Genomic DNA, 288358 nt, shown 5'->3' with positions numbered 1-288358 from the left:
GGAAAAAGCTCCCTGGAAGCATGAGCAGTACCTTGCTTTGAGCACAATTAAGGGATCTCTATAAGTGATGAAACAATTACTTGCCTAGTAACCTTTACCTGAAGTTTGATAATTATGGAAAATACTCTTTACCATTTTCATCCAGGACACCATTACTGAAATAATTACAATTACAGGGTCTTTATGGAAATTTCATCTAATGTGGTTTTATGGGGATTTAAGGGGTAAGGAAACATCTTTCAATAAAAGTTTGCCTGTTGCACTGTAGGCAGGAGTATGTGTTTCACTGAGGAAATGGTCTGTAAAAGGGTGAGGATTCATATTGGAATTTTTAGAAGTCCATCCAAATAAAAATAGAATTAGTGTATGAGGCTTTTTCATCAAGTACAAATGTTGTTTTGTACAACTTTTGTTGTTTCTTGCAAAGTGCCCTAAAGGTTTCTTTATGGATGCAAAGGTTTGTAAATTATTTATTTGTTCAAGGAGGAATTCAGAGATGGCCCTTCACATGAGAATAGGTTTTTGTATTTTTGGACATATGATAGAATTGGACCAAGTAAAACAAGCCTAAAATTTACACTTTTCTTTAGAAATCTGTGGAAATTTCATGATTTTCAAGCACTCATTGCCATTTTTATTGTATACCTATAACGCTCCCAAAGGGCAAGACCTCTGATTGAAGATAACTATGAAACTTTGCTGAAGAGCATGAGAAAACCTGTATAGTTATAAATTGCAAAATGTATAGTTATAAATTATATTATAAATTTGTATAGTTGTAACTTGTATAGTTACAATTTAAGCTGTAAATTAGTGTCATCTGAATAGATTTTGAAATATTTTTAATCTAAGTTTGACAAGGCTGTTTGTTCATTCATCTAGAGAAGGAAAGTTGCGAAGTTATTATGTATTTTTAAGAGTTTAGATTTTTTTACAATGTAGGTGTTTGTTTATTCTTATTTTTATGAAATACTTGCCTCAAGGAAGACTTTCCAAAGCTTATAGCTCACACTAAGATATTCTACTGTTTAGTAAAAGACAATAAATATTGGTATCATTATCCATCTCTAACATCTATCTAAATATCCATGTATTGAGTAAAGAAAATGGTTTTCCTACTGGCATAGAATATAAAATGGAAGATATTTGGAAGACTATAGGCAAATCTGCTTAAAAGGAAGCAGTGATGGAAAGGACAGGATAATTCAGTCTTTTTATCTTACAGTTGTTTCTAATATTTTCTACACATGTAATACTTTTGTAATCAGAAAAATAACTGAATTTAAAAATTGAAAATATGTTCCTTTAAACTAATTTACAAAGATTATTTAGATCCATAATAAAAATTAATAAAAAAAATAATAATAAAATAAATTCCAGTTAGTTAACATACAGTGTAACATTAGTTTCAGGTGTAGAATTTTAGTACATACAACACCCAGTGCTCATCACAGGGGTCCTCCTTAATCTCCATCACCTATTTCACCCATTCCCCTTCTCTGATCAGTTTTTCCCAAAAAAGGGGAACAAATATTTAGTCAAACATCCTAGGAAATAAAGGTTTTCAAGATTTGCAAATTAAAATAAATAAATGAATAAATAAATAAATAAATAAAAGAAATGCAGTTTAGCTCACTAGAAGAACCATTTTTAAACAGTATGTGGACATGTGTTTGAATAAAATAAAAATTTGCAAGTATATAAACCTGAACTTTGACACTGACCATCTCTCTGTGATGGAATTTCTGATGATACAGTATATATTTCCTTGATAGTCTTCAATATCTTATTAGATTTTTTTTAGTGAGAAATTTTGCAATCAGAAAAAAAAGGCTGAAGATAACATGTCTTTTGTTAACACACACATGCATACACAGCCATGTCTTTACATGAGGGTGAAATTTTTCATGGGCTGGAGAGTACTTCCTATTGTGACTACTTTCCTGCTGACTGGGTTATTTCTAATACCTGGATGTTCAAGTCACAGAGCTACCTTCAGTTAGGAGGTAATCTTATCCATATATCAGTGTTTTTCTCAGGAGAAAGAGAAAGAAAAATAGGGGGGTAGAGAGAAATTTTTTGTCAATTTTCAAAGTGTACAATAAACTGTACTAATTCAAAGTGTAGAGTTCATTGAGTTTGAAAAACATATACCTCCATGTAACCACCACCAAATTTAAGGTAGAGAATATCTCCATCAACCCCAGAAGTTCCCTTTTGCCTCTATGCAGTCAATACTGCCTCCACCCACCCTAGGCAACCAGTAATATGATTTCAGTTATTATAGAATAGTTTATATTTTTTAAAACTCTAAATACTAAAAGTGTGGAATTAGTGAGTCATGTGGTAAATTTATGTTTACATTTTCTAATGAAAAGCTCAAACAAGCAAACACACCACTGTATTTCATCCCTGGAAAACAACTGCAGCTAGAGAATGAGCCTGTATATCTGATTATTACTGATCCTTTTCTGATTTCAATTTGGCTATAGGTTTAATTCTAGTCTAGCCCAGACCTTCTCCTATGTATCACATTGGGTACAAGATAACTGCTTCTTCCTGTATATTTCCTGATTGTAGATCCTGTTTCTATATCCTTTGCCTAATGACAGCAGAAGTTCCCATTGAGAGATGGACTGTATTTTCTCATCCATTGATTTTGAGTTTGTCCATTTCATTGTATTGGCCAATGAGATGTAAGTGGTGGTGGCATTATCAGAGACATGAAGAGTACTTTTGCATTTCAGCCTTAATTCTTGTGCTTTGGCATCACCATGAGAATATGCCAAGACTAATCCAACGGGGCATAAAAGATGAGTACAGCAGAGCCAGGCATTCCTAGGTTTCTGAAATGAGGCCTATCCAAATAAGCCAACAGCCAAACAACACATATCCATGCAAGTAAATCCCAGCCAAAATTAGGAAAACTGCCCAGGTGTATCCAGACTAAAATGCTCACCTGCAGAATCATGTTCTAAATGGTTATTGATATATGTCACTGAGGTCTGTTGGGTTTTCTTTAATACAGCATTATTATGGCAATAGATAAGGAATGTAAGGCTAAAATTGATACAACTTAAAAATGATCTTAGAATTAGGTCTGTTAGGGTAATGTGAAGCTAAGATAAAATGAGTTTAATTTTATTTTTTAAAAAGATTTTATTTATTTATTTGACAAAGAGAGACACAGCGAGAGAGGGAACACAAGCAGGGGGAGTGGGAGAAGGAGAAGCAGGCTCTCCGCCAAGCAGGGAGCCCGATGCAGGGCTTGATTCCAGGACCCTGAGATCATGACCTGAACTGAAGGCAGACGCTTAATGACTGAGCCACCCAGGCGCCCCAAGAAAATGAGTTTTAAATAAGGGAGATGAAGACCTCCCAACCACATCACTACATTCCATACTCAGATTAATAAAGTCAGAGAAAAGAGATGCAGTATAAAACAGCTTATCCAGTGTATGAGGAAATTAGTCACATGACTAGGAAGTTGTGAAGCCAAAATGGGAAGCCCGATTTTTCTGCATCCATAGCAGGTGAACATACTCTTTCTACCAGTCATTACTGCTTCATAAACTAGGAATCTGGTCTTTCTTGTAGAACACAGGTAGGAGGCCTTAACCAGGCTCCGTGCTTTCCAATGAGAAGCATTTTAAACATTAAACCTCTCTCACAATTTACCTCCAAAAAAACATAGACAATACAACCATGTGTTCAAGGCAGAACTGCAGCCAGCATTGCTAATTAGCAAGAAATTAGATCCTAGATCATCACTCAGCTACAACCACCATGCCTGTATGCAAATCTTCGTGAGTGCACAGGAAGTTCCACCACCCTTGGCTAGAGAGGAGTGTGTATTTAAGTTAATGTATGATGTTATTTTACAGTTCTGATTTTTCCCAAAAGATTCAATGTATACATTTCTGCAATTAAAAAAATTTTACATAACATTACATGATTTTATATCACTTTATAGCATTCAACCTACTTTTTTATTATTCTTTTAATATTTACTTTATTATCATGTCAATATAGTACAAATAACTATAGAAAAATGAGAAAATAACAATAAAAATGTTCATAACCCCATTTATCCAGAGATATCCACTGCTAATTCTATAGTATTTGTACATCTAGATGTATCATATATGTGTATATACATATATGGAATTCAACCTAATGGCTTTAGACAGCTGCATTATTGCAGTTAATATTCTTGTGTATGTTTCTATATATTATGCCGTGTATGGTTTACTCATCTGGTATATGAAAATACATTTAATTTAATATCTTCTCTCTTCTGAGAAAACAAAAAACACATTAGTGCACTTGCTTACCAGAGCTAAAACTGTGGCAGAGACAGACAAATGGCAAAGGAAGCAAACAGAAAAGGAATAAAATGAAAGGCAGTTAGACAACTAGGCACACCCATATACAGGCAGCACACTCCAGCCTATAGAAAATTCTGCCCTCACCTAAACATGTATGTGTGTGTGTGTGTGTGTGTGTGTTCAATAAAATGGGATAGGCTATTTTCAGCTCTATTTTAGTTTAAAAAAACTGGTCAATAAATTTTAAAAGATGCTAAAAATTAAGAAAATATACATCATCAGTGGTCATGCAATTAAGATAATATTTGGATCTATGAACTTCTAAATTTGAACATTTTATAGGAACACTGTTATTTTAAACTTACTAGTCTATTTTATAAATTCAACATAATTTGAGTGTCATTTTGAAGAATATATGTTCATCTTTTAAGCTTATAAGTTACAGTTGTTTTTCTGATTAAAAGGTAATAAATTTTGAAGATATAAAACAAGAAAATGATCAAATGAGAATTTTAAATTATCATGTCTCCTCACTCTTTAAAACCTTCCCAAGACAACATTTTAAAAAATATGTTGTACAAATTCTTGTATGCATTGTTTCATATTTTGTGCCAATGGGAAAGTAAAAAATTATTTTTCTCTCATTCAATCTCAAGGTAGCTATTGATGGATTAAAAAACCAATAATAGCAAAGTGATAATAACTTTAACATATTTTAAGATACAATTAGCGTAACATAAAATTAACTTATTTTAAGGGTAAAATTCAATAATTTTGGATTGAAGTTAGAAAGTTATGCAACCATCACCACAATTTATACATTCTATTCAATTTTAGAAAATTTCCAACACCTCAAAAAATCCTCTGTGCCTATTTGCAGTCCATCCTGCTTCCTACCTCAGACCCGGGCATACATTAATGCACCTTCCATTTCTATGAATTCGCCTTCTCTGGATATTTTATATCATTTGAAACATAAAATATATGGCCTTTTTCACTGGCTTTTTTTACTTGACAAAATGTGTTCAAAGTTCATCTATATTGTAGCATGAATCTGTACTTCATTCTTTATATGCTCAAATCATATTTCACTGTATAGATAGAGTACATTTTATTTACCCATTCATCGAGGGACATTTGGGTTGTTAAATTTATTCCTAAATATTTTATATAACATGTTATTATATAAAGAACTGATTTATTCATTTTATTTTTGGATTTTTCATTGCTAATATAAAAAAACACAACGGATTTTTATATATTGATCTCATATTCTGTAATCTTACTGAACTCAACCTTAATAATTTATTTTGGATTATTTAGGGTTTTTTTATCATCTAAGACCATGTCTTCTGCAAATAGAAATAGTTTTATTCTTTCCTTTTCAATATGCATGCCTTTTATTTCTTTTTCTTGGCTAATTGCCTTGGCTGGAAGTTCCCAGTATATTATTAAATAGAAGTGGCAAGAGCAGGCATCCTTGTCTGCTCTTGATCTTAAGAGGAAAGCTTTCAGTCTTTCACCAATAAGTATGATGCTAGCTATGACTTATTTCCAGTCTCTCATTTATCACTGTCCTTTCTTGCTTTTTGTCCAGTATGTTGAAAACCATTATTTCATTTATTTTTATTATTTTGGTTGTTTCACAGGAATGTGTGGTAGGCTGAATTAAGGACCTCCAAATACCTCCACATCCTAACCCCCAGAATCTGTGAATATATTACCTTATGTTGAAAATAAAAAGGCTTTATGGGTGTGATTAAGTTAAGGACCTTGAGTAGAGAGATTATCCTGCAATATTTGGGTCAGCCCCATGTAATTACAAGTGTCCTTACAAGAGAGAAGACGATGTGAAGATGGAAGTAGAGAAAGATTTGAAGATGCCACTCTGCTGGCTTTGAAGATGGAGGAAGGAGTCATAAACCAATGAAGTAAATATATACAGCTCTAGAAGCTATAAAAGACAAGGAGACAAATTCTTCCCTAGAGCCTCTGGAGGATCATGGCCTTGCCAAAATCTTGGTTTCATCCCAATGAAACCCATTTCAGACTTCTGAACTCCAGAACTGTAAGATGATAAATGTGTGTTGTTTTAAACCACTACATTTGTGGTAATGTGTTACAGCAGTAATAGGACACTAATACAGAAGGTAAATTTTGTTTCTGTTACTCCATAATCTGTGGAAACAGAAAGCAATAATATTCATTCTGCATAAATTATTCCTGAGGAAAAAGAAGAGACAAAACAATTCCCACCTCATTACATGAAGCCAGCATTACCCTGAAATCAAGAAAGAAAACTCATGACATGAAATTGAAACTATAGCCCAATATGCCTCATTAATTTAAATGTGTTTTTTAGCAGATTAAAGCAGCAATACATAAAAGAATAATATATTATGCTCAAGTAGAGTTCATCCTAGCAACAGAAGTGTGGTTAACTTGCTTTCTTTCTTCCAGATACATGTCTCCAGGTGGCACTCCTTATGAGCATAGCCTAACAGTGAACCAGGTAGCAAATTAGAAACAGAGTTAGCAGAGACCACGCTTGTGTCACAGAGTAGAGTCAGAAATTATGTCATGACAAAAAAAACTGACAAAATCAAAGCTGTCACAAAAGGAGGAATAACAGGGGCATCTGAAAGATTTAAATAGGCATTATACCAACGGCTTACTAAAGCATAGTTAATACAAAGGAAACAACAGCAAGTAGTTTAAATAATCTGCTTTTCTTAATTAATAAATAGGAAAAACATAATAGGAAACATAATAAACAGGAAAAAAACTATTACATAGACAAAATCACAATAAAAATTCAACCACTGAGACCAAAAGCTTTATTAAGGTGCTTGTACTTTATGCATATAGTAATGAAGAGTCATTTACAGATTTTAATTAGTTATATAATAAGTTAAAATTTTTCCTTTATAACTGTAATTTTCCAAAGTGGTGTTCAGATAACTAGGAGGTGTGCAGATAATCCACTTCAGTCCAAGAAAAAATGCATTAGTATTTCTATTATAGTCATGGTATCTCACCATTCATATTCTTCAAAGTTTGTGCATTTATAACTTAACCGTTCCCAAATTTCCTTAATATATGAAGATATAAATGAAGATACATCTTTCAGGGGTACTACAAAAATATTTCATGGAAAGCGGTGCATAGTCAAAAACAATTTACGAACTTTGGCTTTACAGAATCTGAGATCACAGAGCCCTCACACTACAGGGGTGTCATCCAAGGACATAGAAACAAGGGAGGAAATGGAATAACTAGTGACTCAGCCTCTTTAGTCTGTTCTCAGCAGTGGCTGCCAGCCTCCCCTCAAAACAGGAATAATCAGCTTTTATATTTGCAATCATATATTTAATTACTCTCCCCCCCAAACTCTCCCATATACACAACACTCGCGGTGATGGGAGATACCCAAATTATCTTATTTTGGTGCAAGTATCACATACTTTCTGCCTGTAAACCTCCAAGTTAAATGTTTTTCTCCCAGGGTAAGATAACATAGTTCAGGTGTCATAGAAACCAGAAGTACATTGTTTCTATGGTTGACATCAGTTTTCTATGGCAACTGGATAGGGCAAATTTATCCTCAGACGCAAAATTTTAATCTCCACCTCAGACACTTGAGCCTCCCAATCCAATAAATGAATGAATAAATATTAGAGGAAACACCACAAATTTACTGCAGGGATATGCGTTGGAGGGAAAATATTTCTATACAATGCTTTAGGAAATCAGTTTAAATAGAAAAGTTGACAAGTTTGGCTTTCCTGTCAGGCACACACCTGTGTCCCAGCCCCAACTCAGCATACTTACAAGATTTTTATAATATATGCAGGGTCTAAAGGAGGTCTCAGAAGTCACCCATTCCAAATTCCACTCTCATTTTCACATGGCACCCAATGATGCAAATTCTCAACAAGAGAGAAAACCCGGGCATATCTGAGACATTTTCATATCCCTACAGTAAGTGCCTCAGGTGTGACTCACATGGCAGAAGCGATCAGAACACTTCTGTCTAACTTCAAATAGAACCCTCAATCATAAACACACAGACAAGAGTTACTTGGAACTCCAAATACCAGAAGCTGGTTTACAGATGTTCCTGTGAGCACATGCCTTTGCCAAAGATCTCTGCCTCTGTGAAATATGTAGTATATCTCAGTCATCATAGAAATTAGATTGTCCTATAAATCATAAGATTAACTTCTCCATCCTCTGGCACCTGAAATTATCTTTAGAGCCAGAGCCTAAAACCATAATCCTGTCATTCAAAATATCCATATGCTTAGGGGCACCTGGGTGCCTCAGTCAGTAAAACAGCCAACTCTTGATTTTGGCTCAGGTCATGATCTTGGGGTCCTGGGATCGAACCCCATGTTGGGCTCTGTGCTCAGTGGAGAGTCTGAGGATTCTCTCTCTCTCCCTCTACCCCTACCACTGCTCATACTCTCTCTTTCTCTAAAATAAGTAAATTAAAAAATATATCCACATGCTTAAAGAAAATAAATATTTACAGGATTTGTCATTAAATTATGTCATGACAAAAAAAACTGACAAAATCAAAGCTGTCACAAAAGGAGGAATAACAGGGGCATCTGGGTGGCTCCGTTGGTTAAGCATCCAACATGATTTTGGCTCAGGTCATGAACTCAGGGTCGTGGGATCGAGCCCCGCTTTGGGCTCCATGCTCAGCAGAGAGTCTGCTTGAGATTCTCTCCCTTTCCCTCTGCCCCTACCCCTGCTTGTGCACACTCTTTCTCAAATAAATAAATCTTTAAAAAGGGGGAATAACAATAAACAATGGTATATTCAGAAATTAAATTCTGTATATCTATTATGAAGATGAGGGCAGGGGCACCTGGGTAGCTCAGTCGGTCAAGCGTCTGCCTTCAGCTCAGGTCATGATCTCAGGGTCCTGGGATCAAGTTCCACATCAGGCTCTCTGCTCAGTGGGGAGGCTGCTTCTCAATCTCCCTCTATGCTCTCCCTCTCCCTCTCTCAAATAAATAAATAAAATCTTTTTTTAAAAAAGATGAGGGCAATTTAAATGTACTAACAAGAAAAATAGTAAAATAAAGTCAAGTTACAGCTACTGTTGAAAACAGTATGAAGATTCCTCAAAAAATCAGAAATAGAAAAAAACATATCCAATAATTCTACTACTGGGTAGTTACCCAAAGAAAATGAAAACACTAATTTGAAAAGATATATGAACCCCTGTGTTGATTGCAGCATTATTTGCAATAGCCAAAATATGGAGGTAAGCTAAGTGTCCATCAATAGACAAATGGATAAGGAAGATTTGGTTATATATATGAATGGAATAGTATGGAATGGAGTGGAATATTACACAGCCATAAAAAAGATGAGATCATGCCAATGGCAGCGACATGGATGGACCTAGAGGGTATTAAGTGCAATAAGTCAGATTGAGAAACAAATACGATATGATTTCATTCATATGTGGAATCTAACAAAACAAGTGAATAAGCAAACAAAAAGCAGAAACAGACCTATAAATAGAAAAAACTGAAGGTTGCCAGAGGGGAGGGGGGAGAAAAATGGGTGAAAGGGAGTGGGAAGTACAGGCTTCCAGTTATGAAATGAATAAGTCATGGGAATAAAAGACACAGCATAGGGAATATTCTCAATAGTATTGTGATAGCATTGTACGGTGACAGATGGTAGCAACATTTGTGGTGAGCACAACATAACATGCAGAGAAGTTGAATCACTATGTTGTACACCTGAAACTAATGTAACATTGTGTGTCAACTATACTCAAATAGAAATTTAAAAAAAAAAATCAAGTTACAGTTGGGGGACTGGGTGGCTCAGTTGGTTAAGCATCTGCCTTTGGCTTAGGTTATGATCCCATGGTCCTAGGATCAAGCCCTTTGTGGGGCTCCCTGCTCAGTGGGGAGGCTGCTTCTCCCTCTCCTTTGCCCCTCCCCCACCACGTGCATGCTCTTTCTCTCAAATAAATAAAATCTTTTAAATTTATTTTTTAAAAATCAAGTTACAGAAATAAGTTAAAAAAGTGTGAAGCATTATAAAACACATTGAAAATAATGCTGTATGTTTCTTCTTAAAACATAACTATTGGTAAATGCACAGATAAAAGGACTTGAAGGGTATACACTAAACTGTTGAAATTGTTGTATATAAAGGCAGGAGAATAGCACCATAGGAGGTTTAGTGAAATGAAACTTCAGAATTCCTTTAATTTTAAATATTTCACAAGGAAAACCAATTGATGTTTTACAAATGCTACTAAATATTACAGGCATACCTCATTTTATTGCATTTGGCTTTATTGCACTTTACAGATATTATATTTTATACAAATCAAAGATTTGTGGCAACCTTGCATCAAGCAATTCTATCAGTGCCATTTTTCCAATAGCATTTGCTCACTTCATGTCTGTCACATTTTGGTAATTCTCACAATATTTCAAACATTCATTATTATTGTATTTGTTATGGTGATCTGTGATTAGTGATTATGACTCACTGAAAGCTCAGATGATTAGCACTTTTTAGCAATAAAGTATTGTTTAATTAAGGCATGTAGATTTTTTAGACATAATGTTAATGCACACAATAGAGTATAGTGTAAACATAACTTTTATAAGCACGAGAAGACAAAAAATTCATTTGACTTGCTTTATTGTAATATTTGCTTTATTGCAGTGGTCTGGAACTGTACCTCCAATATCTCCAAAGTATGCCTGTACTTTTTTTTTCTTTTTTATAAACAACGAAAATTTATTTCTCACAGTTCTGGAGTCTGGGAAGCCCAAGATCATGGCACCAGCAGCTTCAGTGTCTGATGTGAGTCTGCTGCCTCATTGAGAGCCCTTTTCTCACTGTAAGCACGTGGTAGAAGGGGTGTGCCTGTACTTTTAAAAGCACTATACAAAGACAGGAAAAGATAAATTGGTGATATGTGAAAGAAAGAACCAAACAAATGTAGTGATTTTAGTATCAGATAAAATAAAATTCAAGGAGAATAGATTTGAATGGACTTACAGGACTATTTTAAAATATAAAAAGAACTACTCATAACAAACTTTTATGTACCCCAAAGCCAAAATTTTTATTTATACAGAGAATCTGCTAGAACTACAACAAATTAAGATTCCATACATATAGTAGGAAACTAAAACATGAATTGATATAAATTAATAATAAAAAATGAATTGATTCATGTATATATTTTGGAGAACCCGAGTTGAATTGTGTCCTCCAAATAGATATATTGAAGTTTTAACCCGTGGTGCCTGCAAGTGTAACCTTACTTAAAAGCAGAGTCTTTGCAGATAGAATCAAATTAAGATGAAGTCATTAGAGTGGGCCCTAATCCAATATGACTGGTGTCCTTATAAGAAGAGGAAGGGTACCTGGGTGGTGTAGTCAGCTGAGCATCCAACTCTTGGTTTGAGCTGGGGTCATGGTCTTGGGGTTGTGAGATTGAGCCCTGCATCAGGCTCTGAGCTCAGTGCAGAGTCTGCTTGAAATTCTTCCTCCCTCTCCCACTCCCCCCCCCCTCGTGCTCTCTCTCTCTCTCTCTCAAATAGATAAATAAATGTTAAAAAAATGAAGAAGAGGAGATAGAGAACAGAGATACATTCAGGAAGAATGCCAAGTGACAATGAAAGAAGAGATTGGAATTATGCTGCCACAAACCAAAGAATGTCTAGGGCTATCAGAAGCCAGAAAAGGCAAGAAAGGATTTTTCCCCTGGAGGCTTTAGAAGGAGCACAGCCCTACTAACACCTTGATTTCAGACTTCTAGCTTCTAGAGCTTAGAGACAATAAATTTCTGGTTTTAAGCCGCTCAGTTTGTGGTTTCAGTGGTCCTGGGAAACTAATACAATGCTCTTTATCAAATTGAGAAAGTTCCCTTCTATTTGAATTTTTCTGAGAGTTTTATTTCTTATCATGGATAAGTGTTGATTTTTTTGGTTTTTTTCTGCATAGATTGATAGGATCATATAATTTTCACTTTTTATGTATGATGGATTAAAATGACAGATTTTTAAATATTGAGCCAACCTTGCATCTCTGGAATAAACCCATTGTGTATAATTATTTTTCTACATTGCTGAATTACATATGCTAACATTTTATAAAGAATTTTCATCAGTATTCATGACGGATATTGGTATATAGTTTTCTTTTTTGTATGCTGTCTTTGGCCTTTCTATAAGTATGATATTAACTTCATAAAATAAACTGGGAAGTGTTCCCTCCATTTCCATTGGTTGTATATAATTTGTATTAATTCTTCTTTAAACATTGAGCAGAATTCTCCAGAATTCTCCAATGAAATCATCTTGGCCTGGAGATTTCTTATTTGGGAGGTTTTTAGAATAGACTTTATGGGCGCCTGCGTGGCTCAGTCGGTTAAGTGTCTCCCTTCAGCTCAGGTCATGATCCCAGGGTCCTGGGATCGAGTCCCACATTGGGCTCCATGCTCAGCGTGGAGCCTGCTTCTCCCTCTTCCTGCTTCTCCTTCTGCCTGCCATTCCCCCGGCCTGTGCTCTTTCTCTGACAAGTAAATAAATAAAATCTTAAAAAAAAGAATAGACTTTATTTGGTTGGTGATGAGCACTGGTGTTGTATGGAAGTGATAAATCACTGAATTCTATCCCTGAAACTAATCGGTTCCATACAACACCCAGTGCTCATCACAAGTGCCCTCCTTAATCCCCATTACCTATTTAGCCCATCCTCCTGCCCACCTTCCCTCCAACAACACTCAGTTTGTTCTCTGTAGTTAAGAGTCTATTTCTTGGTTTGCCTCTTTTTTTTTCCCCCTGCATTCATTTGTTTTGTTTCTTAAATTCCGCATATGAGTGAAATCTTATGGTATTTGTTTTTCTCTGACAGACTTAGTTCACTTAGCATAATACTTTCTAGCTCCATCCATGTTGTTACAAATGGTAAGATTTCATTCTTTTTGATGGCTGAGTAATATTCCATTTTCTATACTGCTTTATTTATCAGTCAATGGACATTTGGGCTCTTTCTATAATTTGACTATTGTTGATACTACTACTATAAACATCTGGGTGCATGTTTCCCTTCGAATCAGTATTTTTGTATCCTTTGGGTAAATACTTAGTAGTGCAATTGCTGGATCCTAAGGTAGTTCTATTTTTAACTTTTTAAGGAACCTCCAAACTGCTTTCCAGTGTGGCTGCAGCAGTTCGCATCCCACCAATAGTGTAAGATGGTTCCCTGTTCTCCACATCCTCACCAGCACCTTTTGTTTCTGGTGTTGTTAATTTTAGCCATTCTAACTGGCATAAGGTGATAGACCATTGTAGTTTTGATTTGCGTTTCCCTGGTGATGAGTAGTGTTGAGCATCTTTTCATGTGTCTGTTAGTCATCTGTATGTCTTATTTGGAAAAATGTCTATTCATGTCTTCTGCCCATTTTTAACTGGATTATTTGTTTTTTGGGTGTTCAGTTGTATAATTTCTTTATAGATTTTGGATACTAACCCTTTATCAGATATCATTTGCAAATATCTTCTTCCATTTTATAGGTTGCCTTTTAGTTTTGTTGATTGTTTCCTTCGCTGTACAAAAGCTTTTTATCTTTTTTTTTTAAATTCAATTAGCCAACTTATAGTACACCTTTAGTGTCAGATGTAGTGTTCAATAATTTATCAGTTGCATATAACACCCAGTGCTCATCACATCACATGCCCTCCTTAACTTGATGAAGTCCCAATAGTGTATTTTTGCTTTTGTTTCCCTTGCCTCAGAAGATGTATCTAGAAAGAAATTGCTATAGCCAATGTCAAAGAGGTTACTGCCTGTGCTGTCCTCTAGGATTTTAATGGTTTCAGGTCTCACACTTAGATTTTTAACCCATTTTGAATTTATTTTTGTGTATGGTGTAAGAAAGTGGTCCAGTTTCATTCTTTTGCATGTGGCTGTCCAGTTTTCCCAACACCACTTGTTGAAGAGATTGTATTTTTTCCATGGATATTCTTTCCTGCTTTGTCAAAGATTAGTTGACCATAGAGTTGTGGGTCCATTTCTGGGTTCTCTATTATGTTCTATTGATTTATGTGTCTGTTTTTGTGCCAGTACCATACTGTCTTGATGACTACAGCTTTGTAATATAGCTTGAAGTCTGGAAACATGATGCCTCCAGCTTTGCTTTGCTTTTTCAGGATTGCTTTGGCTATTCAGGGTCTTTTGTGGTTCCATACATATTTTAGGATTGTTTGTTCTAGCTGTGTGAAAAATGCTCGTGGTATTTTGATAAGGATTGCATTAAATCTGTAGATTGCTTTAGGTAGTATAGATATTTTAACAATGTTTGTTCTTCCAATCCATGAGCATGGAATGTTTTTCCATTTCTTTGTGTCCTCTTCAATTTCTTTTGTAAGTGTTCTATAGTTTTCAGAATACAGATCTTTTACCTCTTTGGTTAGATTTATTCCTAGGTATCTTATGTTTTTTGGTGCAATTGTAAATGGGATCAATTCCTTGATTTCTCTTTCTGCTGCTCCATTATTTGTTTATAGAAATGCAACAGATTTCTGTATGTTGATTTTGTATCCTGTGACTTTACTGAATTTGTGTATCAGTTCTAGCAACTATTTGGTGGAGTCTTTCAGGTTTTCTATATAGAGTATGATGTCATCTGCAAATAGTGAAAGTTTGACTTCTTCCTTGCCAATTTGGATGCCTTTTATTTCTTTTTGTTGTCTGATTGCTGAGACTAAGACTTCCAGTACTATGATAACTAATAATGGTTAGTTAGTGCACATCCCTGTCTTGTTCCTGACTGTAGAAGGAAAGCTCTCAGTTTTTCCCCACTGAGGATGATATCAGCTGTGGGTTTTTCATATATGGCCTTTATGATGTCAAAGTATGTTCCCTCTAATTGTACTTTGTTGAAGTTTTTTTTATCATGAATGGATATTGTACTTTGTCAAATGCTTTTTCTGCATCTATTGAAAAGATCATATTTCTTTTATTAATGTGGTATATCACATTGATTGATTTGCAAATATTGAACCACCCTTGCAGCCCAGGAATAAATCCCACTTGATCATGGTGAATGATTCTTTAACTGTACTGTTGGATTCAATTTGCTAGTATTTTGTTGAGAATTTTTACATCCATTTTCTTCAGGGATATTGGCCTATAGATCTTTTTTTTCAGTGTGATCTTTGTCTTGTTTTGGAATCAGAGTAATGCTGGCCTAATAGAATGAATTTGGAAGTTTTCCTTCCATTTCTTTTTTTTTTTTTTTGAATAGTTTGAGAAAAATAGGTATTAACTCTTCTTTAAATGTTTGGTAGAGGGCGCCTGGGTGGCTCAGTCAGTTAAGCGTCTGCCTTCAGCTCAGGTCATGATCCCAGGGTCCTGGGATCGAGTCCCACACTGGGCTGGGAGTCTGCTTCTCCCTCTGCCCCTCTCACCCACTCATGCTCTCTTTCTCTCTCTCTCTCGCTCTCTAAAAAATAAATAAATAAATTTTTTAAAAAAATAAATGGTTGGTAGAATTCACCTGTGAAGACATCTGTCCTTGGACCTTTGTTTGTTGGAAGTTTTTTTGATTACTGATTCAGTTTCTTTGCTGGGTTTTGGTCTGTTCAAATTTTCTATTTCTTCCTGTTTCAGTTTTTGTAGTTTATTTCTAGGAATTTATCCATTTCTTCCAGGTTGCCCAGTTTGTTGGCATATAATTTTTCACAATATTCTCTTATAATTGTTTATATTTTTGTGGCATTAGTTTTTATTTCTCCTCTTTCATTTGTGATTTTATTTATTTGGGTCCTTTGTTCTTTTTGATAGGTCTGGTTATTTTTTATTATTTTTTTTCCAAAGAACCAACTCCTGGTTTCATTGATCTGTTCTACTGTTTTTAGTTTCTATATAATTTATTTCTGCTCTAATCTTTATTATTTCCCTTCTTCTGCTCCTTTAGGCTTCATTTGTTCTCTTTTTCTAGCTCCCTAGGTGTAAGATTAGGTTGTTTATTGGATTTTTCTTGCTTCTTGAAGTAGGCCTGTATTGCTATATACTTCCCTCTTAGGACCGCTTTTGCTGCATCCCAAAGGTTTTGACCATCGTGTTTTCAAAAATATGGAATGCTTCACAAATTTGCATGTCATCTTTGCACAGGGACCATGCTAATCTTCTCTGTATTGTTCCAATCTTAGTATATGTGCTGCCGAAGGAAGCACTTAATAAAAAATTTTAAAAAGCAAAAAAAGGAAAGGAGACTATATTTAAGAATGGCTGTACATTTACATTAAAATTGAGAAGATAGTGCAGAGTTCCCATGTATCCCCTCACATGGTTTCTCCTATTATCAACAGCTTATGTTATCATGGTGCGTTCACTGTAATTAATGAACCAATATTAATACTCTATTTTTAACTAAAGTACATAGCTTATTCAAATTTCCTTGGTTTTTACCTGATGTATTGCTGCTCCAGAACCCCATCCAGGATTCTACATTACGTTTATTGTTGTGTCTCCTTAGGCTTCTCTTGGCAGTGAAAATTCCTCAGACTTTTCCTATTGATGGTGACCTTAGCAGTTTTAAAGCATATTGGTCAAGTGTTTTGTAGAATATCCTTCTATTGGAATTTTTATAATTTTTAAACCATGATTAAACTAGCATTATGGCTTTTCTTTTTTGAGGTAACAACATAGGTAAGTTGCCATTTTCATCACTTTGTATAAAGATAAATACTCTCAACAGGACTTATCACTATTGATACTGACATTGATCACTTAGCTGAGGTAGATTTTGCCAAACTCCTTCACTGGAAAATTGCCCTTTGTCCCTAGCCCCCCTAATATACTGTATTTTGGAAAAGGAATTCACTTCACTCAGCAGGCTATACTTAAGGTGTAGGGATTTATGCTCTCCTTCTTTTAGTGCAAAGTATCTATACAAGTCATTTAGAATTTTTATGCAAGAAAAATTATGTTCTCTTTTAGTTCATTGAGCATCCTTATGACATGTTTTGAATTCTTTGTCCGGTAACTCCTCATATTTCTCCATTTCTTTAGTGTGAATTCCTGGAGATTTATTTTGTTCCTTCAACTTGGCCATACTTCCCTGTTTCTTTGTATGTCTTGTTATCTTTTGTTGGGACTTGAGCATTTGAAAAAACAGCCACTTCACCTAGTCTTTACAGCCTAGCTTTGTATAAGGATGACCTTCACCAATAAGCCTACCCTGAGATTCTGGAGGCCTCTCAAGCCTTTTCTGGAGGTGCATCTTTTCTGGGTTGGTATGCATAATCTCATATTTGAAGAGGTTTCCCTGTTTCTACTCAGAAACTTACCCTGATGTCTGTTTGTAGTCCTAGAGTTTTGCTGGTGTTGTAACAAGCTGTAGCACATGAGCTCTACCTAGTGTCTCTCCTTAGTACTGTAGATTATTTGGCGTTAGACCATAAAGTGATCTTTGTTCTCAGCAGCCCTCAACCTGGTGCCAATTCCTGTCAGTGTTTTGACTCATGTAAGAGAACCCCAGTCCCTAATGCAAACCCCGTGAAAAGTCAGAATGTTTGTTGTGCATTCCACTCTTCTCTTTCCCTCCCTGGAAGGAAGCCAGGGGTTGGAAGTTTTCTCATTACCACACTGTGCTGTACCAGAAGTGGGAGCTTTGGTGAGTAACTACCACCAATTTTCTATCTTCAGTGTGGTTCTTCTTAGGCATGTGCTGGCCTATAGTTCAGGAACTTCTTAACTGGTTTTCATGAAAGCAGTCGGTCTGGGCAATGTTATGTTCATGTTTCTGCAGGATAAGGAGGATCTGGGGCTTTCTGTTCTGCCATCTTGGTGACAATATTCCACTAACATCCTTTTAATACAGATTTGGAGATATTTATTAGGATTTCGCTGAATTTCTAGATTATTTTGAGGAGAATGTATAACTTCATAAGATTTTCCTCATGTCATCCATCAGGTATTCATAGTTTATTCATAATGCTTAAACAGTAATAATTACGACCTTGAAAATTGTGAAACTGCCCTCTCATTTCTTAAAGAAATGGAAAAGTTTAGACTTTCCCCTTACATTCTAAATATAAATCTGTGAACAAATACAAGTAACTATTCCAGCTAACAAGTTTTTCACAATAAGAGCTCAATTTTGCTATCCTTTAATTAAAAATAAACCATTGCAGAGAATTTCAGTTCTGCCAAAGTGAAGTTGCCCCACTCCACCCAGGACCTACCCATAAAAGAAAAAACTTTCTGGACATAACACAACAAAAAAGCATAGGAAGACTCTGAAAGAAATTTTAAAAGGGCAGACTACAAAGGTGCTTCTAGACTTGAGGAACAACACAGTAGTAAGTTCCCTGGGTTTCCTTGTTGCCTTTAATATATCCTGGACAGGGCATTTCATAAGGCTTGAAAACAGACCCACCAAAAGGCAGATAAAAAAAAATTCCAAAAAAACCTGTTCTCCTTAGTGAAATGACTGCAGAAAGAGTGACTTAATAATAGAAAACATTTTGGGGGGCAATATCTGCCCTATTCCAGCCAAACACCAATGGTAAAACAGTACCCCTCCCACCATGGTTTCAGTAAATCAGAGTAAGTCTGTAGGTCCCATCCTGCCCTTGCCCCACAGAAGGAGGCGTCAGCACTCAAATTTCCCCACCTGCCTCTGGCAGTATCAGAGGGGCACAGCAGGGAGCTAATCTTCCATTCCCCATCTGAAACTGGCAGTGCTCTGGTTCCCCAGCAATGGTAGTATTAGCAGGTTCCAGCAGCCATTTAATTCTCTACCCCACACAACATCAGTGAGACTGAACAACGTGATACAAGTTGGAGCCATTTGGCAATCCACTTTACCCCCAGTAGGAAGCTGAGCCTTCCCCCTTAATCCTGCAGTCTCATCCAGCATCAGCAAGACTACATAAGGGAAAGTAACATGAGGTGGAGCTAGTCATTATTCTGCCCATCCTCTACCAATATCAGTTTGGAAGTGTTGCCTCTTTTTAAATTTTTTAGAAGCATTTAAGAAAGATTGGTGTTAATTATCCTTTAACGGTTCGGGATAATTCACCAATGAAGCTATATGATCCTGGTTTTTCTTTGTTTTTAATTACTGAATCAGTCTCCTTACTCATTGTTGCTCTCTTCACATTTTCTATTTATTCATGATTCAGTCTTGATAGGTTGTGTGTTCCTATGCTTGTATCCATTTCTAATAGATTATCCAATTTGTTGGCATTTAATTATTCAAAATAACCTCTCATAATCCTTTTTATTTCTGTGGCATCAGTTGTTATGTCCTCTTTTGCGTTTCTGATCTTATTTGAGTCTTTGCTCTTGTTTTCTTAGTCAAACTAAGGGTTTGTCACTTTTGTTTATCATTCCAAAAAACTAATTCAGTTTTGTTAATTTTTTCTATTGTTTTATATTTTCTATTTCATTTAGTTCTGCTCTGATCTTTATTATTTATTTTCTCCTGATTACTTTGGGCTTCGTTCTTATTTTTCTAGTTCCTTGAAGTGTGAAATGGGGTTGCTTATTTAGGAGCTTTTCCCTTTTTTTAATGTAGGGGATCACTCTAAAATTCCCTCTTAGTATTGCTTTTACCGCATCTCAGAAATTTTGCTCTGAGTGAAAAGGCAACTTAAAGAATGTGAGATATTTACAAACCATATATCTGATAAAAGCTTAATATCCAAAATATATAGAGAAGTCCTACAACTCAACAGCAAAACAAAACAAAAAATATATATAGTAGTTCCCCCTTACCTTCAGTTTCACCTTCAGTTACCTGTAATCAACTGCTATCCAGAAGCAGATGATCCTCCTTCTGACATATTGTCAGAAGGTCAACAGTAGCCTAATACTACATCACAAGGCCTACATCATTCACCTCACTTTATCTTGTCACATAGGCATTTTATCATCTCACATCATCACAAGAAGATATTTTATGAAAGAGTACATTCCCATCACATTTATTACAGTATATTGGTATAATTGTTCTATTTTATTATTAGTTGTTAATCTCTTACCATGCTTAATCTATAAATTAAACCTTATAATAGGTATGTATGTATAGGAAAAACATAGTATATATAGGGTTCAGTACTATCTGAATTTCCAAATATCCACTGGGGTCTTGGAATGTATAAGGGGAGATACTGTAACACAATTTAGAAATGGAAAAAGGACTTAAATAGACATCTCTTTAAAGAAGACATTCGAATGATCAACAGGTATATGAAAAAAGGTGCTCACCATCACTAATCATGAGGGAAATGTAAATCAAAACCACAATTAAATATCATCTTACTCTTGTTAGGATGACTATCTTTTAAAAAAAGAGATAACAAGTGTTGGCAAGGATATAAAGAAATGAAACCCTTGTACACTGTCAGTGGGAATGTAAAATGATGCCAATGCTATGTAAAACGGTATGAAGGTTTCTCAAAGACCTAAAAATAGAACTACCATATGGTCCAGAAATCCCACTTCTGTGTATTTATCTGAAGGAAATGAAATCAGGATTTTGAAGAGATATCTGCACTCACATGTTCATTGCAGCATTATTCACAATAGTCAAGAAATGGAAACAACATAAATGTCCATTGACAGAAGAATATATCAAGAAAATGTGGTATATACATACATAAAATGAAATTCTATTCATCCTTAAAAGAAAAGGAAGGAAATCCTGCCATTTGGGACAACATAGATGGACCTGGAGGACATTATGCTAGGTGAAATAGCCAGTCACAGAAGGACAAATACTGCATGATTCCACTTATATGAAGTATCTAAAATCATCAATTTATAGAAACAGAGTAAAATGGCTGTTTTCAGGGTCTGGGGGAAGGAGAAATGGAGTGTTGCTGTTCAACAAGTATAACGTTTTAGTTAGGCAAGATGAATAAGTTCTACAGATCTGCTGTAAAACATTGTACCAACAGTTAACAATACTCTATTGTGTACTTAAAGAAGTAAATAAGACTGTTGAATCCCAGACCTGTATCTCTGAAACAAATAATACATTATATGTTAAAAAAAAAAAAAGAAGATAGTAGGAAGGGAAAAATGAAGGGGGGAAAATCGGAGGGGGAGACAAACCACGAGAGACTATGGACTCTGAGAAACAAAATGAAAGTTCTAGAGGGGAGGGGGGTGGGGGGATGGGTCAGCCGGGGGATGGGTCAGCCTGGTGATGGGTATTAAAGAGGGCACTACTGAATGGAGCACTGGGTATTACATGCAAAATGGATCATGGATCACTACATCAAAAACTAATGATGTAATGTATGGTGATTAACATAACATAATAAAATTTTTAAAAAAAGAAGTAAATTAAGAGGGTAGATATCATGTTGTGCTCTTACCACAATAAAAAAAAAATACAGGAGAGGAATTATTTGTTGTCAGTAATTAGGTTAAATCTAAACAGATTAAGCCCTTAAATAAAAGGTTGAAATTAGCTGGCGGGTTTTTAAAGAACATGATCCAATTATATTCAGTTTAGAAGAGACACACTATAGATAAATTTAAAGTAAAAGGGTAGAAAAAAATATTTCATGCAAATAGTAACCAAAAGAAAGCTGGGGTGGCTATACTAATATCAAACAAAAAGAATTTTAAAAGATATTAAAAACAAGAAAGGACATTATTTATTCATAAAAATGTCAATCAGAGTGATATAGCAATTAGAAACATATACCCACATAAAAACAAAACCCCAAAATATAGGAAGCAAAAATTGACAGAATTGAAGGGAGAAATAGTTAATTCTACAATAACAGTTAGAGGTTTCAATTTCCCTCTTTCAAAAAGGCAAAGAACAGTTAGATAGAAGATCAAAAAGGAAATAGAGGCCTTGAACAACACAATAAACCAATTAAATTTAATTGACATATGCAGAACACCCCACTCAACAGCAATATCAGAATACACATTCTTCTTGGTGTACATGAAACATTCTCCAGGGTAGACCATATGTTAGGCCACATAACAATTAATATATTTTCTTTTTTATTTAAATTCAATTAGCCAAAATATAGTACATCATGAGTTTTGATATAATGTTCAATGATTCATTAGTTGCATATAACACCCAGTGCTCATCACAATTAATATATTTTAAAAAGTGAAATTATATTAAGTATTTTCTTTGACCACAATAGGGGAAAACTGGAATCAATAACAGAGAAAACCGGAAAATGTGCCAATACATACAAATTTTAAAATACTAAACAAAAAAATAATGGGTCAAAGGGAAAAGCACAACTGATATTAGAAAAAACATTAAAATGGGTGCATATGGAAACAAAACATACCAAAATTTATGAGGTATAGTGAAAGCAGTGCTCAACAGGAAATTTATGGTTATAAATGCCTATATTTAAAAATAAGAAAAATCCCAAATCAATAACCTAACTTTACAGCTTAATGAGATAAAAAATGAAGATCAAGTAAACCCAAAGCTAGGAGAAAGAAGGAAATAATAAAGATTAGAGCAGAGGTAAATGGTAGATAATATAAAAACAATAAAGAGAATCAACAAAACCAATAATTGGTTCTTCAAAAAGATAAACAAAATTAACAAACTTTTGTCTAGACTGACCAGAAAAAAAGAGGACTTAAGTCATTAAAACCAGAAAATGAAAGTGGGGACATGTTATGAGCTGAATTGTGTCACACCAAAATTCATATGTTTTAGTTCTGGCCCCTATTACCTCAGAATGTGACTGTACTTGAGATACAATCTTTAAAGAGGTAATTAGTTTAAATGAAATCATTGAAGTGGGCCCTAATCCAATATAATTGGTGTCCTTATAAGAAGGGGAAATTAGAGTGCAGCTGCACATATGAAGACCATATGAAGACAAAAGGAGAAGATGGCCATCTACAAGCCAACAAGAGAGGCCTCAAAATGAAATTAATTTTGCCAACAACCTAATCTTGGATTTCTAGCCTCCAGAACAGTGAGAAAAATATGTTTCTATTGTTTAACCCACCCAATCTGTGTTATGGCAGACCTAGCAAACTAGTAAATAACACTACTACAAACCTTACAGAAATAAAAAGTAACAGAAAAGTATGAACAATTATAGGCCAACAAATTAGAAAAGGAATGGACAAATGTCTAGAAACAAAAATTACCAAAACTGCCTCAAGAAGAAATAGAAAATCTGAATAGATCTATAATAAATAAAGAGATTGAATCCATAAGCAAATGTGTCCCAACAAAGAAAAACCCAGGATAAGATGAGCTTCATTGGTAAGTTCTATCAAACATTTAAAGAAGAGTTAATACATTCTTTTTTTTAAAGATTTTATTTATTTATTTGAGAGAGAGAGAGAATGAGAGATAGCACGAGAGAGAAGAGGGTCAGAGGGAGAAGCAGACTCCCTGCTGAGCAGGAAGCCCGATGTGGGACTTGATCCCGGGACTCCAGGATCATGACCTGAGCCGAAGGCAGTCGCTTAACCAACTGAGCCACCCAGGCGCCCAAGAGTTAATACATTCTTAAACTTCCCAAAATATCAAAGAGGAAGGAATACAACCTAACATTCTATGAGACCAAAATTACCCTATTACAAAAGCCAGATCAAAACATCACATTAAAAGAAAAATATAAACCAATATCCTTTATAAATATAGATGCAAAAATCCTCAACAATATACTAGCAAACCAAATCCAGGAGCATATTAAGAGTATTATACAAATGATCAAGTGGGATTTATCACAGGAATGAAATAGTAGCTCAACATAAGAAAGTAAATCAATGTAATATATCATGTTAATAAAAGGAAGGGGAAAAACATAGGATCAATTCAATTAATGCAGAAAAAGGATTTGACAAAACCCAATACCATTTCATGATAAAAGCACTCAACAAACTAGGAATAGAAGGTAAGTACCTCAACGTGAAAAATGAAATTTAAAAATAATCCACAACTAACTTTATACTCATTGGTGAAAGAAAGAATTCCAGTTATGATAGGAACAACACAAGAATGGTCACATTCACCACTTCTATTCAACACTGTGCAGGAAATTCTAGCCAGAGAAACTAGGCAATAAAAAGAAATAAGCAACTAAACTGAAAAGGAAGAATAAAATTATCTCTATAGCATATCTCTATTTTATCTCAAATGACCTTATATATAGAAAATACCAAAAAGTCAACAAAAAACTCTTGGAACAATGAACACATAGAGCAAAGTTGCAGGATATGAGATCAATACACAATTATCAGTTGTATTTCTATACACTAGCAAAGAGCTATCCAAAAAGGAAAATGACAAAACAATTCTCTCCAAAGAAGATGTACAAATGGCCAAGAAGCACATGAAAAGATGATCAATATCATTAATCATTAAGGAAATGAGAATCAAAACTGTAGTGAATTACCACTTTATAACCACTAGGATGGCTATAATCAAAAAATGGAAAATAAATGAGAAAATATGAAGAATTTGGAATACTTGTACATCGCTGTTCAGAATGTAAAATGGTTTAGTCTCTATGGAAAAAAAAGTTTAGTGTTCCTCAAAAAGCTAAATGTAGAATTACCATGTGACAGCATTTCCCCTCCTGAGTACACAACAAAAGAATTGAAAACAGGTATTCAAACAAAACTTGTACATAAATGCTCATGACAGCATTATTCACAATAGCCAAAAGGTGGCTATTAACAGCCCAAGTGTCCATCAGTGGATTAATAACCAAACAAAGCATAGTACAACCATACGGTGGAATGTTATTCAGCCATAAAAAATAATGAAGTACTGATACTTGCTACAACATGGACAAGCCTCAAAAACATTATGCAAAGTGAAAGAATTCAGACACAAAAGGCCACATATTAGATGATTCCATTTATATGAAATATCTGTAATAGGTAAATCTATAGAGACAGAAATCTGATCAGTGGTTGCCAGGAGTTAAAGGGAGAGGAAAAATGTGGAGTGACTGCTAATATGTATGTGGTCTCCTTTTGTGATGATGAAAATATATTGAAACTAGGTAGAGGTGATGGTTGCACAAATTGTGGATGTACTAAATGCCACTGAACTGTATACTTTAAAATGGTTAATTCTATGTTATAAGAATTTTACCTCAATTAAAACAAAGAAAAGCAGCCAATCAGACCAGGAACTTTATTAAGACGTTTGTATTAACAAGTTTGAAACTAAATGGGAGCCATTTAAAGATTATAATAAGTGGTGTGACAAGACAAAATTTATACTTTAAAGTAACAGTTTCCAAACTAGAGTGAGAATGATCCAGGAAATACACAAGAAGATCCACTAAAGTCAAAGAGGAAAATATTAGAATTTTTGATTATATTCATCTGTATTCCTTTATAATCTTCAAATTTGGTGTGCTTCATATTGTAAGAATATTATTTCTTCACTATATTTGGGGGGGAGGTGGGTATGTGTATTTCAGGGCTGCATGATGAGAAATGTTTGGAGACTTTAATTTATAAAACTCAAAGACCACAACACAATTGTCATCTGAACACACAGAAAGTGAAAAATAATGAATGATGACTCAGCCACTTCAGTCTCCACTCAGCAGGTTCTAAAAGCCTCCCTCACAAAACAGGACTATGTAGACATCTTTTGTACCAGTTAAATCATTTGTCCCCCAACCACATAGATGCATATACATACGACCCATTAAACACATATATACACAAAATAAAACTGTAAGTTATGGTAGATACCAAAAAGGCCTGATATTGATACAGTTGTTCTAGCCTTATTGCACTGAAATATACTGGCTAAATGTTCCTACTTTCAAGACACATTGGAATATCCCAAATGGTATAGAAACCAGAATGTCATCATAATGTTTTGTTGGAAGTCTGCTGTCTATGGCAATCAGAAAGTATTAATTTCATCCCCAAAGACCAAAGCTTAACTATACTTAGTCACACAAATCCATCCCAATATAATGAATAAATGAAAATATAAAATCTTGGAGACAATGTCAATCACTCACCAATGAATATGCATTGGAGAGAGAGGGGACATTTTAAACACTGGGATATAGAGGTAGTAAAGGATGATTAATAGGTTGGTATTTTTAATGTAAACAAAGATAGAATCCAGTTCCTATTTAGGAACACCTTAGAGCCTGACATAATACACTGCCAGGCTGTAATGCATCTCAAATTCTACACAGCTGTCACCATTTAGGTGGCACAGATGACTCTGAAACTCAAAGATGGAGAGAATAAGAGCATGTATGAGACATGTCTAATGTCCTTAACTGAGTGCCTCAAGTTTGAATCTCTACCTAGAAGGTTCTGGTTCCCTGCATCCACCCTACAACAAATACACACATTCAGTTCTACAAAGATTGGGTCACTTGACATTTCTGATATCAGATCCTGGTATACAGTAGATCCTGTCAGTGCATAACTGCTCAATATATCTACTGCAAGACAAAAAATGCTGCAGCCCAAGTTGACACAGTTGTTAGTCACCTGGGCCTTTCAATGGGGCCCTAAATTTATCCTCAGAAGTGTAACCTTACAGAACACCTCAATTGCTCACATATGTTTTACAATGCTAAAACTGAATGAATGAACGAATGAGTTATGACAGAAAATGTCAAAGTGTGCATGCAATAGTTTCTTGTGGCTGGCATAACAAATTACCACAAACTTGATGGCTTAAAACAATAGCAATTTATTCTTTCAGGGGTCTGTAGACCAGAAGTCAAAAATAAAGGTGTCAATAGGTCTATTTTCTCAAAAGTCTCTAGGGAAGAATCCTTCCTCGTCTCTTCCAGCTTCTGGTGGTACCAGGCGTTACTTGGCTTATGGCTGCCTAACTCCAATCTCTGCTTCCATTTTCACAAGGCCTTCTCTTATTTCTCTCATAAGGACATCATTGGAGTTAAGACCCACATAGATAGTCCAGGATGATCTCTTCTCAAGACCTGCAACTTAATTATGTCTGTAAAGACCTTTTTCCAAATAAGGTAACACACAGGATACAAGTATTAAGATATGAATACATCTGTTTGGGGGCCACCATCAAACACACTACACTGCATATAGAAATTAATCCAATAAGAAAGCCAAACCTGAGGAGTATGTAGGAATCAGATTTAATTTATATAGGAAGTGGAGATTCAAGAAAGAAGAGAGAAGGAAGGAAGGAAGGAAGGAAGGAAGGAAGGAAGGAAGGAAGGAAGGAAGGGGGAGGGAGAGAGGGGAGATTCTCTGGTCACAACAGTCCCCAAGGTCTGTCATGATGCCAGGTAGGTTTGTACAAGTTGACTATCCAAAGACTCTTGACCACTTTGGAATAATATAAGGAGCAGAGAGCAGAGTGAGGATGAATCCCCTGGGTTCAGAGAAAAGCAATCCAGTCACTCAAGCACTGACATAGCCAATTTTTCAAGGCAATCAGAAATTACTAATTCATCCTCAGTGACAGTTGGAAAATAACCCCCCCTTTAGTATAGATCATATGAAGAAAAGCCTGACCTTTACTGTTTCTAAACAGAATACACTAGAGCAGTATGAAAATGGTTGTGAGAGAAAAATAATTCCCTTAAAGGGAAACACCCACAGTGCCCTGTGTAATAGGAGCCCAGGGAGATAATATCCGATGTATCTCATTGGGGAAATTGAATTCCATAGGAAATGCTGAAACTTACACTTTGACAATGGATAATGATGTCAGAGACCATGGTAAAAATGTAAATAAAATTAAGTAGAGTTGAGAACTGTATAAATTTGTCATCAGAGTAAAAGCGTTTTCTGTCACATATGGTTTTTCAAACTAGACAGGCAGAATCAAGTCTTCATGATAGAACCCAGGAAAGGGCCCTTAACTATGCTATGTGCTAATTCATGAGCTGCATTTCAAAATATTAATTCTTTTCAAAGGTTAGAAAACACAAATCAGTATCCAAGTTATACTTGCTGCTTTTATTTCAAGGTTGTAAGAAAGCAGACCTGAACCACCAGCCACGTATAGACTCTGTGTGTGTATACAGATTTCTTGGGTGAACAGAAAGACTCACTTTCCATAGATAAATAAAAAGGTGTGGGGGAGTGTAACCTATGGAATTACTTTATTTTTTATTTTTAATGCCATTGTTTTATTTCCAGACGTTAGATCATTCAATTCATGTTATTCTGCAATTTGCTATTTTCATACAACTTGACATCATTCCATGTAACTTCTTCAAGTTCCACCTCATTATTTTAAACAGTTACATTACTATTCCACTATTTATACATATGTATCATGCCACACAATAATTCATTACCCCCTTTAAAAATTTTAATAACTTCTCTCTCCTCTGAGCTTATATATAACTACAGCTAGTGCTACCTGCTTACAGGAGCCAGCACTGTGGTCTGAATAGTGAGATGGAAAGAGAACAACACTCAAGGCAATCAGGCAACTAGTGACACTGAGTGCATATGTAGCAACCTCCAGATCCATGGAAAATTCCATCCTCACCTAAAGACACAGTTATGTGTGCATGGGGGGAGGGGAGATCATGATGTAGGAAAATGAGATATGCCATATTTAGCTCAATTTTTCTGGTTATAAAAGTGGTAACTGAAAAATCTAAAAAGATGATAAAAATTATAAGGAGGACAAACAGCCAGGGACATTTTGTGTTAACACTTGGGTTTATATACTTAAAATTTTTACTTTCTTCATACATACATATTTGAATGAACTATTTGCGAATTTTCCCTTTTAAACTCAAAAGTGGATTTTTCATATTGACATCCATCCATTTAAATGGCAGAGTAGGAATTGCAGGTGCCTGTTCCTTCTCTGAAATACCTAATAACCTGGCAAAAACTGTCAGAATCAACCCTATGAAAACACTGTAAGATAGTTAAAGATTAAACAGCAACCAAAACAGTTAACTAGAAGAAAGGCCACTGAAACACAGCACTCAAAGAAATCTCTGTCAAACCTCTAACTTAGCTTAGCAGTAAAGTAAAATAACAAGAGTCTTCGGAGACAGTACAAGACAAAGTACAGTCTTTACAAAAATTGCTTAGAAGAAGCAATTTTTTGAACAGTGAACAAATAAAACCTACAACAAGCAACAACAAATCACAAGGAGGATGAAGCATCTGAATTCCAGAGTTAACACATCATAATGATTAAAATGTCCAGTTTTCAACAAACAAAAAAATCATGAGGCATGCAATGAAATGAGAAGTATGGCCCATTCACAGGAAAAATAAATTAATTAACAGAAACTTTCTATGCGGAAGTACAGACACTGGACTTAATAGAGCTAGGACTTACTAGAAAACTCAGCTGTCTTAAATATGCTGAAAGAGCTAAAGGAAACCACTGACAATGAAATAAAGAAAACTATAAGAATAGAGTCTCACAAAATAGAGATTAATAAAGAGATAGAAATTATGTAATGCAACAAAATAAAATTCTGGGGCTCAAAAGTACAATAAAATGAAAAATTCATGAGAGACTCAACAGCAGATTTGAGCAGGCAGACTAAATATCAGCAAACTTGAATAGGTCAGTTGAGATTATTAAGTCTGAAGAGCAGTAAGAAACTATAAAGAACAAAAATGAATAGAACCTAAGAGACTTGTATGACACCATCAAGTGAACCAACACATATATAGTAGGGGCCTCAGAAAGAAAGGAGATAGAAATAAGGGGAGAAAGAATATCTAAAGATATAAAGGCTGAAAACTTTCCAACTTTGAAAAAAAGGGCACAAATCTACACATCCAAGAAACTTCATCTACCTCTAAGTAGGATACATTCAAAGAGATCTACACAAAGACACATTCAATCAACCTGTCAAAAAAATACAGAAACATGAAGGCAGCAAGAGAAAGGGAATGTTCACATACAGGGGATCCTCAATAAGATTAATAGCCAATTTTTCACCAGAAATCATGGAAGGCAAAAGGCAGTTGATGACATATTTTAAGTGCTGAAATTAAAAACAAACTGTCAACCAAGGACACTTATAATCAGCAAAATTAAATACACATTGGTACATTCCCAGTTTACAAACAAAAAGGCTAAGGAAGTTCCTTGCTAGTACATGTTCCCTGAAAGAAATGCTAAAGAGTCTTTCAGATAGAAATGAAAGGACAGTAGACAGTAATTCAGTGCCATATAAAGAAATAAAAAAACACTAGAAAATGTAATGACATAAGTAAATATAAAAACCAATATTATTGTACTTTTGGTTTGTAACATTATTTCTCTTATATGATTTAAAAGACATGCATTTGAAATTATAAACTAAGATTTTTTTTTTTAATTTTATTATGTTATGTTAGTCACCATACAATACATCATTAGTTTTTGATGTGGTGATCCACGATCCATTGTTTTCGTATAACACCCAGTGCTCCATGCAGTACGTGCCCTCCTTAATACCCATCACTGGGCTAACCAATCCCCCCTCCCCTCTAAAACCCTGTTTTTTTATAAACTAAAATTAATGGGCACACAATAGAGAAAGATGTAACTTCTGAGAATAACAACATAAAGGAGGAGTAACAGCAATGTATAGAGAGTTTTTAATGCTTTTAAAGCAAAGTTGATATTTATTCAACTAGGTTGTTATTAGTTTAAAATGTTTATTGTAAGCCCCAAGGTAACCACTAAAAAATAATTTAAATATAAAAATAAATGAGAAAAGAATTAAAATGATATACTACAAATAATCACAGATGAAGGTAGTAATAGAAGAATTAAGGAGCAAAATAAGTATGACATATGAAAAACAAATAGAAGGGGCGCCTGGGTGGCTCAGTCATTAAATGTCTGCCTTTGGCTCAGGTCCTGATCCCAGGATTCTAGGATCGAGCCCCACATCGGGCTCCCTGCTCAGCGGGAAGCCTGCTCCTCCCTCTCCCACTCTCCCTGCTTGTGTTCCTGCTCTCGCTATCTCTGTCAAATAAATAAATAAAATCTTAAAAAAAAAGAAAAATAGCAAAATGTCAAAAGTAATCCATTCATTATTAATAATTACCTTAATGTAAAAGAATTAAATTCTAAAAGTCAGAAGTTGGCAGAATGAATAAGTAAGGTGTTCCAGCTCTATGCTGTTTATAAGACTTACTTTGTTTCCAAAGATGCAAATAAGTTGAAAGTAAAAGAATGAAAAAAGATATTCCATGCAAACAAATAGTAGCCAAGAAAAGAGCTGAGATGGCTATATTAATATGTGACAAAAGGGAATTTAAGTCAAAATTGTTACAAGAGACAAAGAAGGATATTATATATTGATAAAAAGATTAATCCATCAAGAATATATAACAATTATAAACATATACACAGGCATACCTCATTTTATTGCACTTTGCTTTATTTTGCTTTGCAGGTACTGCATTTATTTTTTTTTATAAATTGAAGGTTTGTGGCAACTGCATTGAGCAAGTCTATTGGCACCATTTTTCTAACAGCATTTGCTTTCTTTGTGTCTCTGTGTCATATTTTGGTAATTCTCATATTTCAAAATTTTCATTATTATATTATGGTGATCTATGATCAGTGACCTTTGAAGTTACTATTGTAATTGTTTTGGGGCACCACAAACTGCACCCATATAAGACAGTGAACTTAATCACCAAATGTTGTGTATGTTCTAACTGCTCCACTGATTGGCCATTCCCTCATCTCTCTCTCTCTCCTTGGGCCTCCCTATTCCTTGAGACAAAAGAAAAATATTGAAATTGGGCCACTTAATAACCCTACAATGGCATCTAAGTGTTAAAATGAAAGGAAAAGTCACATGTCTCTCACTTTAAATCAAAAGCCAAAAATGATTAAGCTTAGTGAGGAGGGCATGTCAAAAGCTGAGACAGGCCAAAAGCTAGGGCTCTTGCACCAAAGAGCCAAGTTGTGAATGCAAAGGAAAAGTTCCTGAAGGAAATTAAAAGTGCTATTCCAGTGAACACAAGAATGATAAGAAAGTAAAACAGCCTTATTCCTGATATGGAGAAAGTTTTAGTGGTCTAGATAGATGATCAAACCAGCTACAGCATTCCCTTAAGCCAAAGCCTACTCTAGAGCAAAGCCCTAGGTCTCTTCAATTCTGTGAAGGCTGAGAGAGGTAAGAAAGCTGCAGGAAAGAAAGGGAGAATCTAGCAAAGTTGGTTCATGAGATTTAAAGAAACCATTTCCATAGATGTAAAAATGCAAGGTGAATCAGTAAGTGCTGATGTAGAAGCTATAGCACGTCACCCAGAATATATAGCTAAGATAGTTAATGAAGGTGGCTACATTAAACAACAGATTTTCAATGTAAATGAAAGGACCTTCTTTTGGAAGAAGATGCTATCTAGGACTTTCATAGAAAGTCAATGCCGGGCTTCAAAGCTTCAAAGGGCAGGGTCACTCTCTTGTTGGGGTCTAATGCAGCTGGTGAATTCAAGTTGAAGTCAATGCCCATTTACCATTCCAAAACTCCTGGGATCCTTAAGAATAATGCTAAACCTACTCTGCTTGTGCTCTATAAATGGAAGAACAAAGCCTAGGTGACAGTTCATCTGTTTTCAACATGGTTTACTGAATATTTAAAGTTCACTGTTGGGACCTAGTGCTCAGAAAAAAAAAAAAAAAAACTTTTTTTTTCAAAATATTACTGTTCAAGAAGAAGTCAAACTCTCACTCTTTGCAGATGACATGATATTTCATATGGAAAACCCAAAAGACTCCACCCCTACACTGCTAAAACTCATACAAGAATTCAGCAACATGGCAGGATATAAAATCAATGCACAGAAATCAGTTGCATTTCTATACACCAACAACAAGACAGAAGAAAGAGAAATTAAGGAGTCAATCCCATTTACAATTGCACCCTCAATCTTAGGAATAAATCTAACCAAAGAGGTAAAAGATCTGTACTCAGTAGACTATAGAATACTCATGAAAGACATTGAGGAAGACACAAAGAAATGGAAAAATATTTCAGGCTCATGGATTGGAAGAACAAATATTTTTAAAATGTCTGTGCTACCCAGAGCAATCTACACATTCAATGCAATCCCTATCAAAATACCATCGACCATTTTTCACAAAGCTGAAACAAATAATCTTAGACATTATATGGAACCAGAAAAGACCCCGAATAGCCAGAGTAATGTTGAAAAAGAAAACCAAAGCTGGTAGCATCACAATGCCAGACTTCAAGCTCTGTTACAAAGCTGTAATCATCAAGACAGTATGGTAATGGCACAAAAACAGACACATAGATCAATGGAACAGAATGGAGAGCCCAGAAATGGACCCTCAACTCTATGATCAACTAATCTTTGACAAAGCAAGAAAGAATATCCAATGGAAGCATGGTAGTCTCTTCAACAAATGGTGTTGGGGATATTGGACAGCCACATATAGAAGAGTGAAACTGGACCATTTTCTTACACCATACACAAAGATAAACTCAAAATGGATGAGAGACCTAATTGTGAGACAGGAATCCTTCAAAATCCTAGAGGAGAGCATGGGCAGCAACCTCTTCAACCTTGACGCAGGAACATCTTGCTAGACATATCTCCAAAGGCAAGGGAAACAAAAGCAAAAATGAACTCTTGGGACTTCATCAAGATAAAAAGCTTCTGCACAACAAAGGAAACAGTCAACAAAACTTAAAGGCAACCTACAGAATGGGAGAAGATATTTGCAAATGACATATCAGATAAAGGGCTAGTATCCTAGATCTATAAAGAATTTATCAAACTCAACACCCAAAAAACAAATAATCCAATCAAGAAATGGGCAGAAGACATGAACAGACATTTGTCCAAAGAAGACATACAAATGGCCAACAGACACATGAAAAAGTGCTCCACATCCCTTGGCATCAGGGAAATACAAATCAAAACCACAATGAGATACCACCTCACACCAGTCAGAATGGCTAAAATTAACAAGACAGGAAACAACAAATGTTGGCTAGGATGCAGAGAAAGGGGAACCTTCTTAGACTGTTGGTGGGAATGCAAGCTGGTACAACCACTCTAAAGAACAGTATGGAGGTTCCTCAAGAAGTTAAAAATAGAGCTACCCTATGACCCAGCAATTTCACTACTAGGTGTTTACCCCAAAGATACAAGTGTAGTGATCCAAAGAGGCACCTGCACTCCCAGTGTTTATAACAACAATGTCCACAATAGCCAAACTGTGGAAAGATCCCAGACGTCCATTGACAAATGAATGAATAAAGAAGATGTGAGATTATATATATATATATATATATATATATATATATATATATATATATAGAGAGAGAGAGAGAGAGAGAGAGAGAGAGAGAGAGAGAAAGAGAGAGAATATTACTCAGCCATCAGAAAGGATGAATATTTACCATTTACATTGACATGGATGGAACTGGAGGGTATTATGCTGGGCAAAGTAAGTCAATCAGAGAAAGACAATTATCATATGGTTTCACTCATATGTGGAATACAAGAAAAAGTGCAGAGGATCATAGGGGAAGGGAGGGAAAACTGAATGGGAAGTCATCGGAGAAGGAGAAAAACCATGAGAGACTCTTAACTATAGGAAACAAACTGAGGGTTGCTGAAGGGGTGGTTGGTGGGAGGATGGGATAATTGGGTGATGGGCATTAAAGAGTGCACGTGATGTGATGACCACTGGGTGTTGTACCCAACTGATGAATTATTGAACTCCACATCTGAAACTAATGATGTACTATATGTTCACGAATTGTGTTTAAATCAAAAAAAGGGGGTGCCTGGGTGGCTCAGTAGTTAAGCGTCTGCCTTCAGCTCAGGTCATGATCCAGGTCCTGGGATCGAGCCCCACATCGGGCTCCCCGCTCCACGGGAAGCCTGCTTCTCCCTCTCCCACTCCCCCTGCTTGTGTTCCCTCTCTTGCTGTGTCTCTCTCTGTCAAATAAATAAATAAAATCTTTAAAAAAATAAAAAATAAACAAATTAATTAATTAAAACAAAATATTACTGCTCATTGACAATGCAGCTGGTCCTTCAAGAGCTCTGATGGACATGTAAAAGATTAGTGTTTTCATGCCTGCTAACACAACATCCATTACACAGCCCATGGATCAAGGAATAATTTTGACTTTGAAGTCTTATTATTGAAGAAATATATTTCATAAGGCTATAGCTGCCATAGATAGTGATGCCTCTGATGGATATGGGCAAAGTAAATTGAAAACCTTCTGGAAAGGATTATCCATTCTAGATTCTGTTAAGAACATTTGTGATTCATGGGAAGAGGTCAAAATATCAACATTAACAGAAGTTTGGAAGAAGTTTATCCCAAAACTCATAGATGTCTTTAAGGGGTTCAAGACTTCAGTGGAAGAAGTAACTGCAGATTCAAGGGAGATAACAAGAGAACTAGAATTAGAAGTAGAGCCTGAAGATGTGACTGAATTGCTGCAGTCTTATGATAAAACTTTCAAGGATGAAGAGTTGCTTCTTATGGATAAGCAAAAAAAAAAAAAAAAAAAAGTGGTTTCTTGAAATAGAATCTTCTCCTGGTGAAGATGCTGTGAAGAAAGTTGAAATGACAACAAAGGATTTAGAATATTGCATGAACTTAGTTGATGAAGCAGTGGCATGTTTTGGCAGGATTGACTCCAATTTTGAAACAAGTTCTACTGTGGGTAAAATACTATCAAATAGGATCACATGCTGGGGTGCCTGGGTGGCTCGGTTGGTTAAGCGACTGCCTTCAGCTCAGGTCATGATGCCGGAGTCCTGGGATCGAGTCCCACATCAGGCTCCCAGCTCAGTGGGGAGCCTGCTTCTCCTTCTGACCCTCTCCCTTCTCATGCTGTTTCTCTCTCTCTCTCTCAAATAATAAATAAAATCTTAAAAAAATAGCATCACATATTACAGAGAAATCATTTGTGAAAGGAAGAGTCAATTAACGGGACAAACTTCATTGTTTTATTTTTAGAAATTGCCACGGCCACCCCAACCTTCTGCAACCATCACTCCAGTCAGCAACCATCAACATCAAGGCAAGACCCTCCACCACCAAAAAAAAATTACATCTCACTGAAAGCTCAGATGATCATTAGTAATTTTTAGCAATAAAGTATTTTAAATTAAGGTATATATCTTTTTAGACATAATGTTATTGCACATTTACTAGACCAGTATGGTGTAAATATAACTTTTATATGCACTGGGAAACAAAAAATTCATTTGACTCAATTTATTGTGATAATTACTTTATTGCAGTTGTCTGGAGCTGAACCTGCACTATCTCTAAGGAGTGCCTATATACATGAAGTGAGTTTCTTGTAGATAGCATATAATTATGTCATATTTTTAATCCATTTGGTCAATTTTTGTTTTTAATTATATTTAGATCATTTCTAGCCAGCAAGGATGAAAATTCTAGGCTCCCTACTTGGCCTTCTCTGACACCATCCCAGTGGGATGTTGGGGTGCTTGTTATAACCCCAGGAGAGTGAAAGTCTAGGTTCTGTACTAGGTGCTAACATGGGTGAAAGTGGGGCACATTTTTTTTCCTGTGATGTTTGGCTGGAGTAGAGCATTTATTGTGTAAAAAATTTGCCTTGTTAGGCCGCCCTTTTCCTGGTCCTTTGGCTAGAAAGAGCAGGCTTTCATTGAAGCTTTTCTGTCTGCATCTGTTGAATTTTCTGGGTTGCCAGCTTCTTCGCTTCCATATCTGGTATATATAAGGCAAAAAGAAAACCCAGAGATATTATGTTGTTCTTCAGGTCCTGAGGTCCTTAATCAGTCTGCCTTCTCTCTACACTTCAGTCTTATGTGTATTTTGTATATAATATCAAGGGGTTTTAGTTGCACCTAGTGAAAGGAATAGGGAAAATCACTCTACTCCATCTTCCCAGAAGTAGACAGATAATTGGAGATGCTCAGAAAGCAGCTGGATATATGAAGCAGAAGTTTAAGACGTGGGTTTAGGCAGGGTGTATGAACCTGGGGATCATGAGTAGATAGATGTCATATAAAGCATAATCTGGACAAGCTCCTATAGGGAGTGACTTTAAGTAGAAAAGAGACGACATCCAAAGGCTTATCCCTGGAGTTCTCCATTGTTTAGAAGTTGGGGATATGAGGAAGATCCAGCAAAGGAGACAAAGAAAGAGCCACCAGAAAGGTAGGAGAAAACCTAGGAAAGTATGGTTTCCAAGAATTCTGGTGAAGATAGTATTTCAAGAAGCAGAGTGTGATCAGCTGTGCCCACTGCTACTGAAAGATCAAGTAAACAGAGTAATGAGAAGGGACTCTGGGATATAGATATATGAATGCTATTTGGTGGCTAACTATAAAGCTGCTTTGGTGAATTTTTACCTTATTTTTTTCATCAGGTATACAGCCTAAGGATTATTATTAGTTAGAACTAGGATAGAAAAATGATGTACTGTATGGTGACTAACATAATAAAATAAAATTAATTTTTAAAAAAGGATAGAAAAAAAGCCATCCAACCAACCCCTCAATCTGACAACTGTTTGTCTAGTCTTTGCTCAAGCACTTAGCAGTGACAGTTAGCTCACAACTTTGTAAAGCAGTCATTTCCATTTCCAGATACACCCTAACAGTGCCTTGTGTTGAATACATGTACACTTTAAATTCCCACTTGTGATTCCAATTTCTGCTTTTGTGGTCACACAATCTAAAGGAATGCTGCCAGATATTCAGAAGATACTTCTGATATTCTGGGGAAAATTTGCATTAACTTCTACCATATTGGAGCCTTCTCAAGGGTGGTAGCTGCAAGGATGATGACATCCCCACAGGCAGGAGCTACCTAGGTTCAGGAGGACCCTGCTTTGGTCTCATCTCACCACTACATCCTCAATTACACATAGTAAAAAAAGCCCCACTGAGTGCAAACAGCCACTGAGCAATGTTCCCCACTCCCACTTCCAAATATAGTTCCTCTGCTCCAGGCCACAGTGTTATAGTTGGCTGTCACTCATCTTTCCTATGCTTCCAAGCAGTTGGAAGTCCCTGTGCTAAATCCATCAGAAGCCTAATGTTTATAATTTCATGACTGGTCTACCAGGTCTGCAAGCCCTTACTTTAAGTGCACAGCTGGAACAACCCAGTCGCTGCACAAGTGACCCACCAATGACCCCCTAAATCTGGTTCCACCCCAAATACCATTCCATACTCCAACACCAACTCACCATAACATGGAATTAGGATGTGAGATTTAAAAAGTGGCCACCCCAATCTAAAATAAGGTTGGTACAAGCTCACGTTAGTGGGCATGAGAATACTTCATCCAAGTTACTAAGCCTACCTGCCATATACATGGATGAGAGAATGTTCAAGAGAAATAAGGTACAGAGTGAATGTCAAGCAGATAAAAGTCACTGGGTGGCTGACATTCCACAGATCCAGAAAAACTTCTCTAGAAGAGTTATCAAAGTCACCCCTATACCAATCAACCTAGAGTGGAAACCAACTCATGTTGACCTCATTGAACAGTAGAAAATTTATTTATCTCTGTTGCAGCACAATTAAAATATCATATGCCATTTTTTTGTTTGTGTACCTGCTTCCAGAATAGGGAAACAGTCAAGAAAATCAGAAGTGGCTCTATGCAGAGAGAAATAATGTTCACATCCAATCAACCCTTTGTTCTTACTTACCACTCTTCTCCCATTATTTTTAAAAATAAGGCCTTCCAACAACGCACTCTCAATTATGTGCCCTTTCCTGCCTTCTTGGACTGGGAAATACTTTTCAGGGGATAGTATTACTTCATCAAACTAGTCCTTACAATTATTAGACTAATGCATTTGGTCAGTTAGCATTCATGTTCTAACCTCTATCCCAAGTCCCATTCCTAGAACTGACAGTCACTCATTCTTCTCTAGCCCTATATGTTACTAGGCAGTTGGAATCCACAGCTGTCAACAAATTAGGGGCTCAAAGTTGACTACCTTGTTTTTGTCTTCCCCAGGCAGCAGCTCCTCCAAAAGAGCATAAACCTCAGAGCAGGACCTACACATTCTCTTCACATTCCAGCTTTCCCAAAGCACCCAACATTCCCTTCTTCCCCACATTGCTGCATTCTCATACCCCAACATCAAATGAAGTTATAGAGAATCTAGATCTTTTGATATTCAGTTTCTATATCATCAATTTTTGCTTCAAATATGGTTATATTATAGTCAGTAATAGCTATTATTGTTATCATCATTGTAGTTACTGCAATAGTTAGCTATAGTAGAATTATGGTTATAGTTATGGTTATAGTTATGGTTAGGCTACTTATGGTTATCAATAATTAGTTACAGTTAATATAGTTATGGGTCCCAGTTATGGATAATTCTAGTTAATTCTAATCATATGTAGTCACCATACCTAACTATTCATTGTCAATAGTTATGGCTACTAATTAGCTATGGACACCATTCATGACTGCTAACTAGTCATGGCTATTAGACATGGCTACTAGCTACTTGTGATAGATAGTTGTGGCTACTAACTAGTTGTGGCCACTGGATTTGGTTGGTGTTGTCATTACAGGTGATGTTTGGTAGTAATTGTAGTTAGTTGTACTTATGGTTAGTTGTAGTCAGGTATGAGTATAGTTTTAATAGGTATGGTGGGTCACAGGTAGTTATGGTATTCAAATTATAGTTATTTTATCTAGAATATAATAAACTCACAGACTTATCTTCAGATCTTTCAAAGTTTTCATGATCCATGCCCACTGGGCAATACTATTTTATTCAATCACAATCACTTGACTTTGTTACTTACAGAGAACATAAAGTGTAATGTCTTTCAACACAAAGTCACATATATTAGGTATGGTGGTGGGTGGTTATTATTCCTAAATGTTTATGGTTATTGTGTCTACTAATTAGTTGTCACTTATGATTCTAACTAGCTGTGGTTAGTAGTTATGGCTACTAACTACTTGTGTTTACTATGTATAGTTAGTTGCAATTATGGTTACTTATGGTTGTGATTGGCTAACTAGTTGATGTTGCTAGCCTTAAATACTAACCAGTTGTGTTTATTAGTTGTGGCTACTAACTAGTTCTGTTCTTGGCTATGTTTGTTCTGTGTATTCTGTTCATATGTTTTGTTCCTGCTACTAACTAGTTATCATTGATATTTGTGGGTGCTGACTAGTTTTAGTTGCTATGTATGGTTAGTTGTAGTTACTTGGTATAGTTGTGGTTCTTTATTTTGTGGTTGATTATTCTTCATTAGTTATGGCTACTAGTTTGGGCTACTAATTAGTCACAGTTGCTAGTTATAGTGACTACTAAATATGTGCTTTTTATATAGCTACTAACTAGTTATAGTTACTAGGCATGGTTAGTTTGTAATTCTGGTTAGTTTTAGTTATGGTTTTTGTGCTTGCATTTGGTTATGATTCTCGACTAGTTATAGTTACTAATTATATCTATTCACTAGTTGTGTTTACTTGTTGTGATTACTACCCAGTTGCAATTACTATCATGAATGCTAACTAGTTCTGATTGCCATTTATTGCTTTTTCTGGTTGGGTATCTTTATGATTAATTATAGCTGGTTTTATTTATACTTAGTTATGGGTATAATTAGTTGCAGGTAGTTATAGAGTGTTAGAATGTTGGATTTCCAGTTATCTGACCTGTAATGTAATCTACTCACAGCCTTATCATCAGGTCTTCCAAAGCTTTCATTTTCCATGCCCACTGGGCAACATACTTCACTACTTAGTTTTATTCCATTCATTTGACTTATTATTTACAAAGAAACTACAATGTAATTTCATTTTTTTCAGGAAGAATAACATTTATTTGTTCCACAAATGTGTATTCACAGTCACATAAAAGAATAAAATTGCATTCACAATGCATTATTTTTTTCTGCTTTTGCCATGAAAAGTATTATATTTTATAGTAACTTATATTTGCCTAACACTTTAGACTTAAAAGAATTTTACATATATAATTTGAGTATACTTGACACATTATATTACATTAGTTTCAGGTGTATAACTTAGTGACTTGACAAGTTTAGACATTATGTTATGTTCACCACACCCATAGCTACCATCTGTCCTGTTACATTACTATTACAATATCACTGACTGTATTCCTTATATTGTGACTTTTACTCCCATGACTTATTCATTCCATAACTGGAAGACTATATCTCCCTCTCCCCTTCACCCATTTTGCCCAACCTCCCACCCCCCAAGATATAATTCTTTTAACACAAAGCCATGTTTGTAAATTCCTAGAAGATTCCTTGCCTTCTGCACCCCATTTGTTCTGCTCAGACTTCAAAGGCACCTGACAGCTAAACACCAACCACTTGTGCAATTCTTATTTCTAGAAATAACTCCTTCCCCAAATCCCCAGTTCCCAGTTCCAAGGACAGAAGTAAGCTGGAAGATCAGGATTCATCTCTCTTTCCACAAGGCTTTCTTTGTACTTCTAGCATAGCACTGAATACATTCTAGCTTCTATCAGGGTTAATAGCAATGTCTGTGTTTGTTTTCTTCACTGGATTGTGAACTCCTGGATGATAGACTTACATGCCTTATATATTTCTTCATATAGTGAAGAATGGAAGTGGTTCTAAAGTGCTGTACCATGTCATACTTGTGAATCAGTCGTAATTAATATTACTAACATTAGAATAATAAAGTTTAAGATGACTTATTTTGTTTTGATACACATATGTGTATATGCATGTACATATACATTCATTCTAGGTTATCCCCAAAACAATGCCATGCTTGGTTTATTCTGATATGCATTTATTTATTTATTTAGAATACTTAAATGAACAAAATCCAGAAAGTTTATCATTGGCAACCATTAACTTTCTCCCTTCATGTGTCTGCAGGGCTCTGATGCATGAATTATAATAAAAAAAATAATCTATTTTGGCATGGGTATCCATGAAATGTCCTAGAAAAAAAGCAAATTGAATATGGTCCAATATGTATATGAAAAAGAAACTACCATATCCTGGGAGTGATAAATGTGTTTTTCATATTACTAAAAAAGTAATTGTAGTGTTATTAAGACAGACAGAATTAGATATAGTAGTAGTCGTAGTCGTAATAGTAAAAGTAGTAGTAGTAGTACTAGTAGCAGTAGTAGTAATAAAAAGGAAATTTTGCTGAATGATTACTTTCTTTCCAGATATTGTACTTTGGACTTTACTGTGAATTTTCATATTTGAAACTCACAACAAAAATACCAAAGAGACAGTTAATTCTACGGTTCAGATTTGTCATGAGAATTAACTGAGGAAGCATGTAGAAAATACATTGAAAACTGAAAAGTCACAGAAATACAAAAGCAATCATAGTATATATAATAACAATAAATTCCTTTACTACCAAATTTCATTTGATAAGACAGGTTGAATTCCTATTTGAAACCTACTTATCTAACTACCAAGAAGTAAATTTTCTCAGGAATTTTTAATATGAGTTAAAATTCTCTTTTTTCCTATACCCAAGGTTTTCTAGATGTCAGTGCTTCAGGAAGACCCCATGGTAAAGCTGGATTAGAAGGTATTATGATTTAAAGGACTTAACAGTGAAATTATGGGGCAAGATATTTATTTAAAATTATTTCAGAAAACCTATAAGTATAATCATCCAAGTAGAATAGTTTTGAAAATAATGAGAAGGATATAGAGATAAGGTGTTATAGCAAAAAGTAAATACACAAAAATCAATAGGTCACCTGTCCACAAACCAAAATCAGTCGGCACACACAGTGAAAATACTAACATAATAAAAACAGGAGCAAAAATATGATTGTTAGGCACAACATCATTGTATCCTTTCCAAACATCTAAGAAGAAGCAGAATTCCCTAAAGAATAATAATCTGGATTGCAAATTTATTAGGTACCTATACCAAGGGATGAGCAAGGTCTTATCAAGCAGCATACATCATACAGACCTGTGGCTTATTTCATTTAATTCTCATAGTCCCTTATCATGTAAAATTACTATGCATTTTGTAACCCAGGATTGTTTTCTGTTTGAAAGAGGCAATATATTTAAAATACTTTTGTTACCTGAAATGTGAAAAATAAACATAAGTGATTATATTGTCACCACATTTATTTCCATACCCACCAACCCAAATTCATTATTGACAGTAATATCCTATTCAGAAATCCCTTCCACACAATTATTTTTTGAAAAGTTATTATTAGTGAAGTTTAACACCCACTCTGCATCTCCCATGTTTAGTGCTTCTCTCTCTATTGTGTCTGGAGGCCATGTGGCTACCATGGCCCAAATGTATCAACTAAAAGCAAAATTGTTGCCATTTCTGACAACCAGATTGCACACCTAACATAGGTGATTATTAAATGTGTTCTTATTTTTACTACTGAAAGTAGTAGTAATAATCTCTTTTGTACTACCACTAATACTGTGAAGAGGAGAAAGAAAAAGAGTAGTTATATTGCATAACTGGTGACTTACCAAGCATACAATGTCTTGGGGGTTTTGGGGTGGATTATCTCTTAACCCTCTCAATAAACCTGTATCACTGTTAGGATGCCTGGGTGGCTCAGTCAGTTAAGTGTCTGCCTCCGGCTCAGGTCATGATCCCAGGATCCTGGGATCAAGTTGCACGTTGAGCTCCTTGCTCAGCGGGGAGCCTGCTTCTCCCTCTGCCTGACATTCCTCGTGCTTGTGCTCACTCTCTCTCTCTCTCTCTCTGACAAATAAATAAAATCTTAAAAAAAAAAACCAACGCTGTATCACTGAATCTTGTACTAATTAAAAGACAGGGGTTTGTCATGAGGATTAATCAGACAACATGACTAGATGCTTTCAGAACTGGAAAAGCAACAGAGAAATTAATAAATATTATTATCACAGTGGAAAAATCTGTACCTAAAAAAAAAAAAACAATTCTGACATGTTCATTTCCTATTTACAACCTGCTTAATCATCAGGATGTATGTTTTCTTTTCTGCTTCTATTAGCGATAGTTCACCACCACTATTTAGTTGTTTTCCTTTAAACCAAAAAGACTAGTTATTGATACTCTAGTTGGAGGATTGGAAAACCTTACAGGGGCTGGCAGGAAAGCCCTTTCAATCCATTATGGGAAAGGAAAGCTTCCAGAAGTGAAATGGTCTCTTGCAACTCACTGATTATGATGATATAGAATAAGGCTTTATTTATTATAACTCACAAAATATAAAGCTATCATTCTCCACTTAGAAATATGTGAAATATAATGACAACCATACATAGTTAAAGCTGGGAGGAAAATAAAGAATATTAAAATATTGAAGAATCATAATACTGATTTTGACTAAGAGAGAGCAATTGAATATATACAAAGTTTTTTCTTGCATTTGCCTAGGCTGACTAATTATGTGGGTGAACAATAGTTTTCTTCAAGAATTTGATTAGGGAAATCAGTTATTTCCTTAAACTATAAATGAATTCACACTACTCGCTGTGGGACCATGAAAAATGTCGATTAATCTCTAAAATTCACCACTGATTTCCTTTTCCAAATACATTATCACTTTGACAGCCATGATTTAATGTCTTCATTTGATATTAACCAAGTGATATCCAACTAGATTAACCTTGAAAAAGATACACTAGTTTGAGACACATAAGATGCACTAAGAGACAGCAAGATACACTAGCTCAAGAGCAAGCACCAAATCATAAAATCAATCTATAATGCAATTATGAAAACAATAGGTTGAAGACCAACTTAATGATAAAATGTTCAATAGAAGAGAGCACATGAAATGGAACAATCTGAAAGTATTCTAAGTTCTAACCTAAAAGCACCATTTAATTATCTCATATTCTATTTATACACAGGTTGAAATATACAATATGTATATACCTCACCATGATTATCCGTGTGATATTCTAAGGAGAAAAGATGTTACATAACCATAGTATGTTTCCTTTTAAATGAAAAGAAATTCAATGCACAATTGGGATGTAAAATTGAATATTGGTCCATATATGTTTGCAAACATGTGAAAAATAACACTGAAAGCTAATCAGAAGCTTAAAATTAACATGTAGAGTGAAAGATCTATAGGGGAGATTACTAGTGTTTCCTTATTGGTCAATAATTATGCTGAAACATTACTGCATTTGATATGGAAGTTAAATAGAACACCATACACATATTTAAACAACTTGTTATAAGGTGTTCAATAAATCATTTAGGGCATGAAAATTTCCCACATGTTAACAGGTGATCAAAGAACTTACTATTATCATGAGTAACATAGGTTGTATTAAAAGCAATAGTAATAGTAGTAACAGGGATGATGATTATAGAAATGATAAGAAGGATTTAAAAAGTATAAAAAGAATAAACATTTGCTAAATGCTTCCTTACCTTGCATGCAGTGTACTTAAGGACTTCATGTAGATTAATTCATTTCATCATCACAACAAATGCATGGCATGGAAACCAGTATTGATCTGTAACGTAAGTTTGTTGTGAGGATCAAATGAGGTGAAAAATTAAAATATTTTAGGAATACAGAATGGGAAATCAGCAAGAACCATTATGTTATAATTACATAGCATTCTGTATCTAACAAAATAAATATAGTTATGTGTACATTTATTGTTTACAAACTACCTATCTGAAAGGAAGTTCTATAAGTGCTTCTTGTTAAAATTAACACCTACTTTTTCATAACCACACACACAAATGCACAAACACACACATATACTGACATATCTACATGAAATATTTCAGCTTCTTCTATTAAGGATTGGTATGTTTGTTGGATCATAAGGAAGGTTTTAAAATTAGGGTACATGGCACTTAATTTTGTTAATTCAGAGCTCTGCAATTAGAACTTTCTCCATATTTTATGTAAGACAATGAGTTATATAATGAGAACAATAGCATTTTCACTAAAAGTTTGATTAGGATATCAAAAAAATAGAAACATAGAAAGAAATTTATTCTACTCACTTTATGTAAGATGTTTAAAAAGAATTCTATATTTGTCAAGGTTTTCATTCTTTTAAGATTATTAGAAATATTTAATATTATATTAATATTAAATTATTATAATTGACATTTATTTAATGGTTAGGCTGGAGACTTTGGTAACCAGTTGTGTATTATTTCATTGAATCCTCAAAAATCCCCAATAATGTAAAATTTTTGTTAATTTTAACTCATAATCTTCTTTTGAGGATTGAATGAAGTAAAATATATGTTTCTGATATTATATTTGCTTCTGCACTGATTAAATCAAAATTATTAACAAAATTGTGATTTCCTTTTCAAAAACTCCTAACGTATACACTCAATACTCTTTACTATTACTGGAAAGAAATACTACTATTTCATAGTCCAAGCTTGATAGCCAATGGTTGACTAGAATTCAGGTGGCTGCCAAGGTCCAGTTGTATTAACTGGTGGCAAAGTTGCTCCAGTCACTGCAACTGATGGTTGCTTACTTGGGTGTCTTAGTCAGCCTGGGCTGCCATAACAAATGCCACAGACTGGGTAGCTTAAAAAACAGAAAATTATTTCTCACAGTTCTGCAGCCTGGGAAGTCTAAAATCATGGTAGGTTTCATTCTGAGGACTCTCATCTTGGCTTGCAGATGACCGCCATCTCACTGTGTGTTCACATGACTTCTTCTTGTATGTGTGGAGAGATGGGATGGAGGGGAGAGCAAGCTCTCCTATAAGAGCATTAATCCCATCAGACCAGAGGCCTGTCCTCATGAGTTCATCTAACTGTACTTCCCAAAGTCCCATCTTCAAATACCATTACATTGGGGGGTTAATACTTCAACATATAATTTTCAGAGGACAAAAACATAACATGGGACAATAAATAGGTAGGCGCCACATGAAGTCTTTACATAATGACAGCCTCCTAGATTAACCACTAAAAGAAGCTTGACAAGGAGCTTTGGCAATAGCAGGCACCAAAGTATATAATGGGCCGAGTGTACATTCTTTTAAAATGATGAAGAGCACAATGGAACAAAATGAACAGGTAAATTTATGTCTCACATCTAAAAATCAAAATTCCTATTGGCAACAATTAACTCTTCCCATAAGTCATTTTTTGTGGTTTCCAGAAGTTTATTTTAAAATTAACTGCCTATATCTATATATTTACTCATCTGTCTAGTAATATATTCATCTTGGCATGGATCATGTTCGGGTTTGGTAGAACCCTTAAAGTGTCCCCTGGTGGAAGCATTCCCTCTTGAGAAGCAAAACCTCTAAACTACGAGAACCTGAGATGTAGAAACAAGAAACACAAATTTTATAAGTGGGTCATTGTGTTGGTTCCAATACATATGTATTCTAGCTATTAGGAGTATAGTACCACATGGGGGACCCTGGATGGCTCAGTCAGAAGAGTATGCGACTCTTGATCTCAGGGTCATGAATTCAAGCCCCACATTGGGTGTAAAGATTACTAAAATAAAATAAAAACAAACATAAAAAAAGGAGTACAGTATCACATAACAGTTGTTGATATATGAGTATATATTCCTCATTCTGGAGGACAATATTCCAACTCTGCAAGGTGTTGTTCTCTGTCTTGTGTCTTACCTAACACTTTAACAGGCCATTCAATCAATGTTATATTATCAGACCAGTGGTCATGTGTCTGTTGCCACACCTTCTTCACCGTAGAATGGGTCCCTTGAATCAGACATTTTGTAAGCTTCAAATTGTGATACCAGCAGAAATACTGAGGGCAGAGAAGGCAATTTAAACCCATATCTGGAGAAAGTGTCAATTCTGTTAAGGACAAATCACGCCATCCTCTATGGTAGAATGGTCTGAAATAATTAACTGACCACAGAGATTCTGGCTGCTGTCAGTGAGTACTCCATGCTTTTGAACCCATGTATTGCCTCTTTTCTTACCATCATGGCTACTCTACTCATACACCCATTGTGCAAACACTGGGGTGGACCAAGGACAGAGGCTGGCTGACATGCACAGAACAAGTCAGAGATAATGTTGTGCAAATGTAATTTGGAGATCCAAATATGTCTGCCGCACCTGGACTCAAAGGTGGTCTTTGCTAAATCGAGTTGCCATTCTTTTATCCATGACCTTGCCAGAAGCAACAGCAGCAGGAAGATGTCCTCCATTTCACTTCTACCTCACAAATAATCTAATGAGTCTCTCTAATTGTTAGAACCTAATTCACTATCAGAGCTCTAACTGTAATTATGAGGGTAGAATGGAGTTTCAGTTAATCAATCCACAATATCTACTACATTTATTAGAAATTTATGTGCTTTGGGGCACCTGGGTGGCTCAGCCAGTTAAGTGTCTACCTTCAGCTCAGGTCATGAACCCAGAGTTCTGGGATCAAGCCCCACATCGGGCCCCCTGCTCAGCAGGGAGTCTGCTTCTCCCTCTCCCTCTACCCCTCCCCACCTTGTGCTCTCTCTCTCACTCACTCTCTTTCTCAAATAAAATCTTAAAAAAAGAAATTTATGTGCTTTTACTCAAAAATGTAATCAGTCTATTATTCTTAGTTATCTTTACCAGGTTTGTGTTAAGGTTTTGCTAGCTTCATAAAATTAATTTAATATCTGTGCATGTTTTTGCGTGCTTGGATTAGTTTATATAGCATAAGAGATACCTATTCTTTGAAGATGTTTGGGAGATATTTAACAATCTTTCTAATTTCTTTTTACACTTAATATTTTTATAATAACAATTGTTTCATATCTGTGAGAGGAATAGGCTAGGCCATGCCATGGTAACAAACAAACCAAACCACTCAACATAATCAAATGGCTGCATAGGGCAGTTCTCCTCCAAGGGGTAACTCATGTTGCTTTGAGTTATGGCACTGCTATCTCAACCTAAGACCTCCTCTTTTACCATAAAAAAGGAGGAAAGTGCACAAAAGCAATTAAATGTTCCTGTCATTTGTCCTCAAAACCCATTGGCCAGTATTAGTCATATGGCTCTATTTACATCCGAAGGGATCTTCTATATGACCAAGAGGTAGAGGAGAAATTGGTATTGGTGAACACTAATAATCTCCATCATAGTCTACCAAATATTTGCTTCATTCTTCTTTCCACAGGGAAACCATACTTACCTCCTCTCCAAGGAAGACTGTTAAGAAGGCCAAGAACTCCCTCAATCTGTCATCTACAAGCTGGAAAACAAAGAAAATCAGTGGTGTAATTCAGTCTGAGTCTGAAAGCCTAAGAATTGGGGGCTGATGGTGTAATTGCTGGTCTGAATCTGAGAGCCCAAGAACGAAAGTATCGATATACAAGGGCAGGAGAAAATGAATGTCTCAGCCTAAGCAAAAAGAATGAATTGCCCTTTCTTCACATTTTTGCTCTATTAAGGCCCTCAATAGATTGATGGATACCCATCCACATTGGTAAGAGTAATCCACTTTACTCAGTCTACTGATTCAAATGCTGATCTCTTCTAGAGACATCCTCACAGACACACCCAGAAACAAGGTTTTACCAGCTATCTGGGCATCCCTTAGCCCAGTCCAGCTGACACATAAAGTGAACCATCACAGCACTCACCAAACGCTACTATCACTCCTATGAACAGTACTAACATTTTTTCTAGCCCCTTCCTCTATATTTCCCTACTAACATTGTTATCCAAACTCTTCCCTTATATTTACAAATTCCCTAATCATATGTGCTAAGTCTATTATAAGTTACAATTTCACCAAAGTTTTGCCACTGCAAACTCCTACCAGAAAACCACTTAGCCAATGTCACACTTCAGGTTTTTGTTAAGTGAATACCACACTTTCAGTGCCAATTTCTGTATTAATCAGATAGGCTATGGTGGCAAACAGTCCTACAATCTCAGTAGCTTAACACAACAAAAGCATGCTTCTGACTTATACAAATTACATTGTGGATTCAAGCAATTCTCCAGAATATCTTCCTTCTATATGGTGACTGAGTAATCAAGCTACTTTAAACTTGAAGCTCTAGCATCTCAACACAAGGCCTCCTCAGTTGCTGCAGCTAGAGAAGAGAGGTGGCAAGAGAGTTGCACATTAGCAATTAAATATTTCTTTTTTTAAAGTTTTTAACTTTAATTCCAGTTAGTTAACATACAGTGTTATATCAGTTTCAGGTGTACAATATAGTGATTCAGCAGTTCTGTACATAACCCTGTGCTCATCACAAGTGCCCTTCATAATCCCCATCACCTATTTAACCCATCTTCCCATCCTCCTCCCCTCTGGTGACCATCAATCATTAGATTGCTCTCTATAGTTAAGAGTCTGTTTCTTGATTGCTCACTCTCTCTCCTTTTGGTCATTTGTTATCTTTCTTGAATTCCACATATGAGTGAAGTCATATGGTATTTGTCTTTCTCTTATTTTGCTTAGTATTACACTCTCTAGCTCCATCTATGTCATTGTAAATGGCAAGATTTCATTTTTTTTTAATTTTTTAATTTTTTATTGTTATGTTAATCACCATATATTACATCATTAGTTTTTTGGTGCAGTGTTCCATGATTCATTGTTTGTTCATAACACCCAGTGCTCCATGCAGAACGTGCCCTCCTCAATACCCATCACCAGGCTAACCCATCCCCCTCCCCCCTCCCCTCTAGAACCCTCAGTTTGTTTTTCAGAGTCCATCATCTCTCATGGTTCGTCTCCCCCTCTGACATATTCCCCTTTTCTTCCTCTCCTGTTATCTTCTTCTTTTTTTTCTCTTAAAATATGTTGCGTTATTTGTTTCAGAAGTACAGATCTGTGATTCAACAGTCTTGCACAATTCACAGCGCTCACCGTAGCACATACCCTCCCCAATGTCTATCACCCAGCCACCCCCTCCCTCCCACCCCCAACCACTCCAGTAACACTCAGTTTCTTTCCTGAGATTAAGAATTCCTCATATCAGTGAGGTCATGTGATACATGTCTTTCTCTGATTGACTTATTTCACTCAGCATAACACCCTCCAGTTCCATCCACGTCGTTGCAAATGGCAAGATCTCATTCCTTTTGATGGCTGCATAATATTCCATTGTGTATATATACCACATCTTCTTTATCCATTCATCTGTCGATGGGCATCTTGGCTCTTTCCACAGTTTGGCTATTGTGGACATTGCTGCTATAAACATTGGGGTACACGTACCCCTTCGGGACCCTACATTTGTATCTTTGTGGTAAATACCCAGGAGTGCAATTGCTGGATCGAATGGTAGCTCTAATTTCAACTGTTTGAGGAACCTCCATACTGTTTTCCAGAGGGGTTGCACCAGCTTGCATTCCCACCAACAGTGTAGGAGGGTTCCCCTTTCTCCACATCCCCGCCAACATCTGTCGTTCCCTGACTTGTTAATTTTAGCCATTCTGACAGGTGTGAGGTGGTATCTCATTGAGGTTTTGATTTGGATTTCCCTGATGCCGAGCGATGTTGAGCACTTTTTCATGTGCCTGTTGGCCATTTGGATGTCTTCTTTGGAGAAATGTCTGTTCATGTCTTCTGCCCATTTCTTGATTGGATTATTTGTTCTTTGGGTGTTGAGTTTGATAAGTTCTTTATAGATTTTGGATACTAGCCCTTTATCTGATATGTCGTTTGCAAATATTTTCTCCCATTCTGTCGGTTGTCTTTTGGTTTTGTGGACTGTTTCTTTTGCTGTGCAAAAGCTTTTTATCTTGATGAAATCCCAATAGTTCATTTTTGCCCTGGCTTCCCGTGCCTTTGGCGATGTTTCTAGGAAAAAGTTGCTGCGGCTAAGGTCGAAAAGGTTGCTACCTGTGTTCTCCTTTAGGATTTGGATGGACTCCTGTCTCACGTTTAGGTCTTTCAACCATTTGGAGTCTATTTTTGTGTGTGGTGTAAGGAAATGGTCCAGTTTCATTCTTCTGCACGTGGCTGTCCAATTTTCCCAACACCATTTGTTGAAGAGACTGTCTTTTTGCCATTGGACATTCTTTCCTGCTTTGTCAAAAATAAGTTGACCATAGAGTTGAGGGTCCATTTCTGGGCTCTCGATTCTGTTCCATTGATCGATGTGTCTGTTTTTGTGCCAGTACCATACTGTCTTGATGATGACAGCTTTTGTAATAGAGCTGGAAGTCCGGAATTGTGATGCCGCCAGCTTTGCTTTTCTTTTTCAGTATTCCTCTGGCTATTCTGGGTCTCTTCTGGTTCCATACAAATTTTAGGATTATTTGTTCCATTTCTTTGAAAAAAGTGGATGGTATTTTGATGGGGATTGCATTGAATGTGTAGATTGCTCTAGGTAGCATTGACATCTTCACAATGTTGATTCTCCCAATCCATGAGCATGGAACGCTTTTCCATTTCTTTGTGTCTTCTTCAATTTCTTTCCTGAGTATTTTATAGTTTTCTGAGTACAGATCCTTTGCCTCTTTGGTTAGATTTATTCCTAGGTATCTAATGGTTTTGGGTGCAATTGTAAATGGGATAGACTCCTTGATTTGTCTCTCTTCTGTCTTGTTGTTGGTGTATAGGAATGCCACTGATTTCTGTGCATTGATTTTATATCCTGCTACTTTACTGAATTCCTGTATGAGTTCTAGCAGTTTTGGGGTGGAGTCTTTTGGGTTTTCCTCATAAAGTATCATATCATCTGCAAAGAGTGAGAGTTTGACTTCCTCTTTGCCGATTTGGATGCCTTTTGATTTCTTTTTGTTGTCTGATTGCTGTGGCTAGGACTTCTAATACTCTGTTGAATAGCAGTGGTGAGAGTGGACATCCCTGCCGCGTTCCTGACCTTAGGGGAAAAGCTCTCAGCCTTTCCCCATTGAGAATGATATTCGCTGTAGGTTTTTCATAGATGGCTTTTATGATATTGAGGTATGTACCCTCTATCCCTATACTCTGAAGAGTTTTGATCAAGAAAGGATGTTGTACTTTGTCAAATGCTTTTTCTGCATCTATTGAGAGGATCATATGATTCTTGCTCTTTCTTTTGTTAATGTATTGTATCACGTTGATTGATTTGCGGATGTTGAACCAGCCTTGCAGCCCAGGAATAAATCCCACTTGGTCATGGTGAATAATCCTTTTAATGTACTGTTGGATCCTATTGGCTAGTATTTTGGTGAGAATTTTTGCATCCATGTTCATCAGGGATATTGGTCTGTAATTCTCCTTTTTGATGGGGTCTTTGTCTGGTTTTGGGATCAAGGTAATGCTGGCCTCATAAAATGAGTTTGGAAGTTTCCCTTCCATTTCTATTTTTTGGAACAGTTTCAGGAGAATAGGTATTAATTCTGCTTGAAATGTCTGATAGAATTCCCCTGGGAAGCCATCTGGCCCTGGGCTTTTGTTTCTTGGGAGATTTTTGATGACTGCTTCAATTTCCTTAGTGGTTATAGGTCTGTTCAGGTTTTCTATTTCTTCCTGGTTCAATTTTGGTAGTTGATACATCTCTAGGAATGCACCCATTTCTTCCAGGTTATCTAATTTGCTGGCATATAGTTGCTCATAATATGTTCTTATAATTGTTTGGATTTCTTTGGTGTTGGTTGTGATCTCTCCTCTTTCATTCATGATTTTGTTGATTTGGGTCCTTTCTCTTTTCTTTTGGATAAGTCTGGCCAGGGGTTTATCAATCTTGTTAATTCTTTCAAAGAACCAGCTCCTAGTTTGGTTGATCTGTTCTACTGTTCTTTTGGTTTCTATTTCATTGATTTCTGCTCTGATCTTTATGATTTCTCTTCTCCTGCTGGGTTTAGGCTTTATTTGCTGTTCTTTCTCCAGCTCCTTTAGGTGTAGGGTTAGGTTGTGTATTTGAGACCTTTCTTGTTTCTTGAGAAAGGCTTGTATTGCTATATACTTTCCTCTCAGGACTGCCTTTGCTGTATCCCAAAGATTTTGAACAGTTGTGTTTTCATTTTCATTGGTTTCCATGAATTTTTTTAATTCTTCTTTAATTTCTTGGTTGACCCATTCATTCTTTAGTAGGATGCTCTTTAGCCTCCATGTATTTGAGTTCTTTCCGACTTTCCTCTTGTGGTTGAGTTCTAGTTTCAAGGCATTGTGGTCTGAAAATATGCAGGGAATGATCCCAATCTTTTGGTACCGATTGAGGCCTGATTTGTGACCTAGGATGTGATCAATTCTGGAGAATGTTCCATGGGCACTAGAGAAGAATGTGTATTCCGTTGCTTTGGGATGGAATGTTCTGAATATGTCTGTGAAGTCCATTTGGTCCAGTGTGTCATTTAAAGTCTTTATTTCCTTGTTGATCTTTTGCTTAGATGATCTGTCCATTTCAGTCAGGGGGGTGTTAAAGTCCCCCACTATTATTGTATTGTTGTCAATGTGTTTCTTTGCTTTTGTTATTAATTGCCTTATATAATTGGCTGCTCCCATGTTCGGGGCATAGATATTTACAATTGTTAGATCTTCTTGTTGGATAGACCCTTTAAGTAGGATATAGTGTCCTTCCTCATCTCTTATTACAGTCTTTGTTTTAAAATCTAGTTTGTCTGATATAAGGATTGCCACCCCAGCTTTCTTTTGGTGTCCATTAGCATGGTAAATAGTTTTCCACCCCCTCACTTTCAATCTGGGGGTGTCTTTGGGTCTAAAATGAGTCTCTTGCAGACAGCATATTGATGGGTCTTGTTTTTTAATCCAATCTGATAGCCTGTGTCTTTTGATTGGGGCATTGAGCCCATTTACATTCAGGGTAACTATTGAAAGGTATGAATTTAGTGCCATTGTATTTACTGTATGGTGACTGTTAACTGTCTGTTGTCTGTGTTCGTTTCTGCTCTTTGCTGCTTTTAGGTTCTCTCTTTGCTTAGAGGACCCCTCTCAATATTTCTTGGAGGGCTGGTTTCGTGTTTGCAAATTCCTTTAGTTTTTGTTTGTTCTGGAAGCTTTTTATCTCTCCTTCTATTTTCAGTGATAGCCTAGTTGGATATAGTATTCTTGGCTGCATATTTTTCTCGTTTAGTGCTCTGAAGATATCTTGCCAGTCCTTTCTGGCCTGCCAGGTCTCTGTGGATAGGTCTGTTGCCAATCTAATGTTTCTACCATTGTAGGTTACATATCTCTTCTCCCGAGCTGCTTTCAGGATTTTCTCTTTGTCTCTGAGACTCGTAAGTTTTACTATTAGATGTCGGGGTGTTGACCTATTATTATTGATTTTGAGAGGGGTTCTCTGTGCCTCCTGGATTTTGATGCCTGTTTCCTTCCTCACATTAGGGAAGTTCTCTGCTATAATTTGCTCCAATATACCTTCTGCCCCTCTCTCTCTCTCTTCTTCTTCTGGGATCCCAATTATTCTAATGTTGTTTCGTCTTATCGTATCACTTATCTCTCGAATTCTGCCCTCGTGATCCTGTAGTTGTTTCTCTCTCTTTTTCTCAGCCTCTTTATTTTCCATCATTTGGTCTTCTATATCGCTGATTCTCTCTTCTGCCTCATTTATCCTAGCATTTAGTGCCCCCATTTTTGATTGCACCTCATTAATAGCCTTTTTGATTTCGATTTGGTTAGATTTTAGTTCTTTTATTTCTCCAGAAAGGGTTTCTCTAATAACTTCCACGCTTTTTTCAAGCCCAGCTAGTATCTTTAAAGTCATGATTCTGAACTCTAGGTCCGACATCGTACTAATGTCCGTATTGAGTAGGTCCCTGGCTGACGGTACTACCTCTTGTTCTTTTTGCTGAGGTGATTTCTTTCGTCTTGTCATTTTGTCCAGAGGAGAATAGATGAATGAGAGAACAAAATGCTAACAGGTTTACAACGTCCCCAGGAAATATACTGTATACAAATCAGAAAAGACCTGAAACCAGGGGAAAAGAAAGGGAAAGAAAGAAAAAAGAAATAGAAAAAGAAGAAAAAAAAAAAGAAAAGAAAAGATAAAAACAAAAACAAAACAATACAAAAAAAAGCAGAATATGATCAAATATGATCAGGCTAGTGCATAGATCAGTGCCACACACTAGATTTTGGGCGTATTTTGGTCTGTTAGAAAAAAGTGCCTCCTAAAATTTTAAAGGAAGAAAGACATATATGTACAAAATAAGGGTTGATACAATGAAGGGATGGAAGATGACTGTAAAGATGAAAGTTATAAAAGATTTTATAAAAGGACTTGGTAAGATAAGTTGTTTGAAAAAAGAAAGAAGATTTAAGAAAAAAAAGAAAAAAAAAAGGAGAAAGGGAGAGAATGTGATCCGGCAGGAGACTAGAACAAAGCCATGCACTAGTCATTTAGGGTATATTTTGATCTGTTAGAAGAAACTGTACCTCAAAGTTTTAAAGAGAGAACAACTTATATATATATGCCAAAAATAAGGGTAACTACTATGAAGGGATAAAATATGACTCTAAAAATGAAAAATAAAAAATGTTTTTTTTTCTTTAAAAAAAAAAGGGATTGATAAGATGTTGGTTGAAAAAGGGAAAAAGAAAAATAAAAAAAAAAACAGTCAACAAAAATTAACTTTGATGAAATAATGAATCATGGTAAAAAAAAAAAAAAAAAGCCATGAATCTATGTGCAGTATTCCCCTAGCGCTGGAGTTCTCCCATTCTCCTTGATCGATCAACTTGGTCTTGGCTTGCTGGCTGTTCGTGCTGATCTTCTGGGGGAGGGGCCTGTTGCTGTGGTTTCCAAATGTCTTTGCCGGAGGCGGAATTGCCCGGCCCTTGTCGGTCCGGGCTAAGGAAGCTGCTCCGGTTTGCTCTCAGGAGCTTTTGTTCCCTGCAAGCTCTCGGTACAGCTTTGGAGGACCAGGGCAGAAATGGTGGCCTCCCAATCTCCGCCCGGAGGAGCTGAGAACTCGGGGCCCCGCTCCTCAGTGTGCTCCCAGAGAAAAGCAGTCACTTCCGTGTCCCCGGTCTCCGGCCACACTCCGTGCTCACCCGGCCTGTGACCGAGCGTTGCTATCTCTGGCACCCGACCCCTCACGGAGTCTCCAAACCCAGCAGATCCCTGCAGTGCGTTCCCGCACCGCTCCTCCCCGGGAAGGAAGGGGAGTCTCCCCGGATCTGCTGCTTGTTGGGTCCCTGCTGGGGGAGCCGTGCCCCGACTGGGCCGCAGATCACAGTTTATGGCAACCCCGAGCTGAGAGCCCGCGCCTCGGCTCCGTCTCTGCAGCCGGCTTCCCTGCTCTGATATCTGGGAGCTCTGGCGCACTCAGGCACCCCCGGTCTCTCTGTGACCCCAAGGGTCCTGAGACCACACTGTCCCGGGAGGATTCCACCCCCCGCTTAGCCACTGCAGCGACGTCCCTCCGCCGAGCCAACTTCTAAAAGGTCCGATTTTGTGCTCCGCGGCTCTAGCACTTGCCAGAAGCGGCCGGCGGAGGCCCCTCCCCCGCCGTCTATCCTCCCGAATATCGCCTCGGATTCACTTCTCCGCACGTCCTACCTTCCAGTAAGTGGTCGCTTCTCTGTTCAGAGAGTTGTTGCTACTCTCCTGTTCGATCTCCTGTTGAGTTCGTAGGTGTTCAGAATGGTTTGATCCCTATTCAGCTGAATTCCTGAGACCAGACGAAATCTAGGTCTCCTACTCCTCCGCCATCTTGCTCCGCCCCCGATTTCATTCTTTTTTAATGGCTGAATAATATTCCTGTGTGTGTGTGTGTGCGCGCGCGCGCGTGTGTGTGTGTGTGTGTGTGTGTATACCACCTCTTCTTTATCCATTCATCAATCAATGGACCCTTGGTCAGTTTCCATAACTTGGCTATTATAGATAACACTGCTATAAACATAGGGGTACATGTATCCTTTGAATTAGTGTTTTTGTATTCTTTGGGTAAATATCCAGTAGTGTGATTGCTGGATCATAGGGTAGTTCTATTTTTAATTTTTTGAGGAAGTTCTATACTGTGGTTGCAACAGTGGTTGCAACAGTTTGCATTCCCACCAACATTGCAAGAGGGTTCCTTTTGCCCCACATCCTCACTTGTTTCTTGTTTTGCTGATTTTAGCCATTCTGACAGGTGTGAGGTGATATCTCATTGTAGTTTTAATTTACATTTCCCTGATAGTCACGATGAACATCTTAGCAATTAAATATTTCAACCTGAAAACAAAAATTATAATTTATGTTCATAGCCTATTCTCCAGAACTAGTTAGATGGCCCTAATTACAAGAAAGCTAGGAAAAATACCCTTCCAATGTGCATAAAATGGAAGAACCAGGCACTGTTGAACTCCAGCAATGTATATCTCAGATACTGTTGAAAATATTATAGCTTATAGGTAAAGAGTACAACTGGAGTTCATAAGCCCGAAATTCACGCCCTAGCTTTGCTGTTTGCTACCTGACAAATGGCTTAAACCCTGAGCCTTGGTTTAAAGTACAGATAATAATAGCTATCTAATTGGATAATTATTTATTTTAAGTGCTATTATGCTTGTACATTCTTAGCACAGCTCCTGGCACACAGGAAACATGCAACTTATTGTTCTATATAATGCATGGTGCATAAAGACATTGTGATCCACTAAGCTGTGATCATGACCAGTAAAATCTGCTGCAGATAATCTCGGGGACATCATGGCAGTACCACTTGTAATATACACATTATGACAGTTCTCAGTCATTTACCAGTCTTTAGCCGACTGGGAAAATACTGACACTGTTACACTCCCCACAATAAATTAGAGTGAGGACCATGATGATAGCAACGTATTGACAAGAAGAAAATTAATGTGACAGAGGCTATTTCATTTTGCAAAATATCAAATTTTGTAGAACAATGGTCATTTACTATAATCAGGAGCTACTCCAAAATTACATGGTGAAATAGAAATTTGAAAAGGAAACACATAGCAAAAGCAAGTAAATGACCCTGAAGAGCCTCTCAAAAGAGCTGTTTGTAACATCCTTTTTGTCTGGCTTCTGCAAATGCTATTACAACACCTCCTAAGTAATTTTATCCAACCTTTATTTGTAATCAATGAGGATTTTTTAATAAATAAAATTTCATAATTCATATTACTGGAATGATGTTTTGGCCCTTCTAAGGAAATAAGTGTATATTACAAATAGAGATTTTTCTGTGAAATGACTCATAAGTTAAACATATTTTGTGTGTTCATGGCACTAAATACTCAGGGTTTATGCAATATGTTATTTTTTCTTCTTTTAGGTACTAAATTTATTGTAAGTTTAAAGCTCATAATGATATCTTCATATCAGATAAAAGTTTTCAAATTTGTATATTTTTTCAATCTATGATCAAATATTCTTCAAGAATTATAAAATTAGCATGTGTTCCCTGAAAACAATGGAATAAAATAATATAATGATCTTATTGAAAATACATATAATTACCCCCCCCACACACACACATACACACACCTTTCCTTCCTCACTTCCAAACTCCAGTGTATTATTCCATACTTTTCTCAGTATTCTGTGTGTGTGTGTGTGTATTTTACTTGGTATATCATGAATATCTCTCCAAGTCATTAATATAGATATAACTTATTCATTCTCTGGTTGCTGAGGAAAATGCTCTATTATGAATATACAATGATTTGTTCAGGCTTCCACCCATTGGTGAATATTAGTTTCCAATATTTTGCCATTATAGATAATGCTTCACTAAGCATTCTTATATGATCCAGCAATTCCACTTTTGGGTATTTATCTGAAGAAAACTGAAACATTAATTTGAAAAGATATATGCACTCCTAAGTTCATTGCAGCATTGTTTACAATAGCCAAGATATAGAAGCAACCTAAGTGTCCATTGGTGGATGAACGGCTAAAGAAGATGTGATATGTATCTACAGTGGAGTATGGCTCAGTCATAAAAAAAATTAAATCTTACCATTTGCAACAACATGGATGGACCTAGAGGGTATTATGCTAATTTAAATAAGTGAGAGAAAGACAAATACCATATGATTTCACTTATATGTAGAATCTAAAAGACAAAACAAATGAACCAACAAAACAAAAGAGAAAAGACTCATAGATACAGAGAACAATCTGATGGTTGCCAGATGGGAGGTGGTAGGGGTTGGGCAAAATAGAGGAAGGGGATTAAAAGATACAAACTTCTAGTTACAAAACAAGTAAGACACGGGGATGTAATGTACAGCATAGGGAATATAGTTAATAAAACTGTGACAACTTTGTATGGTGACAGATGGTAGCTAGATTTATTGTGGTGATCACTTTGTAATGTATAGAGATGTTGAATCACTATGTAGTACATCTGAAACTAACATAATATTGTATATCAAATACACTTCAATAAAAATATAAGCACTCTTATGCTTATATCCTGTGTCAATAAAAAATAAGCATCTCACAGTGACAGAGGGAGAGGAAAAGAGTTAGGTTTCTCCTGGTACTGAATCTGAAGTGAAAGATATCTGGGATAATATATACCAAAACCATTTATAGATAATATCTTGGAAAGGGGCCTAGGAGTGGGGTCACAGGGCAATTAAATATTATTTTACAGATTTTCCCTGCTATTTGTTTATCTGAAACATATACTACCTTTATACTCAGAAAAGTAAATGAAATTAAAAATTTGAAGATATATAGAAATTATTCCTTCTGCAACCAATTAACAAAGTAATGATATGGTCAGTATCAACAGGGAAGGACGCTAAATATGCTATAGAAGATATTTTAAAAATTATTTTCAAATAGTTTATTAAAAATGTATGAATAGGAGTCCAGAGTCTCTCGTGGTTTATCTCCCAGGAAACAAACTGAGGGTTGCAGAAGGGAGGGGGGTTGGAGGAATGGGGTAACTGGGTGATGGGCATTAGGGAGGGCATGTGATTTGATGAGCACTAGATGTTATACACGATTAATGAATCATTGAACACTACATCAAAAACTAATGACGTACCATATGTTGGCTAACTGAACATAAATAAATAAATATCCTCAACTGAAAAACAACAATTAATGATGTAGTATATGTTGGTTAATTGAACTTAATAAAAAAATGCATAAACAGTATATTAGTTCCTAGGGCTGCCATAACAAAATACCATAAACTAGGTGGCTTTTAAACACAAGAAATTTATTCACAGTTATGAAGGCTGGAAATCCAAAATCAAGATGTCAGCAGGTCCATGCTCTCTCTGAAGGCTATAGGGGAGAAATTGCCTCTTCTAGCATCTGGTAGTTACTGGCAACTATTGGATTCCTTTGCTTGTAAATGCATCATTCCAATCTCTGCCTCTATCTTCACCTGGCCTTCTCCCCTCAATGTCTGTGTCTTTCCATGGCATTTCTCTCTTTCTGTCTCTATATCTCTTTTTGTCTCTCCTTATAAGGACCCCAGTCATATTCAATTAGGATCCTAATCCAGTATGATCTCATCTTAACTTGATTATATCTGCTAAGGCCCTATTTCCACATATAGTCACATTCACAGGTAACAGGGGTTAGGACTTCAGCATGTCTTTTGGGGGAATACAATTTAAGCCACAGCAATAGAATAATAATGCAGAAGTTTATAGACCTAAATATAAACACCAAATGTTTCTGGAAGATAAGATTACTGATTACATATATTTCATTCTTTATAATTTTCATCATCTTTTTAAGATGTTTCAATGAACATTTGTAAAAACTAACATTTATAAAGCTGAAATGACCTATTACATTTTGTTACACACACGTGCACACACACACACACACACACACACACACATACACACACACAGGCAGCCTTATCCTTAGGTGAGGATGGAAGGATGGAATTTTCCATGGGGCTAGTTTGGTTAGTAGAGTGCTGCATATGTACTTAATATCAAGAGCTGTCCGACTGCTTGGAGTGTATTTCTCTTAACATCTCTCTCTTCAGATCACAGTATTATAATCAGAATAAAAGGAACTGAAATTGCTACATCCCATTTTGTTAGGCACACCACATCTCTTCACACATGAACACATATACTTCCTTGTCTTTAGTTAAGAATGGAATTTTCCATGGCTGAGCAGTGCGGCCTGTACATCTTTCATCTCCAGTTGCCTGACTGCCCTAGGGGTGTCTTCCTTGTCATCTACCTATGTAGATGACTAGCTCTGGTCAGCAGCTGCTACTTATCAGTATTTCTATGCTCTCTAAGGAGAGAAGAGAGATCATGGAGGGGAGGGGAGAAAGAGAGAGCATGAGGAAGAGAGAGAGAAGATATTAAATTTTATTTTTCTTACTGGTTATGATACTGTATGAATTATTTACCTTTATACATATAAACATACATACAATGGAATACTTAAGTAGCCTGATAAAATGATTGAAGTTGAACTCCTTGAAGTGATATGGAGTGATATTAAATTATATGAAAGAAGCAAATTCAAAAATAGCATGGTTAAATGATTCCTTTTTTGGAAAAAATGACGCTAAAAGCTGACCCCATAAAAACTAACCTCATCATGTTGCAGACCCCTGTCCATGTTTTTTCACTTATGGTAGAGAAACTGTCCCTAAATCCAAGAAGACTGCATTATAGACATAGTGCTTTAGTTGAACGGTGGTTCACAGTCTGATTTTTTCCCGACTAGCAAGGCAAGCTGCAGTTATGACTTCAACGCATTCATAATTTCTACTTTTCAAACAGATTTGGAGGGACAGTGAGAATTAGTGACTTGAAATGTAGCTCATGACACAATTCATAGCATGGTTAGGGTTACCTTCAAAGATTCTACCACAAAGATGGTAGACCAGGAATGAATAATGAGTGATAGGAAGAGCAGGCCCACCTGCTGTGAATACAGATAGATATGGGTTCGGATTTGAGCTTCCCCACTTCCCAGCTGTGTGACCTGGGGCATGAGGCCAACAGTGTTCAGTCCCTTGCCCCATTGCAACATTGGGCTAGGTCTTTCTTTTTCTAATTTGCATATCCAAATAGGTGAAAAATGAAATCTCTTTATTATTTATATTTGGATTTAGTTAACTGTTAATGAGGTTGGGGAGGTTTTTTTGGGGGGGAGGGGAGGGCTATTTGGTTTTTACATAACCATTGGTCATTTTAATTTTGTTTGTGGAAATGTCACTTCCACTCAAATTTCATTGGCCCAAGTCAGTTTATGGCAATGCCTAAATCCAAGGACGTTGAGAACAATCCAACAACACACCTAGAGTGAGAATCAGAAATATTAGGCAAACAACGATATTGACTACTATAGATAGATTTCCAGAAGTGGAATTGCTTGGTCAATGACAGGCATATTTGAAATTTCCATAAATATAACTTTCAGTGTTCAAAAGGGATATAGCAATCAAATTAAATAAAAATGTACAAAAGTACCTATTTCCATACATCCTTTCCAGCTCTGGATGTTGTCACATCTTTTGTAAATACTTTTAATGAAATACAACATAAATAAAGTATCAATGTACAGCTTGATATTTTTGCTTACAAAATGAACACACTCATGGAACCAACACCCAGATGAAGATATAAAACATCACCTGCACTCCTCCATGTCTCTCTCAGTCATTAGCTCCACAATGTAAACCACTATTTTGACTTCTATAACCATAAATGAGTTTTGCTTATTTTTGAACTTTATATAAATGGAATCATACATGCATATTATTTTGCATCTAACTTCCTTTGTTCAATATTATATTTGAAATGTATTCATGTTTTTTGTGATAGTACTTCATTCCTTTCTACTGCTGCTACAATTTTTTTGGATGAATATATAACATCATTAGTTTGTTGTTAATAGCATTTGGGTTATTTACTATTTTGGACTATTACAAATAACGTTGCTTTGAACATTCTCATACTTTTATTTTGGTTCACATATATAGGCATTTCTGTTGTGCTTATATACCTGACTAGAATTACTGGGTAATATGGTAAGCTCTGATATGTATAACCCCTCAGTTTTCCAAAGCAATTTTATCAATTTATATTCCTACCAGCAATGTATTAGTTCCCACATCCTTGCTGACATGTCTATTTTTTTTTTTAATTTTAGCATTCCTCAATGGATGTAGAGTATTATCTGATTGTGATTTTAATTTGCATTTACTTGATAGCTAACAAAATTGAGTGCCTATTTATTGTCTTATTGGCCATTTGGATATTGTATTTTTGACGCAGCTGTTCAAGATTTGTCACTAAAAATAATTAGGTTGCCTCCTTCTTCTGTCACTCCTGGTGCTGCTTGTGTGCTCACTGGGTGTGGACCTGGTACCTCTTTTGTGAAGCAGCAGCTAAGGAGATTCTGGTACTCACATGGCTGATGAAAAGACCAAGGAAGGAGTCAAGACTGAGAACAATGACCATATTAATTGGAAGGTAGAGGGACAGGATGGTTCTGTGGTAACAGTTTAAGATTAAGAGGCATACACCACTGGGGCACCTGGGTGGCTCAGGCGTTCAGCGTCTACCTTCAGCTCAGGTCATGATCCCAGGGTCCTGGGATCGAGCCCCACATCGGGCTCCCTGCTCAGCAGGAAGCCTGCTTCTCCCTCTCCCACTCACCCTGCTTGTGTTACCTCTCTCACTGTGTATCTCTCTGTCAAATAAATAAATAAAATCTTAAAAAAAAAAGAGGCATACACCACTTAGTAAACTAATGAAAACCTGCTGTGAATGATAGGGTTTATCAATGAGGCAGATCAGATTCCTATTTGATGGACAGCCAATCAATGAAACAGACATACCCACACAGTTGGAAATGGAGGCTGAAGATACAACTGGTGTGTTCCAGCAGCAGACAGGAGGTGTCTACTAAAAAGGGAACCTGCTACTTTACTCCAGAACTGTTCCTCGAAACCAAGAAGACATTCTCAATTAGAAAACCACAATTTGGGGGGCACCTGGGTGGCTCATTCAATTAAGCATCTGACCCTTGATTTTGGCTCAGGTCATTATCTCAGGGTGGTGAGATAGATTCCTGTAATCCAGCTCCACGCTGGATGCGGAGCCTGCTTAAGATTCTCTCTCTCCTCCTCCCTGTGCCACTCCCCCTCCCCATCTCCTTCTCTCTCCCTCTCTAAAAAAAGAAAACCGCAATTTGGTTCCACTGCACCCTGCCATAGTACTATAGTATAGTTTTCTCCATTCTTTCATGTTCCCCTCCCCTATTGCTTTATTGTACATAAAGTAACTGTGTATATGCACAAGCATATTGCATTTTTTTTAACTAAGTGGCCAGTGGTATGTTTTGATCGACATCAAATGGAGATGGGATGGGGAAAAATACTGGTTCTGTGAAAATGCCCTTTCTCCATTAGTAGCATGCTCATTCAGCTTTTATCTTTATTTCCAGTAAGCTGTTTTGTTCTCGCTGTTTAACAAAAAAAGAACATAAAAATCCATGCATACCTTGTTCAATTGGAGAATTTTAAAGTTTTTCATTTACCATTGTAAAACCAAGGACAATTTTATAACTTTTTGTATGTAGCTCTTACATATAGGGCAATCTGTCCTTAAGTAGGGATAAAAAAAATGAATCCTAGGTAGTTTTCCTTGAAGGGAAGGCATCTTGTTTAAATAACTTCTTGTTTAAAATGATAAAAAATAATAATTGGGTTACCTTTATCCTTATTGATTTGTAGTTCTGTATAATTCTGAATATAAGTCCTTTCTCAGATATAAGTATTGAAAATAGTTTCTCCCATTCTGTGACCTGCCTTTCACTCTCTGAATAATGTCTTAATTTTAATAAAGTAGAATTTATTTTTTTGTTTCGGGTAAATGCTTTTTGTGTCCTTTTTAAGGAATGCTTGACTATATTAAGGTCACTAAGACATTACCTTATATTATCTTCAATAACTTTTATTTGTTTCACCTCTCACTTTTAATCTATGGTCCATTTGGAATTAAATTTTGTATATAGTTTGAAATAGATAAAAAGGATCATTTGGATTTATTTGGTAACCCAGTTGGTCCAGAGCCACTTACCAAAAGGACCATTTTCTCCCCTACTGCCTTGTGATGGATTTTTTTATCATAAATTAAATGACAGTATACATGTAGATCTCTTTTCAGACTCTATTATACCATTGTTCAAATTTTCTATATTTGAAACAATAGTACACTGGTTAAATTATTATAGCTTTGTAAAATAATTTGATTTCTGTAAATTTTCAAACTTTGTTTTTTCTACAAGATTTTTAATACTGTTATTGCCATTTGTAATTCTATGTAAAATTTAGAATTCATTTGTCAATTTTCATTTTAAAAAGTTTACTGGCATTATTATTTTGAATCAGAGATCAAGTTAGGGAAAATTAGCATCTTTAAAATATAGAGTCTTCCATTTGCATCAACATGGATATAACTGGAGGGGATTATGCTAAGTGAAAGTCAAGCAGAGAAAGACAATTATCATATGCTTTCACTCATATGTGGAACATAAGCGCAGAGGACCATAGGGGAAGGGAGGGAAAACTGAATGGGAAGAAATCAGAGATGGAGACAAACCATGAATAACTCTGGACTCCAGGAAACAAACTGAGGGTTACAGAAGTTGGGGGATGGGGTAGCCGAGTGATGGGTATTAAGGAGGGCACATGTTGTGATGAGTACTGGGTGTTATACACAACTAATGAATTGTTGAACACTACATCAAAAACTAATGATGTACTATATGTTGGCTAGTTGAACATAATAATAATAGTAAAAAATATACAATTCTCTTTTTATTTAGGTCTTAGTTAATTTCTCTCAATGTTTTTGTAGTTTTCTTTGTAAAGGTATTGTACATCTTTTGTTAATTTTAATCCTAAATATTTGATAATTTTTGAAACTAATACCACTGGTATTTTTCATTTTATTTTCTGCTTGTCACTAACATAGAAATATAAATCATTTTTGTATACTGTGATGGTTAATTTTTTCTGTCAAGTTGACTGGATCACAGGGTGCTTAGATATTTGGCTGAACATTATTTCTCAGTGTGTCGGTGTGTCTGTGAGGGTGTTTCTGGATGAAATTAGCATTTAACTAGGTGGACCCATGAAGTAATTTGCCCTCCCTGGTGTGGGTTGGCATCATCCAGTCTGTTGAGGGCCTGGATACAACAAAAAGGCAGAGGAAGAATCTAGCCCTTCCTGCCTGATTGCTTGAGCTGGGATATCAATCTTCTGCTGGCCTGGATCTTCATTGTCAGGCCTTCAGACTGACTGAATTACACCACTGGCTTTCCTGGATCTCCAGCCTGCAGATGGCAGACTGTGGAACTTCACAACCTCCCTAATTGTGTAAAGCAATTCCTTATAATAAATCCCTTCCTATATATATCCTATTAGTTCTGTTTCTCTAGAGAACACTAACCAATACATACAGTGATCTTATATCAGGCAAACTTGCTAAATTTATTGATTGATTCTAATAAGTTTTTTGTAAATACTTTTAGAATTTCCAAATTTACAACCATGTCATCTATAAATAATGAAACACTTATTTCTTCCTTTCCAATCTTTGTAAGTTCCATTTCTCTTTCTTAATTTATTTTCTTAAAATATCCAGTTCAAGTTTGATTAGAAATGGTAATACAGACAACCAGGTCTCATTTCTGATCTTAGAGGGAAAGCTTTCAATAGTTTACTATTAATATGCCTTGTGTTGGGTATGTTTTAATACCCTATATCAGATTAAGAAATTTTCCTTCAATTTCTAGTTTTCCAAGATTTTTTGACATGAATAAGTGTTGAATTTTATCAGACCTTTTTTCTGCCTCTGCTGTGATGATCATATATTCTTTTCTGTTAATGTGATGAATTACATTATTGCTTTTTATTTATTTTTATTATGTTCAATTAGCCACCATATAGTACATCATTAGTCTTCGATGTAGTGTTCAACAATTCATTAGTTGCGTATAACACCCAGTGCTCATCACCACGCTGCCTTTTAAGTGATAGACCATTCTTTCATCCTTGGAATAAATCCAACTTGGTTATGATGTACTATCCTCATAACCCCTGGATTTATATTGCTAATATTTTATGTAGGAGTTTTGCATCTACAGTCACAAGAGATTTGGTAGATGATATGCCTTTCTTATAATGTCCTTGATAGGTTTTAGCATCAAGATTATAATGGCCTCATAAAACACATAAGGAAGTGTGTCATTCACTCCTTTTTTCAATTTCTGGAGGAGTTCAAGTAACATTCATGTTATTTATTCCCTGAAATATTAGTGAGAATCCACTGTGAATCCATCCATTCTTTGTAGGAATATATTTAATTGTGGAACCAATTTGTTTAATACGTATAAGACTATTTGGATTTTATATATCTTCTTGAAACCAGTTTTGGTAAGTTGTGGTTTTTACATAATTTGTGCATTTTATGCAAATTATCAAATTTATTATTCATAATATCTTCTCATCTTTCAATATCTATAGATTCTGTACTGATGTCCCTTTATCATGACTGATACTTGTAATTTATATTTTCTCTGTTTTTCTTGTAATATTGCTACAGACTTATCAATTTAATTGGTCTTTTCAAAGAACCAACTTTTGGCTTTGTTAATCCTCTCCATTGTCTGTTTTCTATTTTTTTGATTTCTGCTCTTATCATCTTCCTCCTCCTTTCTTGGAGTTTAATTTGCTATCTTTTAATCTTATTAAGGTGGATGGTTACATCATTGATTTTTAGCCTTTCATCCTTTCTAATATATACATATAAGGCTTTAAAGCTCTCTCTCTAAGAACTGCTTTAGATGCATTAGATAAGTTGTAATGTCATAGTTTTATTATAATTCAGTTCAAAATACTTTATAATTTATATTTTGCTTTATTTTATTTTATTTTATTTTTTAGAAAGAGAGAGAGAGCTCATCTCATGTGTGAGGGAGGGAGGGACAGAGGGAGGAGAGATAAAATCTTTTTTTTTATTTTATTATGTTGTGCTAATCATTACATCATTAGTTTTTGATGTAGTGTTCCATGATTCATTGTTAGCATATAACACCCAGTGCTCCATTCAATACGTGACCTCTTTAATACCCATCATGAGGCTAACCCATGCCCCACCCCCTCCCCTCTAGAACCCTCAGTTTGTTTCTCAGAGTCCATAGTGGGAGAGAGAAAATCTTAAGCAGGCTCCACACCCAGCACAGAGCCCCATGTGGAGCTCCATCTCATGACCTGAGATCATGACCTGAGCTAAAATCAAGAGTTCGACACTTAAATGACTGAGCCACCCAGGCACCTCTATAATTTCCATTTTGAATCTTTCTTTGATATTAGGTTATTTAGAAACATATTGCTTAATTTCTCAATGTTTGGAGGTTTCTAGTCTTTTTGTTATTGATTTCTACCTTAATTCCACTGTGATCAGAGAATATACTCTGATTTCAGCCACTTGAAATTTGTTGAGAATTGCTTTGTGGCTCAGCATATGGTCAGTTTTGATAAATAGTCTAGGAACAATTTGAAAAGAATGTGTTCAACATTTGTTTCATACAATGTTTTAAATATGTTAGGACATATTTGATAGTCTTGTTCATGCTTCTATACCCATACCTTTTATTTTGTCTGCTTATTCAAAATCTCCACACATGTTTGTAGATTTATCTATTTATGTTTGGAGTTCTGTCAGCTTTCACTTAATACATTTTGGAGCTGTTTTATTTTGTGCATACTACTTAAGGTTTTCTCTAACTTGTTGAATTGATCCTTTAATCATTGAGATATATCCTAGTATCTCTCTCTCATAATGCTTTTTGCCTTAAAGTCTAATTTGTCTTATAGTAGTTTAAATTTAGCTGCCTTATTTTGGTTCATGTTTGCATGTTATTCTTTTTCAACACTTACTTTCAAACTTTCTATCTTATTTAAGGTATGTCTCTTATAAGTCACACATAGTTGTAATTATTTTTATTTTTATTTTTTTAAAGATTTTATGTATTTATTTGAGAGAGAGAGAATGAGAGATAGAGAGCACGAGAGGGAAGAGGGTCAGAGGGAGAAGCAGACTCCCCACTGAGCAGGGAGCCCGATGCGGGACTCGATCCCGGGACTCCAGGATCATGACCTGAGCCGAAGGCAGTCGCTTAACCAACTGAGCCACCCAGGCGCCCTAGTTGTAATTATTTTTAAATCCAGTCTGACAATCTTGTTTTTCAATTGGAGTGCTTACTCCATTTATATTTAATGTGATTACTGGGAAATGTGGGTTTAATCTACCATTTTACTACTTGTTTTCTGTTTGCCCTGTTTTCTTTATTCTATTTTTTTCTTTACTGATTTCTTTTAGATTAACCAAGTTATTTATTATTTCATTTTTAACACTTGTTGCTTCTCTGTGATACCTTTTTTTTTTTTTTTTTACTAATAGTTAAGTTCTCACAATTACAACATCCTTCTTGGCTTATTAAAATCTACCTTAAAGACTCTTAATCTCAGGAAACAACCTGAGGGTTGCTAGAGTGGTGGGGGGTGGGAGGGATAGGGTGGCTGGTGATGGACATTAGGGGGGGTATGTGCTATGGTGAGCACTGTGAATTGTGTAAGACTGATGAATCACAGACCTGTACCTTTGAAACAAATAATACATTATATGTTAAAAAAAAAAGTAGGAAGGGAAAAATGAAGGCAGGGAAATCGGAGGGGGAGATGAACCATGAGAGACTATGGACTCTGAGAAACAAACTGAGGGTTCTAGAGGGGAGGGGGGTGGTGGGATGGGTTAGCCCGGTGATGGGTATTAAGGAGGGCACATATTGCATGGAGCACTGAGTGTTATACACAAACAATGAATCATGGAACACTGCATCAAAAACTAATGATGTAGTGTATAGTGACTAACATAACATAATAATAAAATTAAAAAAATAAAAATAATGTATAACTAATAAAAAAAATCTACCTTAAGATAGTGCTTTTACCACTTTCCAGACAAGGTAAGAACCTTATAACACTTCAACTCCATTTATACCTTCTCATCTTTTGTGCTATTATCATGTATTTTAATTGTACATATATTTTAAAACTCCAAAATATACCATTGTTGTTCTTTTGAATAGACAATATTTATGTAGACTTACCTATATTAACTCTTTTGGTGTTCTTCATTCCTTCTTAAATGACCTTGTTTCCATTTGGGATCATTTTCCTTTTGCCTAAATAACTCCCTTTAGTATTTCTCGTAGTGCTTGTCTGATAGTTATAAATTCTCTCAGATTTTGTGTTTCTCTTAAACCTTTTTGATTCACCTTCATTTTGAAAGAATTTTTGCCTGGTCGGAACATATTTTGCTTAGCAGTTTGGAGATGTCAGGTCATTTTCTTCTTTCATTATTTCTTTTGAAAATTTAGTTGTCAAGATTATTGCTCCTGCAAAGATAATGTGTCTTTGTTCTCTAGTTACTTTAAAATTGTTCTCTTTGTTTCTGGTATCCATCAGTTTTACTTTGATGTACCTATGCCTGGGTTTCTTCCTCACTATATTAGTTTTCTATTGTTGCCATAAAAATTATTATAAGTATAGTGACTTAAAACAACACAAATTTTTTGTCTTATAGTTCTATAGGTCAGAAGTCCACTATGTGCCTCAATGGCTAACATACAGTTGTCAGCAGGGATGAGTTTCATTCTGGAGGCTCTAGGAAAAAAAAATCAATTTTTTTTTTTTTTACTCATTTAAGCTGTTCACAGAATTCAATTCCTTGTGCTTACAGGACTGAGGGCCCAGTATTATTGCAGGCTATAAGCTGAGGGCCATTTCCAAATTTTAGAGACCACCTGCGTTCCTTGGCTTATGATCCCCTCCTCTGTCTTTAAAGCCAACAATGATTGTTCAAGTCCTCATTTCACATCTTCAACTGCTGCCTTCTTCTTCCATTTTTAAGGGCCCACCTGGATCCAGGACACCCTTCTTATCTTAAATTCAGTTGATTAACGGGCGCCTGGGTGGCTCAGTTGATTAAGCGACTGCCTTCGGCTCAGGTCATGATCCCGGAGTCCCAGGATCGAGTCCCACATCGGGCTCCCTGCTCGGCAGGGAGTCTGCTCCTCCCTCTGACCCTCTTCCCTCTCGTGCTCTCTATCTCTCATTCTCTCTCTCTCAAATAAATAAATAAAATCTTTAAAAAAAATTCAGTTGATTAACAACACTGATTTCATCTACAACTTTAATTCCTTTCTACCATGTAACGTAATATATACACAGTTGTAAGGATTAGGATATGGACATTTTGGGGAATGAATTAGTATGCCTGCCACAGTAATTATGCTGCTTTAGATTCATACAGCATCTAGAACATGTAGCTTGAGAACTTTCTTCAGTTGTAAAAAAAATCCTTGACAAATATTTCTTCAAATACTGTTCTTGCCCTCTTTTTCTCTTATTCTCAGATTCCAGGTACATATATGTTAGATCTTTCCACCATGCTCTCTCCATCTCATTCTTTTTTCTATATTATCCAATGTTTTTCTCTCTGAGCTTTAGTCTGGATACTAGACCTATTAGTGTCCTGTCTAGTAATCCTCACTTCTGTTTAATCTTGGTGAAATTTATCCATTGAATTCTTAATTTCAGTTATTTGATTAATTATTGATTTTTCACTTGACTTTATAATTTTTGTATCTCTGGTAAAATTATCTGTTGTTTACTTTATTTATTGAACATATTATTCATAGTTATTTTAAAGGCCATTCATTCTGTTTACTCCAACTTTTTAATCACCTATGTTTTTGTTTCTGTTGTTTGTTTTCTTGATTTTTTTTTGTCATTTGGTCCTGTTTCCTAGCATATCTGGTAATTTCTTTATTGAATGCTAGACTTTGTGCATAGAAAATTGTAGTGGTTCTGAATGATATCTTCCTCAGAAGAAGATAAAATGTTTTTTTCTAAACAACAGACATAGTGGGAGTAGATCATCTTAATGCATTTGAGGCTGGTCTATTGCCAGTTTAACCTTACTCACATGGTGCAACCCTTCCTGGGGCTCAACTAAAAACCTAGGTTGTTTACTAGGGTACTTTGGAGACTCCTGAATTCCCATTTTTGCCTTCTTAACATTCTGTGATATTATGACTGTTTAGCTTTGTCAAATTTTAGCAGCTACTTTATGCTTGGTTTCTTTGCCTCTCACCCTGAACAGGCACAGATTAAAAGTCAGGTAATGCCTCAAGAGGAAATTTCATGCAGAATGTTGATCACACTTCTTTGCGTATGTATGTATATGTGTGTGTGTGTGTGTGTGTGTGTGTAATATTATAGTATTATATGTTTCAGCCACAAAAAATAAGGAAATATTGCCATTTGTGATGACATAGCTAAACCTTAAGAGCATTATGCTAAGTGAAACAAGTTAGAGAAAGACAAATACTGTATAATCTCCCTTATATGTGGAATCTACAAAAGCCAAAATCATAGAAGCAGAGTAGATTGGTGGTTTCCAGGGCTGTGGGCTGTGGTGTAGGATATATGAGGAGATGTTGGTCAAAAGCTACAAACTTCCAGTTATAAGATGAATAAGTACTGAAGATCTAATGTGCAGTATGATGATTATAGTTAATAATACTGTAATGAATACTTGAAAGTTGCTAAGAGAGTAAATCTTAAGCGTTCTCAGCATAACAACATCAACAAAAAATTGTAATTATATGAGATGAAGTTTGTGTTAAACAACCTTATTATAATCAGTTCACAATATATATATATATCAAGTCACCACATTGTACATCTTAAACTTAAACAATGCTATATGTCAATTATATCTCAATCAAGATGGGAAAATGTAAATGGACTAATGTCTGCAATTCAAAATATCAGCTGCCATTTTTGCAGGATTTGATAAGCTAATCCTAAAATTCCTATGTAAATGTAAGGGACCCAGAATAGTTAAAATAATCTTAGAAAAGAGGAACAAAGTTGGAGCACTCACACTTTCCAATTTCAAAACTTACTACAAAGACACAGCTATCAAGACTGTGGGGCACTGGCATAAGAATTGATCTATAGGGATGCCTGGGTGGCTCAGTCAGTTAAGCGTCTGCCTTCGGTTTGGTTCATGATCTCAGGGTCCTGGGATCAAGTCCTGCATTGGGCTCCTTGCTCAGTAGGGAGCCTGCTTCTCCCTCTGTCTGCCACTCCCTCTGCTTATGCTCTCTCTCTCTGACAAATAAATGAATAAAATCTTTAAAAAAAAGAACAGATCTATAAAGCAGTGGAATAGCACTGAGAGTCCAGAAAGAAACCTTAAAATTGTGGTTGACTGATTTTTTTTTTGACAAGAGTAGCAAGACAACTCAATGCGGAAAGAAGTCTTTTCAACAAATGGTGATGGAACACCTAGATCCATAGGCCCAACATGAAGTTGGACACCTACCTCACCTCACATAAAAAAAAATTAACTCAGTATGGAACATAGACCTAAATATAACCACAAAAACCTATGAAACTTTTAGTTAAAAAACATAAGAGTAAATCTTTGTGATCTTGGATTAGGCAATGTTTTCTTAGATATGACACCAAATGCACAAGCAAGAAAAAAATATATATATGAATTAAAAATTTTTATTCTTTGAAGGACTCCATCAAGAAAGTGAAAAGACAACCCACACAATCGGAGAAAATTTCTGCAAATCACATATCTGGTAAGCGGCTTGTATCCAGAATACATGAAATACATAAAGACTTCTTATGACTAATAATAAAGATAAATAACTCAATTTAAAAATAAGCAAAGGATCTGAATCAAGATTCCTCCAAAGAATATATAAAAATGGTCAATAATAAGCACATTAAAAGATGTTCAAAATTATTAGTCATTACAGAAATGCAAATGAAAACCACAATGAAATACCATTTCACACCCAGTAGGATGGCTACAATAAACCAAGACGGAAAATAACAAATGTTGGCAAGGATGTGGAAGAACTGAAACTCTTGTATATTGCTGGTGGGAATGTAAAATGGCACAACACTTTGGAATACAGTTTGGCAGTTCCTCAAAAAGTTAAAAATAGAGTTGCCATATGAGCCAACAATTTCAGTCCTAGGTATTTATACAGGAAATCTGAAAACATATGTCCCCACAAAATCTCACACACTAATATTCATAATAGCCTTACTTACAATAGCAAAAAGTAGAAGCAATTCAAATGTCCATCAGCTGAGAAATGAATGAACATAACGTAGTATAGCTATAAAATGAAATAATATTCAGCAAAACAAATAATGAAGTATGCTACAACATGGATGAAACTTGAAACCGTTATGCTAAGTGAAAGAAGCCAGACACAATGTTATGTTTCCCTTTATATGAAATGTCTAGAATAGGCAAATTCATAGTGACAGAAAGTAGATTAATGTTTGCAGTGGCTGGGGCAGGAAGTGGGAATTGGGAATGGCTGCTAATATGTATAGGGTTTCTTTATGGGATGATAAAATGTTCTAAAGTTAGATTATGGTGATGGCTCTTTGAGTATACTAAAAACAATGGAATTTTCCACTTTAAATGGGTGAATTGTATGTTCTGTGAATTATATTTCAATAACGCTGTTGTTTTTAAAATAAATTAACGTGGGCATCTTTAGGTAAATAGCCTATTGAGAACCAACTTTCTGGTCCAGGTCCATTTCAGGTAAGGCAACCCAGTATACACACAGGTGTTCATATTTCCAAAATGTCATCAAATTTTAGCCACATTTCAACAAACAAATTCTTCAGAGGAGAAATGTAAACATTGACGCATGCTAAATACCACAAATAAGGATAAGCAGGAATAAATTAATCTGTAGAATCCTGGGAGTTTACTGGCAGTCTCCCTTTGTCAAGCAGGGAAACAAAGACCTAATACATTAAAACAGATCAAATCCTATTTCAAACTCCAAGTCTCTTATGGATATATAATACTGAGATTCAGAAGAAAAGCTAACACACTGAGATCTATAAAATAAAATAAAACAACCAGTAGGATTGGAATGGGCAGAAGAGAAGGGGGAAGAACATCAATTAACTATTTATTGTGCATCTAATATGTACTTAGGATAAACAAAGGCATGGGGACAAATATGATTCTGTAACTGGGTTCCTGAGGGGCAAAAGGAGCCTAAAACCACTGTTATCGTGAGCTTAGCCTAAAACCACTGTTATGGTGAGCTTGTGTTAGACACCTTTGTTTCTAGATATATAGCCAACAAATAAATCAAAACAGATTCGATATCAGATAGAAAGGTAACATAGGAACATTGCCAATTCCAGTGAGCTAGGGGTATTGTAAACTATGCAGATTCATCCTTGTACACGGAGGATATGTAGTTAATAAAACCATCAAGAGCAGCCTTAAAAATGAAAGATGTTGGAAAAGGGCAGCACTGAGCCGGAGGTTGCAGTGCTCTGGTTGCCAGGCAGCCACCCTCAGGCCCTCTTTTGTTACCGTGGTGATGTTTAGAGAGCTTACCTAAATACTCTTTGAGATAGCATCCGAACTCTCCACATCCCTTTAACACCAACTAGTCATGCCACTTCTTTTTCTTCCTCCCCCACATCTCTACCCACGCTGTCGTAATCTTACAAGTGAGATAAACCTACGAGTGTACCTCCAATGCCCGATGCCTCAGGCGGGGAAATGATGTTGACTTGCCTCCCAGATTCAAACAAATGAAAAGATAGTGAAATGAATGAGAAGATTAAGCAAGATTATTCAAATAAAAATAACCGAAATTATAATAAAACAAGGTTTTTCAAATAGAAAATTGATATATTTGGGGGATAATTCAGGATCTGTCCAGCTTTATGTCACGGAAAGGATAGTGGCTGGGTAATTGGTAGTTCTGATTCTCTGTCACTCATCACTGGGTGGTCTTGGTCATGCGAGTTCCCTTTTCTGGGCCTCAATTTTTTCATGTGTAGTAAAAGGGGGTTAAACTATAGCAGCTGTTTTTAAGCTTTTCTGGCCAGAATCTATAGTAAGAAAAACATTTTACATCACAACGTAGTACACACACACCCCAACAAATCTGAAACAAATATTTTATGAAACAATCCTTACCCTGATTTTATGTGATGCACTCTGACATTTTCTGTTCTATTCTTTTTCATATTTTTAATTGCTGGTTATGGTCCAATAAATTGACTTCAATGCCCTCATTAATGCCTCACAGTGCAGTTTGAAGAACACCAAACTAGTGGCTATCTAATGGCTCCTACAGTTCTAGTACTTTATGATTTTATGTTATTCCATTATCTTCTTTTTGGAATAATATTAACAATCACTAGCATCCATTGAAACGATAGTATGTGCCAGACACTGTTTTAAGCACTTTATCCATATGAACTTACTTATTTTTTCCACAACTGTGCCTACTTTCATTAGTCCAATTTTAAAGATGAGGAAAATTAATGTGGCTGTTATCTGCACACCAAATTTAGTGACTACCAAAATTAATTTCATGATATATTTAAAGTGTTTCAAATATCTTAGAATATCACCATTTAATAAAATAAAATATTATCTTGTCTGCTCTTACTATTTTACACTTGGGGGGTGACTACAACAGATCACCCAGATCTGAGGGGAGGAAAACAATCAATAACCTAAATGATACCTGTTATTGGCCCTAAAAGTCATTTACTGACTCTATTGTGTAAGTACGCTAAAAGAGACACTTACAATGCCACATCGGGGAACATTTATACAGAGGCAGGATAACTACCCAAGTAGACACCTTAATTCTTAGGGACAGGCACTATCAGCAGATTGTCAGTAGAACAATACGAGACTCCAAATGTGTGCACATACGTCACTGTACATCTTTATTGTGTGTAGTATTGTAAAAAAACAAAAAACAAAAAACAAAAAAACAAAACATGGGTTCTATTTTTTCCTGATTCCAGTAATTAACTACTGAGCACCACTGCCAGTATTCATCTTTTATGAATTAGCTGGAAGGACTTAGAATATGATGCTACAATATTATTATGCATAAACTTTACCGAGTTTATATTTTAGGGGGTCCTGATGGAGCAGATTTGAAAGATTTCAAACCAGTTCTTTTTGGAAAAATAATAGAGATAGTTGCTATTTAATGTCTCTTGCAGTAAATCCAATAAAAATCCAAAACTTCATTTATTCATTTAACAATTACTATTGAGCACCTACTATATGCTACATACTTATTTTTGCACTGGAGAATAAGCAGCAAATACAACAAAGTACCAACACTAAGGGAGCTTAATTATTTTGTGTTTTGTAAGTTCGGATTTGTGTTTATTGTATCTGTTTATAGAGAGGCACGCTTATATATATTCCCTTTGATGGAGAGGCAGTGGGAATTACATGTTTCATTTATTTAAAATATTTGAGTGCCTTTTCTACATGGCAGTAAAGAAAGAACTATGCAAAACAAACAAAAAAAGGAATAAATAGGTTTTTGCTCTTAAAAAGCTAACAGTCTAGTTAAATTAGTGGTTCCTAAGGAGGGGCAATATTGTCCCTCAGGGCACATTTGTCCACATCTGGAGATATTTTTGGTTGTCATGACTTGGGTGGGGGCGGGATTAGTCCTACAGACATCTGGTTGGTAGAGGTCAGGAATGATGCTAAACATCCTCCAGTGTACAAGACATCCCCACTACAAATAATTTTGTGTCCCAAAATGTCAAGAGTGTCCAAGTTGAGAAACCCTGAGTTAGAGGGACAAACTTCATACATTAGAAGTTTTGTTTTTAATTACAAGATATTCGATGATAAATGCTAAATGAGTGATACGTACAAGGTGATACTGATGAGAGAGAGAGATCATTCTAGAATGAACTGGTTATGGGAGTCTTCATGAAGGAAGTGGGGCTCAACCTCCTGCTCAAAGCAGAGGAAAGCCTGCAGAGCCCTGCTACCTCTCTGACTTTATCTCCTACCACTCTCCCCCTCACCCTTCCTCTCCAGCCAATGGCTTTTGCATTTCCTTTAAACTACCAAGCATTCTTTTATCTCATGGATTCTGCTTTTGCTGTTCCCTCAGATTCAAAAGTCCTTTCCCAAGTATCCATATACCCACTCCATCACTTCTTGTAAGTCTCCACTCTGTTCAGTCTTTTAATATAGAGCCCTTTCCAAATCATCATACTCCTTGATATAAAATATTAACTCCTGCCCCCTCCACTCCCTTTTCCCTTATTATGTTTTTTGGTCTCCATAGCAAGATTGTACCTGGCCCTGAGCAGATACTCAAGAAATATGTGTGGAATGAATGAATTTGTTAAATATTAATAATGTCAGTGTTTTTCAGCCCAAGCAAATGAGAAGCAGCTTGACTAAAGGAGCCTAACTACTGTGATTCCCAATGGCCTAGAACAGTGCCTGCCTCATAGTAGGGACTTAAATACTTAATAAACAACGATGAAATAGAGAGCAAAAGAAGATTAGTATAATCAAAACAAACCTATAACCATCTTTGAAAAGTATTCTTAGGACAATTACTACATTCTCTCATTTTATGGCGCTTCACTTTACTGCACTTCACAAGTATTCCGTTTTTTACAAATTTGAAGGTTCAAGACTTCAGAGGAGAAAGTAACTTCAGATGTGGCGGAAATAGCAAGAGAACTAGAATTAGAAGTAGAGCCTGAAGATGTGATAGGATTGCTGCAATCTCATGATAAATCTTTCAGAGATGGGGAGTTGCTTCTTATGGATGAGCAAAAGTGGTTTCTTGAGATGGACTCTATGCCTGGTGAAGATGCTGTGAAGACTGTTGAAATAAGAACAAAGAATTTAGGATATTACATAAACTTAGTTGATAAAGCAGAGGCATGATTTGACAGGATTGACTCCAATTTTGAAAGACGTTCCCACTGTGGGTAAAATGCTAGCAAACAGCATCTCATGCTACCGAGAAATCATTCATGAAAGGAAGAGTTAATCAATGGAACAAACTTCATCCTTGTCTTATTTTAAGAAGTGGCCATAGCCACCCCAACCTTCAGCATCCATTAACCTGATCAGTCAGCAGCCATCAACACTGAGGCAACCAGCAAAATGATTAGGACTTGCTGAAAGCCCAGATTACAGTTACCATTTTTAGCAATATTCTTAAATTAAGGTACGTTCAATGTTCTTTTTAGCCATGATGCTATTGCACACTTTAATAGACTACAGTATAGTATAAACATAACTTTCTATGCATTGGGAAACCCAGAAATTCATTTGACTCGCTTTATGGCCATATTCACTTTATTGCAGTGGTCTAGAACCAAACCTGAAGTATCTCAGAAGTATGCCCGTATACCAGCACACCTGGGTACATATAACAAATGGCCTATTTTTAATTGGACTATTCTTATCAGCTTTTTCACTTTATAGTCATTCCGCATACATTCCTTGTAGTTTAGAAAAGCAGTTTCTGACATTCTATATCTTAGCTGTCTGTTAAGCCAGCTATAAAACCATAAGTACATTTTAAGAATTCTAACCTAAAGGCAGCTCTCTACCAAGCCAGTTCTATAATTTTCTGTTTTCATTTGCACTTAATCACTAATTCACCAACCCTGCACTCAGGGAGTCGCTACAGACAATTATGCTAATGCTCATAGCAATAGCAACTAACGTTTATGGAGGACTTTTTGGGCTAGGGACTTTCCTGAAGGCTTTGCATACATTATCCGGTTTTGTTCATACTATAGGAGACCTGTGGTATGGCATTAATGTATATTAATGAACTCTAATTTACTTTCTGTAGCTGGCCCAAGGCCCCAACCCCCCAACTCCTGAGCTAGGACTACTCATACCCCGCTTCCAGCCACTTCCTCTTTTCCATTGCCTCTCAGCACTCTCCTTTCTAGAAGAGCCACCAGTGCTCCTCCCCCTCCCTCTTGCGACGTTTTGGGAACCATGGCGACCAACGCTGTCCCTCCCCCTCCTCCTCCCCTGGCGACCCGGCTAGCACCAGGTGGGAGGATCTGCTACGTAACCGCGCGTGTAACTGCCTAGTAACAGTGCCCGCGAGCTGGAAGCGGGCCGAGAGAGGGGTGGGGCGAGAGAGCTGACGCCGGCACGCGGAACGTCTTTGCAGCCTCGCTTCGGGGGCGGAGCCTTATCAGTCAGCGGGAGCAGAGTAGCTAGCGATCGTCGCCCAAGCGCGCGGTTTCTTAGTCCTCAGCTTTGGACCGGGCAGCTTAGCTTTGAGGAGTGAAGACACTACGCAGTTACCCCACAATGTCTGGTGAGTTAGGTCAGCCTCAGGCCGGCCCCTCACATGCCGGGCTAGATTTTCCGAATCCTGAGAGAAATCGGGCTGGGGTCCCGGGAGGGGTGATCCGAAGGGCCGGTGCCCATGGGCGCAGGTCCTGGATCCAAAAGGTTCTTGAGCAGATAACGGATTCACCTCTGCAGTGGGTCACCCCGTCGGAGGTGGTGCCTGTCGCTGTGCTGGCCGTCCAGAGGTACCTGTTAGAGGATGAGCCACGCGACACGATACCCAAACCGCCCCTTTACTGTTATGATGTGACGATCTCGGACGGGGTGTACCAGGAGAAGTGCTACCTGGACCCCAGCCTGAACTTTCTCGTATATAAAAATATTCTTAAAGTTGGCATAGAAATGAAAATTTCCAGAGTCTCCTGTCTTTACAACGAGAAAAGATTAGGCCAGGGGATCCTGTGCATAGATAACGTCCACTGTGGGGAGACCCTGGAGGCTATTTCTCTAGAAACTCCGTTCAGAAATAGTGCGCACGAGGAGGTACCAGAGAGGCCTCTAAGAGGCGGGAAGAGTCATTACCTGGCCCTGTGGAATAACGAAGATCCATATGGAGATATTTGGTTAACCAACAAGCAACCCGAGGAACACAATTTTAACAGTAAGTAATGGGAGGGAATGATGGAGGGGTTAAAAAAAAATAGTTTTCGGGAGCTTGCGTTAGTGGGAAAGGAAAGGAGGGTGCATTGGTATTGTTCATTTCAAGCCGCGAGTGGGAATAAACAAATGCTCCTGGATGTCGAATTGGCGCTCCCTTAATGAAATTTGCACAGCCCGTGTCTTGCTTTGATTATTCAAGTGGCCATTCAGGAAGTGTCTGAATACATCTCAGATTTAATCTGGCATACCTACTTGGGTGTGCGTTTGCCTACGGTGGAATTATCTTATGTTTCATTCCCATTCACTTGTGGAAATAGTACTTTTCTATGTTGGTTGGCGAGTGTATAGATTTGAATTCGGCATAAAAGTCGTAAATATTTGTGGTTTTGCGTGTTGTAACCTTCATTCAAAAAAGGATGTTCCGTGATTTATTCCTTAATAATTTGCATTAATGAAACGCCATTTTTATGTCTTTGAGTGTAGCAGGTATGTAAATACTGCTTTTTTGAATGTGTGATTTTTGGGGACAGGCTTGGAATTTTCATTTTTATGTTTCTTGTTGCGTATCATGGACAATACTGACCTGAGAAGTTTAATTCTTCTGTACCAGAAGTAGGAAGTTAGCCTGAAAATGCCTGTTCGTCATCAGCAACTGCTGTAAAACATATTTAATCAGAGATGGAAGGGGAATGATAGTACTATAGGCATGTACGTATATGGAATGGGGACCAAATAAAACGCAAAAAGAAAAATAAAATAAAAGTGAAAGTACTCAAGGAAGAAAGATAATTTTCCACATTTACGGCTTTTCAGTTTTTTCTTTTTACATTGCAGTCATATTAGCTCATATATAGTCTTGCTGTGACGTGTATCAGCAACAGGCTTGAAAGTGAAAAGACAACGGGATCAAAAATATGCAGTTAAATTAATGTCCAGTTATAAGGGAAAAAAGATATTATAGAAATGTGTGGACAAGGATGACTTAAATAACTTAAGCTTTAAAAGCAAGATAGTCATTTCAGGGATGAAATAATGGAATGATTTTTATCTCAAGCATGGAATAAGGCGGCACTGCATTACTACTTTTAAGTGTTGATCATTTTTATATTTCAGATTGAATACATAAATGAAAAATTGGTGTCTAGAAGAATTAAGAGGGGAATAATAATTTGTAGAAATATATTTCATTTTTCTGACTATGAAAGTGATATCCATTATTGAACACATATTTTTATTACAAAAGGCAATGTCCATGTGCTAAAAAATCCAAACTATATTTAAAAGTATATTGTTGGCTAGCAAGAAAAAGAGCAGTAGACTGAAAAGCAAACACTTACTGAACACCTATGGGCAAGATAATATTAAAAGCACTTTATTTGTGTAAACATAAGAAAGTATATTGTATTAAAAAGGTAAGACCCAGGTATAGTAAAATTTTGATGACAAAATCTAGAAGTGGGTATATATTGGTGTTCTTTCAAGTTTGCTGTATGTTTAAAATTGTCAATAATAAAATGTTGGGGTGGAGTGAGAGACCCCTTTACCTCCTCCTCCTATGCCTTCAACTTTCCTCTCAAAACTCCAAAGATTCAACAGTTTGGTGTGTATCATTGAAAAAAAAAATTCTGTGGCGTGGCATGATTTGTTGTTTACACTTATCTCAAGCATCTTTAATGTACATCTGCACATACACACTTCCACAGTATGGGTATACCATAATTTATATAATCATGCCCATGTGAATGGGTAATTATCAATTTTAGGCAGTTACTGGTTTTTCAGGTTTAGATCCAGCACTGAACATCATTAGGATATACACATACTTGTTCTTTATGTTCAAGTATTTCTGTTAAATGGATAGATTCCTAGAAGTGAAATTGCTGGGTTAAAGAATATTTAAATTTTTTAATTTGATGGATATTGACACATCATCTTCTGAAAAGGTTTTACTAATTTACATTCCCACTAACATATGTATGAATGCCCATTTCCCCATATCGTACTAATTTTAAATTATATCTCTTGACTTTTCTGATTTCTTTGCTAATGGGTATTATTTGCTATATATTTCAAATGACATTCTCACACTCTGTCCCCTTTCTCTTAACATTGTTTATGGTGCATTTTTGTGCTTTTTTAAAACTTTTCTATTAAGGCATGATATGTACAAAGTGTTAAAGTCTTAAAAATACAGCTTAAAAATAAAACTTGAAACCATCCCCACCCCCACCCCCAGATCAAGGTACAGAACATTTTAAGCATCTCAAAAGTCTCCCTAATGCCCTCTCCTGGTCAATATCCTACTCCAAAGGTAACCAATACTGTGATCTAAAAGACAGCTTTTCAAAATGGAAGTTAGATCATGCCAATCCCCTGTCTAAATCTCTCCAGTGGCTCCCCTTTGCACTTAGACAACACTCCAGACCTCCTATCAGGGTGCGCAAGGCCCTGTGGTGTGGGCAAACTTTCTTTAAATGGCCAGATGGTAAATCTTTTTGCCTTTGTCGGTTGTATAGTCTCCAGTCACAGCTATTCAACTTGGCCAGAGTATAGCAAAAGCAGCCATAGGCAATATGTAAATTAATGGGTTTGGCTGTTTTATAGTAGAACTTTTTATTTACAAAACCTGGCAGCAAGCCAGATTTAGCTCAAGGGCTGTAGTTTACAGACCCCTGCCCTACCCCAGTCCCCTTACTCACCTCTCTAACCCTTCTCCTCCACCATTTTGTTTCCAGAATACGGGCCTTCTTTTTGATCTCAAACCTCCTTGCTCTTTCCTTCCTCTAGTATGTTGCTCCTGCTTTTTTCCTCTTTCTGGAAAGTTCCTTCCCATCTTCAGGTTTCAACTCGAATATATAAAACATGTTAGAAAAGGGTTGTTTAAATATGTATTCCCTCCCCATTTATTGTTATTGCATCACCATGGAAATGCCCTTCATAGGATTGATAACACTCTGAAATTATTATTTCTGTTGTTTTCTTTTTCCTCCCACTGATTTATAAGATCCATGAGGGCAAGGAGTCTGTTTTTTTTCACTGCTGTGAGGCATTTCTCCTATACCCAGAACAGTGTCTACCATGTAGTAGGCATTCAATAAGTGTTTGTTGAATAAAGGAATGCATAAAATAAATTACATTAATGGATTTTGTAATGTTGAGTCACTTTTATATCTCTACTTGGTCATGGTTGTTATATTTACATCTGTATATTTAAAGTGAATTTGTTCCATAGATTTTACTTTTTTAGGGGGTTACTATTTCAGCCCAATATTGTGATATCAGGTTAATTAATATTAGCGAGTAGAATGAGTTGGGAAACTTGCCTGTTTTTCTGTGCTTACAGAAATCATTTGTTCACTGAAGGTTTGGTAGAATTTACCCCTAAAACTATTTGAACCTGGGGCGGTGGTCCAGGATTGGGGGTTGAGTGAATGACTCCTTTTCAGTTTCTCATAGAAAAAGTAATGAAATCAATAACACTTCTTCTTGAGTCCATTTATGAGAGTTGGTATTTTACTAGGAAATCTCATTTCACCTAGATCTCAAAGTTGTATGCAGTAGTCTCTATTTTTTAAAATTTTAGTTTATATTTTTAAAATGTTTTAGTCTTGTTTCATCCTCTTTTACACTCCTAGTATTTATGTGTTTGCCCTTTTTTATGGTCAGCCTTGCCAGAGGCTTGTCTCTTTTATTAGTATTTAAAAAAAAACACTTTTAGCTTTACTAATTAAGTCTATATTGGGGAGATGTTTTCTACTTTATTAACACTATCTTTAATTTCTTGTATTTCCTTTGTTCATATATTTTTGTACTACCTTCTTAAGTTGAATGCTTGGTTCACTTATTTCCTTGTTTCTTTCTTCCAAAAGCGTTTAAAATTCCAAAATTTCCCATGGATACTGCTTTGGCTGCATACACTAGGTTTTGAAGTATAGAGATTTTATTTTTACCCATTTCTCATATTTTCTGATTTTAAATTTGAGTTCCTCTTTAACCCTCAAAATTTTAGAAAAAGCTTACTTATTATATATGAAGTCTATTATAACAAGTTTTTAAATTATTTTAAAGATTTTATTTATGTTGAGAGAGAGATCATAAGTGGGGGGCGGGGGGCAGATGGGAAGGGGCAGAGGGAGAGGGAGAAACGGACTCCCTACAGAGCAGGGAGCCCAGATGCAGAGCTCGATCCCAGGACCCCAGGATCATGACCTGAGCCAAAGGCAGCCACTTAGCCAACTGAGCCTCCCGGGTGCCCCTATAACAAGTTTTTTAAATTTTAATTAAAGTATTCCAGTTCTTATTTTAAATCGATTTTATTTGCCCATTTCTCTGAGAGGAATATTGGCTTCTCTTTATGACAGTGGTTTTGTTCATTTCTCTTTGTATTTCTAAAAGTTTTTTATTTAAATGTATAATGTATAAAGTTTTATAACATAGTAATATCTTGTTGGTGGATTTTTAACCTTTTATCAGTATGGAATTTTTTTGTCATTTTGTGCCTTGAATTCTATTTTGTCTTGATAGTACTATTTACTACTGCTGCTGTCTTTTAGTTGGCATTTTGGGCAGTGGTTCTCAAACATGAATGGACATCCATATCACTTCAAAAGTGGTTTTAAAATGCAGATTTCTGGGCCCCACCACCAGTTTCTGATTCAGTAGGTCTGTGGTAGGGCCCTAGAATTTGCATTTCTAAGTTCACTGGTACTAATGATGTTGGTGGTGCAAAGGCCACATCTTGAGAACTGACCTAGTGTATGTATCTTTGTCCATCCCTTTATTTCTATTTTGTTTTACATTTGTCTTTTTAAAGAAATACATAGCTAAGATTTTGGGGTTTTGACCCAAACCAATTCTTTTTCTTTTAAGAGATGGATTTAATCGAATTAAATTTAAAGTCATTAATGATGTTTTTGTACCTGTTCTCGCAGAACTACTTTATGTTTACTATACGGCATGCTTTATTATTATTTTTTTTTACTTTTGCAAGATTTAAATTTCTTTTTCTTCTAGTGCTTTAGAAGTTATACATTAATTTGTATTCTCCTAGAGGTTACCCTTAATGTTTCAACAAAATTATTTAAACTTTGATTTTTGTGTCAATCTCCAGAATTATTCACAAATTATAATATCTTCCTCTTGAACAATACAAGGTGTTTAGGACTCTACTTAGTCATGATACAATTTGGCATTTTGCTATATGGGTTTGAAAGTATTTGATTGAGGATATTTGCCATCATAAATGATTCGGATTTATGGGTTGTTTTTTTTCCTGTGTACTATTTTTGTCATAATTTTTCAGGATTTATCTATGTTTATAAAATTAATTGTTAGAACCTGGTGCCATTTTTAGAGGTCATTATTTGTGAACTTTTTCACTTTCTTCCATGGTTATTGACCTATTCCAGTTTTCTTCTGCTTAAGGCAATATTGATAATTCGTATTTTCCTAGATTATTAATTTCACTGATATTTTCAAGTTTAGTAATATATAATCACATATAATCATATTTTTCTCTAGGTTTATAGTTGATCACATTTCAAACATATTTTTGTTTTCTGTCTTCATGGTTGCACTTGTCAGAGGTCTACCTTTTCATTAATTTTTCCAGGAATTGTATTTAACAGTTCTATGTTTTTCTAATACATTATTTTCAGCTCTTTATTCCTTTTTGCATTCCTCAGATTTATTCTTTTGCAGTGGTTTTCATTGTATGGTTCAAGGACTTCTAGAGATGTCCCCAAGGCCTTTTCAAGGGATTCATATCAAAACTATTTTCATAATAATAATACTAAGACTTCATTTACCTTTTATCACTTTAATTCTCTGAAAGTATGCGTGGACTCTTCCAGAAGCTACAGGACATGTGACATTGAAACAGACTGAATGCCAAAGAAATATGAGTATCCAGCTGTCTTCTATTAAGCTAGACACTAAAAAGATTTACAAAAATATAAACCAGTGCCACTCTTCTCACTAGATTTTTTTGTTTTGGAAAATAGAGACATTTTTTCAAAAATATATATATATTTATATTATACATAATAGGTTTATTGTTTTTAAGGGAGTTAATGAATAATTTTTTATTTCTTAGTTTTACTTTATAATATGGCAAGTGTTGATAGATATTACCCACATAAATAAAAGCTTTTTGAGGTCTTCAGTAATTTTTAAGAATGTAAAGACTCCTGAGACCAGAAAGTTTGAGAATCACTGTTCCATAACTTGCTATCTAACATTTTATATTGAATATCTAGTTTATTTATTTTCATTCTTTCTTTTGAAAATGAACACATTTCTATGAATTTATACAGATTCTTCGTTGTCTGTGTATAGCCTGTAATTCCTTTTTGGATTTGAGGGATATGTATATTCTATGAAGTTTGTGAGTTAAAAACCCCACTGGGAAAACATTAACCAGGCAGATGTCTGATCAGAGCTAACTCTGTGGACTCAATTATAGTGGAAGCAGTGGCTTTTAGAACTCTGGTTTTACAAAAGCATATAACTCTTGAATTTATTCTAGTTAGTGAAAGCATATGTGCCTTCATTGACCAAGAGTGTTCCACGTACATTTCAGATAATTCAGAACTGATCCAAAATTCGTCTGACCTAATTAAAAAGGAAATCAGTTATGTCAGAGAAAATATTAGGACCTATGATTCTGAGCTATTAATGTTTTGGAAGAATATAGAAGGAAAATTATACAAGATATCTGAAGACTAAAAATAGTATGTTTTTTATGATACAGGTGTAACTACGACATTCCACTTAAATTCTTATTAAAAAGAAATTACAAATATGGTTTTCATATCAAAATGTTGAGTAGGTGATGCATTATGTAAATTAAAATAAGTGGGAGATATCTTGTGAAATGAAATACTGGAATAAATACAAATTCAGGTTTTAAAAGTTGGGATTGGACTATGAGAGAGCAAAATGTAGATGGAATTGCAGATGGAACCTCTCTTAACCCAAGGAAGAATAAAATAAAAAATACAAGTTAATCTTTTAAAGATGGTGAATAGCTTTTAAGCAGTTTTTGTATTTGCCAGCAGGCATGGAGATTAAAATTTCAAAGTAAATTATATGACATATGAGAAGATAATGAGTACTATGTAGAAAAATAAGATGGGACAGGGCATAAGAAAAGGGATCGGTTTTCAATAGGGTAGTAAGGGATAACATCACTGAGAAAGTGACCTTTGAGCAAAACTTGAAGGAGAGGAGGAGGGAAGTCACTCTGGTATCTAAGAAGACATTCCAGACAGAGGGAACAGTAAGTGCAAAGGCCCTGGTACAGGACTATGTCTGACATGTTTGGGAAATATAGAACTTACACATATAAAACAATGGTGAGGGCAATACAGAAATATGTCATAAAACAATTCTATAAATTAAACATGTAAGTGCTTGGTGGTGGGAAAATATTCCGTGGCATTGAGTTTTTCCCACAAAATTTCTTAAGGGAGACGAGTTTATTGAAGTATAATTAACATACAATGTTATATTGGCTTCAGGTGTACAATATAATGATTTAACTATACATTTCTCAGTGCTGATCAGAATATGTGTTCTTTTAATCCCCTTTATCTGTTTCACCCATCCCGCCACCCAGGGGGAGATGAGTTTAGATCCAAGTCTTTCAGGAAGTAATTACCCAGTTTGACAAGGCAGAGGACATTCAAGATGGAATAGTATATTAGTTAATATAAGTATTTACCTTTGTGCCAGGCACATAGTAAGGCATATTTATGTATTAGCTATTTTTTTTAGAGAAAGAGAATGCATGCGCGTGAGAGAGTTGGAAAGGTGGTAGGCAGAAGGAGAGAAAAAATCTTAAACAGGTTAAGCAGGCTCTCCACACCCAGCGACCCTGAGATCATGACCTGAGCCGAAATCAAGAGTTGGCCACTTGAGATTAAGAATTCCTCATATGAGGGTTGCTGGAGTGGTGGGGGTTGGGAGGGATGGGGTGGCTGGGTGATCGACATTGGGGAGGGTATGTGCTATGGTGAGCGCTGTGAATTGTGCAAGACTGTTGAATCACAGATCTGTACCTCTGAAACAAATAATGCAATATATGTTAAGAAAAAGAAGAAGAAGATAGCAGGAGGGGAAGAATGAAGGGGGGTAAATCGGAGGGGGAGAGGAACCATGAGAGACGATGGACTCTGAAAGACAAACTGAGGGTTCTGGGGGGGGATGGGTTAGCCTGGTGATGGATATTAAAGAGGACACGTTCTGTGTAGAGCACTGGGTGTTATGCACAAACAATGAATCATGGAACACTACATCAAAAACTAATGATGTAATATATGGTGATTAACATAACAATTAAAAATTTTTAAAAAATAAAGCAATTGTATGAGAAAAATATTTCTTCCATAAAAAAAAACTAATGATGTAATGTATGGTGATTAACATAACAATAAAAAATTTAAAGAAATAAAAGAGTTGGCCACTTAACTGACTGAGCCACCCAGGAACCCCTATATATTAGCTATTATTATTAAGGATAGCATGTATTATTAAGTTTTGTATGTGAGAAGTATATAGACTGGCTTAGCTGGTGAGTAGGAGTTGCTTTGGGGATGATCTAGCTACCATTTTTAAATTACAGTTTTTAAATTACATGACATATTAAGTAGGATTTTTTTTCTATCCTATCTTTTTATTCTAGATACCAAAATAATTTCCCTGTCTCACCTTGAAATGACTTGGGCTAACAGAAGGAATTTTCCTGCATTGCTTGTGAGAATCTTGCATAAATCGAAACTGCGATACTATGGAAAACCTGATAAAAAGATGATTGAGCCGTACCAGGTATAAGTAATGAAAAGAGATTACATGTTCATGTAATAGTTATAGATTATAGCTTATAGACCTGACTCCATATTAGGATAATTTATGTTCAAATAATATTTTATAAGTTTAATGTAATAATTTTTAAAACATACATACATGTCTTTTTCAAGGTATTTTTCTATGTAACTTCTTATACAAAAAGAAATTCTTTCTGTATTGGTACCTTGTAGTTCTGATTCAGCTGGTCTCCTCCATACTTTTTTCTGTATCTTCAACCTTTTCTTCTCTTGTGCTTTCTACACCAGCATAGAGACATACTCTAGTCTTTCATTTTAAAAAAATACAAAAATCTTTGACCTCAGGACTCCTCTCTTCTTCTCTTCTGGCAAGCTCCTTGGAGAAATAGTCTCTGCTAGGTGTTTTCACTTTCTTACCTCCCATTTACTTTCCAACACAATTAGTTTGACTTTTTTCTTCAGCTGGTCACTCACTAGAGACCTTCTCATTGTCAAATCTAGCTGATACTTTTCTGTTATCTTGACTCTCGGTGCCATCAAATGTCAATGAGAACTACCTTCTTGATTTCTGTCCTGTTTGGTTTCTTATTTAACATTTTACCATTTTTTCATGTGTTATGAAGAATTATTTTAGGTGTTTTATTAAGCTTTCATTATAACAGTTATACATACTTTGAGGGAATTTGGGAAATGCAGAAAGCTATATAAATAAAACTGGTAAGTAATATCACCCCAAATTCTACCAGAGCCACTATTAATATCCAAGCGTTTTATTCCCTTTTTTGTATGTATATATCATGTCTGCGTATATACATAACATATATATGCACATATCTCACATCTATGTGTATATGTACGCATATCCTATATTGCATGACTATGTCATATATTATCTTTCAAAATGGAAATCATATTGTACGTATAATTTTGTATCACTTAACATTTCCTTAAGTATTTTCTATCACTAAAACTCATAACTTTTCATAGTTACAGATTGTATCATAACTTATGCAGTCATTCCCCTATAGTTTTGCTTTCTTGTTCTTAAAATGAGAATGCCCTGAGATAAAAGTAACAAATATGCATGTGCTTTTTCACTCTTTTTTTCTAGACCTTTTTAGAAGTTGCTGACAGTTCAGGCACGGTGTCTGTGATTATGTGGAATGCCCTGTGTCCTGAATGGTATAAAAGTTTGCGGGTTGGTTTAGTTCTTCTGCTTCAGGATTATTCTGTTAAAAAGAGCTATCCATTCAGGATGCAGCCTCTGCCTGTGGATCCACAGATCAAACTAATTTCTACAATGGGTTAAGTATTCGATAAATGTATTGTTTTATGGCTATTTTGTTTGTATAAATTTGCAAAGTACCATATCAGCCAAAGGCTTCTAAAAATTGCTGAATCTGTTAGAACCTGGGGAACTTTTAATTTCCTGTATCTATACAAATTTTAAGCAATCGCTTAATAAATTATTTATTATTGCATTTATTAAGAAGAAATAGTATGAGATTTTTTTTAAGATTTTATTTATTTATTCATGAGAGACAGACAGAGAGAGAGAGAGAGGCAGAGGGAGAAGCAGGCTCCCAAGGAGCAGGGAGCCCGATGCAGAACTCGATCCCAGGACCCTGGGATCATGACCTGAGCTGAAGGCAGACGCTTAACCATCTGAGCCACCCAGGTGCCGAGTATGAGATATTTATTGTTGATTAATGAATGAGCTCCACTTAGGATGTACTTATTTTTGTTCTATTTTTTGTATTATAATACTAAATTAATGACGAATATACTTTTCTGTTACTGTAAGGTGCTATTCAAAAAGGCTTTTGTCGGCATTTTATTTTGAAATAATTTCAAACTTAGGTAAAAGTTGAAAGAATAATACAAAGAACTCCATATACCCTTTACACAGATTCAACAGTTGTTAACATTTACCTTTACTTTATCATTCCCCACCTCTCTCTATATATATATTTGTCCTCTGAAACATTTGAGAGTAAGTGGCAGCCATCACACATACCCCTTTATTTCAAAACACTTCAGTAATATTTCAGTGTGTATTTCCTAAGAACAGGAACATTCTATTCTATAATCACAGTACAGTTATCAAAATCAGGAAATTTAAAATTGATAAATTGCTGTTATCTAGCCTGCAGTCGGTATTCAAATGCAACTGAATTGCTGCAATTTTGAAAAGGCTTTTCCTAATTAGTATTGAAATCAAAGTTTTGACATCTTGGCATCATGCTAAATATTTTTGGAGCATTACAATTATTAAGTGGTTGTTTTCAGATGTGGATATGAATTTTTTGCCTTTCCATTTTTCAAAATGGTAGATTATATTACTCAAGTTTAAGTATTGTTTTGGCTCATACTAGTTTTATACTGGACCTGTAATTCTATGTATTTTAAATTCCCTACTAATACATTAAGCTTAATTACTTGGAGAATGTGCAGATAATATGGCCTTTGTTCACTGTTTCCTTAAATATATGTTTATTTACAAAAATCTCATATGATTCTTTATTAAAATCTTAAGGATTTGGTAGACATCAATCATGTCTTGCTGGATGAATAAGTCATTACCTAGTAGTTTAGTACAATTAGTCCATTATCTCATTGCTCTTTATTATAGAAAGGTAAGAAATTAAACTGATATTGATGTTGGGACTTGAGAATACAGGAAAAAACTGGCAAAAAGAAGCTAATTCGCAACATGTATTATTATGTCTGTCAATTTGTAAATTCTTTCCACAACCAAGCATATCTAGGTGGAAAAAAATGCTTTAGTAAAAATTGAGACATTTGTCAATAACAGATAAGGTAAGTAAATTTGTTGATGTCACTTAATCACTGGCACAGTGAAAAGTAAAACCTAGTTTTTCTGACCCCTAACCTAGTGTTCTTTTTATGAGATACACTGTTTTTCTGGTATAAAGAGAATTCATTTAAATCACAATTTTTACATGGCTGTGGGCAAATCTAGAAATGTGTCTGGTATTAATAGCTGTTTCTAAACCTTAAAAACATATGGAAAGTAGAACAATAGATAGCATGTGGTCAATAGATAAACAGCTACTAAAACGTAACACTGAAACTGAATCAAGCAGTATACTACCTCTGCTATACACAATTACAGGGCCAGATTTTCATAATGGAAACTCCCTTTAGATGTGAGAGGCTATTTATACTCTCAGGTAAATAATTGCAAATATAGAAATTATTTTTTTAAATGAGAGGCTTAGATGAGGATATATTGAAAATGTTTCTTTTAGTCTTTAAAACAGTTTTACTTTTTATCAGTGTTAGCATCAGTCTCCTTTATCCCAGACCTTTTTAATAAGGAATGGAACTTTTTCCCTCTTTATCAGGGGTCAGCGAGCTATTTCTATAAAGGCAATATAGTTTCTGTCATAAGTACAGAGCTCTGCCTTTATAGAGTGAAAGCAAACAGAGATAATATGTAAGGAATGGGCATGGCTGTGTTACAGTGAAACTTTATTTGCAAAAACAAGCAACCATCTGCAGGCTATAGTTTGCTGAGCCTACACATATATGCAGAGCTCAACCCTGGCTGGACATTAGTATCGCTTGGGGAGCCTGAAAGAACCATAGGCATGCCAGGTTCAGAGATTTTGATTTAGTTACTCTGAGGAGGGAACCAAGACATTGATGTGCCTTTAAAAATCCTCAGGCGATTCTAATGTACAGCTAGAGTTGAGAACTACTGCCTTATGATCTTTAAAAAGCTCAAATGGATTAATGATCTTTGGAAGGGAAATAACAGTTTTGTAAACCATGCTCGACACAAGAGATACAAAGGTAAGTAATACAGAGTTCTACCCTTAAAAAAAAAATTTAGTCGAACAGGGTAATATATTACACTGTATGTTAACTAACCAGAATTTAAATAAAAACTTGAGAAAAAAATAGTCTAATGGTACAGATCACTAAGATGAACAGATTACAATAAAATGAAGGATTAATGACAGTAAAAATAAGATGTGATGAACAAAAGGGGAGAGGAAATAAACAGAAATGTAGTTGAAGAAAGAATGAATGGTCAGGAGAATGGGAGAATGAGTTGGAGAGAAGAAAGTGTGAGTGGGGTTTACAAATAATACCAGGGTAGTTTAAATGTTATGAGTAGGATATATGAGAAAGAGTATATATTGGGGGCCAGGGTTGGTCAGTAAGGGAATAAGGGTTTGTGGTACCATCACTGCCTTCTAGGTATTGATGTTGAAAGACAAAACTATTGGGGTAATTGATCTTGATTTATTTTTTCATATTTACATGTGTAGTTCCAAGTTATAGACACTAAGATATAATTTTTTAAAGACCAAATAAATGGAAGCCTATAAAAGTGAAAATTCTCTTGTAAAACATAGGACATATTTGCTAGTAATGTATGGTTTTGTATATTGTCATTTGGCATATAATTCTGTCCTACCTTTTATCAAATAGTATTCAGCTAGCATCCCAAATAAACATTTTAAAATCTTGAGATTTTTCAGACTGTATTGAATAGTACCCATTGAGGTAATAGCATCAAGTATCTGCGGTTTTGGTGGGAAGGGGCTATTTATTTCATTCAAAATCTTAGCATTTGGGAGCTGGAAGGGAACTTAAATGTAATCAGGTAACTATGACTATGAAAGTACTTTGTAAAATGCAAACTATTTTGTAGGTGCAAGGTAATGTCATGTCATGTAATACAAACTTTCCTCACTTATATATGAAAAGACTGAAACTCTTAAAGGTAAAGTGAATTTTCTAATCACATGGCTGCTGATAGGCAAGATGAGAAATCAAGTATCTTCATCCTAGGTTTTTGTTTTTGTTTTGTTTTGTTTTGAGACAGACAGAGAGCATGCTTGAATGTGGGGGGGTGGGGAGGGGCAGAGGGAGAGAGAGAATTCCAAGCAGACTCCACACCCAGCACAGAGCCTGATGCAGGGCTTGATCCCAGGACCCTGAGATCATGACCCAAGCCGAAATCAAGAGCTGGATGCCCAACTGACTGAACCACCCAGGCGCCCCCTCTTCATCCTGTTTTAATCTTTGTTTGCTAAACAGCAAATTCTTAGAAAATATTACCTACTGCATAAAAGGGGATAGAAAGCCGTCTAAATAAATAGAGAAATATCCCATGTTCCCAGGTAGGAAATCAGTCTCAATTTCATAAGTATGTCAAGTACCCCCAAACTGATCAGCAGATTCAGTGCTCTTCTGTAAGATTTTTTTTTTTCCAGAACTGACAAACTGACTCAAATTTATATGGAGGCACATAATTATAGAGACTAGTCAAGACAGTTCTGAAGAAAATAGGGGGCTGTCGAGGGGGTAAAGACTTCTCCTACAAATGTCATGAGTTATTATAAAAAAATTATGACCATGTAATATAGGTATAGGTATGGACAAACTGACCAGTAAATCACAATATGATCGAGAAATAGCCCTAAACACACAAAAATTTGATATGACAGTTGTGCTATACAGATCATCAAGGAAGGAAGAACTATTCAGTAAATAGTATTGGAAAAAAATAATTACATACTTGAGAAAAAAAATGACATTATATCCCTATCTTACACCGTATAAAAAGTCAACTCCAGATATAGCGAATGTAAAAGGCAAAACTTTTAAAAGAACATATAGAGAAATAGGCATTTGACCTTGGATTAAGGAAGGATTTCTTGGCTAGGACACAGGAAATAGCATTTGTAAATGAATGATTAAGAAACCCAACTTACATTGAAATATTTTTTTTGGTTTCAATTTATCTTTTTATTATAACATGAACTAAATTTAAGAAATTAGTCTTTTGACTTTATTTCCCAGAGTTGTTGGATCTAAATGACAATATAACTCATTATGAAAATATACTGAAAAATACAAGAGCTGATGTAAAATGGTAATCAAGGTTCCAGGTATCAAGGGATTAGAGAAAGTGAAGAATGAAACCAGTCAGGCTGCAGCCTGATAGACGCAGGTTGCGCTGGTTTAGCAAGGTGCCATCAGGGAATAGGAAGATCATCAAATGTGTGGTGATAAGTCACAGCATGAGAAACATCTCCATCAGGCAACTTCCTACCCTTTTTTGTTGGGTAAATTGAGTTTTTCTTCATTTAATAACTTAGGATTCTCTTAAACTAACATTTCAAAATTAAAATAATTCATCAAACAGGATTCATTTTTATAGGTAAAGTAAATCACAGGATAATGTATTAAGAAGATTTTGTTCCTTTTTAAATCAGAAAGCCTTCAAGTGGTCAGGGATTGATGGAGTGCGGATGACAAATGTACATTTCAGATTTTCATCACCAATGAAAAAATAAAGCATTTTTATAGACTTAAAACTGTAGTGCATTTAGATTTTGGTGAAGGAAAATTTAAAGTACCTCTACAATAATACAATGTTAATAGAAATTGGCCATGTACTGAGGTCATTTTAAAAGATTGTCTCTAGAGGACATTTTTTGAGAACAGTGCTTTTTCAGACACATTCTGATATTCAAATTCACTTTATAGCACAATTATAGATTAACCTTTTAATTACATTTTTTTAAAGATTTTATTTATTTGTCAGAGAGAGAGAGTGCACACAAGCAGGGGAAGCTGCAGGCAGAGGGAGAAGCAGACTCCCCCCCTGAAGAGGGAGCCCAATGCAGGGCTTGATCCTAGGACCCTGGGATCATGACCTGAGCCAAAGGAAGACGCTTAACTGACTGAGCCACCCAGGCGTCCCTAATTACATTTTTCTTAAAAAGCTGTGAGATTTCTGTTTCTTTGGGAGATATTTTCACCACTGTGTTGTTCAGTTCCACAGGTTTAGCTTTCTTCATTATTATTAAGAACTTCATACATGTTAGAGAGATTGCTGTTCATTGCTTTCTCGTCTTTTCAAAAAGAGACAGGGAGACTTGGTAGACTAAGGCTGACGTCTTTAAAGGCATGCAACAAGAATATTCCCACAATGATTGTTAAGAAGTCACTCAAAGTACCAATGACATCATCAATAGGCTTATCTTGCCACTCCTTAAAAAGAAGAGCTGAACAAGTTAAAACTGATGTTGTGAAGAATAGGTAATATATTGGAGTCATAATGGAAGTGTTGAATATATCCAGGGCCCTGTTCAGGCAATTAATCTGTGTGCTCGCTCAGACTGTAAGGCTCAGCAGCAGGATCTCGGCCAGGGAATGTTGCAGCACAGGCTTTCCAGCAAACAGTTCTTTGATAGCAATGCCCAGGCCCTTAACACAGGAGACTGAAAACGCTCCGATTACAGAGCAGATTGTTATGTACACAAGAATGTTTGTCCATAGCGAGGTCCCACTACGAAGATTAATATCAATGACATAATGACCACAAGTGTTGCAAAGACCACAAAACCTGGATCTCCCTGCTTGTGAGACATTTCAAGTCTCGATCTCCTCTTCTTTTGGAGCATGAATGACCATAACTGTAGATCCTAGAATACTTAACCAAACATCCATTTTTCCCATGAAGATTAAGTCTCTCATTTAGAAAGTATGAAGAAGGAATGGCACTTACGAGGATGCTGAGAGGTCCTATTAGAGTCGCTAGGGTGGCTGGTGCAAAGGCATATGCAACAAGGTTGGCCACCCCACCTGCTCCCGTTGATAGCAATCCAGCCCACCACAACCATTCTTGAAGATACGCATGGCCACCTTGACCTGCTCTCATGGAGCCTTTCCTGGCAAGTCACAGAAGACTTTTTTTTTTTTTCCAAATGAAACTCCCGCCAATGAAAATGCTAGAGCTCATAGCCATTCCCAAACCAATGTAAAAGTCCTATTTTCCATGCTCCCGGATCATTTTTTACCAAAGTTCTTGTGAGTCACAACAGACAAACCACTGGTGCTGGAGGCAGGATTATGCAATCTTCAAATATGTAAGTTTAATATGATCTCTCTTATGAAAAAAAAGGCTGGAAGCGGTTAGAGATGACTTATTCATTCTCATTTCCTTGTAAATAATACTGTTTATTCTCATTTTAAGTTTTATACCCTGGCAGAGTAGCTCCAGCTCCACTTGGAGGTCGGCCATGCGGCTTCCCCATGTGGTGTCCCCTCCACTATCTGGCCCTGGCCCTGGTCACCTCTGCTCACAGGCCCACGCAGACCTCATAGGCGGCCGCCCCTTGAGCTGGGGTGAGGTCAGGGGAGGGTAGCACCTTCATCTCAGTACCGAAGGAGATGAGAGCATCTGGGGCTGCCACCTCCTCCATGGGGGAGTGTAGAGGGGAACCTACCCCCCACGACCTGTGACCCCCCGCTACCCCTACATTGAAATTAACTTCTTTTCATCAAAAGACACCATAAAAAGAACAAAAAGCAATGCACACATGGGTGAATATATTTGCAATAATATAGTCAACAAAGTATTAGTATCCAATATATATAAAGAAGTCCTTCAAATAAATAAAAAACAGGGGCACTTGGGTGGCTCAGTGGTTAAGCAGTTAAATGTCTTGGGGAGCCTAGGGTTGGAGCCCAGTGTCTGCCTCCCTGCTCAGCAGGGAGTCTGCTTCTCCCTCTGCCTCTCCCCCTGCTTGTGTTCTCTCTCTCTCTCAAATAAGTAAATAAAATCTTAAAAAAATAAGATAAAAATTCAGTAAAAAAGTGGGCAAAAGACACAAGCAGGTATTTCACAAAAGAGGGTGCATGAGGGGCTCATGGGTGGTGCAATTGGTTAAACGTCCAACGCTTGATTTTGGCTCAGGTTAGGATCTCAAGGTCATGAGATCAAGTCCTGCTTCCAGCTCCATGCTCAGTGCAGAGTCGATTTATAAGACTCTCTCTCCCTCTCCCTTTGCCCTTCTTCCCCACTCTCTCTCTCTAAAATAAAAATAAATCTTTAAAAAAAATTAAAGATGATGCATGGATGAATCATAAATATATGAAATGTTATTCAACATAATTAGTAATAAGAGAAGTACAAATGAAGACCACAACAAATTGTCATTTTGTGTCACTAAATTGACAAAAAATAAATTTGGTAGTAGCGAAGTTTGGAGAGGATGCTGATCAATGGGAATTCCTACACATTGTTGGTAGAACTATAAATAGGTTAATTACTTGAAAATAGTTTAGAATTAGCCTGTAGAGTGGAACTTTTGTACATTGTACAATCCAGGGTTTCCTTCCTGGGTATAATGCCCTAGAACAATTTTGCCTGGGTGCACAGGGAGATATGTACAAAAAGTTCATAGTGACCCTGTTTGTAATAGCAAAAACAGGAAATAATCCAGATGTCCATAAACACGATAATGGGTAAACAAAATTGTAATATATCAACACCCTGGAACATTGTTCAGCAGTGGGAATAAGAAAAAAAAAGCACTCCATGCAGGTACATGGGTGAATTTTAGGACCATAATGTTGAGTGAAAAGGGTAGCCCTAGAACACTGAATATGGTATGAGTTCATCCATATAAAGTTAAACAAAACAAACAGTATTTTGTTTGGGCAAAAACATATAAATGACAAAAACCTTTTTTTAATTAAGAAAAATGATAAAACACAAAATCTAAGAAATGGCTAACCTTTGGTCAAGAGATAAGTAGATATGATAATGTAGGAATAAGTAGAAGAAAGCTATTGATAATGGTCTAGTTCTTAGGATTAGTGGTGGGCTCAAAAGAGTTCAGTCTAATATTTTGCTGTGTAATTTGTGCACATGTATATTCTTTTATCTGTATTAAATGTCACATTAAAGTAATATATTTGTTTTTCAGAAATCTGCCTGAACCTTCGAGATCCTCCAACTAACATAATTATCATTCCAGAAAAGCAGGTGAAACCTGAATGGAGATTGCCAAAATTAAATCACCGCTTTATCACAAGGTAGAATACTCGTGTAAAATACCTTAAATATTTTAATTTTTGACTTTAGCCACTGAAACAGTATATTATTATTGCTCAAAATCTACCCCAAATTATGCAGTATCAATTATATAGATATATATTTTCACAATCATAATTTTAGAATGCTTCTTCACTGTTTAAAGATATAATATTTAACAATTTTGCTTTTTTTAGGTCAGAACTGGATGATATGCCAGAAAATCACATCTGTGATGTTATTGGCATTTTAGTTTTTGTAGGAAGGGTCCAGCGGTCAAAAAAGAAAGGTAAGCTTTTAATATTGAAAGCCATAAAAAATATTTTGGTGAATAGTTCTGTGCTCATATATGCATAATTGTTTACCTTCATTTATTCTAATATCCTATCCATATAGAAAACCGTGAAGATTTTTGGTCATATCGTTGGATTCACATCGCTGATGGGACTTCAGAACAGCCATTTATAGTGGAGCTGTTTTCTACATCTCAGCCAGAAATCTTTGAGAATATTTACCCAAGTACTCAATCCAGTATTTGCATCTTTTTATTTTTGGAAGTGGGGGCATTAACTTTAAATGTTAAAGTGTGTACTGATTTACAGGGTGGCATGATACAGAGTTAGCAAATTCAAGCAGTGTGATAGCATGTTTAAATTGTTTCTGTATTAATATTATATTTGGTATTACAGATACTAACCACCTTCTGGTTGTCTAGTCAGAATTAATTTGGGATTGAAACCAGTTTTTCAGAAAACAGGTGCTCTTATCAATTCTCATTATTAGCATTTCAGGCATAAAAGCTTAACATTCAGTGAAACTAAAACATAGGCAATCAGTTCCCTTTGAATCCATTTTGAAATTGAGCTAAGTAGACCACAAAAAAGACAATGAAGACTTTACTAATATCGAATTAACTGGTAGAGGATTGACAGACTGTGTAATTAAATAATGACAGTGGTAAGTATGATTTCATGTGAGTATTAAATTAATATTACACTGGCAATGTTATACCAGCTGGTCAATATCTTGGTTACTTTGGTGTTGACCTTTCCCCCTTGTATTTATTCAGATACAGAGGTATTTTGCCCACTAACTTTATTCATTTGAAAACATTTTAAGGTATGCTTCAGATCTATTATGATAAGAAAAAAGTATATTTAATACTTTTTAACAACTTCAGTGAATTTTTCCTTATACCAACTTGTACTGCTACAAAACTATAGCTGCAGTGTGTTATTTCACTATTTTTTCAAATGATTATATGAATAAAATACTGATTGTTAAATGTTTGTCAACACTGGGAAAACTCCCAATCTTGACCATACGTAATTTTTTAAATCAACAAGGTAAAAATTGTAGAGCATCAGGATACTTAGAGACCATATAAAGAGTTGTTCTGCTACACCTTTATTGGTTATTGCAAAATGGCATTCCACACCATTCAGATATTACCTACCATCTGCTTGTGAGATTAAAATTTTAAAATATATCTGGATGGAGCTAAACCTCACCCCAGCTATTGAGGGAGAGGGCAGAAAGAATTTTAGCCAAAACCAAGGCATGGGCTTCCAAGGTGAGTGGAGCTATGACTTCTCATGTAACTTCTCTCAGGGCATAAATGATTGATAGTGATGACTTCTCATGACAATTCCATTACCTCATTTTAGGTGGGTTTTATGGCCAGGGCCCTCTCTCTTTGTAGCCACTTGAAACAACAAGTTGACACAAGTTTTAGATAATGATTTTTTCACAGAAATGTTGCCAAGTATACATGTTCTATTTCTTCGGATAATGGGAAATACATCTTTCTAAGAAAGCCTTATACAGACCTTGGTGAGATTTACTCTAGTACAGTAGTTGACAACATTTGCAATTTATGTTCATATTTTGACCAAGATGAAAAAAATTATCAAATGAATGGTGAGTATTGAGGGGGCTTCAGGCCCATGAAGGGGAACATGATCAAGTATCTTCTAGAATAATACCAGACTCCTTTGGTAGTAGGGAATCTTTTTTACTTTTGATTAAGGAGAGTGAAAAACTAAGGAGAACTAATACTGAGTGTTTGCTATGTACCAGATGCTTGTACATGTTATCTCATTTTGTACTCCTAGTTACCTTCTTAAAAGTTGATGTTTTTATAGTTTACAGGTGAGGAAACAAAGGTCCAGAGGAGTTAAGTAATTTTTTGGATGTCAAACAGCTAGAAGGTGTCAGGTCGGAATGTCTGATTTTTAACAGTCATGAAATGAGAATTAGAAGTTTCTGTAATATTCCTATATCAATATCTTTAACCATGAATAACGACATATTTGTAGTTTTGTAAATAAAGGAAGAGTGATGTTAGCTGAGAGTTACTTTTAGTCATTTCAACAGATTTCCTTTATTTTTGTTGCTATAAGATAAAGAATTAGGAAATGTTAGTTACAGTAAATGAATTTATCGTTATTATCATACTCTAGGGAAGTATTATCTCAAATGAGAACTTACCATTATTGTGAGATACAAGTATTTACATTTATTTCTTCATTTCCTAGTTCATACGACCATAACCATTTTGGCTTGTGATGAGTTAAAATTTAAAAAAATGTTGTTGGCTTAATGAAACTTTACCTAACTAATTGATAGACAGTTGAAAACAATTCAGCAAGGTGAATAGTAAAGAATGGGTTGTATAAGCCCTGTCATGGAGGCTTAAAGTCTAATTAAGATAAACACATGCATAAGGAAATTCAAGTTAACAGTGTATACCCCTATCTGGTGGAAGGAGTCAAGAGTAATTCAGGGATCAGTGTTAGATTGGGTTAATCAGTAAAAGCATCCTGGAGAAACTAAGCGTTTTTTCTCTGTAGGAAATAACTGTTCACACTCAGTTGTATGCCTGATTAGAGAGACTTGCCGTCTTCAACTGTGCAAGCAGTAACTTCAGTTAGGTGCAGCCATTGTACTTTCTAAAGGAAAAGTGTTAGATCCTTTATCTAAAGAAGAAGGTAAGTGTTAGATCCTTGTTGCTCCCAGTGTGGTCAGAGGGCTGGCCACACTAATATCACCGAGAGCTTATTAAGAAGTGGAGAATCTCAGGCCCCACTCTAAAACTACTGAATCTGAATTTGCAGCTTAACAATTGTCCCAGGTGATTCCTATGTTCGTTAAAGTTTGAGAAGCACTGTGTTAGATACTGATCTTGGTATGTCCTCTTCGAAAGGCAGAAGTTTCTTCATAACTGTTTTCATTTTCTACAGTGACGTATTTCGTGTGTACACAGTTGAAAGTTGTCAGGAATGACACTCAAGTACCTAAACTGCTTTACCTAACCACTACAAATGAGAGTCGAGTGTTTATTACTGGTGAGCAATGTCTTGGTTTATACTTTATTGGAGATGTAATATATTTTCTATTAATTAAATTAATTTTTACATCACAACATTCAACCACAAGATAGCTTTGTTTTGACCTCCTTTATTGCTGTAAGGATGTTTTGGCAAAGAATATTTAGCCTATGAAATGTATTGCTTCTAGATTAATTATGACTGAAACAATGATTTTGTGACTCACTGGAGAATTGCATTTATGTCCTTGGGTTAACTTTAATTCCTGCTTGATGTCAGGTAGATAATCATAAATTGCTTTGATAGATTGAAGACTGTTAGGCCCTATATCACAATATGGATACAATAAACAATATTTTTAAATACTAACTAAAAATGTTCATCAAATTTTGGTCCCTGATCTCAGATTTTACTTATATAACAAGAAGAGTCTTATTAGTTGTCTACAAGCACATCATTTTTCTCTGTTCTTTCTGATAACGGGGTCAAAACAATAAAGCTTAAAGTTTCCAGAAGAGTGAAGAAATAGTGTGGAGTGGTATGCTTACTAAAATACTACCATGTTGATAATAAAAAAATTTGTCAATAGAAGAGTCCTAGGAAGGATGTAATACACATCTTTGTCAATACCTCATTTTATAAATACTAACAATAATCAGATGTAAATGGTACTGTTAAGTATGTTTTAAGAACATGAATTTAAATGCTGAGCTATATCATAGGCAACTCAGTTCAAACATGATGCTATACCTTTAGGTTAATACATGATTGAAAAATCAGTTTTTTAAGAAGATGCCAACCATTTTGATAGTTAGAAAAATCCAGATTATTAGTTTTCTTTTCATTATGACTTTATCCTGTAGGCAGCTATGGTTTAGTCCACTTAAATTCTAATATGTCTGATTTCCTTCTCAACGTAGGATTGGTTTACTGTCTTTGATAATTTTTGTATACATATTAAGTGTAATCTGCTACACAGTGAATAAATGAACTTCTTTTCTTGGTGACACAAGAGATTATTTGGATATACTGTTTTTATACAAAAAAAGTCCATACAATTCATTACAGTGAGTTTTTTTCTCATTTTTTGGTTTTACCCTTCTTGCAAAAAGGTCATAGGGGCCAGCCATATACCAACGACACCAAGGTAAAAAACTTTATTCATTGGATTAAAACAAGGACCGATTCTGAGGAAGTGAAGAATACTGTTATTGGTGGATATTACCCCTATCCACCAGTGCCAGAGACATTTTCGAAGTATAGTAGTTCTGTCAAAGGTACTAATGTAATTATTCGTCATGTATGATATGTTTCTATGACATATGTGTGATAGATATCATGAGCTAATATGTAGCAATACTCACTGATAAAAATTTTGTCTCTATGAAGATCTAAAAATACATGTCATGCCTCCTAAAGGTTAATATTTGGATTATATTAGACTAGAAGAAGGGAGAACATAGATGATGACTAACTGGACATCATATCTTGATTCAATGTTATTGAGATCAAATCTGACTTTAGTAGATCCAACTCCTATCAAGGAGACACTAGATAATTTGACATCAAGATACTGACACTGTGTTATGCTACTCTTGTGGAATGATATATATTGGATATTACACAGTTGAGCGCTACCTTTAAATAAAAATGACACCAAAATAAATGAGGTGCAGACTAAGTACTGATGAGAGGCCTAACATTAATTTATTTTAGTAGAATTAATATATGGTTGAAGAGTTTAATATAAGTATATTCTTTTTTAAAAAGCTGTGGGATAATTGCATGGTTTGGGGGAAAAAAGAGAAACCTTGAAATACTGACCTACCATCATCTAAATACTGGCATCTTCTTATACTTCATAATGCCAGCAATATGTAGTATATGGTTGTATATATTAAAATGTATATTTGTGTGCAGTGGCTAGGCAACACTTTATACTTTGAAATATGATGTGTAAATTACAGTTGACCATTGAACAACACAGGTTTGAACTTTACAGATCCACTTATATGTGATTTGTTTCAATAAATACACATACAGTACTATAAGTGTTTTTTCCTTAGGATTTTCTTAATGTTTTCTTTTCTCTAGATTACTTTATTGTAAGAATACAGTATATAATATTTATAGAAAATATGTGTTAATCAACTGTTTATGTTGTCGATAAGGCTTCTGGTCAACAGTAGGCTATTAGTAAAGTTTTGGGGGAGTCAAAATTTATGCATGGATTTTTGACTGCAAGGGGTTTGGTGCCCCTAACCCCCCTGTTGTTCAGTGGTCAACTATACATTTAATATGCAAAATTTCTGTTTCAAATTAAGACTCCAGACTAGAGGACTGTATCACAATTTAACTGATAACTGTATTTTGCCTATTTTACAAAAATTGCATAAGGCAACGATGTCAAGCATCAACATAAGTTTCACAAATTTAAGTTATGTAGCAAGTTTATGATTTCATGTTGTGAAATGACATTGCAAATCTAATTCTTATTTTTATCATTTCAGTTCTTTAAAACTTACAATTTCCCCGGAATTATTCTTTTGCAGTTGAGTCGCTCTTGACAGCTATAAGTGAAGTGAGGAAGGAGATTGAAGACTTGCAGTATAGGGAACAAAAGCGCATTGCAATTCAGGGGATAATTACTGTTATAAAGTATATCCCCCATGCCAGTGCAACTGAAAGTGCCTCAGCATCAGAAACACTTCGGGTATGGTGCCAGAGAATTAATAGTATATCTCTGAATGCACTGCGATCATAATTACAATTGGTACCTTGTACATTTTATTCAGAACTCACATGTATTGACGCTTAATGATGTAAACCTCAGAGGGGAAAAAAATCATTTATGTGTTTCGTTTGTTTCCTTTTTCTCTCATTTATTTTGGAGCAGGCTGGGCTGAAGTTCACAGCCTCTGATATTTCCCAAGGCCTTCAACACTTGGTATCTTATTTTTGCTTTCTGCATAATTTGAGCCTATTATGACTCTCTTTACTTAAATTCCCAGGTGGTATATATGATTATATTCTTTCCATTCCTTTTGTCCAGGCCAGAACTATAGGAACACTTTCACAGGAAATTTTTATCTTCATATCTGGCATGGCAGTCTCACCCAGATTTTTTAAGTCATAGCAATGACTCTTGTAGGATAAAGACTCTAGTAGAAAAGGCCATTACTGGAATCTAGGCACAATCAAGACAAATGAGTTAATTTTTTCTGTGAATTTATCTTTCAAAACTTATTTCTAGGATTTCTGTTCATATGGAAATAAGCATCTAATCCAACTTTTCAGTTATATTAGTATAAGAAGGACTTTTGTTTACCTTCCTTTAAAAAATATTTTAATACCAGATGCATTAGGATAAATATAATCCTATCTATAAATCAGCTTTATAAAAGCACTTTTATGATTACAAAAATGTTGTCATAACTCTTAAGATTATGAAAAATGGATAAACTAAAATTATAGTCTTTTAAGAAAAATAATTTTTGTGAATTAGTTTAAAATGTTTTCTCTAAATTTTTGGTTTTAGAATGCTAACCGACCCTCAACATCCCAAGCAGCTAGGAGAGAAAATCAAAGTCAGGAAAGAGATAATAATAATAAACGGCATCAAGATGATGATCCTATGAGCTCTCAGTGTTTTCAAACTGCATGTACAAGCTTGAGCCCTACCAAGAAAAAAAGAATTCTGCAAGGGCCATATGCCAAACTGTAAGTCATTTGTATTAAGTATACACATAGCATATTAATTTTTTTTTATTTCTACCATGTAAAATGACCAATTCCACTAGAAGTGGTATTAGTTTTCTAGGGCTACTAAAATCCAAGATCAAAGCATTGGCAAAGTGAGTTCCTTCTGAGGACTGCAAGGCAGAATCTCTTCCATACCTCTCCCCTAGCTTCTGGTGGTTTATGGCAATCTTTGGCATTCCTTGTCTTCTAGAAGCATCACTTCAATCTCTGTCTTCATTTTCACATGGCATTTTTCCTGTGTGCATACCTGTGTTCAAATTTTCCCTTCTAATAAAGATACCAGCCATATTAGACTAGGGACCTATTCTGGAGTACTGTTCTACTCCAGTAAGACCTCATCTTAATCAGTTATATCTTCTGTGACCCTATTTCCAAAAAAGGTCTCATTCTGAGGGTTATTGAAGATGTAATTGGTTATGTATTGGTAGTCATATTGATACTTAGTAGGGACATGGTTCAGCCCATAACAGTCTGCCATCTGGCCCCTAAAAATTCATGTCCTTCTCACATGCAAAATATGTTCAACCCATCAAAACATCCCAGAAATCTTAACCCGTACTAACATCAACTCTAAGTCCAAACTCTCATCTGAACATCGTCTAAATCATGTATTGTTGAAATGCAGGGTGATTTCATCCTGGGGCAAAATTCTTTACATCTGTGAACCTGTGAAACTAGACATGTTATCTGTCCAAAACACAATGATAAGACAGGCAGAGGATAAGCATTCCTGTTTCAAAAGGGATAAATTAGAAAGAAAGGGGGTCATGCATCACAAGCAAGTTCAAAACCTAGCAGGACCAATTCTAATTGATTTCAAGCCTCCAGAATTATCCTTTCTGGCAGGATACTGTATCTTCTGGGCCCACCAGGATGGTAGCCCCACTTCCTTGGCCCTGAGTGCTGCCCCTGCCCTCTGGAACTGAGGGATCATTGTCCCTTTTCTTGAAAGATAACACATAATCACTCTTGGTTATCTCTTATCAACTCATTTCCTGACTGTAGAATCCCAGAAATCGGATTTCATCCCACCTATATCCCTTTCAGTCCAAGCTAGCAGCATGCCTACTGAGATGGTTGATGGGATCCACAAATCACAAGGCTTGGGCAAATGGTTGTCCAACAACACTGTTGGTGTTCCTTCCAGAGCAAGCTTTCTCATTTTTGCAGTATAGATAGGCTGAGAATTTTCCAAGTATCAAAATTTTGGTTCCTTTTTTCTTAACAATTTCTCAACTTCTCTCTCCCCTCTTGTATTTTACTATAAGCAACAAGGAGAAACCAGGCTTCACCTTCAACACTTTGCTTAAAAATCTCTTCAGCTAAATGCAAGTTCACTGCATACAAGTTTCACCTGCCATCCAACAGAACACAATTCAGCAAAGACCTTTGCCACTTTATAACAAGGATCACTTTTCATCCAGTTTCCAATAACCCATTCCTCATTTCTGTCTGAGACTTAACTGGAAGCACCTCTTACATTCATATTTCTAGCAACATTCTGTTTATAACAACATATATATTCTCAAAGAAAGCATACATATTCTCTAAGACAAAAAGCTTTCTCTCAGAACTCTTTCAGCCTCTATGTAATACTCAATTCCAAAGCCACTTCCACATTTTAAATTATTTGTTACAGTAGCACTCCACTTCCTGGTACCCAAATCTGCATTCATTTTTTAGGGCTGCTATAATGAAGTACTACAAACTGTATGGCTTAAACAATGGAAACTTAAGACCTCACAGTTCTGTAAGCTAGAAGTCCAAGATCAGAGTTTCACCTGGGTCAGTCTGTTTTGAGCACTGTGTCAAAGAATCTGCCCCTTGTCTCTCCCCTAGCATCTGGTGGTTTTCTGGCAATCTTTGATATTCTGTGGCTTGTAGAAACCTCACCCCCAATCTGTGTCTATGTCCAAATTCCCCCTTTTAAAAGGACATCAGATACATTGGATCAGGGGCCCACCCATGCCAGTATGAACTTATTTTAACTAATTTATCTCTTCAGTGAAACTATCTCCAAATAAGATTACATTCTGAGGTACTGGGGGTTGGGACTGCAACATGAATTTTGGGGGACATAATATAACCCATGACAGAAGCCCTCTTATCTGCCACGCTTGGCATGGACTACTTGACAATGAGTTTAAAATGAGGAACTACAAAAAAAAATACATTTTATTTAAATTTAAAATATTATAGCTTATATTTGTTGACCAGTTATTTAAGCATGAATCTTTCCTATATAAAGTTTATCCATTATGAATTGTATATAATTAACATTTTTGGTTTTTCTGAAGCAGAAAGATAACCAAGACACTAATAAAGCAGTTGACGTATAGAATCATTTTAGATTTTAAGATTTTTTAAAACTCTAGTCTTTAATGGTAGTTGTGCCCAATCAGGGAACTGTTTTTGGTTGTATCCTGAGATTATATTCAGCAACCTTGATAAATTCACTTATTCTGAGTTTGTAGGTTTTTTTTTTAAATTTTCTCTGTATAAGTCATGTAATCTGCAAATACTTGTGGTTTATTTCTTCCTTTCCAATCATTTTGCTTTTATTTCTTTTTCTTGCATTATTGTACTGGTTAGGACCTCTACTACAGTGTTGAATACAACTGGTGGTAGAAACCATCTATGTCTCATTTCTTTTTTCTTTTTTTAGTGGTCTAAGGATAATTTATTTTATTTTTTCACAGCTTTATTGAGATATAATTGACATATATTACTTTGTAAATTTAAGGTGTACAGTGTGATGATTTGATACATGTATGTATTGCAAAATAATTACCACACTAAGATTATTTAACACATCCATGACCTTACATAACTATTATTTTTTTTATAGTAAGAACATTTAACATTTACTCTTAGTAACTTCCAAGTATGTATTACAGTATTGTTAACTGTAGTCACCATAATGTATGTTAGATCCCTAGAACTTAATTGTGCTTCTACTGGTACATCAATGTGTTCACCAACCATGAAGATCCACCAAGCCTTGATGTCCAGATTTGGGGGGGGGTATTTCATTACTTAGGCATGATAGATTAAATTATTGGCCATGTGATTGAACTTGATCTTCAGCTCCCCTCCCCGTAATAGAGGTTAGGCTAGTTCGGTGTTTCAACCTTTGAGCCGTATGCTTAATGTATCTGATAACGGTTCTTATCTTCAAACTGTCTAGTGGCTCACCATGAGTTACCTCATTAGCATAACGGAGGTACTCTTGTCACTATGGAAATTCTAAGGGTTTTTGGACCAGGAACCAGAGACAAAGACCAGATATGTTCTTTATTGTGCCATAGTTCTAAAGTTCAGCTATTTTCTTTCTCAGCTGTAGAAAGCCCATTTGATTCTTTTTTAGATATTTACTTTTGAAGTTGTCTATCTGTTTTGTCCACCTAGATCACCTGTTGATCTGCTTCTATTGGTATAATAATAAGAAATATGACCATTTAAGAGCTTATATTAACGTTTTAATACAAATGGTAGCTGGTAAACCATGGTGCTCTCTGTTAGATAGTAAAATGTAGTCAAAATCCATGTACTCATTCAAAAGTTAGCACTGAGAAATAAAATATAATCAACAGACATTAAAACTTCTTCAGTTCATTCTCTTGGTAATATTTACTCTATAAAGAGAGAAAATTAATCACTCCATGGTTAGATGAATCCTTAAAAATCATTTTCAAAAAAATCATTTTCAATTCTAAGAAAAGCAGAAGACACCATAGGAAAAGTTTTTAAATAATGGTTGTTGCCTAAAAAGCATTTGCTAATTTGAATCAATGATCACAAAGACTTTAGCATTTTTGATCATTGTAAATTATTGCTAATTTGCTTATATTAGCAATTTCTCAAAGGAATTCTATATTCTGGTTCTTTTTGTATAGTATCTTCTGCTTTTCTTAGGTAGAAGGCACTGAAAATATTCCTTCATCTAATTGTATAGAGAATTTCAATATACAATGTAAAATTATTTATATTACATCATCTGATCATCAACATCCCAGTGAGGAAGGCACACGATAATTATTTCAATTTTAAAAAAGAGAAATCTGAGATTCAGAAAAGATAAAATATACAATTTATACATATGTGTATGTATATTAAGTACTTTTAATTTCTGTGCATGAAAGATACTTTCTAAGACCTCAATAATGTTAATTATAATCCTGATATAAAGATGAGAGAATGACATTCTATAGAATCTGTATGACATTTACCTAAGGTCAATAAGTTGACAAAAGTGCAAGATTAGAGTACCACTTAGAGTCTCTGACATAATTTTTACAACATTCTGCCACTACCCAGTGTATGCAATGTTCTCTTCCTTTAGCTCCTCTTTTCCCTTTCTTCCTCAGTTATTTTTCTATACTTATCTTTTCACTTTTCATCTTTCTTTTTTCATTTTCCTCAGTTGATACCTGTAGACATTGTATACCTCCACTTCTGTCATTTATCCCCTCACCTTTAAGACAAATATTTAAGTCCTACAAATGGATGATTACATATTCCAGTAAAAATCTCCTAAGCTACTTTTTAAAAGTTCTGTACAATGTAATGGTGCTGTTAGGGTTTTGAAAACTATTTCTTGTAATTTGTTTCAGATGGAAAAAGTCACTTCCTAATCATATGTATTAAAAAGTAGATACATGCCGTTTAAGGATCTCCAAATGCATGTAATTTAACTATTTTTTAGTTAGATTTCTTTCACAAGTGATGTTTTCAGCTTTCTAGTTTCTAGAAATACCATGTTTTCAATGATTGAAAGAAGTTCAAATTACAACTATAAAATATGTTTTTATTTGCTGGGGTTTAAAGGTAAATAAATGGATGCATGCCTCCTTCATAAAAGCTACTTCTTTTTAGTCCATTAATAACTCATTAGCAAAATAACGAATACTACCTATAAGAAAAAAATCCATTGATAAAATAATTTGAGCAATATTATGTGGCATTCAACAATATGACATTCTGTTTTACTTTATGATTTAGTTTTGGAAATACAATAGAAAAAACCTCATCACAGAAATATGCTAATAGCCCACAAGATGGAAATCTTTCCTTATAAAAGTAGGCTTCTCCTCAGTTTCAAAATAAGATACTTCCCTTTTCCTCCATTTATTTCAGTTCAATAAATAGTTATTGAGTAGGTAATATATAGAGATACAAAAATAAATAAAGTCTATACTTTTGTAGACTTTATAACAGAGCTTATAGCAGAATCTGTTGGAAGAGACAGACTCATAAACCTGTAATTTCGACACAGAGTGATGAATGCTATAATAGAAGTGTATTCATGGTGCTATGACAGCAACAGCATGTACAAGGAGCAATGAGCTTTGACTAGAGATCAAGAATGGCTTCTTTTAGGAATTAATGCTTGAGTTAAATTTCAAAGGAGGAATACGAGTTTGAAGCAGCATGAGACTTATAGAAAACTTTGAAAAGAGGCTGGAGGCTGGACAGTTAGGCCAGACAGTTTCCCAGATATATGTATATAAGTCTGTCCATCCATCCATCTTTAGTTGCTATTTAATAAAGTTAAATACTTCCTTTTGTGGAATACGCCTTATTGAAAGAACATTTAAATCTGTAATAGTATTTGGGGTGCCTAGGTGGCTTAATCGGTTAAGCATCAGACTCTTGGTTTTGCCTCAAGTCATGATCTCAGGGTTGTGAGATCAAGCCCTCTTTCGGCTCCATGCTGAGCGGGGAGTCTGCTTGGGATTCTTTCCCTCTTTCTCTCCCTCCCCCTCTGCCCCTCCCCCTACTCACTCTCTCTCTCTCTTCCTCTCAAATAAATAAATAAATACAATCTTTAAAAAAATCTATTGCAGTATTTGAACTAAGTTATGTATGCATATTTGCTCATAACTTGTATATATTTTCCTTAAATTTTTAGTGCATTACTTTAAGAAACTAAACCTATATATTTTGTAAACTGATTGAATTAAAATAAGTTCTGAATGGAACCAATTAGGTTTTTTTTCATTCAAGTGTCTTTTTGTAATTATTTGTTACCTTTTTTCCATCTTTTGTAGGGTTCCCGTACCTCAGCCAGAAACTTCTGGACAGACAAAAGGAAATAAACCAGACGTGCCAAGCATTTTCCAACGTATGTTGCTTTGATGATTATTATTTATGAAATCTTTATGGAACATTATTATATACAGATTACTATTTGATTTTATTCTGCATTTTTCTGTCATGCCTCTCTCCAGCATAATATAAGTACTTTAAATAGATATATAATGTTATTTTTGTTTTTGTTTTTTATTTACATTAGCTTAGGTACTTGTCAAAAGTACTGGTCCCAGTTTTAAAACAATTTGATATCATCACCAAAGTGAAAGTAAATATAAACAAACCTATACTTACCAATTTGGTTATTTGATAATACATCCCTTCAAATATAGGGATTTTTAATTTTTAATTACCAGAAGAATAAAGTAGGAAGTTTAATTTTTATTTGAAAATAAATATAAGTAAAGCTTAAAAGATAGTTGTAGTTCCTTTCTTTGCTATTGGGTTGACTGGTTTGAATATTGGGTTCATTTCTGAAGAAATTTCGTAGTATAATTTAGTTCCTTAGAGTGATTGGTTTAAATCTGATCTTATAAGTGTCATCTCTCTGGACTGAACTTTTTAACACTTTATGTCTTTCTTGCTTTTTGAGTTATTCTTATTTTGGGGTTGACTTCTTGTCAATCTGGCAGGTCAAGAATCTACAAAAGGATCTAAAGTCTGCATCCCCCTCAAAAAAAATTAAAACAAAGAAAATAAGGGGGGAATCATTATAATATAAATATATGACCAAGCTTAGAACAAGAATGAAAAATCCTTAGGTGCCAAAAACAAAAGAATTTAAATTTAGTGGTGAGTAGGACTAAAACTAAAACTGCTCTCAGGCATTTCAGAACTGGATAGAGGCCTAATTGATTGTGGGCTGAGGTGTAATAACCATATGGAAAGGAGAGTCCAGACCACAAACCTCCTACATGCGAAGTAGGACTAATATAGAATTGGAAGGTTATGAAAGACCAGAGAAAGTAGGCCCATCAGCGTGGGGAAGTGTCAAGGAGCTTCCTGTATCCTCTGGGCAAGGGTTGGGAAAAAGTCCCACCTGAGAGAAATTGAAATCCCAGACCTGTGCAGCATGGAGGTGTGGTCACCGTTCAATTGACTATAATGGTGAGGACACTGAGCTAAGGAGTTAACAGTAGCATCTGGTCTGAAATCAGTGAAACCCTTAAAGTTTTGACAAAGGTAAGTGTGAAACTGTCTCAAAGGGAGACATCTTACAACCTAGGGTATTTGGGACTCCCATAGAAAATGTCTACAGAAGATGAATTCATGGTTAAAAAATTACAAATGTTCCAAGAAAATGAACTTCTTTGAGGCAATGTGATCAGATGTAATATGTGGGAAAATTTATAGCCTAGGAACTAGAAATACTAAACCAATCAGAAAGAGGCTTTAAAATAAATACATGTTTAAAAAGTTAAAGGAATGAACAGAAACTAAGTTAAATATATAAATACATATTAAATGTATATTAAATTTAAATTTGATTTAATAATTATATATTAAATTTATATTTCATAAATTATATATTAAACATGACACATTTAACTTAATATATAGTTATTAAGTAAATATAAAATTTAATTTATATATTTAATATATAGTTATTAAAATAATTATATGTATTTATAATATTGTATAAATTAATTATATGTATTTATCAAATTAAATATATAAACTTAATGTATAATTTATTAAATTAAATATATTAATTTAATATATTAAATATATGCTTTGAAGAGGAAGCAAATGACGAGAGAATTAGTACATTTGGAAGATAGATACAGTGGAAATCACACCAGAGATAGGTAAAGAGATTGGAAAGGTTAAAAAGAAGTTGGGAAACATGGTGGATAGGGTGAGAAGGTTCAATTTATATCTAATAAAAGTTCCAGGAGGACAGACTAGAGATAATCAGGAAGAAGCAATATTTGAAGAGGTACATTTTCAAAATTAAGGGTATGTATGAATCATTAGATTGAAGGATCACAAAGAATCCTAAGCAGAAAAATTAAATAAATCTATATGCAGACCTATCATAGTGAACCTGCACAGCATCACAGATAGTAAGTAAATATCTTAAAAACTGCCAGAAAGAAAATGCCTATTTATCTACAAAAGGAATATAATTAGACTGGAAGATTTCTTATCAGTGACAATAGATGCCTTAAATAATGGAATAATGTCTTCAAAATGTTGAAAGAAAATATTTCCCAACCTAGAATTCTATGTTTAAATGAACTTTGATCGGGGCACCTGGGTGGCTCTGATGGTTAAGCGTCTGCCTTCAGCTCAGGTCATGATCCCAGGGTCCTGGGATCGAGCTCCACATCGGGCTCCCTGCTCAGTGGGGAGCCTGCTTCTCCCTCTTCCTTTGCCCATTCCCCCCTGCTTGTACCCTCTCTAAAATAAATAAATAAAATCTTTAAAAAAGTAAATAAATAAACTTTGAGGGTGCAATAAATGTATTTTTAGATATTCAGAGACTGTGAGAGTTATTCATATTGTCTCAATAAGGGAGTTATTAAAGAATTTTGAAAGAAGTAAAATGAAACCAAAAAGAGGTATCAAACTCCAAGAAGAAATGGTGAGCAAAGAAGTTGGTAAAATATTGGTAAATATAAATAAAAACAGGCAGTAAAAATTAATAACAATGGTAAATAATTTCATGAGATTTGAAATAAAGTAAAACTAAAATACTATTTAAAATAAGATGGGTGGGAAGATGAGAATTAAAGCATTCTTAGGTTATTGAATCTTTATGGAGAAAAGCAGTGGTTGATGAACTGTAGGCTTTGTAAATTCAAACATGAAATTTAAAATTTTAAGGGCATGCTAAAAGAAGAGGGATAGAGGGTATAACTTTCAAAGCAGTAGCACGGAAAAAAAGGGGGAATTGTGAAAATTTAATCAGGACAGTGGAAGGTGGAAAAGAAGAAAAAAGAAAAGTGTGATTAAGAAAAAACACAAAATAACATAACTGAGGGGCACCTGGGTGGCTCAGTTGGTTAAGTGTCTGCCTTCGGCTCAGGTCATGATCCCCAGGTCCTGGAATCAGGTCCCACATTGGGCTCCTGGCTCAGCAGGGAGCCTGTTTCTCCCTCTGACCTTCTTCCCTCTCATGCTGTTTTTCTATCTCTCTCTCAAATAAATAAAATCTTTTAAAAAATATAACTGAAATAGTTCCAAATACATCAGTAATTTCAATAAATGTAAACATGTTAAACTTTCAGGTATCAGTTTTAAAAATTAATCTAGTTATATGTTGTATATAAGAGACACTTAAGCAAATTTATATAGAAAGGCTGAAAATAAAGGAATGGCAAAAAAATATACCTGACTTATCCTAAGGAAAGGTGGTATAGCAATATTAATATGAGATAAAATATGAAGCAGAAACTGTAAATAAAGATAAAACAATATAGAATGATAAAAGTGACATTCTACCCAGAAGATAATAACAGCCAGGAATGCATACATCTAATAATATAACCTCAAAATGTAAATAACCTGGTAGATTTATTTTTTTAATTTAAGGATTTTTTTATTTAAAGATTTTTTTTATTTAAAGAATTTCTTTATTTGTTTATCAGAGAGAGAAAGTGCATACACAAGCAGGGGGAGCAGTAGGCGGAGGGAGAGGGAGAAGGAGGCTCCCCATTGAGCAGGGAGCCCAATGCAGACTTGATCCCAGGACCCTGGGATCATGACCCAAGCCAAAGGCAGACGCTTAACCAACTGAGCCACGCAGGCATCCCAACCCAGTAGATTTAAAAGGAGCAACTGACAAATTTATGGTCATAGCACACTCCTCTCTTAAAGTAATAGAACAAGGAGACAAAAAGTTATTAAATAGGAAAGCGCACATATATTGATGAAAGCCAGTAATAAAAAACAATCTTAAAAGAAGCCAAAGGGAAAAGAAAAAAGACACATTATATACAGAGGAACAAAGACAAGTATAACAACAGATTTCTCTTCAGAAAGTATATTATCCAAAGGACAATGAAAAGACCTGTAAACCTAGGGTTCTATACACACTGAATACATCTTTTAAAATAGACAAAATAAAGATCAAAACAGAAACAGAGAATTCATCACCACCAGACCTGCACAATGAAAAATAATAAAGGAAGTTCTTCAGGCAGAAAAATAATAATACAGATGGAAATTTAGATCTAAATAAAGGAAAGCACCAGAAATAGTAAATGTACAGGTAAAATAAAATATATTTTCTCAGTTTTTATCTCTTTTAAATGAAAAATAAAAATGTAAATTCTGTAGTTTATATAGATGTAAAATGTATGACAACAAGTGCACAAAGGCAAGAGAGGATATGGAGATATACTGTTAGGAAGTTTTTACACTATATGCACAAAATGGCATAAAATCACTTGGATGTAGACTGTGATAAATTAAAGTTGTATATTACAAATCCTATAGCAACCCCTAAAAAAAAGCATAGCTAATATAAGTCAATGGTAGACCTAAATGGAATTATTTGTTACAATAGTCAATCCAAGAGAAGGCAGGACAAGAGAAAAAGGGACATAAAGAACAAATGAGTCAAATAGAAAAAATAGCAAAATAACAAATTGCAGCCCTGTCATGCTGTTAATTACATTAAAGTAAATAGTATGAACACCCCAATAAAAAAGCAAGTTTATCATATTGGATAAAAAAGTAAGACCCAGCTATATACCATCTCAAAAGACCCACTTTAGGGGCACCTGGGTGGCTCAGTTGGTTAAGCATCTACCTTTGGCTCAGTTCATTATCCTGGGGTCCTGGGATGGAGCCCCACATTGGGCTCCCTGCTCAATGGGAGGCCTGCTTCTCCCTCTCTCTCTCAAATAATAAAATCTTTAAAAAAATAAAAGAGACCCACATTAAACTTAAAGATACAATATAAAAAGATGGAAAATATATAGCATGTAAAAGAAAGCTGGAGCGGCTGTACTTATATCATCAAAGTAGATTTCAGAGCAGGGAATTAAGAATATTACATTATTTAAATTAGTCCAAGAAAACATGCCAATCCTAAATGTGTAGGCACCTCACAATAAAGCTTCAAAGCGCATGAAAACTATTAAATTGAGAGGAAAAACAGACAAATTCACAATTATGTTTGAGGACTTCAGCATCCTTTTCTCAGCAATTCATAGGAAAACTAGACAGTAAATCAGTAAAAATATAGAATAAATTAGCACTATCAACCAACTTGAGCTAATTGATATCTACAAAACACTCTACCTAACAATGGCATAATACATATTCTTTCCAAGTACACATAGAACATTTACCAAGATAAACCATATTGTCATAAAACAAGTCTCGATAAGTTTAAAAGAATCTAATAGAGAAAAGTAAACTCAAATAGATGGAAGGAAATTCTGTATGTCATCAATTCCAAGATACCCATTTTTGCATATTTTAACATCTCTGAAATTGGGATGCACATTCCAAAATGAATTATACATCATGATTTCATTGGCAAAGTATTTTTTTCTTAATGGCACATGAAATAATGGTGTTTTACAATTTGCAGTATTTTATTTTATTTTATTTTATTTTTATTTTATTTTATTTTATTTTATTTTATTTTTAAAGATTTTATTTTTAAGAAATCTCCACACCCAGTTGTGGGGCTTGAACTCACAACCCCAAGATCAAGTCGCATACTCTCCCGACTGAGCCAGCCCGGCACCCCTACAGCATTTTAGATTCAATAAAATAAAAGAATAAAATTAAAAACAAATTAGTAAAATATAAAACAAAAAAGAGAATAGCAGAACCTAAAGTTGGTTCTTTTAAGAGATTTACACAATAGAGAAACCTCTAGCAATACTGACCAAGAATAAAAAAGAAAGCTACAAATAAACAGTTGTAGAAAAGAAAGAGTATGAAACTTATAATAACCATTTTTAAAACTACAAGAGAGTATTATAATATAATTTGTACACATTTCTAAAATTATCCAAAGCCAAAGTGTTTATTGTTCATAGATACATATATAGGAATTTACTCTGGAATGGAAAAATACATAGCTAATTAATGATATTAGTTGTCTCTAGGGAAGGAAGGAAGAGAATACAGGAAGAGTAAAAGAGATTTAAACCTGATCTTCAATGTTCTATTTCATTATTTTATTCATATTCTATATGAAACCAAATCAATGCAAATAACTTATGAGGCAATGGGAAAAATAAGAACAAAATACTTGATAATATTTTTGAACAAAGTATTTGATATTTTGATAATTGATAATATTGAAAAATTATTAAATAATAATATAAGTGTTATATCATGTTTATTTTCTTGTTTTAAAAAGTCCTTATCTTTTAAAGATACACATTGAATTATTTATAGGTGAAATGATATCTCAAAAATTGGCTTTGAAGTAGAGCAGTAGAGTTGGGAGTAGTATAGTATATACATGAAAGAATGTTGGCCATGTGGTGATAAATGTTAAAACTTGATGATAGATACATGGGGGTTCATTGTACTCTCCTATCTACTTTTAATGTTTTAAAACTTCTACAATAAAAAAGTTTAAAACATGAAAATATTTGAAGCAAAGATGGTAAAATATAAGTCTGAGAATGTATAATTCTAGGTATTGGATATACTGGTAGTTACTATGGTATTCTATGTATTTTTCCAATTTTTCTGTCTAGAGAAGGTAAAAGTTAAGTTTAAAACACTAATTCCTAAAAGATGAATAGAGTTTTGTCGCATTAACTAAGTGTATATAAGCCTGTAACAGCTTTATCACAGGTACAAAAGTAAGACATTTCATGGAAATCTCAAGGAACCACCAACTGTTGAGGTGTTACTAGAGTGAGTATAAAGTGTTAAGGCAGGGAGTAGTCTAATGGCTGAAGAAATGTTAAAGATTGACATTAATGGAAGACCTGGTATGCCATATGAAGAAACTTGGACTTTCTTCTCTAGATGTTAAGGGCGAGATTTTGGAAGACATTAAGCTGTGGTGTGGTATAATTTAATTTACATTTTAATAGCTTACTCTGATGGCTATGTGGGGGACAGTTTAAAGAAAACAACTCTAGAGTCAAAGACACCAATGAATGATGATAAAGACCAGGAATAGAGCAGTGGTAATAAAGAAAAAAAGAGGAAGAGATGAGAGAAAAATTTGAAAATACAATCAATCATATCTAGGTATTGATTAAAACTGGAAATGAGAAGAGTCAAGGATGCCTCATTTACCTACTCCTTGTCTTAACTTAATGGACTTGGTATTCTAGTTGGGGTAGGCAGTTGTATTAGTTTGCCAGGGCTGCCATAAAAATGCCACAAAATGGCTTAAACAAAAGAATTTTTTTTTTCACAGTTCTGAAGGCTACAAGTCCAAGATCAAGGTTTCAGCAGGTTTGGCTTCTCCTGAGGCCTCACACCATGGCTTTTAGATGGCCATTTTTTATGCTGTGTCCTCACCTGTTTGTCTCTCTGTATGTACACATCCCTGGTGTCACTGTATATCCAAATTTTCTTATAAGGATACCAGTCAGATTAGATTAGGGCCCACATAACAGCTTCATTTTAACTTAATCACTTCTTTAAAGTCCCTATTTTCTTTATACAATCACATTGTAAAGGATTGGGGGTTAAGGATTCAAAATATAAATTTTGGGGTAATACAATTCAGCTCATAGCAGCAATGTCATTAAGAAATTTTTATTATGAAAAATTTCACATATATATGGAAGTGAACAGAATAGTATAATGAACCCTCATTTTAAAATATAGGTTTTATTTTTCTTTAGGTATGGCAAGTCCATCAGATCAGAAGACAACTGCCATTGAAAAAGTAGTCACTATATTCACAGATCCCAAGAGAAGGGGACACAATGAATGCCAAGGGAAGCACCAGGGTCAGTCAGGAGGCAGAGTGACAGGAAAACAAGGGCATGAGCCTTTATTGTGGCTTCTGTGAGAACAAGCAAGCAAGGCAGATGAGCAGATTTAGGATTGACTAGTTTCAATAATTTCAGCAGACTCAGGGTTGTAAGGGCTGACCCTAGTTGTCTGGTCCCTGTCCCGGGGTGATTTGGATAGGGGATTGGTGGCTTAGAGTATGAGAGCCCTATAAAGGTGGTTGGGGTGTGGGCTCTGGGTTGGTTGGTCTGCATATGAAAGGTGCAGCTCCAAGGCAAGTTGTTTACTGTCTCTAAGAATTGGCTAGCCCTGGGAGGGGCAGTCTGTCCTGGGTCAGCAAAGCCCCAGATGTCAAAGCATCAGAACACATGGTTAAGATAAATACTGCATGGTCTCACTTATATACAGAATCTAAAAAATTCAGACTCATACAGGCAGAGAGTAGAATGGTGGTTACCAGGGACAGGGACGTGGGGGAAATGGGGAGATGTCAGTCAGAGTACAATGTTGTATCTATGGAGGATGAATAAGTCTAAAGATCTAATGTACAGCATAATAACTGTCATTAATACTATACTGAATACTGGAAATACACTAAGAGTAGATTTCAGGTGTCCATCATGTATGTGAGGAGATGATATATTAATTATATGGTAATCACTCATATTACTGTATATATGTATATCAAATCATTATGTTACAAACCTTAAGTATATATAAATGTTATTTAAATACAAAATAAAATATTAAAAAATGGAAACTGAAAAAAAGAAAATTTATAGACTAGCCGAGACTGGAGAGTAAATATTGTCAGGATGTATACCTGACAAAAGACTGGTGTGCAAGACATAATTGAACTGCTAATATGCATAATTAAAAATGTAAAGTAACAATTAAACATGGACAAAAGATTTTAACAGATGATTTACAGAACAGATTTAAGAATAGCCAGTAAGGATATGAAAATGTATTCAACATTATTAGTCATCAGGAAAATTCAAATTAGTACCACAATAAGATATTACTACATTCCCACCAGAATGGCTAGCATTTAAAATCTGATAATAGAAAATATTTGTGAGGATGTGGAGCAACTGGAAGTCTTATACACCAGCAGTGTGAGTGTAAAGTGATACAAACACATTGCACAAAGTTCTGGCTGGCAGTTATAAAGCAAAATGTACACCTATCTTTGGACTCAGAAATTTCACTCCAAGAGAGATAAAAACCCTATATTCACAAAATGCTTATAAAGAATGTTAATAGTAGATTTACTTATAATAGCCCAAACTGGAAATAGCCCAGTTGTTCATCAACGGGAGACTACTGTGGTATAGTCATGCAGTGGAATACTATTCATCAATAAAAAGGAACCAACTACTGACACATGTAACAGAGTAGATGAAGCTCTAAAATATTATGAAGAGTTAAAGAAACATTACACAAAAGAGTACATCCTATGTGAATTCATTTATATTAAGATCCAGAGCAAGAAAAACTAATCTGTGGTAGAAAGATCACAACAGTAGTTGCCTTAGTAGAAAGGTTGAAGTGATGTATGGGGATTGACTGGGAAGGGGCACAAAGAAAATTTTGAGTGATAGCAATGCTCTATATCTTGAGAGGGGTTTTGGTTACCTGAGTATATGTATTTGTCAAGTGCACATAGTTAAGATTTGTACATTTCATTGTAAATTTTATATGAAAATATTTTAAACAAATATTAAATTGGTTAATGATATGTATGCTGAACCACTTATCAGAAAGGAAACAGAAGTCTACAATTTATTTGAAAAGAATACAAATAAGGTGGATTAATGGATGGATAGAGATGGACATAGCCTGTGCTTTAAAATGGGAGAAACTAAATAATGAATATATAATGTTCTCATAAAAAAATTTTAACTTTTGTTGTATATTTGAAATTTTTCATGATAAATTGATGGAGAAAATATGGTATGAAGGAAATTCTTATATGAAAAAAAAAGCATGGATAATATACCCATGTTATCCATCACCCAGTTCCCAATAGTTATCAACTCTTCATCAGTCTTGTTTCATCTATACTTACACCCACTCATCCCATATTATTTGGACACATATTATATCACTTCATCTGTACAAATTTCAGTATATATCTCTTAAAGATAAGGACTATTTTAATATGACCACAATGTCATTATCATACCTAAAAAAATTGGCAGAATTTCTTAATATCAAATATCCACCTACCATTCCAATTTCCAGTGGGCTCATAAATGTCATCAAAAACTTTTTTTCATTATTTGAATTAGGATCCAAATAAGGTCCTCCTATTGTAAGTGTCAGATAAATCTCTTACAGATTATTTTTTTTTAATTTTTATTTACATTTTAGTTAACATACAGTGCAATATTGCTTTCAGGAGTAGAATTCAGTGATTCATTACTTACATACAACACCCATTGCTCATCACAACAAATGCCCTCTTTAATACCCATCACCCATCTAGCCCATCTCCTACCCACCTCCCTCCATCAACCCTCAGTTTGTTCTCTATCATTAAGAGTCTCTGATGGTTTGTTTCCCTCTCTCCTTTTTTTTCCTCCTCCCATATGTTCATCTGTTTTGTTTCTTAAATTCCACATATGATTGAGATCATACAGTATTTGTCTTTCTCTGACTGACTTATTTCACTTAGCATAATACAGTCTAGCTCCATCCATGTTGTTGCAAATGGCAATATTTCATTCGTTTTGATGGCTGAGTAATATTCCATTGTATATATGTACCACATCTTCTACAATATTTGTTCTTAGTGTATACTTATTTCACTTAGCATGTTTTCAAGGTTCATACATGTTGTAGTGTGTATCAAGAGCTTCATTCTTTTTTATGGCTGAATAATATTCACACATACATATATATGCCAATATAAATATATATGTTAATGTATATATACATGCCACATTTTGTTAATCCATTTATCTGTTGATGGACACTTGAGTTGTTTCCACTTTTTAACTATTGTGAATAGTGCTGCTATGAACATTGGTGAACAGATATTTGTTTGGGTCACTGTTTCCAATTCTTTTGAGTATATACCTAGAAGTAGAATTGCTGGGTCATGTGATAATTCCTTATTAAATTTTGAGGAGCTGTCAGACTATTTTTCGTAGCAGCTGCAGCATTTTACATTCCCATCAGGAATGTATGAGGGTTCTAATTTCTCTAAATCCTTGCCATAACTTCTTTTCTTTTTTCTCTTTTTTAAAAATTATAGCCATTCTGGTTAGTGAGAAGTGATATATCATTGTGATTTTGATTTGTATTTCACTAATGACTAATAATGTTGAGCATCTTTTCAAGGGCTTTTTAGGCAGTTGTATGTCTTCATTGAAGAGATGCACATTGGCTTCCTTTGCTAGTTTAATTGAGTTGTTTGCCTTTTTGTTGTTGGATTTGGGTTTTTTTTTATTCTGCATATAAAATCCCTATCAGATATGTGATTTGCAAATGTTTTCTTCCAATTTATATGTTTTATTTTCACTTCCCTGATAATGTCCTGTGATGCACAAATGGGTTTTTTTTGTACATATCAATGTTTCCTTATAACAATTAAACAATAAAATAGTGACAGAATAAAAATTCCTAGACTTCAATAATAAGAAGAGGCATTTAAATCCATTCTCTACACTGGTACCAAAGTAATCTTTTCAAAACACTAAAAGCCTGTTCGTATTTCTTGCTTAAAACATTTCACGAGCTTCCTACCATTTGTAAAATAAGGTCCAACTCATCAGCAAGGTAAAATTCATCCTTCTTGGTTTACTCTTACTTATTTTAATGAAGTATAATTTATCAATTTTTCTCTTTCTTTACATACTTTATCAATACTTTATTAAATATTTCTTTCAATCTCATGATTTTAGTGTTATATCTAATATTCCATTGTCAAATCCAAGATCATGAAGATTTACTCCTATTTACGTCTATGTGTTTTATGGTTTTAGCTAGTATATTTAGGTTGTTGGTCCTAAATGTAAGAATATAACCTAAATACATTGTTTTGAGTTAATTTTCTGTATGGTGTGAAACAGGGGTCCAGCTTTATTCTTTGGTCTGTGGAAATTCAGTTGTCACAGTCCCACTTGTTGACAAGACTATTCTTTTCCCATTGAATTGGCTTGGTACCCTTGTTGAAAATCAAATGGCCATAAGTGTTATATGTTTCTTCTTGGAGTCACTTCTATTCTATTGGTCTATATGTCTGTCCCTATGCCAGCCAGGATCACATTATTTTGATTACTGTAGCTTTGTATTAAGTTTTGAAATTGGGATGTGTGAGCCCTTCAACTTTGTTATTTTTATTCAAGATTGTTTTAGCATTCAGGGCTCCTTGTAATTCCATATGAATTTAAGGATCAGTTTTTACCATTTCTGCAAAATAGGCTTTTAAAATTTTGATAGGGTTTGCATTGAATATGTAGATCACTTCAGATAGTATTGATATCTTAGTAATATTAAAGTTTCCAGGCTGTGGACATGTGATGTCTTTCTTTTCATTTATGTATTCTTTATTTTATTTCAGCAATGTTTTGTAGTTTTTAGCACACAAGTGTTTTACCTTATTGCTCAAATTTATTCCTAGATATTTTATTCTTTTAGTTGCTATTATACTTGAAATTGCTTTCTTAATTTCCTATTCAGATTATTTATTGTTGGTTCATAGAAACTCACCTGACTTGTGTGTGTTGATCTTGTAATCTGCAAATATGATGATTTGGTTTATTAGCTCTAGTTGCTTTTCCTGCAGATTCTTGCAGATTTTGTATACATGGGATTATGTCATATGCATACAGAGGTCATTTTATTTCTTTTTTAATATGGATTCATTTTATTCCTTTTTTTTATCTAATTTATTTGAATAGAACTTCCAGTACAATGATGAATAGCAGTGGTGAAAGTGGACATCCGTGACTTGTTTCTGTACTTAGGAGGAAAGCTTTCAGTACTTTATCATTGAGTATTATGTTAGCTGTGCAGTTTTTATAAAAACCTATTTTCATATTGAGGAAATTCCCATCTACTGCTAGTTTTCTGAGTTTTTTAATAATGAACAGGTATTGGATTTGGTCAGATGCCTTTTTTAAAAGTTTTTATTTAAATTCCAGTAAGTTAACATACAGTGTAATATTAGTTTCAGTTGTACAAGACAGTGATTCAGCACTTCCATACAACACCTGGTGCTCATCACAATACAAGCACTCCTTGATCACTTATTTCACCCATTCCCACTCCCCACCTCCTCTCTAATAGCTATCAGTTTGTTCGCTATAGTTAAGAGTCTCATGGTTTGCCTGCCACTCTCTTTTTTTCCCTTTTGCTAATTTGTTTTGTTTCTTAAATTCCACATATGAGTGAAATCATATTGTATTTATATTTCTCTTATTTTGCTTAGGATAATACTCTGTAGCTCCATCCATGTCACTGCAAATGGCAAGATTTCATTCTTTTTTATGGCTGAGTAATACTCCATTTTTTGTGTGTATGTATGCCATATCTTCCTTATGCATTCATCAGTTGAAGGACACTTGGGCTGCTGCCATAATTTGGATATTGTAGATAATGCCACTATAAACATCAGGGTACGTATATCCCTTTCAATTAGTATTTTTGTATTCTTTGGGTAAATACCTAGTAGTTCAATTGCTGGGTTGTGGGGTAGTCCTCTATTTTTCACTCTTTGAGGAACCTCCATACTGTTTTCCACAGTGGCTATACCAGTTTGCATTCCCACCAACAGCATAATAGTGTTCTTCTTTCTCCACATCCTCACCAACCTCTGTTGTTTCTTCTGAATTGATTTTAGCCATTCCTACGAGTATGAGGTGATATCTCATTGTACTTTTAATATCTAATTCCCTGACAATGAGTGATGCTGAGCATCTTTTCATGTCTGTTGGTCACCTCTATGTCTTCTTTGGAAAAATGTCTATTCATGTCTTTTGCCCATTTTTTAATTGGATTATTCATTTTCTGGGTGTTGAGTTGTATAAGTTCTTTATATATTTTGGATACTAACCCTTTATCAGACATGTCATTTGCAAATATTTTCTCCCATTCCATGGTTGCCTTTTAGTTTTGTTGGTTGTTTCCTTCACAGTGCAGAAGGTTTTTATTTTGAAATAGTCCCAATAGTTTATTTTTGCTTTTATTTCCCTTGCCTCCAGCAACGTGTCTAGTAAGAAGTTGCTACAGCTGGGGTCAAAGAGGTTGCTGCCTGTGTTCTCCTTTAGGATTTTTATGGTTTCAGATCTCACACTTAGATCTTTAATCCATTTTGAGTTTATTTTTGTGTATGGTGTAAGAAAGTAGTCCAGTTTCATTCTTTTGCATGTTCCTGTCCAGTTTCCCCAACACCATTGTTTGAAGAGACTGTCTTTTTCCCATTGGTTATTCTTTCCTGCTTTGTCCAAGATTAATTGAACATAGAGTTGTGGGTTCATGTCTGGGTTGTCTATTCTGTTCCATTGATCTATGTGTCTATTTTTGTGCTCATACCATACTCTTTTGATCACTGCAGCTCTGTAATATAACTTAAGATCTGGAATTGTGATGCCTCCAGCTTTGCTTTTCTTTTTCAAGGTTGCTTTTGCTATTCGAGGTCTTTTGTCGTTCCATACAAATTTTGGGATTGTTTGTTCTAGCTCTTTGAAAAATGCTGTTGGTATTTTGATTGGGATTGCATTAAATCTCTCAATTGCTTTGGGTAGTATAGACATTTTAACAGTATTTGTTCTTCCAATCTATGAGCATGGAATATCTTCCCATTTTTTTGTGTGTCATCTTCAACTTCTTTCATAGCATACAGTTTTTCATAATATTCTCTTATAATTGTTTGGATTTCTGTGGTGTTGGTTTCATTTTTCCTCTCTTCTTTATGATTTTATTTGGGTCCTTTCTCTTTTCTTTTTGATAAGTCTGGCTAGAGGCTTATTAATTTTATTAATTTTTTCAATAAACCAACTCCTAGTTTCATTGATCTGTTCTATTGGGGTTTTTTATTTTCTATATCATTTATTTCTGCTCTAATCTTTATGATGTCCTTCCTTCTCTGGCTTTAGGCTTAATTTGTTGTTCTTTTTCTAGCTCCTTTAGGTGTAAGTTTCGGTTGTTTATTTGAGATTTTTCCTGCTTCGTGAGGTAGGCCTGTATTGCTATATAGTTCTCTCTTAGGACAGCTTTTGCTGCATCCCAAAGGTTTTGGACCATTGTGTTTTTATTTTCATTTGTTTCCCTATATTTTTTAATTTCTTTTGTGATTTCCTGGTTGACCCATTCATTGTTTAGTAGCATGTTATTTAACCCCCATGTATTTGTGGTCTTTCCAAATTTTTTCTTGCGGTTGACTTCTATTTTCATAACATTGTGGTCAGAAAAGGTGCATGGTATTATTTCAATCTTTTTGTGTTTTTTGAGGTCACATCTATTTGTGACCTAATATGTGATATATTATGGAGAATGTCTTGTGTGCACTTGAACAGAATTATATTCTGCTGTTTTAGTATGGAATGTTCTGAATATATCTATTAAGTCCAGTGTGTCATTCAAAGCCACTGTTTCCTTATTGATTTTCTGTTTAGATGATCTGTACATTGACATAAGTGGGGTATTAAAGTCCCCTACTATTATCATATTATTATCAATTAGTTCCTTTATTATTAATTGTTTTATATATTTGGGTGCTCCATGTTGGGTACATAAATATTTAGAAATGTTATGACTTCTTGTTGTATTGTCCCCTTTATTATGTATGCTACCCTTCTTCACTTCTTGTTACAGTCTTTGGTTTAAAGTCTAGTTTTTCCAAGATAAGTATTGCTACTCTGACTTTCTTTTGACATCCATTTGCATGATAAATATTTCTCCATACCTTCACTTTCAATATGGAGGTGTCTTTAGGTCTAAAATGAGTCTCTTAGAGGCAGTGTATGGGTGGGTCTTGGTTTTTTATATACTCTGACACCCTGTATCTTTTTCTTAAATTCTTTATGTTAATCCCCATACATTACATCATTAGTTTTTGATGCAGTGTTTCATGATGCATTGTTTGCATATAACACCCAGTGCTCCATTCAGTATGTGCCCTCTTTAATACCCATCACCAGGCTAACCCATCCCCCCACCCCCCTACCCTCTAGAACCCTCAGTTTGTTTCTCAGAGTCCATAGTCTCTCATGGTTTGTCTCCCCCCCCAATTTCCCCCCCCTTCATTTTTCCCTTCCTGCTATCTTCTTCTTCTTCTTTTAACATATAATGTATTATTTGTTTCAGAGGTACAGGAACCTGTATCTTTTGATTAGAGCATTTGGTTCATTTGTATTCAGAGTGATTATTGACAGATATGTATTTAGTGCCATTTTATTACTTGTTTTGTCGTTGTTCCTGGAGATTTTCTCTGTTCCTTTCTTGTCTTTGTCACTTTTGGTCTTTCCCTTCCACTCAGAGTCCCCTTTAATATTCTTGACGGGCTGGTTTAGTACTCACAAACTCCTTTAGTTTTCATTTGTCTGGGAAACTATTTATTTCTCCTATTCTGAATGATAGCATTGCTGAATAGGGTAGTCTTCGCTGCAGATTTTTCCCATTCAGTACTTTGAATATATTATACCACTCCCTTCTGGTTTGCCAAGTTCTATTGAGAAATCTCCAGCTAGCCTTATGGGTTTTCCCTTTTAAGTTAGGGACTTCTTTTGTCTTGCTGCTTTTAAGATTTTTTCTGTATCACTATATTTTGCCAACTTAATTACAATATGTCTTGGTGTTGGCCTGTTTTTGTTGATTTTGATGGGTGTTTTGTGCCTCCTGGATCTGGATATCTTTTTCCTTCTCCAGATTAGAGAAGTTTTCAGCTATTACTTCTTGAAATAAATTTTCTTCCCCCTTTTCTCTCTCTTCTTCTGGGACTCCTATGATACAAATGTTACTACATTTGATGGAGACACTGAGTTCCCTAAATCTATTGTCTTATTGCATGATTCTTCTTTCTCTCTCTTTTTCAGCTTCATTATTTTCCATTATTTCATCTTCTAGGTCACTAATTCATTCCTCTGCTTCTTCCAGCTTAATGCTAATTGCATCAAGCCTGTTTTCAATCTCATGTATTTCATTCTTCATCTCAGATTGATTCTTTTTTAACTGATTTTTCTCTGTGGTAAGGGTATCACTGATGTCTTCTCTTCTCAAGCCCAGTGGGTACTGTATGATTGTTGCGTTAAATTTTCCATCAGGCATGTTACTTATATCTGTTTCACTTTGATCTCTGGCCATGGCCTAATCTTGTTCCATCATTTGGAGTAGATTCCAACATCTTGGCATTTTGTCTGTTTCTGCCTTCTGTGCATTAGAAAAGCCAGTCATGTTTCCTGCTCCTTCTTTGGTGTGGCCTCTTCTCTCCCTTTAGTTGTAGAGTTTTGTCAGTCTTCAGGTCTATTTATGGGGTATTTAAGGTATTTAGGATGATTTCATGGTTATCTAGTTGTGTTCATGAGACAAGATGTGCCTAGGGTCCTCCCTACTCCACTGCCATCTTCTTTCTCCTTTCTGGAATATTTGTCCTGCCAGAACTTATCAGAAAACTTCCTGGTTTATTAATTATTAACTTCTAGTTAATAACTTTCTGGTTTCTGATAATTTAAGCCATCCCAGGACACAGTGTCTGTTCAGCTAGGGAATGTGCTCCTCCCACATGTGCCCCCCAACTCAGGCTCTCAGATGCCTTTTTTGGCGTCAAATAAGATGATTATGTGGTATTTCCTTCATTCTGTTGATGTGATGTATTATATTTATTGATCTTTTTGTTGAACTACCCTTCCATTTCTTGGCTAGATCGTAGTTGGTCATGGTGTATAATCTTTTTAAGAAGTTATTGGAATTGGTTTGCTAGGATTTTGTTGAGTATTTATACATCTATTATTATAAAGAGATGTTAGTCTGTCATTTACTTTTCTAGTGGTTTTTTTATCTGACCTTGGTATCAGGGTAATACTGCCCTCATAAAATGAGTTAGGAAGTATTCTCTCATCTTCTATTTTTTGGATGACTTTTGAGATGGATTGGTATTAATTCTTTAAATGTTTAATAGAATTCACCATTGAAGTCATCTGATGTGGACCTTCTCTTGTTTGGGAGATTTTTGAAAACTCATTTAATCTCTTGTTACAGATCTGTGGAGATTTTCTATTTCTTCTTGAGTGAGTTTAGGTAATTTATTTCTAGGAATTTCTCTATTTCATCTAGGTTATCTAATTTGTTGGCATATGACAATACATAGCATTCTGTTATAAAACTTGCTATTTCTGTAGTGAATCCCATTTTCATTTCTGATGCTAATTATTTGTGTTTTCTCTCTTTTTTAGGGAGTCAGTCTAGGTAAAGATGAACAATTCTGTTGATCTTTCAAATGATGAACTTTTCGTTTCATAGATTCTCTTATTTTTCTATTCTCCATTTCATTTATATCTGCTTTAAGCATCATTATTTCCTTCTCTTAACTTTGAGTTTAGTTTTCTATGTTTCTCATTCATCAAAGTATAATGTTAGGTAGTTGAATTGAGATCTTTTTTAATTCTATTTCAGCTATAAATTTCCCTCTGGTAGCTATTTTTACTGCATTCCATAAACTTTATGTTGTATTTTTGTTTTCACTCATGTCCAGGTATTTTTAATTTCCTTTGTGATTTCTTCTTGACCTATTAGTTGCTTAAGAGTGTATTATTTAAAGAAATGCATGGGGCGCCTGGGTGGCTCAGTCAGTTAAATGTCTGCCTTCGGCTCAGGTCATGATCCCAGGGTCCTGGGATCGAGCCCTGCATTGAGCTCCCTGCTCAGCAGGAAGCCTGCTTCTCCCTCTCCCACTCCCCATGCTTGTGTTCCTTCTCTCGCTGTGTCTCTCTCTGTCAAATAAAGAAATACAATATTTAAAAAAAATTAAGAAATCCACATTTGCCGCAGGTTTTCTCTGCAGCTACTGCCCATTTTCAAGTCAGGGTTTAGGGCCTTAATAGTGTGCAACCCAGACTATACACACACACACACACACACACACACACACACACACACACACACACACAAGTTTATTGTTTAATTTCCGCATATTTGTGAATTCTTCAGTTTTCCTTCAATTATTAACTTCTAGTTTCATTCCATTTTGGTCATAGAAGATACTTTGTGTTGGCAAGGATATGGAGAAAAGGAACTCTTGTGTGCTGTTGGTGGGAAGGTAAATTGTACATTGATATGGCCATTTGGCAAACAGTATGCAGATCCTTTAGTAAACTGAACACAGATCAAGCTACCATTTGCTCCAGAAATCCTAATTCTGGTATATATCCAAAGGGAATAAAAAGAGTATCACAGATATATCTGCACTCCCATGTTCATTGCACCATTATCACAGCAGCCTATAATGGTAACAACTTTCTTGTCCATCAACTGATGAATGGATAAAAAATTGTGATCTGTCTATCTATATATAATGGAATAGCATTTGGCCATAAAGTAGAAGGAAAATTTGCCATTCTGACAATGCGAATAAACTTGGAGGACATTGTGCTAAGTGAAATTCCACACATAGAAATACAAAGATTGTATGATCTTACTTATATGAGGAATCTAAACAAGTAGAACTCAGAAAACCTGAGAGATCAGAGGTTGCCAGGAGCTGAGGGTTGTATGAAATGGGGACAAGTTGGTCATTAGATACAGACTTTAATTTATAAGATGAATAAGTTCTAGGGAATCTAATGTACAGCATAATGGCTATAATTAGTAATACTATATTTAATAATTTAAATTTGCTAAGAGTAGACTTTAGGTGTTATGACGAAAAAGGTAACTGTGAGGAAATGAGTGTTAATTAGCTTCATGGTGGTAATCATTGTACAGTATATACGTATAACAAACTATCACCTTGTATACTGTAAATATATACAAGTTTTGTCAATTATGTCTCAATAAACCTAAAAATAATGAAAACAAACAAACAAGATATTTTGTATAATTTCAAATTTTATAAATTTATTGAGGCATGTTTTGTGGCCTGATACATGGTTTATCCTGGAGATGTTTCATGTGGTTTTTGATAAGAATGTGTATTCCATTGTTGTTGAGGAAAAGTGTTCCATATATGTTCTAGTTGTTTTATAGTGCTGTTTGCACCTGTCTTTCCTTACTCACCTTCTCTGTAGATATTCATCCATTATCCAAAGCACTGTATTTAAGTCACCTACTATTATTGTAGAACTGTCTATTTATCCCTTCACTTCTGTAAAAGTTTTTTCACATACTTTGGGGCTGTGTTTTTAGGTGCATATTAATTTATAGTTATATTTTTTTCTTTAAATTTTTTTATTCTTAACTTAATCGCCATACATTATATCATTAGTTTTTGATGTAGTGTTCCATGATTCATTGTTTGTGTGAAACACCCAGTGCTCCACGCAGAACGTGCCCTCTTTAATACGCATCACCAGGCTAGCCCATCCCCCAACCCACCTCCCCTCTAGAATATTCAGTTTGTTTTTCAGAGTGCATCATCTCTCATGGTTCATCTCCCCCTCCGATTTCCCCCCTTCATTCTTCCCCTCCTGCTATCTTCTTCTTTTTTTTCTTTACATATATTGCATTATTTGTTTCAGAGGTACAGATCTGTGATTCAACAGTCTTGCACAATTCACAGAGCTCACCATAGCACATACCCTCCCCAATGTCTATCACCCAGCCACCCCATCGCTCCGACCCCCCCAGCAAACCTCAGTTTGTTTCCTGAGATTAAGAATTCCTCATATCAGTGAGGTCATATGATACATGTCTTTCTCTGAATGACTTATTTCACTCAGCATAACACCCTCCAGTTCCATCCACATCATTCCAAATGGGAAGATCTCATTCCTTTTGATGGCTGCATAATATTCCATTGTGTATATATACCACTTGTTCTTTATCCATTCATCTGTCAATGGATATCTTGGCTCTTTCCACACTTTGGCTATTGTGGACATTGCTGCTATAAACATCAGGGTGCACATACCCCTTCGAATCCCTACTTTTGTATCTTTGGGGTAAATACCCAGTAGGGCAATTGCTGAGTCGTAGGGTAGCTCTATTTTCAACTTTTTGAGGAACCTCCATACTGTTTTCCAGAGTGGCTGCACCAGCTTGCATTCCCACCAAAAGTGTAGCAGGGTTGCCCCTTTCTCCGAATCCCCGCCAACATCTCTCATTTCCTGACTTGTTAATTTTAGCCATTCTAACTGGTGTGAGGTGATATCTCACTGAGATTTTGATTTGGATTTCCCTGATGCCGAACGATGTTGAGCACTTTTTCATGTGTCTGTTGGCCATTTGGATGTCTTCTTTGGAAAAATGTCTGTTCATGTCTTCTGCCCATTTCTTGATTGGATCATTTGTTCTTTGGGTGTTGAGTTTGATAAGTTCTTTATAGATTTTGGATACTAGCCCTTGATCTGATATGTCATTTGCAAAGATCTTCTCCCATTCTGTCAGTTGTCTTTTGGTTTTGTTGACTGTTTCTTTTGCGGTGCAAAAAACTTTTTATCTTGATAAAATCCCAATAGTTCATTTTTGCCCTTGCTTCCCTTGCCTTTGGCGATGTTTCTAGGAAGAAGTTGCTGCGGCTGAGGTCGAAGAGGTTGCTGCCTGTATTCTCCTTTAGGATTTTGATGGACTCCTGTCTCACATTTAGGTCTTTCAACCATTTTGAGTCTATTTTTGTGTGTGATGTAAGGAAATGCTCCCGTTTCATTCTTCTGCATGTGGCTGTCCAATTTTCCCAACACCATTTGTTGAAGAGACTGTCTTTTTGCCATTGGACATTCTTTCCTGCTTTGTTGAAGATTAGTTGACCATAGAGTTGAGGTTCCATTTCTGGGCTCTCTATTCTGCTCCATTGATGTATGTGTCTGTTTTTGTGCCAATACCATACTGTCTTGATGATGACAGCTTTGTAATAGAGTTGGAAGTCCGGAATTGTGATGCCGCCAGCATTGCTTTTCTTTTCAACATTACTCTGGCTATTCAGTGTCTTTTCTGGTTCCATACAAATTTTAGGATTATTTGTTCCATTTCCTTGAAAAAAGTCGATGGTATTTTGATGGGGATTGCATTGAATGTGTACATTGCTCTAGGTAGCATTGACATCTTCACAATATTTGTTCTTCAAATCCATGAGCTTTCCATTTCTTTGTTTCTTCCTCAGTTTGTTTCATGAGTATTTTGTACTTTTCTGAGTACAGATCCTTTGCCTCTTTGGTTAGATTTATTCCTAGGTATCTTATGGTTTTGGGTGCAATTGTAAATGGGAGCAACTCCTTAATTTCTCTCTCTTCTGTCTTGTTGTTGGTGTATAGGAATGCCACTGATTTCTGTGCATTGATTTTATATCCTGCCACTTGACTAAATTCCTGTATGAGTTCTAGCAGTTTTGGGGTGGAGTCTTTTGGGTTTTCCACATAAAGTATCATATCATCTGCCAACAGTGAGAGTTTGACTTCTTCTTTGCCACTTTGGATGTCTTTGATTTCTTTTTGTTTTCTGATTGCTGTGGCTAGGACTTCTAATACTATGTTGCATAACAGTGGTGATAGTGGACATCCCTGCTGCATTCCTGATCTTAGTGGGAAAGCTCTCAGTTTTTCCCCATTGACAATGATATTCACTGTAGGTTTTTCATAGATGGCTTTTATGATATTGAGGTATATACCCTCTATCCCTATACTCTGAAGAGTTTTGAACAAGAAAGAATGCTGTGCCTTCTCAAATGCTTTTTCTGCATCTATTGATAGGATTCTTGTTCTTTCTTTTATTAATGTATTGTATCACATTGATTTGCAGATGTTGAACCAACCTTGCAGCCCAGGGATAAATCCCACTTGGTCGTGGTGAATAATCCTATTAATGTACTATTAGATCGTATTGGCTAGTATTTTGGTGAGAATTTTTGCATCCATGGTCATTCAATGACATTAGTCTGTAATTCTTTTTGATGGGGTCTTTGTCTGGTTTGGGGATCAAGGTAATGGAGGCCTCATAAAATGAGTTTGGAAGTTTTCCTTCCATTTCTATTTTTTGGAACAGTTTCAGGAGAATAGGTATTAATTCTTCTTTAATTGTCTGATAGAATTCCCCTGGGAAGCCGACTGGCCCTGGGCTTTTGTTTGTTGGGAGAGTTTTGATGACTGCTTCAATTTCCTTATTGGTTATAGGTCTGTTCAGGTTTTCTATTTCTTCCTGGTTCAGTTTTGGTAGTTGATACATCTCTAGGAATGCATCCATTTCTTCCAGGTTATCTAATTTGCTGGCATATAGTTGCTCATAATATATTCTTATAATTGTTTGATTTCTTTGGTGTTGGTTGTGATCTCTCCTCTTTCATTCATGATTTTGTTGATTTGGGTCATTTCTCTTTTCTTTTTGATAAGTCTGGCCAGGGTTTTATCAATCTTGTTAATTCTTTCAAAGAACCAGCTCCTAGTTTCGTTGATCTGTTCTACTGTTCTTTTGGTTTCTAGTTCATTGATTTCTGCTCTGATCTTTATTATTTCTCTTCTCCTGCTGGGTTTAGGCTTTATTTGCTATTTTTTTTTCTAGCTCCTTTAGGTGTAGGGTTAGGTTGTGTATTTGAGACCTTTCTTGTTTCTTAAGAAAGGCCTGTATTGCTATATACTTTCTTCTCAGGACTGCCTTTGCTGCATCCCAAAGATTTTGAACAGTTGTGTTTTCATTTTCATTGGTTTCCATGAATTTTTTTAATTTTTCTTTAATTTCCTGGTTGACCATTCATTCTTTAGTAGGATGCTCTTTAGCCTCCATGTATTTGAGTTCTTTCTGACTTTCCTCTTATGATTGAGCTCTAGTTTCAAAGCATTATGGTCTGAAAATATACAGGGAATAATCCCAATCTTTTGGTACCAGTTGAGACCTGATTTGTGACCTAGGATGTGATCTATTCTGGAGAATGTTCCATGGGCACTAGAGAAGAATGTGTATTCCGTTGCTTTGGGATGGAATGTTCTGAACATGTCTGTGAAGTCCATTTGGTCCAGTGTGTCATTTAAAGTATTTCCTTGTTGATCTTTTGCTTAGGTGATCTGTCCATTTCAGTAAGGGGGGTGTTAAAGTCCCCCACAATTATTATACTGTTATGAATGTGTTTCTTTGCTTTTGTTATTAATTGCCTTATATAATTTGCAGCTCCCATGTTAGGGGCATAGATATTTACAATTGTTAGATCTTCTTGTTGGGTTGACCCTTTAAGTAGGATATAGTGTCCTTCCTCATCTCTTATTACAGTCTTTGGTTTAAAAGCTTATTTGTCTGATATAAGGAGTGCCACCCCAGCTTTGTTTTGGTGTCCACTAGCTTGGTAAATGGTTTTCCACCCCCTCACTTTCAATCTTGGCTGTCTTTGGGTCTAAAATTAGTCTCTTACAGACGGCATATTGATGGGTCTTGTTTTTTAATCCAATCTGATAGCCTGTGTCTTTGGAGTGGGGCATTTAGCCCATTTACATTCAGGGTAACTATTGAAAGATATGAATTTAGTGCCATTGTATTGCCTGTAAGGTGACTGTTACTGTATATTGTCTGTGTTCCTTTCTGGTCTATGTTACTTTTAGGCTCTCTCTTTGCTTAGAGGACCCCTTTCAATATTTCTTGTAGGGCTGGTTTTGTGTTTGCAAATTCCTTTAATTTTTGTTTGTCCTGGAAGCTTTTTATCTCTCCTTCTATTTTCAGTGACAGCCTAGCTGGATATAGTATTCCTGGCTGCATATTTTTCTCATTTAGTGCTCTGAAGATATCATGCCAGTCCTTTCTGGCCTGCCAGGTCTCTGTGGATAGGTCTGTTGCCAATCTAATGTTTATACCATTATATGTTACATATCTCTTCTCCCGAGCTGCTTTCAGGATTTTCTCTTTGTCTCTGAGACTCGTAAGTTTTACTATTAGATGTCGGGGTGTTGACCTATTTTTAATGATTTTGAGAGGCATTCTCTGTGCCTCCTGGATTTTGATGCCTGTTTCCTTCCCCAAATTAGGGAAGTTCTCTGCTATAATTTGCTCCAATATACCTTCTGCCCCTCTCTCTCTTTTTTCTTCTGAGATCCCATTTTTTCTAATGTTTCATCTTATGGTATCGCTTTTCTCTCGAATTCTGCCCTCGTGATCCAGTAGTTATTTATCTCTCTTTTTCTCAGCTTCTTTATTTTCCATCATTTGGTCTTCTATATTGCTGATTCTCTCTTCTGCCTCATTTATCCTAGCAGTTAGTGCCCCCATTTTTTATTGCACCTCATGAATAGCCTTTTTGGTTTTGACTTGGTTAGATTTTAGTTCTTTTATTTCTCCAGAACGGGTTTCTCTAATAACTTCCAGGCTTTTTTCAAGCCCAACTAGTATCTTTAAAATCATGATTCTGAACTCTATGTCCTACATCGTACTAATGTCCGTATTGAGTAGGTCCCTGGCAGTCGGTACTACCTCTTGTTCTTTTTGTTGAGGTGATTTTTTCCATTTTGTCATTTTGTCCAGAGGAGAATAGATGAATGAGAGAACAAAATGCTAACAGGGAATAACATCCCCAGAAAATATACTCTAAACAAATCAAAAAAAGATCTGAAACCAGGGCAAAAGAAAGGGAAAGAAAGAAAAAAGAAAAAAAAGATAAAAACCAAAACAGAACAAAACAAAAAAACAAAATATGATCAGTTATGGTCAGGCTGGTGCATAGATCAGTGACACACACTAGATTTTGGGTGTATTTTGGTCTGTTAGAAGAAAGTGCCTCCGAAAATTTTAAAGAATGAAAAACTTATATATGTACAAAAATCAGGGTTGATACGATGAAGGGATGGAATATGACTGTAAAGATGAAAATTATAAAACATTTTATAAAAGCAATTGATAAGAAGTTGTTTGAAAAAAGAAAAGAGGATTTTAAAAAAAATGGGAGAGAATATGATCAGGCAGGAGACTAGAACAAAGCCATACACTAGAGATTTAGGGTATGTTTTGATCTGTTAGAAGAAACTGTATCTCAAAATTTTAAAGAGAGAACAACTTATATATATGCCAAAAATAAGGGTAACTACTATGAAGGGGTAGAATATGACTCTAAAAATGAAAAATAAAAATGTTTCTTAAAAAAGGGATTGATAAGATGTTGGTTGAAAAAGGGAAAAAGAAAAATTCAAAAAAGAAGTTAAAAAAATTAACTTTGAAAGACTAAAGAATCATGGTAAAATAAAAACCATGAATTCTATGTGCAGTATTCCCCTAGCGCTGGGGTCCTGCCGTTCTCATTGATCAGTAAACTTGGTCTTGGCTGGCTGTTCTTGCTGATCTTCTGGGGGAGGGGCCTGTTGTCATGGTTCCCAAATGTCTTTCCCGGAGGGGGAATTGCCCCGCCATTGCCTGGTCCAGGCTAAGTCATCTGCTCGGGTTTGCTCTCGGGAGCTTTTGTTTCCTGCAAGTTTTCAGTACAGCTTTGGAGGACAAGAGTGAAAATGGCGGCCTCACAATCTCCGCCCTGGAGGAGCCGAGAACTCGGGGCCCCGCTCCTCAGTGCGCCCCCAGAGAAAAGTGGTCAGTCACTCCCGTCTCCCCGGTCTCCGTGCTCACCTGGCCTTTGACCAAGCATTTCTATCTCTGCCATCCGACTCGGTGTGGAGTCTCCAAACCCAGGAGATCCCTGCGGTGCGCTCCCACCCCTCCTCCCGGGGGAGGAAGGGGGGTCTTCCCGGCTCTGCCGCTTGTTGGGTCCCTGCTGGAGGAGCAGTGGCCCGACTGTGCCGGTGATCATGGTTTATGGCAACCCTGAGCTGAGAGCCCGCACCTCAGCTCCGTCTCTGCAGCCGGCTTCCCTGCTCTGATACATGGTAGCTCTGCCGCACTCAGGCAGCCCCGGTCTTTCTGTGACCCTGAGGGTCCTGAGACCACGCTTTCCCGCAAGGGTTCCACTCCCCGCTTAGCCACTGGAGCAATGTCCCTCAGCTGAGCCGACTTCTACAAGTTCCGATTTTGTGTTCTGCGGCTCTATCACTTGCCAGAAGCGGCGGATGGAGGCCCCCTTCCCCGCCGTCTATCCTCCCGAATATCACCTCGGATTCACTTCTCTGCACATCCTACCTTCCAGAAAGTGGTAGTTTTTCTGTTCAGAGAGTTGCTGCTATTCTTTTCTTCGATCTCCTGTTGAGTTCATAGGTGTTCCAAATGGTTTGATCCCTATCAGGCTGAATTCATGGGACCAGATGAAATCCAGGTCTCCTCCTCTGCCATCTTGCTCCGCCTCTTTATAGTTGTTATATCTTTTTGATAACTTGACTCTTATCAGCATATAATGTTCTCCCTTGTCTCTTGTAACAGTTTTTTTTTTTTACTTAAATTTTACTTTGCTATTAGTATGGCCACCTCAGCTCCCTTTTGGTTACTATTTGCATTAAATTGCTTTTTCTATTCTTTTACTTTCAATTTATTTGTGTCTTTGAAGCTAAATTGAGTCTCTTATAGGCAGCATCTATTTGCCTGTTTTTTCCCACTTGCCAGTCTCTGCATTTGTAAAATTTAAGCCACTTATATTTAATGTAATTACTGATGGAAAAGGACATGTTTCTGCCATTTATTGTTTTCAATTTCTCTTATACCTTTTTTGCCCCTCATTTCCTCTATTACTGCCTTCTTTTGTGTTCAGTAGGTTTTTTATAGTGACTTGGTTTGATTTCCTTCACATTTCATTTTATATATCTTTTTAGATATTTTATTTGTGGTTGCCATGGGGGTTAAGTTTTACATCCTAAATTTATAACAATGTAGTTTGAATTGATATCAACTTAAGTTCAATAGCATATAAAAATTGTGTTCCTATACAACTCTCACATCCCCCCATTTATGTTCCTGTTATCACAGATTACAGCTGTATACATTGTATGCTCTATAACATGATTTATAATCATATTGTATTTTGTTTTATAGATGTTTGTATTTTGTAGAAAATAAAAAGTAGAGTTACAAACTAAAAATACAATTATACTGGCTTTTATACTTATCCGTGTAGTTACTTTTAGTAGAGATCTTTATTTCTAAATAAAGCTTCAAGTTATTGACTAGTGTCCTTTCATGTCAACCTGAAGGACTCCTGTTAGCATTTCTTGTAGGGTAGGTCTAGTGGTAACAAACTCCTCCAGCTTTTGTTAATCTTCTGATGTCTTACTTTCTCCCTCATTTTTGAAGGACAGTTTTGCTGGATATAAAATCCTTGGCTTACACATTTTTGTTTCCTTTTAGCAATTTAAATATATCATCCACTGCCTTTGTTTTCTCTGGATATAGAATCTTTGGTTGATGTGGTCTTTTTTCAGTACTTTAAATGTGACATCCTACTGCCTTTTAACTTTGTGGTTTCTGATGAGAAATCTACTATTAATCTTAATGAGGCTCCCTTACTCATGAAGAGTAACTTTTCTCTTGCTTTCCTGGTGACCCTTTTTTTGTTTTTCATCAGTTTGATTAGAACCTTCCTTGTGTGGATCTCTTTTAGTTTATCCTACTTGGAGTTTATTGAGCTTTTTGGATGGGTACATTCATAATTTTCATCAGATTTGGTGATTTTTGGCCATTATGTTTGTTCCTTTCTCTCTCATCTCCTTCTGGGACTTCTATAATGTGAATATCGGTCTGATTGATGGTTTCCCACCAGTCCCTTAGATTCTGTTTACTTTTCTTCATTCTTTTTTTTTCCTTTCTGCTCCTCAAACTAGATAATATCAATGAACTACCTTCAAATTTACTGATTCTGTCTTTTGCCTGCTCAAATCTGCTTTGACTCCTCTAGTGAATTTTTCATTTCAATTATTTAGCTTTTCAGCTCTAGAATTTCTATTTTGTTCCTTTCTATAATTTCTTTGTCTTTATTGATATTCTCTCTTTTATCATACATTATTTTCCTGGTTTCTTTTAGATCTTTGTTCATGTTTTCTTCTAGCCCTTTGAACATATTTAAGACAGTTGTTTTAAAGTGTTTGTATCAAATGTTCAAAGTTCAGACTTCTTCAGAGACTCTTTCTGTCAATTTATTTTGTTCATTTGAAAGGGCCACACTTTCCTGTTTATTTGTATAATTGTGATTTCTTTGTGAAACCTAGAAATAAAAATATTATAATATGGTAACTGTGGAAATTCTTCTCGGGATTTGTCAGAGTTTATTAATTTTTAAAAGTTGTAGTCCATTTGTCTAGTGACATTTCCCAGAATTTTTTCTGGCTATTTCTTGTTGCATGTGATCGTTGAAATTTCTTTTACTTAGCATGTATTAAGCTATTTTTTTTGACAGGTATTTCTTTGAATAACATGAACTAAAAACTGTGATTCTAGCCTTCCAGTCTTTGCAGATTGGCTCTATATTCAGGCTCTCTTTCAGTACTTAGCTAGACTTACACCTAGCCTAGGAATCAGCCCAGGGTAAAAGGTTAAGGTCTCAGTTCTTTTCTGCATATGCCTCTTTCCCTGAGTGTGCCCTTGGCTTTCTAAATTTCCCAAGATACAGGAATGCTTTTGAATGCACCAATTTCCCAACAAAACATTGTCCCTGGTTTTTCCTTTCTGGCCTTAGGGTGTTTATGTCTTAACTGTAATCTGCCCCAGGTGTCTGTGGGTGGTTTGTCTACCTTCTAATGTTTTCCAGCAATGACCACTGCTATTCCAGCCTATTTGAGTTCAAGATTAGGTGAAACAGAGACAGGATTCTTGTATCAGTCCGTCAGAAAGCTTCCAGACAAGTTAGAACAGACCTACACAATAATTCGTGAATAACATCTGCTCTGCTCCCTCTAGAACCTTGGACCAGGCTCCCATACTAGAAATGCAGGTTGCCTTCTTCAAGAATGCTACCCTGCTGGGGAGAGGGTGGGACAAAGGCAAGTAAAAATTCCACAAAGTTTTCCTAATATTTTTAAGTGACCTTTTTCCTTTCTTTAAGATTTTGTTTATGTATTTGAGAGAGCTAAAACAATTTGGTGAAGGGACAGAGGGAGAGGGAAAAGCAGACTCCCTGCTGAGCAGAGAGCCTAATGGGAGGCTTGATCCCAGGATCCTGGGATCATGACCTGAGCTAAAGGCAGACACTTAACTGACTGAGACACCCCAGCGCCCTGCAAGTGACCTTTTTCTTGATTTGGCATTCCCTTTGTTCCTGTAAACATTTGATTATTTTCTAGATTTCTGACAAAGTCATTTCTGACATTTTCTGCATATTTTTTAATGTTTCTGTGGGGGAATGGAAGCTTTGAGCTGCCTACTCTGCCATTTTGCTCAACTTATAAAGTTTTATTGTTTCTTTATATTGTTAGTGGCTGCTGATAATAAATGCTTAGGCCCATTAATTCATAAGAGGCTGCAAAGTGGTCATAAGCTAATTCTATCATTCCTTCATTTAGTAGCTGAAATAGCTTTATAAGGAGAAACTTCTAATTTATTATTTGGTTACTAAAACATACTGTTCATTGAGGAAAGGCAGGATAGATACTTGATTCTTTCTCTTTATCAATTTTCAAAATAATGAGTTGGATGCCTAGAATTTTCCAAAGATCTCCAATTAGTCTTTTGTTTGTTTTTGGTATTTTTAATAATGTTATAAACTCATGAATTTAAATATATTTGATGTGTTTCTTTCTGTCGCAATTACCATCCTCATCACTGGTCAAGCTATTTTATTTTTGACTAGTAGGAAACTCTGAAAATTTGCTCATGAGTCCTTTTGATATGACTTTAATGGTTTGCAATAGCTTTTTAGTATCCGGCTTGACAAAGTATATCCATGTTCATTGTGAACATTTTCTGCCCCAGACATGGAATCAGCTATTTCTCCACAGAGCTCTGGTATTTAAGGACTACAGATTAGGCGTTATGGGTTTTGATTGATATTGGTTTAGTTATTATTTCTAGGCCTTTGCAGGGGACAGAACTAGAAAATGTACTCAGCTGACTGGTTGGTTGCTTAGTTAAGACAAAATATGTCTTGATTTCATTTTTATATTTTCAATTCAAATTCACAACTACAGAATTTTTACTTAGGAGATAAAGCTAGAAGAGGCTTTTTTCCACTGGAAGAATCTTGTGTCTGAAGACCCTGGAGATGATAGAATCAGAATATTACATAGTAATTTGTTTGCTTTCACTCACCACATATAAAAACAATTCCAGAATAATCACCTGAACATTTGCATCAACAATTTTACTATAAACAATTGAAGGTTTGTTTTGTTTGTTTTGCAATTATTTTGTCTTTGAAATATGCCAACTAGGGATACATGAATTATTATTCATTAAAGCCATTTGTGATATTTCTCTCTGTATGGTTATACTATCAGGTGGATAGATATTTAGGTTCATTTCTTTTATTTTGTTTTATTTTCTTTTATTTTGATGCTTAAGGATTGCTTTATTTATTTAAATAAACACTTAATTTTCTAAATTATTTTCATGGTTCAATAGTCAAATATAGAAAAAGAATATATATTTAAAGAAGTTTAGCTTCTTTCTTTAGTTCCCTGCACCTGATTCCTTCTCACTCACTGTAGGTAACTTTTTAATTCATTTTATGATGTATTTTTCCAAAGTTTGTTTTATAATATAAGCAAATATGTAAGTATTTCAAAGAAAAAGAGTCATGCTCCCCTTTCTTATATAAATGTGGTTCTACTACTTTTGAGTAATTTGACAGTACCAAATATGTTATACCTTCTGACCTATGTGTTGGGTACACAAGGAGACATGCTCTAAGATATTTATTGGAGATATTGTAAATGATGGTACAATGAAGATAAGGATGTATGTATCTTTTCACATTAGTGTTTTTGTATTCTTTGGATAAATACCCAGAATTGGAACAGCTAAATCTATATGGTAAATCTACTCTTAATTTTATTAAAAACCTCCATTCTGTTTTCCTAGCAGCTGCACCAATTTACATTCCCACCAACAATGTGTTAGGGTTCCCTTCTCTCCACATATTCTCCAATAGTTATTTCTTGTCTTTTTGATAATAGCCATTCTAACAGGTGTGAGGTGATATTTTGTTGTGGTTTTGATTTGCATTTTCCTAGTAATTAGAGGTGTTGAACTTGTTTTCATGTGCCTATTGGCCATCTGTATGTCTTCTTTGGAAAAAATGTCTATTCAGATCCTCTGCCCCTTTTTTAATCAGGTTTCTTTTTCTAAATTGTTGAGTTGTATGAGTTCTTTCTGTATTTTAGATATTAATTACTTATCAGATATATGCAAATATCTCCTACCATTGAGTAGGTTGCCTTTTTGTTTTGATGATGGTTTCCTTTGCTGTGCAAAAACTTTTTAGTATGATGTGATCCCATTTGTTTATTTTTGCTTTTCTTTCCCTTGCCTTTGGAGTCAGATCCAGAAACACATCTCTAAGACTGATGTCTTAGTGCCTTAGGAGCTTACTGCCTATGTTTTATTCTAGGAATTTTATGGTTTCAGGTCTTACATTCTAATCTTTAATGCATTTTGAGTTAAGTTTTGTGTATGGTGTAAGTTAGCAGTCTAGTTTCATCTTTTGCATGTGACTATCCAGTTTTTTCAGCACCATTTATTGAACAACTGTCCTTTCTCCAATGTATACTCTTGAATCCTTTGTTATAAATTAATTGTCCATATATATGTGGGTTTCTTTCTGGGCTCTCAGTTCTCTTCCATTGATCTGTGTGTCTGTTTTTATGCCAGTACCATACTGTTTTGATTACTATATAGCTTTGTAGTATAGTTTGAAATCTGCCAGTATGATACCTCCAGCTTTGTTATTCTTTCTAAAGATTGCCCTAGCTATTTAGGATCTTTAGTGGTTCCATACAAATTTATAGAATTACTTGTTCTAGTTCTGTGGAAAATGCCATTGGAATTTTGATGGGGATTGCATAGAATCTGTAGATTGCTTTGGGTAGTATGGACATTTTAACAATACTGATTTTTCCAGTCCATGAAGACAGAATGTCTTTCGATTTGTTTGTGTCATCTTCAGTTTCTTTCATCAGTGTCTTATAGTACAGGTCTTTCACCACCTTGATTAAATTTATTTTTAGGTATTTTATTCTTTTGGTGCAATTGTAAATGAGATTGCTTTCTTAATTTCTCTTTCTGATAGTTGTTAGTGTATAGAAATACCACACATTTCTGTATATTGATTTTGTATCCTGCATCTTTATTGAATTTGTTTTTTGTTCTAACAGTTTTTTTTTTGTGGAGACTTTAATAATATGTATATTATGTCATCTGCAAATGGTGACAGTTTTACTTCTTCCTTTCCAATTTGGATGCCTTTTTTTCTTCTTGCCTATTGCTGTGGTTAAGCCTCCCAATACTCTATTGAAGAAAAGTGATGAGAGAGGGTATCCTGTCTTGTTCCTGATCTTAGAGAAAATGCTTTCAATTTTTCACTGTTGACTATGACAATAACAGTATTACTGAGATCATAAAACATTACAGGTAGCCTCTGACTTACACACTTTTTTTAAAAGTCTATTTTATACTTGCTACTGAGTGAAAAATACCCTGTTCTTTTCTAGCCTTGTAGATCTTATACCAAGGTGGAGTTAGTGGATGAAAGGGGGGAAGAGGCAAAGAAAATAGCTCCTCACCTTCCCAAATGCTTCCATACACCCCTGCCCATCATTTTTATCTATATAATAAAATGCTCAGAGTAGATTTTGTGAAGAAACAAAATTACCATGCCTACATACATACATTTATAATGTGTTTTTTTTTTACCTCACAACCTTAACGTGGTCTTCTAAAATTTTTCCCCACTAAAACATAAGTCTGTTCTCACCAGAAATTAGGGTAAAATGAATCATTAAAATAAGTTATCATTATAATTATAACAATCATATATATGTATGTACATATATATATGCAAAAACATAATTTTACTAGGGAATTAACCTGTATCTTTGTTGTGCATTAGGCTTAAAAACATAATGTGTTTCATATGGTAATTTCAGTAGTATTCAAACTAAAAATAAAAGAATTCCAGTTCATAATTTTCCATCATATTTTTAGAAAAACCTGAACTCTGGATGTATTTTTGTCTCCTAATTATTGCCTTTGAAATCTTACTATTCACAGTGACTGACAGTATCTCTTGAATTCATATCCATTTGTAATAATTGTGAACATATAATCAGGGTAGGGTACTTACAGTCCCAAGTTACCAAAATAAAAAACAAAGCAGGATTTTTCAGAGGAATTTTTCAAATAAACATTTGTACCTTGCCAGTCCTTGATATCAACACTCAAACAAAGCATAGCAAATATTCTGACTTATTCCTGACAGGGTCGGCCATAGGATTTTTTTTCCTGTAAGGTAGATGTAATTATTTAATTTTTAAAAATTGGAATAGCTTATAATTTGTTATTTGCATGCTATATTTTAGAACAAATAAGTCAGAAATGTTCACTATAACTTGAGTCATTGTAATAGCTACTTATTGTTCTAATTACGTACTTTTATTAGTTTGGGGAAAGGAGAACAATTTTAGAAAATAAAAAAGATTAAATCATTCTACAGTTCTGTTTACTCCTATTAACTGAGTTTTTCTCTTGGCTTTGATTAATTCCATTCTTTTTTCATGTGCAATTACATTTTTTATCCTTTTTGTTATCAAGCATTATTATAGGAAGTTAAGTGTGTTCATCAACTGAATTTTGAATTAAACTCTTTTGTAATATTGCAGTGGTTTGAATTCTTGGAGAGTAAGAAATGTGTATTCAACTTCTTTATTTTCTGTTACAACTCAGTCTAATACTCTACCCCATAAGAAATTTTTAGTAAGTCTCTGGATAGGTTTAAAAAACTAAGAAAGTGGTGTGGGAATAGGGTATGTTTCAAAAGCAGAAGTGGTATATTAACCACATTGAAACTTTGCTATTGAAACCCCCTTCAGCCTTAGCAAGGTTTTTTATGCTAGGATAATAATAAGCACCAAGGCACAGGCCACCTGCAAGGAAGCAATTCAGCAACCTTGGTAAACTCTGAAACAGAGTTGCTGTCAGTTTGTCTCAGCTAGCAGAACTGACAACATGAGAGTCTTATTCCAAAATCTATTTTTTCTGATTCTGCCATGTGTCTTCAGTTCCCAGGGTGTATTATTCAATTAAAATATTATTTTACCAAATTCTTTAGCACAGTTACTGGAATATATATAATAAGTGCTCAATAATTATTTGCTGAAAGAATGAATGAATGAATGAATGAATGAATGAATGAATGTCTAATGTGTAGGGGAGAAATTGTATTCTGCTTTATAAATTAAATGTGTTAGATAAACTGTACATAAGTGATAAATTGACTTGATAGAAAAAAATCAAGAATTGAAGAGATCTTTCATCTGAGTTTAGTTCCCTCTTTGTTTTCCATGTTATTTAGATCTGAAAGGAGTATCATATATAATAAGTGGTTTTCTTGAAGGAGAGTTATATCCATGAAAAAGACTGTATTTTGTATCTGTTCAGGCTCCTTTTAGCAAAGATTAACAAATTTTATTAGAAGCTTAAATTCCACCAATAGTGAGTGGTGGTCCCATCTATAAGAGTTAAGAATTTGACTTAACTTGAATTTGTCACTGAATATAAAAGAAATATATGTTTATTTAAGAGAGTTTATAAAATACAGAAAAAGTATAAGGAAGGTAATCACAAATTTTCATAATTCCAGCAACAGAGAAAAACAATATCCGTTTTTAATATTTTGGAGGAAAAGTTTATTTTGAAAATGAATTTAGTTCTCTCTTCACATTAATAAGAATTATCTTTTGGACATTCAATTTACATTTTATATGTGGTTGTTTGATTTTTAAAGTTAATTAAACTATTCCTCATTAATCTGTACTTTTTTGTACTGAATGACTTAATTTGGTTAGTTTGCAGGTCCATTGTATCTATCTCATTGTGTCTTTAACAGGTCGAGAAAGCGCAAGCACTAGTACTGCAGGAAAAGCCCGAAAAACTATAAGCGATAGGTGGGAAAGTCAGCTGTGGAGAGAGAAAAAGTTTGGCTTAATAGATCACCTGCATTACAGCCATGTTTATCCTGAAAGCATTCCACGAAAATTTATTTTCGAGCAGAGAAAGTTTCTTACTGAGCAGTTTAATTCTCAGCCTGCAAAGTACATACCACCAGAGGGAAGGCCCCCAAACCTTGATGACTTTAAGAGTGCCCGGAGCCTTGGACATTTTGAAGTAACCATCCTAGGTAAGTGAAGTGTTCTTTTCTTTGAATATCATTAATTTAATATTTTCAATATAGATGATACTATTTTGCTTGAAAAAATTAAGCTCCCTCCCCCAAAAATAAAGTCCAAGGAGAGCTCCTGTTTAGCTCAAACCAATGGAGGAATGGAGCACTAATTCTGGAATACATTAAGCTCTAATTGTGGGCTTTAAACATTGGCAAGTCCTGGGAAAGTATTTGGGCAGAGAAGAATGGGAACCAAGGGAACTTTCCTCACCCTTGACTACCTGACTACTTCTAAAACTGATTTTGTTTTTCTTTAGCCTCCACTTTCTTGCTCATGTTCTCTGCCTCTTTCTCAGTGTATCTGAACCACTGAAAGGTAAAATGTAGGTTAAAGAGAAAAAGGGTACTAATCGAGAGAAGCTCCTATGAACAGAGGTCTGTTTAGCCCCTATAAAAAATTAAATTCTCAACTAAACCAGGTTGCAACAGAAAGAAGCTAAAAAACTTCCCTGGTCTATAAGGAAAAATAAATGGATTTTCTCAGGTTGTTCAAAACTGAGAAGTACCCATAGAACTTACAGAAATTTAAAAGTCAATAAAAAAAAGATGAGGTGTATACACACACACAAACACACACACACACACACACACACACACACACACACACACACACACACACAAGCCAACATATTTTTTTTAAGAGAACAAACTGACAGTGACTAGAGGGAAGATGGGTGAGGGGACAGGTGAACGAGGTGATGGGGATTAAGGAGTGTACTTGTTGTGATGAGCACTGGGTGACGTATTAAAGTGTTGAATCACTATATTGTACACCTGAAACTCATATTACGTTGTATGTTCACTAACTGGAATTTAAATAAAAACTTTTAAAAAGTCAACACATTTTTAAACTTATATTTAATTTTGTCTTTCTTTCCAATGAATGAAAAATGTACACAAAAAATTAATTCTAAAATAAAACCATAGCCAAAATAAGCTATTCTCAGAGTCAAGAAAAATGTTTATTTGTATTTGTATCTCAAAAGAAGGTCTTGTTACCTTAAAATAAAAGAATGAGGAAATGTCATTAGCAAATTAATTTAATGGCTGAAAGAAAGTGCAGTTCGTAGATTTTTACATCTACAGTACTGGAATGAATTACCTTGACTTTTATCAGGATTCCTTTTTCATTTTTACTCTCTCACACTCCCTCTTCTCTGCCTCCTCACACACATACGTACATACGTGTGATTGTGTGTATGTGTACAATCTATGAAAAGTATGACTTTCCCCTGACTCTGTTAGACATGTCAGACCTGTTTCAAATACTTCTTTTTACTAGACTGTATTACTTGGTCTCTTTACATCACTTAAAAGCAAGAATCAAATGAAAAGGGCAAATGTGTCATTCTGTCCAATCAGCTCTAGTCCACATTACAATTATGCTGTTTTATATCCTACCTGTTTTCAAGGACTTAAGGTGGTTTACAGGAATAAAAACAGTGAAAAATAAGTCACAGGTGGATAAAACAAAACAGACCGTTTCAAAGGAAACAGAAAAAGTACATATTACTAGGTACCTGCAAATAACTATATTACCATTTGGCAGTAATTTTTGGTCAACTTTCTGGCAGGAAAAAAGAGGGGATTTTTTTTTCCTGATGAGGTATTTAATTTTAAAGTTAAAAGAAGTTTGGATATCATCTAGTCCTACACCCTGGCTAGGTAGAACCCAGGCCATGATTAGAAATCATGTTTCCTGAGTCTGTAAACATATCTCCTATTACAGAGAAAACAAACACTCCTATATAGGAAGCCTATTTTTTTCCTCTATTAAAACTCAAGTCAGGAGGCACCTGGGTGGCTCAGTTGTTAAGCATCTGCCTTCGTCTCAGGTCATGATCCCAGGGTCCTGGGATCGAACCCCACATTGGGCTCTCTGCTCAGCGGGAAGCCTGCTTCTCCCTCTCCCACTCCCTCTGCTTGTGTTCCCTCTCTCCTATCTCTCTCTCTGTCAAATAAAAAAAAATCTTAAAAAAATCTCAAGTCAGATTTTACCATATGAAGTTATTGTTTAGGATAGAATAACAGTAGGTTGATATTTTCAACTATAGTTTTTCTTTTTTAAAGATATGGAAATGCTCTTCAGATAATTGATTCTTCCATCAAACTTATAATATATAATCAGTATAATAATTGGTCAAATCTTAGTAACACATTTCTGTAAAGGAGTGTATTTTAACCTAATTATCACAAAATGCAAGTACTTAGCTCTCTAATGGTTAACTTAATACATAAATGAAATCTAGAGAACTAAAATAAATGGTACTGATCCATTGATTCTTTTCTTATATTTCAAGTTTTTATTTAAATTTTAGTTAACGTATAGTATAATATTAGTTTCAGGAGTAGAATCCAGCAATTCATCACTTACATATAACACCTAGTGCTGATCCATTGATTCTTATAGAACCTTGATGGGAAGAGGTAGCCTATCAGAATCATCTGAGGGAGACCTTCCCACACTCCATAAGATTCTGGTACACTCCAGAGAAGCAGCCTATTCAATGTCCGTTACCTTCCTAAGGGAGACTTACTGCTGCACCAGAGCCAGTGACAAGAATGTGTCCTGCTTGTCAGGTATGCAGGAATAGAATTAAGATTGAGAAATACTACTCTCTTAATAGGACTTGAAGTACAGATATTCTCAGATTTGGGGGGGTTTAAAAAATTTTATTTATTTATTTGAGAGAGAGCACCAGAGAGAGAGAGCAAGCATGAGTGAGGGTCAGAGGGAGAAAGAGAGAAACAGGCAGGGAGCCCCGTGCGGGGCTCTATCCCAGGACCCTGGGATCATGACCTGAGCCAAAGGCAGACACTTAACCAACTGAGCCACCCAGGTGCCCCAGATATTCTCAAATTTTGGTTAAATAAGTGGTGAATATCAGATATGAAAGTAGTGAATTTATTACAGCTTTTCTAAAAGTATGAAACTAAGTTGTATTATGAGACCAAATGGCCAATCCTTTGTAAGCATGGCATGAGCAATGAACTCAAAAGAGATGATTACATCTCTTAATAATGTACTCTTTGTTAAAAGATATAACCCTAAAACCGAAAGATAACCTTATATGTATTCAGTACATGGGGGTACACTTGTTCTGTAAAGGGCCAAGTAGTAAATGTTTGAGGCTTTGCAGGCCATACAGTATCTGTCCCAACTACTTAGTTCTGCTGTTTTAGTGTGAAAGCAGTCATAGACAATATATAAATGAATGTGCATGGCTCTGTTTGGATAAAACTTTATTTATAGATGCTGATATTTGAATTGCTTATAAATAATTTTCACATATCACAAAATATTCGTTTGATTTTTTTCAACCATTTATGATATAAAAAAGCATTCTTAGCTCATGGGTTGTACAAAACCAGGTGCAAGCTAGATTTGAACCCCCAGGCCATAGTTTGCTGACCCCTGTTCTAGACCTCTATTTTTACATAAAACTAGCTAAACCAATCCAGGCAGATAAATCTGTATGATATTTAAATTTCTTCCAACATGAGGATTGTCCACCTACGTTGATACTATCTTCCAGTGATTGATTATCTCTCTGCAGTATCTTGCTGATCTCTGGAGGACACAGTAATTTTGAAGTGTGTTATTCTGGGAGCCAGAAAGGTTACTCACACCACAACTCTGTTACAATCATTAACTCTGATTGGTCTAGGGTGAGTCATTATTGAGAACATCGAATGGAATTATGAATCTTCCTTCCTACAATTCTAATGGCTCCCAACAACCTGTTGCAATATCAGAAACCTATTCCAGAAATGCTGGTTCTTGTATTAAAATCCTTGCTATGCCATCTCACTTGTCTCAAATAAACAGATATTTTTAGTAAGCACTAAAACCTCAGTCCATTGCTTATTATGAAATAACACACATTTCAAAAAGAAGATACTGGAATGAAGTAACAAACTAAATTTTCAGTGCCTTTAGGCCCAGTTACAAAATCTATTGGTCAATCTCTCCTAATTTTAAGAATTATTCCCCCTTTAAATATAAGAAAACAGTTTTCAAAGCCTAGATGGCATTAGTATATCAACGACTCTGCTAACACTGATTTAGTTACCCGTGAAATGCTGTGAATCAATCAAAGCTTAAGAGCCCTCTCTTCAATTTGCCCTTGACTCAGGTAATAACGATCATAATTCAGCCAGCCTTCTGTAAACCTCTGAAGCTCATCAGCTTTGTCTCTTGCAAGTCAAGAGAAACCCCCTCAATTTTTTATATGGTTTGTTCTTTTACTTTTTTGCAAAATACATTTGCATTTTTAATAACGTTAATTATAACATCAAAGCAATTTAATATGTTGTAGTTATATTGAAATAATAAGGATTTACTTACCTTGACTTTTTTCTTCTATTAAAGCAACCAAGGAGGCCAACATAACTCCTCCCCTCCTTGGTACTAGCCTGTGGGCTCAGGGCAAATTATTCTTACCCATAAAATATGCCTCCTTCTTTGTTGAAGCCTATTCGAACCATTAACTGAGTAGCACTGAGTTTTCTCACTGTTGGTTCCCTCACTGGCTACATCCTCAGGATATCTTTTCCCAATGAGATTTCCCCACTCTTGTATCTCAGTAGAGCAGTACACTGGATTATATGGGTTCCAGAGCTAGATTACTGTTGCCATACCCTAATTCTGTCCCTTATTTCATTGCATAATTAATTATAATTTAATCATGAAACCTGAAGCACCTACTATCAGATTTTGTCATCATAAGACACCCTTTTTCCCCATACTTTAACATCTTTGAAAATCGATATGCATCTTATAATTGAAGTCATGTCTTTGTTCACTTGGTAGCATTTTTCTTAGTGGCATCTTAGATTAAGTAAAATATGGTATGTTGCAAGCATTGTGCTAAGTGCCAGGATTATAAATTGCCTCCCCTCCAATGCACACATATACACACACACTTTCACACTTTTTATTGCAAAAGAAATTCAGTGATCACAAAGAATTGAGGAAGAAGATATATAAATTGCATATAACACACATTACAAAAGAATAATATGAGCTTACTTGTTTGATCTTATATTTTCCTAAAATTTTGAATATAGTCCAGATATATGATCACATTTACCTAGACAGTAAGGTGTAAGTTACTGAAGTAACACAGAAACAGGAAGTCACCATTAAAGTGCATATGTATGTACACTGTGGGAAGGATATTTGTGTTCATCTCCTTTGGTAATAGGAATACAGATGAATTCATATTTGAACACATAATGCACAAATGTCTTAAAGTCTAGTATTTGAAAATTATAGGTAAAAAATGCACAAACATACATTCATTTGCTTGATTTAACAAGTATTTACTGAGCATCTAAGTGTGCCCAGCACTGTTCTAGGTCCTGAGGTTATGAGGTTAAGTGAGTGAACACAACAAATAAAAGAGCTTGCTGATAAAAGAGATGGTGATAAATGCTAGAAAGGGGTTGGAGAGTAAGGTAGTAGGAAAGGATTACATTTTATCTTTTTTTGGGGGGAGGGGCAGAGGGAGAGGAAGAGAGAATCTTTTATTTTTGCATTTTTTAAATTTTATTATATTATGTTAATCACCATACATTACATCATTAGTTTTTGATGTACTGTTCCATGATTCATTGTTTGCATATAACACCCAGTGCTCCATTCAACAGGTGCCCTCTTTAATACCCATCACCAGGCTAGCCCATCCCCCACCCCCTCCCCTCTAGAACCCTCAGTTTGTTTCTCAGAGTCCATAGTCTCTCATGGTTCGTCTCCCCCTCCAATTTCCCCCCCTTCATTTTTCCCTTCCTATTATCTTCTTCTTTTTAACATATAATGTATTATTGGTTTCAGAGGTACAGGTCTGTGAGTCAACAGTCTTACACAATTCACAGCACTCACCATAGCACATACCCTACCCAATGTCTATCACCCAGCCACCCATCCCTCCCACCTCCCACCACTCTAGCAACACTCAGTTTGTTTCTTGAGATTAAGAATTCCTCATATCAGTGACATCATATGATACATGTCTTTCACTGATTGACTTATTTCGCTCAGCATAATACCCTCCAATTCCATCCATGTTGCAAATGGCAAGATTTCATTCCTTTTGATGGCTGCATAATATTCCATTGTATGTATATAAAAGCACGTCTTCTTTATCCATTCATCTGTTGATGGACATCTTGGCTCTTTCCATAGTTTGGTTATTGTGGACATTGCTGCTATAAACATCGGGGTGCACATACCCCTTCGGATCCCTACATTTGTATCTTTGGGGTAAATACCCAGTAGGGCAATTGCTGGGTCGTAGGGTAGCTCAATTTTCAACTTTTTGAGGAACCTCCATACTGTTTTCCAGAGTGGTTGCACCAGCTTGCATTCCCACCAACAGTGTAGGAGGGTTCCCCTTTCTCCGAATCCCCACCAACATCTCTCATTTCCTGACTTGTTAATTTTAGCCATTCTGACTGGTGTGAGGTGGTATCTCATTGAGGTTTTGATTTGGATTTCCCTGATGCCGAGCGATGTTGAGCACTTTTTCATGTGTCTGTTGGCCATTTGGATGTCTTCTTTGGAAAAATGTCTGTTCATGTCTTCTGCCCATTTCTTGATTGGATCATTTGTTCTTTGGGTGTTGAGTTTGATAAGTTCTTTATAGATTTTGGATACTAGCCCTTTATCAGATATGTCATTTGCAAATATCTTCTCCCATTCTGTCAGTTGTCTTTTGGTTTTGTTGACTGTTTCCTTTGCTCTGCAAAAGCTTTTTTATCTTGATGAAGTCCCAATAGTTCATTTTTGCCCTTGCTTCCCTTGCCTTTGGCAATGTTTCTAGGAAGAAGTTGCTGCAGCTGAGGCCGAAGAGGTTGCTGCCTGTGTTCTCCTCAAGGATTTTGATAGACTCCTGTCTCACATTGAGGTCTTTCAACCATTTTGAGTCTATTTTTGTGTGTGGTGTAAGGAAATGGTCCAGTTTCATTCTTCTGCATGTGGCTGTCCAATTTTCCCAACACCATTTGTTGAAGAGACTGTCTTTTTTCCATTGGACATTCTTTTCCTGCTTTGTCGAACATTAGTTGACCATAGAGTTGAGGGTCCATTTCTGGGCTCTCTATTTCTGTTCCATTGATCTATGTGTCTGTTTTTGTGCCAGTACCATACTGTCCTGATGATGACAGCTTTGTAATAGAGCTGGAAGTCCAGAATTGTGATGCTGCCAGCTTTGGTTTTCTTTTTCAACATTCCTCTGGCTATTTGGTGTCTTTTCTGGTTCCATACAAATTTTAAGATTATTTGTTCCATTTCTTTGAAAAAGATGGATGGTATTTTGATAGGGATTGCATTAAATGTGTAGATTGCTCTAGGTAGCATTGACATCTTCACAGTATTTGTTCTTCCAATCTATGAGCATGGAAAGTTTTTCCATTTCTTTGTGTCTTCCTCAGTTTGTTTCATGAGTACTTTATAGTTTTCTGAGTGCAGAGTCTTTGTCTCTTTGGTTAGATTTATTCCTAGGTATCTTATGGTTTTGGGTGCAATTGTAAATGGGATCGACTCCTTAATTTCTCTTTCTTCTGTCTTGTTGTTGGTGTATAGGAATGCCACTGACTTCTGTGCATTGATTTTATATTCTGCCACTTTACTGAATTCCTGTATGAGTTCTAGCAGTTTTGGGGTGGAGTCTTTTGGGTTTTCCACATAAAGTATCATCTGCAAAGAGTGAGAGTTTGACTTCTTCTTTGCCAATTTGTATGCCTTTTATTTCTTTTTGTTGTCTGATTGCTGTGGCTAGGACTTCCAGTACTATGTTGAACAGCAGTGGTGAGTGGACGTCCCTGCCGTGTTCCTGATCTTAGGGGGAAAACTGGAAGAGAGAGAATCTTAAGCAGGCTCCATGCCCAGGGTGGAGCCTGATGTGGGGCTCGATCTCCCAACCCTGAGATCATGACCTGAGCCAAAATCAAGAGTCTGATGCTTAACCACTGGAGTCACCCAGGCACTCTGGAAAGGATGACATTTTCATAGAGTGGTCAGGGTTAGGGTTAGGTCTCCCTGAAAAAATAACATTTCACCAGAATCCTGATGGGGGTGAAGGAACAATCTGGTTATCTGAGGAAAGAACATTCTAGGCACAGAAACAGCAAGTATGGAGGCTCTGAGGCCTGTTTACTTATACATTTGTACTCACAACTCTAGTTTTAACCAAGGAACTCACGACAAATTTCATGAGTAATGATGAAGCTAAACACACCATATTTTATAATTTAGAAAATAATTCAAAAAGAGTATCAATGACACACTGATAATCAAACTACCTTCCTGAGAATATCAGGATTTCCAACTTCTGATATTTTCTCAATTCTAAGGCATACTTTCTTTTGTTATATTTGCAAGTTGGAATGCATCTTACCGTCAATGGGTACACTTAATGCTGAATTTCCTTTTTATTAAAACTGTTATTAAGTTGATGGTATATCTTAGAGTTAAATTTGGTCTTAGAATCAAGGAAATAAGAGGGGCGTCTGGGTGGCTCAGTTGGTTAAGCGACTGCCTTCGGCTCAGGTCATGATCCTGGAGTCCCGGGATCAAGTCCCACGTCGGGCTCCCTGCTCAGCAGGGAGTCTGCTTCTCCCTCTGACCCTCTTCCCTTCTTCCCTCTCGTGCTCTCTATCTCTCATTCTCTCTCTCTCAAATAAATAAATAAATAAATAATCTTTAAAAAAAAAAGAATCAAGGAAATAAGATACCAGCATGTGCACTTCCACATGAGTTTTGCAACATTGCTTAGAGTTACGGGGTAGTTATACTTCTTATACTGAATTGAAATCCTCAGTAAATTCTAGATACCCTGACCATTATAGTTTATGAATACCAAATTTTAGTTATCCTTAAAACCTTTAAGTAGCCATTAGTTGTATGTTAAATTAAAGCTGTGGAATTTTAGTGTCATTTGCCCATAAAAAGGAAAAATAATAGGGTGCCTGGGTGGCTCACATGGTTAAGTGTCTGCCTTTGGCTCAGGTCATGATCTCAGGGTCCTGGGATCGAGCCCTGCAACAGGGTCCTTGCTCTGTGGGGAGCCTGCTTCTCCCTCTCCCTCTGCCTGCCACTCCTCCTGCTTGTCCTCTTTCTGTCAAATAAATAAACAAAATCTTTTAAAAAATGCACTTGTTTTTCTGGATCAGTTTACAGCTTAACAGGAAGGAATTTGTTTACCTATCATTGGCCTAAGCACAGTAGTTAAGAATTGCTGTAGCGATGAGTAGAGGAGATATTAAGATCATAGAATCTATAAAACTTGCTGGCTGAATATCGGAAGAACAAAAGGAAGGAGTTAAGGATAACCTCCAGGGTTCTGTTTTGTGTGACTGGGTAGAATTCATAGGGTTTTCAAGCTGTGCTCTGTGTGTTTACCCTTCATCCAGTCAAGATGGTCTCCTTACTCTGATCTATAATTTTGGCTACTCCCTGCCCCACCTGAAATACCTTCTCTCTGTTTATTTAAATGCTATTCATCCTTTTGTACCCAGCTCAAAGCCTTGCCTCTAAAAAGTTTTCTTTTTAAAAAAAAAAAGAAAAAGATTTATTTATTTTAGTGAGAGAGCATGCAAAAGCAGGAGGAAGGGCAGAGGGAAAGAATCCTCAAGCCAACTCCCAGCTGAACACAGAGCCTAACGCAGGGCTCAATCCCAGGACTCAGAGATCATGACCTGAGCTGAAATCAAGAGTCAGACATCTGACTGACTGAGCCTCCCAGGCACCCCTACAAAGTCTTTTAGATCCACCCTGGTAGACAGTGACGCATACAAAGAGATGACCTTCACAGGCCAGGATTTACTTTGGTTGTTCCCCCATAGTCCCTTTTCTACTGCAACCTTTTATAGCCCTAATGGTGAGTAAATGAAGTTTGTATTGCATAATTAAGGACAGATGGGACCTTGTTTCTACCATCCCTGGCTTTGCTTGAGTCATACATCCTTAAGTGCAAATGGCAATAAGGGAACCAATAGTCATCTCTGAATTATTCTATTCTGTAATGGCCCCTGACATAATGACCAAGAAAAATATGCTACATGTCTTCATTTATGTGACCAAGCCATCCTATGGATATTAAAATTTAAACCTTCTATCAGTAGGTAAAACATTTTGGTTTTTTTCGTTTTTTGGTTTTTGGCAAAACATTTTGGATTGTTATTTCCAGCAGTGGTGATAGACTGCACTAAAGTGTCTCCTCTTTCAAACATTTGCATGTATTCATAAAGTTTTGCACAGCAAAGGGTTTAGTCCCTAGCTTTGAAACCATGCATTTACATGTGTGAAGCTATTTGGCACATGTCAGGATCAAACCAGCAAACCTGGCCTCATTAGCCTCCTGTACTAACCCACTTTTAACAAAGTGTCGTTTTTCTATACAGGTCTGAACCATGAGATCGCAATTGATGTTGCATTCCTGCCCATGTATTGTCCAGAAGATCTCCGAACATCTCAAATCGACACATTACTAACCTGCATGAATTACAGCTGTGTGTATCCGCAGGATGGGCCTGGAAATGACACACTGGTAGGTCCAAGAGCACTTGCAGGTAAGACAATCTCAGTATTCCTTTCACTCAGAAGATAAAATTAATATTGTAAACACTTCTAATCTTAAGATGTGATTATATAAACAGTTCTAGCCTTAACATTCAATATAATTTAAAGGGTTGTTTGGTAAATGTACCCCAAGACTTATAAATGAGAATATATTTTAAATAAAATTGGACAAATTTATGGTTTTTATTCCAGGCAGACATTAAGAATGTTCTCTTATAATGCATTTCTAAAAGTACATATTCATTAGATTTAAGTGGTATGCACATGGAGCAGTGCCAATTCGACTCTTCTCTCCTTTTAACTCAGGCGAAATGATTTGTCTTTCACTTTACAGTTGCCTGAAATTTTAAGACCTCCATAGTGTAGTACAGTATGGTTGTTTTCTCTTATAAATGTTTAGTTATTCAAGTGCTGTGCAATAAATTCCTTGAGGACTGCTAGGAGTTCATGTAATCCCAGTAGTGAAACCCTTCCACCAACTAATTGTTTAGGCTGCTACATAATTTACTGAACTCTATATTATTTCTATATTCCTGTAAAATTATGTATCCAGTTATAATTATCCACTTCCTATTGTCATCTCTATTTCCCAAGCAGGTAGTAAAGTTTCTAGCAGTTCTCACTGAGCTTAAAAGGATATTACATTTAAAAGAGCTTTTAAGACAGCCTTTATTATCTTGGGATTTTGTGGTGGGTCTTTCTAAGATGATGAAACTCTTGAGTGTATATTGTTTTTAAACAAGTCTTATGAGGTGCGCCTGCTGATGAAGTAACTTTTGGCAGTAATGGTTACTGCAAACTGAACTTGAATATCTGATTTTATGAGTCTTTTATTTTTTCCACAGTTCATTTTGGAGATGATATATTAGTTGACTTTGCAGTATTACTTCCTATATTGCAGCTCTTTAGACTTCCAGAAAGTCCAGATTTCTTAATTAGTGCCCTAATATATAGTTCAAATATTTGTGTATTCATTTTCTTACTGCACATAACATCTACTTCCATCACATTTCTTCTGCTATGTGTATATGTTATTATTGATATGAAATATCAAGGCAAAATTCTCAGTTGCTAATGCCAGTTGTTCTCCAGAAGTCACTAACATAGTCACCTGAAAAAACCTAGTATCATTCTGCCAAAGCAGTTAATATTTGAGACATGAAGGGCAAGAACCACTTGAAAAGTGATGTGGTAATCAAAAGCAAGGTGATTTGTTTCAAATAGAATATGTCCCAAACCGTTTGTTGAAGAGACTTTTTCCCATTGGATATTCATTCCTGCTTTGTTGAAGATCAGTTGACCATAGAGTTGTAGGTTAATTTCTGGGTTTTCTATTCTGTTCCATTGATCTATGTGTCTATTTTGTGCCTGTACCATACTGTTTTGATAACTACAGCTTTATAATATAACTTGAAGTCCAGGATGTGATGCCTCCAGCTCTGCTTTTTCAAGATTGCCTCAGCTATTCTGGATCTTTTAAAGTTCCGTATAAATTTTAGGATTGTTTCATCTAGTTCTGTGAAAAATGCTGTTGGTATTTTGATAGGGATTGCATAAAATCTGTAGATTGCTTTGAGTAGTACAGACATTTTAACAATACTTGTTCTTCCAATCCATGAGAATGGAATTTCTTTATGTCATCTTCAATTTCTTTCATCAATGTTTTATGGTTTTCAGAGTACAGGTCTTTCACCTCTTTGGTGAGGCTTATTCCTAGGTATCTTATTATTTGGATTGCAGTTGTGATGGGGTTGTTTTCTTAATTTCTCTTTCTACTGTTTTCATTATTACTGTATAGAAATGCAACAGATTTTTGTATGTTGTTTTTGTATCCTGCAACTTTAGTGAATTTTTTTATCAGTTCTATTTTTTTTTTTTTTTTGGTGGAGTCTTTAGGATTTTCTATATATAGTATCATGTCATCTGCAAATACTGAATGTTTTACTTCTTCCTTACCGATTTGGATGTCTTTTATTTCTTTTTGTTGTCTGACTGCTGTGGCTAGGACTTCCAGTACTGTGTTGAATAAACGTGGTAAGAGTAGTCATCCTTATCATGTTCCTGACCTTAGGGGAAAAGCTCTCAGTTTTTTCCCATTTAGGATGGTGTTAGCTGTGGGTTTTTCATATATGGCGTTTGTTATGTTGAGGTATGTTCCCTCTAGAACTACTTTGCAGAGGGTTTTCATCATTCATGGATGTTGTACTTTATCAAATGCTTTATCTGTGTCTATTGAAATGATCATATGGTTTTTAGCCTTTCTTTTATCGATGTGATTTATCACGTTGATTGATTTGCAAATATTAAACCACCCTTGCAACTGGGAATAAATCTCACTTGATTGCCCACACACACAGTCTTAAAGTTAAGTACACATAAATGGAATTATAGTAAACATAATTCCATAACCACCTTTTTCCTCTTGACAATGTAACTTGAATAGTTTCCATGTTAGTATATAGAGAGCTACTTCATTCATTTTAATACCTACAAATATTTCACTGTGTGGATGTACCAAAATTTACTTAATCAGTCTCCTAGTGATGGGTGTTGAGATTGTTTTCAAATATTTTGGCTCTCAGCAAAGAGTACTGCAATAAGTATCTATCTGTCTATCTCTGTGTGTGTATACATAATCTTTGTGCACTTATACACATATCTGTAAGATGAATTCTTGGAAGAGAAGTCACTGACTCAAAGATGTAGACATTTAAAATTTTGGTAGTACTGTCACATTGTCATCCAAAAGATTTATACTGATTTACACTTTTACCAAAAGCAAGAATGCCACTTTACTCACACCCTTAGAAATGCTAGATATTGTTGTTCTTGTTAACTTTTTGGCAGACTGGTGGCAAAAAAAGTTATATCACTATTTTCATTTGCATTTCTTATTTATTTCTAAGCTTGAACATCTTCATAATGTTTGTTGGCCATTTATATTTCTTCCCTCTATGAAATTTTATATGCTAGTTTTATTTTTTCCATTTTTCTATAAGAATGTTCTTTTTCTTATTAATTTATAAATTTTATTTACATATTAAAGGAGTTAATCCCTTATTGTGTGTTGCAAATACTTTTATCCTGTTTGACTAAATTTGTTCAATGGGAGGCTTCTTTTGGTATTTTAAGTAATTTTATTTATATGTACTCAAATATATCAATCTTTTATTTTTGTGGCTACTGGTTTTATGCCATAGTCAGAAAGACATCACTTAGTCCAAGATTATTTCTTTTTAAATTCAGTATGGGTTTTTGGTACTTTTATAGTTTCATTTTTTTACTCATATCATTTTTATTATGACAAAATTTACATAAAATTCACCACTTTAACCATTTTTAACTGTACAATTCAGTGAAATTGAGTATACTCACAGTGTTGTGCAACCATCACTGCTATCCATTTTTAGAACTTTTTTATCATCCCAAACAGAAATTCTGATACCTTTAAATAGTAACTCCCCATTGCCCCCCTCTCCCCCGCCCTTGGTAACCTCTGTTTTACTTTCTGTCTCTATGAATTTGCCTGTTCCAGATAACTCATATAAGTGGAATCATACAGACTTTGCCCTTTGTGCCTGGCTTATGTCACTTGGTCATCCATGTTGTAATATACATCAGAATTTCATTCCTTTTTACAGCTGAAGAATATTTCGTTGTATGTATATACCACATTTTGTGTATCCATTCATGTGTTGATGGACATTTGGGTTGTTTTTACCTCTTCGCTATTGTGAATAATTCTGCTATGAATATTGGTGTATGAGTATATCAAAGTCTTTGCTTTCAGTTCTTTTGGGAATATACCTAGGAGTGGAATTGCTGAGTCGTATGGTAATTCTGAATTTAACTTTTTGAACAACCACCAAACCATTGTCCACAGCAGCTGCACCATTTTACATTCCCACCAGCAATGCATGAGGATTGCAGTTTCTCCACATTCTCACCAATACTTGTTATTTTCTGTTAGTTTTTTTTTTAACAAACCACCCATCCTGAAATGGTTTCTCATTTTGGTTCTGATTTGCATGTCCCTAATTATGAATGATGATGGGCATCTTTTCATGAGCTCATTGGCCAGTTGTATGTCTTCTTTGGAGAAATGTATATTCAAGTTCTTTGCCAATTTTGAACTGGATTATTTAGGGTTTTGTTGTTAATATGGCTTAATTTTCACCATTGAAAATTTTAATCCATTTGGAATTTATTTTGGTATGGAAAGTGAGAAATGGACACAGCTTTATTTTTTTCCAAGTGGTTAGTGGTATTTCCCAAATCATGTATTGACTAATGCTTACTGAGATGATGTCCTAATTAGTATCATCTTTATGAACTACAGATACACACACACACACACACACACCCTCCTCCTCTTTGAACACATTGAGTTAACATCTCCATTGATAAACACTTCAGAAGCATAACATGATACAGAAGAGTTTTAGCACATGTAAGAAAACAGTTTTATTATTCTCTAGGTGATCAGGGTTTTCCGTATTCCTTTTGCAGGCAGGAATACCGCACTGGGTTACAAGAGAGGTTAGATGGTGCCGCAGTTACAAAGCCACTTCAAAGTCTCAGTGACTTTTAACACAATGGATGTTTATTTCTTGCTCAAGTTAAACCTGATGCACTAGTTATTAGCATTCTTCTCAGCGGTGATTCAGGAAGGCCGTCTGCTTCCATCTTGTTGCAGCTTCAGCAGAAACAAGTGGCTTCTAGGGCTGTGTAGGCAGAGCAAGGAAGAGATGAAGGAGATGTTACTTTTAATTATGTTAGACTGGAAGTGACACATCATTTCTATGCACATTCTCATTTGCCAAAACTTACTTACACGATCCCAACCTAGCTACAAGAGATGCCGAACACTTTGGCTTCCCATGTGACCATGAGGAAACGGAGTGGAGAACTTCTACATAGCACTGCCTTTGTCACCCTCACTGCATGCATCTGTGATGTTTCTAAAAAAGTACGGTTTTTACACAGTTCTAACAATTTAAAGTGAAATGTAGAGAAGCTCATTTTATAGGTAAAAATCTGTAGTCCTTTTAAGAGAATCCCTATGTGATATAAATAACAACATGCTAATTTCATACTAAGTTTTCTTAAGTAGAAAATGATTGTTGCTGGGGCACCTGGGTGGCTCAGTTGTTAAGCATTTGCCTTCGGCTCGGGTCATGATCCCATCGTCCTGGGATCGAGCCCCGCATCGGGCTCCACACTCAGTGGGAAGCCTGCTTCTCCCTCTCCCACTCCCCCTGCTTGTGTTCCCTCTTTCACTGTGTCTCTCTCTCTGTCAAATAAATAAATAAAATCTTAAAAAGAAAAAGACAAGAAAATGATTGTTGCTAATACCTGAGTTCTTGCTCTGTGTCAGCCACTATTCTAAGTGCTCTACATCCTGAGTATTTAATCTTCACAACATTCTCTGATGTAGTACTAGATGAGCAGTTTGAGAGGTCTTCATTTGCTCAAAGCATTAACACAAGTAGGCAGAGTCTCTCACCCAAACAGTAGATTTACTTACACTTTATGTTGCAGGGACTCTGTAAGTGATTACTTGTAAAAGTCAATTTATGATAACAACTAGAATTATTAAGGTCTGGGTTGTTGCTGTTAGCATCAAAGCTAAAGATCTCGAAATCTTTCCAAAGCATCTAGGTTAAAGTCCATCCCATTCAAAGAAGAAGAAAGTTATATAGTTATTTTCTAGATTTGTTGTTATTATATTCATCATGCATTAGCGAGTTTGCACAGTTATAAACCGTTCAACAGATTATGTAATATGTCTAGCGGACGTGGCTTTAACTGTGAAGCTAACAAAGACTAAGCCTGAGAAGCCCTCACTTGCTTCGGTACTGTATATATAAAGGGGGCTTCTAAATAGTATGCCCTTCAGGCCCCACAAAAGCTAGATCCACCACTGGCTTTTAGGTACAGTTTTACAGAGATGTAGCCCTAGCATACAAAGGTTAAGAGCACATGCCTTGAGGCCAGACTGTGCAGATTAGAATCACCATGAGACTTTGCATAAATTTCTTAACCTCTAAATGTTTTCATTTTCTCATACATAAAATGAAGTCTTTGTCATGTGTAGCCACTGGTGTCTGTGATCCGTTAGCTCAGCGGTGGTCAGTTAGTGCTTTGGAAGAGTTTCTTTAAACACCTGGAGGACAGAAAGGGAAAACAAGGACAAAAATGATCTCCAGTTTTTGCCATTGGATCTGTGTTCAGTGTTTACCCAGGCTGTTTACAACCCTGTCTTAGCTTTCACTTCCTGCTCTGCAGAGCCTGCAGATGGTCAGCCAGAGGTGAACAATTGGAGTTTTTCTCAGGCCTTTTCTGAGTATGCATCCAGCACTGGGCATACATGTAGCCTTCTTGATGCCCCAGTGTACACAGGAGCTTTTAAAAAGCCCTTATCCCTCCCACATGTGTCTTTTCCCAACCCGTTCCTCCTCAGGCTTTTTGATCTGTCTATTGCTTGTCCCGGCTTTATACTTTGCCCTAGCTGCTCTGGCTAGTGTTTTTGCCTTCATATGCTTTCAACAAAAGCCACTGGGGAAGCTACCCCAGTTGTGGGAATGCCCCCAATCAGGTGAAACGAAAGCAAGCTCTTGCATCTGCCCTTGAGGGAACTGCCTAACAGGTCCAAACTCACAATGTCTTCGAGAATAAGTTCTGCATCGCATCGTCTGGTACTAGCCACCTACAGCAGGAGTGCGAGCTGCCGGCTTCATGGCTGCTGCTGATACAGGGAGTAGATGGGCAATTTAAAATACCACAACATGGGGCACCTGGGTGGCTTAGTTGTTAAGCGTCTGCCTTCGGCTCAGGTCATGATCCCAGGGTCCTGGGATCCAGCCCCGCATCGGGCTCCCTGCTCCGTGGGAAGCCTGCTTCTCCCTCTCCCACTCTCCCTGCTTGTGTTCCCTCCCTCACTGTGTCTCCCTCTCTCTCTGTCAAATAAGTAAATAAAATCTTTAAAAAATAAAAAATAAAATACCATAGCGCAGGGCGCCTGGGTGGCTCAGTTGGTTAAGCGACTGCCTTCGGCTCAGGTCATGATCCTGGAGTCCCGGGATCGAGTCCCACATCGGGCTCCCTGCTCAGCAGGGAGTCTGCTTCTCCCTCTGACCCTCTTCCCTCTCGTGCTCTCTATCTCTCATTCTCTCTCTCTCAAATAAATAAAATCTTTAAAAAAAAATACCATAGCGCATTCTTACCACAGTGCAGCAGCTCTCTCTCTATTCATCTTTCCCCTGATTGTTTTAAGTTTTTGTATAGATTCCAGAGTTCTGCAGAAGTTGATCTGAGAGTTTTTGTCAGCCTGTAAGTTGCTTTAGTGGGGGGACACAGCCCTAAAACTGCCTACTCCGCCATATACAGTAGTGTCCCTCCCCTGATCCATTTTTGATAAAGCTTCTTGAGAGTATCCAAAGCTAAGTGTTATAGTTAATAAAGCTGCTCCAAAGGAAATATACTTTGAAAAAAACTTCAATTACATATATGCATTTTGCTTTACGTCTTGTAAGTTTTGTAAAGAATTGATAAATTTCAAAATAGAAAAAAAAATGATTGTTGTACTCCCTTGAAGTGTAAACAATAAGTTGTTTACTTGGTACCATATAAATAACCTTGAAAATATATAGACTTACTCTACTCCACCAAAAAGATTCAAGAAGTAAAAATAACTAAATATGGCTTTGGAATACCAGCCCATATCTTGACATTGGTAGTAGCATCTGTGTGATATAGTCATTGTTATGTGCAGAAGTTACCATAATGTAACTTCGATGAACGTGTGATAAATTGGAGGGAAAAGGGAGATGAGAGACATTGTTAAGGCTATAAGAAAAAAAAAACATCAGCTTATGTGATACTAAATCCAAGTAAATATTTAACTATTTTACAATACTTACCATCTGCTTTTTACTTTTAGGTGATATTATAAAGGCTGCGAGTAAACTGGATAGAGTGCATATCGTCGGTATCTTGGATATCTGTAATTTGGGTAACAATAAAGTAGAAGTCTACCTGCACAGAATTTATAGTCCAACTAATACTTCTTAAAAATTGGCAAGTGAAATGATTACAGGCTCTAAGGAGGGCACTGCTTTAAAGATATTCTGTCATTTTGTTGGTAATTTCAGCAACTGTTTTTTGGCAAGAATATTACATAAGCTCTAAAGTTATTAAGTGGTTTTATGTTCACCTTGTGTTTGAAACTAACACACTTCATTTTAAATTCGTTCCTGAAAAGTTCATCGAAACAATTTTTGTGTATCAAGAAAATCTACCTTACTTCTATATATTTTCTTGACTTGTAATCATTTGTGTTCACTATTCTATTTGTGAAGTGCTTTTATTCTCAAGCCTCAGCCAAAGGCATCCTGACTTACAAGAGTAACTTCTCGTGAATATTTAACATCCTTCCACTTTTATTCACCCGTAGTGGGAAATTCTGAATTGCTAATTTGAAGATTAAATTCTCCTAAAATTTGGAGAGGTCCTGGAGGTGTCAACCTGCATTTTTCATGACTGTGGTGGTTACTGTCATTTTCAAAAAGCACACATGGAATTGTTATCGTCCAGTTGCCTTGGTCCTTAGTTTGGTCAGCTGTACAATGAGTGTGTTAAATTGTCTTAAGACTTTCCACTCTTTATTGTGACTTCTTATCCTTTGACTTTCTAAATGTTTTGACCAGTGCGTGAACTTAAAAGCCAGAGAGGCTACAATAGGTCTCTATTTTTGCTGTATTCATTTGTAGTTTTGGTACATGTAATGTGAGTTTAAATAGTGAAATTTTATCTCATATTAACATTTTAAGTGTGCATATTGAAAATATAAAACAGTGACTAAGGGGATTTTATTCTGGTTATCTATTATACTTCATTTTAACTGTAAATCACCATTCCACATTTGCGAAGCCCTGTGGTTGACAGTTATGTGGTTAGTTAGATGACCAAAATGACCATCACATGAGTTAAAAAGTATTCAGTGTCAAGATCAATCTGAATCTAGTTAAGCAATTACCTTGTGGGTTTTATTCTAGCCCTATGGTTCTGTGACTTCATATACTATGTATTTTAAATGTTTTGGGCAGCTCATGAATCTAAAGACAGATGCTGTACTTTGTTCATAAAAGCATTCCACCTTCTGTTCCTTATAATTGTGTTTAAATGTTAATTAAAATAGTGAATCCTTCTTGCGTTAAAATTTTGAGTGTATTATTAAAGTAAAAACACAATAACTTTTTTGGTCTCTTGTCTCATTTTTAATGTATTTGACGGCCCTCCTCCGTATTTTTTGGCCAATAATAGACCTACATATACTTGCTAAATGAGCCAATATAATTCTTCCCTATGGATTGAAGACTTGTTTATCAAATGGAATCTGGGTTTCTGTATTAAACCATTATAAACTTTAAAAGGCAGTTCAATTTTACTGACATGTAAATGTTGGGGAAGGGAAAAATTAATACTTACATGGCTATTGACTAAAAACCTCAGGCTGAGATTTCAAAGCTACACACTTTAACAGGTATAATTTCTGTTCTCATATTGAATGAAAAATATGAACAATTTTTGAAAATTTAGGATCTTTAAAAACAACTTTCCTGGCAATTTATTTTGTATTCTAGAAGTGTTTCTATCTAAATTTGGAGTTACATTTCTGTGTCCACATTTCTGGTTGTTGTAAAATGGGAGAGCTATGGGAGCATTTCCTAAGAAAAATACCAAACTACCCTCAGAAGAACTTACCTACAAGTGACAATATGTGTTCATTAATTCCAAAGCCACACAAATATATTACTGTGATGTCACCTTCAAATTAAGGAATCAGTTAGTAAATTATGAAATATTATATAATCTACTGGAGAACCGCAGTCTCTCTCTTTAGATGGCACATGAGATATGCACATTGAAATCCTGTAGTAAGCTATTAAAGAATCTGAGTATCTGCTCTTCTATTTTTATTTCTTTATGGAATTACCCTGCATTCATTTTATTCATATTAAGAAAAGGACTTTTAAGAAATGACTGTCACTCTTATTTGATGACAGTAATAACGTTTGATATTTTTAGCTATACACCCTCTGCCAATATGGACATAGGTTATAACCAATTCTTTTATTCCAAAGGCATTTCTATGGTTTACACTGCTTGCTGTTTCACTGGTTTGCTTTTCAGGTACATTTCCTTCTTTTTTTCTTTCTTAAATATTGCTACCAAAGAATCTGCAGGTACACTGATGGGAAGTGAAGTATGTATTATTCAGTCCTGATTATTTTATTTTTTTTAAGATTTTATTTTTATTTGAGAGACAGAGAGAGGAGAACACAAATGGTGGGGAAGGGCAGAGGGAGAGGGAGAAGCAGACTCCCCCACCCAGGAGGTTGCCCAATGAAGACTCGATCCCAGGGACCTTGCAGATGAAGAGTAAAATTCTAGGGATGTGAACCCAACCAGCTAGTAGGAGCCTAGATCCCTGATATTGTGGAACTGCCATACCAGCTTTGTACTTCTTACCTGTTTGGGCTGTTACATGAGGGAAAAACAAACTATCTTGTTTATGTCACCACTATTTTGGGTCTCTGGCAGTCCAACCTGTATACTACTAATGCAGGGGGCAGAAGTGAAAGCAAGGGGACCAGCTCGATGACAAATGAGATTGGGAGCAGCTATAGTCCACATAAATTTCAGAGATAACATTAAAATATAGATTCAGGTGTCTTGCCCAGTTCTAATGATCCAGTTCTTAACAAATTCTCCCTGAAAGAAAAAAATTTTAACACTCACAAAATTCTTCCCCTCCCCCCTCAAGATCACAAAGGCAATTTCTTAGTTACCAAGTAAAATGTAGATGACTTTCATGTATCTTTGCTGTCATATGGTCCTAGGCATATTTGACTTTGGACATCGAGTGATTCTGTAATATCAGATCTCAGTTATTTCTTTTATTCAGCTTAGGCTAATATTAAAATTAATTTTTATTCCTTTTGAACATACACCAAGTTAGAGTCACCCAGCCCACAACTGGAAGTTTGCTATGAACAGTCAAGGGTTACCTGTATTCTATTAGAAATGCAGCTGTGCTTTCTCATCTTTCAATGGTGGGTTTGCCATAACTGTTGTTCAGTCATATGGAGAAATTTGAAATGTTCCTTGCCTAAGAGATGAACAATTCCCTTCTCTATGCCTTTGTTAATATTATGTACCTTTGCTAAGATAGTTAATATTTATTAAGGTACAAGTAATCAAAAAAGTCCAGGAATATTAGATGTTTGAACAATACTGTATAGCCGTGGTTCTCAGACTTGGCTTCATATTGGTATTACCTGGCAAGTTTTAAAAAATTACTATGCCTAGGTGTCATCCCCAAGTTTCTGGTTGGTGTAGCCTGGGCATCGAGGTAGTTAACAGCTCCCCAGGTGATTCTAATGTGCAGACAAGATTGAAAACCCCTGCTATATAGTACTGTTTAAAGCACTTACCAGTTTTATTAAAGCTCAAGCTTTACCCAATACTTTGAACTTAACCTCTCCTTTAGGTGCTACAGTTTCAGCTACTCTCAATGCAGTTTCATCATGAATTGTGCTGAAAGGAAGGAAGAATTAAAAACTGATAGTTTCTAGGGGCGCCTGGGTGGCTCAGTCGGTTAAACATCCGATTCTTGATTTCGGCTCAGGTCATGATCTCAGGGTCATGAGATCAAGCCCCGTGTTGGGCTCCACGCTCAGATCAGAGTCTGTTTGAGATTCTCTTCTCTCTCTCTCTCTCAAATAAATAAAATCTTTTAAAAAACTGATAGTTTCTAAACAACTTTTATTTTCAGAATGCTAGCATATCAGGTCTGGAAAAGACCTTGTGGGTAAATAAGTTCTAATCCAACCTCTTTTATTGTGTAAATGAAGAAAAAGTCCCAGAGAGGTTTTTATTTTTGAGGATGTAATAGTAGCTGTTGCAGAATCAGCACTTATGCCAACTTCAGGTTTGCAATATACTTCAAAAATGTTCAGACTTCTACCTAAAGTACAAACCAACAAATATAGATTGTACCATATGTAGGCGTACACTATATAGATAATACAAATATAGATTGGAAGCTGAAGCACAACGAGGTTGAAATAAAATGATGGCGCAAGTCTGTCAAAACTACAACTAGATCCTGCACCATTTTCATCATGTACAAGTTCATGATCTCAAGTTCTTAAATTGTAAAGTGCATAAGAATTACCTGGAGAGCTTATTTAAAATGTGAATTCCTAGATATTTCCCTCAGATTCTGATTCAGGATGATTGGGGGTGGGACCCAGAAATCTTCATTTTTAATAAAATTCCGAGTATAATGTAGGTGTTCCACAAACAAAACTTTAGGGGCACCTGGGTGGCTCAGTCAGCTAGGTGTCTGCCTTCGGCTCAGGTCATGATCTCAGGGTCCTGGGATCGAGCCCCACGTCAGCCTCTGCTCCTCAAGGAGTCTGCTTCTCCCTCTCCCTCTGCCACTCCCACTTGTGCTCTCTCTCTCTCTTTCTCAAATAAATAAAATCTTGAAAAAAAAAACTTTAGAAACACTGAATAAGCACTAGACCACTCACACCCCAGCAAATTACCTTAAGAGTTAACAGAAAAATTACATTGGTGGGTGTTTATTGTTCTGGGACTAATTTTACTTATTTGCAAAATTTTTAAAAACAATCTAAGATTATCTTTGTAAGTTACAACTCTCTCTCTCTCTCTAAAAGTCATAAAAGGAAACATAAATGCACCTATGTACAAGATATATAATGCTGGTTACCATATAAAGTCATGCACTTCAACCTTCAGAGCAATTTTAAAGAGTTTAGTAAAATTATCTTTAATAACCAGCACTGCCACAAAATGTTACAGGAAAGTTGTCATTTTTAAGGCCTGTAATGATTTAACTTCTACAAAAAATATAATGTGAAGATTTGAAACTATTAAGTTACGATGAACAAAACTTAACTTCTAATGGATTTAGCTAATTTCTCACTAATCTGTTTTTAAACTATTTCATGAGAAGTTTCTCCTTGAGAAGCAATTTGATACCTGGTAGGAAAAACGAAATAAAATTTCTAGGACTTGATTAATTATTTGCACGTTGCATGCTAATGTTGCATTTATCAGAGATGTCTATTGGCAATCAGCAAACTAATGGTTTTAGCAATAGTAACACTTCCCTTTTCAATTTGACAGTTTTCTTTGTCCAGTGAGGACAGGCTTTATTTTGAGTTTGAACATTGAAATCATAGTCTCAATAGCAAAATAATAAACTATTTGCATTTACTTTTAAGTAGATCACAAGCTAATACACCTAGACCTTTAAACTTTCCAGTTCAATTCCATGAATAATTATTAACTGATTACTATGTGTAGGTGTTTATAATAATAGATAGTGGGGAGAGGGGATACACAGATGAGTAACCGACAGCTATAATAGGATAGAAAGGTTAAATCTGTAGCGTGCATCTGTTGGGATTTATTCATCAGTTTCTATTGCACATTTCCTGAACTCCTCCCTTCTGCTGAATAGTGTTACTGTTCATTCCTACCGCAGGGTCCACTCCAACGCTGTTATCTCAGATGCCTAAGGATAGACAAGAAGTAGGGGAAGAAATATCTTCATTGATTATCTCGTTCAACAATGTCTCCTACTTTCCTATTTTCTGTTGTCCTGTTCCCTTGGCTCTAGTAGTCTTTCTGGTTCCAGACTACTTCCCTTGGACTTCAGACCACCATTGTGCCTGCTTTCCTTTTGACCTGGTGTCCTCGGCTTCTCTGAGAGCCTGATGCCTGTTTGTCTCATTTGCTGACTCTTGGCCCAGACTCCTGATATCTCTATCTTGTTGTCCATTTATCTACTTCTTCACCAGCCCTTGGCACATATAGCAATCTCCCTAGTCCGGCCACTTGCCCAGACTGGTTAACCCCTCAGCAATACATATCAGTTGCACTCCTGATTAAAAGCAGAGCTTATAATAAAGGAAGTGACAAAATAAAAAGTCTGTCTAGACATCTGAAAGCACTAGAATTAAAAATACTAAATATTCACAATTAAACCTTGACCAATCTTTTGTTACAGTATAACACATGGGACATAACAATTAATGGAATGCAGCTACTCAGGTATCGGGCAATCAACAAATATTTGAGTGCCTACCATGGGCAAGGCACTGTACTTGGAAGGATCCCTAGCCACTGAAATATGTTTACTTTTCAATGGATAAACAAGGTGGCAGAAGATATTCCTTGGGGAGCCTGTTAAGAAAAATTCCACAAAGAAAAGGGGGAAAGGCTATGAAACCAATTCCACTCCTACCATAGCAGTTAAACTTCTGGATCTTAACTCCTGGCTGAACTGGTTGATAGCATATTTTAGCAGGGCTTGGAAAATCAGTTTGTTTTAGATATTCTGAGAGAGGTGACTTGCAGCCTCGTCACGTGGGATTCCCAAGAGTCCAGTTCCTCATTCCGATCCACTCCATGTTTATGAAATTGCATTAGCTGGCACATTAAGAAAAAAATCTCAGTGCAAGAAGTCATCCAATCCTGATAAGTTGACATGTAGAATAAAGTTTATGGTGTTATTTATTGCTAAGGTAGTCCTGGTTAAAGGTTACATGTGTACAGCTGGAGGAGGGGCAGGCAAGGGAGAATGTAGATAACTAAAGTGAAATAGAGCTGATGTATTCAGAGCTTACGTTGCTAGAGGTGAGATCAGTTACCTACTCGCAACTGAAATTTCAAACTTCTGCTTAGTAGGGACCTGAGTGGACAAATGGTGACTGATAGTTGGAAATACCGGCAGACATCTTAAGTTTTATGCTCAGATGAACGAGCAATGAACCAGGAGAGTAAGTCCAGTTGTTTTCGGCTGCTTGTAATTTTTACCTTCTTATTTAAAATCACAGCGTCTTTTTCAACGAATGCCTATGTGACTGTGACTTATTACAATGAAACCAGCAACTACACTACAACAGAGAGGTGTGAATGTGGTGTTTATGGATTAGCTTCGCCAGTGGCTAACGCTGTGGGGGTGGTGAGCATCCCTAAGAACAATAACTACCAAGCTTGTGACTACAACACTGAGTTTACTAATACTAACAGTCCCTGGATTGCGCTGATAGAAAGAGGTAATTGTACATTTTCGGAAAAAATTCAAGCAGCGGGCAGAAGAAACGCAGATGCTGTTGTGATTTACAATGCTCCAGACACTGGCAACCAGACGATACAGATGGCCAATTTCGGTAAGTAATGTCCAAGTACCAAAGAGGGTTTATGTCTTTGTTTATCTTAAAATGGTATTTCCATCTAGAATTACTCTAAGATCTGGCAATGACATTGTAAAACAATTTACTTAATTTTTTTTTTTTTTTTTTTTTTTGCCCAGCACTACTTGGAATCACTTTACTATTATTACTTAATATTTGTAATTAATTTGCTCCAAGGACAAAAACAATTCATGAAGTGATCCCTATCTTCTTTCACAAGTTTCTTAGTTGTATTAGTTTGCTCACTGTTTATTACATAACTGCTTTTTATGAAAATGTACCTTACCTCTGAACATTAAAGAAAACATAAATATTGTATATCCATTTTCAATTTGTGCTTTTCAGTTTGATTCATTTTCTTAGGCAGAAAGGATTGTATGTATTCAAGTATGCAGTAACTATAAAACTGATTAATTATTATGAGTAAACAATAGCATATTGTAAGTATACAAAATGTTTACAGAAATGAGAATTCGACTATCTGCTGTGTATGAGATTTGAATCTGTTTGTGGGACTAATACATATAAAACTACTAAGAAAAATTATACATTGGAAAAGGCATGGTAGAAATAGGATCACACTGAAATTTACATCAAAAGTAAAAGTTGCCCTTAGAAGTATTTACTTAGGACTTCATAAGTAAATATAATCATCTAATTTATTAACTTCGTATTGGAATTTACTTCCGAGAATTACTGTTTTTATTTTATTTGTTTTGTGAAACAATGCCACTTTCCAAGTATATGGTGTTTAAACTAGTAAAGAGCTAGATTTCTTACCCAAGTTTTCTAAACTATGGGCAAGAATGGGTATTTCTAGCCCCAGATGGCTAAAGAAAAAAGAAAAAGAAGGTAAGAATTTCAAACAGGGTAAGAGGTGCAAAAACACAATATCAGGATAACTGGTTATCACCACCAAACTTGGCCCCTGAGGAAATTAATGTAAATTCAACACATTTCAGAATTATAAAAGAGAGAAAATCAAATTTGTGTTAAGAATAGTAGCGATTGGAACATGCAGGAAATGTGGGAAAACCAAGCTGTTGTTTCTCTGGGTATCAGAATGCCAGGTAAAGACGGTCTTTCAGCCATACAAAATCATCATAAATGTACAAAACGCCACTCACTAACTTTTGTAATATATCCTGGACACTCCCAGAGCTCAGGCATTCACACTTTTTTCTTTTGGAGTTCAGAGAACTCCAGAAGCCTTCCCTGTGTATTCCTACATTTTTACAGGTGACTTTTATTTTTGTAGAAATAGAGACAGCCTTCTCATGAAAATCAGAAACTCAACCTGTTCTGAGGAACCTACTTCCCTAATGTTTCAACTTGGATTCCGAGTGCTCTAGGTTTCCTTTTGCATGGACAATCGCCTTGTTTTCACTCCCCTGCTATTTTTGAAGTGTAAACAGTACCAAACTAAATAGCAGTCCTGTTTTCAAAACTTGCTTTGCAACGTGCAGTAGGGGCCAACATCTAGTGGAATGTGGGGACCCAACCACTGATTTGAAAAGATTTACCAAAGGTCATTTATAGTAAATCTCGCCAAAAGGCATGCACACCGTCATCTGAACATCTGACTCCAAGCAGAGTATTAAAAACAAGGCAGTTACATTTAGCACTCAATATGTACTTCCGGCGTACTCAAGGATACGTGATCAAAAACATTTTTTAAAGCTACTGCATTGTCCCTCTTTTCAAATAAGTGCATTGAAAAAGAGAGCATAATGATAGTCATTGTAATAGTTTATATTTGTTGCCCTTTACTATATGTCAGGCACTGTTGTTGGGCCTTTATTTTATTTTTTCACTTTTCCTATTACCACTTTATTTTTTTATTTAAATTCAATTAGACAACATATAGTACATCATTAGTTTCAGAGGTAGAGTTCAGTAATTCATCAATCTTATATAACACCCACTGCTCATCACATCACGTGGCCTCCTTAATGCCCATCACCCAGTTACCCCATCCCTTCACCCCCTCCCCTCCAGCAACCCTCAGTTTATTCCCTAGAGTTAAGAGTCTCTCATGGTTTGTCTCCCTTTCTGATTATTGATCTTTAACATTCAATGTTCTCAACCCCGAAGAATTAAAATTGTAAGTATAGTGTTTTGCAGTTATAAGACCTGTCAAGTAGCGTGTTATTGGAGTTCTCCCTTCCCAGAAATTTCCCTTACACAGAAATTATTAGATGATGCAGTCAACAAACAGTGAAGCAAGTGTGGATACAAAAACTCTATGATCAACTTCCGGACCATTAAAAACCGAGTCACTATTTTGTAACAGAAGCCAAAATGGTGTGAATTTTTGCTGTCTTTTCATTAGTGTTCTGGGTTTGTTTGTTTTTTTTACTTTTGTATTATTCTTTTTTATTTGTTTAATTATTATGTTCAATTAGCCAACACATAGTACATCATTAATTTTTGATGTAGTGTTCAATGATTGTTTAAGCACAGAGGGTGGGGCAACAAATCCTCCTCCTCCTCCTCCTCCAAAACCTCCCGGCTTCATCTCCATCACCTCAACTTTTATCACCCCTAAAAACCACCTTTTCAGAAAATTGCACTCTGGCCCCCTCAGGGCTGTAGCACCCTTTCCGTCCTGCCCTGTTCCACTTACCTCTGCATTCCTTCGGTCCCATTTTTCCATGCTGGGCCTTGGGAGCCTTTCCACAATGTTGTGCCTCCTTGCTTACTGATGTCGATGCCCTCTGACCAAAGACCCCTAGGGGCAGACCTGTAGCTGGAAAAGTTAGGTTTATTATTTACTGCAGCAAAGGGAGAATACGCACCATGGGACGCCATGGGGCACATCAATAAGAGGGTGGTAGAAGGGACTTAAAGGATTTGGGCTTGCTTTCGATGATCTGGACGAGGGTTTAGGGAAGCAAGCCATTTACCAACCATCCCAGTTCCCCTGGGACTGAAGGATTTCCTGGAATGTGGGACTTTCAGTGCTTAAACCAGGAAATTCCTGGGGAAACCAGGCTGAGTCAACTACTCTAGCTGGTTTTGTTCTTGGTTTAGAGGCTATCAGAAAGTGGGGGCAATTCTGCGACTGGATTTCTAAATCAATCTTCTCTCTAAATGGGGAAGACTGACCTGAAGCTAGAGCAGTAACTGGTAAAGAAACAGCAGTCACTTGTGTTAGCCAGGATAGGAGATGTTTGGTAATTTTTGTGGATTGGACACTGTTCATCTTTTGACTATGTTCAGATATGATGGTGGAGTGGTCTTATTTTTGTCTTCATCTGTCATGGTTGCAGAGCGACCTTCCCTAATGTTGATGTTCTGTGAGACTATGTTCAACAAGAAAACACCAAGGCCCAATTAATAGTGGCAGGCTGGGTTCCAGATGTCAGAGGCTGCTTGTCTCTTTCTCACTGACAATACACTATGCCCGTGCCTTACTGTGGTGCAAATACATTCTCCTCCCACTGCCCACCACCACCGCCATTTTATATTTCTGGGCCTCCTCATCCCCTCTAGGCTGCCTTCAAATTCCCCAACAAACATAAAGGATGCCTCTGCACTCCTTGCCTCTCATGGTTTCATGATGTGGGTACAGAGTGTCCTTACTCCTGGGCCCAGTCTATTTATAGCCTCCCTAGTAGCAGGCTTCTTTTTTCTGAAGGGGACAACTTCGGTCTGAGAAGAGTGTCCACTGAGGAGGAATAATGGATAGCCTAATGCTTGGAGGTGAATCTTTAATTCAACGTTGTCCAATTTGCAGTCTGTTTTGACTTTGCCCTTTGACGGTGTTGGAAACAGGAAGATATGCTTATGGTATCCTTAAGTAATGATGTAACATCTTAACAACCCTTCCCAAATGTTCCAGACATCCATCCCGTTCTGTCCCAGACATGCAAGAAAAATCAAGAGGCCCATTATGAAAGTCTAAAATTTAGAACCTGTTAAGTACTTACTGGATAAGTAAACAGGTCCTGAAAGTGAACTATGCTATTAATAGGTAAATTGCCTTAAGAAATGCTTAGGTTTTAATGCAGTTTATCTCAGCCAGGTCAATAATCTGGAGGGGATAAAATGGTTCTTACGTTTTTATCATTTCAACTGTGTCAAATGAAGGGGGTCTCAGGGTAAGGTTTGAAGCGTTTCAGAATCCTCCAATCTCATCAATTCCTGACCAAGTAAATGTAGGGATAGGAAGGATTTAATCAGAGCAGCAAATGCAAATGCTAAATGTTTTGGGAAAATTTCTTCTAGAAATGAAAGAGGAAATAAACACATAGTACCTAAATGGAGAAAATAATTTAAAAACTTCACTAAGGTTAGACTCAGATATACACATAAAGAACTTAATTCAAGAAAAGTAATCAGTTCCGCTTCAAAGGAATCTCACATCCGTCCAGTTGTACCATCTCCAAGACTTTATCCTCAGACCGTTCCAACAACTTCCTCACTGATCTTGCTTCTCTTGGCCCCTTCCAAGCCGATCCCCACACTGAAGCCAAAGTGGCTTTTGAGAAAAGATAAACCACACCCTGTCTAAAATCTTTTAGTAGCTTCCCATGGCACTTAGAGTAAAGTCAAACTCCCTCCCATGTCCTTACCTAGCCGTGAATCACCTGGTTCCTGCCTACCACTCTGACCTCATGTCCTCTAACCTCCCCGCCTCCCCACCTCCACTGCCCCCACCCACCCCCGCCACTCCCTCAGCTCTAGCCACACTGGCTTCCTTTCAGTCCCTCCATTCCTCTGAACTCTTCCCTGCCCTTGAGCCTGAAAGTACTTGACACCTCCCTCTTCTTCACCCTTATATCTCATTAAACATGAAGTCCTGTTGATTTGACCTCCAAGCATTATTTTTTTAAGTTTCTATTTAAATTCCAGTTAGTTAACATACAGTGTAATATTAGTTTCAGGCATACAACAGAGTGATCCAGCACTTCCGTACACCACCCGGTGCTCATCACAAGTGCCCTCCTTAATCCCCATCTCCTATGTCACCCAATCCCCAACACCCTCCCCTCCAGTAACCATCAGTTTGTTCTCTAGAGTTAAGAGTCTGTTTCTTGGTTTCTCTCTCTCACTCTCTCTCTCTTTTTCCTGGCTTGTTTGTTTTGTTTCTTAAATTCCACATATGAGTGAAATCGTATGGTATTTGTCCTTGTCTGACTTATTTTGCTTAGCATTATACTCTCTAGCTCCACTCATGTCATTGCAAATGGCAAGATTACATTCTTTTTATGGCTGAATAATATTCCATTGTATATATATGTGTGTGTGTGTGTGTGTGTGTGTGTGTGTGTATATATATCTCTCACAACTTCTTTGTCCATTCTCGTATCGATCCACACTTAGGATGCTTCCATAATTTGGCTATTATAAATAATGCTGCTATAAACATCAGGGTGCATGTATTCCTTTGAATTAGTGTTCTTGTATTCTTTGGGGGAAATACCCAGTAGTTCAATTGCTGGATCATAGGGTAGTTCTATTTTTAACTTTTTGAGAAATCTCCATACTGTTTTCCACAGTGGCTGCACCAGTTTGCCTTCCCACCAACAGGGCTTGAGGGTTCCTTTTTCTCCACATCCTCATCAACACTTGTTTCTTGTGTCATTGATTTTAGCCATTCTGACACGTGTGAGGTGATATCTCATTTAGTTTTGATTTGCATTTCCCTGATGATAAGTAATGATGAGCATCTTTTCATGTGTTTGTTGGCCATCTGGATGTCTTCTTGGAGAAATGTCTGTTCATGTCTTCTGCCCATTTTTAATTGCATTATTTGTCTTTTGGGTGTTGAGTTGTATAAGTGATTTATATATTTTGGATAATAACCCTTTATCACATATATCATTTGCAAATATTTTCTCCCATTCAGTAGGTTGCCTTTTAGTTTAGTTGATTGTTTCCTTCACTGTGCAGAAGCTTTTTATTTTGATGCAGTCTCAATAGCTTATTTTTGCTTTTGTTTCCCTTGCCTCAGGAGACATATCTAGTAAGAAATTGCTATAGCAGTTGTCAGAGAAGTTACTGCTTACATTCTCTTCTAGGATTTTTATGATTGCAGGTCTCACATTTAGGTCTTTAATACATTATGAATTTACTTTTCTGTATGGTGTAAGAAAGAGTACCAGTGGGGTGCCTGGGTGGCTCAGTCGTTAAGCGTCTACCTTCGACTCGGGTCATGATCTCAGGGTCCTGGGATCGAGCCCCGCATCAGGCTCCTTGCTCAGCAGGAAGCCTGCTTCTCCCTCTCCCACTCCCCCTGCTTGTGTTCCCTCTCTCTCTGTGTCTCTCTCTGTCAAATAAATAAATAAAATCTTAAAAAAGAAGGAAGTGGTCCAGTTTCATTGTTTTGCATGTTGCTGTCCAGTTTTCCCAACTCATTTGTTGAAGAGACTGTTTCCCCATTGGATGTTCTCTCCTGCTTTGATGAATATCAATTGACCATATACTTGTGGGTTTGTTCTGGGTTTTCTATTCTGTTCCATTGATCTATATGTCTATTTTTATGCCAGTACCATACTGTTTTGATTACTACAGTTTTGTAATATAACCTGAGGTCCGGAATTGTGATGCCTCCAGCTTTGCTTTTCTTTTTTCAAGTTTGCTTTGACTATTCAGGTTTTTTTCTGGTTCCATATAAATTTTAGGATTGTTTGTTCTAGCTCTGTGAAAAATGCTGTTGGTATTTTGATACGGATTACAGAAAATCTGTAGATTGCTTTGGGTAGTACAGACATTTTAACAAAATTTTTCTTCCAATCCATGAGTATGGAATGTCTTTCCATTTCTTTGTGTCATCTTCAATTTCTTTCATCAGTGTTTTAAAGTTTTCAGAGTACAGATCTTTCCCCTGTTTGGTTAGGTTTATTCCTAGATATCTTATTATTTTAGGTGTAATTGTAAATGAGATTGATTCCTTGATTTCTCTTTCTGCTGCTTCATTATTGGTGTATAGAAATGCAACAGATTTCTATATGTTGATTTTGTATCCTGCAACTTTACTGAATTCGTTTATCAGTTCTATCAATTTTTTGGTGGAGTCCTTTGGGTTTTCTATATATAGTATCATGTCATCTGCAAATAGTGAAAGTTTGACTCTTCCTTACCAACTTGGATGCCTTTTATTTCTTTTTGTTGTCTGATTGGAGGAAGAATGAAGGGGAGTAAGTCAGAGGGGGAGAGGAACCATGAGAGATGATGGACTCTGAAAAACAAACTGAGAGTTCTAGAGGGGAGGAGGGTAGGGGGATGGGTTACCCTGGTGATGGGTATTAAAGAGGGCACATTCTGCATGGAGCACTGGGTGTTATGAACAAACAATGAATCATGGAACACTACATCAAAAACTAATGATGTAATATATGGTGATTAACATAACAATAAAAAATTTAAAAAAATAAAAAAAACTAATGATGTATTGTATGGTAACTAACATAACATAATAAAATTAAAAATGGGAAAAAAAAGTGGTGAGAGTGGACATCCTTGTCTTGTTCCTGACATTAAGGGAAATGTTCTCAGTTTTTTCCCCATTAAGGATAATGTTAGCTGTGGGTTTTTCATATGGCCTTTATTATGTTGAGGTATGTTCCCTCTAAACCTGCTTTGTTGAGGCGCCTGGATGAATCAGTTGGTTGAGTGTCTGACTCTTGGTTTTGGCTCAGGTTGTGAGCTCATGGTCATGGGATCGAGCCCCAAATTGGGCTCCCTGCTCAGCAGGGAGTCTGCTTGAGGATTCTCTCCCTCTGCCCCTCCCCCAACTCGTGTTCACGTGCACATGCACGTTCTCTCTCCCTAAAATAAATAAATAAACCTTTAATAGAAAATAATAAAAAATAAACCTACTTTGTTGAGGGTTTTATCATGCATGGAAATGATCAGGTAGCTGTAAAATGATCTTATCCTTTCTCTTATTGATGTGATGCATCACATCAATTGATTTGATGCATCACATCGATTGATTTGCTAACATTGAACCACCCTTGCATCGCAGGAATAAATCCCACTTGATCATGGTGAATGATATTTTTAATGTATTGTTGAATTCAGTTTGCTATCATTTGGTTGAGAATTTTTGCATCTATGTTCATCGGGGATATTGGCCTGTAGTTCTCTTTTTCAATCGTGTCTTTATCTAGTTTTATGATTAGGGCAATATTCATAGAATGAAATTGGAAGTTTTCCTTCCTTTTCTATTTTTTGGAATAGTTTAAGAATAGGTATTAGTTTTTCTTTAAATGTTTGGTAGAATTTGCCTGTGAAGCCATCTGGTCCTGTACTTTTGTTTGTTGGGAGTGTTTTGATTACTGACTCAATTTCTTTTTTGTTTTAAAGATTTTATTTATTTATTTGAGAGAGAAAGAGCAGTGGCAGAGAGAGAAGGAGAAGCAGACTCCCCTGATGAGCAGGAAGCCCAACACGGGGCTCAATCCCAGGACCCTGGGATCATGATCTGAGCCATAGGCAGATGCTTAACCGACTAAGCCACCCAAGTGTTCCCCAAAACTAAAATGATTCTGATGCAACCAGTTTGGCACCAATTTGGGATGGGCATTCAGGAACCATGGAGTAAGACAATAAAGACAAATATGAAGGATTATTTCCAGATGGCCTTGGTTAAACTACATGTATGTAATTTCAGAGGGCTTTTTTTTTTACTATTTAGTCTTTTTTTATTATTATCTTGTTCAGTTAGCCAGCATATAGTACATCATTAGTTTTTGATGTAGTGTTCAACGATTCCTTAGTTGTGTATAACACCCAGTACTCATCACCACACGTGCCCTCCTTAATACCCATCACCTGGCTAGCCCATCCCCCCACCTCCCTCCCTTCCGTAACCCTCAGTTTGTTTCCCCGAGTCCAGAGTCTCTCATGGTTTGTCTCCCTCTCTGATTTCTTCCCATTCAGTTTTCCCTCCCTTCCCCTCTGGTCCTCCACGCTATCCTTATGTTCCACATATGAGTGAAACCATATGATAATTGACTGACTCAATTTCTTTGCCAGTTATCAATCTGTTCAAATTTTCTATTTCTTCCTGTTTCAGTTTTGGTAGTATATGTTCCTAGGAATTGTCCAATTTGTTGGCATATAGTTTTTCATAATATTCTCTTATTATTGTTTGTATTTCTGTGGCGTTGGTTGTTATTTCTCCTCTCTCGTTTGTAATTTTATTTATTTGAATCCTTTCTCCTTATTCTTGATAAGTCTGGCTAGAGGTTTATCAGTTTTATTGATTTTTTTTCCCAAGAATCAGCTCCTGGTTTCACTGATCTATTCTTATTTTTTTTTTTTTTTTAGTTTCTATAACATTTATTTCTGCTCTCATCTTTATTATTTCTATTCTTCTGCTGGTTTTAAGCTTTTTTATTGTTCCTTTTCTAGCTCCTTTAGGTGCAAGTTTAGGTTGTTTGACATTTTTATTGCTTCTTAAGGTAGGCCTGTATTGCTATAAACTTCCCTCTTAGAATGACTTTTGCTGAATCCCAGAGGTTTTGGACTGTTGTGTTTTCATTTTCATTTGTCTCCGTGTAATTTATTTATTTATTTTTTTACTTCTTCTTTGAGTTCCTGGTTGACCCATTCACTATTTAGTAGCATGTTATTTAACCTCCCTGTATTCGTGATCTTTCCAGATTTTTTCTTGTGGTTAACTTCTAGTTTCATAGCATTGTGGCCATAAAAGATGCAGGATATGAATTCGATCTTCTTGAATTTGTTGAGGCTTGTTTTGTGGCCTAATATGTGATCAAAATGTCTCTTATTTTGGGCAGTCTGCCTCAACCACAGTATTTCCCATCAAACCCTGCTGCTCATTTCTGTTTAAATGTCTTATGATGTGTAATTATTTCATTATTTGTTTGTTATCTGCTTCTCCCACTTGATTGTAAGTTCCAGGAGGGCAGAAACCATGTCTGTCCTGCTTGCTATTGTATCCATTGTACTGAGCATAACTTGTGGTCTTCACTAGTTGTTGAATGAATCAAAGTTTAATAAACTAGAAAGCAATTTCCTTTTACGTATTAAAATATGGGCAAATTTCAGTGAAATTAGGTGAATTCAGCAAACTATTGCATTTTAAAATTATTTTTATTTTTACCTACACAAGTAGTACTTTCTCCTTTAAAAAAAAAAAACACTAGAGATTAAAGTCCCCCTTGATTTTCATCCCCAACCTCGGTCCTTTCCCAAGAAAAAAACCATTGTTATTCATCCAGTAGGTAACCTTTCAGATTTTTTTATTGATTTTCACATATATAAAACCTATAGAAAATACAGTCAACTTGTGTTTTATTTTTAACATTGATGAAATTATTCTGCAGCTTGCTTTTATTACTCAACTGTAGGACTTGGGGCTATTTCCATGCTAATACATTTACATCAGATCTAATTAATTCAACTATTGTGTAATATTTCATAGTGTGTACACACACATAATTTTCTTAACCACTCCCCTATTAATGAACATTTAGGTTGTTTTCAACTCTGCTTTTTTTACTTCAATGACCATAATTATTGCTGATACCTAAGGGAGCTATTGACATTGAATTTGCACCACTATTGATATGGATCTTGCCTCTGACAACCTTGTCTAACTCCTATTAATTTAAATAGTTTGACCATTGATTCTCTTGAATTTTCAAGATAAATGAAAATTGTCTCCACAAAGTTTTGCCTTGTCTTTTATATTAATTACATCTCTTAATTCTTTCCAGTGGTCTTATTCCATTGTCTAGGGCTCTAGTAATGATAATCGTGAACATCCTTAATTTGATCGTGATTTTACTAAAAAATGTTCCCACTGTTCCACTATTGTGTTGTTTGATAGAAGTTTCTGAGAGATGCCCTTTATCAAATTTCAGGGCTTCAGTAAGGCTTCTGGATCTTGTTATTCTTACTGGCAAGCTAGGATATAAATACATATGTATATTGATACATATATGTGTAGATCAATGTAGATATAGATCAGATATGTTCACTATTGTAGAATATGACCCAAAGGGAAACCCAATAGTTTACAGTCAACTTAGGGGAAATAATAAAGTGAAACACTGAAATAATAGGTAAAAGGAACAGTTTTGTTTTTCCTTTTTTTAGATATAATTTTATTGGTACCTTGAATAACAGTATTGAAAACATTTTTGTTGCTTATACATATGACTCCAAGTTGAGTGTCAGGTTGTAAAACACAAACAAAATGTAAAAGCCTCTTGACAAATTAGAAAAATTGTTTATTAAAACAAGATAAAGTGAACAGTAGTGAATAATAAACGTAGAAACAGATGTAAAATAGAAAAACATGGGCAAAAAAGGACAGGTTTATTAACAAAATATTTAACAATCACATTGTATGACAAGTTAAATAACGAATGACACAGTTAGGGGCTCCTGGTTGGTGCAGTCCATTAAGCATTTGACTCTTGGTTTCGGCCCAGGCCATGATCTCAGGGTTGTGAGATTGAGAACCATGTCAGGCTCTCACCCAACAGGGGAGTCTGCTTGGGATTCTCTCTCCCCTCTCCATCTGCCTCTTTCTTCCCCTCTCTCTCTCATGTAAATAAATAAATCTTTTAAAAATGCTCTTTAGGGGTGCCTGGGTGGCTCAGTCGTTAAGCATCTGCCTTCAGCTCAGGTCATGATCCCAGGGTCCTGGGATCGAGCCCCTCATCTGGCTCCCTGCTCAGCAGGAAGTCTGCTTCTCCCTCTCCCAATCCCCCTGCTTGTGTTCCCTCTCTCGCTGTGTCTCTCTCTGTCAAATAAATAAATAAATAATCTTAAAAAAATGCTCTTTTAAAAATAATGACAGTTATTTTAAAAACTGGTATGATCATGAGATGTACTAACAAATATATAACATGTTAGGTCTGGAAAATATCTCAGCTATGCTTACAACCAATGACACTGCAAACATCGCAAGCCTTAATATAACCTAGCTTACAATAACAGGATTTTGATACCTCTTTCTCATATATTCCCAAGAGCCCCTATCTCTCTTTCTCTCTCTCTCTTCCCTCCTCTGCCTCCATAGAAGTACATACATACGTAATCACATAAGAGTTTATCTTTGTATGGGGAAGTCAAAGGTACAGTAACTCTGGATGATGGTTTCAGGGAAAAAAAACAAAATGAGTCAATTCACTGTGAGCTCTTTAAAGTACTTTTTATCTCCCTTTTCTCCATTTTAAAATCAAGAAATATTTTGTAAGGGTCTAAACACATGCTTTTTGTTCATTAACATATTCTTTGCTTAACTCTTGGCCCCTTCCTCTGAAGCTTTTAATGTTTATTTATTATACTGTGATTTGCTGCCGGGACATTGATTTTCCCTCACATTACTGATAATTATTAGGAAAGAATGTACACATGCACGTGTGTGTGTGTGTGTGTGTGTGTGTGTGAATACACACAGAGAAATACCTGAGTAGGATTGTACAAATAGGCTAGTTCCCCTTAAGTACTCTCTCCCTCTCTTTTCAGCAATCCATGATTCCTAAGTCCTCTTACCCCAGCTACCCCTCTTCCGTTACTCAAACCTACCTTCCCTAGGCAGCAAGGACTTCACGTAAATCAGTCTTACCCATTTCCACCTAAACTCGCGAGTCCTATGTCCTACTCATTTAGGGAATATTTAGATATGCAGGAACTACTTTGATCAAGTATCCAGGAGGGAACTTCACTTGTTACCCCTGGAAACAACATAACTTATGTGAATAAACCCGATTTCCAACTGGTGATAATAACAGGACCTTTGACAGAACCATGCCACAGTAAATTTGAGTAAATTAGATGTTAGAGCACCCCTCATCACATCATGTCAGCAACAACCTATTCCACCTACACTCAGAACCTGCCACCATCAAATAAGTGTTTAACATTATAATAACATTAGTTACAACTTTCTGGATTTTTCGATGTATATCATATTTTTATCCAAATTTTTAATAACATACATTCTCAGCGGGACCTTCTAATGACTTCATCATGCAATGATAGTGACACCATGTGGTCAAATAAACTGGTCTCTGGCAAAAAATCAACAAATAACATTAGCATCCCCTCTGTGGGAAGTACAAATAGAGAGAGATGAAAATTTGCTTAATAATTCACTTGCTTTCCATTTCTATTTTAAACAACTGTCTCTCAGTATCATTATTCCTAATAAGTGGAGCTCTTTTTTCTTTCAATATTGCATCTAATTCCTATTAAAATTTGTTTTCCCTTGCCCTTTATGGAGGCAACTGTTAATAGTATTTTATTAACTACGTGCCAAGCATTCTGCTAAGTGTAATCATCTCGGTAACTCCTTGAGGCACATAGTGTTAGTATCTCCATTTTACATATAAGGAAACTGAGGCATAGAGAGGTGAGTTAACTTCCCCATGGTCATACAGTCCGTAGGTCGCAAAACGGGGGTCTGGACCCTAATATCCTGACTCTAGAGTCTGTGCTTTCATTTAGTACATGATACTTCCTCTCCAGTGATCATATACTATGCAAGGCCCTGTACAAAAATGGCACAAAATCTTTTTTTTTTATGGTTCCTTCCAGCCAGGCTGGAGGTAAAATGCATATTTTATTTTATTTTATTTTATTTTATTTTATTTTATTTTATTTTATTAACATATAATGTTTTGTTTCAGGGGTACAGGTCTGTGATTCATCAGCTTACACAATTCACAGTGCTCAACATAACACATACCCTCCCCAGTGTCTATCATCCAGCCACCCCATCTCTACCCCCCCCACTCCAGCACCCTCAGTTTGTTTCCTGAGATTAAGAGTCTCTCAATGGTTTGTTTCATTTTTCCCTCTCTTCCCCTATGATCCTCTATCTTGTTTCTCAAATTCCTCATATCAGTGAGATCATATGATACTTGTCTTTCTCTGATTGACTTCTCTTAGCATAATACCCTCTAGTTCCATCCTCGTCATTGCAAATGGCAAGATTTCTTTTTTGATGGCTGCATAATATTCCTGTGTGTGTGTGTGTGTGTGTGTGTGTGTGTGTGTGTGTGTGTGTGTGTGTTTATACCACCTCTTCTTTATCCATTCATCTGTTGATGGACATCTAGACTCTTTCCATAGTTTGGCTATTGTGGACATTGCTGCTATAAACATTGGGGTGCACGTACCCCTTCAGATCACTACAGTTGTATCTTTGGGGTAAATACCCAGTAGGGCATTTGCTGGGTCGTAGGGTAGCTCTATTTTCAACTTTTTGAGGAACCTTCATACTGTTTTCCAGAGTGGCTACCCCAGCTTGCATTCCCACCAACAGTGTAGGAAGGTTCCCCTTTCTCTGCATCCCCGCCCACATCTGTCATTTCCTGACTTGTTAATTTTATCCATTCAGACTGATGTGAGGTATTATCTCATTGAGGTTTTGATTTGGATTTCCCTGATGCTGAGTGATGTTGAGCATTTTTTTCATGTGTCTGTTGGCCATTTGGATGTCTTCTCTGCAGAAATGTCTGTTCGTGTCTTCTGCCCATTTCTTGATTGGATTATTTGTTCTCTGGGTGTTGAGTTTGATAAGTTCTTTATAGATTTTGGATACTAGCCCTTTATCTGATATGTCATTTGCAAATATCTTCTCCCGTTCTGTCGGTTGCCTTTTGGTTTTGTTGACTGTTTCCTTTGCTGTGCAAAAGCTTTTTGTCTTGATGAAGTCCCAAGAGTTCATTTTTGCCCTTGCTTCCCTTGTCTTTGGCGATGTTTCTAGGAAGAAGTTGCTGCGGCTGAGGTCAAAGAGGTTGCTGCCTGTGTTCTCCTCAAGGATTTTGATGGATTCCTATCTCACATTTAAGTGTTTCATCTATTTTGAGTCTATTTTTGTGTGTGGTGTAAGGAAATGGTCCAGTTTCATTCTTCTGCCTGTGGCTGTCCAATTTTCCCAACACCATGTGTTGAAGAGACTGTCTTTATTCCACTGGATATTCTTTCCTGCTTTGTTGAAGATCAGTTGACCATAGAACTAAGGGTCCATTTCTGGACTCTCTGTTCCATTGATCTATGTGTCTGTTTTTGTGCCAGTACCAAACTGTCTTGATGATTACAGCTTTGTAATAGAGCTTGAAGTCCAGAATTGTGATGCCACCAGCTTTGCTTTTCTTTTTCAACATTTCTCTGGCTATTCGGGGTCTTTTCTGGTTCCATACAAATTTTAGGATTATTTGTTCCATTTCTTTGAAAAAAATTGATGGTATTTTGATAGGTATTGTATTAAATGAAAAATGGCACAAAAACCTGATCATTGCCCTCAAGGAGGAAAATGTGGTAGGGAGAACTGATATGTATACAATCTGTAGAAGGCAGTATATGACACTATAATCAAAGTGTTAAGGGATGCCTGGGTGGCTCAGTCAGGTAAGTGGCTGCCTTCAGCTCAGGTCATGATCCCAGGGTCCTGGGATTAAGTCCTTCATTGGGCTCCTTGCTCAGTGAGGAGCCTTCTTCTCCCTCTGCCTGCCGCTCCCCCTGTTCATGCTCTCTCTTTCTGTGACAAATAAATTAATAAAAATCTTTTTAAAAAAAGAAGTGTTACAGTTATTGGAGCTGAAGTGATTAAGAAATTATGAGGTCAGGGTATTGGAAGGGTCATCAGCATGGATGTTAAAGTTAGAGATGTTAGCACAGAAGTCAAAGATTAGTAGTGGGCATATTAAAAGGGAGAGTTCTCTCTCTCTCTCTCTCTCTCTCTCTCTCTCAAATTAAATAAATAGTAAATAAATAAATAAAATCTTGTTTTAATAAAAAGGGAGAGCAACATGGTAGGCCATCAGAAAGTAGGGTATTTCTGTTAGGGTTTCAGAAGTTGAGCACATCAAGATGATGATAATGGCCAGAGTATGGCCATGGCAGTGGGGTGACAGAAGTGGAATGGAGGCCAATTCCCAGAATTTAGATAACAATGAGTCCAGAGTATTGGATGAAGGAAGGACTTAGCGTGGAGAGGATGACTGTGATTTGAGTGACAGTCTTCATATATGTGGGCAAATGCCTGGGATGTTGGTCCATGACTCAACAGGCCGGGAAGACATAGAGGGTGGTCAAACCAAGTGCCATGAGTCCCTTGACTACCCACGAGTCTCCAAGAAACCGGAGATTTATTCATGAGGGTGAGGGGAGAGTGGTCTGGAAACCACGTGGGAATGAGAAAACCCCTTATAGCCCTGAAATATGTGGAGTACAGAAGAATGAGCTGCCTCTACTGAAAGTTACTGAAGGAGAAGTGGTATCTTCAGGGGTAGTAAGATAGGTCGGGGACCACAGAGAAACATCATAAGACTTCGTAAAACCCTCACTGAAGAGAAACGAGAAAATTGTACCTGTGAAGCATGTGTCATGGAGCCAGAGATCTTGAAGACACAGTGGAAACTTATGGGAGGAGAGCAGTAAAAGATGAACGAGCAGTATAGAGAGGGGAGAACAGAACTGAATATGAACCAAATTAGCTTCCAACTGGGTTAATAATAACTAAGGATGGCAGGAATGTGAGACCAAGGGGCATACAGTGTAAAGGTTTCAAACTAAATTCTGGAATCAAGGTATCTCAAACAAGTCCAGGACTTGAGGGAGCAGTGTAGGCTGGCAGTGCACACAGAAGGTTAAGAGAATTATTCACAAGAGAGCAGGCACTCTTGGAGGAGCTGAGAAGAGCAGAGCTGAATATGGTAGAGATAAAAATATGAAAGAATTTAGACCAAAAGGGTCCTAGAGCTGTGGCTGCAGATTACAAGGGCGAGGCGGGGTGGGGGCGGGGGATTGGGCAAGGAGGGAGAATACAGTGGAAGGTAACAGGTGCTGAAAGGCCTGAACGTCAAACTAACAAGCTGGAAGGTTCCAAATGGAACTGTTTTAACGTCTGCAGTCAGGTGCAAGTTGGGGCTTGAGTTGAGTGTTACCTGAGTATCTGGAGGATGTTGCATAAAAATGTGAAATCATTATAAAGAAGGAGCACACGATAGAATTCTTTCAGGCATTTTAATCAATCAAATGTCCTGGGAAATGATCTGTTTGTTATGACGAATGCTAATTACCTATCTCTGCATTGAAGAGATTAGGATTTCAGTAAAAACTGGTAGAAACGTAGTCAAGGCCTTAGGATGTCAAAATTGCAATCATTAAATGCCTGGATGCCCTGCATCCCAGAATTGAATTAAATCCAATCTACGTTTGCTTGTGTATATTTTTAGCTTTTAAATGGAAATGGAAATGGAGTTCTTTTCCTCAAAGCAGTCGATTCAGTGGAGGATGAGGAGGAGGAGTGTATAATCAGTCAAATAGGATGTTTAACATTATTTTAGCTCTAAAAATGTCTACATGGACCCAATAACCATTTTTCAAAATAATTTTTCCATTGATTATTTTTTATTAGCCTCATGCAGGATAACACCGGCATCTAAATGCACAGTAACTTATACACGGTAAGGTTAGCTGCAGTTGGGGGTCACAGCCGTTGATTCTGAGAAATTTAGTACCATCCCAAACATAGAGGCAAATGCTCTTAAAAAAATTAGTCTTGCTGTTGAATCACAGATCTGTACTTCTGAAACAAATAACGCAACATATTTTAAGAAAAAAAAAGAAAAAGAAGAAGATAGCAGGAGAGGAAGAATGAAGGGGAGTAAGTCAGAGGGGGAGACGAACCAGGAGAGATGATGGACTCTGAAAAACAAACTGAGGGTTCTAGAGGGGAGGAGGGGAGGGGGATGGGTTAGCCTGGTGATGGGTATTGAGGAGGGCACATTCTGCGTGGAGCACTGGGTGTTATGAACAAACAATGAATCATGGAACACTACACCAAAACAAATTATGTAATATATGGTGATTAACATAACAATAAAAAATTAAAAAAAAAATCTTAAGCCAGGTTGCCTGGAGATTATACCGTAAAAATAAATAAATAAATAAATAAATAAATAAATAAATAAATAAATAAATAAAAATAAAAAAATTAGTCTTGTCAAAAAGCCAGAAGATACAAAGAGGCCATATTTACCAAAGGGCTCTGTGGAGAAATTTTGGAACAGAACTCAGATGGAGAGAAGGGTAAGTTGCATTTTGGCTAAAGGAAGATGTATAATTTCTCTGACCATTTGACAGACACATTCTTTCTACCCTGAAAACTGCAGCCTTTTGGCTCCACAAGAGGAATTCAAGAATTCCAAAGAGAAATACGAGGGCTCTAACCTGATGCATATTACTCCATGATACCTGAGGTTAAACCCTAGAGTATAAAGCCCTGGGGAGCTATTTGTTCTTGTTTACATAACCATAGCCTGGGCCCAGGGAAGCTCTGCAGCAGTAAACCCTTAGGAGAGCAAACTGGCTCACAATTAGGTTTTCTAACATGAGAATAAAATAAGACATAAAAATGGTTTTTTTTTCATCTAAAAAGCAATGGCTTACTATCCACTCAACAAATATTTATTGAGGACCAACTATGTGTCTTGCCTTGCCACATTTTACATTTCAGAGTTCTCTCTCTGAGCCCTCAGGCAAACAGCATGGGTTTAATGAGAAGCAGTGGAATGTGGTAGTGAATCAGGGCACGGGCTCTGTAGGGAGATGGACCTGTGTTTGAATATCAGACCTACTATTTGTTTTCTAGCTGTGTGATCTTGGACAAGTTATTTAACCTCTCTGGATTCCACTCTTCTCAGCTCAGGCATCTCAGCCACAAAATGCGGACACTACAGTACTACTTTACAGGGCGGTTGTAAAGTCTAAATGAAATAGCACACGTAGGGGCGCCTGGGTGGCTCAGTGGGGTAAGCATCTGCCTTCGGCTCAGGTCATGATCCCAGGGTCCTGGGATGGAGCCCCACATCCGGATCCCTGCTTCACGGGGAGTCTGCTTCTCCCTCTGCCTCTGCCTCTGCCCCTCCCCCCCGCACTTGTTCTCTCTCTCTCTCTTTCTCTCTCTCTCTCATAAATAAATAAAATATTTAAAAGTAAATAAAAGAAAGAAATGGCACATGTAAAGAAAGCAGCTAGCATGGTAGTTATTCTATAGTAGACACAAAAATATGGTAATAGTAAGATAATGCTGATGAAGGCATCCCCCTTCTTGGTTTATTCTACCTCTTCTTCTTCACCTGTCCATGTCTCTTTCTCACTTTAAAATCTTGGACAAGGGACACCTGCGTGGCTCAGTCGGTTAAGCGTCTGCCTTCAGCTCAGGTCATGATCCCAGAGTCCTGGGATCGAGTCCTGAATCGGGCTCCCTGCTCAGTGAGGAGCCTGCTTCTCCTTCTCCCTGCTCTGCCTGCCGCTCTCCCTGCTTGTGCTCTCTCTGTCTGACAAATAAAATATTTTTAAAAATTAAAAAAAAAAACTTGGACAAAAGGTATGTGCTATTCGAAACCTTTCTCGACTCACAGTTTACCCTGATCTCTCCATTCTTTGGCACCTTGCTGATGCTTATAAACATGGGTCATGTTCATTTGCTTTTTGCCTATTCGTCTGTATTCTTATGTATTATTTGTGTCCCTCCTGGATTCCTAATTCTCGTAGAGTAATAGATTCACAGAGCAAACATAAAAGAACATGTCTTCCATGTACATCACGAATCCCTTCAACTACCGTTGCATCCGGGTGCCATCCATTTACTACTTGAGCACTTCCAACGACAGAGATGTCACCATCTCACCAGGCAGGCAGTTCAGTTCATTGCTGGACAGCTTAAGTTTTCAGGAGGTTATTTTCCAAACTACACCAAAATGTACCTCCCTCTATCTTTTCACACATTGCTCCTAGTTGTGCCCTCTTGAACAACATAGGACTAAATATAGGTTTATTTTAGGATCAATATAGGATTAAACTGTTCGCTACATGAAGTTACCTTCTATTTGCTTTATATCATCCATTCAATTCTCAGTCAGTGGTATTGACTTTTTGGTTTTTTTGCTAATGACAAAGTTGAATGTCAATGTTTCTTACCGCTATCATCTTTTTTTTTTTTTTTTCCTGTTGATGGGGAGGGGGCATTGCCTTTGCGTCTTGAGAATGACTTCACTCTTTGAGTCTTGGAGAGAATTCAGGAGCCAGTCACCTGTGTGATGCAATTTGTTGGGTCCCAGGATTTCCCCTGCCCCAACAAGATCCTCCTCCCTGTGATATCTGAAATTCCATCCATCATGAAAGCAGCATTCCATTGGGTTTTAAAAAGCTCTAGGGTTTTTGAGGCCCTGTTTAAAAGGAACGTGCTCCTGGGAAAGGTAACATCTTCACCTTCACAACTGATACCCACAGCAGGGACCAAATCATTGATAGTGACTTGAGAGCAAAATATTGGATAAGATAAGGCATGACCTGGACGCTGTGGCAGACCACTGGAGGTCTAGCGACTTCGTCTCGTTCATCTCAGGATACATAGCACTGAGCACAGTGACTACTGCTGGGCCTCGGTGATGAAGGAATGAATGAACGAGGCTGAAAAGGGGAGTATATGCCCATCCCAATCAATATTACCGACCTTGCTAATTCTCTCTCTAGCCAATGGAGTGTGGTCACACCAGAAATATCGGGATTCCTCGGCTTGTTAACAGCCTAGCTGGCTTTTACCGTCAGCTCTCCCTGAGGCTATCTGGTGTCTCACCTGCAGCTAGCAGCCAGAGACATGACTTCTTTGTTAGGCTGCTTCTATATAAAGCTCTGGCAATGGGAACTGCCTAGATTACCACCGGTGACTCACACACCTACACAGAGAGCTTACACCCCCACGGGGTCATGGAGTGAAGCACCCAGATTCCCATTCAGGCCTTGTGTCGCTGCAGAGTATTGTGAAATTAACATTACTCTTTCACTTATTTGTATAAGCTGTTGCAGATGTAGGGATCTGCGTTGTGCTCTGTGAATTTGGGAAGAGTGTAGTAAAACCCTCATTAATTCTTGCCAGTTTTTAATCTAAGTTAAAAATCTGGGGTTGGCACTTGAAGGAGTGGGGAGATGATGAAGTGCCTTCAGAGAATAGAAACTCTTGTTAAAGCAGTACATAAAAGCAACTCTTTTCCTGCAAACAGTCTTTGCCTTCATTAAAGGACATCCAACAGTGCTTCTCTTTGGCATGATTTTAGTAGCAATTCATTTGTGTTATTGTATTACTTGAAAATAATAAAGCTGCATTTTGTATTTTGTTAAAACTTTCAGAGGAAGCCCTATCTGACAGGAAATCAATGAACTCTGGAGGGGTATTTTTTTAAAATAGCTTTTTAGACATCTATAGTAACGTAATCAAGGCTAATGAAATATAGGACTCTACTTCAAAAAACAATGTAAATGGTTTTAATTAATAGTCCAATTGCTTTATGTAAATGAATATTTCCTAAGGCACTAGAAAAATTGGTTTTCTCATTCAAGGTAACTGTTCCCAGTGCAGAATTTAGAGACACCATGAATTCCCTTTCATCATAGAATGAGTACTAGCCTTTCTCCAAAATAACGAAAGCTTTCTATGTACTGTAATTCCAATTATAGAACTTGCCAACTCCAAGCCACTCTGATTTAGTAAAGTTCTACTCTATTTGCAAAATAATTTCATAATGAAAGTAGAGTTCTATTTTTTTGACTCTGCATTCTTGGACTGTACTTCCAGCAACGAAAACAGTTAAATCTAAAAGAATATCCACGTTGTTTCCAAAAACTGTTTAAACTATTGGATATGCTATCAATATGTCTCTGAAGAAATATTTGTCCACAGCCCGTTAATCCTCGCTCTATGAACACTTAAAATGTTAGTGAAGTGGTAAATACTGACAAAATGTGTCTCCTTAAAGCAGTAATACATTACAAATCTGGGACTTTAGGCTTCTGTTTAATGGCCTGTGCCCTTAGCCTGAATTACATTTTAAAAACATGAAGTTGTGGTATTTTGTGGGTTTTTTTTTTTTTTTGATGTTCATCTGTGACATTTTCTGGTATAACTTCTTATGGGGATACTTCCATTTCTTTACAGTAAAATCAAAGATCTCGGAGAGAGCATATTCTCTATGAATGTCTTCTGAAGTCACAATACCCATTTGCACTTTAGACAAAGAAAACATTACTCAGAGTAGAAGGGTGATTCAAGATTTCTTTGCCTTCTGCCAAACAAAATGGCAAAAACAGACAAATAAAAACTCTTACCCTTAATTACTGCATAGATGGTATTCTGATTTCTGAGAAGCTAAACAGTGAAGTACCATGTTCTACTGAAATATGAAAAAAATGTATAATCCCAATTCCTTTAAATATACTTGTTTTCCTGTCCTTGAGTCAGTTTCTCCCGTCTTTGACATGGCACTAACATCCATACCAAAAGGAAAGCAGTGAGAACTAACACAGCAAAAGGCAAATTTCTAGTGCTCCAAGCATTAATTTTGCACCTGTTATTATTTGATAATGGTGTAAGCAACTGAGGACAATGTGTTAGAAAACTCAGAGAACAATGATTTAATTGAAGGCATTGACTGAAATAGTCCAGAAGAACTTTCAGTGTGATAAAATGGAAACCTTTTAGATTCCCAGGGGTGTGAGAAGCTGATCTTTGTGCTTAGGGAGAAATTCATAAAGAAACTAGCCAGCTATATTCTGGCCAGTTCTATTTTTTGAGTGCCAGTTGGCGCTGGGGAGAGTAGAAACAATAGTCTCTCTAGATTCCGTGTAGTTTCAGGATTTGCTTCTTTTGAAGCTATAAGCAGGAAAATGTGGTCAACTAAAATGTGGCTATGTGTACAATTTACACAACTGAGTTGCGTACAACTCCACTAGCTGTAAAGGTGGTTGTCTGGAAGATAGTTGCTGGATATTTGTTACTTTACCACAGAGGCTGTTAAAAAATATTTTGATCCAAGAAAAACGTATAAATAACTTTTGCCAAAGAAAACACTGACTCTAATTCCCCCAATCTTCTTCATAAGCAAACCACCCATTTAATTTATAGGACTACATACTGATTTATAAGATTGGGCCTCAGAGAAAACCATGGGGACGGGGGCAGTGGATGGAAATGCATCTTTGCAAACCCTGCAAAATTCTTGAATTCAAATTCAACTCCTCACAGCTGTCCTCTTGTGGCAGAATGACTGAGTTGGTTTACATAGTAATGCAATAATTACACAGTAACGTAATGATGGTAGGATTATTTAGTTGGTTTGCATATTTACGGAGAGATTACTGGACAATAAAATCATTTCATCTCATAAAACACAGGGGATTTCCTAAGCACATAACAAAGTTTCGGTTTCTTTGCATCTAGATAGCATTTTAAATCTTCCTTTTGAAACTACGTGAGCCAGACATCCATTCCAGAAAGACTTGTGAATTGATATTTATGGTTTGCTCATCACATGTAGTACTTACAGTGGAATACCTTTCTTCAACCCACTGTACAACCAGATGACACAGCACTTTTCTGTTCCAACGTTAGAAAGGCCCAGCAGAGGGCACGTTGAGCATTTTCATGGTTAATACAAACACCTTGGTACTTAAGCATATTTAAATAGTAACATGCTATCTCGGCATCTGAATCACAATTTCCAATGTCTTTTGACACCATATGGCAACACTTTCAATTAAGAAAACACTAAGGGGGTGCCTGGGTGGCTCAGTCATTAAGCGTCTGCCTTCAGCTCGGGTCATGATCTCAGGGTCCTGGGATCGAGCCCCACATCGGGCTCCAGCCCCACATCCGGCTCCCTGCTCAGCGGGAAGCCGGCTTCTCCCTCTCCCACTCCCCCTGCTTGTGTTCCCTCTCTCACTGTCTCTCTCTCTGTCAAATAAATAAATAAAATCTTAAAAAAAAGAAAACACTAAGATACTCAGTTAGTCAAGGTCAGCCAAATAGATTTGAATAAAACAAAAATCAATCTAATTGATTGATTAAAACCAAGCGCCTTGATGATGTAAATAAATTCCCAGAATGAATAAGACCCATGAGTCCACAGATTCTCTTTAGTGGTTACATGCTCACGGGAGTAAGGTGATATACAGGATATAAATATGCTAAGTTATGCCAATAATTTAATTATCTGAATTCAGCTAGTCCACTGTCAATGCTGAAATCTAAGGCTAACTGTCTTTGATCACTCATGCTACTTCAGAGTCACCTCTTATGGGTCTGAAGGGAATGCCTGAGTAAAACATAAAATGAAAACGTGCTGAAAAATGCATTTCAAAGCCAACTCCAAGTGTCTTTTGATTGTCTGCTGTTTTGTATTATCTATATCACTGCTTCCCATCTACTAGTATCTATAATTGAGATCTCACTCAATTCTTTTGTAGGAGACTAAGAAACAATGACCCTGAGAAAACTATATATTCAATATAAGAATTCTGATGTGTACCTAGCTTTAGGTGGAAAATGAATTTCAATTCAAAAAAGAAAAAAAGTTATTTCAATATTTGAAGGAGAAAACCAGGGAGGTAAGGATATTGTTTATGTTTTAAGAATATAACTCTTCTAGGAGTACCTGGGTGGCTCAGTTAAACATCTGACTCTGGATTTCGGCTCAGGTCATGATCTCAGAGTCGTGAGTTCAAGCCCCACATTGGGCTCCATGCTGGAGTTGGAGCCTGCTTAAGATTCTCTCCCTCTGCCCTTCTCCCACCAAAAAGAATATAATTCTTCTAATAAGGAAAAGATCATCAGAGCTTTTGTAAATGACTGCCACTTAAAGCATGAATGCCTTCTATTCCTAAAGACTTGACAAATTCAGTGAACCAGAAAGCTACTTATTGCAAGACACAAGTGCCCTTACATTTTCTCTACCTTTTTTCTGCCTACACATCTAAAAATGTGAGACAGGAATCCATCAAAATCCTAGAGGAGAACACAGGCAGCAACCTCTTTGACCTCAGCCACAGCAACTCTTACTAGACACGTCCCCAGAGGCAAGGGAAACAAAAGCAAAAGTGAACAATTAGGACTTCATCAAGATAAAAAGCTTCTGTACAGCGAAGGAAACAGTCAACAAAACTAAAAGGCAGCCTATGGAATGGGAGAAGATATTTGCAAATGACCTATCAGATAAAGGGCTAGTGTCCAAAATCTATAAAGAACTTATCAAACTCGACAGCAAAAACCAAAAAATCCAGTCAAGAAATGGGCAGAAGACATGAACAGACATTTCTCCAAAGAAGACATACAAATGGCTAATAGACACATGAAAAAATGCTCAACATCACTCATCATCAGGGAAATACAAATCAAAATCACAATGAGATACCACCTCACACGGGTCAGAATGGCTAAAATTAACAAGTCAGGAAACAGCAGATGTTGGTGAGGATGCAGAGAAAGGGGAATCCTCTTACACTGTTGGTGGGAATGCAAGCTGGTGCAGCCACTCTGGAAAACAGTATGGAGGTTCCGCACAAAGTTAAAAATAGAACTACCCTACCCAGCAATTGCACTAGTATTTATCCAAAGGACACAAAAATAGTAATTTGAAGGGGCATATGCACCCCAATGTTTATAGCAGCAATGTCCACACTAGCCAAAATATGGAAAGGGCCCAGATGTCCATCAACTGATGAATGGATAAAGAAGATGTGGTATATATACAATGGAATATTACTCAGCCATCAAAAAGAATGAAACCTTGTCATTTGCAATGACATGCACGAACTAGAGGGTATTATGCTAAGCGAAATAAATCAGTAAGAGAAACACAAATACCATGTCATTTCACTCATATGTGGAATTTAAGAAACAAAACTGATGAATATAGGGGAAGGGGAGGAAAAATAAAGTAAGATAAAAATGAGAGGGAGACAAACCATAAGAAACTCTTAACTACAGGAAACAAACTGAGGGTTGCTGGAGGGGTGGTGGGTGGGGGGATGGGGTAACGATGATGGGCATTAAGGAGAGCACTTGGAATGTGATGAGCACTGGGTGTTCCATGCAACTGATGAATCACTAAATTCTACCCTTGAAATTAATAATACACTATATGTTAACTAACTCGAATTTAAATCTAAAAAAATTTAAAAATAAAATGTTACTCACTCAGTTATTTGTTTCCCATCACAGCATTTAAAATCTTGTTCTTCCTTCTCTTTCTATTTTAATAACTTTTACCACAGTTAGTGTCATATGTGTTTACATGACACTAAAATAAATAAAAATCCTAGTTGAACAAAGCAACTGAATGTTCCACTTTTAACGGATTGTTTTGTTATTATGTAGATGAGCCTGACTCTTGACTATCTCCTAATATCTATTCATCTATACCTATCTTCTCCTCCAAAAGTACTTCATGCACTTGAAACAATGCTTCATACTTGCAAATGCCAGCCCTGTCTTCTTCTGCCATTGTATATAATAATTGAAATGATCATAATTTTGGTCTATAGTCTACTTAATTCAAAGGGGATTTAAATTAGTCCCTTGATTAAACCCAATAGAAAAGAAAACATTTATAGATAAAATATAATCCACCTAAAGAGGAGGTTCATAGGCTGGGCGTGGCGGGGGGGGGTCCTTGGAGGTGCACAGGTGGGTCACACAGGGTCTTTATGCAGCTAAAGTATTCTTGAAGTTATAAGTACGTGCTTTTTAAAATATAAAGTAAATCTTAACCTAAATGTTCTACAGCAATTCAGTTCAGTAGAACATTCAGTTCTGCCTCTGTACTAATATGTAACTACAGGCTAGCTACCTGTGGCCATTGAGCACTTGAAATGTGGCTAATGTGCCTGAAGAACTGAATTTTTTATTTTATTTCATTTTAAATAGTCACATGGGGCTATTGGCTACCATATAGAACAGTATAGCTGTAGACCAACATTAACATGGGGTCATTGGATAAACTTCAGGAGGCCCATAAAACCCCTTGAAATTGGGCACAAAACGGTATGTGCTGGGGGGGCGGAGCAAGATGGCGGAGGAGTAGGAGACCTGGATTTCGTCTGGTCTCAGGAATTCAGCTGAATAGGGATCAAACCATTCTGAACACCTACGAACTCAACAGGAGATCGAAGATAAGAAGAGTAACAGCTCTCTGAACAGAAAAGCGACCACTTTCTGGAAGGTAGGACATGCAGAGAAGTGAATCCGAGGCGATATTTGGGAGGATAGACGGCGGGGGAGGGGGCCGCCATTGGCCACTTCTGGCAAGTGCTAGAGCCGTGGAGCACAAAATCGGAACTTTTAGAAGCTGGCTCCGCTGAGGGATGTCGCTCCAGTGGCTAAGCGGGGGGTGGAACCCTCGCGGGACAGTGTGGTCTCAGGAGCCTCGGGGTCACAGAAAGACCGGGGGGTGCCTGAGTGCAGCAGAGCTCCCAGGGAATGGAGCGGGGAAGCCGGCTGCAGAGACGGAGCCGAGGCGCGGGCTCTCAGCTCGGAGTTGCCATAAACTGTGATCCGCGGCCCAGTCGGGCCACTGCTCCTCCAGCAGGAACCCAACAAGCAGCAGATCCGGGGAGACTCCCCTTCCTTCCCCGGGAGGAGCGGCGCGGAAGCGCACTGCAGGGATCTGCTGGGTTTGGAGACTCCACACGGGGTCAGGTGCCAGAGATAGAAACGCTCGGTTACAGGCCGGGTGAGCACGGAGTGCAGCCGGAGACCGGGGAGACAGGAGTGACTGCTTTTCTCTGGGGGCGCACTGAGGAGCGGGGCCCCGAGTTCTCAGCTCCTCTGGGCGGAGATTGGGAGGCCACCATTTTCACTCTGGTCCTCCAAAGCTGTACCGAGAGCTTGCAGGGAACAAAAGCTCCTGAGAGCAAACCGGAGCAGCTTGCTTAGCCCGGACACACAAGGGCGGGGCAATTCTGCCTCCGGCAAAGACATTCGGGAACCACGGCAACAGGCCCCTCCCCCAGGAGATCAGCACGAACAGCCAGCAAGCCGAAACCAAGTTTACCGATCAAGGAGAACGGGAGAACTCCAGCGCTAGGGGAATACTGCACATAGAATTCATGGCTTTTTTACCATAATTCATTAGTTTTTCAAAGTTAAATTTTTTAACTGTTTTTTTTGAATTTTTCTTTTTCCCTTTTTAAAACAACATCTTATCAATCCCTTTTTTAAAAAAATATTTTTTATTTTTCATTTTTAGAGTCATATTTTTATCCCTTCATAGTAGTTACCCTTATTTTTGGCATATATATATGTTGTTCTCTCTTGAAAATTTGAGATACAATTTCTTCTAAGAGATCAAAATATACCCTAAATCACTAGTGTATGGCTTTGTTCTATTCTCCTGCCTGATCACATTCTCTCCCTTTTTTTTTCTTTTTTCTTTTTCTTTTTAAATCTTCTTCTTTCTTTTTAAAAACAACTTCTTATCTTAAATTCCTTTTATAAAATCTTTTATAAGTTTCATCTTTACAGTCATCTGCCATCCCTTCATTGTATCAACCCTTATTTGGTACATATATAAGTCTTTCTTCCTTTAAAATTTTAGCAGGCACTTTCTTCTAACAGACCAAAATATGCACAAAAGCTAGTATGTGGCACTGATCTATGCACTAGCCTGATCATATTTGATCATATTCTGGGTTCTTTTTGTTTTGTTCAGTTTTTGTTTGTTTTTATCTTTCTTTTTCCTTTTTTTTCTTTCTCTTCTTTCTTCCCTTTCTTGTCCCCTGGTTTCAGGTCTTTTCTGATTTGTATAGAGTATATTTGCTGGAGACGTTGTTAACCTGTTAGCATTCTGTTCTCTCATTCATCTGTTCTCCTCTGGACAAAATGACAAGACGAAAAAAATCACCTCAGCAAAAAGAACAAGAGGTAGTACCATCTGCCAGGGACCTACTCAATACTGACATTAGTACGTTGTCGGACCTAGAGTTCAGAATCATGACTTTAAAGATACTAGCTGGGCTTGAAAAAAAGTGTGGAAGTTATTAGAGAAACACTTTCTGGAGAAATAAAAGCACTAAAATCTAACCAAGTCGAAATCAAAAAGGCTATTAATGAGGTGCAATCAAAAATGGGGGCACTAACTGCTGGGATAAATGAGGCAGAAGAAAGAATCAGTGATATAGAAGACCAAATGATGGAAAATAAAGAGGCTGAGAAAAAGATAAACAACTACAGGATCACGAGGGCAGAATTCAAGAGATAAGCGACACCATAAGACGAAACAACATTAGAATAATTGGGATCCTAGAAGAAAAAGAAAGAGAGAGGGGGGCAGAAGGTATATTGGAGCAAATAATAGCAGAGAACTTCCCTAATGTGGGGAAGGAAACAGGCATCAAAATCCAGGAGGCACAGAGAACCCCTCTCAAAATCAATAAAAATAGGTCAACACCCCGACATCTAATAGTAAAACTTACGAGTCTCAAAGACAAAAAGAAAATCCTGAAAGCAGCTCGGGAGAAGAGATATGTAACCTACAATTGTATAAACATTAGATTGGCAACAGACCTATCCACAGAGACCTGGCAGGCCAGAAAGGACTGGCATGATATCTTCAGAGCACTAAACGAGAAAAATATGCAGCCAGGAATACTATATCCAGCTAGGCTGTCATTGAAAATAGAAGGAGAGATAAAAACCTTCCAGGACAAACAAAAACTAAAGAAATTTGCAAACACAAAACCAGCCCTACAAGAAATATTGAAAGAGGTCCTCTAAGCAAAAAGAGAGCCTAAAAGCAGCATAGATCAGAAAGGAACACAGACAATATACAGTAACAGTCACCTTACAGGCAATACAATGGCACTAAATTCATAACTTTCAATAGTTACCCTGAATGTAAATGGGCTAAATGCCCCAATCAAAAGACACAGGCTATCAGATTGGATTAAAAAACAAGACCCATCGATATGCTGTCTGCAAGAGACCCATTTTAGACCCAAAGACACCCCCAGATTGAAAGTGAGGGGGTGGAAAACCATTTACCATGCTAATGGACACCAAAAGAAAGCTGGGGTGGCAATCCTTAGACAAATTAGATTTTAAAACAAAGACTGTAATAAGAGATGAAGAAGGACACTATATCCTACTTAAAGGGTCTATCCAACAAGATCTAACAATTGTAAATATCTATGCCCCTAACATGGGAGCAGCCAATTATATAAGGCAATTAATAACAAAAGCAAAGAAACACATTGACAACAATACAATAATAGTGGGGTCTTTTACACCCCCCTAACTGAAATGGACAGATCATCTAAGCAAAAGATAAACAAGGAAATAAAGACTTTAAATGAAACACTGGACCAAATGGACTTTACAGACATATTCAGAACATTCCATCCCAAAGCAACGGAATACACATTCTTCTCTAGTGCCCATGGAACATTCTCCAGCATAGATCACATCCTAGGTCACAATTCAGGTCTCAAACGGTACCAAAAGATTGGGATTATTCCCTGCATATTTTCAGACCACAATGCTTTGAAACTAGAACTCAATCACAAGAGGAAAGTCGGAAAGAACTCAAATACATGGAGGCTAAAGAGCATTCTACTAAAGAATGAATGGGTCAACCAGGAAATTAAAGAAGAATTAAAAAAATTCATGGAAACCAATGAAAATGAAAACACAACTGTTCAAAATCTTTGGGATATAGCAAAGGCAGTCCTGAGAGGAAAGTATATAGCAATACAAGCTTTTCTCAAGAAACAAGAAATGTCTCAAATACACAACCTAACCCTACACCTAAAGGAGCTGGAGAAAGAACAGCAAATAAAGCCTAAACCCAGCAGGAGAAGAGAAATAATAAAGATCAGAGCAATAGAAACCAAAAGAACAGTAGAACAGATCAACGAAACTAGGAGCTGGTTCTTTGAAAGAATTAACAAGATTGATAAAACCCTGGCCAGACTTATCAAAAAGAAGAGAAATGACCCAAATCAACAAAATCATGAATGAAAGAGGAGAGATCACAACCAACACCAAAGAAATACAAACAATTATAAGAACATATTATGATCAACTCTATGCCAGCAAATTAGATAACCTGGAAGAAATGGGTGCATTCCTAGAGATGTATCAACTACCAAAACTGAACCAGGAAGAAATAGAAAACCTGAACAGACCTATAACCAATAAGGAAATTGAAGCAGTCATCAAAACTCTCCCAACAAACAAAAGCCCAGGACCAGATGGCTTCCCAGGGGAATTCTATCAGACAATTAAAGAAGAATTAATACCTATTCTCCTGAAACTGTTCCAAAAAATAGAAATGGAAGGAAAACTTCCAAACTCATTTTATGAGGCCACCATTACCTTGATCCCAAAACCAGACAAAGACCCCATGAAAAAGGAGAATTACAGACCAATATCCTTGATGAACATGGATGCAAAAATTCTCACCAGAATACTAGCCAATAGGATCCAACAGTACATTAAAAGGATTATTCACCATGACCAAGTGGGATTTATCCCTGGGCTGCAAGGCTGGTTCAACATCCGCAAATCAATCAACGTGATATAATACATTAACAAAAGAAAGAACAAGAATCATATGATCCTCTCAATAGATGCAGAAAAAGCATTTGACAAAGTACAGCATCCTTTCATGATCAAAACTCTTCAGAGTATAGGGATAGAGGGTACATATCTCAATATCATAAAAGCCATCTATGAAAAACCTACAGCGAATATCATTCTCAATGGGGAAAAGCTGAGAGCTTTTCCCCTAAAGCCAGGAACGCGGCAGGGATGTCCACTCTCACCACTGCTATTCAACAGAGTATTAGAAGTCCTAGCCACAGCAATCAGACAACAAAAAGAAATCAAAGGCATCCAAATCGGCAAAGAGGAAGTCAAACTCTCACTCTTTGCAGATGCTATGATACTGTATGTGGAAAACCCAAAAGACTCCACCCCAAAACTGCTAGAACTCATACAGGAATTCAGTAAAGTAGCAGGATATAAAATCAATGCACAGAAATCAGTGCCATTCCTATACACCAACAACAAAACAGAAGAGCGACAAATCAAGGAGTCGATCCCATTTACAACTGCACCCAAAATCATAAGATACCTAGGAATAAATTTAACCAAAGAGGCAAAGGATCTGTACTCAGAAAACTATAAAATACTCATGAAAGAAATTGAAGAAGACACAAAGAAATGGAAAAATGTTCCATGCTCATGGATTGGAAGAACAAACATTGTGAAGATGTCAGTGCTACCTAGAGCAATGTACACATTCAATGCAATCCCCATCAAAATACCATCCACCTTTTTCAAAGAAATGGAACAAATAATCCTAAAATTTGTATGGAACCAGAAGAGACCCCGAATAGCCAGAGGAATATTGAAAAAGAAAAGCAAAGCTGGCGGCATCACAATTCCGGACTTCCAGCTCTATTACAGAGCTGTAATCATCAAGACAGTATGGTACTGGCACAAAAACAGACACATAGATCAATGGAACAGAATAGAGAGCCCAGAAATGGACCCTCAACTCTATGGTCAACTCATCTTTGACAAAGCAGGAAAGAATGTCCAATGGCAAAAAGACAGTCTCTTCAACAAATGGTGTTGGGAAAATTGGACAGCCACATGCAGAAGAATGAAACTGGACCATTTCCTTACACCACACACAAAAATAGACTCCAAATGGTTGAAAGACCTAAATGTGGGACAGGAGTCCATCAAAATCCTAAAGGAGAACACAGGCAGCAACCTCTTCAACCTCAGCCACAGCAACTTCTTCCTAGAAACATCGCCAAAGGCAAGGGAAGCCAGGGCAAAAATGAACTATTGGGATTTCATCAAGATAAAAAGCTTTTGCACAGCAAAAGAAATAGTCCACAAAACCAAAAGACAACCGACAGAATGGGAGAAAATATTTGCAAATGACATATCCGATAAAGGGCTAGTATCCAAAATCTATAAAGAACTTATCAAACTCAACACCCAAAGAACAAATAATCCAATCAAGAAATGGGCAGAAGACGTGAACAGACATTTTTCCAAAGAAGACATCCAAATGGCCAACAGGCACATGAAAAAGTGCTCAACATCGCTCGGCATCAGGGAAATCCAAATCAAAACCTCAATGAGATACCACCTCACACCCGTCAGAATGGCTAAAATTAACAAGTCAGGAAACGACAGATGTTGGCGGGGATGTGGAGAAAGGGGAACCCTCCTACACTGTTGGTGGGAATGCAAGCTGGTGCAACCACTCTGGAAAACAGTATGGATGTTCCTCAAACAGTTGAAAATAGAGCTACCATACGATCCAGCAATTGCACTACTGGGTATTTACCACAAAGATACAAATGTAGGGATCCGAAGGGGTGCGTGCACCCCAACGTTTATAGCAGCAATGTCCACAATAGCCAAACTGTGGAAAGAGCCAAGATGTCCATCGACAGATGAATGGATAAAGAAGAGGTGGTATATATACACAATGGAATATTATGCAGCCATCAAAAGGAATGAGATCTTCCCATTTGCAACGACATGGATGGAACTGGAGGGTGTTATGCTGAGTGAAAGAAGTCAATGAGAGGAAGACATGTATCATATGACCTCACTGATATGAGGAATTCTTAATCTCAGGAAACAAACTGAGGGTTGCTGGAGTGGTGGGGGGTGGGAGGGATGGGGTTGCTGGGTGATAGACATTGGGGAGGGTATGTGCTATGGTGAGCACTGTGAATTGTACAAGACTGATGAATCACGGATCTGTACTTCTGAAACAAATAATGCAATATATGTTAAAAAAAAGAAGAAGAAGATAGCAGGAGGGGAAGAATGAAGGGGAGTAAGTCGGAGGGGGAGACGAACCATGAGAGATGATGGACTCTGAAAAACAAACTAAGGTTTCAGAGGGGAGGGGGGTGGGGGGATGGGTTAGCCTGGTGATGGGTATTAAAGAGGGCACATTCTGCGTGGAGCATTGGGTGTTATGCACAATGAATCATGGAACACTACATCAAAAACTAATGATGTAATGTATGGTGATTAATATAACAATAAAAAATTATTAAAAAAAACTATGTGCTCATTTATTCTGTACATAAGTTTCATCAAATTTTCATAAGTAGCTCTGACTCTTTTTTTTTAAGACTTTATTTAATTGTCAGAGAGAGAGAAGAGAGAGCAAGCACAAGCCAGGGGAGCTGCGGGCAGAGGGAGAGGGAGAAGCAGGCTCCCTGCTAAGTGGGACTCGATCACAGGACCCTGGGATCCCAGGACCCTGGGATCATGACCTGAGCTGAAGGCAGACGCTTAGCTGACTGAGCCACCCCGGTGTCCCAGAAGTAGCTCTGACTCTTAAAAAAGGTTTAGAACCACTCTAGGAGAAGCAGAAGTAGTTGCCCTCCTTGGGCTCCTTGTTTCTTAACAACATAGCTGAAACTAGAAACATGGGAAATTTTACTGTTGGGGTTTTTTTTTTTAATGCCATAAGAAAACATCCAAATTCCTTGGCAAAAAAAACAAAAATAATTTCCTGAAGTTAATTCAAGTAATGCAGTATACATTTCTACAACCAACACATATTCCTCTCTTTAAAAAACTTTTTATTTTGAGAAAATGGTAGATTCACGTGTAGTTGTAAGAAATAGAGATAACATAATAATAAAAAAAAAAGAAAAGAAAAAAGAAATAGAGATATCCTATACCCTTCATCCAGGTTCCCCCAGTGATATTACCTTAAGTAACTAGAGTGTGTAAATATCACAACCAGGAAATTGACATCGATCTAATCCACCCACCTTCTTTGGATTTTACTAGTTTTAAGGCACTCATCTGCATGTGCTATGCAATTTTATCACGTGTGTAGGTTTGTGTGACCATCACCACAGTCAAGATTCAGAGCAACTGCATCACTACACGCTCTTTCGTGTTGCCCTTTATAGCCACCCCACCTCCACCCCACACTCTCTCTTTAACTCTGGGCAACCACTAATCTGTTCTTCATTACTATAATATTCTTGTCTCAAAAACATTATATAAATGGAATCATACTGCAGGTAGCCTTTTGGGATTGGCTTTTTTTTTTTTAACTCAGCATAATTCTCTGGAGATTTATCCAGATTGGTCCATATATTCATAGTTCATTCCTTTTTATTACTGAGTAGTATTCCAGAGATGGATGTACCACAGTTTAAACATTCATCTATTGAAGAACATCTGGGTGGTTTCCAGTTTGGGGCAATTATGAATGAAGCTGCTATGAACATTCGCATTCAGATTTTAGTGACCATAATTTTTCATTTATCTGAGATAAAGGCTCATGACTGAAATTGCTGAGTCATGTGGTAGTTGAATGTTTAGTTTTATAAGAAATTGCCAGACTTGTTCAAGAGGGGTGCCTGGGTGGCTCAGTTGGTGTAGCATCTGCCTTCAGCTCAGGTCCTGGTCCCAGCATCCTGGGATCAAGCCCCACATCAGGCTCCCTGCTCAGTGGGGAGTCTGCTTCTCCCTCTCCCTCTGTCCCTCTCCCCCACTCATGCTCTCTCTCGCTTTTGCTCTCTCTCAATAAATAAATAAAATCTTTAAAAAAAAGGGGGGGAGAAAAGGCTAGACTGCTTTCCAGATTGGCTGTGCCATTTTACATTCCCATCAACAATGTATTTGTATATGTGATCTGGTTTCCTCACATCCACATCATCATTTGGTGTTACTACTTTTTTTTTAAGCCATTCTGGGAGGCACCCCGTGATATCACATTGTGGTTTTGATTTGCATTTCCTTAATGGCTAAGGATGTTAAACACCTTCTCATGTGCTTATTTGCCATCTGCATGTCCTCTTCGGTCAAATGTCTATTCTAGTCTCAGAGGAAAAGCATCCAAAGTAGGAAGGGGTTCTTTTTTACATAGAAATCTGGGTAATACTGGTGGGTAATATGGTTTTACAAAAGGAACTAATGCCATTAAGTTGGGACTTGTTTATTGGCTCTCTGCTGAAGATAGAAGCCCTAACATAAATTCTTGCCCCTGTGAAGATGTTTCCGTGGAAACTAGGAAAAGAGGATCCAGGAACAATACTGGGCTTTTTGATACCTTGACTATAGAGAGAATTGAGCGAATACAAATGAATGGAGAGATAAGGGAGCTTTTTGTAGGTGTTGGATTTGGTCATATCACGAATACACATTCTAGCAAGGACTGTTAGTGCAGATATTTTATATCTTTTGTATGCTTTTGATATATTTCGATGTCATTTGTTGCCCTGTTTTAAGAGTCACAGTTGTGGGCGCCTGGGTGGCTCAGATGGTTAAGCGTCTGCCTTCGGCTCAGGTCATGATCCCAGGGTCCTGGGATCGAGTCCCGCATCGGGCTCCCTGCTCCTTGGGAGCCTGCTTCTCCCTCTGCTTCTCTCTCTCTCTCTCTCTCTCTCTCTCTCTCTCTCTCTCTCTCTCCGTCTCTCATGAATAAATAAATAAAATCTTTAAAAAAAAAAAAGAGTCACAGTTGCACACTCACCCCGACAGGGGACAACAACTTACTTCAGCTCTGGCGGGACAGCATTAATTACCTGCAGGCAGAAGTATTACTCTCCTCAGAGAAGAGTCTGAATCGAAAACCTTCAATGGCTGACCACCGCCTCATAAAATCAAGACCAAATTCTTAAATAGGTATTCAAGGTCAGCAAAACCCTAACCTACATTTTCTGCCGTCTCCCACTTCTCCTCCTCTTGTACCCTAACTGAAGCTTAACAGGGTTTTCTAAATCCACTCTGCTCTCTCCTGATTCTGAGCTTTTGTTCCTGCTGTATCCTTTCCTGATAAACCGTCCCTTGCCATTCATACCTATAAAAACCCCACCTGTCCCTTAAGGCCCTGCTCAGATGTTACTTTCTCCATGAAATCTCCTCTAATTCCTTGAGTCAGAAGCAAACATTCCTGTCTCTATACTCACACAGGACTTTGTACCCCTCACAGCACCCATCTCTTTGACAACTCTTTTGTTTAAATGTCATGCCAACGCAATAACATGGATGAATCTCAAATGCATTTTGCTAAGTGAAAGAAGTTAGACACAAAAAGCTACATACTGAATGACTCCATTTATCTGACATTCTGGAAAAAGCGAAACCATAGGGACAGAAAACAGACTAGGAGTTGCCAGGGTAAGGGTGCAGGGCAGGGTTTTGACTATAAAGACATAACACAAGGGAAGTTGGGGAGTGATGAGAGTGTTCTGTGTCTTGATTGTGGTCGTGGCTACACAACTATACGTTTGTCAAAGCTTGCAGAACTATATACACTTAAAAAGGGTGAGTTTTACAGTATGTAAATTATACCTTAACAAAAACAATGGGAAAAGTTCATACCAGATAAACAGTCTGCCCTTCAATTCTGGCCAGCCATTTACTCATTCTTCCAACATACACTAAGGTGCCAGGGTAAGAGCTGGGGCTACCAAGAAGAAAAATATGCGGTCCCTCCTCTCAAGGAACTGTCCCTGATGGAGGTGATAGATATTTAGGGAAATAAAAGTAGCAGAGTCTGGAAGATGCTATCTATATAATACAGGTCCAGTCAGATACAGTGGAGGCGTAAAGGAAGCAGTGCTCAGATGGACCGCGATTGTGGAGGACTAGCCTTTCAAGTTTAAGAGTTTATATTTTATTCAATATGCAATGAGAAGTGACAGAATCATAGCTATGTTTCAAAAAGCATAATATGGTAGTAAGATGAAGGATGGTGTGGAGTGGGGAGAGACAAAAAGCAGAGAGATCAATTAGAAAGCTATTTACAATAGTCTAAGAAAATTAATATCACTGTTCCATTAGTAGACATTTGAGATTGGACGAAGCTTTCAATTAAAGCTTGTATTGCTGATAATCTAGATGCATGCAGGTAAAAACAAAGAAAGAGAAGACCCACAAAATTTTTCTTGATACAATTTACCCCCAGTAGCCTGAGATATTTAATGGAGGGACCATGTTGCATTGATCTTTTTATCTTCCCCAGCAACTGTCATAAGACTTTGTAGATATTAAAAGCCCTAAAAAGTTTATTATACTTTTTTTTAAAAAAGATCTATTTATTTATTTGAGAGAGTGAGCAAGAGAGAGAGCACAAGCAGGGGGAGGGGCAGAGGGAGAGAGAGAAGCAGGCTCCCCGCTGATCAGGGAGCCTAGTGCACTTGGGGCTTGATCCCAGGACCCCGGGGATCATGACCTGAGCCGAAAGCAGATGCTTAACCGACTGAGCCACCCAGGCGTCCCCCAAAATTTATTATTCTAATGAATAAGTTAGATAATGGGTGAATTTCATTTTAAATCACTGAAACTCCAAAAGAGAAAATTATAATTCCTGCATGTCCAATGATACTTGCTGCTTACAATTTTGTATGTCAGCCCAAAGGGTCAAGGTTAGTAAAAATGTTTTATCCCTAAATTTATATACTGACTGCAGCGATTGGGTGGAATTAGTCTGGCAATTTTCTCCCCCAGAAAGTCTGCTTCTTCTTTGCTTGTTCACTGCTACCTAACACAACTTGCAGTGACAGGGGTAAGATTCTGTGAAAAAAAGAAAGCAGGCATTATAAATACACTTTTTTTTTTTCACTATTACCTCTTAGAACCTCTGCTGAAAATGCCTATGAGGGGCATAACTGAAAGCACTGATAGCTGCCTTCTTGAAATGTGTGTGAAGTTTTCATCCCGTCTTGAATCCAACCAAATAGCAGGTCCTGAAATCAGCAGGGTGCGCCACGGTAAAAACGGTGTGTAGGTCCCCAGCATATGCTCTCATCAGGTCTCTAAACACCTCGGCCATCCCCACCTCAGATAAACGAAGACACTTAATGAACTGGTGCGATTATTGCAGGTAAACTTGACGAGCCTCTTCTTCAAACAAACAAGAGCTTCAGGCTTTCAATTTCTGCTTTTTTTTTTTTTTCCTCACGAAGAGCAAACATTACTGAGCCACTTCATTGCCTCTGGTGAAAGGCTTTCTGTGGCTCCAGAGTTGACAACATCCAGAATATTAAGCAGTCACTGACTTCCGAGGCTGCACCAGTTTGCTATGAAGAACATGAAGTATACTGATGCTATCTGCCCCCAAAGTTACACAGAGACAACTTAGGAAAAAAAAAGTGAACCTGCCCCCTGCTAATTGGAAGATTGTCAGCTAAGGGAGAGGCATTTTGTAGATTCCAGAGCGTGCTGTGGTTCAGTGGATCTGGACATTTTTTTCCTTTGGATGTTCCCGGTAGCACTTTTCCCCCATTAATATTTCTACGCTTTACACGGCATGATTTGTGATGAAGTCAAACCAAAGTAAGTTTTGTAGCCACAAATACCTTTTGTTGAAGGTCTGCTTGTCCCTTGCCTGGTTCCTGCGACCAATATAACCATAACACTTATCTAATTCTGGTGTGACAGAACTTAGTTATTGTGTGAATTATGAGTGGTAAGCCAGCCAATTTCAGTTGTCTCAACTATGTGATAGCACCGGGTCACTTATTGCCAAATACTTGTTTACTACGTGTCATTGATCAGTTTTGAGCCCTGGCCAGCTGTGGCTAATCCTAATGCATATAGTTGGCATCTGAGAATTTGCGACTTTGCCCCTTGGAATACAAAGGCTGCCTTTGCCCACACTCAGGCAGACTTGAGCTTCTAAAAAAGCAAGGCTTGACCTCAGTAGGTGATTGCGATACAATATAAGCATGTTTATTCTTAAATTGCTTTTCAGAAATCCCAGGTCTACTGGGAATTATCAGATTATGTTCTTATTAAAAAATGAATCCCAGGGGTGCCTGGGTGGCTCAGTCAGTTAAGCATCTGCCTTCGGCTCAGGTCATGATCCCAGGGTCCCGAGATCAAGCCCCAAGTTGGGCTCCCTGCTTAAATAAATAAATAATAATATAAATAAATAAATAAATTTAAATAAATAAAATATTAAAAAAATAATTAAAAAATGAATCCCATTCTGTCTGTAGGTTAAACAAAAGAAGACCTCCCCTCCTCACTAATTTAGCAAACAGATCCTATCCTCGCCTGCCAGGCCCACTCCCTTCTGTCATTTGTCCTGGGCAGTCGCAAGATCAGAGATAATTCTTTAGATATAATATCTGATTTGTTAGGCTTTAATCTGAGGGAACATTACGTGGTTCAAAATACGGCTATGTAATTTTGCATTATTATTATTATCCCTGTTTTATAGTTGAACAAGAAGAAAGAGAAACTTCCTCAGTGTCACATAACCAGTCAACAGTAAAGTTAAAAATAACAAAAAGGTGGAATGGGGGAGTTGTGTGAATCTAGTCTAGTAAGTAGCAGGAATGGGTTGGAAGTAAAGCTCAAATATGTGTTCATATCTGTAGGGCAAATTCATTACAAATATTTTTCTCTGGATGCCTGGGTGGTTCAGTCAGTTAAGCGTCTGCCTTCAGCTCAGGTCATGATCCGAGTACTGGGATCAAGCCCCACATCGGGCTCCTTGCTCAGTGGGGAGCCTGCCGCTCCCCCTGTTTGTGTGCTCTCTCTCTCCCCCCCTGACTAATAAGTAAATAAAATCTTAAAAAAAACAACCACATTTTTCTCTCCCATTTTCTCCCAAGTAATTGTTTTCCTTTCTTTCCATAGCATATATGTAAATCTCTTACGGTCACAGATTTATTTCTTTTGAAACCTTCGTCTGAAAAGGCAAGCAGAGGAGACTGCCTGTGACCAGATGAGTCTCCTGATACTGGCAGTGGAGGGTAAAAACCACTCCCACTCGAGTCCATAGTCCTTTCCGGCCCTGCCCCCCCCCCCCAGCACCAGCCCTGCCCAACGTTTCCCTGAAGCCCTTCCTTCTCCCCATACCTTGGGCTCTTCCCCACCCTTGTTCCTCTTTAGCAATCTGGGATCCCCTCAATCATCTCTCCAAACTCAAGATAGCTAATCTGATCCCCCAGTAGCAACCAAGTCGACACAGTTGAGCACAAATTTTCTGCATTGTCCTCCATCAATACAATTCCTTTCTGTACCAGTTTTCATCAATGGACACAAAACGCCCTTTCTGTACATGACACACGTTCAGGCACTCCTCTCCACACATTCATGAGTGCGAGTGTGCTCAACGGAAAACGTAGGCATTTATAAATGACGATGATGCGCTTGACTAAATGTACTTTCATAACCTCTGTTTAGGAATTTGGGGGCTGCACGGCAGGAAATCAGGGCACTCTGGTGAGGGGGTTCTTAGTATATTAAAGTATGTCACTGGATGTGGCTGTAAAAATACCCATTCCTTATTGAGGGGGTGTGGTGTTGAACACTAGGTTGTTATACATAACTAATGAATTGTTGTACACTACACCAAAAACTCATACAGTGGCTAACTGAACATAAAAACAAAACAAAAAAACACCCATTCTTTCCACCCTCTAATAATATCCTTACTATGTATGTGGAGAGACATATGGCAGAGTGAAAATGGCAGAGAATTTGGAGTCATACTCCCAGTGTGAGTTCCAACTCTGCCACATACTGGCTGTGTGACCTTTGGCAAGATACTGTACCTTTCTGAGCCTCATCTTCCTCATCTGAAAAAAAATGGGAATTATAATAATTATAAGTACCATGGGATTTCATTACCTGTTCTAAGAATCAACTGATAGAATTAAGGCATGTACAGTGTCTGGCACATAGTAAGTTCTCAATAAATACGTTGCCTTCCTACCTCTACTTTTGAAGGCACTGTTGGATAGAGTGGCAAGTGGTGTAATGGGAAGAGCGTAGCTTTGTACTAAGACATGGCGTCAAATTCCAATTCTGCCATTTGGTTACCATGGGTCACCTCAGCAAGTTACTTAACCTGAGCCTCAGTTTCTTCTTCTGTAACAAGTAGCATATAATACTTACCTCATAGGTAGAAAGTACCTGGCCTACGGTAGGTTCTCGATGGTAGCTATTAATGTTATGGATATGAGAAGACTGCTTCAGATACAGCAGCCCCACGATTGTAAAACCCCTCTCTGAAATTCTGTGTTTTCTTTGAGTGCATGAAAGCTTGGTTTAAAAAAAAAAAAAAAAAAAGATGCCCTGTTTTCTAATGGCTGTATACCCACCTGAGCTGAGAGGTACCTGCACTCAGAAATGATGTTATTTTGAAGTATGCTGCACCATCCCATTTTGGGCTTTTTGTTCTGTTTGGCTGCTCACTCTCTCCACACCCCCCATCCATTTCTTCTTGCTATGCGCAGAACAGCTGCCTGGAGCAGAAATTTGTGGTCATCCCTTCTCTAGGCATTCTCTACACCTATGTTGTGGAGCTGCGTAGCCACGACATTGCTTAGATGCCAGGATACTATTTGTCCCAGATGGTGCCTTGCCATTTATCTAATGGTAAGAAGCCAGATGTGATGTCTCATTTCTTGCAGACATATTAAAGGTGGAACGCTATCGTCCCTCTTTGAGCCTCTGCAGCAACTCAGTGTGATGGGAAACTTAATCGGCCCACAGTCATGCCTTGCTGCTGCTTTTGCAGGATGCTTCTCGGCTTATGAGTTCATTATTAGATAGTGCACCGCTCAGGGCAGCTTTCATTTCAGTACTGCTGGTACAAATATTTGGCAGGGTTAGCCTTGTGGTAGGATTTGAGGAATTCAAAAAGGCTCCTGGCCCAAGTGCGTCTCCCTCACGGGTTACAGTGCCTGAAATGCATACAAGAAACATTTCACTTGAACTGCCTTTGGTATAAGGCCGATGTTAAAATGCGAATGGCACCCTCCAGAGGGAAGATACGGCTGTTAATACTTAAGAGTCAGAACTGCACTGGAATCCTGATTCTGTGACTAGTCATATGACCTTAGGCAGGTTGCTAGTTCTCTCTGAGCCAGTTTCCTCTTCTGCAAATGGGGATAATAATGGACGATTGTGAGAGTTAAATGAGATAATGCATGTAAAGTACAGAGTATAAACGTTCAATGAACAGCAGCTGTTATTAATTAGCCTTAGGGACGGCAGGACCCCGAGGGAATACATCTAGGGCTAGGACATTTGGTTTGAGGGTATAAGGAATATATATATGAATAAAGTGAGGTCCCAGGACTGAGGCAAAATCAAACTGAGCTTACACAAACTTCCCAGCAAGGAAAGTATAGCACTACTCAGGATGCAATGCTCTGACACTGGGAGTGTTCAAGCAGAGGCTGGGTGCTGGCTACCCATCAGGAATACTCTAGTCTACCCCAGGGCTTCTCAAACTTATGTGCGTGTACAAATCAGCTGGGGATCTTGTTACAACGTGGGTTCTGACTCAGCAGGTCTGGGGTGGGACCCGACATTCTTCATGTCTCACAAGCTCCCCGCTGATGCTGATGCTCCTGATCCACAGACCTCATTGTTAGCAGCAAGGCTCTGTTGCAGTTTGAAAAGAAATCACAGCGAGACAGAGGGATATGATCGGAGAAAGCCATGGAGTTACCCAGACAAGTCCCCACAGAGGGGAAGGACTTTGATGCAGTCGTGATGCGCAGTCTGGCTCCTAGCTTTGTAGGCTTTGAAATATGATTGGTAGTATAACCAGAGACTGGGCTCCTGGGGACTGACTCACACTTCACCAAATTCACAAGAGACCAATACATACGCCAGAATGCCAACTGATTAATTTATAATGAGAAGTAAAACTTCCAAGTGGACCAGACACTGGTGTTTGCTGATCAGTGCATTATCTCCCTGTAGGCATATTTACATAAGGCACTGAAGGATAATAAGGTTGCTTGGTGAGAATGGACTCAGAGCAAGGGGAGTTCATAGGATGATTTTAACGGTTCATCGTCTGATACCTCCATCTCCACAACTGGGCTAGACCTCCATAATAGTGCTGTGGAGGTTAGCTTCCTCACTAGTCCCTCTGCCTCCGGTCTTGTCCTCGTACAACTCAGATGCTCTATTTAAGCTTAGGTCTGACAACAATCATTTATTTGCTCCACTGACTTTCATATAAATTCACGATTTAAAACTCATCATTGAAAAATGCTTAAAATACAGAGACAAGTTGAAAAAAATAGTACAGTGAGCACCTACAGACCCACCATCTAAACTCAATGGTTGTTATCATTTTGCCATATTCACTTTGTGTGTGTGTGTAAGTACATATGCAATGAGTTGACACTCTCTAGCACAATTTTCTAAACTCTTCATGTTCTGGCATAACCTACTTGACCAGCTTCACTTCCCCTGGCTTTCCCTTTGCTACTTGCCTCCCAGCCATACTTGACTAATTAATGTTAGTTCCCTGAAAGCTCCTGGTGTTTTCAAGTAATAGACTATTGCCTCTGCCTCAATATCCTTATTCTCTTTGCTTGGTTAACTCTATTTGTTCCTAAAGACTCAGCCACACCCATGTTGCCATAGTACTCCGTGTTTTTCTCAGTCATAACATTTATTAAACTGTGCTGTTATTACCTGTTTACCTCTCTGACTTTCCTACTAAACTGTGAACTCATTGAGGGCAAGGGCAGGGACTTTTTTTTTTTTTTTTTTTTTTTTGGTCTCTGTATACCTACACCTCGCCAATGGCTTGCGCTTGGTAGGTGTTCAGTAATCAGAAAATCCAACTGCCCACCAGACAGTGCTACCTAGTTACATCATTGGCACCTCAAGATCAACAGGTTTACACTGAGCTCATCTCTCCTCCTACCCTTTCTACACATTTAAAACCCTCCTCCCGATTGAATGCCATCCAGTCTTCCAAGCCAAAAACCTCAGAGCAATCCCTAATTCATCCCTCTCTTTCATCCTCTAAAATACATTTCCAATCTGTTCACTTCTCTTCATCTCCTGGGTCTGGGCTGGGCCACCTTCATCTCTCACCTGGAGCACTGCCAAAAATCTTCTCTCTGGGCTCCCTGCTTCTAGTCTTGTCCCCTCCAATCTATTATCCACAGAGAAGCCATAATGATCTCTCAAATTCAGATCTGTTTATATTACTCCATGCGTAAACTCTGATTGTATTACTCCTTGCGTTTGGATAAAGTCCAAACTCCCTAGCTTTAATGAAAGGCCTCTCAAGAACTGACCTCTATGTACCTGCTGAACTTTATGTCTTATACTCTGGGTTCCAACCCTTTTGTGTTTATAGAGCCTGTAGTACTTGCTGTCTCCCAACATTGTCAGTTTCATGCCTCAGTGCATTCATTCCCTTGTATTATTCTCCGCCTAGGCAGGCTAACCTTCTTAAGCTCAGCACAGGTGTGACCTCCTCTGGGCAGCTTTTCCTTACTTCCCAGTCTGGGTGAGGTTCCTCTTTTCTGTTACCCATTACTGCCCTGTGCACACCTGTCATAGCATTTGCACTATATACATATAGCACTCTATACTGCAACTATCAGTTTGCTTGTTTGTCTCATAAAAGCTAATTTACAAATTTTTTTGACAGGAGAGTTAATGTCTTATTTGGTTTTTTTTACCCCAATGCTTAGCCCATGGCTGGCATACAGTTGAGGTGGCGTAAATATTTAAGAATGGATACTAACAAATATCTAACGGTCATTTTTGTAGATGCCTTATAACAGATCTCTTTAATTTTAAACACAACATTTCTTTAAAGTACAATATAGCTGATTGCCATGCAGGCAATAGTTATTGAATTTTGAGTGTTTTTCGCCAACAAATTCAGACAATTCCTGGAACTACCATTTCTTAGAGAGGATCGATCCTACCCTTTCTTTTTTCCCTAGGTAATTTTTATCCCGGAGATTAACATCATCAGTAGTTGGGGGTGCCATGCTATTGGCCTCCCATACCAGCCTTGACCTCTAACATAACATCCTTTTCAGTATATAGGGTTTATGTTTCACAGAACTGCCCATTTATTTGGATTCTACAGGCTGTTTAGTTATGGTGTTAATTTTCCTCTAGGTTTCTCTCAAGCCATAAGAGTATCAAGTGAAGAACTGTCCCATGCTTAATCTTTGGGAATAATACTGATTAAGTAAATGTTGGGCCAAGGACTGAGGGGACTGATTGATTGGGAATTTAACAAATGCTGGGCTGGATAAAGTGAATTATATCCCTTTGAACTGAAAAAGTGGCTAAAACATCCTGAACATCATTTTCTCTGATTTTTATCTCAAAGTGTCAACTTTAAGATTATTTAAAAGGTATGGTGGGGTCCCTGACCCTGTTTAGTAATAATAGTATTTAACAGATATATTTTTTACACTCTGCTAAGCACTGTTCTCCATGCTTTACACGTATGAACTCATTTAATCGTCTGAACAACTTTATGAGGTAGGTAATATTATTATCCCCATTTTACAGATGATGAGGAATCTGAGGCACAGAGAAGTAATTTCCCCAAGGTCAAAAGTTATCCATTGCTGTCATAAAACAGGTGTATTAACTCAGTTCAATCCAGTCATAAAACAGGTGTATTAACTCAGTTCAATCTGGAGCACTTATTAAATGCAATAATAGACTGGGTAGATAAAACTTGTACACTTAAAGGAAGGAGGAATCATAATGCAACCGTGCCATGAATGAACCGCCAAGGTGAGTCAGGGCCCTTTCAGTTGGCGGGAAATGGGGAAGGATTGTGTAGTTAAGGTCAGAAATAGTGCAGATATATAGATTTGAGTAAACCTGGTCTGTGGAAGATGAAGAAAAGAGGCTTAGTTTTGAGGTGTATGGAAACGTTAATTCTTTTGAGGACTAAGATTACTTTCAGAAGAGGCTTCTGATGCAGTCTATTTAGCATGAGGTAAGCGTAAGAAAATACCCAGGTATGACGCCTGTCTGGAGCTGGAAAGGAGAAAGGTTAAAAAAAAAAAAAAAAAGTAACCACGCACTTTTCCTGCCCTTCCCCCCCCCACACCGGAGACTCAATATGAACAGCTGCCCCCAGCACCACCCACCTACCCAAAAATCCCTTGACTCCAGCTCAGACCCTTCGGATCTGTGCTTTTCAGAAGTACTTTCACATTCTGGCACCTTAAGCCTGAAACGGCCTTTAGGCAAATGTTCGGAGGGAAAAACCCATTCTCGCAATTCAAAACGGACTCGGATCCTACCGGAGAGCTTTTATGGTCGCAGATTCTGTAGTTCCCGGCCTGTCCATCTTTTTAGAACACGCCGCGACACACCTGGCCGCACAGCCTGAACGCCTACCCTAACGCCTGCCCATCCCGTTACCCTTTTAAGAGGCGGATCCCGCAGTGTCCTTTCCTCCCTCCCTGCCACCTCTACCCCCAGTCGTCTGGGCGGAGCTTCTTGCTAAAGCCCCAGAGCCCGACGCGGCCGCAGCAGTAGCGGAGAGCAGAGGACCGGAGCTGCGAGGAGCTGCATCTGCCGCAACCGCTCGGCGCGACGCTACGTGCCTCGCGGCTCCCACCTCGCTCCCCGCGCGCGCCGGCCCCTCCCCACCTGGCACGCACCTGGGCCCGGCCGGGGTCCTGCGGAGAGCCGGGAGGGCGCGTGCCAGGGGCCCTCGGGAACCGCAGAGCGCGCGCGCCATGGGGCCGCCGCCCGGGGCCGGGGTCTTGTGCCGCGGCGGCTGCGGCTTTTCCCGATTGCTGGCGTGGTGCTTCCTGCTGGCGCTGAGCCCCCATGCCCCCGGCTCCCGGGGAGCCGAGGCAGTGTGGACCGCGTACCTCAACGTGTCCTGGCGGGTTCCGCACACCGGAGTGAACCGCACAGTGTGGGAGCTGAGCGAGGAGGGCGTGTACGGCCAGGATTCGCCACTGGAGCCTGTGGCTGGGGTCCTGGTGCCGCCCGACGGGCCAGGGGCGCTCAACGCCTGTAACCCGCACACGAATTTCACGGTGCCCACGGTCCCAGGGGACTGGGGAAGCACCGTGCAGGTCTCTTGGTTGGCCCTCATCCAGCGCGGCGGGGGCTGCACCTTCGCGGACAAGATCCATCTGGCTTACGAGAGAGGGGCGTCTGGAGCCGTCATCTTTAACTTCCCGGGGACCCGCAATGAGGTCATCCCCATGTCTCACCCGGGTGAGTGCAGCTACTACATTGCACCCCATCAACCCCCTGCCGAGGCCAGTTTTTGTTTTTTGTGGCTTTTTTTTTTCTTTCTTATTTTCCTCCGTGCTGTCTTCCCCCTATCCCCTTGCTCCGAAGGAAAGCGAGTGTCCTTTCTGTCTCCACCGAGTGAGGCAGGGTCCTCTCCTTCCCGAGATTTCACCCTGCGTGGGGGGTTGGGCGAGAAAAATCCTCCAGATTTTGCCTGGCTGGGGGGAAAAGGGTAAGACAAACCGAGTGCGGAGGCTGGCAACTCGAGAAGGACTGTTTGGGCTCTTTGCGTCGCCTTTTCTTGGTGTTCCACAAGGGTGTCTTGCCCTGGCTGCTTTGGTGGTGGGCACTGGCTTTGAAATAATGACTGGAGAGAAGGCGGCCTGGAAAACCCTTCCTCACTCTTTCCCTGTTTAACAGCCTCAGGCCCAAGGCAGGGCTTTCCCTCTTCTCTCCCTGTTTTTCTCTCCATGTTTCCTAGTATCAGGTACGAGATTGTGTTACTGTGTCCTGTTAACCTCATTGCAGTTTGGGCAGAAAGTTTGCCTAGTTCTTGGGCTCTTCTCTGCCCCCGGGGGGTGGGGGGTGGGGGTCTCAGGTCCCAAGTGATTGTCGGTATCAGTGCTTTTGTTGGCCTTTGAAAAATCCGATTTAGGTTATTGAGTGGCGAAACAGGTGATTAATGTTACTGAAAAAAGAGCTTTGTGCATGAGGGTAGCAAAGGCCCAGACGTTCGGGAAAAAGTAGTCCGGGTGGGTCTTCAGTTTGTGGAGATGTTGTGGGTTACTGTTTTTCCCTGTTCGGTGATTCTTCCAGAAACCTTATTTGTGATTAGGTAGTCTTAGCATATGTATGATCCTAAGCCCCAAAGGACAGAGGAAAAAAAATTGGATAGAAGGGAAGGGACACATAATAGTAGTATATCATAGTTGTTGAGAGCTGGGGGGCCCAAGTCAGACCTTGGGTAGATTCCGGCTCCATTGCTAACTAGTCCTGTGACCTTCGGCAACTTATTTGAAGTCTTGGAGTCTGTGTTCCCTCATCCATCAAAAGGGAAAGAACTAAGAAAGAACTACTCCCACAGGTTTGCCTTGAGGATGAGATGAAATAATGCCTGTAAAGAGTTTAACACATCATCCTTCTCAGTAAAGGCTAGCTGATAGGATTAGTCTTTTAGGGAGTCACTGGGGAGATGAATCTGCTTATTTAAGTGCTAGAGGTTTTGCGTTTGTCTTAAAAGCAGTGGTTTTGGCCCTGCCTAGAGAGAGCATTCGCATTGAGTGGCTGGGTGGTATAATGGAAAGAGCACTGAACTGGAACTCAGGAGACCCGAGTTCTTTTGGTCCCTTCTGTGCCTCTAGCAGTTTTGTGACCTTGTACAAATTACTCACTAGCCAAATAATAATAGAGAGGTAGAGGGTGGAGGCCAAACTGGCAGAGTGTGCAGAGGCAAAAGCGAACTAGATGAACTCTTAAGATCCCTTCCAGCTCTAAATTGCTGTGATTCTTAGATTTGAATGTCTGTTAAAGGAGCAGCTGTATCTCTCTTGGTTGATAATTCATTGGTTAGAATGAAATTACTTTTTAACGCCTAATAAAAATGACAGCGAAGGATTTGGTAAAATTTAAAGTCCTTAAATTTCCATTGGCTAGGTAAATGGAAGGGTTTGACTTTGTCTCCTCCAAATGAGATTCATTTGCATAGATGATTGGGAAATGAAGAGTACCCTTTAATTAAAATTCCCGTTTAGAGTGCTTTCATCCTAATTCTGTTAAGAATATAGGCTTATATTTGTCCGATAGTTTTGAGGGACAATAAAATTAACTTTTGTTGAGCTCCCACTGAGTGCCAGGCACTCTACATACATCTTACTCATATGTTATTCAGAGACCATATGGTGCACTAGGAAAAGCACAGGCACTGTAGTCAAGAATGGGTATCAAATTCTGGTTTTACTACACAATAGCTTTGTGTCCTTGGTCAGGTTCTTTAACTTTACTGAGACTCCATTTGTGCCTCCGTAAGATGGAGATACTTACATGGCCATGATTCTTAAGGATAATAAATCTAAACCACCTAGCAGATAGTAATTACACTCAATTAAAGTTAGTTATTACAATAGGTTAATGCTAACAAGATGCAGAAAACATACAGATAAATGTTCATGCAGCTGTCAGTTTGAATTTAATCATGGCTGTTTTGTTTTAGGATACTATATAGTAATAAAGCCCTAAATATTGACCGCTTAGCTAAATTACAGTCAGAAAGGTATTTGGTGACTTTAAAATTTCTTCCGGATATGATAACTATAGCAAACTTTACCATTAGGGTAACTAGCCATCAAAAAACTAGCTAGTTACTTTAAGTATAGAATCACATTTCTTCTGTAAACTCCTAGAGAAACGGCTTTTCAACACAGGGGGAGAAAATCACTTTGCATTTCATGCACGTGTGTTGTTGAACATTTGTTCCCAAAGTTCTGTGTGTTTTGCTTTGTTCATTCCTGAGAGTAAGCCTAGGGTTCATTGTAATCTCTGGTCAGAAACAACTTACCCGGGATCTTCGTGGCAAAGAGGTGGGATTGAGGTTTAAGTGTTGATTAATTCAATGAGTATTGGCTTGAATTATACAAGGGCCACCAAATGTTGAAAAGCCATTGCTGTCCTAGGTGTTTATGAAACCTCCCTTGACCCACTCTCAGCGGAGCCTGTGCTGGAATTGTTTGTTCTTTAAGTTTATGCTGAACATCCATACTCTCACCTATCACAGGCCTGGGAACATGAAGACCCATTTCTTTGAAGTAACAGAACTAACTGGTTTAGAGCAGTTGCTTTAAAACTTTTGTTTATTGGAGAGAAACTCCACTTTAAAGAGCATTCAATTGGGAAAATGAGGCTTTTTTTTAAAGATTGATTTATTCAAGAGAGAAAGAGAGAGAGAGCACCAGCTGGGGTTGGGGGGGGGGGGAAGGGCAGAGGGAGAGGGAAAACAGGCTTCTCGCTGAGTGGGGAGCCAGATGTGGGGCTGGATCCTAGGACCCTGGGATTACAACCTGAGCCAAAGGCAGACGCTTCACCCACTGAGCCACCCAGACACCCTGAGGCTGTTTTTATATATACCAAAATGTCACAGAAGGTGGTTTTAGCCTTGCATCAAGCAATGCGGTTTGTTCCCATATCTCATTTTGGTTGCAAAGTGTCCAGAAAATCCTGATTCACACAGATAAATAATTGCAAATGATAGATGTTTACTAACAGTTTGTCTTGCAGTCTCTGGGTATTTTTCAATCAAATTGATCCAGAATCCTGGAAGAAAATTAGAAATTTTTGGTTTCCAAGGTTAATCACTATTCATATAGCTTATCTGAAGTATGAGAATGAAATAAGCAACCAAAACTGAGAGTAAGCACAAAAGCCATGTAAAATGTAGAATTGTCACTGTGAGACACACTGCACTTGCTATTGTGCAACTAACTGTTCTGCTTTTCCCAGGCAGATGGGCCTGAACCTTGCATGCTGTCTAATTGAGCACAGCCCACAGGTTGCAGTGGTGTAGGTACTTGCTTGTACAATTTTCCTTGAGTCAATATGTGCAGACATGAATTAATTGAAAGAGAGCTACAACCTTTCTAATCCATGACACATTTACAGGAACTTGAAACATATTCAAAGGCATGACAGGAGAAGCGTTATTCCTGAGGGCTGTTAAAAAAAAAAAAAAGTGAATAAACCAAGCAGTTTAAGTCAATGATTTGGTGGTCTCCAACGGGATGTATAAAACAGTTGCTTTGTATACATTGTTGAAACACATTAAGAGGTCGGGCTCTGCCACTTAAACTACAGAACTTCCTCGACTTATGACGGGGTTACGTCCCTGATAAACCCATGGTAAGTTGAAAATATTAAGTCGAAAATGTGTTTAATACACCTTAACCTACCGAATATAGTTTAGCCTAACCTACCTTAAACGTGCTCAGAACACCTACATTAGCCTACAGTTGGGCAAAATCATCTAACCCAAAGCCTATTTGATAAGTATTGACTGTCTCGTGTGATTTATTGAATGCTGAAATGAAAGGGAAAAACAGAATGGTTGTATGGTACAGAAGGGATATAAATGTACAGATTGTTTACCACCATGACCGCTTGTCTGACTGGGAGTCCCTGGTGGCTGCCGCTGCCCAGCGTCCTAAGAGCGGATCTCCTGCAAATTGCTAGCTCCCGAAAAGATCAACGTTCCAAATGTGAAGTACAGTTTCTACTGAATGCATTTTGCTTTGATACAGTCATTAAGTTGAATCATCGGAAGTCAGGGACTTTCTTTATTTTTAAAATCTTAGGCCGTTTTACTTCTTTAAGTCTCTGTTTTCTCCTGTTTAGGTTGGGCATAATGATAACCTTGCCTCATAAGATCGCTGGGAGGGACACCTGGGTGGCTCAGTCGGTTAAGCAGCTGCCTTCGGCTCAGGTCATGATCCCGGGGTCCTGGGATCGAGTCTTGCATTGGGCTCCCTGCTCAATTGGGAGCCTGCTTCTCCCTCTCCCTCTGCCTGCCGCTCCCCCTGCTGGTGTGCGCGTGCTCTCTCTCTCTCTCTCGCTCTCTTGCTCTCTCGCTCTCTCGCGCTCTCTGACAAATAAATAAAATCTTTGAAAAAAAAGATCTCAGGGATTAAATGAGATAATGCAAATACAGTGTTTAACACAGTGCCTGGCATATTGGAAGCTACTAAAAAAGTGTTTTTATGACAATTAAGATAGTTAAATGTATTTTAGAAAACAAAAATGGAATCTGATGTTGGTAGTACATCATTTGAAGATGAATAGCCTGGAGTACTTCAAAGTCCACATTACCTAAAATGCTAACTTCAACACTTTAGGAATTGGCTGAGTCGACTGAATTCTTTACAAGAAAATGATCTTTGGGCCCACCTGTGTTTGTCATTCTTTTTTCATATAACTGCTTCTCCCTCAAGCTACCAGTCTTCTCCTTCACAAAGGACTTTGAGATAATATTTTACACTGATTTATCACCACCCAGTCCCTTGTCAGCCACATGACATTTAATTTTTAGTCTGCTTTTTTTTGTCTAGGATGTTGACTTTGAAAAGAACCTTTTTTAATAGAGAGTTTCCAAAGAGGATGAGAAGAGACTGGGTCGTGATGATTTACCAATGTAAAGTACTGGTTCAAAATCAATTTCTAGATACATCCTTTTTGATATCTCTGCAGTACTGTATTTAACACTGTTGACCACTCCTTTGAAATTCTCCCAAGCAGTCTTGTTTCTCTTGCTTCTCTTTTGTTTTATTTCTGTTGTTTTATTAATTCATTCATCCAACACCTCTTCTTCCTTACATTCACACCCAGGCCACCAGCAGCCCCAACCTCCGATGAATAACTGCCACGTCCAGATGATTTCTATCACTTTAAATCTTCTCACATAATGTCCCCTTCTTCCTTTCAACTGTTATTACCCTGCTTTTAGTTCCTGTGTCTTCTCATAGGAACAAATGCTTAGGCTTCTTTTTTTTTTTAAAGATTTTATTTATTTATTCATGAGAGACAGAGAGAGAGAGAGAGGCAGAGGGAGAAGCAGGCTCCCAGGGAGCAGGGAGCCTGATGCGGGACTCGATCCTAGGACCCTCAGGATCACCTGAGCCGAAGGCAGACGCTTAACCATCTGAGCCACCCAGGCGCCCCAATGCTTAGGCTTCTAATTGGTCTCCACCTCCAGTCGTTTCTTCCCGGTGTTCTTACACATATACCACTGGAACACAGCTCTGATCCCATCTATGCCATTACTTACGAATTTTAGACTGTATTTCCCAGCATGGCACATAAGCCTCTGAATCTGGTCCCGACACCCTTTCAAAGCTCTATATACCTCTTCTCTCATGTTGACCCCTAAATGCCCTTTGTCCTTTCTCATTATCATTCCTTTGTACTGCTTTTGCCTCCATACCCTTTTCTTCCCAGCTCAGCTGGCCAAAAACTTACCTATCCTTCAGAACCCAACACAGATGCCTCCTCATCTTTGAAACCTTTCTCAATTCCTTCTTTTCCTCTTCCCACCACAGCCCACACCAAAACCAAAATAATCCTTTTGTTTTGCTCTCATGGCACTCCATGTCTTATAGTACTTTTTGCATTTCGCTGGTAGTTATATGTTTACTTACCTTACCTTCCTACTGGACTGTAACGTTTGATTAATTTTCGTCTTCCTCATGGGAACCTTTGTACTCTACGCTCTAAAAATGCTTGTTGGGTTGCTCTAAGTACCCAAGAATGCCAGAGGGTCACAAGATTTGCTAGAAAAGTATCTAATAGGGAAGGGGATTAATGTTCAATTCATTGAGGGGCGCCTACATGGCTCAGTCAGCTAGGCATCTGCTCTTTGGCCCAGGTCATGACCTCAGGGTCCTGGTATCAGGGCTCCCTGCTTAGCGGGGAGTCTGTTTTTCTCTCTCTGCTCATGTTCCTTCCTCCCTCGGTCTCCCTCTCCCTCAAATAAGTAAAATCTTTTAAAAAGTTCAATTCATTGAGCTTTTATCAAGGATCTATTGTATGCATACTGAGCTTCTTGCCTGAATATCTGAAATAATTAAGGTAAAGTAGAAGAAATAAGAGTGTACAAATGCTTCCAGATTGCAAGCCCCCTAATTTTTATGGTGATTACCATCATAGGCCAGTTTATGGGGTTTTAATGATGAAATGACCTAGGTAACAGATAGAGTGAGTATTTACATTGAACTTTCCCTGTTCTGTTTTTTTGTTTTGTTTTGTTTTGTTTTAAAAACTTGGTTTACACCAGCATTCAATTTATGTCTCCAATCAAAATGCTTCCATTGAACATGTTGGTGATATGTGGAATTCCATTACATAAAAACCTTAAAAAAAAAAAAAAGAAATATACCTTGATCAGCAAATTGTTTTTTTAGGCACATAAAGAACTCCACATCCCCCTCAGTCCCTGGAAGATGTGTTATCTCCTACAGAATGCCATATTTAATCTCTGTTCCCAGGCTTAAATGGAGTAAACAGGGGAGTATCAAAGACATTTTCCATGTTATTTCTGATGATAAAATTAATCCCGCTTCTTGCAGAAAACTTGGAAAATACAGAAAAGTATAAAACTAAAAAGCTATGCATAATTCCAGTAATATTCCTTCTTGTCTCCTTTTTCATGTATAGATAGGGTTTTATATCCTGCTTTGATCATAACAGTTTTTTAACGAATATTAATGTAGCATTAAAATACAATTTAAAGAAAAACATAAAAATCTATAGATATAACCATTTTAGCATTTTGGGGTGTTTTTGTTGTCATTTTCTTCTTTTGCTCTGCATATATATTTAAAGAATTATAATTATATACTGTATGTACGATTTTGTATCCAACTTGTTATTGTAAGCATTTCCCCATGTAATTAAAAATAGAGGATTTCCTTATAAGTTGAAGGGGGTAGTTTTTGACTGGGGGGTTAGGGATCAATCTTCTCTTTCATTAACCAGCAGAAAGGAAGTGCAGAAATGGTGACAGGGAGGGGTATGAATTGGAAAATTTAAAACAAAAAATATGCTCTATAGAGCTTTACCTAAATGGATACTTCTGGCCATAAACGTGATCTGGTCTAACCCATATGCGTTGCCTGTTGTGGCCTTGATCTTTTGAGAGGTTTGATCACCTCTCAAAAAACTAAAAAGCATACAATGATCACCCTGTGTGCTTTTAGTTCCTCTTCTTCTATGATATTCCTAGAAGTGATTCTTTGTCACAAATGAGGTTTGCACCTAGTTTCCCTGTTGCTTGGTTAAGTAGCACCTTATTGGCTAAAATGGCTTTTCGTTTTCATGATGGCCACTGAACTGTACACTGTTGTTGGAGTTTTGCCCAGAGTTTACTTGATAGGGTACTACAAATATTTTCTGGGGATGAAGAATTTTTTGTATATGCAAATTTTGTTGAAGTGTAACATACCAAAAGGGTACAGAAATCATTAGTCTGTAGCTCAGTGGATTTTCACAAAGTGAACATGCCTGTGCAGCAAGCGCCTAGATCAAGAAACAGAACCGTACCAGAACCCTGAAGACTACGTCACACCCCAAGATGAAGAATTTTTGAAGTTTATGTCCTGAGGGAGTGACCTCTTGTTAGCGTGTGGTAGGAACTGAGTCACCCACAGAAACCGTCACCTTGCTGCTCTGGAGCTAGTTACCTGTGGTGATCCTCAGCTACATACTGTAGGGGAGTGCTTTCCAAGCACAGAGGACGTGCCCTTTTTGATGCAGTTACCAAGCCAGTTCAGAGTTGCTACATTTTGCTGTTAACACCCACTTTGGAGCCCAATGAGCAAAGCAGAGCACAAGGGCTCTTTGTTGTCCTATTTCCTGTTCTTTTTTCTCTTTAAGTATGTATGTATGTCTTTCTATATATCAGGGCACATGCTTGCTGCTTGAATTTACCCATAGGTTTGTTACAATATTGATTTCTTTGGAAAAGAAAGTTTGGTGATTCATGCCTGACTTCATGGAGGCTGTTAGGTTCAGAACCTAGTCGTGATTTACTTGGTTTTAATGCTTGAAAGCTCAAGTTAGCTACAAATCAGTAATTTTAAGTTAACCCTATTTATTTTGAGCTTTTTTGAAAGAAGATGGTCTAGAACTCACTTGATGATGATGATGATGATGTGTGTGTGTGTGTGTGTGTGTGTGTTTTTCTCTCAAGATATTAGTCATTATTGTTTCAGATAAAATGTTGAAGTAGCTTAGTGAAATGCTGCCTGCAACTAAAAAGTCTTAGTTTAAATGTTAACCTTGACTATTTCCGGTTGGCAGAATTATGGACGATTATTATTCTTTTCATCATGTTTTTCTGTATTTTCTGAATTTCCTATGCGGAATATATTTTATACTTGTAATCAGAAAAAATCAGTTATTTTTTAAAAACTCAAAAAATATTCCTATAGCATTGATAATCCTAAAGAAAGCATTAATAATGTGACTATAGCAACAATAGGAGCAAATCCTATCTGATAATAGAAATGATTTACAGACTATTACGAAAATTTAAAGAACTGCTTTTGGCCTTTTGAATATATCTAACCCGTATAATTATTAACGTGGTCCTTTCTTGTTAACACTAATTGGTTTCTTCATATGTAAAATAACCTTGAACACCAAATAATTTTAAAGACTGACTTTTCCTATTTTAATATGAACTATTTCTCTTTACCCTTCCTATCACTATATATTTCCCCTCCCCCCCCCGCACCCCCCCACCCCCGCTTACACATCCGCACACCTCTCACCTTTCTCGGTATTTTTGTTTCTTTCCCATAAGAAGCCTGCTTCCCCTCACTTGCCCCCTTCAATATCTGTTCTTTTCAGTGCTTCTAAGAAAAGCGCTGCTAAGTTTAACAGCTTTGTATGAAGAATTTGATACATTGGCAATTCTTACCTATGACACACTGGGTTCATCTGATGACGGTAGTTTTTGTCATTCAAGAAAAGAGGAAAATTTGTTAGAGTAAGGGCAGAGGAGAATCATGGTGTTCTTATTTTACATTTTATTGGTGATATGCCGAACATACAAGCTCAATCAAGATGATATTTAAGACATCATTAACATTGAATTACTTGTTTTTAAAATTAGCATTTCCCTTGAAGTGATAGTCTGCTAGACAAAACTCCACCAATTAGCAGTTCACATAAGAAATTCAAATTCAAGGGTACCTTCTGTACCACTTCTTTTCCTCTGAGGACAGATTTTTGTATCCTACTTTTCCACCCTCTTCCCCTGCCTTTCATAGCTTGATTAATTCTACCTTAGATAATCTTGCACATACACACACACACCCTCACACACTCTTGGAGCCCCCTCTTCGTTTTTAAAAAATCTGAGCTTCCAGGGTGCCTGGGTGGCTGTTGATTAAGCATCTGATTCTTGATTTCAGCTTGGTGATGATCTCAGGGAGCCCCAGTCGGGCTCCCTGCTCAGTGGGGAGTCTGCTTGAGATTCTGTCTCTCCCTCTGCCCCTCCCCCAGCTCACACACTCTCTTTTTCTCTCTCTCAGATAAATAAATAAATCTTTTAAAAAGTCTGAGCTTTCTTCTATGTTGTTCCACTTCTTTTGAAGTGAAATTAAACATCATAACAAATCACTGCGGTCATATCTAACAACCTTGAATGTGTCCATAATTTACTCCTGTAATCTCCACAAAAACCTCCCAAGAGCCATGTAATCCTCCTGATTAAATATATATTTTCTTATGTCCTAATATTTAAGATAAATTTGAAATGCTTTTGTTGGTTTTGCTTTAGGTATTCCAGTGATACTCTTTCCTGCAAAGTTTTATTACAAATATGGGTTAAATAATCATATTTGCTTTGCAGTTTTTAGTCCTCAAAGCCTTTCACGTGCAATCGTTTGTGGGCTCATTTGGGAACCCAAACACTGTTTAGCAACATTACTATGGGAAAATGTGTTGCCTCTGCTTCCCAACAACTGACTTAAAATGAATTTTTGAAACACAACCCATTAGGGTTTCCTGTGTGACTTTTGTTCATAATGATAGCCTGGTGAGATACAGTTTGTTATATTTGTCCCAATCATGCTGGTTTAGGATTTTCTCTGCTTATTTATTTTCTTTGTAATGTTGACTCTAGCTCCAGCTTACCTTTTCCATGTGTTTCACCTTAAGGATTCTACATATTTGTTTTTCTTTTTTTTTTAAAGATTTTATTTATTATTTATTTGAGAGAGAATGAGAGCACGAGAGGGAAGAGGGTCAGAGGGAGAAGCAGACTCCCCGCTGAGCAGGGAGCCCAATGTGGGACTCGATCCTGGGACTCCAGGATCATGACCCGAGCCGAAGGCAGTCGCTTAACCAACTGAGCCACCCAGGCGCCCCTACATATTTGTTTTTCTAACCTGTGGTCTAACCTATGGTGATCTCAGAAGTTGGCTTATTTTAATAGCATTTGTAATGTTCCCGAAAGTTTTAAGAACATAACTATGATTTGTAACTTAGCCATTAATATATTTTCAAGTGGTGCATCTTTTCTATTTTAGAGGCTCTCAACAATCATTTAGATGAAGGCTAGAAAAATGTGATTATGTTGAGTGAGGTCTCCATTCATAGACCTATGAGCAACCTGTGTTTAACATTGTCCCAAAATACTTTGAGCCTAGTGGTATTTCAAAGTCTTGTTTTCCGCCACCTTCATTTCATTTTTGGCAAGAGGACAAGGATGTTTAAGAGAGACTGAAACTGGCTAGTGCCAGCCCACCAGTCACCTCCCTTGCCCTAGCCCCCGTCCTCCAACCCTTTCTGCCATTCCTATTGGACTGATGCTTTTTGGTTGAATGGGTGAAGAAGAGGTTGTTGACTTGCCTTGAGTAATGTAATTAAAGACTAACAGATTATTCTTTGATGATAAGGAGAGCTACATGATTGCTCTGTTTTTTTTTTAAAGATTTTATTTATTTATTCATGAGAGACAGAGGGAGAGAGAGAGAGAGAGAGAAGCAGAGGGAGAAGCAGGCTCCCAAGGAGCAGGGAGCCCGATGCGGGACCCGATCCCAGGACCCTGGGATCATGACCTGAGCCAAAGGCAGACGCTTAACCATCTGAGCCACCCAGGCGCCCTGATTGCTCTGTTTTTATTTCAATCTAGTGTACCAAGGATGAATGTGTTCTATTTGAAATTGAAAGATAGCATATTACAATGGAAGAATGGGTGTCCTTGAGTCAGACTGCTGAGCTTGAATTCCAGTTCCACGAATTAATAAATATGTGATCTTGGGCAAGTTGCGAACCTGGACTTCATTGATCTTGTTCATAAAACGTGGAATAGCAATACCCATTTTCTGTGATTTTGTAAATAAAATGTTTGACATGGAGGGACATTTAGCAAATGTTAGTTCTCTTGAACCTTTTGCTAACGGTTTTGTTACTAAACGTAGTATTTCTCCTTCCGTTATTGTAGCTGTTCACTACCACGTTTTGAAATATGTAATTGTTTTATATGTAAAAGCAGGGGGGAAAAAAACCCATGACGTCCAAACTGCTGTTTTTCTGGCTAGTTTTTGAGAAACGCAGGGAGAAATCACATAATCAAGAAGCTGAAACAACTATCTTGTTCTTCTCCCTGTGCATTTCCATTTTAAGCAGTAACAACTCCTTAAAATCAAGATGTTAGACTATAACAATAGAAATGGCTATGGACCTTTTAATGGCATGGTGACAAAGAGAGGGGACTTAGGAATCAGATGGATTTTGATTTGAATCCCAACTCTGTCATGTAATAGCTTTATAACCTTAGCCAGATTAACCCCTTTAAGACTCAGTTTTTTCGGGGCGCCTGGGTGGCTCAGTCGTTAAGCATCTGCCTTCGACTCGGGTCATGATCTCAGGGTCCTGGGATCGAGCCCCACGTCAGGCTCCCTGCTCAGCAGGAAGCCTGCTTCTCCCTCTCCCTCTGCCCCTGCTTGTGTTCCCTCTCTCGCTGTGTCTCTCTCTGTCAAATAAATAAATAAAATCTTTACCGAAAAAAGACTCAGTTTTTTCATCTATAGAATGGGAGGTGATAATCGTACCTACCTTGTAGGGTTATTGTGAGGGATAAATCAAATAGCATATAAAGCACGAAGTACTACACAGCCAGGTTCTTTAAAGGATAGTTTAACAACCTCCTTACCCTCATCTGTAGCACTTTTTTTTGGAGATTGGCAAAGCAGATCACTGCACGGCTTCTCAGAGCCTCTGATACGCTAAAGAAGCACTGTTCGACTTTGTTCCATGGATCATTTTCTAAACTCACTGATCTATAGAACCCTTTTTTTCTTAAAACACTTACCACCTGAAATAGAATTTGGAAAACACTGATATTGCCATGCATTTGATAACTCCTCCCTCCTTCTTTCCTCCTCCCTTATTTTATTAGCCTGGCCTCAGATTTCAACTGTATCAAAGTATTGTCAGTGTTAAGGAGTGACTAAACTAGTTATCTCACTCTGATAAGAACAGCATGTTTTAGACCGTTGATGACAAACATTTTAGTTCTATTTCTTTGTACTAATTGTGGTTGGTACCTTTTATATCAAGTTAATGTGACTTCAAAGTATAGTTCTCTACAGGCTAGGCTTATTTTCCTTACTGACTTTCAGAAACAATTTATTGTGAAAGTATAAAAACACAAGCGAAACCGGTTTATGTTTGTTTTTATATTTAGTGTGTGAACCTTCGTACAAAAAGTTCGCTTTTGTAATACTTCACACAGGAGGAAATTTAATATTCTCAGTAGAGTGTCTTTGTTTATGAGTTTTTTAATACTAAATGATACCAAAATTTCTGCAAAGGCATACCAAATTCTCTTTTTCTCTAATCCAGAGACCTAATAGAATACTAATGGGACATCTGTGACTTTTGTGCCCTTGGGTTCTTATGGTCAGGTCAAGATGAATACCAGATCTCTAAACACAATGCTCTTCCTAATTTTAATGATTAATGAAATTTCCAGTGTAATTCCCCTATCACAAACTGTACCTAAAGAGAATGTGTGCAAAAAGAAGTTCCAATTTAAACACAATTTTGAATACCCTTTATGACCAGCACTGTGCTGGGTGTTGTGGTAGGAGAAGAGTGAGCAGGGAGTAGCTAAAGATAAACAATGACGTGGTCCTTTTCTTCCAGGGAGCCCTGCTTTTCAGCCCTTATTGCATTTTTTTTTTTTTTTTGGCCAATGATATTTTAGTCTGACACTAAAACATCAATTTAGATGGGGCTTTTTAGATCTACACAAAAATGGCACTCCCTAGAGTTTGGAAATATTTAAGGTACAAAGTGCATGTCCCTTCCATACATTCTTGTACTAGTGTCACCTGGTCTGAAAGGTTGAGGGTAAAGTGGCAAGTAGTGAAGACCATGTCCCAGTTTCATTGGAAGTCTAGGTTGTGGCTTGGTTTTGTGCTCATATTTTCCCTGTGGTTACAGCAACAATTTATTCACTGGAATTCTCCGTCCCAAGGTCTTATGTTACAGGGAAACAGAACTGATTAATACAAGGACAAAGGATCACCATAATTTCTTACACTCTTTTGTCTAAGTTTCCTTTGCCCGAAACCCCTAAATCTCTTATTTATCCTTTTTTACTGCCCGACAAATATAATTGTTTTTAACCTGTGGTGTCGATGTTGCTAGTCAGTAGTTGCTTCACCTTGCACCATCAAATATTCTTATCTTATCAGAGTCTGAACAGCTCTGGATATTGCACAATTTATTATCCCAAAGGATTGAATAAATACATTGATGCTGTAGAGTTTACCGACTAACCTTCCTCCAGAAAACATTAATAAACAGCAACAACAAATGTTGAATTTGCTTTCTAGAAACCTTACTACCCCAAAACAAAAACTTTGACAATAGAACTTTAGCATAAAAATTTTACTACAATTACAGAATACCCTATTAATGAAATAACATACATACTATAGTTTCTGCATAGTCTTGCAATAGCATATCTTATTGTTTTCTTCTCCTTAGTATCAGCACAAATTGAAGGTTGTATAGACATTAAACCTCTTCCAGCTGTTTCCAGACTTCTCTTTTATGTCCTCTGAACCTCCTCATAAGTGGCTAAATTACCAGTCTCCCAGTGAGCCAGGATGACTGGGTTCTAACTTGAGCTTGGGGCTGAAATGGCATCTGTCCTAGCTCCTGAATGCAAATGGGAAACTGAGGTATGGTCAGGCCCCGGGTTGGAGAGGGATTAGTACCACCATTAGTGCTTCCCTGTGGCAGTAGGCGTCACATTAAACCCAAAGTCTATAGAGTAGAATTAGTGCTTAACTTGTTATCTGTGTATATATAATGTGTCCTTGCTGTAGGCAGACATGCCCTATCAAGATAAGCCGTCTTTGACTGTAGGAGGAGGCACACCTTAGACTCTGTTCTCCACCATTATCTTTAAGGATAAGATTGAATCACGATTCAGATTATCACTACGTACAGCATACTTAACATGACATTTATCAAACATTTATATGACGTATATTATGTGCCAGGCACTCTGCTAGATGTTGTAGATACAGTGATGAAAGACAGTCCCTAACCTGAAGGAGTTCATAGTTAGCAAAACTCAAAAAACCCAGATAACTTCAAGGGAGGTCTGTGCTAGACAGTGGAAAGCTGAATTCCTAACCCAGATGGGTCGGGATCTTATAAAAGGAGGTTGAACTTTATTCTGTAGGTGAAATAGAGCTCCTTTAAGGGCCTTTAGCAAAGGAATAGTATGAACATTTTTCCACTTTAGAAAAATTTATCTGGTAGCTGTGGAAGAATGAATTGGAGGCTAACACCGGTGGCTCGAAGACCAGTTAGGTTGTTATAGAGATTTAGGTAAGAAACAATGGAGAGGCAACGGAGATGTATTCTAACAGGAAGAGAATGAGCCTGTTTCTGATGTGGCTAATTTTTGAACTTCTCTGTATGAAGTACTTACTGATAAAAAGCAAAATAATTCCATTGGCGGAGTTCTTCTATGCAGAGTGAAGGATTAGTGTTGATCTGGCCAGAGAGAACCACTATCTTGAAATTCCTTGACCATAACATCAAGCTATAATTCAAACTCCAGCCTAGTATCTCTGAAAGTATGAGCCACAGACCACATGCAGCAAAAGAACCCGAGAACTTGTTAAATTACAGATTTCTGAGTCTGGCCTTAGACAGACTGAATCAGGGAATGGGGCCCAGGGAGTTCAGTGTTGTAACAAGTTTCGCAAGTAATCATCATGCATATTAAAGTTTGAGGACCATTAATCTAGCCCAACAATTTTAAAAATATAACCTGGGACCACTGGTCCCTCAGACTCTTTCAGGGGTCCATGAATTGAAAACGGTTTTCGTAATAATACATAGACATAATTTGCCATATTCACTGTGCTGATGTTTACACAGCTGGTGTAGAAGCAACGGTGGGAAAATACTGTTGGCACCTTTAGCAGAAATTAAGACAGGGGCACCAAGATGTAGCGTATACTATACCTCTATGCATTTATAATAAAAAAAAATCCAGTTTCACTTAGGAATGTCCTTGATGAATCAGTATGCATAATTAATTATATTAAATCTCTGCCCTGTCATGCACAGCTTTTTTGGAATATTCTTTGCGATGAAATGGGAGGTAGGCATAAAGCACTTCTGCACCATATACCAAAGTATGAGGGTTGTCAGAAGGAAAAGCACTTGTATGACTGAGTAGTGAGCTGAAGTAGCCTTTCTTTTTTTGTGTTGTTAAAGATTTTATTTATTTATTTATCTGAGAGAGAGAGAGAGAGAGAGCACAAGCAGGGGGAGGGGCAGAGAGAGAGGGAGATTCAGACTCCCTGCTGAGCCGGGAGTGCCACACTAGGGGCTCATTCCCAGGACCCCGGGATCATGACCTGAGCCGAACGCAGATGCCTAACCGACTGAGCCACGCAGGCATCCCGTAATAGACTGTTTTAATTAAAAATATTTCCCCCAAAAAAGTAATAAGAGTGGCATTGTCATTTGTGCAAACCTCTTTAATGTCAAACTTAATAGAGGACAGCTGGATCTTCATATCTGCATTAGATCTATTGTGATCTGTTCTTTTGGTTTAGGTAAATGAAGGAAATCTGTACTCATGTAGATTGGTAATTAGAAAATTATATTTATAGCACTTAATAGCATTTTGAAATAATTGTAGACATCTTTGGTACTGCACCAAAACTCAACAAGTGGCAGTTTCTCTCTTTCTTTCTTTCTTTCTTTCTTTCTTTCTTTCTTTCTTTCTTTCTTTCTTTCTTTCTTTCTTTCTTTCTTTCTTTCTTTCTTTCTTTCTTTCTTCTTTCTTTCAAGATTTTATTTATTTATTTGACAGAGAGAGACACAGCGAGAGAGGGAACACAAGCTGGGGGAGAGGGAGAGGGAGAGGGAGAAGCAGGCCTCCCGCCGATCAGGGAGCCCGATACGGGGCTCGATCCCAGGACCCCAGGATCATGGCCCGAGCCGAAGGCAGACGCCTAACGACTGAGCCACCCAGGCGTCCCAACAAGTGGCAGTTTCTTAAAGGTTAGGTGCAAGGTAGAATTTGAAACTGTATCGGTGAACTCTTTGTATTAAATAAAAATGCATGGATCTGTCTTACATAGCAAATGGATCCTTTATCCATGCATGGTTTTGTAATTCATGCATTGGTCATTTGGAAAGTACTGGTTCCCTGAGTTATGCAGATCTTATGGTGATTCAAGATTATACAATATCAAAAAATCATGGTTATTTAATATCATCACTGATCTCATCAGAAAAATCTAAGTATTAGGAAGTTGTCAAGTTCATGTGGTGGATAAAAGTTTTCCAAAATTCTAATTTTTGCTTGAACACTTACATTTTACCATTAGCAACAAATGCTGTTATTTTTTTTCCCTTGAAATGACAGGCTCACTTGATTCAATTTTTAGAAAAGGTCGTCCAGATACCCAAGTCTTATTAATTGTCTGTCAGTAGTACTTCTAAGTTAAAAAGGAGCTGTTTAAAGAAAGGTTGCTTCAGGGGCGCCTCTCTCTCAAATAAATAAAATCTTTATAAAAAAAAAGTCTGTTACATTAACATCTATTCACAATTGTGATTTTGAATGAATATTTTAAAAATTTTCCAGTGTTAGAAAAATTTTCCCACTGTTTATTTCTAATATGGTAGCTATAAATAGAAATAATGAACATAAACAGCAGTTCTTTGGATTCCTCAATAACTTTATAGAGTATAAAGGAGTCCTGAGACTAAAAACTTGGAGAAATGCTTATCTAGCCCTTTGGTTCTTAACAATATGCTAAACATACCCTAATGAAAATCAGAATAGTCTGGACAGGGCTAGGTATTTTTAAATAATAATTCTAAGAATTGTTTACCTGTGAATATAACCTGTCATCCACAAATTATGAAAATGTGACCTTTGAACAGTGCTGCTTCTAATTCCCTAGTGTCTTTAATATGCTGTTTTCTGAGGACTCCCCAGTGCCAGAGATTTTTGGTGCTATATCAAATCTGAGACCTATTCCATAATGTAGTATTGTTTTCAATACCTGTAGCAGAAGTATCTGTGGGTTCAGGGCAGAAAGAAAAGCAACTTGCCATACTAGGCATGGTTGTCCACCTCAGCATCTTTTTTTTTTTTTTTTTTGGCTTAAAACAATGATTACAGTCCTGCATTGGGCTCCTTGCTCAGCAAAGAGCCTTGCTGCTCCCTCTGCTTGTGCCCCGCTCCGACAAATAAATGAATAAAATTTAAAAATTTAAAAAGAATGATAATAAAAGGTGATTTTAGTTTTTTTTGCTGTCACCATCCCTCCCCCAAAAAAGGTAATTTGTTAACAATACAGAAGGTTGGGACGCCTGGGTAGTCGGTTAAGCGTCTGCCTTCAGCTCAGGTCATGATCCCAGTGCCCTGGGATCGAGTCCCGCATCAGGCTCCTTGCTCAGCAGGGAGCCTCTCTCCTCCCTCTGCCTGCAGCTCCCCCTGCTTGTACCCTTGCTCACTCTCTCTCTCGCCCATGCTCTCTCTCTAACAAATAAATAAAAAATCTTTAAAAAAAAATACAGAAGGTTAAGAACCATTGCTTTACCCAACAGCTAACTTGTACTAATGCCTGTTTCATATCCTGCAACAGACTAGAATTTAACTAAAAGGCTAATTAGGAGCATAATGACATATTTAAAGAGGTGTGCAGTACTGATTTGTCTGATTCCCAGTGAATCACAGGCCTATATTTCCAATACCTTTGAGAAATCATTTGTATGTCTGTTGGGATGCAATGGTAGAACTATTTTTTTAATTGAGAGAGTTGATGTGAAGAAGTCAATTTAAGAAACCTAAATTTGGTTCATCTGTGGCTGGAAGCAATCAAAAGGGGGCAAAAAAAAGTCACAAAACAGGAATTTGAAGAAAGATAAGCTAGTCAGGCTTAAAAGTTTACATAATTTTTTTTTACTAATTTAAAAAATGCCACTTAGGACTCCTTGGTCTTAAGACCTTTAGTGTTCCTCTTTGAAATACATTGACCTTCCCTAGTTGCCCAAAGTTGAAATATGTTGACCTACCCTAATTGCTATGGGGGGGGGGGGACTGAGTCTTTGAAAGCTACAGTGAACAAAATGAATATTCAGAAGTCTACTTGAATTGGTTCTAGATTTTCTAACGGAGGAAATGTTTGTTGGAGAATCATACTGCAATTCTTCACACCTAGATCTTACTCATCCTACATATGAGTGAATTCAGAAGTGCTGACCTCACTATATTATCAAGATGTTGGGCAATATTGAATGTGAGCTTAGTTTTGGAAGAGCTACTTTGGCCTTCAATAGCCCTTACTAATCTTGGAAGTCATTCATTGCAGATACCCTCTTTCCTAATATTAAAAGTGGAATACTGGTTGAAAGAGATACTAGAACAGCATTCCACACCCCCTTGTATTTTGTGTTTGAACGCCACAGTGCTGGAGGTGTGCCATCATTATACTTAGACTATTTCATATATTGTAAAATGCTTTAGAATTTATTTTACATTTTGACACATTAATATTTAAATGTAGGGGGGGAAGGTCCAGAAGCACAGAACTTACTACATAGTTTGTACTTGATAAATATTTGTTCAGTGAATTTGTCTGTGTTCACGAATCAGTAAGATTAGGCCAAAACCATAATATCATTAGCTTTTTGAAGATTTGAAATGAAAGGGCTGGGCCACCAACAGAATCTGAGATCAAATTCCTATATATTATGAATCATAACTGGAAAGTGTCTTTCACCAGTAGTGCCAAGGATGGACACACTTTATTTATATCAACATTTTAATTAAATGATATTCTGTAAGAATATAAGAGTTGCTACAGTCTATTTTATTACCTTTGTTCCCAAGATAGGCACCGGCACAAACCATTATTCACTGTTGAATATTTGAAACTGGAGTATTTCTTCTGCATAATTGTTACCTATTCCTAATCTGTCCCTTCTCCCAAAATATTTTAGGTAGCCGAGTGAAAATGTAAAAAACAAAACTTGAGCTCCTTGGTGGTGTTAATGATTTTTAAGTAGCAAGTTCAAGGATTCCTTCTTGAATTGAGTGAATGCTATCAAGATAATTGTACCCAGGGGCGCCTGGGTGGCTCAGTCAGTTTAGCATCTGACTCTTGGTTTCCGGCTCAGGTCATGATATCAGGGTCCTGAGATCTGAGACCCTCTCGGACTCTGTGCTCAGCAGGGAGTCGGCTTCCTCTCTCCCTCTCCCTCTGCCCCACCCGGCTCAGGCGCGGGCGCTCTCTCTCAAAATAAATGAATCTTTAAAGAAAAAAAAAGGTAATTGTACCCATATTTTCCCAACTGTGCACTCATATGGCCAAGGGAGGATTATTTACACCATGGAAATTCACACGCACTACACATCAAGGCTTCCTCCTTGTTAAATATTTGCCACAACCCCCCTCATCCTGAATGTATCTATTTAATTTTCATTTTACAGTAAAATAATAGCTTTAGGTTTCACTGTGATGTAGAATGGTGGTGAAGAGACACCGGAGCCAAACTTCTGCGTTCAGATACCAGTTCTGTACTTACTAGCTTGTGTTATCCTAGGCAAGTTACTCGATCTTATCTTTAATGAGATAATAGCAATGTCTACCTTATGGGGTGGATATGAGGATTAAATATGTTAATGCATGTAAAGCACTTAGAACAGGGTCTAGTTTATAGATAAATCTTATCTGGCAACCTCAATTATCCAGAGCATACCCAGGATTCAGGAAGCAAACAAAAATGTCACTGAGCAACCAATATAAATATCAGAGGGTACTTGCAACTGAAGCCCTCCAGCTCTCTTTGGAAGTCTGTTTTACTTTTTCTTTAGACCAAAGCTTCATTGACTTTTCAGGGTTGAAAGCAGATTGGAAGTATAAAATTAGAAAGAGGGAGAGACACTGCTAGAGGCAACAAATAAGAACCTCCCCCACCCCCCGACCAAAAAAAAATTACCCAAAGTGAGAACTCAAAAATGAGTCAGACTGACCCATCCCCCTACCCCCCTCCCCTCTAGAACCCTCAGTTTGTTTTCCAGAGTCCATCATGTCTCATGGTTCGTCTCCGTAATATATGGTGATTAACATAACAATAAAAAAATTTTAAAAAAAATGAGTCAGACTGGATGACCCCTAAGGTCCATTCTAGCTCCAAAAATCTATGGCTTTGGTGGAAAATCTTAACAGTTTGGGGACAAATAACCTTACCAGTACCATCTCAAATAATGGCTCACAAAGATGATCCACTGTCAATAATAAATCATAATCAGTATATCTCAGGAAACTAGGACAGTATAGATTACTTTTTTAAATGTTTTAAAATTATTTGTATAAAACCTTTTGTTACTTGGAAGTTTTACTTTTACAGGATATCTAATTGCCTGACAATACCAGTTAAAGGAAAGCATTACTATAGTTCATTAAAAGACAGTCTCTTTCCTTAAAATGCTCTTAATTTAGAGAGGGACTACGACACGCCAATTGAAATGCAAGGGAAAATGAAGTATTAGACAAAGGTTAAAAACCAAGGGACAAGGGAACAAAGAGGGAACATTTACGTTCTCTCTGGGAACTTGGGAAAAGAATATAGGAGGCAGCATGTGAGCTGGGATTTGGGTGATGCACAGGCAGAGAAGGAGGGGGGAGTGTCAGCAGATATAGGAGATTTTAGTCTGAGGGAACAGAATGAACAAAAAGGAGAATTATAAAAAGTGAATGACAGTAGCCCATGCCATGTGCCTGGATCTGAGTGTTCATGAGATGGGGTTGTAGTGGAGATATATCAAACTGGAAAGGTCAGGTGGGACCAGATCATAAAAGTGTTTAAATGCTAGGCCAACGAGTCAGGAAAGACTTTAGAGCCAGAAAGAGGCATGATGCAACCAAGTGATGGCAAAAGTCAACCAGGAAGGTAAACTCTGATGAAACTTTAAAGGACAGGGAAATATTGGATATAGAGTGACAAATTAGGAGATTACTGAAGGAGTTCAGGCAAGGAAATTAGGAGGACCTATATTAAATAGGTAGCAGGAATGGAAGGAAGGATCTGATAATGGGAGACACCAAGGAAATCGCATCTATGTGACTGACTAGGTTAGCAGTGAGTATTCAGACAGGATTCTGAGTATTCACAAAGGATGACCAGAGGGTTGTGATACCATTAACTGTGACTGGGAAGGGAAGGAGGGAGCAATTTTTAAATAGTTGCAAAGGTGTGGGGAGGAGGAGATGTATAAGAATATTTAGAAATAGGTCTTGTATATGATTAGAAAACTAATTCAGTAGATATTTGGACTATATATCGCATGTATGAATATGAATTTGGGACAGTTGAAGCACAGCATTGTTCCCTATGTGTAGACAAAGTACATTTCTTGACTTTCCTTGTTTTTTAATCTCCATCTGACCACAATGGTCCATATGTTCCTGAGCATCCACCCCTGCCACCCACCTCATATCTTTTAAAAGAATTAAAACTTATTTCTATTAGTCAAAAAGTTTAGGACACATCTGTGATTTAAAAAGAAATCTTTAAGATTAAATTCTAAAGCTTGATTTTTAGAATTATCTCTACTTTTCAAAGATTATACAGGTTACAATATCAGAAATAAATGCTGGGTTATATAATAAATCTTTATAACCCAAAATTTTCCTGACAGATGGCTTGTAGAGGAAAGACAAATAATGACAAAAGAGAATTGAAATAATATCTGTGCTTTTAGTGCCAAAGCTAGAAATGTAAAACTCCCAAATAAATAGAAAAATTAGCTGCTGTCTTGCAAAATAGCCAATTCTCTAGATCTGTAAGGGATATTTGGGTCATATACTAATAGAGGGAAAAGATATATCAAAAGGCTTTTCAGACCCCTCCATTTCCCATTGCTTTCGAGATTTTCATGTAAATGAGAAGAGAGTAAGTCAATATCTACCAAACTAAGTATTGGCAAATTAGCAAAGTTGTAAAAGGTTTTAATTGAATGGCTCTCATATATTTTTTAAAAAAAGTGTCATTAGAACTTTAAGGATCTGTAATAATACCCTATGACTCTGTTTTTTGAATTAGTAACTTCAAGTAAGATCATCTTGATCTATTGAAGACTTTGGCCACTAGGGACCATAAACTTAAGGGATTACTCGGGTAGTAATTCTGCTATGTATATTGCCATTTAAGGTTTGTACTCATAATTTGACCATTGAAAGTATGAATACTATTTCAGTAATGTACTTTTGTGTTTAAATTCTAAAGTCTATTACCTTATAAATTGAGAAAATTATGTAGTTAAGTCTAGTTAAAGAGATTAAGCCTTTTAGAGTCGTGTGTGTGTGTGTGTGTGTGTGTGTGTGTGTGTGTGTGTGTGTGTGTGTGTGTGTGTGTGTGTGTGTGTGTGTGTACGCACTCACAGGTGACTGTGTGGGTGGGTGTGGGGTTGTGTTTATTCCAGATTGGAGTTTGATCATTAACCAAGATTAGTACCTTAACCTAGTATCGGCAGGAGGTTTCTCTGGTTGGTAATCTCTTAACATTCAAAGAACTCTATTCTTTTGCTTAAGATTATTGGTCTCAGGTCATATAAATTAGAAGGAATATAAACCTTGATAAGCATTGGAATGGCATGAGTAATCTGACGTTCTCACAACACCGGGAAAGATAATGTTTGTCCTTTATTTTTTTCACAAGATTTATGTAGTTGGGGGTAGAGAGGGAGGTGTCAAAGAGATTAAGCCTCTAGACTAAGATTTAGCCTATTAGACTGTTAGTCTAATTTCAGCCTTGACCTTAGTTGGTGTTGAATAGAACCATACGTTACTATTAATTTTACATGCTCTATTCATTGCTAACCTGATTAGGTCCGTGAAAAACTTTAGAGTACCTTGGACAAATTTTATATTGCTTTAGAGGATATGGAAAAATGGCACATAGAGATAGATAGATAGATAGATAGATAGATAGATAGATAGATAGATAGATAGATAGATAGTATGTTTGGGCTGGTAAACATCTCAGATTACTACTCCTGATATGTAAATTCTTATACATTTTAGTAGTGAGCTCATGAGACAGTCTATCACCTTATAAACTGGGAAAGTATGTAGTTAAGTATTTCTGTCTTCCCCAAATCTCAGATTCCCTAGGATGTAAGCCCTCTTCTTTACCATCTGGAGGACTATTTATCTTTAAGAAAGCCTTCATGTGGGGCGCCTGGGTGGCTCAGTCTTTGGGCGTCTGCCTTTGGCTCAGGTCATGATCTCAGGATCCTGGGATCGAGCCCCGCCTCGGTCTCCCTGCTCGGCGGGAAGCCTGCTTCTCCCTCTCCCTCTCCCCCTGCTGTGTTCCCTCTCTCGCTGTCTCTCTCTCTGTCAAATAAATAAATAAAATCTTAAAAAAAAAAGAAAGCCTTCATGTAAGAGGCAAATTTGGCCCTAAGCTCAATACTGTTGAATTATAGGTGGTTAACCTGAAGAGAGGGGAGGTGTTTGTTATATGTCATAGCTTCCTTACTAAACTATGAGGTCCTTAAGATCAGTAACCAAGTCTCAGCATGTTTATATCCCCTATAACATATATGCATAGTAGGTGCCCAATAAACGTTAATTGAATGAATGAGTATCCTCCCATTGTCTCACTGGGAATACTGTAAAATCACTTTAGCAATTGGATTTTTATACTCAGAATGCTTTACCAAAACTAAAACTGAATTTCTTTTCTTTTACAGGTGCAGGAGACATTGTTGCAATCATGATTGGCAATCTGAAAGGCACAAAAATTCTACAATCTATTCAAAGAGGCATACAAGTAACAATGGTCATCGAAGTAGGGAAAAAACATGGCCCGTGGGTGAATCACTATTCAATTTTCTTCGTTTCTGTGTCCTTTTTTATTATTACGGCAGCAACTGTGGGCTATTTTATCTTTTATTCTGCTCGAAGATTACGGAATGCAAGAGCTCAAAGCAGGAAACAGGTTTGCAGTGGTTCTTTCTTCCAATCTAAAAACACTTTTTTAAAGAAGATTTTATTTTTAAGTAATCTCCACACCCAGCGTGGGTCTCAAACTCACAACCCCAAGATCAAGAGTCACATGCTCCACTGACTGAGCCAGCCAGGAGCCCCCAAAATACTCTTTTAATTGTAGTTTCAGAGTCATGCATTTTAATATATTTCACTTGCTAGACAGTGGTCCATGCATGTTTTATGAAAACTGGTAGTTTTTAACGCATACCAGCTTCCATCCTCTCAAAAGTTTTATTTTCTGTAATTTGTCTATGGCCTTAATCCTGCTTGATTAAGTCTTCTGACACCTCATTAGGGAGCACAGCCAGCATTTAATTATATATGAGTGTAAACGCATATGTTCTTTTAATTTTTTTCTAAATTATCAAAGCATTTCATGCTCTATATAGAAAATTTAGAAATCAGAAAGTACAAAGAAAAAACCTTCACCCAAACCCCATATAACAAAAAACTGCAGTCACCACCGAAAGGTAACCACTGTTATTTTACATGTATGTGTGTGTCTGTGCATGTGTGTATTTGCATGTGGGATCAGGGCTGGGAAGAGAGACTAAGCTGCATATCATGAGAAGGCGGGTTTAAAGATCTGATGGTGCATGATATATTGCTAGGCTCCAGTCACATATTCATAATTTCTATCATATCATATTTTAACAACTGATGTATAAATAGGTACAAAGTATAGAATTAGTAGAGCGAAAACACAGAAGCATCACTGAACCAGGGAATTACCTGTGGTTGTGTGCCATTGATCCTAGCACTTTTAAACTGTCCCTCATCTCCTTGATATCCTTACTTCTCTCCTTCCCCACCTTCACTTCCATGGTCACTTCCACGAATACATCTTCAGTTCCTTTGGTCCTTCTCTCTCTTTGTTACACTTGCTGTCAAAATCCAACCCTGGTTAAATCCTACTTCCTCCCTACTCTGTGCCTGCACTTTGAAGTAGCAGAAAAAACACTGACCTCAGTACAGACTAATCTCACTTTAAATTTATGACCACAAACTTGGAGTGAGCCCTTAATGCTGCCAACAATCATACTACGTTTTCTTAGCCACCCCCCTGCTTTCACAAGTAACTAATCATACATGTTCCTTTCTCCTTAAACCTGCAGCACCTCCTCCAACTTTACTCTCTGCTTGTAGTTTGGATCTTATCCCACTGAGGAAATTGAAATGATCCAAAGAGTACTTCTCCTTGCTTCCACCACAGCTATTCATCTGTGTGTATCTGTGTCTGTATCCTATGTCCTCTGCCCTGTCTTCTGTCACTGTGAACACACAAACATGCTATTATTGCTTCCCTTTTCAAAAGAACTTCTCTTGATCCCAGGCCAGAAATCTTGGAGTTATCCTTTATTTCTCTTTTACCTCTCACTTCCCATATAACTTCCATCAAGCTTTGTGCAGTGGCAGTATTGTAGCCAATGAGGTTTATCCGAGGCGCGACTATTGCTAATTGAAAACTTTTCCCATATAACTTCCATCAGCAAATCCTGTTGGTTCTACCTTCATTAAATATCCAGAATCCACTTACTTCTTACCACTTCCATTGCTTCCACCCTGGTCCCAGCCATCATCATTTCTTAGCTCCTCCGCCTCTCAGGTATTCTCAACACAGTACTGTGCGGTGCTATTTCTCCAGAATGCTCAGTAGGGATTTAATGCATTCAGCTGATCATATAGTAAGGGCAGGAATACATTTTTATATGTACTGAGAAGTTCCTCCCAAGGCAATGAAATTCTGGCCACTTATGTACCCTCTTTCCAAGAAGGAAAGGTGAACCCAATTTATTTGGGAGTGGGGGAGCAGTGAAGATTTCTATATTGAGGTTAATTGAATTTAGGAACAGACTAGAAATTGAAATCTTATTATAAAACCTTCATAAAGATTAGACACCAGTATATGGTAATGAATGATGATTATCTCAATGTTTAAAGTTAATTAACTTCTGTACCTCTCCTGAGAGAAGCAGCTTATCACATTGGTGGCAGGTTCAGCCTGTTACTAGCTGTGGTCAAAAGGATGTTTAAAATTCTTATGCCAAGCCATTCAATAGTTTCACAGTGTGTTAATATTTGACATTTATATATTGTGCTGTTTTTATCTCTGAGGTTGGAGAGAAATTGGTATCCAGTATGACTATTAAAGGTTATGGATACAATGACAAGAGTGTTTGGTTTGTATATGTTCATGGTGGGGTATGTATTTCTGAATTCTAAGTGCTATAATCTGTTAACATGGCATTAAACGCTATCAGAAAGTAATACAGTTTATAAAGAACTGACTGGTGTCACATAACTTCCATTGAATATTTAACTCTGGTCTCATCATTCATTTAAGTAATTTTCATAGTTTATTATATATTTTATGAAAATTAAGTTGTGTAAAGAATAGCATTACATGGTGCCTGGGTGGCTCAGTCAGCTAAGTGTATGACTCTTGATTTTGGCTCAGGTCATGATTTCAGGGTCATGGGATCACGCTCCCAGCGCCAGCCTCCGTGCTCAGCGCAGAGTCGGCTTAAGATTCTCTCCTTCTCCCCCTACCTCTCCCCCTCCCCCCTACTCATGTGCGTGCATGCTCATGCGCCCTCTCTCCCTTTCAAATAAATAAATAAAATCTTAAAAAAAAAAGAATAGCATTAAAACTTCTCACCTCTTAGAGAAGGCTTTGGAAAGGGCTTCTTTCACTACTTAGTGGGCTATTTCTGTGTATCCTTTGGTGACTAAAGGATTAGATATATGACTGGTAATCCCTTTTGCTTATTAATATTTGAAGGTGTCACAATGTAATTTACCTGTTGTTCAGTTTTCCTGACTTCCTATTTTTATTTTTATTTTTTTAAAGATTTTTATTTATTTATCTGACAGAGAGAGACACAGCGAGAGAGGGAACACAAGCAGGGGGAGTGGGAGAGGGAGAAGCAGGCTTCCCACCAAGCAGGGAGTCCGACGCGGGGCTCGATCCCAGGACCCTGGGATCATGACCCGAGCCGAAGGCAGACACGTAATGACTGAGCCACCCAGGCGCCTCCTGACTTCCTATTTATTTTTAAAAGGTAGAGCTTGATATACATGATGGTTATAACTATCACTAAATACTTAACCGCATTATTCCCATTTTACAGGTAGAAATGGTAATGAAACTGAGTTATGGAAACTTGCCTTCATTAGAATATGAGGAATTCATTAGAGTATTCAGGAATGTCTTCCCTCTGAACTATTATAATGCATAGTATATAATGTCAGGCAAACTGATGAATACATAATCATAAATTTTGATGACCAAGAGCCCAAATATAATGGTCAGCACATAATGGCCACATGCCTGAGATGTCATAGTACGATGTGTGAGAATACACATCATCCCTGTTTCTGTGCATAGAAAGCTTTTAAACAACTGAAAAGTATCAATGGGCTGTGAATGAAAATAACATATCAGGCATTACATGGTGGATTTGTGTCCACACTGGGAACAACCCTAACCTGAGACCAGGAAGATTATGGAAAACCTTATGGTGTGCTCAAACTAATGAATTTGGGAGTGACCACTATAACTTGATTCTGGCATGGGACACCCAGAATTTTGGTGTGTGGTGCATGTAGCCTAACTGTACTTAAGCAGTTAATACTCAGTGGCAACAAGGCATGTGTTGGATTAAACATTGGCTTAGTGAAATAAAAGAGGGCTCTAGGTGAAATAGAAGCTGGCCTAGGTATAATGGAAGAAGCTGAATTAACTTTTGAAGAGTGACTTTCAGAAGAAAATCTTTGAAATTAGGCATTGGAAGGAATCATCTGCCAGGAGGGGAAAAATGGGAATCCACTTGGAAAGAGGGTAAAGCCTTGATAATATGGTCATACAGACCCAGTACATAATGCTAGAGAGTGCTAACACTCAACACTGGGAAAGAGCATGTTTCTAACACAACAGGGTCTGTTAACTATTTTACTACAAATGGAGGCCCAAGGACCCACGTAGTAATGGCCTCCCATTTTTAGCTATGGAAGCTCAGGGAGAACATCTTTGAGACACATGCAGATCCCCAACCTTGTGGAAATTTTTTGAGTGAAATTGTAACTTACATTGCTGATCTCTAACTTACCTTGACCAAAGGGATGGACCAAAATAAGACGAGCTAGTAGGAATAATATTGAATGATACCCATGTATTCTTCATGGGAGGGAGATGGCCTTTCCTGCACAATAGTCAACGAGAACATATAACTATATAATAGTGTGATTTGAGCCAAGTGATTTGTTTTTTCCTCAGCTAACATGGAACCTAGAAATGACAGAGTCATCCTCACTGGTGATAACACTTGTCCATAATAATATCTAGTATGTGGGCAAAGAACAATTCTTCTAGGAAGGTTTAATAAACACTTCTGTGGTACTTCCTGATTTATTTTGTAACCAAACCAAACTGTATCCTAACCATATTGTAATATGGTGTAATACTAGTATTGTTGGCAAAATTCAACTATCTTATATAAATAAATCACGTGATAGTCAAATGTATTGGGAAACCGAACTAAAACCTCCAAAGAATATGATACCAATGGAGAGTGATTGGCCTGAGGAAGAATTAGATTTAGTTCCATTACCATATTAAATGGCTCTATACAGTTTTATCACAAAGTTCAAGTAGTCATAGAACAAGGAAGTAAACAGGTAATTAAACTGGTACATCAATATAAAGATGTTTGCAATGGTCTTACAGATTAAAAGAAGCCCATTTATGCCCTTCATTGGCTTCTGCAAGTATTAGGTATGCTTATGTTGTTCTTACTGCACCTTACATATAAATGCTGTACTAACTGCAGAAGTCCAAATAACTATGACTATTTTGTTGTTAAAAAGACCTTGATCAAGAGATAGGGGGTGGGGGGCACCAGGGTGGCTCAGTTGGTTAAGGGTCGGACTCTTAATCTCAGCTCAGGTCTTGATCTCAGGGGTCATGAGTTCAAGCCCCATGTTGGGCTCCACACTGGGCGTGGAACCTACTTAAAAAAAAGACTAAAAAGAAAAAGAGAGATAGGGGATGGATTGTGATGAAAGGCAGCACAGTAGATCTAGTTGCTTACTCCTTACCAGTCTCCAAGGGAATGATGACTGGCCTTTGGGAATGTGGCCCTCAAAGTGTTTTTTATGTTAGTTATTGATGATTTTGTTATACACACCTGGAGCAATGGACCATGTTGTACCAGCTTGTCATGCTTGCTTGGCACTACAGTCAAGATTGATGATATGCACCTATTTTCATTGTTGGGGTCCTGAGTTTCAGGCAGTATGGCCAGTTGCTAGCAGGATTATCTAGTGACCAGCCACCCATCTGAGCCTCAGACCCTGAGACTCAAATTGGTTCCCTGGGCAAAGATATGCCACACATGTCTTTGTAGTTTGCTGCCAGAAAGATAGCACTCCTTTGTGGTTTCACATGAGGAAAACTAAGATACGTTAATATCTTAAAATTTGTCCTTGAACTTAAAGCATGACTAAAAATATCTGAAATAGTTCTGGTTACTTTAGGTTTTCTTCACTAGTACATGAAATTAACTGGAAGACTTATCAGGTGTCTGCATATCTACCACTGTCAATATACACATATGTGTCTTCATACGTATGTATCTGTTCCTGCTCAAATTTGAGACTTATTGAAGCCTTTTGCAAAATGATTATTTTGGCTCTTAGATAAGAAGAGTGGATTAAATAAATTATTCTCTTAGTAGGACCTAGTTTTATAGTCTTTCTCTGACTCTCACTGAACAAAAGGAAGCTCTTAAAATGGGTCTCAAGATTTTTGTATATTTACTTACTCTAATCTTATATTTACATCACTAATTCTAAAGGTTTTGATTGTCTTTTTTGAAAAATGCAATAATCTGAGTCATAACTTACCTACTGGGTCAGATTCCCTCTTCCCTCACTGCTCTTCCTTATAGTGCATTTCCTCACACTGTTCACAGTGATCACCTTCGGGCAAGTAGTCTGTACTCTTATTTATCCCCATCTCCATAGTTCCATAGACTTATGGGAAACTGTTTTATAGCCTGTACCTCTTCTTTCCTTGAGGAATCCTTCATTAAAATATGCATAGGTTTTTATTGGAAAAAAAAAGATTTCTTTCATTTCTCATATGTCTGAACAGCCACATGACTCAGACATTGATTTTGTTCACAGGAATAGATCTGAGGGAAAGAATCCTGTTACCATAAATCTTGATTCTGTTCTATAAATTCTGAGTCAAACTTTTATGAAAATTTTCATTTTAAAAGAAGTGATGACTTAAAGCAAGAAAATCTGGTTTGCTTATATCCACCCTCCTTTCTTGCTTTTGCATACCCTGCTCCCCATCAAGTAATTAGGTTTGACTACATGCCTAGTGTTATTCATGTGGGTTTCAGTTATGCTAAAAGCTGAATGCCTTGGGACCAAAAACCAGGCTGACAGATCACCAGCCTGGAACATTTATTTTACTTAGTTAGATGTAAATACACAAATAAACTAAGAATATCTTTGAGTTTATAATTTAAAAATTGAACATTGTAATATAGGATAAGAATTGGCTTGACTTTTCATTTTCAGCCCAAATAAAGTCTCACTCAGAACTAAGAAAACTATATAGCCGAGATTTCTTGAGTGACTAGAATGATCACAGCTTTTGAATAGAGTAATGACATTAAGCTTCTGTTAAGAAAATTGGCCGACCACCAAGCTTTTTGGAATTAGTCTTCAAGTCTGTTGCCAAATATTCTTACACCAGGTATCTCTGGATTGGAGAGGAGGCAGGGAGAGTCTGTTGGTATAAAATACTTGCTTAAAAGAGTTCCCCCAAATCACAGTAAGTAGCGAATTTAGGAAGGATTTGAAGATTGGATAATAGCTGACTTTGAGGTTTTTGTTTTTTTTTTTTCTTATTTCTTTCATTTATCTTCTTCACAAGGAATGTGAAGCCTTTTAAAGGCTTCTTTGCTATTACACAATGGAGGCAGTGTACTATAGTGGAGAGATCATGGGCTTTAAAGCCAGATAGAACCTGGACTTGAATTGAATCACAGCTCTGCAACTAACCAGCTGCCTGGACTTTAGTCAAGCTTCTGAACCTTTTCTTGTCTATAAACCTTGGATATTAAAATACCTATTCCATAAGGTTGTTAATGATTAAACAAGATGACACATGTAAAAAAAGCTTAGAGTTGAACCTGACCACAGTGGGGGACAATACCTGTTCCCCAAGCCTTTCTTTCCCCAGTTTTTGTAGAATAGAGGCTTTTAATGAGTACAGCTGTGACTTGGATACAAAAATCATGAAAATCTGTTTTGATTTCTAAGTTCAGAAGCTATTCTTTGAGCAATTACTAGGCTCTATGGGAAATTAAAAAAAATGTTTAAGGCCCAGTCCTCCAGCTACTTGCAATCTAGTAGGAGAGAAAGACACAGGAATAGTACAATTACAGAATATGGTAAGAGGTAGAGGGGCACCTGGGTAGCTCAGTCAGTTAAGCGGCTGCCTTTGGCTGGGGTCATGATCCCAGGGTCCTGGAATCTAGCCCGCATTGGCTCCCTGCTCAGCAGGGAGTCTGCTTATCCATCTCTCTCTCTCTCTCTCTCTCTCTCTCTCTCTCTCTCTCTCTCTCTCTCTCTCTCTCCCTCCCCCCCCCCCCCTCCCCCCCTGCCCCTCCCCCCACTTGTGCACACTCTCTCTCTCAAATAAATACTTTTACAAAAAGAGGTAGAAACAATGTGCTATTGGAATTTATAAGGTAGGAGGGAATTCTGAAATGGTGGAAAGGCACCGAAAAAGTGTCCAGTGTAATTTGTGGAACAAACTAGATATATGCTTGAAGTTCTGTTTTTAAGGAATAAAATACAAATTAGTTTGCTTTGGGACACATTTTCTTTAAATGTAGAGGCATATTTGGGCACCCAGAAGTTTGATTTAAGTAATATATCCAAACATATGTATTTAATATAAACTGCTTAATCTTAATGTTCTCATATTTCAGTTTTCAGAGGAATGAATGCATCTGGGAAACTCTTGCTATCAGTGTGACAGTGAACTGTTTTGAGTACTAATGGCAGTTTTGTGAGTGATCTTCATTTAAGCTCTAAAAACACAGTTTGTGCTTCTTACTAAAATCATGTGTCTCACATCCATATTTAAAGAAAATGGTTTTCCTTTTCTTTATAAAATTCAGTAGGAGTTATTGGAATTACCTGAATTTCCTTTTAAAGAGCTTTTTTTAATTCCAAAGCTGCTTTGTTAAACATTGGTTTATACTATGATACAAGTCTTTTAGAGATCCTTCAAAATCAAGTCCCTTGCCTAGGATCTTCTGGCATCTTGGATTTTGCCGTGTTTTTATATCCTCCTTGCTTTTTTTTTTTTCTTTAGCATTGGTCTTAATGTGAGTTCCATTCTCATAAGCGTAGACTTGCACATTACATTTTGAGCTTGCCTTTGAGCCCGTCCCTCAAATTTGCATTAGTCTTGCATATAATTAAACAAAGTTATATATTTCACAGTCATTCCTAATAAATTAATAAGCACTAGCACTGGAGACTCAGGCATTTATATTGTGTTGAATTGAATATTTTGGAATGAGAAATCAGACTACATAGACTCAAGTAAATACACTAGAGATGTATCACCTCCTTGTGAGTACAATTCCCCAATTATGTCACAGAGCTTGTTTAAATCAGAAGTGCTCTAAAGACAAAGTGCACAATGATTGTCAAAGACTTACCATCAGCCACATTTTTTTCTTTTCCTGCTTTTCTTCTTGGCGCCTTTTTTTTTAAACCATTTGCAGTTTTCACATCTAGGTTTCTAAATAGCTCATGATCTATGTGAAAAGAAAATACTGATGTATGGAAGTCTAGGCCAGGGCCAGGACCCTTAGGTATACTGGTTGTTCGCTATAAGGACTGGCCACAATTTCACAGATCATAGAATCCAGGAGTTGGAAAAACTTCAAAAGGTAGCCGAATTACAGATGTATTGTAATGGAATCTTGTAATATGAAGAGCAGAGTCCCAGTAACAGCTCTGTCATTTCGAGGCTGTGTGCCCTTTTGGATGAGTTATTTAACTTATCCAAACCTCCATTGGCTCATCTCTAAAATGGGAATATTATCTCCTTCAGGGGGTTGTTAGGATTAAATGAGGTAATAGACATCAAAAATAATTTTAAATGATAAAATACATAAATATAAAGAAGTAGTACTAGTTTCCTGCTGCAAGCCACAGTAAAAAAAAAAAAAAAAGAAAGAAAAGATGCTACCTTGATATTAGGGGAAGGAACACTTAACTCTAGGCTTTAGTGGGACTGACACCAACTCTGTGAGTTTGATTTTACGTCTTCCACTGTAGGCATCAGTTTTCTTATCCGTCAGATTAGATGAATTCTAAGAGTTCTTCCAGCTCTAAAGTTCCTAAGTGTACTTCCTTTCATTGTCCCTCTATTATTTACTTATGATGCAAGTAACAGAACTGAAAACATGTGAGCATAAAGTACCATCATTGAATTGCCCTTTTCTTAAGATTTTATTTGAGAGAGAGAGAGCGAGCACAGAGGGAGAGTAAGAGGGGGAAGCAGATTCCCTGCTGAGTGGAGAGCCCGACGTGATGCTGGGCTTGATCCCAGGATCGTGAGGTCATGACCCGAGCTGAAGGCAGACGCTTAACCAACTGAGCCACCCAGGTGCCCCTGAATTGCCCTTTTGAGTTAACTCACAATTAAGTCCCAAAGTGGGAGTGAAAGTGTCTCAATTAGCATCCTTCCTTCGAAGGACTAGCTAGGCCTTCCTATTAACTTTCTGTTAAGCTATTTCTGCTCGTCAGGTAACAATCTAAGAAGTTTCTGCTATTCCTGAGACAGCAAACAAATAGTTTGGCTAGTAATCTCCTTGGCATTAAGCCAGATACTTTTCACAAAATGACATATAGGAGGCAGGTTTGGGCATTAAGGAATTTCCTCATATACCTATACTCATGGATTATTCCCTTCCAAAGTGTATTTGCTACAGATGTGTATAACCATGTTATAAGAACCTGTTATGGTTATTGATGAATAGTAGTTTATATGTTCATTTAATAAACATTTTATTGAGTGTCTGCGATATGCCAGATGTGATGCTAGATACTTTATATTATCTCTAATTTTCACATATTCTTCATGTCAGTTGGGGGTTTTCCTGCTGGGGATGGAGGTACATAGTCACAGTGACTGCTGGTTCTGAGTGCCTACTGTTTGCTGAATTTCTACTAAGTTCATTTTACACTACAAAAGAGGAGATTTGCTAATCTTGCCATGCTGCACATGCTGTGTCTCTATGCCAAACAGCATCCGCCCAAGTGTGAAAGCTGGCCTTTTCTTCAATTTACACATATATTCACTTGAGACATTTGTGTGGGTGATAGATATTAACTGAAAGGGAAGGAAGGATTTATTTGCAGCATTACAAATAATTTTAAATCAACACTAAGTATCTCACACCACCTGGGATTTTTTTTCCATTTGGCCACTTCACCCCACAAAGAGGGACAGTCTTTCACTGATTCTTTCTCACCTTGACCTTACCTCTTAGATTTCCTCCTAAACCCCAGATTCACTTCTTGTACTATTGAGGTAAAATTGATATATAACATTAGATTTTAGGTGCACAACATAATATGATATCTGTATGCACTATAAAATGATCACTACCAAAAGTCCAGTTACCATCCATCACCATTCATTTGACCCCCTGTACCCATTTTGTCCAACCTCTTCCCCTCTGGTAACCATCTAAGATGATGATATGATTTTTTTCCTTCATTTTATTAATGTGGTGTATCAGGTTGATTGATTTGCAGATGCCAAACCATCCTTGTATCCCTGAAATAAGTCCTACTTGATTGTGCTTAATTATCCTTTTAATGTTTTGTTGAATTCAGTTTGTTGAATTTTGTTGAGGATTTTTACAGCTGTGTTCCTCAAAGATATTGGCCTGTAATTTTCTTCCTTTTTTTGCCTTTTTTTTAAAGATTTTATTTATTTATTTGACAGAGAAACACAGTGAGAGAGGGAACCCAAGCAGGGGCAGAGGGAGAGGGAGAAGCAGGCTTCCCGCGGAGCAGGGAGCCCGATGTGGGGCTCGATCCCAGGACCCTGGGATCATGACCTGAGCCGAAGGCAGACACTTAACAACTGAGCCACCCAGGTGCCCCAGGCCTGTAATTTTCTATGTGGTGTTCTTGTCTGGTTTTGGTACCAGGGTAATGCTAGCCTTGTAAAATGAGTTTGGAAATGTTCCTTCCTCTTCAATTTTTGGAAGAGTTTGAGAAGCATAGGTATTAAATATCCTTTGGATGTTTGGTCGAGTTCACCAGTGAAACCATTTGGCCCTAGGCTTTTGTTTGTTGGGAAGTTTTTCATTACTGATTTAATCTCCTTACTAGAAATCAGTCTATTTAGATTTTCTATTTCTTCATAATCAGACTTGGAAGGTTGTGTGTTACTTGCAATTTATCCATTTCTTCTGGGTTGTCCAACTTGTTGGCATATAATTGTAGTAATTTCTTAAGATCCTTGTATTTCTGTGGTATCAGTTATAAATTCTCTTTCATTTCTGATTTTATTTACTTGAACCCTCTCTCTTTTTTTCTTGTTTAGCATAGGAAAGGTTTATCAATTTTGTTTATCTTTTCAGACAACCAGCTCTTAGTTTTATTGATCTACTGTCTTTTTAGTCTTTGTTTCACTTATTTCCACTGTGATCTTTATTATTTCCCTTAAGGTGTAAAGTTCCATTTGTTTGAGATTTTTCTTGTTTCTTGAGGTAGGCCTATATTACTATGAATTTCCCTTGTAGAGGTGCTTTTATTGCATCACATAGGTTTTTGGTATGATGTATTTCTGTTTTCATTTGTCTCTAGATATTTTTTTTTATTTCTTCTTTGATTTTTTTCAGTGACTCACTGGTTGTTTAGTAGCATGTTTCATTTCTACATTTTTGTGTCTTTTTTCCACTTTTCTTTAATTGATTTCTAGTTTTCTACCAGCATGGTTGGAAAAGATACTTGATGTGATTTCAGTCTTCTTGAATTTGAGACTTGTTTTGTGCCATAACATGTGGTCTATCCTGGAGACTGTTTCATATGCACTTGAGAAGAATGTGTATTCCACTGCGTTTGAATGGAATGTTCTATATATACCCATCAAGCCCTGATCTGATGTGTTGTTTAAGGCTGATGTTTCCTTACTGGTTTTCTGTCTGGATGATCTATCCAATGATGTAAATGGGGTGTTAAAGTCCCCTACCATTATTGTATTGCTGTCAATTTCTCCCTGTAGGTTGGTTAATATTTGCTTTCTATATGCTGGTGCATAAAGTTGGGTCTTTTTTTTTAATCCATTTACCCACTCCGTGCCTTTTGATTGGAGAATCTAGTCCATTTACATTTAAAGTAATTATTGATAGGCTTGTACTTACTGCCATTTTGTTACTTGTTTTCTGGCTTTTTTGGTAGTTTCTTCTCTTCCTTCCTCTCTTTCTCTTCCCTTGTGGTTTAATGGCTTTCTTTAGTGTTAAACATTCAGATTTCTTTCTTATTTTGTGTATTTACTAAGGTTTTTGCCTTGTGGTTACCATGATGTTTACATATAACATAATGGGTATATAATGATTGGTTTTAAGTTGGTAGGAACTTAAATTTGAGCACATTCCAAAACTTTTTAGTTCCCCCGCATTTTATATCTTTGATGTCACATTTTATATCTTTTGTTTTATGCAACCCTTAAATAATTACTATAGTCTTAGTTAAATTTACTAATAATGGCTGTTGATCTTATACTTGCTTTGTAAGTGATTAATCCACTATCTTTACTATATATTTACCTTTTCCAGTGAAATTTTTACTTCTGTAAAAATCTTCTTGTTATTTGATTAGTGTTACATCTTTTTAGCTTAACGAAGTCCCTTTAACATTTTCTGTAAGTCTGAATTAATGGTCATGAACTTGTTCAGTTTTTAGTTATCTGGAAACCTCTTAATCTCCCCTTCAATTCTGAATGATAACATTGCTGGGTAGAGAATTCTTGTATGGATTTTTTTTTTTTTTTTTTTTTTTACCTCCAGCACTTAAATATGTCATACCACTCCCTTCTCGCCTGAAAGTTTCTGGTGAAAAATCTGCTGGTAGACTTATGGGCTTTCCTCTATAAGTAGCAATTTATATTCCTCTTGGTGCTTTTAAAATTCTCTCTTTATCTTTAACTTTTACCATTTTTAATTATAGTGTTTCTTGGTGTGGATCTCTTTGGGTTCCTCTTAGTTGAAATTCTTTGGGGTTTCTGGACCTTGTTCTTTCATTTGGAACATATTCCTCTCATTTTGCCTGATGTTCTATGCTTATTTCTGTGTATTAGGCAAATCAGCTACCTCTCCCAGCCTTGAAGGAGCGGCCTTGTGTAAGAGATGTCCCATAGAGCTCCAAAGTGCTATACCCCTGGCCACCTGCACCAGGCCCTCAAGGGATGACCTCTGTGTGAGCTGTGCATTACTGCCTGCTTTGGTGGGGCCACAGCTCTGGCATGGGGATGGGTGGAGCCCTCAGTGGGGTGTACTCTCTAGCACCAACAGGCTAGAGGAAGAGTTCCCAATTGTCACTGCCAGGACCAGCATCAGCAAGTTAGAATGAGTTATCAAAAATGGCACTTACTAGTGTCTCCATCCCCCAGTAGAGTCCCAACACGTTTCTGGCTCTCTGGTGGACACTTCAAACTGGTGTTTTTATACTGGGTCTGGTGGTGATTGAATCTGTGCATGAGCCTTTTGAGAGGGGATTCTCTGTTCCCTATACGTCTGGAACTAATCCCAGTTGGTTTTCAAAGCCAGGCATTTTGGGGGTTTGTCTCACCTATGCAAGATGTAGGGGCTGGGGTTTCTAATGTGAAGCACAGACCCCTTGCTTCTTAGGGAAAAGTTCCATATTTGTGAGATCCCTCTCAATTGTGGATCACTGTATCTGGGGTGGTTTGTTTTGTTTGTTTGGTTTTGGTGAGACTATATCTCTGCCTCTCTCACCCATTTTGATGCTGATCCTTTGTTATGGAGGTTCCATTCTATTTATCCGGTTTTTAGCTCTTTTTCAGAGGAAATTATTACATATGTTAATTTGTTGTGTCTGTGGGAGGATCAGGATCAGGATCTTCCTATGCCACCATCTTGAATCCCTCAACTTCACTTCTGATCAGTTATGCATATTTTAGTCCTTATTCCTAAAATGAGCCTTGGGCTTGCTGTTTCATATCTGGACTGATATACGTATATGTTCAGTGAAACAAGAAAGGCTTATTACTTTCAGAATCCACCCTCCTTATAATGAGGCAGTAGTGGTTATAAACAGCAATTTTCCCCCAATGCAAAATAACACTGTATGGATTGGTATTATCCTCATTTTAATAGGTGAGTTAACAAGCTCAGCAATTTAATTACCTGTCCAGGATTATTCATTTAGTAAGTGACAAACAGAGATTTTGAATCTAGGTCCATTTAAATCCAAATCCTGTGCACTTTCTACCAAACAAGACACGATTCAAAAGAGAAATTGGGAAAAGATGCATTTTAAGATACTCAAAGGCTGAAAATAGGAAAATTGCTTTGAAAATTCATAGCATCTGAATCCATTTGGAATAGTAGATTTGTCATTGTAGCCCAAAGGTGCTATTTAAGAACGTTGGGAAACATAAGTGAATAGTTTAGTAATTTGAAAATTCTGCCTGATAGCAGATAAATAGGACATTTATTATGGTTAATTAAATTATATCTTTTTAAAAATACACTTATACATTGACTTGTACCTGATATTTATTAATCCTCTCTACCATTTTAATCTTATTCCTTTTAAAATAGTTTTTCTAATACCTGCTATTTCTATTACAGAGACAATTAAAGGCAGATGCTAAAAAAGCTATTGGAAGGCTTCAACTACGTACACTGAAACAAGGAGACAAGGTGCATATTTGACTTTTAAATGCTGTTTGTTTTATTTTTTTTTTATTTTTTTTTAATTTTTTTATTGAAACAAGGAGACAAGGTGCATATTTGACTTTTAAATGCTGTTTGTTTTAAAGCAATGCTACCAAGTTAACGTTAAAACTAAATGTTATTCCAGAGTATGCTTTTCAGTGGAATTTATCAATCTTACTGACTTTTTTAATCTGTATGATGCTGGAGGTAGCCTGAATAATGGCCATTGGGGCCATAGATATCTAGGTTTTAATCCCTGGAACCTGTAAATATTACCTTACATGGCAGAAAGGACTTTGCAGATGAAAGTTAAGGATCTTGAGATGGGGAGATTAGCCTGGATTATCCAGGTGGGTCCTAAATATAATCACATTTGATTGTTGTTATAAGAAGGAGGAAAAGGGAGATTTGACTGCAGTGCAATAGAATATTTAGCAAGGGAAGTAAGAGGTTATAGTGATGCAAGAAAGGGGCCATGAGCCAAAGAATACAGACAGCCTCTAGAAGCTAGATAAAGGCAAGGAAATGGATTCTCCCCTGAAGCTTCCAGAAGGAACATAGCACTGCCAACACATTGACTTTTAGACTTCTGATTTCTAGAACAAGAGAATAAGTCTGTGTTATTTTAAGCCACTAAGTTATGGTCATTTTTATAGCAAAACCAGGAAACTAATACAATGCCTTAGTGCAACTTTACTTGAACATCCTTTTTTAGATTTAGGACAGTTAAGAACTACCTTTGGTGTGTAAAACATGTATCAAAAAATAGCTATAGAACATACTGAATTAAAAATTACCATTTATAATAGCACCAGAACCATTTAGTACTTAGGTATAAGTCTTGCACAATATGTACATGATCTGTATGCTGAAAACTGGAAAATACCAATGAAAGAAATCAAAGAAGACCTAAATAAATGGAGAGATATGCCATGTTCACAGGTCAGAAGACTCACTGTTGTCAAGATGTCCGAACCCCCCCAACTAATCTATAGATTCAGTGCAGTTCCAATTAAAATCCTAGTGGGATCCTTTGTATTTATTGACAGGTTGATGCTAAGTTTATATGGAAAAGCAAAAGAACTAGAATAACCAAAACAATTTTTATAATGAAGAACAAATTTGGATGACTCATATTGCCTAATTTGCAGAATTATTTTAAAGATACAGTAGTCAATATAGTGTGGTATTGAAGAAAGGATAGATCTTTAGATCAGTGGAACAGAAGAGAGTTCAGAAATAGACTCACACATATATGGTCAATTGATTTTTGACAAAGGTACACAGGCAATTAAATGGAAAAAGGGTAGTCAATTATTGGCCCTCCATAGGCAATGATTGGGTATCCTTTTGCAAAAAACATGAACCTCTATCCATACTTCATACTGTCTACAAAATTTAAGTCAAAATATGTCACAGACCTAAATATAAAACCTAGAGCTATGAAATTCTTAGGAAAACTTTGGAGAAAAATATCTTCAAGACTTGGGTTAGGCAGAGAGTACTTAGATATGACAGCAAAAACAAGCCCATTAAAGAAAACAACAGAAATTTGACTTTGTCAAAATTAAGAACTGTTGTTCTTTAACATGGTTAAGAGGATGAAAACACAAGACAAGCCACAGACTGGGAGGGAATATTTGCAAATCACATATCTGAGAAGGGACTGTATCTAGACTATATAAAGAATTCTTAAAGCTCAGTAGTAAGAAAACAAACAGCGTAGGGAAAAAGGGGCAAAACAGGCATCTACCAAAGAAAATATATGGACGGCAAAAAAGCACATAAAAAAGATGTTCAACATCATTAGTCATTAGGGAAGTGCAAATTAAAACCACAATGAGATACCACAGCACATTCATTAAAATGGCTAAACCAGTACAACTGACAATACCGGAGAGCTCGCCAGATATGGAACAGCTGGAACTGTTATGCATTTTGCTGGTGAGAATGTAATGTATAGCCAGTTTCAAAAACACTTTGGCAGTTCTTTGTGAAGTCAAAAATAACACTTTCCAAAGAACCCAGCAATCTCAACTACTAGATAGTTAACCTAGAAGAAAAAAGCATGTTTACATAAAAACTTGTACATAATTGTTCATGGCAGCTTTACTCATAATCACCAAAAATGGAAAGAACCCAGATGTCCTTCAGATGGTGAATGGATGAACAAACTGTGGCACATCCACATCCTAGAATACCATTTAGCAATACAAAAGGGTTTGCGTTGTCAGTGGAGACCCTGTTGATGCACATAATATCATGGATGATTATTAAATGTATTAGGTTAAGTGAAAGAAGCCAAACACAGAGGCACGATTCCATTTATATGACATTCAGGAAAAGCAGAAAGTATGGGAACTGAAAACAGATTAGTGGTTGCCAGAGGATGGGAGTGAGAGTAGAGGTTAGCTACAAAGGGGTATAGAGGAATTTGTTGGGGCCGTAGAACTATCCTATATCTTGATTGCAGTGAGGATTGAGTGAATGCATATTTGTTCACATTTGTAAAACTGTATACTAAAAACAGTGAATTTTACTGCATGTGAATTTTACCTTAATTTTTTCTTAAGCGGAAAAACATAGCTATAGAACTTGTACAAATGGCATTTTAAATAAATGTTACCTATTCTTCTTTGTACTGTTCCTATTTTGGTTGACTTTATTCTTTTATCTTTTTTAAGTCTAAATGATCTTCAATCAATTGTATAAGAGTGTTATCAACTGTGGTCACAATGTTTTACATTAGATCCTCAGATCTTAATCGTATTATAATTGAATGTTTGTACGCTTTGACCATCTACTCCTTATTTCCCCCATCCTCCAGCCTCTGGCTGCTCTCTGTTTCTAAAAGTTTGACCTTTTTTTAGATTCCAGTCAGGTCTAAATTTTACATCGCTTATTGAAAGAATCTATGCAATTTAAGTACATACATATTCTGACCTTGCTCTGTAGTTTAATGTATCTTTTCTTATCCATCAGAGTAACAATAACTATTTGCTCATAGGAAATTGGCCCTGATGGAGATAGTTGTGCTGTGTGTATTGAACTATATAAACCAAATGATTTGGTGCGCATCTTAACCTGCAAGTAAGTTTGATTTTCTTTTATATCATCAATAAGAATATCTGGCTTATTGAAATGATTGTAATGAAGGAAACTATTTTGAATGTTTCCAAATTGATGTAAAGAAAGTATTTTCATTTAAATATAGGTGAATGCTTTATATATTAATATCATTGAAATTGGTATAAGGCTAATTATATAAAGTTCCCATAATCTGGTACAATTTAGAAACTAGTTCCATATAAAACTAAGAACCTAGCCAGCGACACCATAATTTACACACACATGCATAGATAGGTAGATAGATAGATAGATAACTGGATTATTTAAAATCATTTTAAGAATCCTATTGAGGGAAAAAATATAAATCAACTCAGTGGCCACCTATTTGGAAGTATTCATTCTTTAGTTTTCTGTTACCCTTCTCCTGGAAGTTGTTCTTAACACTCTTTCTTTTAGCTATTAAATAGTGGTGTTCCTAGAACTGATCACATGACCTAAAGTATCAGCATTATCTTGTACTCTGTACTATATTATTGAGAATGACTGTGCTATTTTTATAGTTAGGGAATAACAAGATAATAAAGATCTGAAATACTGAACAAAGTCTTAGGTCAGGTAACATCTTAGCCATTTTTGAAGTAATAAGTATTGAAAATAGTTTTTTTTTGAAGCTAAGGTAATGAGGCTTTTATATTTAAAAGTACTGTATTATGAGCCAGATGGCAGAGGAGTAGACCTAAATTTCGCCTGGTCCCAGGAATTAAGCTAGATAGTTATCAAACCATTCTGAACACCTACAGACTCAACAGGAGATCAAAGAAAAGAATAGCAGCAACTCTCTGAACAGAAAAGCAACCACTTTCTGGAAGGTAGGACGTGTGGAGAAGTGAATCCAAGGTGATATTCAGGAAGATAGACCTGGGAAGATTGCAGGGGGCTCCCATCATCCGACTACCACCAAGTGATAGAGCCGCAGAGCACAAAATTGGAACTTTTAGAAATCAGCTCTGCTGAGGGATGTCACTCCAGTGGCTAAGCGGAGGGTGGAACCCTTGCAGGACAGTGTGGTCTCAGGACCCTTGGGGGTCACAGAAAGGCCGGAGGTGCCTGAGTGTGGAAGAGCTCCCAGGTATCGGAGCAGGGAAGCCGGCTGCAGACACAGAGCCAGGGAGCGGGCTCTCGGCTCAGGGTTGCCATAAACTGTGATCCGCGGCCCACTCGGGCCACTGCTCCTCCAGCAAGGACCCAACAAGCGGCGGATCCGGAGAGACTCCCCTTCCTCCCCTGGGAGGAGCGGCGCGGAAGCACACCGCAGGGATCTGCTGGGTTTGGAGACTCCACACGGGGTCGGGTGCCAGAGATAGAAACACACGGTCACAGGCCGGGTGAGCACAGAGTGCGGCCGGAGACCAGGGAGACGGGAGTGACTGACCACTTTTCTCTGGGGGCGCGCTGAGGAGTGGGGCCGCGAGTTCTCGGCTCCTCCAGGGTGGAGATTGGGAGGCCGCCATTTTCACTCTCTGCCTCCAAAGCCGTCCGGAAAGCTTGCAGGGAACAAAAGCTCCTGAGAGCAAACCCAAGCAGATGATTTAGCCCAGACCCAGCAAGGGTGGGGCAATTCTGCCTCTGGCAAAGACATTTGAGAATCTCTGCAACAGGCCCCTTCCCCAGAAGATCAGCAAGAACAGCCAGCCAAGACCAAGTTTACCGATCAATGAGAATGACAAAACCACAGAGCTAGGGGAATACAGCACATAGAATTCATGGCTTTATTCCCATGATTTTTTACTCTTTCAAAGTTGAATTTTAAATTTTTCTTTATTTCTTTCCTTTTCTATTTCTCTTTTCTTAATTTTTCTTCTTTCCTTTTTCAACCAACATCTTTCTTAACCATTCCTTTTTTAAAATCTTTTCCAATTTTCATCTGTACAGTCATATTCTATCCCTTCATCGTATTTACCCTTATTTTTGTATATATATATAAGTTTTTCTTTTTTAAAATTTTGGGAAGCAGTTTCTTCTAAAAGACCAAAATGAACACAAAATCTAGTGTGTGGCTCTGTTCTATTCACCAGCCTGATCATATTCTTTTTTTTCTTTCTGCCCCCACTTTTCGGTCTCTTCTGATTTGTTTAGTGTATATTTTTCTGGGGTCATTGTTACCCTTTTATCATTTTGTTCTCTCATTCATCTGTTCTTCTCTGGACAAAATGACAAGACAGAAAAACTTGCCTCAAAAAAAACAAGAGGCAATACAGACTGCCAGGGCCCTAATCAATACAGATATTAGTAAGATGTCGGAACTAGAGTTCAGAATGACAATTATAAATATACTACTAGCTGGGCTCGAGAAAAGCATAGAAGATACTAGAGAATCCCTTCCTGGAGAAATAAAAGAACTAAAATCTAACCAAGTCAAAATCAAAAAGGATATTAATGAGGTACAATCAAAAATGGAGGCTCTAACTGCTAGGATAAATGAGGCAGAAGAGGGAATTAGTAATAGAGAAGACCAAATGATGGAGAATAAAGAAGCTGAGAAAAAGAGAGATGAACAACTACTGGATCATGAGGGGAGAATTCGAAAGCTAAGTGATACCATAAGATGAAAAAATGTTGGAATAATTGGGATGCCAGAAGAAGAAGAAAGAGAGGGGGGCAGAAGGTATATTAGAGCAAATTATAGCAGAGAACTTCCCTAATTTGGGGAAGGAAACAAGCATCAAAATCCAGGAGGCACAGACAACACCCCTCAAAATCAATAAAAATAGGTCAACACCTTGACATCTAATAGTAAAACTTACAAATCTCAGAGACAAAGAGGAAATCCTGAAAGCAGCTCGGGACAAGAGGTCTGTAACCTACAATGGTAGAAACATTAGATTGGCAGCAGACCTATCCACAGAGACCTGGCAGGCCAGAAAGTGGTGACATGATATATTCAGGGCACAAAATGAGAAAAATATGCAGCCAAGAATACTATATCCAGCTAGGCTGTCATTGAAAGTAGAAGGAGAGATAAAAAGCTTCCAGGACAAACAGAAACTAAAAAAAAATGCAAACATCAAACCAGCCCTACAAGAAATATTGAAAGGGGTCCTCTAAGCAAAGAGAGAGCCTAAAAGTAACATAGACCAGAAAGGAACAGAGACAATATACAGTAACAGTCACTTTACAGGCAATACAATGGCACTAAATTCATATCTTTCAATGGTTACCCTGAATGTAAATGGGCTAAATGCCCCAATCAAAAGACACAGGGTATCAGATTGGATAAAAAAAACAAGACCCATCGATATGCTGTCTGCAAGAGACTCATTTTAGACCCAAAGACACCTCCAGATTTAAAGTGAGGGGTGGAAAACAATTTACCATGCTAATGGACATCAAAAGAAAGCTGGAGTGGCAATCCTTATATCAGACAAATTAGATTTTAAACCAAAGAGTATAATAAGAGATGAGGAAGGACACTATATCCTACTTAAAGGGTCTATCCAACAAGAAGATCTAACAATTGTAAATATCTATGCCCCTAACATGGGAGCAGCCAATTATATAAGGCAATTAATAACAAAAGCAAAGAAACACATTGACAACAATATAATAGTGGGGGACTTTAACACCCCCCTCACTGAAATAGATCATCTAAGCAAAAGATCAACAAGGAAAAAAAGGCTTTAAATGATACACTGGACCACATGGACTTCACAGATATATTCATAACATTCCATCCCAAAGCAACAGAATACACATTCTTCTCTAGTGACATGGAACATTCTCCAGAATAGATCACATCCTGGGTCACAAATCAGGTCTCAACCAGTACCAAATGATTGGGATCATTCCCTGCATATGTTCGGACCACAATGCTTTGAAACTAGAACTCAATCACAAGAGGAAAGTTGGAAAGTACTCAAATACATGAAGACTAAAGAGAATCCTACTAAAGAATGGATGGGTCAACCAAGAAATTAAAGAAGAATTAAATTCATGAAAACACAAGTGTTCAAAATCTTTGGGATGCAGCAAAGGCGGTTCTAAGAGGAAAGTATATAGCAATACAAGCCTTTCTCAAGAAACAAGAAAGGTCTCAAATACACAACCTAACCCTGCACCTAAAAGAGCTGGAGAAAGAACAGTAAATAATGCCTAAACCCAGCAGAAGAGAAATAATAAACATCAGAAGAAATAAATGAAATAGAAACCAAAAGAACAGTTGAACAGATCAACAAAACTAGGAGCTGGTTCTTTGAGAGAATTAATAAGATTGATTAAACCCCTGGCCAGACTTATCAAAAAGAAAAGAGAAAGGACCCAAATAAATAAAATCATAAATGAAAGAGGAGATACCACAACCAAAACCTAAGAAATACAATCATAAGAACGTATTATGAGCAGCTATATGCCAGCAAATTAGACCATCTGGAAGAAATGGATGCATTCCTACAGACGTATAAACTACCAAAATGAACCAGGAAGAAATAGAAAACCTGAACAGACCCATAACCAGGAAGGAAATTGAAGCAGTAATCAAAAATCTCCCAAAAAACAAGAGCCCATGGCCAGATGGCTTCCCAGGGGAATTCTACCAACCATTTAAAGAAGAATTAATACCTATTCTTCTGAAACTGTTCCAAAAATATAGAAATGGAAGGAAAGCTTCCAGACTCATTTTATGAGGCCACCATTACCTTGATCCCAAAACCAGACAAAGACCCCATCAAAAAGGAGAATTACAGACCAATATCCCTGAGGAACATGGATGCAAAAATTCTCACCAAACTACTAGCCAATAGGATCCAACAGTACATTAAAAGGATTATTCACCACAACCAAGTGGGATTTATACCTGGTCTGCAAGTTTGGTTCAACATCCGCAAATCAATCAATGTGACACAATACATTAATAAAAGAGAGAACAAGAACCATATGATCCTCTCAATAGATGCAGAAAAAGCATTTGACAAAGTACAGCATCCTTTCTTGATCAAAACTCTTCAGAGTGTAGGGATAGAGGGTACATACCTCAATATCATAAAAGCCAACTATGAAGAACCCACAGCGAATATCATTCTCAATGGGGAAAAACTGAGAGCTTTCCCCCTAAGGTCAGGAACACGGCAGGGATGTCCACTATCACCACTGCTATTCAACATAGTACTAGAAGTCCTAGCCTCAGCAATCAGACAACAAAAAGAAATAGAAGGCATCTGAATCAGCAAAGAAGTCAAACTCTCACTCTTTGCAGATGATATGATACTTTATGTGGAAAACCCAAAAGACTCCACCCCAAAACTGCTAGAACTCATACAGGAATTCAGTCAAGTGGCAGGATATAAAATCAATGCACAGAAATCTGTTGCATTTCTCTACACCAACAACAAGGCAGAAGAAAGAGAAAATAAGGAGTCGATCCAATTTACAAGTGCACTCAAAACCCTAGGATACCTAGGAATAAATCTAACCAAAGAAGCAAAGGATCTGTACTCAGAAAACTATAGAATACTCATGAAAGAAATTGAGGAAGACACAAAGAAATAGAAAAACGTTCCACGTTCATGGATTGGAAGAATAAATATTGTGAAAATGTCCTTGCTACCTAGAGCAGTCTACACATTTAATGCAATCCCTATTAAAACAGCATCAACTTTTTTTCAAAGAAATGGAACAAATAATCCTAAAATATGTATGGAACCAGAAAAGACCTCGAATAGCCAGAGGAATGTTGAAAAAGAAAAGCAAAACTGGTGGCATCACAATTCCAGACATCAAGCTTTATTACAAAGCTGTCATCATCAAGACAGTATGGTACTGGCCCCGAAACAGACACATAGATCAATGGAATAGAGCAGAGAGACCAGAAATGGACCCTCAACTCTATGATCAACTAATCTTCAACAAAGCAGGAAAGAATGTCCAATGGAAAAAAAGACAGTCTCTTCAACAAATGGTGTTGGGAAAACTGGACAGCCCCATGAAGAAGAATGAAACGGGAGCATTTCCTTACACCACACACAAAAATAGACTCAAAATGGTTGAAAGACCTCAGTGTGAGACAGGATTCCATCAACATTCTAGAGGAGAACACAGGCAGCAACCTCTTAGACCTCAGCCGCAGCATCTTCTTCCTAGAAACACCACCAAAGGCAAGGGAAGCAAGGGCAAAAAGGAACCATTGGGACTTCATCAAGATAAAAAGCTTTTGCACAGCAAAGGAAATAGTCAACAAAACCAAACGACAACCGACAGAATGGGAGAAGATATTTGCAAATGACATATCAGATGAAGTATCCAAAATCTATAAAGATCTTATCAAAGTCAACACCCAGAGAACAAATAATCCAGTCAAGAAATGGGCCGAAGACATGAACAGACATTTTTCCAAAGAAGACATCCAAATGGCCAACAGACACATGAAAAGGTGCTCAACATCACTCGGCATCAGGGAAATACAAATCAAAACCACAATGAGATACCACCTCACACCAGTCAGAATGGCTAAAATTAACAAGTCAGGAAACGACAGATGTTGGTGAGGATGGGAGAAAGGGGAACCCTCCTACACTGTTGGTGGGAATGCAAACTGGTATAGCCACTCTGGAAAACAGTATGGAGGTTCCTCAAAAAGTTGAAAATAGAGCTACACTATGACCCAGCAATTGCCCTACTGGGTATTTACCCCAAAGATAGAAATGTAGTGATCTAAAGGAGCATGTGCACCCCGATGTTTATAGCAGCAGTGTCCACGATAGCCAAACTATGGAAAGAGCCTAGATGTCCATCAACAGATGAATGGATAAGGAAGATGTGGTATATATATATATACAATGGACTATTATGCAGACATCAAAAGAAATGAAATTTTGCCATTTGCAACAACGTGGATGGAACTAGCGGGTATTATGCTAAGCAAAATAAGTCAATCAGAGAAGGACAATTATCATATGATCTAACTGATATGAGGAATTTGAGAAACAAGACAGAGGATCATAGGGGAAGGGAGGGAAGAATGAAAGAAGACAAAACCAGAGAGGGATACAAACCATAAGAGACTCTTAATCTCAGGAAACAAACTGAGGGTTGCTGGAGTGCAGGGGGTGGGAGGGATGGGGTGACTGGGTGATGGACATTGGGGAGGGTATGTGCTATGGTGAGCGCTGTGAATTGTGTTAAGACTGATGAATCACAGACCTGTACCCCTGAAACAAATAATACATTGTTTATTAATTTAAAAAATGTAAATAATTTCATGAGAGGGATTATCTCCTGGCATAGAGTAAGAGACAATAAAAATGTGTTGATTAACATAAAAAATTTTTAAAAAGTGAAAGTACTGTATTATGAAACTTCCTAATTTTGTTTCTGTGGCTCCTTCGTAGTGTTTATGCTGTAATGGTATGCTTAAAGGAAAAACCGACATCTGTTAAAAAAACTAAATAAATATATAAGGTAACCTGTTATATATTAGGCTAAGTGTTATTGCTGTTTCACAAGTGATAACCAAATTATGTGTGTTTTTTTTCTTTCATTAGCCATATTTTCCATAAGACATGTGTTGACCCATGGCTGTTAGAACACAGGACTTGTCCCATGTGCAAATGTGACATACTCAAAGCTTTGGGAATTGAGGTAAACATTACTAAACTATTTATATGAAGGAACTTAAGTTATTTATGTACCTGGGCCTTCAAGAAAGTAACATCCTTAGTTTTTAGCTGTGTAATATGCTAGACTTGTGATTTATATCAAAAATTGGACCTATTTACATCATAATGACGGTAAGGTGCCATGTTGGACCACTTCCATTTTCTTTCTTCTTTTCTCTTATTATTTGGTCAGAATTTTAAGTGATGACCACAGACACTACCAACTGGCTTCTGGTACATCTTGCATTTTTGCTCTTACTATTGCACAACGACTGAACTTGTAGTTAGATGAGCATTTTTATTTTGAAAAAGCATAATAAATATTAAAGTATAATTGTATTTGGTAAATGAAGTAAAACTTACCTATTTTACAATACACCAGCAACAGAAAGTCAAGCTCAACAAAATCTTCCTGACTTCAGGAGATACATAGATGGTACTGATTCTCAAATCCCTTAGGGGACAGCATGAGATGTTGTTGTTAAATAAATTTTTTATTTATGAATAATTTTAGATTGACGGAAAAGTTGAAAGGACAATACAAAGAGTTCCCACATAACCCTCACCCAGTTTTTACTATTGTTAACGTTTTGCATTATTGTGGTATGTTTGTCAAAAGTAAGAAACTGACATTGGGTCATTGCTATTAACTAAACTTCAGACTTCATTAGAATTTTACCAGCAGCTGCCTTTTGAAAACTCCGGGAGGTGAACTTGATTCAGGGTGGAGGTTTTTTTTTGTTTTTTTGTTTGTTTGTTTGTTTGTTTGTGTGGAGTGCCTACCTTGTAGCAGGCATTGTGTTATGAAGCACTGGGATCAACCAGATGAATGTCAGATGTGAAGGCAATCTGCCTATAACATCTTCCACCCCATTTTGGACCCAGTTACTCCAACTGCTCTGGCTAGGACCAGCAAGAGATTTTTGTGATCATCAAAAGGGATTATAGGTTTAAAAGGTTAAGAAGCATTGCTCCAATAAGTTACCTATGCAGAAATTTTGTAATGACATGTCAGGAAAAAACAGGTACTCTGAGAGTCTTTTAATTTGTTCCAATGCTTTCCAAAGGTGGATGCTGAAGATGGATCAGTGTCTTTACAAGTCCCTGTTTCCAATGAAACATCAAATAGTGCCTCTCCTCATGAAGAGGATAATCGCAGTGAGACTGCATCGTCTGGCTATGCTTCTGTTCAGGGAGCAGATGAACCGCCTTTAGAAGAACATGTGCAGTCAGCAAGTAAGCACCATGCTGAGGGGCAGTGAGTGCCCAACAGTGATACATTGTGGAGCATATATGCCTGGCAGAGGGCTCCTGCTTTTTATTGTTTGTTCCTTTCATCTCATTAAACACATTCCAGGTTTTTTCTAGTAACAATGATGGAGTGCAGGACACACCCCTACCTTAGCTTAATAGGCACATATCCAAGTGTATCTGAAACAGATGAAATACATCAGGAGTGGGCATTCTTCACAGACTAAAAAGATTTTTTATAGGATAGCTTCTCTCTGATGCATTTAAGTATTGGTTATTAACTTACAGAGGCTGAGGAGAAACTTTAAGCTTTGGAAGCCATTGTTTATTGTAGAGCAATCAGAAACTAAGATAACTGAGTCCTGAAATGGTAAGAGAGAATTCAGTTTACAAAAACTTGATTTATATACAACTTCCTAGGAACCCATCTTTTGCACAGATCGGAGACTGTAAGAATACGTGCTGCCACCTGTTGATTATTTACCATGAAATTAACAAACCGTGGAAACTAAAATTGAATATATTATTTTCAAACTTCATGTGAATTGAGTCAGCGTTGTAACTTAGTAATGTGCCAGTGGAGAAAGTTCAGGGACTTTTGTTACCTTCTTCCTTAGGAAGGGAAAACCCTCATGCAGAAATTAGTTTTCTTCTCTTTAACTTCCACCTTTTTCATGGTTTTTGTTGGTTTGATGGTTTTCTCAATCCTCATGTTGAAATAACCTAATCCTGGCATAGAAGTAGAAGAAAACTAGATATTAAGATGACTTGTGAGAGTTTCAGCTTCCTATTGACATAAGCCTTTATCCTCAGTATAGACTTATCAGTACCATACACATCATTCCCGAAGATGTCACGAGGAGTACTCTCATGCAAGTATACACCTCATATTTCTTGTAATCTAATCTTCAAACATTTCCCGGAGTACAAAGTCATCATAAGAATCTTAGTAATCTGTAGATTATTCTACCTACAATAGAGAATCATTGTCTATTTGCCCCAGGTGATTTTTTTGATTCCATAACTGTGTGGTAATAGAATTCAGTGATGATAACGGAGAGTGTACTGGATAATTCACTGTATTGCTAGGCTTGTTGTTTTTTTAAAGTTCTGATTTACGTTTTTTGTGTGTTCTCTTCTTCTTGTGAGGCAGGGTGGTAAATAGAACAGTTTTTGCAGAGAATATGACAAGCAAATGAAATGATCCAAATTCCTCCCCCTATATTCTTTATCTGGATGAATGGTAGTAACACCCATTCAGGTGCCTCAAACCAGAAACTAGGGAGCTCCTAGATTCTTCCCTCTCTTTCTTATTGATTCAGTATCCCTTTCTTTAATCCATCTCCTAATACCCAACCTTAATTCCACAGTCATAATTTGAGCCACTGTTTTCTCTCTGCTCATTCCTTCCACTCTCATTCCTTCTCCCAAGAAACTGGGGAAGCCTGGTCTAATTCCTGTTCATCCTTTAAAACTTACCTCTTTTGAAAAGCCTCCCTTGACTCACATGTGTGACCCTACTGTCTGCTTCCATAGAACTTACATTATTGCATTTATTGTACTGAATTGTATTAAAACTTTTAAACATTCCTTTGGATAGGAACAGTGTCTTATTAGTCACTACTGTATACCCAGCACTGAGAACAGCCTGCCATGTAGTAGATACTCAAACAGATGTTGAATGAATGACCATATAGAGTAGATTTTAATTTTATCTATGATTATATATTACTAGTTTGGGTATCTTGCCCATTAGCTATTGATTATTGTGGTGATAGTTGATTTAAATAACTTTGCAAACATATAATTGATTTGTTCATGTCTGTTTGTCCCATCATTGCAGTAAGTTCTGTTAGAACACTGGGTTTTAAAACTTACACGTGCATCAAGTCACCTAGAGGGCTTGTTAAAACAGGAGAGGAAGAAAAGGGGAGTATGTCAGAGGGGGAGACGAACCATGAGAGATGATGGACTCTGAAAAACAAACTGAGGGTTCTGGAGGGGAGGGGGGTAGGGGGATGGGTTAGCCTGGTGATGGGTATTGAGGAGGGCACGTTCTGCATGGAGCACTGGGTGTTATGAACAAACAATGAATCATGGAACACTGCACCAAAAACTAATGATGTAATATAGTGATTAACATAACAATAAAAAATTAAAAAAAAAAAAAACAGATGGGCTGCCACCTGTTTGTGACTCCATAGGTTTGGAGGAGGACCTGAGAATTTTTGTTTCTAATAAGTTCCTTAGGTGATATTGATGCTGCAGGTCCAGGGACCACTCTTTGAGAACCACTAAATAAGGGCCCTAGTTCTTAACCCTAGCTACACATTAAAATCACTCAGAGAATCTTTAAACATTACTGATGCCTGGGCTCTTCCCCAGAATGGTTAAATCAGAATCCATGAGGGGTGTGGCCCAAGACAAGTATTTTTTTAATTTTTAATTTTAATTTTGATATAATTTCAGCCTGACTAAAAATTTCAAAAATGGTACAAATAATGCCCATATACCCTTCACTCAACTTCTCCAAATGTTAACATCTTATATAATCATATATAATTATTAACACCAGGAATTTAACTGATAAAATGTTATTAACCAAATGAGAGATCTGAACTCAGATTTCACCGATTGACCCACTAATGTCCTTTTCTCTGTCCCAGGATCCCACATTGCATTTCCCTTTCACTCTTTTTTTTCCAGATTTATTGAGGTATATTTGACATAAAATTGTGTAAGTTTAAGGTATACAACATGATTTGATACACCTATATTTGCAAAATGATTACCACAATAAGGTTAGTTAACAAATTCACCATATAATTATAAATTTTGTGTGTATGTGGTGAGAATATTTAAGATCTACTTTCTTAGCAACTTTCAAGTATATCTAAAATTCCACTACTATTTACCCAAAGAAAACAAAAACTAATTCAGAAAGATATATGTACCCTTATGTTTATTGCAGCATTATTTGCAATAACCAAGATATGGAAGCAACCTAAGTGTCCATCAATAGACAAAAGGATAAGGAAGATGTGGTATATATAATACAATGGAATATTACACAGCTGTAAAAAAGGATAAGCTCATGCCATTTGCAACAACATGAATGGACCTATAGGTTATCATGCTAAGTGAAATCAGTCAGACTGGAAAAGACAAATACCATATTATTTCACTCATGTGGAATCTAAAAAACAACAGATGAATAAACAAACAAAAAGCATAATCAGGCCTATAAATACAGAAAACAAAGTGATGGTTGCCAGAGGGGAGGGAGATGGGTAAAATGCGGGAAGGGGATTGGGAGATCCAGGCTTCCAGTTATAGAATGAATAAGTCATGGGAATAAAAAGCACAGCATAAGGACATAGACAATGATACTGTAATAAGACACTAAAAAAGCTAAGTATAGTAAAATGTATAAACTTTAAGAAGTCTGTAATATAGTATTATTAACTGTAGTCACCATGCTGTACATTAGATCCCCAGAACTTAGTCATCTTAAAACTGAGAGTTTGTGCCCTTTGATCAACATTTCCCCATCCCCTCTGCCCCTAGCCCCTAGCCCCTGATAACCACCATTCTACTCTCTGAGTTTGGCTTTTTTTTTTTTAAGACTCCACAGATAAGTGAGATCATACAGTATTTGTCTTTTTTCTGTCTTATTTCATTTAGCACAAATGCCCTCAAGGTCTACCTATGTTGTTGCAAATGGCAAGATTTCCTTCTTTCTCATAGCTGAGTAATATTCCTCTGTGTGTGTGTATCACATTTTCTTTATCCATTCATCTGTCAACAGATATTTAGGATGTTTCCATATCTTGGCTATTGTGAATAATCTTGCACTGAACATGGGAGTGCAGATATCTCTTCAAGATAGTGATTTCATTTCCTTTGCATATATACCCCAAACTGGAATTGCTGGATCATATGGTACTTGTACTTTCAATTTTCTTGAGGCACCTCCATACTATCTTTCATAGTGGCTGTGCCCATTTACATTCCCATGAACAATGCACTGGGGATCCCTTTTCACCACATCCTCGCCAACACTTATACCTCTTGTCTTTTTGATAGTAGCTATTCTGACAAGTGTGAGGTGATTAGCCCATTGTGTTTTTGATTTGCATTTCCCTAATGATTAGTGATGTTGATCATCTTTTCATGTACCTGTTGGCCATTTGTATGTATTCTTTGAAAATATATCTGTTCAGTTCCTCTGCCTATTTTTAATTGGATTACTTGTTTTTTTGCTGCTGAGTTGTAGGGGTTTCTTTTATATTTTGTATATTAATCCTTTATCTGATAAGCAAATATTGTCTCCCATTCTGTAGGTTGCCTCTTCATTCTGTTGATTATTTCTTTTGCTGTGCAAAGCTTTTCAGTTTGAGGTAGTCCCACTTGTTGATTTGTGCTTTTGACCTCCTATACAAAAAATTGTTGCCTAGACCAATGTCAAAGAGCTTTCCCCCTATGTTTTCTTCTAGGAATTCCATGGTTTCAGGTCTTACCTTTAAGTCCTTAATCCATTTAGAGTTCATTTTTGTGGCTGGTGTAAGATAGGGGTCCATTTTCATTCTACCATATGTGAATATCCAGTTTACCCAACACCACTTACTGAAAAGACTATCTTTTCCCTTTTGAGTGTTCGTGGCTCCCTTGTCAAATATTAGGTGACTGCATGTACATGGGCTTATTTCTGGGCCCTCAATTCTGATCCATTTGTCTATGTGTCTATTTCTATGCCAGTATACTAGTTTTGGTTACGGTAGCTTTGTAATATAATTTGAAATCAGGAAGTATGGTGTCTCCAACTTTGTTCTTTCAGAATTGCTTTGGCTATCCAGGGTCTTTGTGGTTCCATATAAATTTTAGGATTGTTATTTCTGTGAAAAATGCCATTGGAATTTTAATAGGGAATGCATTGAATCTGTAGATGGCTTTGGGGTATATGAACACTTTTTTTTTAACAGTATTCTAATTCATGAACATGGATATCTTTCCATTTATTTGTATTTTCTTCAATATCATCGATGTCTTATAGTTTTCAGGACAGATCTTTTACCTCCTTGGTTAAATTTATTCATAAGTATTTTATTGTTTTGATGTCATTATAAATGGAATCGTTTTCTTTATTTCTCTTTCAAATATTTCATTGTTAGTGTATAGAAATGTGACTGGTATTTGTATGTTGATTTTGTATCCTACACCTTTACTGAATTCATGCATTCTAACAGCCTTATTGGTGGAGTCTTAATCATTTTCTTGATATAAGGTCATGTCATGTAGAAATAATTGCTCTTCTTCCTTTCCATTTTGATGGCTTTTATTTCTTTTTCTTGATTAATTGCTCTGGTTATGATTTCTAGTACTATGTTGAATAGAACTGGTAAGAGTGAGTACCCTTGTCTTGTTTCTGATTTTAGAGGAAAAGCTTTCAGCTTTTCACTGTTGAGCATGATGTTAGCTGTGGGTTTGTCATAAAGGGCCTTTATTATGTTTGGATATATTTCTTCTCCACCCAATTTGTTGAGAGGTCCACATTGCATTTAATGGTCATGTCTTTTTCATGTCCAATCTGTGATTGTTCCTTAGTCTTTCATGACGTGGACACTTTGAAAATTGCTGGTCAGTTATTTTGTAGAATGTCCCTCACTTTGAACTTGTCTGTTTCCCAGTGATTAAATTCATTGTCTATTGTGTATTTCTGACAAGAATACCACCAAAGTGATATTGTGCCCTTCTCTGCCTCCTAGCATATAATGAAGCACATGATGTTCTTGTCTTATTACTGATGGTTTTGCTTACTTGGTTAAGATAGTGTCTGCCAAGCTTCTATTTTTTTTAAGATAGTGTCTGCCAAGTTACTATTTTTCCCTTTGTAATTATTATCTTATAGAGAGACACTTGGAGGCTATGCAAATGTTCTGTTTCTCATGTTTTTAACCACTAATTTTAGCAATTGATGTTTTTTTCCTTGCAATAATTATTACTGAATTGTGTGCCAAATGATAATTTTCTATTTCCATCCCTCTTTCTACATTAATTAAGCTTCTATTTTAAGGAAAAGCTATCCTTTCTCTATTTATTCAGTTATTTTTATATAATAGTATGGACTCATAGATATTTCTTTTATTCTGTAATTTTCTCGTGATTTATTCATTGCTTAGATTGTCCTAGATTTGGTCATTGGGAACTCCCTCAAGGTGGTTTCTGTGTTCTTTCAACATGCTTCGTTATTTTTTTGAGCACTTTCTGGTACCACAAGATGTTCTAAGCCAGGGATTGGCAAACATTTTCTGTCAAGGGTCTGATAGTAAATATTTTAGGCTTTGAAGGCCATAAGTCTCTGCTGCATTGGGAGGGGGAAATGTTTGACTTACAAACTTTTAAAAATGTGAAAACCACTCTTAAGCTATTGATTTGACTTGCAGGCTGTAGTTTGCTGACCTCTAGGTTACAAGGGGTTAATCTTGTACTCTCCTTGCCCTAGCCCTAGAATCATCCATTTCGGGGGAGGGTGGCTTTTTTGGAGAACAGTACTTCAAAACCAGGATCTGGGCACTAGATATGATCATTGCTATGGGAGTATCATTGCTATTAGCCCTTTCAGTGAACAAAGCTAGGAAATAAGTGTACGTACTCAGAAAAATGCATACACACACATCTATATACATCTGTCTCTCTATCTGAAAAACAGTGAGCTCAATACTGATACATCTGATTCTAGTTAAACACCACAGAGTTTATTCTGGCCTTCCCTTTTCCTTATTTGTAACTCACAATTTCACTAACAAGTGTCCTTTTTGCTTTTAGCCTTATCGGATATAGTCAAAATACTGTTTTCCTAAGTTACTTAGGTTAAGTTCTTTTCTTCCCCACTGTTTTCAGGATGGTTCTATATTTCCTCTGTTATATAACTATGTTCATCTGTTACTGTTTGTACTCCTTTTGGGGAACTCCTTCTACCTTCCTGTTTGTTTGCTTTATAAGTCTGTGTATCTATCTGTGCATATGAAAAAGCATAGGTATTTTTTAAAGCACCTAGGTGATTGAAATGTGAAGCCAGGTTTAAGGATGAAAAAGCAGCAGAAGACATAACTTTTGCTTTTAAGGAGGCTATAATCTAGGTAAACACACATGTGAATAAAAGAAAGTAATTGTAAATCAGTTTAATAAGGTCATATATGCCTTGTGTAAGACATAGCCTAAGTCATATAATTACTAAAGGAATAGGGAATGAGTATAATGATCAGAGTATGATAGACAAGAAAGGTTTCTTAGATGTGAGTGTTGAATTTTGTCTTAAGAGAGGGATTAAATCATCCTAAAATTGCCATTTCTTTTTAAAGATGAAAATCTCCAGCTAGTAAACCATGAGGCAAGTTCCGTGGCAGTGGATGTTGTTCCTCATGTTGACAACCCAACCTTTGAAGAAGATGAAACTCCTGATCAAGAGACTGTTGTTCGAGAAATTAAATCATAAAATCTGTGTCAATAGAAAACTTGAAACCTTAATAATAACAGAACTGCCAATCAGGGCTAGTTTACTATTAATGAACTGGATAAACTTAATTAAATAAGAATGATACTGAAAGTGCTGAGATGACTACTATAATGCTATAGTTAAATTACTTAAAATATTCAATCTATTAACTTTTTCCCACAAACATAATGTTTTTCATAGGCAAGTGTCCTCTTGGTAGTGATAGCAACATTTTTAAACATTTAAAACTCTCTTCAAGTAGTCATGTTTTTCATTTATAACAATTTTCTTATAAAAACATGTTGCTTTTAAAATGTGGAATAGCTGTAATCACTTTATTTTATGATAGTATCTTAATTAAAAATACTACTATTTTAGCTTGGGCTATATGTGTCAGGGTTTTTCTCCAGGTGCTTATATTGATCTGGAATTGTAATGTAAAAAGCAATGCAAACTTAGGCTAGTACTTCATGAAATGTCTCTCTAGGCTACATTAAGTTGATAGAACAAGATTAAAGCAAAATACTCATTTTAACAATTTCTTGTTTTTAAAAATTAGGCTAAATGTACTTCATGTGAGTGTTGAGCATAGTTTATCAGAGAATATGGACTGGACTGGATTGATTGGTATATCAATGACACCAATTTGACATAAGATTATAGCCATAAGATTCTTTATAAAAATGCTGTATAACTATTTCTCAAAATTATGGGATTTTCAAAAGCAGAGTATATAAATTATCATACTATTTGAAAATGATAGAGTAAGTCACACAAAAATTGGTAATTGATCTTTGTGTATGAATTAGTCTGCAGAAATCAGTCTGTAGAAAATGTTTTCCAATGTCAACTTTGAAAATTGAGTTTACATTTTACCTAAATGGGCTAAAATTACATTAGGTAAACTAAAATTTGTCCATATAGCTATAAATTTTGTGAACGCATTTTCTTGGTGTTTGAAAAAGAATTGGGGGGGTGGGGAGAATTCCAGGTGCCTTAATATAAAGTTTGAAGCTTTCATCCACCAAAGTAAAATAGAGCTACTTAAAAATGCACTTTATTTGTATTCTGTGTGGCTTATCTTGGTTTTAAAGTTGTGTTTCCAGTGCAAATTCCAGCAGAATTTAGGCAAAAGCTGAACAGACATGTATTTTTGTTTGCTAAATGTAGAATGGACAAAACCATTGCATTCTTGTACACTGATTTGAAATGCTGTAAATATTTCCCGATTTGTATTGATTCTCTTTAAATATAAAATGTAAATAAAATATTCCAATAAAAGTTTTTGTCTGGTGTTTAGTTCAGTTAGCCTATACTAACTTTTCACATATGCTTGGATTTGGGAGGGAAAAAATGGTTGATATAAATGGTCATTGATATATTTGATGAATAAAAACTAAAACTTTGAGATATATATTTATACATTTCATTTCATAAAGAGGAATTGCTATCATTGTAATATAACTGAACCACCATGAATTATTTTTCAGTGTCAGGTAAATAATGAGCTTGACCACTGATAAGCTTAGAAAAACACATTGATGCCAGTCCATCTTTATACTACCCAAGACAAAAAACCATTTTATTACTTTAAAATTTCTTTTCCTTCAGCCTTCTCTTTGGCAATATGGTTGCTGGGATGCTGTTAGTGAGTTAAGTGCATATCTCTTTTTTGTCAAACATGGGAGGAATAAATATGCTTGGGACACCTCAGAGCCATGATTTTCAAACCAGGGTACACATATGTCTTATGAGGCAATATGCCAGGTATACGTGTGTGATGCCACACAATAAACTTGACCTATATTCTTATTTCTTGTTTTGTGCGGGGTTCTTTTTGGGGTGGAATTTATAATTTTTAAAATTGTCAACATCTGTATTGAAGTATAATTAACATACCAAAAAATTGCCCATTATAAATGTACAGTTCCACAATGTTTAGCAAATGTATAGAGTTGTGCAACTGTCATGGCAATCCAGTTTTAGAACATTCTAACTCCAAAAAGTTCCCTCATACCCATTTGCAGTCAATTTTTGCTCCATTCCCAGACTCAGGCAACCACCAATCTGCTTTCTATCTCTATAGATTTGCTTATTCTGGACATTCGTATAAATGGAACCATGCAGTATGTGTGTGGTCTTCTGTGACTGGTTTCTTCCACTTAGCATATTTTCAAGGCTCATTCATGTTTGAGGCATGCATCAGCACCTACCTCATTCCTTTTCATCAATGAATGATATTCCATTGTATGAATATTCCACATTTGGTTATCCATCAGTTAATGAACACTTGGATTTTTCCCACTTTTATCCACTATGGATAATGCTGTTATGAATATGTGCAAGTCTTTGTGTAGATGTATGTTTTCAATTCTCTTCAGCATATACAAAGAGGAATTCCATATCACTTGTGAATTTTCTTTTTTTTGAGAACAGATCATTTGAGCAACAGACTTTATATTACTCTCACATAATAATCAAAATATAAACTGATTCCTTTAACAGTGGCAGGAGAAATATATGTACAAGGAGTCTCCAACTTAAGGAGGGGTTTTCAGAGAGTTCATCTATAGGTTTAGCAGAAGTTAATTTGTATTATATTACAAATAATAATAATGGTTCCCAGGCATTTAAAGACACAGTTGGAATGCTAGGAACACTCCTTTCCCCCACCCCCATCTAGTTTTCATTTACTAAGTATTTTAATTAAACTCTGTAACATCCGGAGAAATTTTATCACCCTAGGCTGTAACAAATAATTGCCTCTTCTGTTCAGAGTGAGTGAATTTTAAATATGTTTTTAAACATTAAAAAATATAAAAATTTATATTTACATACTACGTTAAGAAATTGATTACAGTGGACACTTTGACCTCCAGAGATTCATTGTCCTCTACCTTAGAGCTAATTTGGTGTAAAGATTTAAAAATACTCCCCACTAGCTTTTTTTCTCCAAAAACATCATGAATGTGAGATACTTGTGGACATACCTAGATTTTGATGGTTAGAGAATAGTATATATAAATAGGGTTTAGCATGGATAGTGGCAATTTCTCCTTCAATCAATACCCCAATTCTCAACCACTGCCTTAGAAAAATTTAATGGGCATGTCCTGATACAAACTTTTTTAAAAAGCAATTCAGTCATCTAAAAATCTTTAACAAGGCTTATTTTTAAAAGATGCCTATGTAGGTCTTAATGGAAACATGATTAATCGCCCCCAAGTTGTTGTAGAGTTTGATTTTCAAATATCTAATTTGCTTAAATCAATGCACCTAAAATTTTAATGTGCCTACACATTACCTAGGGATCTTGTTAAAATGCACATTCTGATTCAGCAGGTCTGGGATGGGGTCTGAGATTCTGAGTTTCTAGCAAGTTCTTGGGTGACACAGATGTTGCTGGACCAGAGTCCGGATTTTGAGCAGCAAACCTTTAAATGGTTCTCCTCCAGCAGTGCTCCGCCTGTTTTGAATCTTACTGTTTCTCAACCTGCCGTAGGCTGTAAAGTGTCAACTAAGCTTGTGAAACTCCTTTCAAATAAGAATCCAGTAGAATCTTTGACAGCCTCAGTTTTTCCATGGCATAGGGTTTGGAATTGCTATTTAGGGTTTTCAAGTACCTTTTCTTTCTTTCTTTTAAGATTTTATTTATTTATTTGAGAGAGGTGGGGGGAGAGCACAGAGGGAGAAGCAGACTCTCCACTGAGTAGAGAGCCCGATGTGGGGCTCAATCCCAGGACCCTGAGATCTTGACTGGAGCCGAAGGCAGACGCTTAACTGCCTGAGCCACCCAGGTGCCCCTCTAGTATCTTTTCATATAGGTGTCTTAGGCCATGATTTAGAAGGCTGAGTCAGCTGAAAGATTGACTGCTAGATAAATGAGGTATTATCTCTGCATGGTATAACATTATGTCCATAAATATGTGGCTTGGATAAACCAGAAAACAAGAATGGAAGCAGACAGATGAGGTGAGATGCTATTAAGAGTGTAGGCGGAAAGTGATGTGAGGCTAATCTGAAGTAGTAATAGGATGGGATGGACTTTTGAAAAAAAAGTAGAGGTGAGTAGATGAGTGTGTGAGTGTGTGTGAGGCAATGAAGGTGGTGAGAGTAAGAAGTTCAAGATTATTCCAAGGTTCTTAGCTTGATCATCTTGATAAACAGTGGTGTTCTGAACTATGAGAACCTAGAAGGATAAATAACTTTGGGCAGGGGAAATATTGGAGAATTAAGTTTGGCTTTGGACACATATTTGAGGTATCTACAAACCATATGCATAGGTGGTATAGTGTCATGTTTTGTAGTCAGACAGATCTAGGTTCAAACCCCAACTCTGCTACTTATTTAGCTGTGTGATCTTAGGCAAGTTATTTAAATTTTCTGAGACTGCTGTTCATCTATAAAGTAAGGATGTAAAAGTGTGCAAGTTTATTAATAAAGATTAAATCAATATTATACAGAGGAACTATCCAGTTCCGGACAGCCCTTGTCACAGTTGTAACCATTAAGGATATTGGGAAAGAATGTGGTTTATTGAGGAAGAAAATTAAAAGGAGAAGGAAAGGTAAAAGGGGCACCTTACATCTCTGCTACATTTACCAATCTTTTACCAGGAACATGAGAAATTCTCTTCCTTAGTATACATCCAAATTGGGATGGCTTTCCCCAAAGATACATTGCAGTTTGGGCTCTGGGAAGAGTGTCTCTTCCCATCTTCTCCAGAAAGCTGCCTTGGGACTATTTACCACCTTTTAGCAGTAGAGAATCCCAAATTGACCCTTTTCTCATCCCCAAGAAAAAAATCCCTGCTGTAGCACACGCCTGCCTCCCTTGAGCTGGCCCACATCTTGCGAGGTGTAAGCCAGAGACACTCCTCCAAGGCACAGATC

The 288358-nt window shown here is 37.0% G+C and overlaps 2 protein-coding genes, 1 non-coding gene and 3 pseudogenes across 5 annotated transcripts; 4 read left to right on the top strand and 2 right to left on the bottom strand.

The window, feature by feature from the left end:
• Nucleotides 1-16460: 16460 nt before the first annotated feature.
• LOC113931594 lies at nt 16461-16567 on the bottom strand. Its single transcript, XR_003522761.1, has one exon. It is a non-coding gene; the product is annotated as a U6 spliceosomal RNA (small nuclear RNA).
• A 47969-nt stretch (nt 16568-64536) lies between these two features.
• LOC113930306 lies at nt 64537-65038 on the top strand (annotated as a pseudogene).
• Nucleotides 65039-81288: 16250 nt separating this feature from the next.
• On the top strand, nt 81289-170029 carry RADX (RPA1 related single stranded DNA binding protein, X-linked). Of its 2 annotated transcripts, none has more exons than XM_027607506.1 (14): nt 81289-82066; nt 90749-90891; nt 92002-92194; nt 100652-100760; nt 100956-101047; nt 101155-101277; nt 104001-104105; nt 105200-105364; nt 106640-106800; nt 107626-107807; nt 113900-113973; nt 149869-150159; nt 160609-160776; nt 168729-170029. In XM_027607506.1, exons 1-14 carry the CDS (start codon nt 81424-81426, stop codon nt 168857-168859), a joined length of 2580 nt encoding a protein of 859 aa, XP_027463307.1. In that variant the 5' UTR covers nt 81289-81423; the 3' UTR covers nt 168860-170029. The 2 variants fall into 2 exon arrangements, with proteins under 2 accessions (XP_027463307.1, XP_027463306.1); XM_027607505.1 differs by having other exon boundaries at nt 101155-101289.
• Nucleotides 97653-98730, bottom strand: LOC113930303 (annotated as a pseudogene).
• A 5312-nt stretch (nt 170030-175341) lies between the features above and the next one.
• On the top strand, nt 175342-284747 carry RNF128 (ring finger protein 128). 2 transcript variants are annotated; one of them, XM_027607521.1, is made up of 7 exons: nt 175342-176058; nt 248688-248935; nt 263919-263990; nt 267013-267095; nt 274607-274703; nt 275788-275956; nt 283333-284735. In XM_027607521.1, exons 1-7 carry the CDS (start codon nt 175653-175655, stop codon nt 283464-283466), a joined length of 1209 nt encoding a protein of 402 aa, XP_027463322.1. In that variant the 5' UTR covers nt 175342-175652; the 3' UTR covers nt 283467-284735. The 2 variants fall into 2 exon arrangements, with proteins under 2 accessions (XP_027463322.1, XP_027463321.1); XM_027607520.1 differs by lacking the exon at nt 175342-176058 and adding an exon at nt 223155-223867 and having other exon boundaries at nt 283333-284747.
• LOC113931711 lies at nt 250384-250513 on the top strand (annotated as a pseudogene).
• Nucleotides 284748-288358: the final 3611 nt, after the last annotated feature.

This window comes from Zalophus californianus, chromosome X (genome assembly GCF_009762305.2).
Source record: "Zalophus californianus isolate mZalCal1 chromosome X, mZalCal1.pri.v2, whole genome shotgun sequence".
Taxonomy (NCBI): domain Eukaryota; kingdom Metazoa; phylum Chordata; class Mammalia; order Carnivora; family Otariidae; genus Zalophus; species Zalophus californianus.
This window is presented reverse-complemented; position numbering and strand designations above follow the sequence as displayed.

Bases quoted from the DNA above. Each gene is read 5' to 3' on its own strand.
- RADX (XM_027607505.1), top strand. From the start codon at position 81,424: ATGTCTGGTGAGTTAGGTCAGCCTCAGGCCGGCCCCTCACATGCCGGG. The intron at 104,106-105,199 runs GTGAGCAATGTC...TCTTGCAAAAAG, and splicing joins GAGTCGAGTGTTTATTACTG to GTCATAGGGGCCAGCCATAT. The intron at 106,801-107,625 runs GTATGGTGCCAG...TTTTGGTTTTAG, and splicing joins CAGCATCAGAAACACTTCGG to AATGCTAACCGACCCTCAAC.
- RNF128 (XM_027607520.1), top strand. From the start codon at position 223,375: ATGGGGCCGCCGCCCGGGGCCGGGGTCTTGTGCCGCGGCGGCTGCGGC. The intron at 248,936-263,918 runs GTTTGCAGTGGT...TTTCTATTACAG, and splicing joins GAGCTCAAAGCAGGAAACAG to AGACAATTAAAGGCAGATGC. The intron at 274,704-275,787 runs GTAAACATTACT...TGCTTTCCAAAG, and splicing joins TCAAAGCTTTGGGAATTGAG to GTGGATGCTGAAGATGGATC.